Source organism: Lathyrus oleraceus, chromosome 4 (genome assembly GCF_024323335.1).
Source record: "Lathyrus oleraceus cultivar Zhongwan6 chromosome 4, CAAS_Psat_ZW6_1.0, whole genome shotgun sequence".
Lineage (NCBI taxonomy): Eukaryota > Viridiplantae > Streptophyta > Magnoliopsida > Fabales > Fabaceae > Lathyrus > Lathyrus oleraceus.
Window position 1 is genome coordinate 187,605,551 of NC_066582.1, and position 288,358 is coordinate 187,893,908.

General features: G+C 40.1%; 1 protein-coding gene across 1 annotated transcript; it reads left to right on the top strand.

Moving 5' to 3' along the window:
* Window positions 1-87,079: 87,079 nt before the first annotated feature.
* LOC127136616 (uncharacterized) lies at window positions 87,080-89,029 on the top strand. The gene has a single exon (XM_051063154.1). The coding sequence runs from the start codon at window positions 87,080-87,082 to the stop codon at window positions 89,027-89,029; it is 1,950 nt and encodes a 649-aa protein (XP_050919111.1).
* Window positions 89,030-288,358: the final 199,329 nt, after the last annotated feature.

The following is a 288,358-nucleotide window of genomic DNA, read 5'->3' on the forward strand; positions in this document are numbered from 1 at the left end:
TTCTTGGGCCTTCTGTCCTTTTTCAGCTTGGGACAATCATTCTTGTCATGGCTTGGATCATTGCATTCGAAACATATAACTTATTTTCCAGAAGTTTGCTTCTTTTGACCAAATGAAGTTTCGAAGAGACCAACAGTCCTTCTAACTCATTTGAATTTACCTTGAACACTTTTCCTGTGTTTCCAAAGTCAGTTGACTCTTCTTGAGATTAGAGACAGTTCATCATCATCTTCTAAGTCTCTATTTGATTCTTCTGATTCTTCCTCCGCTTGATATGGTCTAGTCTTCTCAGGCTTAGATTTTAAAGCTACAAATTTACCTCTCCTCTAAGGTTCATCTTCTTCTAGCTCAATATCATGACTTCTTAAATAACTAAGAAGTTCTTCAAGAATGATGCTATTAAGATCCTTAGCCAGCTTTAGAGCAGTTACCATAAGTCTCCATTCTTTGGGAAGACTTCTAATAATTTTCTTGACATGATCAGTTGTAGAATACCCTTTGTCCAAACCTTAAGTCCTGCAACAAGCATCTGAAACCTTGAGAACATAGTTTCAACATTTTCATCATGTTCCTTTTTTAAAGCCTCATATTTATGGATTAAGGCCAAGGCCTTTATTTCCTTTACTTTAGCGTTTCCCTCATGAGTCATTCTTAGAGAGTCAAAAATGGATTTGGCAGATTCTCTGTTTGTTATCTTTTCATACTCCATATAAGAGATAACATTGAGCAAAATGGTTCTGGCCTTATGATGATTTTTGAAGTCTTTCTTTTGTATATCATACATAGAACTTCTCGCTAACATATTTCCTTCAGTATTTACTAGTTGAACATAGCCATCAACTACGAGATCCCAGAGATCAACATCGTAACCAAGAAATAAACTTTCTATTCTGTCTTTCCAATTATAAGACCCCAATTTTGACCCTAAGACCCCTCATGCCATCTTATCATATTTCCATTGGCATTGGGATCACATCTTGGTATCCTCCTCACCTATCATTCATTAGGTTTGCATTAGGAGAGATCACCAAGCATATGTGATTGTATCATACTTTATTTTTATTTTTATACTAACCAAAATTCCAAAAATATGTCTAGTATATCTTTATTTCTTTTGTAGATAATATGAATGTCGACCTGTGCCTCATCAAGCTCACAACAAGGGTTTGAGACCCCCAGTGCAATGAATCTAGCAACATATATGGATCCTCATGTTCTCTATTTGTCATTTTGATCAAGAATTCATCAAGAGTTTGAAGCTTATTTTTCAAGCAAGCCCTAATTCATCTAGGTATCTTGTGTGCCTTCCTTAACAAGTTTCTTCAACAGTGTAAGACCCCAATTTTGACCCTAAGATCCCTCATGCTATTTCATCATATGCATCGGCATTGGGATCATACCTTGGCATCCTCCATACCCCTCTTTCATTGGGTTTGTTTTCGGAGAGATCATAAAGCACCATGTGATTGTATCATACTTTTATATTATCATTTCACTAACCAAAATACCAAAAATATGTCTTTGCATTTGCCTAACCCTTTTGCAGGAAGGTCATGATCAACATTGATCCATCAAGTTCATGTCTAGGGTTTAAGACCCTCATGGCTAAGAGCACAACCAAGGATTGATCCACAATGTCTCTAAGCATCATATATGAGTCCCAGTGATCTCTACATTTTATTTTGATCAATATTTCTTCAAGAGTTTGGAGTTGGTTTTCCTTGGAAACCCTAGTTTGTCTGGGTATCTTGAGTAACTTCCACAACAAGCTTCCTCACCAATTAATCAAATTTCTCAAGGGACACTTCAAATTTCATCATCTTATGCATATATGATCTACCATGAGCCTAAAAATTCAATAGAATTGCAAGTTAGCAAGTTGGTTGATGGTGGTTGGCCAATTGAATTCATCTAATCAAAATTGGGTCTCCCTAGACCCTATCTCCTACAATTTTCATCATATAAAAATGATTCCAAGAGAAACATTACTCTAAATGACATTGCAAACAACTTTAATGTTGAGGTCTAGAGCTAATTTTGCTTGGAAAGTCATTTTCTATGTTGAAACATTATAGGTCATTTTGTCTAAACCCTAATTTGAAAGTCAACTTCCCATGGCCATAACTTGCTCAACTTTTATGAGATGAAAGATATCCAAGTTGCAAAATCAAATTAGAGATGACTATATCAACTTTGATGTTTGTAGTGAAAGCTAAATCAACTTTTATGAGCATGTGATATGAGGATACATTATAGGTCATTTTGGACCATTACCATTGAACAAGTGATTTTCCTCAAACTTCAAAAATGCATAACTCTCTCATTCTAAATCTAAATTATGTCAAATTAGTGACCATTTTGAAGGTATCTGAAAGAGCTACAACTTTGATGAAAACACTTTTCTCATTTGGGGCTCACATAAAAAGTTTAGTAAGGTTAAACATTGAAGCATATGACTTGACACTTAGAAAATTTTTCAACTTGTTCAAATTTCCAAATTTCCACCTCAAAATTCACCTTGATGCAAGTCCCAAATGGAAAAGGGTTCAACATAATATTTGTTCCTCCTAATCTAAGCTTTCCAAAGAGTCATATTTCATTCATTTTGGACAAATATTTCTAGGGCTACACATGGTGTTAATAGGCCTACATCATTGGTAAAAATCAAACTTCAAATGACCATTTCACACTGCCTTGCCATTCAAGCTTCATTCCAACTTCAAAACAATTGAATTTGGACTTCAGTGAGTTACTTCATGGGCCTGTACACGCCCATGCAAGCTTGTGCATAACATTGCCAATTTTGGAAAACCCTCACAATCCAAAGGAAAACCTGATAATTTTCATTTGAAAATTGAGTTTGAATCTCACTGTTTGGAGATTCAAAAACTCCAGGATCCAAAGCTTCTTATCATTCCTAATCCACTTCTACAAGTCATTGGAGCAAGATCAAACAAGAATTGAAGCAAGGAAGAGCAAGTTCTGCACAACATTGAAGGTATTTTCCAGAATTTTTCTTCACTGCGATTTTCACTAAATTCTCATAAATTCTCTTGGATCTTTGGTTGTCTAAAGTCCTACCAATGTAGGCAAGAAGATTGAGTTGCTTTGAGGTCAAATTGAAGCAACTCAATTGACATATCTCAAAATTCAACTCCTCATATCTTTCTATATATTTGGAGTTAGTTAAAATTGAGGTTAAATTCGTGCTCCACGCCATTTTTTCTTTCAGATCATGTCCTCCTTTTTCATTTATGTCATGGTAATGATTGGACCAGTCCGGCCAAGGTCGCCTGAGAAGACGACCAGAACTTTTCTCCGGCAATGATATGGTGTAATCCTGAACCATTAATCCAGTTTAAAATATTTTTATGTCACGCGTTGGTTTGAATGACCAGTTGTGTGGAGCGCTGACTACGTTCCATCATGGAACGCGCGTTTGTGGCCACTTGATCTGCCACCTCAATTAATAAGGGAGATCAAGTGGTCCATGATTTTTTGTATTTTTTGATTTTCATTTTATTCCTTTGATTTTCTTTAATTCATATTAATTTTAATATTGATCTAAAAAATATGAGAGTATCACCAAAAAATTTCAAATAAAATCCTCTTTCATACCATTATTCATTTGACAAATCATATTTAATTTAATGCATTATTTTTAGTATTTTAAATTGAATAAATGCAAAATAATTATGTTGAGCCATTTTGATTGATTTGTGTACGTTTGACTTGTGTTGTTGGGCCTTGGTCAAGGTTGATTTGACTCTGCTAGGTAAAGATCATTGGATTTAGGGGATTGAGAAATGTACATTCCATCTCCCAAAATGAATGGATGATCTTAATTTGGTAAAAGTCCTCTCTTGTCCAATTTGAGTTTGATCTATCTCCCCTCCCTCTTAATCTCATTCCCCTTCTTTATGCACTCATGTCATGGTCCTATGATATCTCTACACCCTAAGGCTAGTTGATTGTAAAATCAACATAAGTATGGATGAGATTAGGCCACCACTTTTTGCATATTATTTTTGTGTGTGGTATGTTTCATGAGAATAGTTCATTATACTATGTCTCTAACACGCATTAACACATGATCACTGAAACTTCATCCGATACATCATTGAAGATCCATTTGAGTTCATCTACAACATGATCATTGTGAAGCTGTTATTTTGAACATGTGACTTGTGGCATTGTGGAATGCATCTGCTACATGGGTAAATTTGAAGAAGATCATGTAGTTGTTAAGCTTGGATGTGGCTATCTTTATTTGATGCCTTGCTCTTCAAAGTTTATATTGTGTACATTGTTTGGTGCTTGATTCTAATGTCCAACGGAATATGGGTTTCTATATGACATTCTTGACTATTGGATTGCAACCCATTGGTCAGATCTTTTCAACTCTTAACTATTAAATTTATGCTTAGGATTAGCCTCTCCATCTCCTCCCCATTTCTTTAATTTAAAAATATCTCTCTCCTTTCAAAGACTTCTTTGTTTGTACTTGTTTTCCTAAACTTAGACCATTTTTCAAACTAGAAATTTTGGCCTTATGCCATTGCATTTTCAAACTCATTTTCTTAATTAAACTTATAAATAGACTTAACCATACTTGACTTAAAATATTAAAAAAAAGCCAAAAAGAACTAAATCATTCAAACCACTTTAGGCCTTTGTGCCTTTCAAACTTAAATTTTGTTAAAAGCAAGGCATCCACTTTGAAATTTATACCACGAAGTACGAAGTTTTGATCCCTCATTTTTATGTTGGTACGTAGGCACAAGTCTGAAGGTCTTGTCAAACAGAAAAATATAATTAATGAATTCTTTTCTCATCCCCCCATTCTATTTGTTTGCAAACATCATTTGTACAAAAATACATATGTACACAAAAAGGGCTCCCTAGGAGTACCTAGGACACTTTGGGTGCTAACACCTTCCCTCTGTGTAACCAACCCCCTTACTTGTAATCTCTGGTGTTTTATTAGTTTTGATTTGAAAACTTCTTGTTTTTTTGGGTTTTGTTCATACTTTTCCCTTTTCCCTTGGAAACAATAAAAGCGCGGTGGCGACTATTGTTTATTTGACGTCTAGCTTATCCATAGCTTGATGGTCATGATTTTACCGCTATAGAAATTAAGTGGCGACTCTGATGGGGATATAGTCTCCAGTGGGTTTAGCCTAGTTATGTGTGTGTATATAATTGCATATTTGATGTATGTATATTTGTTTGTATGATATAATCTACTTGTTGTGCTTGGTGATCTTTGAGTGGTGAGATAAGTTCTAACCCGAACTTGAGTGCAATTAAGATAAGAGGATGGTATAGTCATGTTCGAGTTGTGTGGAGTAGTCCTTAACAAGTTGGCTTGAGATCCATCTGCTCAGTGGAGATCCTTTTGGATTTGGAAATGTCACACAACTATTTGTGGTTAGGCATTACTATCTCTAATTTGGGGTCCGAGAAGCTGAGGAGCGTAGATCATTTACCCCTCTTGGCCTATTTAGGACGTAGTGCAGAGACTGTTCAAGTGTAGACTTGATAACAGTTGTTACGCGATACTACACTTAGACGAGTTTCTCATGAGAATATTATGGGTTGATGAATCAGTCATCGTAACCTGTAATATCCGATTGATGGAATTAAGACTCTGGGAACTTTTTAGAACATGATCTACATGTTTTCATTCTTAGTTCACTCCTTTTGGATGGTTCTTACCTAGACTCCATGCTCGTGACTCACAACAAACCCTTGATTCTCGATTGATCCAATCAAGTCTTGTCAATAACAATGGAACTTGGGTGTTGATAAGGTGTAAACCATAATCCACCAAAATGGATGATTGATCTTGACAATGACTTGATTCATCCCTTGACCTTTGTTTGTTTGCCTTGCGTGTGATCCCTTATTTGTGATTGTTGCATTCATGCATTCATGCGCATCGTAACATTCATCACACGAAAATTTCAAGGAACTGAGGTATTATTTGCAAATATTTTTAGACCATGGATTGTGGACGAAGGAACACTAAGAAATACAGTTTCAGATGTCCAGATTTGAAGGAGTTAAGGAAGCTAGCATATTTTGTATTAGATCCCTTGGACTTCAAACAACGTCCTGGGAAGCTTCTATCTATTTTGTCTGCTGATGTGGTTGAAGGACTTTTGAGTGTATTGGTGCAGTTCTATGATCCTCTCTACCGTTGCTTCACTTTTCCTGATTATCAGCTTGTGCCTACGTTGGAGGAGTCTGCCCATCTCTTGGGAATACCCGTTTCTAGCAAGATACCCTTTAGTGGATTGGAAGAGATTCCCATATCTCATCTTATTGCTGAAGCTCTTCACTTGAAGAAGTCTGAGATTGAGGCTCATTGGGTGAAGAAAGGAGGATTTGTTGGGTTGCCATCTGATTTCCTCATCAAGGAAGCTACAACCTTTGCTCAAGCCGGTAGTATGAATGCTTTTGAAGATATCTTTGTATTTCTCATCTATGGATTAGCTTTGTTCCCTAACATTGACGATTTTGTTGATGTTAACGCCATTAGAATCTTCTTGATTGAGAATCCTGTGCCTACTTTATTGGGTGATATGTACTTATCTTTGCATCAAAGGAATTCTAAGGGTGGTGGAACGATTGTCTGTTGCATTCCTCTTCTGTACAAGTGGTTTATTTTGCACTTGCCTCATACACATGCTTTTGTGGAGAACAAAAAATGTCTACGGTGGTCTCAGAGACTTATGTCTCTCACTAATGATGATATAGTTTGGTATGATCCTTCTTTGAGCAGTTTGAAGATTATTGATTGTTGTGGTGAATTTTCTAATATGCCTCTCATTGGTATACGAGGAGGAATTAACTACAACCCTGCTTTGGCTCGTCGTCAACTTGGGTTCCCCTTGAGAGACAAACCTAATAACATGTTGTTAGAAGGTCTTTTCTATCAAGAGGGTAAAGATCCCCAACATTTGAAGAAAAAGATTGTGCATGCTTGGCATAATGTGCCTAGGAAAGGAAGATCCGAGCTTGGTCCGCGCAATTGTGTAGCTTTGGAAGCTTACACTCTTTGGGTGAAGAAAAAAGCTTTGGAGTTGAAGATGCTTTATCCTTGTGAAAGACCTATGTCTATGGTTGTGGCTGAGCCATTAATAATCCCTAACTAGGATTTCGAGGAGTTGGAAGACGCACTCGCCAAAATGAAGCAAGAGAAGGAAATGTGGGAAGAGCGTTTTCGTGCTTTGAGTCAAAAGCTTAAGGAGTTGTAGCTTGAGTCTAAAGACAAAGATGCACTTATTGAGCTACTTGAAGACCGAGTGATAAAAAGACAGAGAGAGCTGGAGGATTCATCTTCTAGCATGCCTCAGCCTTCCGTTGCTTGGAAGAAGATTGTTGATCAGCTTGTCCTCGAGAAGACTCAGATGAAGACTTCTTTTGAGACCGAGATCCGACGCATTCGAAGGAAGTACGCGCCTACAGCCAGACCTTCTGACATTGTTGTTAGTGATCCTTAGGATGACTAGTCTCCTTTTCTATTGTATTTTTCATTTGGTTTCTGAAATGGTACTCAGTGTAATCCTTCCAATTATATAAATAAAAGATATTTTTTATGGTCATATCAAATTGTTGCAATTGTTGTTATATATATATATATATATATTTGCAAATAATATAGTAAGTTCCTTGAAAATAAAAACAATCAAACATTGCATTTCATTCATCATTTGCATAAGCAGGTTCCTCTTTTGCCAGATGTCTCATTGGTGTTTCTTCTGTGCTTCAGCCAAGCTGACTCATCGGTACAATACTCGCGCCAATCACTCCAGAATTATGGAACATCTAGAGCAAGAGAATAGAGATTTGAAAGAGGAGTTTGCCCGCCTGACTGCCATGATGGAGTCAGTTCTAGCCGCACATACCTAGTCTTCTCCAACATCCGCAACTTCTCCTCCTAAGAGGACTGCCCTTTCAGAGGTGGCTACCTCTACTGTTCCCGTAACCGCCGCTCATTTCGCGCCTGCCATGCCTTCCAGATTCCCATGGGGAATGTTGCCGAACTTCGTACCCGAGGGTTTTGCGCCCACGTTTGCTTATATGCCGACATCTAGCCCGGTCATGTCTATGCCACCGCCTGTCGTGCATATCTTACCTCGTGTGGAAGACACCATTTATCATTCCGAGCCATCTGAGGGCCCGGGCGTTTATGAGAAAATGGATGAAATGAAAGATCATTTTCTTGAGCTGCGCAAAGAGTTAAAAAATTTGAGAGGTAAAGATCTATTTGGGGAGAGTGCTGCTGAATTATGTCTGGTGCCGAATGTGAAGATTCTAGTGAAGTTAAAAGTGCCTGACTTTGAAAAATACAAAGGAAACACATGTCCGCTCAGTCATTTAGTGATGTATGCCCGCAAGATGTCTACCCAAATAGACAATGATCAGCTGTTGATCCATTACTTCCAAGACAGTCTGACCGGCGCCGCACTAAGATGGTATATGGGGTTGGATAATGCAAGTATTTGCACTTTCAACAATTTGGGAGAAGCATTTGTAAAGAAGTACAAATACAACGTTGATATGGCTCCCGACCGAGATCAGTTGAGATCACTATCTCAGAAGGACAAGGAAACGTTCAAAGAGTACGCTCAGAGTGTTGGTGTAAGCCCTAGAGGCCAATACTTTTGGTACTTGTATCGAATTATTTATTAATAATAAAAGGAATTTTCTTTATTATGGTTGATTAATAAAGTCTCTAGAATAGATAGTCCGTTTAATGTATTAAGTGTGACTTAATCATGAGAACACATTAAACATAAGGGCACTGTTCTTAAAGTATCCGTAGTCGAGCTTTAATGTGAAGTGGGATAACATTAAAGCATTAAGACTATTATGTTTGTAGACTGATGATCACATCTCATGGATCATGGATAAAGAGTTATCAAGTCTTAAACATAAGTATGAATATTAGGAGTAATATTTATACCGGGTTGACCCGCTATGAGAATACTATATAGAAAGTTATGCAAAGTGTCATAAGTTATTCTCATGGTGATAATAGTGTATACCACTCTTCGACCTGAAACCACTATGGATCCTAGATGTAGAGTCGAGTGCTTTATTGCTGATCCAACATTGTCCGTAACTGGATAACCATAAAGACAGTTGATGGGTACTCCACGAAGCATGCTGAGGGACATGAGTGTCCTAGATGGAATTTGCCAATCCTGCGTAACAGGATAAATGTCTATGGGCCCAATATTGAACTAGACAAGGGTGACACGGTCTATACCTTGTGTTCAATATAGACATAAGGGCAAAGGGGTAATTATACACATAATTATTATCACAGGAGGTTTTGTCAGATCACATGACATTTTCGTGACTTGGGTAGCAGTGATGTGTTGCTAGATACCGCTCACTGTTTATTATGTTAAATGCGTGATTTAATATAATTGCCAATGTTGCGAAAACCTATAGGGTCACACACAAAGGACGGATTGATGAGAAATAGAGTAACTAAGGAACACCGTAAGGTACGGTGCACTTAAGTGGAAACAAAATATGGTAAGGTACTGTTAGTTGTAATTTTAAGTGTCGGGTTTTTGTTATCGTATCCACAGGGATTGTAAGATATCACCGCCGTTCGATGGTTGTATTAATCTTAGCTTAAGTAACACAGGGGGTTTTGGTTTTAATCATGTTATCTTGCATAAAAAGGTAATACAATGCGGTAAAAGTTTGATTTGAATATTTGAGAAATATTGTCAAAGTTAGGGTTCAACAATCGCTTTGCATGTATTTGTTCGGTCAACAATATTATAAACTCCTTTAGATGATAAATTATTTCACAAAGTCCTCCCAATGTGTTTCTCTCGAACACACATTGTGAGTTTTCCCATTTTGATCGATTGTTTATCTCTAACACAACCTATCAAAATGACAACTTTTTGGTTCAACCTTATGGTGAACAAAATCATTCATTCCTATCTCTAGCTAACAAACAAGATTGGATGAAAACCTAGGTTAAGAGTTGGTAAACATCTCTCGATCATAAACCAACACAAAGAGTTTTGAATAAGAACAAAGTTTTCATCATATATTCACCATTAAAGAGTTTACACATGAAGATCCTTACATTTACACACAAAGCTAATGATCATCTACATCTAACCTTGACAAATGGAGGACTTAGCTACTCATTTTCATGGTAGCTTGGTCGGCAAGTTTAGGAAGAAGGTTGATCAACATCCGAGTCGAGTAATCGAGATTGGATGGGAATCCACCTTCTTTTTGTAAAAGATGGTTAAGAGATGAAGAGAAATGAAATTTAGGGCACAAAAGATTCCAAGAACAATGCTGTCAAAATATCTAGAAAAAGTGTAAAAGTATGGAAAACTAGGTCTGGCTTCAAAAAGTGGCACTTGCTACTTATAGAGCTGTACTGGGCTGTCATGCTCGCTAGGCGAGTAGAATGGCTCGCCTAGAAAGGGTCTAATTGAGGCACATGAGGCACCTACGCCCAGAGAAACAGTCTATCTCAGATTGTCATGTTCGCCTAGCGAACAAAACCTGCGCCTAGCGAAGGGCACGCTTCAACCCTCGCTCCAGCGAGGTTGAGAGGTTTGGCTACTGGAATCCTCGCTGGGAACTCGCTAGAGCCTCGCCTAGCGAGTGAGTGCTGGCTGCGCTTTTCACCAAGTCTGGACGCGCTCGCTGCAATGTTCGCTGGAAGCTCACCTAGCGAGTGCTTCGCCACAGAACTCGCCTAGCGAGCAAGCTGATGAATGCTTGTTTTATTTGGTTCCTTTGCCAACTTTCTTGTGTCTTCATTTTCAATTATTTCATGCCTTCTTCCTGCACAATAACACACAAATCAAAGGTACCAAGATCGTTTATCAATGTATTGCATTTCATCTAAAACAAAGGTGGTTTTTGACAATTTAGCAAGGAAATGGAGTGAAAGATGCCCACATATGATAGCTTAAATAAGCACTTTTGGACATCTAACAGGTACCAAATACTTAAGTGATTTTGGCATATTATGAGATATGGGCAAAATACACTTAAGTGGGCTTTTTAGCTTGAAGCCTACACAAGTGGTTCTATAAATAGAACCCCTTGGGTAGAAGCATTGTCACTCCAATCCACTCAGACAGAAATTCAAGTAGAGACTTGGAATTTTGTTTCCCTCTTTCTCTCACTCAAAGCCTTCATTCATAACAGCTAACACTGCGATTGAAGGAATCCGTTCGTGTGGACTGAGTAGAGACGTTGTCATCGTTCAACGTTCGTGATCGCCCCGTGGATCTGTATCAAAGGTTTTGATCATTATCAGAGATCTGCACCAAAGGTTTGAATCGCCACAAGAGGTAACGATTCTATCACTGATCATGCCCATTCATAAGGATCACTAAATGGAGAAAATTTTAAATTCCGCTGCGCCTTGGATGGCAATTCTCCAACACAGAGGTGGAGAGAGCTCACTGCTCAGATCAACCCTCCTTTAGAGGAAAAAGAGATGACCAAGATTTTTCTAAAGACCCTTAGCTCATTTTATTATGAGAGAATGATCGTCAGTGCCCCCAGTGATTTTACCGAAATGGTAAATATGGGAATGAGGTTAGAAGAAGGTGTCCGAGAAGGACGGTTATCTAAGGAGGAAGTAGCATCCAACAAAAGATATGGCAACAGTTTTGGTAGAAAGAAGGATAATGAAACCAACGCAATTTCTAGTGGGAGGCAGAGAAGGCCTCAAATCAGAAGAAGTCAACCACCCCATTAACATCATCATCAAGTATCTTCCATAATTCCTGTATTCTCAACAAGTCAATCAACACCAATTCAACAATAACAACGTCAACAACAACAACCACAGCAACGAACAAACACCTACAACAATAAAAATACCAATAATCATCAACAACAGAATTTTGAGAGGAAAAAGGTCTCTTTCGACCCAATTCCTATGACATATGCAGAGCTTTACCCATCATTGGTTCTCAAGAACCTGCTACAACCAAGAAATCCTCAGCAAATACCTGAACCACTTCCATGGTGGTACAAACCAGACCTCCAATGTGCTTTTCATCAAGGAGCACCCGGACATGACATTGAGAATTGCTATCCACTTAAGTATGAAGTTCAAAGACTAGTAAAAAGTGGAATGGTGTCCTTTGAGGACCGTGCACCCAACTGTAGCGGGGTATTCGTTACCATTAGAGATATTGACTAAATCCAAGGTAAATCATACAATTCGAGTCGCCACCGCACTTCTATTTATCCAAAGGAATGGTTAGAAAGCGAACAAAAACCTAAAAGTTTTATCGAATCAAAAACTAGTAAAAATGTCAGAGATCTGGGTAAGGGGGTTGGTTATGCAATGGGAAGGTATTAGGCATCCAAAGCATCCTAGGTACTCCTAGGGAGCCCTTTTCACATTTGTTGCAAAGGTTGTTGTTTTTTATGAAAAATTTATTTGTGCAAACATGATTGAAGGGATGAGAAAAGCGTGTATGTTTATCTAATGTACTACTTATTAAAAGAAAGGTCAAAAGAAAATGACTCGCACGGATGTCGCATCCACTGCATACATATCTCATATGAATCTGAGAATCAGAGTCTTCGTAGCTCGGCTACCTATGGGTTAAAGAGGAGTGTGCTCGCTAAGACATCGCGTCTTATGCCTACATATCTCATCTGGGATGAAAATCAGAGCAAAACATAGTTCGACCACCTATGGGGTAAGGGTTGTGTTTTGGGATGAACGACGTTACTACGCAATCTACTGGATGCTCGACCTTTGGAGACTTACTCGCCTGTAGTAGAAGGAGATAACGTGTTCTTAGGAGAAGAAAAATCAATGAGTTTGGGGTGTTTAGGGATGCTCATGCAAAAAGGCAGTCCTAGAGTGAAGGAACCGCGCTACCTTAAATGACATGCCACGAGAGGCTATACGAAACCTAAGAAATCGGTAACATGTGGGAAAAGTAAAGGGATCGAGAGATCTACCGTACGGATAAAGATCCGAAGTAACAGCAATTAGATAAATAAGAAACCCAAAGACTCTTCCAAGCTAAACACCATCAAAGAAAGTGAGTCAGTACAGGTAATCGGAATAAACCTCCAGGTGGTATCCCACAAATAAAATGGAACACCAGGCAAGCCATCTCTGCAAGAGTCATATGAGCCCTCACAAAACAAAACTCAACAAACAGGTTAGAGAAACAAGACAGGGTAATCAAGAGTTGCCCCCAAATCAAAATGTAACCACATGAATCATGCCATTAAAATTCACAAAAAGCTCACAAAAAACAACCAAGGGTAGGAGGCCTAAACCTCTTGTCAAACACATGCATCAAAAGGGTATCAAATTTTCACCCATAATACCTCATACATTCAGAGCATTCAAATTAAAAGCATAAAGTAATGGGAATAAGGCAAACCTGACTGGAGAGATCGAATGAAATTGAATTGCTCGGATGGGTTTGCAAAGCAATCCGAGGGTTTATATGAGAGGGAATTGGTTCTTTGCCGATGAGTTCCCTTCAGTCTCTGGAGGTTGCTCTGAACTCTGTTAGCTCTTCTCTCACTATCTTTTTCCCTGCCAGGGTAATAGGAATAACATTCCCTTTTGTTTCACTGAAACTCTGAATTTATAACCTGATTTTTGTTGACCTGTGGGCTCAAATGAGAGAGGCCCAAGTCCAAAAATTTTCTGTTATATTTTATTTATTTACTTATTTTTTTTTCGTTTTTCGTTTTTCGTTTTTCGTTCTTTTTTTTTTAAACACGTGGGCTTCGCCTAGCGAGCATGACATTTCAAGAAATTCCTCTAAGCGTAGGTGATTCTGGTGGCTTTTCTTGGGACTCGCTAGGCGACCCATTCTGCTCGCCTGGCGAGCATGACAGCTCATGAACAAACTTTTGCTCCTTCAAGATTAACGTTTTGACTGACGAATAGACCCCATTTGAATCTGTTGGGAGTATCTCAAGCCATTCCCTTGTGTTGACTGATCATCTAAATAGAACCCACAAAGTGTCTTGGATGATACTCAAGCTTCAAACAAAAGATGTTAGTGACACATTTTTGTGCTTTTGGTTAGTAAACAAAAGTAAGAGAAACAATGATGTATAATTCAAGCATGCTTGGTGATCTCAAACCAATCACAAGGAGTCCCACCCAAAGGCAAAGGGAACCAAGATGCTAAAGATCCTTGAGGCAATGCAAATTCAATGTTATGATGCCATGAGGGATCTTAGGGTCAAAATTGGGGTCTTACAGATGCCCCTATTTAAGGTCATTCTAGCCGGAGAAGTGAAGGTTAAAATCTTCGTCTCGACGGGGTAGAATGGGCTTAAATAATAACAAAGAAACGAATTTTGGTCCCTAAGAGACCTCATGATGCAAATGTAGGTATGAAAAATGGTAGCACTCTGTGGAGATATGTGTCCACAAAAGCAAAGAAATCAGAAGCCACTGATAATCCATATGAGCAATTCACTCCATGGGACCAAGACCCTGGGGACTCTCCTGGGGATAGAAAAGGGATAAAAATGCGCGAGCAGGTCACGACTCAAAGCGTGGGGAACAAAATTCCAAAGGGAAAAGATCCAATGGAAAGACTCGAGCTGACTCGAAGATGCATGTATTGGGGAATATGCCAATACAGCAAAAAACTATCCACAGCGGATACTTCGGATAAAATCTGGATGAAAACAATCCACTAAGGGACTTCGCTGGGGATGTCCATAAGGACACTCCTGGGGAAGCAGCGGGACGAGGTATTACCGGTTACTGGGTAATAAGCTCAAGGAGACATGTGATCTGAACGCCTGGTATGAGGGTGAGAGATACAACATGCTCAGGAAGAGATGAATATCCAAGACCGGCATAAGGGTGAGAGATATCAAAACTTCAAAACGTTTGAGGAAAACCTAAAAGGTATACTTCAACTCAGGGATTCTGACTCCACAGGGGACAAAAGTCATAATAGGGAGCGGAGAGGAAGGAACACCAGGGATACCGGTTACTGGGCATATAATAGGTGACCAACCAAGACGTGAATTAGGGAATATTCCCAAGACACTCATCATCCACAAGAGGGCTAAAAAGCAAACTCGATTACAGGATGGATATTCGACTCCACAAAGGGGATACGAATCTTACTCAACTGGGGAAGAACAAAAGGCTTCAGACTCGAGAGTGCATGCGATATACTATCTATTACCGTCAGAACGTAGATAATATACTCGCATGGACGATTATCCACAACCGGTTACTGGGTTAATAAAGGATAAATCGACCGAAAAGAAAAGGCATCGGGATACCGAAACTAGGTATATAATGATGACCAATTCAGGGGAGGAACAATCGTTACCAACAACAACAAGGTAGACGAGAGATGACCCGCTGGGGATAAATTGCGTAATCAGGGCAATTAACCAAGCAGATGAGGGGATATCATCACCGAATACTGGATGAAGATAACTGTCACCAATTAAAGATGAGCAAAAATAGTTACTCTGCAAAAAGGGAAGAAATAGGGTTTACAACTACCGGTATGAGGATAGAGAAACACAGACTCCGCCGGGGATAATGATTACTAATTATTGAGCAATTATTCATTTACCACGGGGAAACAGGAAAAGAGTCTCAAGAGACCAATCTAGGATCAAACTAGATAGGCACACCAAATCAAGACTTGTCCCGGTGAGGATATACCTCAATGGGGAAAACCATCCCAGCATATGTGTTGGGAGGAACAAAAACAATCAACATCCACGAGGATATAACCCGGTGGGGAATATGGAAGAAAGGATAGACGCTTTTTGCCTATGGAGATGACTCTATATGGAGAGATCAGACACACACGTCTGCTTGGGGAAGTATATCACCAAATAGCAGGAGACAGCAAACAACGATATATGGCAAAGAATGCAACATGAATATCTGAATGTTATAATTATGCATGTATATGCGTGGTTTATGTATGATGTATGCTGACATACAAACATATCTAACACAACCAGGTCCAGGAATCAACCACCCGGTACTACATCTCAAGAGAGAAAGCCAAGTTCACCGGAGAGTATCCAATCTGCTGGGGATCAGAGATACCAGGAAGCAAAGAACTCTGCAGGGGATGAATCATCAATCATTCCTGCTGGGGACGAGAGTTATCACAGACAAGGTCCACCACACCAACAACTCTATAGGGGAATCTATCCGAGGAGATAAAGGATTTATCGGGATCAACCACCAAATGCCGCTCTGCCCAAAGAGATCCAAGCTGATGAGGAAGAAAGATTGCTACTCTGCTGAAGGGAAGAGAGGTGACTCTCAACAAGCAATCCACTTGGTAGGATAAACCACAAGGGGTTCCGGAGGGAGGAGATACAGTCATGCCAGGAATATGGACAAAAATCTTACCCTGTTGGGGATCGTACCACCCTTGGGAGAGCACAGAGGATCTCCTAAGTATCCTTTCGTCATTGTAAATGTTCACTTTGTTTAAGAACAAATTATAAAAAATTTGATCGTTTAAAACAATGATATTTTCTTAATCAAAACATGCAAAACATTTGTTGAATAGAAACAGATAAGAGTGCCAATAATTGGATAAAAGGCTCAAATTTATTTGATAGAATGGTAGTCTGCGAATGGCAAGACTCCATAGATGTTTACAAATTTGAAATTGGTGATATATATTGGAAAAGGGCTACATTGAACATAATGACCATTTCTCCACCAATTCTGAATCCGATGTATTTGAAGCTTTGGCTGATAATGAGCAAGGATCTCTGACGGACGACAGTTGTAGAACAAAGTCTTGTCAGGATGCAGTTACTTGCCAAATCCCTAATTTTTGTCTAGATTGCCCCAGGATGAGGTACTCAACCTAGCGGGATACATATATTCATTTTTCATGTCTCTAACTTTTGCCTGGACCGCCCTTTCGGGTTTTCAATCCACCGAGACGCTCATTTTTGCCTAAGCCTCCCTTTCGGGTTTTCAACTTAGCGAGCTATTCAGTTTTTATTTGTTTTAGGCGAAGTATTTCTTGACTGCATCTAAATTCACAGGACGAGTGAAATCCTCCCCATCCATAGTTGTAAGTATCAAAGCACCGCATGAAAAGGCTCTCTTAACAACATACGGACCCTCATAGTTCGGAGTCCACTTGCCCCTGGAATCGGGCGCGAAAGACAAAACTTTCTTGAGCACAAGGTCACCTTCTCGGAACACACGAGGCTTGACCTTCTTATCAAAAGCTTTCTTCATTCTCTGCTGATATAACTGACCATGGCACATGGCAGTCAATCTCTTTTCTTCTATCAAGTTCAGCTGGTCATAACGACTCTGAACCCATTCAGCATTAGTCAACTTGGCCTCCATCAAGACTCTCATTGATGGGATCTCCACCTCTACTGGGAGTACAACCTCCATGCCATAAACAAGAGAGAAAGGGGTTGCCCCTGTTGAAGTGCGGACAGATGTACGATAGCCATGCAAAGCGAATGGAAACATCTCATGCCAATCTCTGTACGCAACAACCATCTTCTGGATAATTTTCTTAATGTTCTTGTTAGCAGCTTCAACAGCCCCATTCATCTTGGGTCTGTACGGAGAAGAATTATGATGTGCAATCTTGAATTCACTACACAGCTCTTTCATCATCTTGTTATTCAAGTTAGATCCATTATCAATAATGATCTTATCTGGCACACCATATCGGCATATGAGTTGATTCTTGATAAACTTCACGACCACCTGCCTGGTCACATTTGCATACGACGCCGCGTCAACCCACTTGGTGAAGTAATCAATTGCTACGAGAATAAATCTGTGTCCATTGGACGCTTTCGGCTCTATCATACCAATCATGTCAATTCCCCACATGGAGAAAGGCCATGGTGATGAGATCACATTCAAAAGTGTCAGGGGAATATGAATCTTATCAGCATTAATCTGACACTTGTGGCATTTCTTCACAAATTTGCAGCAGTCAGACTCCATTGTCAGCCAATAGTAGCATGCTCTCAACATCTTTCTAGCCATGGTACGTCCATTGGAATGAGTACCAAATGAACCCTCATGGACCTCAGTCATTAACAGGTCTGCTTCGTGTCTATCCACGCATCTGAGCAGAACCATGTCAAAATTTGTCTTATAAAGCACTTCGCCATTGAGGTAGAAACTGCCTGACAATCTCCTCAAAGTCTTCCTATCTTTTACAGATGCCCCAGGCGGGTAAATTTGGCTCTGAAGGAAACACTTGATATCATAATACCACGGCTTATCATCCTTTACTTCTTCTACTGCAAATACATGAGCTGATCTGTCCAAGCATATCACGGTGATATTGGGGACTTCATTCCACAATTTAACCACAATCATTGAAGCAAGCGTAGCAAGAGCATATGCCATCCGATTCTCATCTCGAGAAATATGATGGAAGTCAACCTCAGTAAAGAACGTTGAAATCCTCCTCGCATAATCTCTGTATGGAATGAGGCCAAGCTGATTCGTTTCCCATTCACCCTTAATCTGATTAACAACGAGGGCCGAATCACCATATACGTCAAGATGCTTGATTCTAAGGTCAATGCATTCCTCCAATCCCATAATACAGGCCTCATACTCAGCCATATTATTCGTGCATTTGAAAGTTAGCCTTGCTGTAAAAGGAATATGCGCGCCCTGAGGAGTAATAATCACGGCCCCAATACCATTTCCGTACTGATTTACAGTGCCATCAAACACCATACTCCATCTGGAACCAGGCTCTGGCCCTTCATCAAGTGTGGGTTCATCACAATCTTTCATTTTTAAATACAGAATCTCCTCATCTGGGAAGTCATACTGAACTAATTGATAATCTTCAATAGGCTGATGTGCCAAATGGTCAGCCAAGATACTACCTTTAATAGCCTTCTGAGCTCGATACTCAATATCATACTCAGATAACAACATCTGCCAACGGGAAATTCTACCTGTTAAAGCAGGCTTCTCGAAGATGTACTTGATTGGATCCATTCTGGATATCTACCAAGTCGTATGATTTATCATATACTGGCGTAAGCGCTTAGCAGCCCAAGCCAAAGCATAACATGTCTTTTCAAGCATTGAGTATCGAGACTCACAATCAGTGAACTTCTTACTCAGGTAGTAAATAGCATACTCCTTCTTCCCTGATTCGTCTTGCTGACCAAGGACACAACCCATCGAGTCTTCGAGAACAGTCAGATACATGATCAAAGGTCTTCCCTCTACAGACGGAGACAGAATCGGAGGCTCAGACAGATGTTCTTTAATTTGTCGAAAGCTTTCTGGCAATCCTCGGTCCAATCATGGGACTGATCTTTCCGGAGGAGCTTGAATATAGGTGGACATGTGGCAGTCATGTGGGATATGAATCTGGAGATATAATTCAAGCGGCCAAGAAAACCTCGGACTTGCTTCTCAGTTTTGGGCGCAGGCATCTCTTGTATTGCTTTGACCTTTGTAGGATCAACCTCAATTCCTCTTTCACTAACAATGAAGCCCAATAACTTGCCAGAACGGACTCCAAATGTACACTTGTTGGGATTCAGACGAAGCTTATATTTCCTCAAACGCTGGAAAAGCTTCAACAAATGCTCTACATGTTCAACTTCCGTTCTTGACTTAGCAATCATATCGTCAACATATACCTCAATCTCCTTGTGCATCATATCATGAAACAAGGTGGTCATAGCTCGTTGATACGTGGCTCTGGCGTTCTTCAAAACGAAGGGCATCACTCGATAACAGAATGTTCCCCAAGGTGTGATGAATGTTGTCTTCTCCATATCCTCGGGTGCCATTTTAATCTGATTATATCCGGAAAATCCATCCATAAACGAGAAGACCTTGAACTTAGCTGTATTATCTACCAACATATCAATATGTGGTAGAGGGAAATCATCTTTCGGACCAACTTTATTCAAGTCTCTATAGTCCACACACATCCGGACTTTTCCATCTTTCTTAGGAACGGGCACAATATTGGCCACCCATTGAGGATATGTAGAAGTCACCAGAAACCCCGCATCAATTTGCTTCTGAACTTCCTCTTTGATCTTCACTGCCATATCAAGATGAGTTCTTCTGTACTTCTGCTTCACAGGCACGCACTCAGGTTTTAAAGGTAGGAAATGTTGCACAATATCTGTATTTAGACCGGGCATGTCTTCATATGACCAGGCGAATACGTCAACATATTCTCATAGCAATTCAATCAACCCCTTCTTAACAGATTCTTCCAGAAGTGCCTCAATCTTTACCTCTCGCACACAATCTTCAGACCCCCAAGTTGACTGTTTCCAGATTCTCAAGATGCGGCTGAATAATCTTCTCCTCATGCTCAAGTAGCCGGGTGATCTCATCAGGAATCTCTTCAACATCATCTTCCTCTGCCTCAAATACAGGGAATTCAAAAATTGGGAGATGGTGTTGGGTCATTATGTTCAATGGGTTTAGAAATTAACCTGCATAATGATTTTGGATATGAAAAGCTTTAGAATTCAAACAAGGCAAATCATTATGCATATGAAAAAGATCGATTTTATTCTATTTTTTAGGGTTTTATGTGATCACCAATTTCATGCAAAAGCGAAAAGGGAAAATAAATGGAAAAACAAACATTTAACATGAGTTTATTGAATGAAAATATCATTGTATTTATGCGCCATCAATGTCATCACTCCTCCTTTTGGCATGGGAGAAAGGTTTTCAAGCAAAGTGATTATTACGTTGACTTATGGACAACTGTTGGAATATCCATAGCGATCCAATTGTTGCAGACCCCTCCAGAGATGATGAAATTGCCAGAATCCTTTGTATCTTCTTCTAAAACGACAACAGCCTCCTCATCTAGACCAGTGTGGATGAAACCTCCACTCTTGAATAACCCTTGCTTGTTGAAAGTACCAGAAGAAAAACCTATGCCAGCCCGGGACTCGTTGTCTTCTAACTCAACCATTTTTCCTAAACCAGTGGTTGCACCACGCTCAATGGCCAACTTTGCATCTTTGTAGGAAGCAAATGAAGGAGTTCTCTTCTCAATAGGCTCAGCTATAGATAAAGCTCGGAAAGGAGTTCCAATTTCAACCTCAGCATCTATATAAGAGAAGGAAGACAAGTGGCTAACCAGGAGAGCCCTTTCTCCCCCTACCACCACCAGCTTCTAGTTTTTCACGAATTTCAATTTCTGGTGTAGGGTGGACGTCACGGCGTCTGCCTCGTGAATCCATGGTCTGCCTAAGAGACAACTATACGATGGGTGAATGTCCATAACCTGGAAGGTAATCTGAAAATCACTTGGTCCGATCTTGATTGGGAGATCAACTTCCCCAATCACAGTTTTGCGAGACCCATCGAAAGCCTTCACAACTACTCCACTCTGCCTCATGGGAGGCCCTTGATATGATAGCTTTGAGAGAATGGACTTTGGAAATACGTTCAATGATGACCCAATGTCCACCAGTACATTGGACATGGCGTCGTCTCTATAACCCATAGATATATGTAATGCCAAGTTGTGGTCTCTTCCCTCCTCAGGGAGATCAGAGTCACAAAAACTCAGGTTATTACAAGCAGTAATTTTTGCGACAATGCTATCGAATTGCTCCAAAGTGACATCGTGATCTACATATGCCACATTGTCGCATTACGCGAAAAACCGGTGGGAAAACAAAACAACAGAGCCGCCACCGTGCGTTATTTATCCGAAAAGAGGGAAAGGAAACGCTCGAAGTAAACCTGGAAAAGACATGGTCTCGCGACCAAAGAGAGATGGGATCGGGAGTCGGTTATGCGAAGGGAAGGTATTAGCACCCCTACGCATCCGTCGTACTCGACGGGATCCACGCACAAAAGGAAGGAAAAGGTTGCTAAACACTGCTCACAAACATCACACACTGGCTGAAAGAGACACAGAAAACAAAAGAAACTAACTCGGCAGGATATCGCATCCTGGGCCTACGTAGTCTATCAGGCATAGACATCAGAGTCGATGTAGTTCGGACAGGGGAAAACGTGCTCGCTAGGTTGTCGCATCCTATGCATACGTCTCTTCTCGGACTAAAGAAGAATCAGAGCACTCGTAGCTCGGCTAACGCACACCAAACAAAACCACACAGGAAATCGACTGCCAATCGCTGGACTTATGTCAAACTCCACACCGAAACAGGCAAACCTGGAAACCGAATGCCAATCGCTGGACTTACATCAGACTCCGAACCAAACACACGCACACTGGAAACCAAATGCCAATCGCTGGACTTACATCGGACTCCAAGCACACAACAAGAGGATACGGAATGCCAATCGCTGGGCTTACATCCATCTCCTAACACACACAAAGACAAAATAAAAAGGGCGCCCGGAGAGATCAGCTCATCTCCTGCCTACGTACCTCATCTGGTATGAGGATCAGGGCGACGTAGTTCCCCTACGCAGGGACAAAGGACTAGCCTAACCAGATACAAAGGGAGACACAACTAGGGAGACTACGACTCGAGCCTAGATGTTATCATGCATATCATCCCTAAGTTAAGGTTGCTATCTAACTTGCATGGGAAGCAAGCTATCCTAAACATCACAGGCAAAGCAAAGCAAACAATCACAAATAGCACACACTATATACAAACAAAGTGGGCTCACACAAGGGTTAGGCTGTGAAACACAAGCCATCTGGAATCGGGTGATGTTAGCTCTTAACCCTAACATTGAGAGTTAGGGTGAAGCAGAGGAAATGGGAAGTGAAGATAAGACTTCACAACTCTTATCCCTAGTCTGGGAGAGCTTCAGACAAAGGAATGTGTGGGTTCAGAAAGTGGGAACCCTTCTACACGTATGACTGACTCAACTGAGATCTTGGGTTAATATCCACAATGCATCAACACAAGTTGTGTGAGCAAAGGGATGACTCAACTGAATAACAGGAGATGGATTGCACATCTCTTGTATCTGCCAATTGCCTTATCAAAGGTCTTTTCCTTCTTGGCACAAAGATATACAAACACAAGCATTGCCTCTTAAGGAGGGCTTCAGACAGGTGCCTGACCAAATAACAGGCCAGGTCTTCCAGACTACATGAAGTCAGTGAGTTATACCTCAATTGGTTAAGCAACCAAGCAACAGCAAAAGCAAGTTCAAAAGAACTATAGCAACTAATGTACCTGAAAACAATCTAACTCAGTCAGTACATCTCAAACAGTCAAACAGACAAACTAAAAGTCAACAGTTAACTGTACAAAGTCAAACAGACAACAAGTGCAAGCTATGCATCAAAGCAAAGCACAAGCTCAACTCAAAGGAGCTAATCCACCTACAAAACAACTCAATGTTAATCAACATCAATCAAATAGCAATCCAAATGAGCAAAGGAATCAAACTCCTCAAAGCCATATGCTTCTTGTCCTGAAAACACAACTCAAACATAAGCACTAACCACTAGGACAAGGCCTAGGGTCAAAGAGGGAGAAATAATTCAAAACAGAACATGAAAATTGGCATAAATCAAGTTCAATCAAATGAGAACATCATCCAAGTGGTCTCATGTCCATAACATTCACCAAAATCATTTCATAAGGCAAAGAAGGCAAAGCATGCAATTTGAAAGCTCATAGAAGCAAACAGAGTGAACCAATCCAAACTAACTCAAAAATAATTCAATAAATCCCAAGAAAAATCATGGCTAAACAGCATACATCACATGGTCATCATACCAAAAATCAAGTCATTTGGATAAGTGGAAGCATGTCAAATAAATTCCCTAAGGCAAGGCAAGGCAAAACAAGCTCAAAGGAAGCACAATTTCATACATCAACTTCACACAAGCATAAAACAGAATCCATACATGATAAATGTCTCAAACCAAAGCCATAGCAAACTTCAAAGTGTCTAGAATACATGTGCAAAATTTCAGGTTCATAGGATGCACAACCAGCATTTCACAAAAATTCTACAAAACTTCATGAGCAATCATAACATCCAGAAGTAGCATCATGCAAAACATCATATTAATTGGCATTGAATTGGCATGGCAAATAAAATTAGGAAGTCAAGCAAGCAAAAGGTGTGACACACATTGTGACACCTACCTTAATCACATCATATCTCATCATCCAGACATGCTAAAAATACAAACTCTATACCAAAATGTCCATGAATGTGTCTAGTTTAAGCACACAAAATTTCAAAGTCATTGGATTAAAATCCATCATTTCACAAGCAAAATGGCAAGGCATGTCAAGAAAACACATGTATGAACAATCCCTAAGCAAATATTAAATCCATGCGTGCACAATTTCTGTAAAAATCATAAAAAAAAACTAGATATCATGAGGATCATCATGCAAAAAATCCCAGCTCAATTGGATTAATAATCAAGGAGTTATGAATTTTTGAAATGGAGAAAAAATTAAAAAAATAATGAAGCACATAGCATAAACATGGATGAGATAATGACCAAAAGTGCTAAAGTCTTATTTGAAGGTGCATGCGCCTGGACTCGAACCGAGGGAACATTTGAATTGTGGCGCGTTTCAATGAAACGCCGCATTTCATTAAAGGTGACCTGGCACCGGGAAACGCTTGTGGCCAATGAATCAGCCACGCAGGAGCCAAATGGACCAATACATGGCGGTAAACAGAAAATCACATGCAGAGTACGCTGGACATGGATCAAACGCGTTTCTGGGATCGAAACCCTAAGAAGTTCATCGTGTTCTTCACAGATTTTCCAGATCATGAACAGTTGTTCCAGAAATCAACAATGGATATATCATCACACTTGTCTTAACACGCACATCACTAATCTAAACTCGATTTATCCTAATTCTCACTATCATGTCTGGATCGAGTAAAAGAAAATTCACACATCAATCTTATATTCAACATATCTCACTCAAATCTTGATGAAAATTAATGCCACAAAGCTCAGAATACTCATGGATTCAAGATCTACAACATGCATATCCTAATTGCAAGAATTGTGAGATTCGAAATCTTACCTTCAAGAGATTGCAGAACTGAATTCATGACTTTCAAGCCTTGAGAAGCAAAAACAGATGATCTTCAATGCTAGTATGATGATTTGGATGAATGTTGGATGCTCAGTCTTGCTTGATCTTGCTCAAATCTACTGTTGCCATTGATGATGCTAGCTTCAACAGTTCAAGAATCAGCTCAAAATCCTTGCAATCTTGCTTCAATCCAACTCAGTTATGGTTGAAGATGATGATTCAATCGTGGAAATAGCAAGGTTTGTGAAGAATTTTGATGAATCTTCAAGAAAGAGTTTGAGAGTACAATGAAGAAAAAGTTCAGATCTGGAAATTATGCCAAGTTAATCCAATTTTCTGTTATGATTTGCAATATATATGGTCTGTTAATCATGCTTGCTAATCAAGATTAAGCCATGCCAAAGAGATTAATGAAATGAAGGTGTAATGGCTAATTTGCAAATGCACCTTAATGTGTGATAACCAATGCTACAGTGCATGATTCTGTGCTTAATTCACCTCAAAAATCAATTTGGAGCCAAATGCCAATGTTGGAATGCATGGACAATGCTTATTTTTCAAATTAGACTTTTCCCTCCAAAATTCAAATGAAAATGCCAAAATTTTGTAATGGATATGCATGGTTCATGATGCATGAATTGGATAGCTCATGTTAAAACAAGAACGTTACAAAAAGAACCATCTCATTTGGCCTTGTGGTGTGAAAGTTATCCCCTTTTGAACTTCAAATTATCTTGACAATGATTGATCCATAATTTCTCAACCACACATGGGAAATTCATGTTCTTGGACTTTTTGAAAAGGTGAGAGCAAGATCTTAAACTTTCATGTTGGACAAAATTTCATTTGAATCTTGCTTGGACATGTAATCTTGAGGAGAAAACCTTTCCATTTTTGGCAATTTGAAATTACAAGTCACTTACTATTTTTGGAAACCTTCCATCTGACCTCAAATTCTTCATTGTTGATGTTTGAAATGTCAAATGAGACTTGTACGGACATGAATGAAGCCTCTCTACCCATCTCCCACCTTCAAATCCATGGTTGAATGCACAGTTGACCTTGGTTGACTTTCTAGGGTTTCAGATGAATTTCAGCTTGACTGTTGAGCTTTGATCATCCAATCTTTGACCAAACCACTTCAAAATGACCCCTAGGTCACATGAACTTGATGAACCAATCCTAGGGCTTTGCTTCAATAGGAATTGCACTTGCTTGCTTGCTTAACTGGATCTCCTGACCAGTCTTGACTGATGACTTGCACTTGGGCAATGGACAATGCAATGCTATGCAGTGGACAATGTAATGTTAATGACCTAAACATGAAAATGTATGTACAAAATGGGAGGTGCAAATTTGAGGTGCTACAGCTGCCCCTATTCAATCAACTGGGAACCCGAACGGATGAGAGCAACGACTGTCAGACTTTCAGGGTAAACAGGGATTGAATACCGAAGAACCGTAGAAATTCGCACACTGCAGGGATCCACCAGCGGAAACGTCCACTGGGATCTGATATTTATTACTGAGATTTCTGGTTTTTTCAAAGGTATAACCACATCCAGACATCGAAAGACGATGAATGGGAGAAATCACAACTAGATGCCAACGGACAACTAGGAAAAACTCGAAGTTTATCGAAACCAACGGAGAGGTAACCATCACCAACGGGTGAATGGAAGAGATACAACCATACGTCAGCGGACGTAGTGGGAAAAACTCATCATTTACCAAAACCAACGGAGAGGTAACTCTACTGGGGACGACCAGGAAAAACTCGACGTTTACCAAAACCAACGGAGAGGTGACCAGACATCAACGGATGAATGGGAAGACTCGACCAGACGTCAACGGACGAACGGGAGAAGCTCGACGTTTATCGACACCAACGGAGAAGGAGAAGCTCGACGTTTATCGACACCAACGGAGAAAGGTGACCAAACATCAACGGATGAATGGGAAGACTCGACCAGACGTCAACGGACGAACGGGAGAAGCTCGACGTTTATCGACACCAACGGAGAAGGAGAACACTTCACCAAGGAAGGGATACAACAACCGGAAACCGAATAGGACGTCCACCGACGACTCTACTGGGGATTCTGGCTGGGAATCAACCAGACATTAACGAATGACCGGGGAATAGGATATACAATCAGACGTCAACGGACGAATGAGAAAAACTCAACGTTTATCGAAACCAATGGAGAGGTAACTCTGAGGGGAAGGGTACAACTATACGTCAACAGACGAATAGGAATAACTCAACGTTTATCGACACCAACGGAGAGGTAACTCTTTGGGGAAAAGTGAACACAACCAACCATCAACGGACGATTGGGAAAAACTCATCGTTTATCAAAACCAACAGAGAGGTAACCCTGTGGGGAATCAACAGACATTATCAAATGATCTGTGGGGAATAAGCAACTATGCATCAACGGACGCATAGGAAAAACTCAACGTTTATCGACACCAACGGAGAAGTGACTCTTATTGGGGATAATTCAACTAGATGTTCGCGGACGAATAGAAAAAACTCAACGTTTATCGAAACCAACGGAGAGGTGACCTCTGGGGAGGGTATTACGAACATCGTAAGATGATGTTTACCGACATCAAAAGAGGATTAGACATTAACGAATGACTGGGGGACTCGATGTTTACCGACACCGAAAGATGGTGTGTACCGACACCAAAGAAAGACGACCAGACATTAACGAATGACTAGAAAGGACTCGATGTTTACCGACACCGAAAGATGGTGTTTACCGACACCAAAGAAATAACACACGCGGGTGCTGACATGACACTGACCAGTATCACAGGATGACATCTACATATGTCGAGACAAGGTTAAACACTTGCTGGGGATCTCACTGGGGAGCATCAGACTTTCTTTCCCACACGGGTGAAGAAATAAACCTCTCTGGGGAGTTAACAATCCTGAATGCCGTCAGGAGCAACTGTAGCAAATGTGTTGCACAGATGTATAACAAATAATCCGCCTCTACCGGGGATACGGTCTGATTGGGTTAACACATGAATGCATATGTTTGAATTTTTCTATGGCGTAATGCTCCATATTGAATGGAAATGCTACGCATTTTTGAGGATGCCATGATTACTATATGCCAAATGCAAAATGATGAACTCTGGCTGGGGAGCCAAAATGATCAGATACTCCAACTGCGGGGAGACTCTGCTTAAGGAATACTCTGCGGGGAGAGCCCCGACTTCTCACTCGTGCTAGAGAAAATAATACTGTTGCTGGGGAAAGGATAGACTCCGCTGAGGACATCCTTCATAGGACCCAATCCACTCGGGGACTCCGCTTGGGGAAACAACAATACAACTCGCTGGGGAGAATTGCCAACAAGTAAGATAAACTCTGCTTTGGGAAATAAATGCTACTCCGCTGGGGAATAAACAAGGCGACTGCGCTGAGGAACCATCACTACAACTCCACTGGGGGAACCATAAGGTGACTTCACTGGGGACGACCCAACCAATCCACAAGTAGGATAAACTCGGCTTGGGGATGCAGATACCATTCCGCTACGGAAAACTCATCCAATCCACAGGTAGAATAAATTCCGCTGGAGATAACTTTCTTTGAACCCGCTCCACTCGGGGAACTTGCTGGGGAAAATTATCAACACCAATCTCTGCTCGGAAGATCCGCTAGGGGAAGCAACTCTGTTGGGGATAACACACCAACTCGCTGAGGAGGAACATAACTCTGGTGAGGAAAGTAATATACTAGACCACACTGTAGAAAGACATCCGCAACCCTGCTGGGGATAAGCGCTCACGACCACGCTGGGGATAACAGTACTTCAAACCCGACTGCTGGGGGAATAACACCATTCCAACCGACACCTCCGCTGGGGATACAACATCCTTCCAACTTAGTGGGGACTCAGCTGGGGGAAGCAGGCAAGTAGGCCTGCTGGGAATAGGCAATTCTTAGATCTGCTGGGGATAGAAGGCACTATCCAAAGGCGTCTCTGCAGGGAAGAACAACTCTGAAAGCTCTCATACTTGCCTGGGAAAGATCTGCTGTGGAGTTGTCTGCACAGATGACAACCTGCAAAACAGCACAACAACATGCCCTAGGGGATACATGGACAAGATACGCTCAAGTGTCCTCAACATTCAAAATGATTTTCAAATGTTTTATCTTTCAGCACGTTATTGTTCAACCTTCATGTTTTTATATGCAATGTTTATCAAAAATTCGGACGTTTTTGCAAACAAAACAGTAAAATAAGAACAAGAGAGCTGTTTATCTGAATAACGACTTTTATTGATTGAAAATGTGCCTGAAAACGCGAATACATTAGGAAGAAATTCCTAGAAGGAGGTAATTGCGCACAAAAGGAAAAAATCTATCCTAATGGCAATGTGAACACGGCATCCACTATTTCCCAATTCTGTTATAACTCACAGATCATCAGCTTTCCTCCCAAATTCCTTGCTTTCTGAGAAGAATGACTGGACCGATCACATCTTTCGAGATGGCAGACGACAAAGCGCGATGAAGTACAGATAACTCAGACTGTAGTCTTCGCTTTAATCCCTCTTTTGCCTGGATCGCCCTTTCGGGTTTTCAATCCACCGGGATACCCATTTTTGCCTAAGCCGCCCTTGCGGGTTTTCGACTTACCGGGTGTACAATCTTTTCATTTTTATCCCTAACTTTTGACCGAACCTTTTCCTTTTTTGGTTCGCCGGGGTGCCCTTTTTTGCCTGGACTCTTTTATTCTTTTTGTCCAGCGGGTCAATTTATGCGAAGTATTTTTTGACTACATCTGAGTTGACAGGGGACGGGAAATCTTCACCATCCATAGTTGTAAGCATCAAGGCTCCACCGGAGAAGACCTTCTTTACAACATACGGACCTTCATAATTAGGAGTCCAGTTGCCCCTGTTATCTGTACCGGGAGGAAGGATCCTCTTCAAAACTAGATCACCAGTCTGATAGCTTCGAGGACGCACTTTCTGATCAAAGGCTCGCTTCATCCTTCTCTGATATAACTGCCCATGGCACACAGCTGCAAGCCGTCTCTCTTCGATAAAGCTCAACTCATTAAACCTTGTTCGAATCCACTCGGCTTCGTCCAGCTTGACATCTAACAAAACTCTCAGAGAAGGGATCTCCACTTCAACGGGTAGGACTGCTTCCATACCATACACAAGGGAGTACGGGGTTGCCCCGGTCGACGTACGCACTGAAGTACGGTACCCATGCAAAGCGAAAGGCAGCATCTCATGCCAATCCTTGTACGTTACGACCATCTTCTGCACAATCTTCTTAATATTCTTGTTTGCCGCCTCTACAGCACCATTCATCTTCGGTCTGTAAGGAGAAGAATTGTGATGTTCAATCTTGAAATCTTTACAAAGCTCTTTCATCATCTTGTTATTGAGATTCGAACCATTATCAGTGATGATTCTCTCAGGAACTCCATAACGACAGATGATTTCTTTCTTAATGAACCGGGCAACCACCTGTTTGGTAACATTAGCATAGGAAGTTGCTTCCACCCACTTGGTGAAGTAATCAATCGCAACCAAGATGAAGCGATATCCATTCGAAGCAGTAGGCTCAATCTTCCCAATCATATCAATGCCCCACATGGCGAACGACCAAGGCGAGTTCATGACATTCAGAGGGCTTGGTGGTACATGAACCTTATCAGCATAAATTTGACACTTATGGCACTTCCGAGCGTATTTGAAGCAATCGGATTCCATAGTCATCCAGTAATAACCGGCTCTCAACAATTTCTTCGACATTGCATGACCACCAGCATGGGTACCAAACGAACCTTCATGCACTTCTTGCATCAACATGTCTGCTTCATGTCTATCCACGCATCTGAGCAGAACCATGTCAAAGTTTCTCTTGTACAGTACATCATCCTGATTTAAATAAATGCTTCCAGCTAGCCTTCTCAGGGTTTTCTTGTCATTCTTCGACGCACCTTCAGGATACTCCTGACTCTTGAGGAAGTTCTTGATATCATAGTACCACGACTTTTCATCAATCACAACAGACTCGGCTGCAAACACATACGCAGGCCTCTCGAGTCGATTCACTGCAACATGTGGCACATGATTCCACCAATGAACTTTGATCATAGAGGATAAAGTAGCCAAGGCATCAGCCATCTGATTCTCATCCCGGGGGACATGATACAACTTCACTTTCTTGAAGAACGTCAGTATTCTTCTGGTGTAATCTCTATACGGAATCAAATGCGGCTGGTTGGTATTCCAATCTCCATTGACCTGATTGATCACTAGAGCAGAATCTCCATATATGTCAAGCGTTTTGATCCTCAAATCAATGGCTTCTTCTATCCCCATGATACAAGCCTCATACTCAGCTTCGTTGTTGGTGACATCAAAAGTCAATCTGGCAGAAAAAGGTATATGAGCACCTTTCGGATTGATCAACACCGCACCAACACCGTTACCGTTCACATTCACAGCCCCATCGAACATCAATGTCCACTTGTCATCCGGATCCGGTCCTTCCTCGACAAGAGGCTCTTCACAATCTTTCATCTTAAGATACATGATGTCTTCATCAGGGAATTCAAACATCATCGGCTGATAATCATCAATCGGTTGCTCGGCGAGGTAGTCTGACAGAATACTACCTTTGATGGCCTTCTGCGACGTGTACTGAATATCATATTCTGTTAAAATCATCTGCCAACGGGGAACACGTCCGGTGAGAGCCGGCTTCTCAAAGATGTATTTCACTGGATCCATCTTAGAAATCAACAAGGTAGTATGGTTCAACATATACTGCCTCAGTCGGCGAGCAGCCCAGGCCAAAGGGCAGCAAGTTTTCTCAAGCTGTGAATATTTGATTTCACAGTCGGTAAACTTTTTGCTAAGGTAGTATATGGCATGCTCTTTTCGACCAGACTCGTCATGCTGTCCCAATACACACCCCATTGAGTTCTCAGTCACTGATAGGTACATTATCAGCGGTCTCCCTGGAACTGGCGGTATCAGGATCGGAGGTTTCTGTAAATACTCTTTTATCTTGTCAAAAGCTTTCTGACAGTCATCATTCCACCTGATTGCTTGATTCTTTCTTAGCAATTTAAATATTGGTTCACACGTGGCAGTTAGGTGAGATACAAACCTTGCAATGTAGTTCAATCTCCCTAAAAACCCACGAACCTGCTTTTCAGTTTTCGGTTCAGGCATTTCTCGAATAGCTTTGACTTTTGCTGGATCAACCTCAATCCCTTTCTCACTGACAATGAAGCCCAACAGCTTCCCTGATCTCACACCAAACGTACACTTGTTCGGGTTCAGCCTCAGTTTGAATTTTCTCAACCGGTCAAACAGCTTCTGCAAATTTACCAGGTGCTCCTCTTCTGTCTGCGACTTCGCAATCATGTCATCCACGTACACTTCAATCTCTTTGTGCATCATGTCATGAAAGAGAGTCGTCATAGCCCTCTGATAGGTAGCACCGACATTCTTCAGCCCAAATGGCATCACCTTATAGCAGAACATGCCCCAAGGTGTAATGAATGTCGTCTTTTCCATGTCCTCCGGCGCCATCTTAATCTGATTATAACCAGAGAAACCATCCATGAAAGAGAATACCGAGGATTGAGCCATATTATCAACCAATACATCAATGTGAGGTAATGGGAAATCATCTTTCGGACTCGCTCTATTCAGATCCCGGTAATCGACACACATTCTGACTTTGCCATCCTTCTTCGGCACGGGAACGATGTTGGCCACCCAAGGGGGATAAGTTGTTACTGACAAGAAACCAGCATCGAACTGCTTCTGAACCTCTTCCTTGATTTTAACAGCCATGTCAGGACTCGTTCTCCGAAGCTTCTGCTTGACCGAAGGACAATCTTCTCTGAGAGGTAGTCTATGCACCACAATATCAGTATCCAACCCAGGCATGTCTTGATAAGACCAGGCGAATATCTCCACATACTCTCTCAGCATCTCAATCAACCTGCTCTTGACCTCTGTCTTCAAAGCAGCCCCGATCTTGATATCTCTTCTGGCGTCCTCAGTACCAAGATTCACAATCTCCAACTCCTCCTGATGAGGTTGGATGACCCTTTCCTCTTGCTTCAACAATCTGACCAATTCTTTGGGGAGTTCACAGTCTTCCTCACTCTCCTCTTCAGCTTGGTAGATGGGATTATTGAAATCATACTGAGCCATAACAGAACTGTTCATAGTAGATGCCGTGAGATCACTTCTGCATGTGTAATGCTTTGTTTTAGAAAAAAGAGTTCAATAAAGTCACAAAAACAAAAACATTGCCATTTTTTTTTTGAAAAATGAAAAATGAAAAATAGAAAGACAGGGATCACAAAATTGTTTGCAAAACGTCCTTTATTAATGATAAAATTGTAAAACATGATGTGGCCCTACAATGAACCACTACGCCTTGGGCAGAACGTAGGGTTTTGTGCAGAATCAAAAAAACACAAGAAAATTACTCTGTTTGAAGAGTAACTTGGACCACATCTTCTGCCGTCCAATTGCTGATCACTTCCCCTGGTGCACGCGGGCGAACCCAGTTGTCGAGATCATAATCACTGTTACCATCTTCACTATCTGCTGCAAAGACGTCACCGTGATTCATCAGCCCAACGCTGGTAAAGGTACTCGGACCTGCTTGGACACCCTGCCCCGCTTGCAAAGGTTGATAGCCAATACCAAATTTATCCTCTTTAACAGGCAGATCCACCATCTTGCCCCAGCCTTCAGCTTTGCCAGAGTCAACAACCTCTTTGGCCTGCTTGTACGAAGCAATCGAAGCACCCAACTTCCTCTGATCAGCACCCGCCACCCCCTCGAGAGCGACAGTCTCAAACGCCTGACATAAAGTTTCGTGGATCTCGCCATCCACCTCTACATATTTGAAAGAGGATAGGTGACTCACCAAGATATCTTCTTCACCACACACGGTCACAATCTGACCGTTCCAGACATACTTGAGCTTCTGGTGGAGAGTCGACGAGACTGCCCCTGCTGCATGGATCCACGGACGCCCCAACAAACAACTGTACGCTGGCTGGATGTCCATCACATAGAAGATAATATCGAAGACCTCTGGACCTATCTTCACAGGCAAATTAACTTCACCAAACACAGAACGTTTGGATCCGTCGAATGCGCGAACTATCAGGTCACTCGGAGTAAGCACAACCCCTTCAACAGATATCTTCTTCAGAATTTGCTTGGGCAGCACATTCAGCGACGAGCCGGTGTCTACCAACACATGAGACAATACAGCACCCTTGCACTCCATGGTGATATGCAAGGCCTTATTTTGATTACGTCCCTCAGGCGTTAAGTCTAGGTCTGTGAACCCCAAACCATGCCTGGTGCTCACGTTGACAATCACACCCTCCAGTTGGTTGACGGAAATCTCTTGAGGTACATACGCCATATTCAGCATCTTCAGTAAGGCGTTACGATGTGCCTTAGAGCACAACAGCAAAGAGAGAATTGAAATCTTGGACGGAGTCTGGTTAAGCTGATCTACAATCTTGTAGTCACTTTTCTTGATGATTTTCATAAACTCCTCCACATCTTTTTCAAATGAACCCTCAGGCACCTCCTTCTGAGCAGGTTCTTCGTCAACCACAGTCTGTTTGCCCTTAGCCTTGGCGAGAGCCTCGACATTGTTGTCTCTTAACGGTTGTGGAGCAAACAGACGTCCACTACGAGTAAATCCTCCTGGTCCACCAACGTTGTCCACAACAGGACTCACAACCACAGGAGTTTTGTTAGGCACACTGATAGTCATAGGCGACTGATTGATCGGCCTCGTCTGATTCTCAACCCTTCTGTTATTACGGTAGGCGTCGCCATATCTCCACGGAACAGCCCGACTGTCAACAGCCCTTCTGATCGGAGTGACGATCGTTGTTGGATTACTGGCAATTACTGGTGCAGAAATGGTAACAGGGGTACCACTAGTTGTAGGCGCACTAACCCTCTGATCACGTCTTTCAGACGGTTTGAAAAAGATAGTGACAGTTGACACTGACCCACGATCTCTGACAACCCTACTAAATTGCAGACAACCTTCATCCATCAAACCCTGGATACCGGCCCTTAACTGATCACAGCCATTCTCAGATTCAGCACAACCAACACAACCCTCATCACAGCCCGGGTACACACTCCCACTCAGCAGGCGGCCCTTTACCACTGACAGAGAAGTCTGAACATCATCAACACTAACAACCAAGTCTTCAGCTTTTTCCCCTTAAATGCTATTCACCCGGTGAGCACCATGCGGCGGCATAGGGTTGTTAACAACATTCGGCACAGGAGCGAAATTGATAGTTTTAGCATCAATCAGGTCCTGGACTTTATGATGAAAAGCCCTGCAGTTTTCAATATGGTGTCATGGCGTACCAGAGTGAAAGTCACAACGCACGTTGGCATCATACCCAGGTGGTATTTTTGTCAACGGCGCCATGGTCCTCAATTCCACAAACCCTAATCTGAGCAACTCAGGCAGTAACTCAGCATAGGTCATGGTCAGTGGGTCAAAACGTCTATCAGGCATCCTCTGCCTCGGCTGATACGGACGTTGTTGTTGTTGTTGCTGTGGCGGTTGTTGTTGAACCCTTTGTTGTTGCGGTTGTTGGCGTTGTTGAGGTGCTGGAATTGTGACGGCAGCAACCTGGCGGTATTGATTTCTATTCCCAACTCTTCGGTGTTGCACCGCATTGGTTTCACCCTCTCTCCGACGAGGTGCCCCGGCAAAAGGTTTCTTTGAAGACGAGGACCCCACATCTTGAATCTTACCAGCCTTAATCAAGCTCTCTGTCCTCTCTCCGCAAATGACCACATCCGAAAAACTACCGAATGGGCAACTTCCCATCCGGTCCATAAAAACACCTTGAAGTGTGCCAATAAACATATCTGTTAACTCCCTTTCCAGCATAGGGGGTTGAACTCTAGCAGCCAGCTCACGCCACCTCTGGGCATACTCCTTGAAGCTCTCTCCAGATTTTTGACATAGACTCTGCAGCTGAGTCCGACTCGGCGCCATGTCCATGTTGTGCTTGTATTGCCTCAAGAAGGCTTCACCCAGATCCCTCCAACACCGGATATAATCTCTCTTAAGCTCCATGTACCAATCCAAGGAAGCCCCAGATAGACTATCCTGGAAAAAGTACATCCACATCTTTTCATCATCGGTATAAGCAGAGATCTTCCGATAATAAGCCTGCACATGGGTGCGAGGGTAAGAAGTACTGTTATACTTATCGAAAGAGGGTGCCTTGAATTTGTAAGGGATCCTCAACCCCTCTACCAGCCCCATATTGGTAACATCAAAACCTAGGGAATTCTGACATTCCATGGCTCTAATCTTCTCAGCAAGGGCATCAACCTCCCGATCCCTATCCTCAACTCTTCCAGCAACTTCATCATCTTCACTCAGCAGTGTGAACATGTCCTCTTGTCTATCAACAATCGGAGCAGGATGACGAACGGGAGCTCGGGTAGCTCTGACATTGATAGTCTCTGCAAAAAGAGGCTGTCCATTGATCCTTATACCCCTTAACTCATCCCCCACAACATAGTCATTGGCGGTAGCAGCAGCAATATTCTCGTGAACGGGTGCACCAGCAGGTGAAGCACGGTTGGACGTCTGAATCACAGTCTCTTGTCTCTGAACCAGGGCTCGAAGCTCCTCCTGACCTTGCGCAACCCCTTGCATCATTGTCATAAACTGGGCCATGTTCGCCCTCATCTCAGCCAACTCGGTCTGAACCTGATCCATACTTCTCTGTTGATTGAGTCTGGTTGAATACCGGTGCGGTCTTCGATCAGCTATCCTGCCTGACACAGGAACCAGAGTGAGAAGTCGCGAGCAAGAACACCTGTTATGCAAAATGATATGTGTATGATGTGCGTGATGCGTATGCAGGTTAACTTTTTTCATGCATTATTATACATTTTTCTTCTTTTTTTTTTCGAAAATAAACATGCTATGATGCAAATGATGGAGCCATGACTGGTCAGCTGAGTATCATATGGCACAGGATCAAAGCTTCGGCTTGAACTTGGAACCACAAATTCATCTGAAACCCAAAGTCATCTGAACCCAAGTCAACATCTGAGCAGGTACCCTCAAATTCAGCCCAGGGATCCGAAATAAACGGAACCCTCTGATCAATACCAGGATCAAACCTCCGGCGTCCAGAAATAAAGATCCATAAATCCGACTTAACCATAATCACCATCACAGAATCACTGGCAGAAACCTGTACTTGCAAGAATCAAACCCTCCCCTCAAAGGTGAATTCTAACAAGGTCATCCTAAGGCGGACAATTGTCTCGACAATCGGGCAAAGATACTCAACGGGTTTGCCCTTACGGGTGTGTCGTTGTAGCTCTCTTAAGATCATCTGAACCAAAGATCCGGGAAAGAACGGTCACCGAAGTCAATAGCTCAGATGAGATCACCCAACCTGAGTGGAATAACTCCAAACGGAAGGACTCTCTCAAATGAACCTCGTCCTGCTGTGGTGACACGTCGCAATAACATGCTGATACAGCAAGTGAGGAAACGCGAGACCACGCTAATCCTAGGTGTATACTCGGGCCTGGGTTTTAGCCCCACTCATAACACCCACCCCAAACAGAGGAATAACCTGTACAGGATCAGCACAATGATAGTATGATGCATGCAAACAGATATGCACATATATACAACATAATAATCATAAATGCCATAAATAGAGCAACACAAGCAACCCACCCTATCCTAGAGAGCGCTAGGAGAGACTCGCCTAGGGAAGATGGACCACTGAAGGTCAACTTCTCTTAGTCCCCAGCAGAGTCGCCAGCTGTCGCATTACGCGAAAAACCGGCGGGAAAAAAAACAACAGAGCCGCCACCGTGCGTTATTTATCCCAAAAGAGGGAAAGGAAACGCTCGAAGTAAACCTGGAAAAGACATGGTCTCGTGACCAAAGAGAGATGGGATCGGGAGTCGGTTATGCGAAGGGAAGGTATTAGCACCCCTACGCATCCGTCATACTCGACGGGATCCACGCACAAAAGGAAGGAAAAGGTTGCTAAACACTGCTCACAAACATCACACACTGGCTGAAAGAGACACAGAAAACAAAAGAAACTAACTCGGCAGGATATCGCATCCTGGGCCTATGTAGTCTATCAGGCATAGACATCAGAGTCGACGTAGTTCGGACAGGGGAAAACGTGCTCGCTAGGATGTCGCATCCTATGCATACGTATCTTCTCGGACTAAAGAAGAATCAAAGCACTCGTATCTCGGCTAACGCACACCAAACAAAACCACACAGGAAATCGACTGCCAATCGCTGGACTTATGTCAAACTCCACACCAAAACAGGCAAACCTGGAAACCGAATGCCAATCGCTGGACTTACATCAGATTCCGAACCAAACACACGCACACTGGAAACCAAATGCCAATCGCTGGACTTACATCGGACTCCAAGCACACAATAAGAGGATACGGAATGCCAATCGCTGGGCTTACATCCATCTCCTAACACACACAAAGACAAAACAAAAAGGGTGCCCGGAGAGATCAGCTCATCTCCTGCCTACGTACCTCATCTGGTATGAGGATCAGGGCGACGTAGTTCCCCTATGCAGGGACAAAGGACTAGCCTAACCAGATACAAAGAGAGACACAACCAGGGAGACTACGACTCGAGCCTAGATGTTATCATGCATATCATCCCTAAGTTAAGGTTGCAATCTAACTTGCATGGGAAGCAAGCTATCCTAAACAGCACAGGCAAAGCAAAGCAAACAATCACAAATAGCACACACTATATACAAACAAAGTGGGCTCACACAAGGGTTAGGCTGTGAGACACAAGCCATCTAGAATCGGGTGATGTTAGCTCTTAACCCTAACATTGAGAGTTAGGGTGAAAGAGAGGAAATGGGAAGTGAAGATAAGACTTCACAGCTCTTATCCCTAGTCTGGGAGAGCTTCAGACAAAGGAATGTGTGGGTTCAAAAAGTGGGAACCCTTCTACACGTATGACTGACTCAAGTGAGATCTTGGGTTAATATCCGCAATGCATCAACACAAGTTGTGTGAGCAAAGGGATGACTCAACTGAATAACAGGAGATGGATTGCACATCTCTTGTATCTGCCAATTGCCTTATCAAAGGTCTTTTCCTGCTTGGCACAAAGATAGACAAACACAAGCATTGCCTCTTAAGGAGGGCTTCAGACAAGTGCCTGACCAAATAACAGGCCAGGTCTTCCAGACTACATGAAGTCAGTGAGTTATACCTCAATTGGTTAAGCAACCAAGCAACAGAAAAAGCAAGTTCAAAAGAACTATAGCAACTAATGTACCTGAAAACAATCTAACTCAGTCAGTACATCTCAAACAGTCAAACAGACAAACTAAAAGTCAACAGTTAACTGTAGAAAGTCAAACAGACAACAAGTGCAAGCTATGCATCAAAGCAAAGCACAAGCTCAACTCAAAGGAGCTAATCCACCTACAAAACAACTCAATGTTAATCAACATCAATCAAATAGCAATCCAAATGAGCAAAGGAATCAAACTCCTCAAAGCCATATGCTTCTTGTCCTGAAAACATAACTCAAACATAAGCACTAACCACTAGGACAAGGCCTAGGGTCAAAGAGGGAGAAATAATTCAAAACAGAACATGAAAATTGGCATAAATCAAGTTCAATCAAATGAGAACATCATCCAAGTGGTCTCATGTCCATAACATTCACCAAAATCATTTCATAAGGCAAAGAAGGCAAAGCATGCAATTTGAAAGCTCATAGAAGCAAACAGAATGAACCAATCCAAACTAACTCAAAAATAATTCAATAAATCCCAAGAAAAATCATGGCTAAACAGCATACATCACATGGTCATCATACCAAAAATCAAGTCATTTGGATAAGTGGAAGCATGTCAAATAAATTCCCTAAGGCAAGGCAAGGCAAAACAAGCTCAAAGGAAGCACAATTTCATACATCAACTTCACACAAGCATAAAACAGAATCCATACATGATAAATGTCTCAAACCAAAGCCATAGCAAACTTCAAAGTGTCTATAATACATGTGCAAAATTTCAGGTTCATAGGATGCACAACCAGCATTTCACAAAAATTCTACAAAACTTCATGAGCAATCATAACATCCAGAAGTAGCATCATGCAAAACATCATATTAATTGGCATTGAATTGGCATGGCAAATAAAATCAGGAAGTCAAGCAAGCAAAAGGTGTGACACACATTGTGACACCTACCTTAATCACATCATATCTCATCATCCAGACATGCTAAAAATACAAACTCTATACCAAAATATCCATGAATGTGTCTAGTTTAAGCACACAAAATTTCAAAGTCATTGGATTAAAATCCATCATTTCACAAGCAAAATGGCAAGGCATGTCAAGAAAACACATGTATGAACAATCCCTAAGCAAATATTAAATCCATGCGTGCACAATTTCTGTAAAAATCATCAAAAAAAACTAGACATCATGAGAATCATCATGCAAAAAATCCCAGCTCAATTGGATTAATAATCAAGGAGTTATGAATTTTTGAAATGGAGAAAAAATTAAAAAAACAATGAAGCACATAGCATAAACATGGATGAGATAATGACCAAAAGTGCTAAAGTCTTATTTGAAGGTGCATGCGCCTGGACTCGAACCGAGGGAACATTTGAATTGTGGCGCGTTTCAATGAAACGCCGCGTTTCATTAAAGGTGACCTGGCACCGGGAAACGCTTGTGGCCAATGAATCAGCCACGCAGGAGCCAAATGGACCAATACATGGCGGTAAACAGAAAATCACATGCAGAGTACGCTGGACATGGATCAAACGCGTTTCTGGGATCGAAACCCTAAGAAGTTCATCGTGTTCTTCACAGATTTTCCAGATCATGAACATTTATTCCAGAAATCAACAATGGATATATCATCACACTTGTCTTAACACGCACATCACTAATCTAAACTCGATTTATCCTAATTCTCACTATCATGTCTGGATCGAGTAAAAGAAAATTCACACATCAATCTTATATTCAACATATCTCACTCAAATCTTGATGAAAATTAATGCCACAAAGCTCAGAATACTTATGGATTCAAGATCTACAACATGCATATCCTAATTGCACGAATTGTGAGATTCGAAATCTTACCTTCAAGAGATTGCAGAACTGAATTCATGACTTTCAAGCCTTGAGAAGCAAAAATAGATGATCTTCAATGCTAGTATGATGATTTGGATGAATGTTGGATGCTCAGTCTTGCTTGATCTTGCTCAAATCTACAATTGCCATTGATGATGCTAGCTTCAACAGTTCAAGAATCAGCTCAAAATCCTTGCAATCTTGCTTCAATCCAACTCAGTTATGGTTGAAGATGATGATTCAATCGTGGAAATAGCAAGGTTTGTGAAGAATTTTGATGAATCTTCAAGAAAGAGTTTCAGAGTACAATGAAGAAAAAGTTCAGATCTGGAAATTATGCCAAGTTAATCCAATTTTCTGTTATGATTTGCAATATATATGGTCTGTTAATCATGCTTGCTAATCAAGATTAAGCCATGCCAAAGAGATTAATGAAATGAAGGTGTAATGGCTAATTTGCAAATGCACCTTAATGTGTGATAACCAATGCTACAGTGCATGATTCTGTGCTTAATTCACCTCAAAAATCAATTTGGAGCCAAATGCCAATGTTGGAATGCATGGACAATGCTTATTTTTCAAATTAGACTTTTCCCTCCAAAATTCAAATGAAAATGCCAAAATTTTGTAATGGAGATGCATGGTTCATGATGCATGAATTGGATAGCTCATGTTAAAACAAGAACGTTACAAAAAGAACCATCTCATTTGGCCTTGTGGTGTGAAAGTTATCCCCTTTTGAACTTCAAATTATCTTGACAATGATTGATCCATAATTTCTCAACCACACATGGGAAATTCATGTTCTTGGACTTTTTGAAAAGGTGAGAGCAAGATCTTCAAATTTCATGTTGGACAAAATTTCATTTGAATCTTGCTTGGACATGTAATCTTGAGGAGAAAACCTTTCCATTTTTGGCAATTTGAAATTACAGGTCACTTACTATTTTTGGAAACCTTCCATCTGACCTCAAATTCTTCATTGTTGATGTTTGAAATGTCAAATGAGACTTGTACGGACATGAATGAAGCCTATCTACCCATCTCCCACCTTCAAATCCATGGTTGAATGCACAGTTGACCTTGGTTGACTTTCTAGGGTTTCAGATGAATTTCAGCTTGACTGTTGAGCTTTGATCATCCAATCTTTGACCAAACCACTTCAAAATGACCCCTAGGTCACATGAACTTGATGAACCAATCCTAGGGCTTTGCTTCAATAGGAATTGCACTTGCTTGCTTGCTTAACTGGATCTCCTGACCAGTCTTGACTGATGACTTGCACTTGGGCAATGGACAATGCAATGCTATGCAGTGGACAATGTAATGTTAATAACCTAAACATGAAAATGTATGTACAAAATGGGAGGTGAAAATTTGAGGTGCTACAGCTGCCCCTATTCAATCAACTGGGAACCCGAACGGATGAGAGCAACGACTGTCAGACTTTCAGGGTAAACAGGGATTGAATACCGAAGAACCGTAGAAATTTGCACACTGCAGGGATCCACCAGCGGAAACGTCCACTGGGATCTGATATTTATTACTGAGATTTCTGGTTTTTTCAAAGGTATAACCACATTCAGACATCGAAAGACGATGAATGGGAGAAATCACAACTAGATGCCAACGGACAACTAGGAAAAACTCGACGTTTATCGAAACCAACGGAGAGGTAACCATCACCAACGGGTGAATGGAAGAGATACAACCATACGTCAGCGGACGTAGTGGGAAAAACTCATCATTTACCAAAACCAACGGAGAGGTAACTCTACTGGGGATGACCAGGAAAAACTCGACGTTTACCAAAACCAACGGAGAGGTGACCAGACATCAACGGATGAATGGGAAGACTCGACCAGACGTCAACGGACGAACGGGAGAAGCTCGACGTTTATCGACACCAACGGAGAAGGAGAAGCTCGACGTTTATCGACACCAACGGAGAAAGGTGACCAAACATCAACGGATGAATGGGAAGACTTGACCAGACGTCAACGGACGAACGAGAGAAGCTCGACGTTTATCGACACCAACGGAGAAGGAGAACACTTCACCAAGGAAGGGATATAACAACCGGAAACCGAATAGGACGTCCACCGACGACTCTACTGGGGATTCTGGCTGGGAATCAACCAGACATTAACGAATGACTGGGGAATAGGATATACAATCAGACGTCAACGGACGAATGAGAAAAACTCAATGTTTATCGAAACCAACGGAGAGGTAACTCTGAGGGGAAGAGTACAACTATACGTCAACAGACGAATAGGAAAAACTCAACGTTTATCGACACCAACGGAGAGGTAACTCTTTGGGGAAAAGTGAACACAACCAACCATCAACGGACGATTGGGAAAAACTCATCGTTTATCAAAACCAACGGAGAGGTAACCCTTTGGGGAATCAACAGACATTATCAAATGATCTGTGGGGAATAAGCAACTATGCATCAACGGACGCATAGGAAAAACTCAGCGTTTATCGACACCAACGGAGAAGTGACTCTTATTGGGGATAATTCAACTAGACATTCGCGGACGACTAGAAAAAACTCAACGTTTATCGAAACCAACGGAGAGGTGACCTCTGGGGAGGGTATTACGAACATCGAAAGATGATGTTTACCGACATCAAAAGAGGATCAGACATTAACGAATGACTGGGGGACTCGATGTTTACCGACACCGAAAGATGGTGTGTACCGACACCAAAGAAAGACGACCAGACATTAACGAATGACTAGAAAGGACTCGATGTTTACCGACACCGAAAGATGGTGTTTACTGACACCAAAGAAATAACACACGCGGGTGCTGACATGACACTGACCAGTATCACAGGATGACATCTACATATGTCGAGACAAGGTTAAACACTTGCTGGGGATCTCACTGGGGAGCATCAGACTTTCTTTCCCACACGGGTGAAGAAATAAACCTCTCTGGGGAGTTAACAATCCTGAATGCCGTCAGGAGCAACTGTAGCAAATGTGCTGCACAGATGTTGAACAAATAATCCGCCTCTGCCGGGGATACGGTCTGATTGGGTTAACACATGAATGCATATGTTTGAATTTTTCTATGGCGTAATGCTCCATATTGAATGGAAATGCTACGCATTTTTGAGGATGCCATGATTACTATATGCCAAATGCAAAATGATGAACTCTGGCTGGGGAGCCAAAATGATCAGATACTCCAACTGCGGGGAGACTCTGCTTAAGGAATACTCTGCGGGGAGAGCCCCGACTTCTCACTCGTGCTAGAGAAAATAATACTGTTGCTGGGGAAAGGATAGACTCCGCTGAGGACATCCTTCATAGGACCCAATCCACTCGGGGACTCCGCTTGGGGAAACAACAATACAACTCGCTGGGGAGAATTGCCAACAAGTAAGATAAACTCTGCTTTGGGAAATAAATGCTACTCCGCTGGGGAATAAACAAGGCGACTGCGCTGAGGAACCATCACTACAACTCCACTGGGGGAACCATAAGGTGACTTCACTGGGGACGACCCAACCAATCCACAAGTAGGATAAACTCGGCTTGGGGATGCAGATACCATTCCGCTACGGAAAACTCATCCAATCCACAGGTAGAATAAATTCCGCTGGAGATAACTTTCTTTGAACCCGCTCCACTCGGGGAACTTACTGGGGAAAATTATCAACACCAATCTCTGCTCGGGAGATCCGCTAGGGGAAGCAACTCTGTTGGGGATAACACACCAACTCGCTGAGGAGGAACATAACTCTGGTGAGGAAAGTAATATACCAGACCACACTGTAGAAAGACATCCGCAACCCTGCTAGGGATAAGCGCTCACGACCACGCTGGGGATAACAGTACTTCAAACCCGACTGCTGGGGGAATAACACCATTCCAACCGACACCTCCGCTGGGGATACAACATCCTTCCAACTTAGTGGGGACTCAGTTGGGGGAAGCAGGCAAATAGGCCTGCTGGGAATAGGCAATTCTTAGATCTGCTGGGGATAGAAGGCACTATCCAAAGGCGTCTCTGCAGGGAAGAACAACTCTGAAAGCTCTCATACTTGCCTGGGAAAGATCTGCTATGGAGTTGTCTGCACAGATGACAACCTGCAAAACAGCACAACAACATGCCCCAGGGGATACATGGACAAGATACGCTCAAGTGTCCTCAACATTCAAAATGATTTTCAAATGTTTTATCTTTCAGCACGTTATTGTTCAGCCTTCATGTTTTTATATGCAATGTTTATCAAAAATTCGGACGTTTTTGCAAACAAAACAGTAAAATAAGAACAAGAGAGCTGTTTATCTGAATAACGACTTTTATTGATTGAAAATGTGCCTGACAAGGCGAATACATTAGGAAGAAATTCCTAGAAGGAGGTAATTGCGCACAAAAGGAAAAAATCTATCCTAATGGCAATGTGAACACGGCATCCACTATTTCCCAATTCTGTTATAACTCACAGATCATTAGCTTTCCTCCCAAATTCCTTGCTTTCTGAGAAGAATGACTGGACCGATCACATCTTTCGAGATGGCAGACGACAAAGCGCGATGAAGTACAGATAACTCAGACTATAGTCTTCGCTTTAATCCCTCTTTTGCCTGGATCGCCCTTTCGGGTTTTCAATCCACCGGGATACCCATTTTTGCCTAAGCCGCCCTTGCGGGTTTTCGACTTACCGGGTGTACAATCTTTTCATTTTTATCCCTAACTTTTGACCGAACCTTTTCCTTTTTTGGTTCGCCGGGGTGCCCTTTTTTGCCTGGACTCTTTTATTCTTTTTGTCCAGTGGGTCAATTTATGCGAAGTATTTTTTGACTACATCTGAGTTGACAGGGGACGGGAAATCTTCACCATCCATAGTTGTAAGCATCAAGGCTCCACCGGAGAAGACCTTCTTTACAACATACGGACCTTCATAATTAGGAGTCCACTTGCCCCTGTTATCTGTACCGGGAGGAAGGATCCTCTTCAAAACTAGATCACCAGTCTGATAGCTTCGAGGACGCACTTTCTGATCAAAGGCTCGCTTCATCCTTCTCAGATATTTGGCCATGGCACACAGCTGCAAGCCGTCTCTCTTCGATAAAGCTCAACTCATTAAACCTTGTTCGAATCCACTCGGCTTCGTCCAACTTGACATCTAACAAAACTCTCAGAGAAGGGATCTCCACTTCAACGGGTAGGACTGCTTCCATACCATACACAAGGGAGTACGGGGTTTCCCCGGTCGACGTACGCACTGAAGTACGGTACCCATGCAAAGCGAAAGGCAGCATCTCATGCCAATCCTTGTACGTTACGACCATCTTCTGCACAATCTTCTTAATATTCTTGTTTGCCGCCTCTACAACACCATTCATCTTCGGTCTATAAGGAGAAGAATTGTGATGTTCAATCTTGAAATCTTTACAAAGCTCTTTCATCATCTTGTTATTGAGATTCGAACCATTATCAGTGATGATTCTCTCAGGAACTCCATAACGACAGATGATTTCTTTCTTAATGAACCGGGCAACCACCTGTTTGGTAACATTAGCATAGGAAGTTGCTTCCACCCACTTGGTGAAGTAATCAATCGCAACCAAGATGAAGCGATGTCCATTCGAAGCAGTAGGCTCAATCTTCCCAATCATATCAATGCCCCACATGGCGAACGACCAAGGCGAGTTCATGACATTCAGAGGGCTTGGTGGTACATGAACCTTATCAGCATAAATTTGACACTTATGGCACTTCCGAGCGTATTTGAAGCAATCGGATTCCATAGTCATCCAGTAATAACCGACTCTCAACAATTTCTTCGACATTGCATGACCACCAGCATGGGTACCAAACGAACCTTCATGCACTTCTTGCATCAACATGTCTGCTTCATGTCTATCCACGCATCTGAGCAGAACCATGTCAAAGTTTCTCTTGTACAGTACATCATCCTGATTCAGATAAAAGCTTCCAGCTAGCCTTCTCAGGGTTTTCTTGTCATTCTTCGACGCACCTTCAGGATACTCCTGACTCTTGAGGAAGTTCTTGATATTATAGTACCACGGCTTTTCATCAATCACAACAGACTCGGCTGCAAACACATACGCAGGCCTCTCGAGTCGATTCACTGCAACATGTGGCACATGATTCCACCAATGAACTTTGATCATAGAGGATAAAGTAGCCAAGGCATCAGCCATCTGATTCTCATCCCGGGGGACATGATACAACTTCACTTTCTTGAAGAACGTCAGTATTCTTCTGGTGTAATCTCTATACGGAATCAAATGCGGCTGGTTGGTATTCCAATCTCCATTGACCTGATTGATCACTAGAGCAGAATCTCCATATATGTCAAGCGTTTTGATCCTCAAATCAATGGCTTCTTCTATCCCCATGATACAAGCCTCATACTCAGCTTCGTTGTTGGTGACATCAAAAGTCAATCTGGCAGAAAAAGGTATATGAGCACCTTTCGGATTGATCAACACCGCACCAACACCGTTACCGTTCACATTCACATCCCCATCGAACATCAATGTCCACTTGTCATCCGGATCCGGTCCTTCCTCGACAAGAGGCTCTTCACAATCTTTCATCTTAAGATACATGATGTCTTCATCAGGGAATTCAAACATCATCGGCTGATAATCATCAATCGGTTGCTCGGCGAGGTAGTCTGACAGAATACTACCTTTGATGGCCTTCTGCGACGTGTACTGAATATCATATTCTGTTAAAATCATCTGCCAACGGGGAACACGTCCGGTGAGAGCCGGCTTCTCAAAGATGTATTTCACTGGATCCATCTTAGAAATCAACAAGGTAGTATGGTTCAACATATACTGCCTCAGTCGGCGAGCAGCCCAGGCCAAAGGGCAGCAAGTTTTCTCAAGCTGTGAATATTTGATTTCACAGTCGGTAAACGTTTTGCTAAGGTAGTATATGGCATGCTCTTTTCGACCAGACTCGTCATGCTGTCCCAATACACACCCCATTGAGTTCTCAGTCACTGATAGGTACATTATCAGTGGTCTCCCTGGAACTGGCGGTATCAGGATCGGAGGTTTCTGTAAATACTCTTTTATCTTGTCAAAAGCTTTCTGACAGTCATCATTCCACCTGATTGCTTGATTCTTTCTTAGCAATTTAAATATTGGTTCACACGTGGCAGTTAGGTGAGATACAAACCTTGCAATGTAGTTCAATCTCCCTAAAAACCCACGAACCTGCTTTTCAGTTTTCGGTTCAGGCATTTCTCGAATAGCTTTGACTTTTGCTGGATCAACCTCAATCCCTTTCTCACTGACAATGAAGCCCAACAGCTTCCCTGATCTCACACCAAACGTACACTTGTTCGGGTTCAGCCTCAGTTTGAACTTTCTCAACCGGTCAAACAGCTTCTGCAAATTTACCAGGTGCTCCTCTTCTGTCTGCGACTTCGCAATCATGTCATCCACGTACACTTCAATCTCTTTGTGCATCATGTCATGAAAGAGAGTCGTCATAGCCCTCTAATAGGTAGCACCGACATTCTTCAGCCCAAATGGCATCACCTTATAGCAGAACATGCCCCAAGGTGTAATGAATGTCGTCTTTTCCATGTCCTCCGGCGCCATCTTAATCTGATTATAACCAGAGAAACCATCCATGAAAGAGAATACCGAGGATTGAGCCATATTATCAACCAATACATCAATGTGAGGTAATGGGAAATCATCTTTCGGACTGGCTCTATTCAGATCCCGGTAATCGACACACATTCTGACTTTGCCATCCTTCTTCGGCACGGGAACGGTGTTGGCCACCCAAGGGGGATAAGTTGTTACTGACAAGAAACCAGCATCGAACTGCTTCTGAACCTCTTCCTTGATTTTAACAGCCATGTCAGGACTCGTTCTCCGAAGCTTCTGCTTGACCGAAGGACAATCTTCTCTGAGAGGTAGTCTATGCACCACAATATCGGTATCCAACCCAGGCATGTCTTGATAAGACCAGGCGAATATCTCCACATACTCTCTCAGCATCTCAATCAACCTGCTCTTGACCTCTGTCTTCAAAGCATCCCCGATCTTGATATCTCTTCTGGCGTCCTCAGTACCAAGATTCACAATCTCCAACCCCTCCTGATGAGGTTGGATGACCCTTTCCTCTTGCTTCAACAATCTGACCAATTCTTTGGGGAGTTCACAGTCTTCCTCACTCTCCTCTTCAGCTTGGTAGATGGGATTATTGAAATCATACTGAGCCATAACAGAACTGTTCATAGTAGATGCCGCGAGATCACTTCTGCATGTGTAATGCTTTGTTTTAGAAAAAAGAGTTCAATAAAGTCACAAAAACAAAAACATTGCCATTTTTTTTTTGAAAAATGAAAAATAGAAAGACAGGGATCACAAAATTGTTTGCAAAACGTCCTTTATTAATGATAAAATTGTAAAACATGATGTGGCCCTACAATGAACCACTACGCCTTGGGCAGAACGTAGGGTTTTGTGCAGAATCAAAAAAACACAAGAAAATTACTCTGTTTGAAGAGTAACTTGGACCACATCTTCTGCCGTCCAATTGCTGATCACTTCCCCTGGTGCACGCGGGCGAACCCAGTTGTCGAGATCATAATCACTGTCACCATCTTCACTATCTGCTGCAAAGACGTCACCGTGATTCATCAGCCCAGCGCTGGTAAAGGTACTCGGACCTGCTTGGACACCCTGCCCCGCTTGCAAAGGTTGATAGCCAATACCAAATTTATCCTCTTTAATAGGCAGATCCACCATCTTGCCCCAGCCTTCAGCTTTGCCAGAGTCAACAACCTCTTTGGCCTGCTTGTACGAAGCAATCGAAGCACCCGACTTCCTCTGATCAGCACACGCCACCCCCTCGAGAGCGACGGTCTCAAACGCCTGACATAAAGTTTCGTGGATCTCGCCATCCACCTCTACATATTTGAAAGAGGATAGGTGACTCACCAAGATATCTTCTTCACCACACACGGTCACAATCTGACCGTTCCAGACATACTTGAGCTTCTGGTGGAGAGTCGACGAGACTGCCCCTGCTGCATGGATCCACGGACGCCCCAACAAACAACTGTACGCTGGCTGGATGTCCATCACATAGAAGATAATATCGAAGACCTCTGGACCTATCTTCACAGGCAAAGTAAATTCACCAAACACAGAACGTTTGGATCCGTCGAATGCGCGAACTATCAGGTCACTCGGAGTAAGCACAACCCCTTCAACAGATATCTTCTTCAGAATTTGCTTGGGCAGCACATTCAGCGACGAGCCGGTGTCTACCAACACATGAGACAATACAGCACCCTTGCACTCCATGGTGATATGCAAGGCCTTATTATGATTACGTCCCTCAGGCGTTAAGTCTAGGTCTGTGAACCCCAAACCATGCCTGGTGCTCACGTTGGCAATCACACCCTCCAGTTGGTTGACGGAAATCTCTTGAGGTACATACGCCATATTCAGCATCTTCAGTAAGGCGTTACGATGTGCCTTAGAGCACAACAGCAAAGAGAGAATTGAAATCTTGGACGGAGTCTGGTTAAGCTGATCTACAATCTTGTAGTCACTTTTCTTGATGATTTTCATAAACTCCTCCACATCTTTTTCAAATGAACCCTCAGGCACCTCCTTCTGAGCAGGTTCTTCATCAACCACAGCCTGTTTGCCCTTAGCCTTGGCGAGAACCTCGGCATTGTTGTCTCTTAACGGTTGTGGAGCAAACAGACGTCCACTACGAGTAAATCCTCCTGGTCCACCAACGTTGTCCACAACAGGACTCACAACCACAGGAGTTTTTTTAGGCACACTGATAGTCATAGGCGACTGATTGACCGGCCTCGTCTGATTCTCAGCCCTTCTGTTATTATGGTAGGCGTCGTCATATCTCCACGGAACAGCCCGACTGTCAACAGCCCTTCTGATCGGAGCGACGATCATTGATGGATTACTGGCAGTTACTGGTGCAGAAATGGTAACAGGAATACCACTAGTTGTAGGCGCACTAACCCTCTGATCACGTCTTTCAGACGGTTTGAAAAAGATAGTGACAGTTGACACTGACCCACGATCTCTGACAACCCTACTAAATTGCAGACAACCTTCATCCATCAAACCCTGGATACCGGCCCTTAACTGATCACAGCCATTCTCAGATTCAGCACAACCAACACAACCCTCATCACAGCCCGGGTACACACTCGCACTCAGCAGGCGGCCCTTTACCACTGACAGAGAAGTCTGAACATCATCAACACTAACAACCAAGTCTTCAGCTTTTTCCCCTTAAATGCTATTCACCGGGTGAGCACCATGCGGCGGCATAGGGTTGTTAACAACATTCGGCACAGGAGCGAAATTGATAGTTTTAGCATCAATTAGGTCCTGGACTTTATGATGAAAAGCCCTGCAGTTTTCAATATGGTGTCCTGGCGTACCAGAGTGAAAGTCACAACGCACGTTGGCATCATACCCAGGTGGTATTTTTGTCAACGGTGCCATGGTCCTCAATTCCACAAACCCTAATCTGAGCAACTCAGGCAGTAACTCAGCATAGGTCATGGTCAGTGGGTCAAAACGTCTATCAGGCATCCTCTGCCTCGGCTGATACGGACGTTGTTGTTGTTGTTGTTGCTGTGGCGGTTGTTGTTGAACCCTTTGTTGTTGCGGTTGTTGGCGTTGTTGAGGTGCTGGAATTGTGACGGCAGCAACCTGACGGTATTGATTTCTATTCCCAACTCTTCGGTGTTGCACCGCATTGGTTTCACCCTCTCTCCGACGAGGTGCCCCGGCAAAAGGTTTCTTTGAAGACGAGGACCCCACATCTTGAATCTTACCAGCCTTAATCAAGCTCTCTGTCCTCTCTCCGCAAATGACCACATCCGAAAAACTACCGAATGGGCAACTTCCCATCCGGTCCATAAAAACACCTTGAAGTGTGCCAATAAACATATCTGTTAACTCCCTTTCCAGCATAGGGGGTTGAACTCTAGCAGCCAGCTCACGCCACCTCTGGGCATACTCCTTGAAGCTCTCTCCAGATTTTTGACATAGACTCTGCAGCTGAGTCCGACTCAGCGCCATGTCCATGTTGTGCTTGTATTGCCTCAAGAAGGCTTCACCCAGATCCCTCCAACACCGGATAAAATCTCTCTTAAGCTCCATGTACCAATCCAAGGAAGCCCCAGATAGACTATCCTGGAAAAAGTACATCCACATCTTTTCATCATCGGTATAAGCAGAGATCTTCCGATAATAAGCCTGCACATGGGTGCGAGGGCAAGAAGTACCGTTATACTTATCGAAAGAGGGTGCCTTGAATTTCTAAGGGATCCTCAACCCCTCTACCAGCCCCATATTGGTAACATCAAAACCTAGGGAATTCTGACATTCCATGGCTCTAATCTTCTCAGTAAGGGCATCAACCTCCCGATCCCTATCCTCAACTCTTCCAGCAACTTCATCATCTTCACTCAGCAGTGTGAACATGTCCTCTTGTCTATCAACAATCGGAGCAGGATGACGAACGGGAGCTCGGGTAGCTCTGACATTGACAGTCTCTGCAGCAAGAGGCTGTCCATTGATCCTTATACCCCTTAACTCATCCCCCACAGCATAGTCATTGGTGGTAACAGCAGCAATATTCTCGTGAACGGGTGCACCAGCAGGTGAAGCACGGTTGGACGTCTGAATCACAGTCTCTTGTCTCTGAACCAGGGCTCGAAGCTCCTCCTGACCTTGCGCAACCCCTTGCATCATTGTCATAAACTGGGCCATGTTCGCCCTCATCTCAGCCAACTCGGTCTGAACCTGATCCATACTTCTCTGTTGATTGAGTCTGGTTGAACACCGGTGCGGTCTTCGATCAGCTATCCTGCCCGACACAGGAACCAGAGTGAGAAGTCGCGAGCAAGAACACTTGTTATGCAAAATGATATGTGTATGATGTGCGTGATGCGTATGCAGGTTAACTTTTTTCATGCATTATTATACATTTTTCTTCTTTTTTTTTCCGAAAATAAACATGCTATGATGCAAATGATGGAGCCATGACTGGTCAGCTGAGTATCATATGGCACAGGATCAAAGCTTCGGCTTGAACTTGGAACCACAAATTCATCTGAAACCCAAAGTCATCTGAACCCAAGTCAACATCTGAGCAGGTACCCTCAAATTCAGCCCAGGGATCCGAAATAAACGGAACCCTCTGATCAATACCAGGATCAAACCTCCGGCGTCCAGAAATAAAGATCCATAAATCCGACTTAACCATAATCACCATCACAGAATCACTGGCAGAAACCTGTACTTGCAAGAATACAACCCTCCCCTCACAGGTGAATTCTAACAAGGTCATCCTAAGGCGGACAATGGTCTCGACAATCGGGCAAAGATACTCAACGGGTTTGCCCTTACGGGTGTGCCGTTGTAGCTCTCTTAAGATCATCTGAACCAAAGATCCGAGAAAGAACGGTCACCGAAGTCAATAGCTCATATGAGATCACCTAACCTGAGTGGAATAACTCCAAACGGAAGGACTCTCTCAAATGAACCTCGTCCGCCTGTGGTGACACGTCGCAACAACATGCTGATACAGCAAGTGAGGAAACGCGAGACCACGCTAATCCTAGGTGTATACTCGGGCTTGGGTTTTAGCCCCACTCATAACACCCACCCCAAACAGAGGAACCAACCTGTACATGATCAGCACAATGATAGTATGATGCATGCAAACAGATATGCACATATCTACAACATGATAATCATAAATGCCATAAATAGAGCAACACAAGCAACCTACCCTATCCTAGAGAGCGCTAGGAGAGACTCGCCTAGGGAAGATGGACCAGCAAGAGGTCAACTTCTCTTAGTCTCCAGCAGAGTCGCTAGCTGTCGTATTACGCGAAAAACCGGCGGGAAAACAAAACAATAGAGCCGCCACCGTGCGTTATTTATCCCAAAAGAGGGAAAGGAAATGCTCGAAGTAAACCTGGAAAAGACATGGTTTCGCGACCAAAGAGAGATGGGATCGGGAGTCGGTTATGCGAAGGGAAGGTATTAGCACCCCTACGCATCCGTCGTACTCGACGGGATCCACGCACAAAAGGAAGGAAAAGGTTGCTAAACACTACTCACAAACATCACACACTGGTTGAAAGAGACACAAAAAACAAAAGAAACTAACTCGGCAGGATATCGCATCCTGGGCCTACGTAGTCTATCAGGCATAGACATCAGAGTCGACGTAGTTCGGACAGGGGAAAACGTGCTCGCTAGGATGTCGCATCCTATGCATACGTATCTTCTCGGACTAAAGAAGAATCAGAGCACTCGTAGCTCGGCTAACGCACACCAAACAAAACCACACAGGAAATCGACTGCCAATCGCTGAACTTATGTCAAACTCCACACCAAAACAGGCAAACCTGGAAACCGAATGCCAATCGCTGGACTTACATCAGACTCCGAACCAAACACACGCACACTGGAAACCAAATGCCAATCGCTGGACTTACATCGGACTCCAAGCACACAATAAGAGGATACAGAATGCCAATCGCTGGGCTTACATCCATCTCCTAACACACACAAAGACAAAACAAAAAGGGCGCCCGGAGAGATCAGCTCATCTCCTGCCTACGTACCTCATCTGGTATGAGGATCAGGGCGACGTAGTTCCCCTACGCAGGGACAAAGGACTAGCCTAACCAGATACAAAGGGAGACACAACCAGGGAGACTACGACTCGAGCCTAGATGTTATCATGCATATCATCCCTAAGTTAAGGTTGCTATCTAACTTGCATGGGAAGCAAGCTATCCTAAACAGCACAGGCAAAGCAAAGCAAACAATCACAAATAGCACACACTGTATACAAACAAAGTGGGCTCACACAAGGGTTAGGCTGTGAAACACAAGCCATCTGGAATCGGGTGATGTTAGCTCTTAACCCTAACATTGAGAGTTAGGGTGAAGCAGAGGAAATGGGAAGTGAAGATAAGACTTCACAACTCTTATCCCTAGTCTGGGAGAGCTTCAGACAAAGGAATGTGTGGGTTCAGAAAGTGGGAACCCTTCTACACGTATGACTGACTCAACTGAGATCTTGGGTTAATATCCGCAATGCATCAACACAAGTTGTGTGAGCAAAGTGATGACTCAACTGAATAACAGGAGATGGATTGCACATCTCTTGTATCTGCCAATTGCCTTATCAAAGGTCTTTTCCTGCTTGGCACAAAGATAGACAAACACAAGCATTGCCTCTTAAGGAGGGCTTCAGACAAGTGCCTGACCAAATAACAGGCCAGGTCTTCCAGACTACATGAAGTCAGTGAGTTATACCTCAATTGGTTAAGCAACCAAGCAACAGCAAAAGCAAGTTCAAAAGAACTATAGCAACTAATGTACCTGAAAACAATCTAACTCAGTCAGTACATCTCAAACAGTCAAACAGACAAACTAAAAGTCAACAGTTAACTGTAGAAAGTCAAACAGACAACAAGTGCAAGCTATGCATCAAAGCAAAGCACAAGCTCAACTCAAAGGAGCTAAATCCACCTACAAAACAACTCAATGTTAATCAACATCAATCAAATAGCAATCCAAATGAGCAAAGGAATCAAACTCCTCAAAGCCATATGCTTCTTGTCCTGAAAACACAACTCAAACATAAGCACTAACCACTAGGACAAGACCTAGGGTCAAAGAGGGAGAAATAATTCAAAACAGAACATGAAAATTGGCATAAATCAAGTTCAATCAAATGAGAACATCATCCATGTGGTCTCATGTCCATAACATTCACCAAAATCATTTCATAAGGCAAAGAAGGCAAAGCATGCAATTTGAAAGCTCATAGAAGCAAACAGAATGAACCAATCCAAACTAACTCAAAAATAATTCAATAAATCCCAAGAAAAATCATGGCTAAACAGCATACATCACATGGTCATCATACCAAAAATCAAGTCATTTGGATAAGTGAAAGCATGTCAAATAAATTCCCTAAGGCAAGGCAAGGCAAAACAAGCTCAAAGGAAGCACAATTTCATACATCAACTTCACACAAGCATAAAACAGAATCCATACATGATAAATGTCTCAAACCAAATCCATAGCAAACTTCAAAGTGTCTAGAATACATGTGCAAAATTTCATGTTCATAGGATGCACAACCAGCATTTCACAAATCATCTAAGTTCATGACTCTCAAAAAGTCCAAACATGATCAATCAGCAAAGAAAATCTCAAACAAATTGGAAATGCACTCAAAAATTCTACAAAACTTCATGAGCAATCATAACATCCAGAAGTAGCATCATGCAAAAAATCATATTAATTGGCATTGAATTGGCATGGCAAATAAAATCAGGAAGTCAAGCAAGCAAAAGGTGTGACACACATTGTCACACCTACCTTAATCACATCATATCTCAACATCCAAACATGCTAAAAATACAAACTCTATACCAAAATGTCCATGAATGTGTCTAGTTTAAGCACACAAAATTTCAAAGTCATTGGTTTAAAATCCATCATTTCACAAGCAAAATGGCAAGGCATGTCAAGAAAACACATGTATGAACAATCCCCAAGCAAATATTAAATCCATGCGTGCACAATTTCTGTAAAAATCATCAAAAAAAACTAGAAATCGTGAGGATCATCATGCAAAAAATCCCAGCTCAATTGGATTAATAATCAAGGAGTTATGAATTTTTGAAATGGAAAAAAAATTAAAAAAACAATGAAGCACATAGCATAAACATGGATGAGATAATGAGCAAAAGTGCTAAAGTCTTATTTGAAGGTGCATGCGCCTGGACTCGAACCGAGGGAACATTTGAATTGTGGCGCGTTTCAATGAAACGCCGCGTTTCATTAAAGGTGACCTGGCACCGGGAAACGCTTGTGGCCAATGAATCAGCCACGCAGGAGCCAAATGGACCAATACATGGCGGTAAACAGAAAATCACATGCAGAGTACGCTGGACATGGATCAAACGCGTTTCTGGGATCGAAACCCTAAGAAGTTCATCGTGTTCTTCACAGATTTTCCAGATCATGAACATTTGTTCCAGAAATCAACAATGGATATATCATCACACTCGTCTTAACACGCACATCACTAATCTAAACTCGATTTATCCTAATTCTCATTATCATGTCTGGATCGAGTAAAAGAAAATTCACACATCAATCTTATATTCAACATATCTCACTCAAATCTTGATGAAAATTAATGCCACAAAGCTCAGAATACTCATGGATTCATGATCTACAACATGCATATCCTAATTGCACGAATTGTGAGATTCGAAATCTTACCTTCAAGAGATTGCAGAACTGAATTCGTGACTTTCAAGCCTTGAGAAGCAAAAACAGATGATCTTCAATGCTAGTATGATGATTTGGATGAATGTTGGATGCTCAGTCTTGCTTGATCTTGCTCAAATCTACAATTGCCATTGATGATGCTAGCTTCAACAGTTCAAGAATCAGCTCAAAATCCTTGCAATCTTGCTTCAATCCAACTCAGTTATGGTTGAAGATGATGATTCAATCGTGGAAATAGCAAGGTTTGTGAAGAATTTTGATGAATCTTCAAGAAAGAGTTTGAGAGTACAATGAAGAAAAAGTTCAGATATGGAAATTATGCCAAGTTAATCCAATTTTCTGTTATGATTTGCAATATATATGGTCTGTTAATCATGCTTGCTAATCAAGATTAAGCCATGCCAAAGAGATTAATGAAATGAAGGTGTAATGGCTAATTTGCAAATGCACCTTAATGTGTGATAACCAATGCTACAGTGCACGATTCTGTGCTTAATTCACCTCAAAAATCAATTTGGAGCCAAATGCCAATGTTGGAATGCATGGACAATGCTTATTTTTCAAATTAGACTTTTCTTTCCAAAATTCAAATGGAATTCAAATGAAAATGCCAAAATTTTGTAATGGAGATGCATGGTTCATGATGCATGAATTGGATAGCTCATGTTAAAACAAGAACGTTACAAAAAGAACCATCTCATTTGGCCTTGTGGTGTGAAAGTTATCCCCTTTTGAACTTCAAATTATCTTGACAATGATTGATCCATAATTTCTCAACCACACATGGGAAATTCATGTTCTTGGACTTTTTGAAAAGGTGAGAGCAAGATCTTAAACTTTCATGTTGGAGAAAATTTCATTTGAATCTTGCTTGGACATGTAATCTTGAGGAGAAAACCTTTCCATTTTTGGCAATTTGAAATTACAGGTCACTTACTATTTTTGGAAACCTTCCATCTGACCTCAAATTCTTCATTGTTGATGTTTGAAATGTCAAATGAGACTTGTACGGACATGAATGAAGCCTCTCTACCCATCTCCCACCTTCAAATCCATGGTTGAATGCACAGTTGACCTTGATTGACTTTCTAGGGTTTCAGATGAATTTCAGCTTGACTGTTGAGCTTTGATCATCCAATCTTTGACCAAACCACTTCAAAATGACCCCTAGGTCACATGAACTTGATGAACCAATCCTAGGGCTTTGCTTCAATAGGAATTGCACTTGCTTGCTTGCTTAACTGGATCTCCTGACCAGTCTTGACTGATGACTTGCACTTGGGCAATGGACAATGCAATGCTATGCAGTGGACAATGTAATGTTAATGAACTAAACATGAAAATGTATGTACAAAATGGGAGGTGCAAATTTGAGGTGCTACACACATCCAACACCTTCTGCAGAGCCTCTCGGTGTGGTTCTGAATTTAAGAGTAAGGATATCTCAGATATTTTGGATGGCGTTTGTAGAAGTTGGTCTACAACATTGTACTCGCTCCTTTTGATGAGTCTCAGCATCTCATCACCGTCTTCTTTCACATTGCCACTCGGGCCAACAGAAGTAGGAGTTTTCAGTACGGAGGAGGGCTTAACAGCAAGTGCCAGATTCGGAGAATTCACAGCGTTCCCGATTGGGCGTTCAACAAAATCAGCATTAGTTTGAGGCTTCGGCGGTGCTGAAATACACGGCCACTACGGTTCAAACCGCTAACATCGGCAATATTCACAATAGAAGAAGAGGGCAAGGACACCTCTTTCCCATTCTCTACTGCTACGGCGTTGTAGCGATAGGGAACTGCCTTTTTAGAGGAGTAAGGCACAGGACCAGCAGGCTTAATGATCAGAGCGGGAGAAGCCTTCTGCTTGCTACCATTATACTTGATGATAACAGGCTCGGGTATCCGAAACACTGGGGAGATCACATTGACCTCAGGCTCATTTTCATCAACATTCTTGTTTTGAAGGATCTCAATGACTCCTTCGTCCAGCATTTCCTGAACATCCTTGCGCACTTGGCAACAACCCAATCGGTTAATAGAGCAGACTCAGCATCTATCATGGTCATGCTCATAATGACTGTAATCACCTAGCAAACGATGCATTCCGACCAGAGACTGTCGAATATGACCGACATATTTGACTTTGTATTTGCTAGGGCTACCCTGGACCATGTTGACAGATTTCCCATGTTCGGGCAATGGGTTCTTCTTCACATTAGGGCCTACGTCCTCAAAACATAGAATACCACACCTCACAAGGTCTTGAACCTTGGTCTTCAAAGGGTAACAATTCTCCACGTCGTGGCCGGGAGCACCAGAATGGTAAACACAATGTAACTCAGGCTTATACCACCACTGGGGGTTAGCAGGTATAGCCGGTGGGTCTCTCGGAGTAATCAGCTTCCTTTCTATCAAAGAGGGATATAACTCTGCGTACGTCATAGGAATAGGATCGAAGGTGACCCTCTTCCTCTCATAACTTGTGCTGGTTTGATTACTGTTTCGAGGCTGGTAGGCCTACTGTTGTGGACGGAGCTGTTGTGGCTGATATTGCGGATGTGGTTGCTGATTGTTACTATGTTGCTGATACTGTTGATTGTCTCTAAAGACAGGTGCCATATGAGCTACCTGGTGCTGGTTACTGGCGGGACGCACAGTCTTCCTCCTCACAGAGGGTCTTCTTGGTTTCTCATGGGAGATCACAGCATGTGCCTCTCCATCTTTCTTCTTTGCAAACGCCCCATAACGTTTGGCAGAAGAGCCTTTTTCTCTGGTTAACCGTCCTTCACGGACCCCTTCTTCTAGACGCATCCCCATATTCACCATCTCGGTGAAGTTAGAAGGAGCGCTAGCAATCACCCGCTCATAATAAAAGGAACTTAAAGTCTTTAAAAAGATCTTAGTCATCTCTTTCTCTTCTAGCGGAGGCACGATCTGTGCTGCCACCTCTCGCCATCTCTAGGCGTACTCCTTAAATGTTTCTTTATCCTTCTGGGACATGGCTCTCAATTGATCTCTATCGGGAGCCATATCCACGTTGTACTTGTACTGCTTGACGAAGGCTTCGCCGAGATCATTGAAGGATCAGATGTTCGCGCTGTCTAAACCCATGTACCAACGCAAAGCGGCACCGGACAAACTGTCCTGAAAGTTGTGGACGAGTAATTGGTCATTATCGGTTTGAGTCGACATCTTCCTGGCATACATGACCAGGTGGCTGAGAGGACAAGTATTTCCTTTGTACTTTTCAAAATCAGGGACCTTGAATTTCACAGGGATCTTCACATTTGGAACCAAGCAGAGTTCGGCAGCAGACTTGCCGAAAAGATCCTTCCCTCTGAGAGTTTTCAATTCCTTGCGAAGCTCAAGAAATTGATCGTTCATAACATCCATCTTCTCATAAACATCTGGACCCTTAGACGGCTCAGAATGATAGATGGTGTCGTCTACCCTGGGCAAAGTATGCACGACAGGAGGAGGAACGACAAGGACTGGGCTAGATGCCGGCAGAGAAGCAAAGGTAGGAACAGGACCCTCAGGCATGAAATTGGGAGGCGTCCCCCATGGGAACCCGGTTGGCATGGTTGTTGGAACAAAGTGTGCACTGGATGCGGGCACAGTAGAGGAGACAATCTCGGAGATAACTGTCCTCTGGGGAGGAGTTGAAGGTGTCGGAGAAGACTGGCTCTGGGCAGCCACGAGTGACTCCATTAGGGCAGTCAATCTGGCCACTTCCTCTTTCAGCTCGCGGTTCTCTTGCTCTAAGTGATCCATCAGTCTTGAAATGTTTGCTCTAGTGTAGTACCGGTGAGTCAGCTTGTCTTCAAAATAAATGAAGGACACAGAGTTAGACCACAGGGCAAGGGACCGGAAACAAAACCTGCTTATGCATATGATGCATGCAATGTTTGTGCATATGATTTGTTTTTTATTTCAAAGAAACTTTAGAGTTTTATTTGCAAATTCTGGAAATATTAAGCATTTTATCACATATGGAAATATCTCATCAAATAATATCAGGGAAAAGAATTGCAGCATCGTCAACCATATACAAGAGAAAAGGAAAATAATCGTCTTATGGATCCCTAGAAACAATCATCTAAAGCTTGGGACACAGGAAGATAAGATGCGCGAAGCCTCTTCACCTCCCTCTCGTAGGCTGCCTCCATATCAGCCTTCTCTTTGGCGAGTCGATCATACCTCCTCTTCCAGAACTTAGAAGACTGAGGAAGTAGAGAAGTCCATACATCATCAGGGTCATCAATAACCTGATGCTCAAGAAACTCAATCAACGCATCCTTCTCCTTAATCTGCTGAAGCAACTCTTCACGTTCGCGGATCCAGGCACGTGAACGGTCTTCGTCTCTCAACTCCTCTACTCCTTGATTAGGGAGGGTTGAAGGCCCAGCCATAATCATAGGTGTAGGTCTCGGATACTCGTAAGGCATGAGATACTCAGACGCCCTCTTCCTAACCCAAACAGTGTAAGGCTCCAAAGCGATGCAATTCTTAGGACCCAACTCTTTCCTTCCTTTCCTATGAATCTTGCGCCAAGCGCGGACCATCCTAGCTTTCAAGCCTTGGGGATCTTTACCATCCTGAAAGAATACACCCTCTAACAGAATGTTATTGGGTTTATCCTTTAGGGGGAACCCAAGCTGCTGACATGCCAAAACAGGATTGTAGTTAATCCCACCACATGTACCAAGAAGAGGTACATTGGAGAATTCGCCACAAGAGTCAATAATCCGCACACCATCATACACATGGTTATACCAAGAGATATCATCATTAGTGAGAGACATAAGTCTCGTGGACCACCGTAGACATTCCTTGTTCTCCTTGAAAGCGACCGTCTGAGGTAAGTGAGAAATAAACCACTTATACAACAGAGGTAAACAACACACAATGGCGCCACCACCCTTTGCATTCCTCATATGCAAAGAGAAGTAGGTATCACCCAACAGAGTCGGAACAAGATTAAGAGTAGAGAAAATCCTAATAACATTCACATCCACAAACTTGTCGATGTTGGGGAACAATACCAATCCATAGATGAGAAGTACAAATATGGCTTCAAAGGCATCCTCACTCATGGCCTTCCCATATATAGTAGCTTGAGCAATGAGGAACTCAGAAGGGAGACCTTGAATTCCACATTTGGTAGTTATATGAGCATCAACCAGAGATTCATCTATGTGTAACATGTCTGCTATCTCTTGAGAAGTGGGAACCCTTTCCAAGCCACTGAACGGAAACTGATCCAGAACAGGTATACCCACAAAATAAGCATACTCCTCAAGTGTAGGCAAAAGCTGAAAATCCGGAAACGTGAAGCAACGGTACAAGGGATCATAAAACTACACCAATACACTCACCAATCCTTCATCCACCTAAGTAGTCAGAAGAGGAAGAAGCTTCCCAAAACGAGCCTTGAAACCCAAAGGATCTAATACATAAGATGTCAGATTCCTTAACTCTTTCAAGTCTGGTTGTCTGAAACTGTACTTCTTTGTATTCCTTCTTTGTCTTTCCATGTCTAAAATTTTTGCAAATAGACCTCTTAAGTTTCTTGAAAATTTTCTCATTATTTTGATGATATGAATGCAAATGGGTGCATGAATGCATGAATGCAACAATCACACTCAAGGATCAAGCAAAGCACACCAAACAAAGGTCATGGGATGGATCATGTTATCCTTAATATCAACCATCCATTTTGGTGGATTATGGTTTACACCTTATCAACACCCAAGTTCCATTGATATTAAGGATACCTGAACGGATCAACCATGAATCAAGGGTTTGTTGTAAGTCACGAGCATGGAGTTAGGTTAAGAACCACCCAAAAGGGAGTGTACTAAGGTTTAAACCTGCCAAACATGTTCTACAAGAGGTTCCCATAGTCATCATCCCATCTTTCAGATATTATTGGAGAAACGACTACTCGTATTCCGAAAATATTCTCAAGAGAGACTCTTATGAGTGTAGTATCGTGTAACAATCGTATCAAATCTTACACTTGAACTACTTTTGCACTACATCCTAAAAATAGGCCAAGATGGGCTTGGTAAACTAAGGTCCTTGGCTTCTAAGGTCTATATTGGAAAGAGTAATGTCTAACCACAACTTACTTGTGTGACATTATTGATCCCAACATAACCTCCACCAAGTGAATGGACTTGCAAGTCAACTTGCTAAGGAATAACTCCACACAAGTCAACAAGACTACGCCATTCTCCTATCCTAAGTGCACTCGAGTCCGGGTATAGAACTCATCTCACAAAGATCACCAAGCATACAAGGAATTAATATTCAAACAATTCAATCATTACATACAATACAGTAATCCCAAATTGCACAAAAATATGTCACAAAAAAAAATATACAATACAATACAACAAATATGAAAAGTAGGCAAAACCCACTAGGATTTATCCCCAGCAGAGTCGCCACTTTTCTGTAGCGGGGTATTCGTTACCATTAGAGATATTGACTAAATCCAAGGTAAATCATACAAGTCGAGTCGCCACCGCACTTCTATTTATCCAAAGGAATGGTTAGAAAGCGAACAAAAACCTAAAAGTTTTATCGAATCAAAAACTAGTAAAAATGTCAGAGATCTGGGTAAGGGGGTTGGTTATGCAATGGGAAGGTATTAGGCACCCAAAGCATCCTAGGTACTCCTAGGGAGCCCTTTTCACATTTGTTGCAAAGGTTGTTGTTTTTTTATGAAAAATTTATTAGTGCAAACATGATTGAAGGGATGAGAAAAGCGTGTATGTTTATCTAATGTACTACTTATTAAAAGAAAGGTCAAAAGAAAATGACTCGCACGGATGTCGCATCCACTGCATACGTTTCTCATCTGAATCTAAGAATCAGAGTCTTCGTAGCTCGGCTACCTATGGGTTAAAGAGGAGTGTGCTCGCTAAGACATCGCGTCTTATGCCTACTTATCTCATCTGGGATGAAAATCAGAGCAAAACGTAGTTCGACCACCTATGGGGTAAGGGTTGTGTTTTGGGACGAACGACTTTACTACGCAATCTACCGGACGCTCGACCTTTGGAGACTTACTCGCCTGTAGTAGAAGGAGATAATGTGTTCTTAGGAGAAGAAAAATCAATGAGTTTGGGGTGTTTAGGGATGCTCATGCAAAAAGGCAGTCCTAGATGAAGGAACCGTGCTACCTTAAATGACATGCCACGAGAGGCTATACGAAACGTAAGAAATCGGTAACATGCGGGAAAAGTAAAGGGATCGAGAGATCTACCGTACGGATAAAGATCCGAAGTAACAACAGGTTAGAGAAACAAGATAGGGTAATTAAGAGTTGCCCCCAAATCAAAATGTAACCACATGAATCGTGCTATTAAAATTCACAAAAAGCTCACAAAAAGCAACCAAGGGTAGGAGGCCTAAACCTCTTGTCAAACACATGCATTAAAAGGGTATCAAATTCACCCATAATACCTCATACATTCAGAGCATTCAAATTAAAATCATAAAGTAATGGGAATAAGGAAAACCTGACTGGAGAGGTCGAATAAAATTGAATTGCCCGGTTGGGTTTGCAAAGCAATCTGAGGGTTTATATGAGAGGGAATTGGTTCTTTGCCGTTGAGTTCCCTTCAGTCTCTGGAGGTTGCTCTGAACTCTGTTAACTCTTCTCTCACTATCTTTTTCCCTGCCAAGGTAATAGGAATAGAATTCCCTTTTGTTTCACTGAAACTCTGAATTTATAACCTGATTTTTTTGGACCTGTGGGCTCAAATGAGAGAGGTCCAAGTCCAAAATTTTTCTGTTATATCTTATTTATTTATTTATTTATTTTTTAAACACGTGGGCTTCGCCTAGCGAGCATGACAGTTCAAGAAATTCCTCTGAGCGTAGGTGATTCTGGTGGCTTTTCTTGGGACTCGCAAGGCGACCCATTCTACTCGCCTAGCAAGCATGACAGCTCATGAACAAACTTTTGCTCCTTCAAGATTAACGTTTTGACTGACGAATAGACCCCATTTGAACCTGTTGGAAGTATCTCAAGCCATTCCCTTGTGTTGACTAATAATCTAAATAGAACCCACAAAGTGTCTTAGATGATACTCAAGCTTCAAACAAAAGATGTTAGTGACACATTTTTGTGCTTTTGGTTAGTAAACAAAATTAAGAGAAATAATGATGTATAATTCAAGCATGCTTGGTGATCTCAAACCAATCACAAGAAGTCCCACCCAAAGGCAAAGGGAACCAAGATGCTAAAGATCCTTGAGGCAATGCAAATGCAATGTTATGATGCCATGAGGGATCTTAGGGTCAAAATTGGGGTCTTACACCAACGTAAAACCTAACCCACTGCGCGCTCATGGAAATTCATCTGTCAACATGGTAGATGGCTGCCCTGGGGAGTTCAAAGTGTTTGATGTCCATTTTATTTAAAGGTCCTTGGTGATGATGCATAAGGACATTTGCTTGGTGAGCGATTGTGAGCATGGCCCTGATGGTTGTGTTATCTGCAGTGTTAATTCAAGAGTTTGTGAGATTGTGAAAAGGGATATCCAACTGTTGATGGATGAGGGTATGATTCAGATTGTTCAATCCCGTCACTTAGATGACGATGTGAATGTGATTGTTCTTGTGTTTAAGAATCCAGAGAGAATGGTGATTCAGTATGATAGCCACAACAATAACAGTATCAGCAAAGATCGGTATCACCGTTGGTAATACGGATGGCGGGCCCAGTTCCGTACGCATCCGATAAGTCTGTTCCTTATCAGTATAATGCAACTATGGTGACAGATGGTCAAGAGGTTCCATTACCTACGACCAGTTCTGTCGTAAGCATTGCCGATGTTATCAAGGTGACCCGTAATGGTCGAGTGTTTGGGTTACTGTTCCCAAAAGATGTGGAAGATTCAACAGTCAGTAAGAAGGTGGAAGTATCTGCAGTAGATCCGATTAGTGCTCCAAAGCGTTAGTTTGGTGAATCCAACAATTTGAAGACTAATAATGATGTTGAGGTACTTCGGTTAATAAAGAAAAGTGAGTGTAACATGGTGGAGCAGCTGTTCCAAACCCCCTCAAAGATTTCAGTACTGTCTCTGCTTATGAATTCAGAAGCGCATAGAGAAGCACTGCAAAAAGTTCTCGAGCAAGCGTACATGGAACATGATGTTATGATGGATCAGTTTGATCACATTGTGGCTAACATCACTTCCTGTAATAATCTCAGTTTCTGTGATGAAGAACTCCCTGAGGAGGGTAGGAATCATAATTTGGCTTTGCATATCTCCATGAATTGCAAAGATGACGCCTTGTCCAATGTTCTTGTTGACATCGGATCCTCATTGAATGTGCCACCAAAGTCAACATTAACAAAGTATCATATCATGGAGTGCCTATGAGGTGTAGTGGCGTAATCGTCAAAGCTTTTGACGGTTCACACAAAACAGTGATAGGTGAAGTGAACCTTCCAATATAGATAGGTCCGAGTGACTTCCAAATTACTTTCCAAGTAATGGATATCCACCCGGCCTACAGTTGTCTGTAGGGAAGGCCATGGATCCACGAGGCGGAAGCTATTACCTCCATGTTGCATCAGAAGCTCAAATTTGTCAAGAATAGGAAATTAGTCATTGGTTGCGGGGAGAAGGCGCTGTTGGTTAGCCACCTGTCATCTTTCTCTTATGTTGAAGCTGAGGATGAGGTTGGAACTCCGTCCCAAGCCTTATCTATTACTGTTGAAAAGAGAGTTAGGGCACCTATGTCCTCATTGAAAGATGCAAAGAAGATTGTTGAAGAAGGAAATGTCGACCAGTGGGGGCGAGTGGTAGAGGTCTTCGATAATAGGAATAGAGCCGGTCTGGGTTTTCAGCAAGGGTCGTCAGCTGCTAGATCAGAGGATATGAAACTTAGCTTCCGTAGCGGAGGGTTCATTCATGGCAATGAACAACACTTAGTTGCTATGCTAGAGGATGACGAAGAGAAAGACTACACCAATTTTGTGATGCATGGAAAGGCTTGCAACAGTTGGACTACTGTTGATATTCCTGTTATTATGCATCGATCTAAGTAATTGCTTTTATCTGTTTTTGAAAATCCTTCTCCTATGCCTAAGGGAGAAGTGAACATTGTTGGGCATTTTCAGATTTGATCATTAATAAAATATAATTCTATTCATCCACATCTATGATGTTTTTGTTTTTACTTTTTTCTTTATTCTGAAAATGGTAATCACAAAAAAAACCTAAATAAACTTGTCCATCTACATAATATTTGGTCACCAAATCACTTCTCTAAAATCAAAATATCAAATCATTATGCAGGTTGGTTTCTAACCCCATTGAATATAGTGATCCTTCTTCTTCTCCAAATTTTGAATTCCATGTGTTTGAGGCTAAGGAGGAAAGTGATGAAGAAGTGAGTGATGAATTATCTCATCTTCTTGAGCATGAAAGAAAAGCCATTCAGCCATTCGAAGAGCAGATTGAGCTAGTCAACTTGGGTTCCGAGGATGATGTAAAGGAATTAAAGATTGGGTCGCGACTGTGTCCAGGGGTGAAGAAGGGGTTTATTGATCTTCTTAGAGAATATTCAGATGTGTTTGCTTGGTCCTATCAAGACATGCCTGGTTTGGATTATGATATTGTGGAGCATAGATTGCCGTTGAAGCCATAGTGCCCACCAGTCAAGCAAAAGTTGAGAAGAACGCATCCTGATATGGCAGTGAAGATTAAAGAAGAAGTGCAGAAGCAAATTGATGCCGGTTTCCTTGTGACTGCCGAGTATCCGTAGTGGGTGGCCAATATTATGCTTGTGCCAAAGAAGGATGGAAAAGTTTGTATGTGTGTTGATTATAGAGATTTGAATAAAGCCAGTCCAAAAGATGATTTCCCTCTGCCACACATTAATATGTTTGTAGACAATACAACTAAATTCAAAGTCTTTTCGTTTATGGACGAATTTTACGGATATAATAAGATCAAGATGGCACCCGAAGATATGGAGAAGACCACATTCATCACACCCTGGGGAACATTCTGTTATAGAGTGATGCCTTTCGGTTTGAAGAATGCTGGTGCAACTTACCAGAGAGCAATGACTACTCTTTTTAATGATATGATTCATAAAGAGATTGAAGTCTATGTTGATGACATGAATGCTAAATCAATTGATAAAGAGGAACATGTTGAGCATTTGTTGAATTATTCCAACGTTTGAGGAAGTATAAACTCCGCTTGAATCCCAATAAGTGTACTTTTGGTGTTCGTTCTGGTAAGTTGTTGGACTTCATTGTCAGCGAGAAAGGTATTGAAGTTGATCCTGCCAAGGTCAAAGCAATACAAGAGATGCCGGCGCCCAAAACTGAGAAGCAAGTCAGAGGTTTTCTCGGCCGCTTGAATTATATCTCAAGATTCATTTCACACATGACTGCCACATGTGCGCCTATATTCAAGCTTCTTCGAAAAGATCAGCCTTGTGATTGGACCGAAGATTGCCAGAAAGTGTTTGATAGTATCAAAGAATATTTGCTTGAGCCTCCAACTTTGTCCCCACCTGTTGAAGGAAGACCGTTGATAATGTATTTGACCGTGCTTGAAGAGAGTATTGGTTGTGTTCTTGGTCAGCAAGAAGAGACTGAGAAGAAAGAATTTGCAATTTACTACCTCAGTAAGAAGTTCACCGACTGTGAGACTCGATATTCTATGCTAGAGAAGACTTATTGCGCATTGGCTTGGGCTGCTAAGCGTCTGCGTCAGTACATGTTGAATCATACCACTTGGTTGATATCTAAAATGGATCCAATCAAGTATATATTTGAGAAGCCTGCTTTAACTAGGACGATTGCCCGTTGGTATATGTTGTTATCAGAGTATGATATCGAATACCGATCTTAGAAAGCAATCAAAGGTAGTGTCTTGGATGACCATTTGGCTCACCAACCGATTGAAGATTACCAGTCAGTATAATATAATTTTCCTGATGAAGAGATCTTGTACTTGAAAATGAAAGATTGTGATGAACCATTGCTTGAAGAAGAGCCAGAACCTGGTTCCCGTTGGGGAATGGTGTTTGGTTGAGCTGTCAATCAGTATGGAAATGGTATTGGGGCAGTGATTATTACTCCTCAAGGCACGCATTTTCCATTTACAGCTAGATTGACTTTCAAGTGTACAAATAATACGGCAGAGTATGAAGCTTGCATTATGGGGCTTGAAGAGGCCATTGATCTCAGAATTAAGCATTAAGACATCTTTGAAGATTCAACTTTGGTAGTGAATCAGATCAAAGGTGAATGGAAGACGAATCAACCCGGTTTGATACCATATAGAGATTACGCAAGAAGGATTTCAACTTTCTTTACAAAGGTTAAGTTTCATCATATGCCGTTATGGTGTGCCAGGCAAGATCATTACTGATAATTGATCAAACTTGAATAATAATATGGTGGAAGATCTTTGTAAAGACTTCAAGATTGCACATCATAATTCTTCTCCCTACAGTCCCAAGATGAATGGGGCTGTTGAAGCTGCAAACAAAAACATCAAGAAGATTATTCATAAGATGGTTGTAACATATAAGGATTGGCATGAGATGCTCCCATTTTCTTTGCACGGATATCGTACATTCATCCGCACTTCAACAGGGGCAACCCCTTTCTCACTTGTTTATGGCATGGAAGCAGTACTCCCCGTAGAGGTTGAGATTCCTTCATTGCGTGTGCTCATGGAAGCCAAGTTGACTAAGGATGAATGATGTCAGACCAGGTATGACCAGCTGAATTTGATTGAAGAGAAGAGATTGATTTCCATGTGTCATGGTCAGTTATATCAGTAGAGGATGAGGAAAGGTTTTGATAAGAAGGTCAGGCCTCGTGTATTCAGAGAAGGTGACCTTGTGCTCAAGAAGATTTTATCTTTCAAGCAAGATTCTAGGGGCAAATGGACTCCTAATAGTGAAGGCCCATATGTTGTCAAGAGAGCCTTTTCAGGCGGTGCTTTTATTTTTACAACTATGGACGGTGAAGAGTTCACTCGTCCTGTGAACGCAGATGCGGTCAAGAAATACTTTGCCTAAAAAAAGAAAAGAACAACTCGCTAAGTTGAAAACCCGAAAGGGTGACTTAGGCAAAAATGAGCGTCTCGGTGGATTGAAAACTTGAAAGGGCGATCCAGGCAAAAGTTAGAGACTTAAAACAAATAAATTTATCTCAATAAATTGAGTACCCCACCTTGGGGAAATTTATGCAAAAATTAGGGATTATGGCAAGTAATTGCATCCTGCTAATCTTCATTGTTGAAGAAACTTTTGAGTACAACAGTAGACGATGATTCATCATCCCTAGTAGAGGCCAGAAGGTACAGTGGACATCAAGAGTTGGTAGAAGGATTAGTGATCATTTGTATTCAATATAACCCTTTTCCTTGTAGATTACCATTTTCAACTTTGTAAAAATCTATGGAGTCTTGTCATTTACAGACTATCATTCCATTAAATAAAGTTGAGCTTTTATCCAATTGTTTATATTCTTATTTACTTCAGCCAAATAGATTTAAATCTTATTGTGATCATTTTTGAAATTAAAAATCTTTATAATCAAAATCATTTTTTCTTAAAACAGTTAAAAGCAGTAATTTTAAAATCGATTTCATTTAAAAGAATATCAACAGTGGTTCAAAAGTAGTAAGCCCTAAGAGTGGAGCATTATTGGTTCCCTCCAAGCACTCGGCGCAATTTCTCTTTCATTCCCGACGACATTTTTTTAGCATTCGGCAAGTGTTATCCGCTATTCCCCGAAGGATAGCCAGTGGGGTTGGTTGATTAGTCCCCTGCAGAGTGTTTATTCCTCGGCATAATTAGTATTTATTCCCCATCTGAGAACGGTTTCCTCAACAGTTCGCGTGGTTGCGGTAGAACTTTGGTTTCCTCATCAATCGCCATACGATTCACTCCCAGTCAGAGTTTCCTCCTGGTTTCTGAGAAGCTATTTGTGTTTTATCCTCTACATGGTTGTCCCCCATTTAACATGGTGTTGACCTAAAATTCCCCGCAGAATCGATAATGGTTTTCCTCGGCAAATCTCCTCTTTCCCCAGTTAGGATTGAGCCTTTGGGATGTTGATCTCTCTTTTCTCCAGCAGTTGTCTCCCTATGTTGTGGATTGACCGAGAAATGTACCGATGATTCAAATTTGCGACACCTTTGTATCCTTTGCGATCGTTTTATCTGCATAATCATCACATATACATATACATATACACTCACATATTTGCATCATCATTATTGTTGATTTACTCATGTGATTCTTATTCTCTATTATGGCGGTACTTTATCCCTATACAAAGTTGGTGTCTGTCCTCCCTCCATTATAGAGTGTCGTCCCCTTAAGTAGAAAGACTTTAACCTTTCTCCTTTCCCCACTGAGTTATTTCCTCGTGGATGATTTTTATCTCAGTTCCTCCCTAGTTGGTTATCTGGATGGAACCACTCCCCTTGAGTTATATCCTCATTGGGTTGAGTCTTGGTTGACCTTTTCTTTCTAGATCTTACCTAGATAGATATTTTGGGTCCCCTAAGAGTTTATTACCCAGTAAATGGTAATATTATTCTTGGTTTGCAGTTTGTTACTTCTTGCCCAATACTCGACAAAGGTCCCCCTGTTCTCTCCCCGTGGAGTTCCAAGTGGATTCATTTTTATGTTTCCCCAGGAAGTATATCCTTGATATGTTCATCCTAACCGATGACAGATATTTTCCTCCCCTGATGTGAGTCTATACTTGATATGTTCATCTTAACCGATAACGGATACTCTCATCCTTGGTGTTCTACCCAGTTAAAAGGTAGTTGTAATCCCTATTTTTGTTTCCCAGAGAGTTAATCCTTGATATTTTCATCTTAACCGATGACTGGTTTCCTTCTCTTTGAGATCTTCTTCCCAGTAACCGGTAGTTGTAAATCCTGCTTTTCTCCCCTTTGTAGAGTTTATCCTTGATATGTTCACTTTAACTAGTGACATATATTCTCTCCTTCGGTATTCTATCCAGTAACTGATAGAAGTAATTCCTATTTCTTCCTCGCAGAGTCTATCCTTGATATGTTCATCCTAACTGGTGACGGATTTTCTCTTTGATGGTATTCTATCCAGCACTCGATAGATGTAATTCCTACTTTTTATTCAGTTGGTTTATCCTTGATATGTTCATCTTAACTAATGATAAATATCCTCCTTGACATCCCCAGGTAAGTCTATCCTTGATATGTTCATCTTAACCGATGATGAATTTTCTTTCCTTTGAGTATATCCTTGATATGTTCACTTTAACCAGTGACGGGTATTCTCATTTTTGGTCTTCTGCTCAGTAACTGGTAGTTGTAAATCCTATTTCAGCAGTTTTTCCCCAGCAAGGCCATTCTTACCAAGTAATCGGTAATGAATATTCCCTTTTGGCGATTCGTAGTGAGTCATCCTTGATATGTTCATCCTAACCGATGACGGGTGTCCTCTCTGTCAGATTTTATTATCTCCTTACCCAGTAACAGGTAGTGGATAATGGATTTCTACTCCTCCTGTGTTGAAGATTATTTCTTCCCCAGTTGAGTTGAGTGCGTATTTCCTTAGCGAAATCGCTTTTCCTGCGATGATTCAAGTAAGTCAGTTTTGTCCTGATCTACTCGTCTCCTCTGCAGATGTCTTTGTTTCCCCGGTCGAGTCTTTCTATTTTTTTATGGAATTCCTCTAGTACCCTAGAAATTTTTAATTCGTAGCCTGGCCTACGCATAACACTTGTCATCCCCTAGAGTCTCTGTCTCCCTAGTGAGTTTTCCTTACAAAATGTATTGTTCTCTTGTGGGCATTCGGTCTCTCTGAATTCTTTTCCTTTGTGGCAACATTTCCCTACAGAGAATTCACTTTTTCACTCATATCATATACATCATGAGGTCTCTTAGGGACCAAAATTTGTTTCTATATGTTGTTATTTAAGCCCATTTTACTGAGTTGATATGAAGATTTTAACCTTCACCTCCTCAGTTTTAAGGTCCTTAAATAGGGGCAGCTGTAAGACCCTAATTTTGACCCTAAGATCCCTCATGCAGTTTCATCATATGCACCAGCATTAGGATCATACATTGGCATCCTCCTTACCCCTCTTTCATTGAGTTTGTTTTGTGAGAGATCATAAAGCATCATGTGATTGTATCATACTTGTATCTTATCATTTCCCTAACCAAAATACCAAAAATATGTCTTTGCATTTGCCTAACCCTTTTGCAGGAAGGTCATGATCAACATTGATCCATCAAGTTCATATCTAGGGTTTAAGACCCTCATGGCTAAGAGCACAACTAAGGATTGATTCACAATGTCTCTAAGCATCATATATGAGTCCCAATGATCTCTACATGTTATTTTGATCAAGATTTCTTCAAGAGTTTAGAGTTGGTTTGTCTTGGAAACCCTGGTTTGTCTGGGTATCTTGAGTAACTTCCATAATAAGCTTCCTCCCCAATTGATCAAATTTCTCAAGGGAAACTTCAAATTTCATCATCTAATGCATATATGATATACCATGAGCCTAAAAAGTCAAGATAATTGCAAGTTAGCAAGTTGGTTGATGGTGGTTGGCCAGATGAATTCATCTGATCAACACTGGGTATCCCTAGACCCTATCTCCTACAATTTTCATCATATGAAAATGATTTGAAGAGAAACGTTACTCTAAATGACATTCCAAACAACTTTCATGTTGAGGTCTAGAGCTAATTTTGCTTGGAAAGTCATTTTCTATGTTGAAACATTATATGTCATTTTGTCTAAACCCTAATTTGAAAGTCAACTTCCCAAGGCCATAACTTGCTCAATTTTTATGAGATGAAAGATATCCAAGTTGAAAAATCAAATTCAAGATTACTAATTAAACTTTGATGTTTAGAGTGAAAGCTAAATCAACTTTTATGAGCATGTGATATGAGGATACATTATAGGTCATTTTGGAGCTTTACCATTTTACAAGTGATTTTCCTCAACTTCAAAAATGCATAACTCTCTCATTATAAATCCAAATGATGTCAAACTGGTGACTATTTTTAAGGTTTCTTAAATATATACAACTTTGATGGAGACACTTTTCACATTTGGGTCTCACATAAAATTTTTAGTAAGGTGAAACATTGAAGTATATGACTTGACTCTTAGAAAAAATTTCAACATGTTGAAATTTCCAAACTTCCACCTTGATCTAAGTTCCAAATGGAAAAGTGTTAAACATAAGAGTTGTTCCTATTGATATAAGCTTTCCAAAGAATCCTATTTCATTCATTTTGGACAAATATTTCTAGGGCTGCACATGGTGTTAACAGGCCTGCATCATTGGTAAGAATCAAACTTCAAATGACCATTTCACATTGCCTTGCCATTCAAGCTTCATTCCAACTTCAGAACAATTGCATTTGGACTTTAGTGAGTTGCTTCATGGGCATGTACATGCCCATGCAAGTTTGTGCATAACATTTCCAATTTTGGAAGAAATTTCAAGTGTGCAAATAATACTTCCAATTGTTATAAATAGAGACCCCCTGAGCTCATTTCAAAGGATCCCAGCGCGCCAACTTTGCTCCCTCTCTTCAAACACTCACAATCCAAAGGAAAACCTGATAATTTTCATTTGAAAATTGAGTTTGAATCTCACTGTTTGGAGATTCAGAAACTCCAGGATCCAAAGCTTTTTATCATTCCTAATCCACTTCTGCAAGTCATTGGAGCAAGATCAAACAAGAATTGAAGCAAGGAAGAGCAAGTTCTGCACAACATTGAAGGTATTTTCCAGAATTTTTCTTCTCTTCGATTCTCACTCAATTCTCATCAATTCTCTCGGGCCTTTTGTTGTCTGTAGTCCTACCAATGTAGTCAAGAAGATTGAGTTGCTTTGAGGTCAAATTGAAGCAACTCAGTTGACATACCTCAAAATTCAATTTCTCATATCTTTCTATATATTTGGAGTTAGTTAAAATTGAGGTTAGATACGTGCTCCACGCCATTTTTTCTTTCAGATCATGTTCTCCTTTTTCATTTATGTCATGGTAATGATTAGACCAGTCCGGCCAAGATCGCCTGAGAAGACGACCGGCGCTTTGCTTTGGCAATAATGTGGCGTGGTCCTAGACCATTGATCCAGTTTAAAATGTTTTAATCTCATACGTTGGTTTGAATGACCAGTTGTGTGGCACGCTGACTACGTTCCATCATGGAACACGCGTTTGTGGCCACTTGATCTGCCACCTCAGGTAATGAGGGAGATCAAGTGGTCCACGCTTTTTTTGTATTTTCTGATTTTCATTTTATTCCTTTGATTTTCTTTAATTCATATTAATTTTAATATTGATCCAAAAAATATGAGAGTTTCACCAAAAATTTTCAAATAAAATCCTCTTTCATATTTTGAATTAAAATTATTTTTTGGTTCATTATTAATATTTTTTATGATTTAATTAATTTTGTGAATATTTTTAATTGTTTAAAAATACTTTTAAGTTTCTAAAAATTCTGAAATTTTTTCTCCAAGGTCCTTTGACCTTGTATGACCAATGATAAATCTCATGGCCATTCTTTGGTGTTTTGATGAGGTTTTAGGATTTTGACAAACCATATTTAATTTAATGCATTATTTTTAGTATTTTAAATTGAATAAATGCCAAATAATTATGTTGAGCCATTTTTATTGATTTGTGTAAGTTTGACTTGTGTTGTTGGGCCTTGGTCAAAGTTGATTTGACTTTGCTAGGTTAAGATCATTCGATTTAAGGGATTGATGGAATGTACATTCCATCTCCCAAAATGAATGGATGATCTTAATTTGGTAAAAGTCCTCTCTTGTCCAATTTGAGTTAGATTTATCTCCTCTCCCTATTCATCTCATTTCCCTTCTTTATGCATTCATGTCATGGTCTTATGATATCTCTACATCCTAAGGCTAGTTGATTTCAAAATCAACATAAGTATGGATGAGATTAGGCCATCACTTTTTGCATATTATTTTTGTGTGTGGTATGGTCATGAGCATAGTTCATTATACTATGTCTCTAACATGCATTAACACCAAAATTCTATTGTCCGGCCTCAAATAGTTGTGACTTCTACATAAGTCCAATTATGATTGCTTAACATAGCGCTAAATTTTGACACAAGGAGCATAGCATTCTAGTTAGTGAGATTGTAAGTCTCCCCACTTTCATGGTATTATGTGGAAACTTGGCCCTTTTTCCTTCCTTTGAAAGATATCCTGGCTCAAGGATCTATGCTTGTGATAAGTGGGTTGCGTGTTCACCAAAGAATGACTTAAAAACAAAAGCAAAAGCAAAAGCAACACTAACTTCTAACTCATTAAAAACTAACATTTATTTCAAGTCATTTACTTTAATGCACTTTATTTTTAAGCTCTATTCATTTGTCATTATTCATGCCATTCTAATTGTTTATGTTAATGTCATTTCTACTTTGTCCATTTAGACCATATTTTGTTATATATTTTGCTTGTGTATATTGTATTTATTTGTGTGGTCTTTGACCATTAATGTACATAATAAGAACAAAAACCATAAAAAATATCTTGTATGGATTGTTGGTTTGATATGAGACTTTTGGACTTAGAATTTAGGTAGCACTCCCTATGCAAAGGACTTGGCCAATGCCAACTTTCATGTAACCAAGTGCTTGTAATCTGAAACTTCATCTGATACATCATTGAAGATCCATTTGAGTTCATCTACAACATGATCATTGTGAAGCTATTATTTTGAACCTGTGACTTGTGGCATTATGAAATTCATCTGCTACATGGGCAAATTTGAAGAAGATCATGGAGTTGTTAAGCTTGGATGTGGATATCTTTATTTGATGCCTTGCTCTTCAAAGTTGATATTGTGTACATTGTTTGGTGCTTGATTTTAATGTCCAAGGGAATTTGGGTTTCTATATGACATTCTTGTCTATTGGATTGCAGCCCATTGGTCAGATCTTTTCAACTCTTAACTATTAAATTTATGCTTAGGATTAGCCTCTCCATATCCTCCCCATTTCATTAATTTCAAAATCTCTCCCTCCTTTCGAAAACTTCTTTGTTTGTACCTGTTTTCCTAAACTTGGACCATTTTGCAAACTAGAAACTTTGGCCTTATGCCATTGCATTTTTAAACTCATTTTCTTAGTCAAACTTGTAAATAGACTTAACCATACTTGAACTAAATTTTTTTTAAAAAAAAATCCAAAAAGAACTAACTCATTCAAACCATTTTAGGCCTTTGTGCCTTTCAAACTTAAATTTTGTTAAAAGCAAGGCATCCACTTTGAAATTTATACCACAAACTACGAGGTTTTGATCCCTCATTTTTATATTGGTACGTAGGCACAAGTCCGAAGGTCTTGTCAAACAAAAAATTATAATTAATGAATTCTTTTCTCATTCCCCCATTCTATTTGTTTCCAAACATCATTTGTACAAAAACACATATGCACACAAGAAAGGGCTCCCTAGGAGTACCTAGGACACTTTGGGTGTTAACACCTTCCCTCCGTGTAACCAACCCCCTTACCTGTAATCTCTGGTATTTTATTATTTTTGATTTGAAAACTTCTTATTTTTTGGCTTTTGTTCGTACTTTTCCCTTTTCCCTTGGAAACAATAAAAGCGCGGTGGCGATTCTTGTTTAATTGACGTCTAGCTTATTCATAGCTTGATGGTCATGATTTTACTGCTACAAACAGTTGGTTAAATATATTATGGGATACTCCATTGGACTTCATCTTAATCATATATGATCCTCCATGAGCCCCAACGAGCAAAAGAACTTCAAGTTTGCAAGTTGGTTCAAGGAGGATGACTAGAAAAGTCAACTAGTCAAATCTAGGGTTCCCTGGACCCTATCTCCTACAAAGTTTATCATATGAAAATTATTTCAAAAGAACTGTTACTCTTTATGACATTCCAAACAACTTTCATGTTGGCATCAAGGGCTAATTTTGTTTGGAAAGTCATTTTTTATAGTGAAAGATTATGGGTTATTTTGTCTGTGCCTTAGATAGAAGATCAACTTCCAAGAACCATAATTTGCTCAATGTTTATGATATGAAGATGATACAAGTTTCATGATCAATTCAAGATGTCTTATCCAACTTTTATTCTTTGAGAAATGTCAGATTCCACTTGCAAGGGCATGTGCCACGAGAAAACATTATAGGTCCATTTTGGCCATTATCATTGAAAATACAATTTTCCTCAACTTCTAAAATCTATAACTACCTCATGAAAGATCCAAATGGTATGAAATTATTGTCCAAATGGAAGATAATTAAAATAGCTACAACTTTTTAGAAGGAGCCAAAGTCATTTGAAGCTCATAGCAAAAGTTATTCAAGGTGGAAAAAGGGGTCATTTGACTTTTAACTTAGAAAATTTTCAAGTATGTTTGATTCCTCCAACTTCAACACCAAAATTCTTCATGATACAAGCTTCAAATTGAAAAAGTTCCAACATAGAAGTTGTTCCCCTTCATTCTAGATTTCCAAAGAGTCTAATATCATTACATTTGGATAAATATTGAGGGACTTGCGTATGGTTCCTTTGTTTGGTTTATTTTGGCAACTCTTGCATTTAAATGTTAATTCCTTTGCATACTTCCATGTTATGACTCCAGCTCAATTGCACACGAATTGGAAGTGGATCACATCATTATTTGGGTCTAAATGCATGCCCATGCATAAAAGTTGCTATTTTTGGCCAATTTTTCAAATGGCATGGAAATGAATTCATAAGCCTACAAGTACATGTCCAGTGCCTCAAAATTGGAGGACCATTGCCCAAGCTTTGATCTACAAATCCCCTAACCTCCATTGAAAGAACAAACTTGAAGATTTTATTGAAATCGAGTTTTAGTTCACCTTCTGTTTTTGAGCTAAAACTCCAAGGGTTCACAACCATTTTCATCTTAAACATCTTCTACAAGCAAGAGGAAGCAAGGCTAATTGAATTTTCATCAAGATCTAGCTCAGAATTCATCACCCGAAGGTGAAATTTCTCAAACTTCAAGTCTTCTATTCTCTCTCATTTCTCCATAATTTTGTTGGATTTGTGGTTGGCTAAGGTCCTACCAATGTAGGAAACAAGATTGAGTTTCTTTGAGGTTGAATCGATGCAACTCAGTTTGCATACCTCATTTTTCAATTCCACATATCTTTCTATGTAGTGAGAATTGGAGAAAATGGAGGCCATATTCGAGATCCTGGAATTTTAATTTTCAAAATAGTTTATGGATCATGTATTTTTGTGAACATTTTTGTTGGACCAGTCCGATGAGGGTGACCGGAGAAGATGACCAGAGCTAGGGCTCCGGTGGTGCGTTGGCAGTGTACAAGCCATCTGATCCTTGGTCCACGTTTTAATCTGAGTCATCCAATGCAATTACCACGTGTGCAAGCGCGTTGACTGATGACCATGGTGGTTGATACGCGCTTGGCCAGCAGATCTGTCACCTCAATTAATGAGGGAGATCTAATGACCCTCGTTTTTTTGAATTAACTGATTTTCTGTTTTAATATTTTTATTAGCATTTTCTTATTTAATTCATTATAAATTCAATATTAATCCAAAAAAATGGGACTTTCACAAAATAATTTCAAATAATTTCCTCATCAATTTTCTGAATTAAAATTATTTTTTGGATTGGATTTGATATTTTTAGTGAATTAAATGATTTTTGACTTGTTTTTAATTGACTTTAAATACTTCTAACTTTCAAAAATTCCCGAAAAAATAGTCAAAGGTCCTTTGACCTTGTTTGACTTATGATATTTCCCTTGGCCATTTCTTTGGTGAATTGAAGGGATTTGAGGCTTTTCATATTTTTAAATGCATTTTTATTCAGTTAAAAATTGAAATTAATTTGTTTTATTACATAAAATTATGCTGAGCTATTTGATTGACTTTGTGTTGACTCATCTTCTGTTTGGCCTTGATCTTGATTGAATTAGACTTCAGTTTTATCAAAACCATTGGATTAAGAGGGTTGATGAAGTTTGAACTTCATCCCCCAAAATGAATTGATGGTATTGATCAAATGAAGTTTATCCCTTTATCAATTTTGGATTTCTTTTCACTCCATCTTCTCATCTTCATCTCCTTATTCCCCAATCCTTCATTGACCAATGACTTCTCAAACATTCAAATGCTAGTTGATTCATCAATGACCATATGTCAGATGAATCAACATGAGCCTGATTGAGATAAGTCCATCCCATTTTATTTTGTGTGTGTGGTGTGCTTTAGGAGCTTGGTCATTATACCTTGTCTCTAGCATGCATTAATATCAATATTTTTATTGCCCGACTTCAGATAGTTGTGATTATACATAAGTCCAATTACGATTGCTTAACATAGAACTAAATTTGTCCCAAAGGCATATCATTTTTGTAAGTGAGATTCTAAGTCTCTCATTCCTCATGGTATTGTGTGAAGATTTAACTTTTTTCCATTTGTGAGAGCTAGTGGCATACTTGTTAATTTATCCAAGTTGGAGCCCTTCTCATGGATGATGTCTTGGTTCATATCTTCATGGTTGTGAGTGGATATTTGAGTGTTCTCCGAAGAATGACTTAAAACAATTTTATTGATCCACCAATATCAATGGAACTTGGGTGTTGGTAGGGTGAAAACTCTAATCCACTAAAATGGATTGTTGATCTTGATGATGACTTGATCCATCCATTGACCTTTGTTTGCGTTTTCCTTGTGCGTGATTGTTGCATTCCTGCATACATGCACATCACATCCTTCATCACAAAAAAAAATTCAAGGAACTAAGATCGTATCTGCAAATATTTTCAAACCATGGATTATGGACGAAGGAACACTAAGAAGTATAGTTTAAGATGTCCAAACTTGAAAGAGTTAAGGAAGCTATCCTCATTTGTAGTTGATCCCTTGGATTTCAAGCAACGTCATGGGTAGCTTTTATCTGTATTTTCTGCTGATGTGGTTGAAGGACTCTTGAGTGTCTTGGTGCAGTTTTATGACCCTCTCTCTATCGGTGCTTCGCTTTTCCTGATAATCATCTCATGCCTATGTTAGAAGAGTATGCATATCTCTTGGGTATACCCATATCTAACAAGGTAACTTTCCGTGGATTGGAGTAGATTCCGAGATCTCAAGTCATAACTGAGGCTCTTTATTTGAAAAAATCCGAGATAGATGCTAATATGAGCAAGAAGGGAGGGATCCAAGGTCTTACTTCTGAGTTTTTGATTGGAAGAGATACCACATTTTGTCGCTACCAGGATTTCACGATAATGAAATCGGGATTAAAGAGAATGCCAAAGAGAGGCAAAGTCAGAAGAGTCGCCACCGAATTTTATTTAGTTTACCTCTATCGGAGAAGAGAGGGGAAATAGTCGATAAAACCCTCGGAAAAGAGGCGCGCACGGGAAGCGCTAAAAGAGAATAAGGAATCGGTCTCGCAACCGAGATTTGGGTTCGGAAGTCGGTTACGTAAGGGGAAGGTGTTAGCACCCCTTACGTCCATGGTACTCCATGGGAACCATTTGGATTGTTTTTACATACATGGGATTTATCTATTATTGTTTTATTTTCAAAAGAATGTGTGAAAAGAAGGGGGGTGTTTTTGTTATTATAATGCTCGCCAAGGATTGTGGCCCTTGTGCCTACGTATCACTCATTCGGGGACGAGGAATCAGAGCTCCGTAGTTCGGAGTAGAAAATGTTTGTGTGTTGGTTGATTTTACCTTTGAAAAAAGGGTTTTCGGGATGATGCCCTAAGGCATAAAAAAAAGAGTTTGATGAGTTGTATTATTTTTACCTTGAATAAGGGTTTTATGAAAGAATGTTTATGATTATATTGTACTAAAGTCTATGGGCGGAGGTGATTATTCTAGACAACAAGTCAAGCATCTTGCGTCCAAAATAATCAGAGTAAGGGTAGGAATGCTCCATTCTCACTCATTCTCCACCACTTAAGGCTCGTGGCGCACAATAATAATCGTAATTATTAGGTGTTTTGAATTTGATTATAAAAATGCCACTTGACGTTGAATCAAGGGTTTATTTTATTTTGATTATGAAATTTGGCTTATGCAACATGAATGCGAAGTAACCAACAAGAAATTAAAGAGTCTCATTGTAAGGTAGCCCAAGAGAAAGCCTTTTGTGTGCAAAAGTGACCTAAGATAAACAAAGGATAATGGTCTTATAAACATGTCCCCCTAAGGTGGTGCCATGATGCCATTCTTACAACATGAATGTAAGTTACAAATAAAATCCAACATTTACAAAGTATCACAAAGATAAGGGAAAGACCTCCAAGCAAGGGTCCTAAAATGAAATCCTCTAAGTCCAAGTTGATTAAGAGTGGAATGAATATTTTTGTCTTATTATTTTTATCATGTTTTTGTTGTTTTTAATGTTTGATGATAATAAAATAAATAACAAGTAAATAAACATGCATGATGAATTTGTACAATGATGATGATGATGATGAGTAATTTAATGTAAATTACAAGGTAATGACATAAAAGTAAATTATAAGATAAAGAAACAATATCACAATAATAATGGTTAGTGAATATAAATGATATAAAACAAATATAAGTCAATAATACCAAAATCACAATAACAAAGGTTAATGATAAACAAAATTAATGAAGTTCAATTAGTGGTTAGTAACATGTACAAAAATGAATATTTTTAAGACTATTTTCTTAGGCCAAAAAGACTTAAAATATGACACATTAAGGGATAACTTATCATTGATGCAAAGTATTGAAGATCATTAAAAAATCAACTAACAATAGATTTGTAACAAAGAAAGTTATGCAACCTTAAGTCCATCTATTAATATTTAAAAAAAAAAGTGATTTGTTCTCTTTCTTTTGTTTTTATTTCTCTTTTATTTAACAAGATAATAAGGTAGTAAAAAAATTAACATAATGTAAATGATATAGTTAGATAACAATAAACATAAACATAAAATACATGAAATAAAGTGAACAATAAAATAAATTGCAAAAAAAAGAGTGCAATAATATAAATGTTAGAAGTTAGTAGTTAGTGAACATAAACATAAAGTAAATGAAATAAAATGAACAATAAAATAAATTGCAAAAATAATAAAGTGCAATAATATAAATGTTAGGAGTTAGTAATTAGTAGTTAGTAACAATAAGCAAATGGATTAGCAAGTTAATGTAAAGACATGGTTTCATCTATGCATCAAATGACCCAAATATGGTTAAAATAGAGGCAATCTATCAATGCCTCAAAGTATCATGAATGATCTATTGATCAACCATAGATAGGTTTGAAACATTGAAGATTTAATCAACTCTAAACAACCATGGTCATGATCTAATAGACCTCATCAACCAAACAAATACAATAACAAGTCCATAATAAAAGAAAATGATAACACACACAAAGCAACCACAAAAAGGTGAAAAAAGATAGTAAGAGTAAAAAATCTTTAAAAAAGGTGAGTAAACCAAAGTCAATCATTTTTTGCAAGCTTGAATCTAAACCATCTCAAAAGACCAACCAAGAACAAACAACCATTTTTAATAAAAAAAAAGAAACAAAAAGTTAAAAAGTTTAAGTTAAAATCATTACCCACAAAATGTGAAAAAAGCTAGGTAGAAATGGTGGTGAGCTTGAATGTGAAGCAAGGGGTTTGGGATGAAAATATTTGTGGTGAAAGCTTAGTAAAGGGGTTGGGTTATGAGTGTTAGAGAGTGAGAAATTTTGAGGAAAAAATGTGAAATGGAAAAAAAAGTTGGTGGTGGTGACTTTTGGGAGGGAAAGGTTTTTTTGATTTTGATTTAGGTTTGGAGAAGAGGGGTTGAATGATATTTTTTCAGAATTTTTGGGGGCTAGAAAGCATGAAAAATGAAGGGGAATAGTACATCTATTTATAGGGAAAGCAAGTGAGAAAGTGGGGGGAACCAAATACCCTTTGTGCAAAAAAAAGGCTTATTTTTGGTGTCTGCGCAGGGCAAATCGATTTATCTAGTTGGGTAAATAGATTTCCCTAATTTTTTTATTTATTTTTTAAAAATTTTTTTTTTTAAATTCATGCCTTGAGCCCATGCAATATGTCTTTGGTTATGAAAGTTCAATGAAATTATGATGATGAAATAATGAAAGCATACATGTGTAGTAGGGTCATGGATCAGATGAAAGTTATATCGGAGTAGGGTGAATTTTGGGGTATGACACATTTGCTCAAGTTGGTAGTATGGACGCTTTCGAAGCCATCTCTGTCTTGCTCATATATAGTTTAACATTGTTCCCTAACATTGACAACTTTGTTGATGTTAACGCCATTAGAATCTTCTTGATTGGGAATCCTGTTCCGACTTTGTTGGGCGACACATATTTCTCTTTGAATTTAAGGAATTCTAAGGGTGGTGGAACCATTGTATTCTACATTCCTCTTATATACAAGTTGTTTATTTTGCACTTCCTCAGATAGCTTCCTTCTTGGAGAACAAGCAATGTCTATGGTGGCCCCAGAGACTTATGTCTCTCACTAATGATGATATTACTTGGCATGATTCTGAATTTGATGGCGTGGAGATTATTGACAATAGTCGTGAATTCTCTAATGTAACTCTCATTGGCGGTACACAAGAAGGAATTAACTACAACCCTGCTTTGCCTCGTATTCAGCTTGGGTTCCCCTTGAAGGATAAACCTAATAAAATTCAGTTAGAAGGCCTATTCTATCATGAGGGTAAAGATCCCCAAAATTTGAAGAGTAGGATGGTGCGTGCTTGGCATAATGTTCATAGGAAAGGAAGAGTCGAGCTTGGCCCGTGTAATTGTTTAGCTTTGGAAGCTTACACTAGTTAGGTGAAGAAGAGAGATTTGAAGCTTAAGATGACATATGCCTGCGAGAGACCTATATATATGGTTATGGCTTAGCCATCAATTCTCCCTAACCAAGATGTAGAGGAGTTGGAAGATGCACTTGCCAAGATGAAGCAAGAGAGGGACCTGTAGGAAGTAAAGTTCCATGCTTTACACCGAAAGCAAGTAGAGTTGCAGCTTGAGTTGAAGGACAAAGATGCACTCATTGAGATTCTTGAAGAGTGTGCTGTAAAGAGAGAGAGAGAGAGAGACAGAGAGACAGAGAGAGAGATAGAGAGAGAGAGGGCCAGAGGATTTATTTCCCTCTAATATGCCTCAGCCTTTCGGTGTTTGAAAGGAGATCATCAATCATCTCGTCATCGAGAAAGCTCAGATGAAGACCACTTATGAGTCATAGATTTGATGCATCCGAAGGAAGTACACTCCCTTGGCTAGTTCAACTGATGAAGTTGCTAGGGATCCTTAGGATGATATTTTCCTTCTCTCTTGTATTGGTTTCTAAAATTGTACTCAGTGTAGTCCTTCCAAATCTTATGAATAAAAAGAGATTTTATGGTCAATTCCAAATGTTATTATTGATTATTATTATTGAAATATTTGCAAGTAAGGATTTATATGTTCCTTGAAGTAATAAAAAATAAAATAATTGCATTTCATTCATCATTTGCATAACAGGTTTCTTTCCTTCCAGCCCTTTGGCCAGATGTCTCATTGTTCTTCGTCTTTGTATCATACAATCTAACTCATCATTACAATACTCGAGCTAATCGTTAACGAAAAATGGATCAGATGGAACAAGAGAACTGAGAGCTCAAGGAAGAAGTTGTCAGACTCACCGCTCTGATGGAGTCATTCATTGCTGCTCAAAATTAACCTGCTCCAACTCCTGCAACTCCTCCTCAAAGAACTGTCATTTCTGAGATTGTTTCAATGCCAGTTTCTATTGTTCCTGCCAGCCAGCCTGCACAAGCTACGCCAGCTGGATTCCCGTGGGGAATGCCTCCAAATTTTATGCCTGAAGGTTATGCGCCCACTGTTGCTCCCATGTCGGCATCTCGCCCGGTCATGTCATGATAGAAATGTGATTAGTGAAGTGGGGCATAGGCCAAGGGTGTGTAAAGTTTATACTAGGAAGAAGACAAAAGGAATAAAAGATGATGACGTGGCTGTGAATGCATGAGGAACGCATGAAGTGCATGAGAGTGGCTATATATAGCTATAGCTGGAAGGGAATAATCAGGAAGGAATTCGATTAGAATCTGGTGGGGTCACCTCTTGGTGATTTGGGAGCACTGCGTGCTTGGGAATTGGTAGCTATTACCAGTTTGTTATTTTCCTATTTTTCTATTCCTATCTTCCTGTAATTGTGGATCTCATAACAATACAATTGCAGTTTCATTACTCATATTACACTGTTATATCCATTTTATCACTATTTTGTGCATTTAGACCCATCAATTGGTCCGACCTACCGGGTCAAACTCACACAATGAAGAAGATTGTAGATGCAAAGGAAGCCTAAGATGGGTGACCGAGTTGACGCTTTGGAGACACAGATGGGGAATGTGACAACAACATTGCAAGATCTCGCTCTACAGATGCAACAACATGCTCAGCAAATGCATCAACAAAGCTTGGTTCTAGAAGAATTAAGCAAACAGATAGGAAAAAAAGGAGAGACTCTAGAGGGGGAAGCCTCTGTTGGCTCTACACAGAGTGAATCTCGCCTCACTGGGAAGAAGGTGAAATTTCCTCTATTTGATGGTGATGATCATGTGGCATGGATTACACGGGCCGAAATTTATTTCGATGTTCAGAATACATCGGATGATATGCGTGTGAAGTTGGCTCGCCTGAGCATGGAAGGTTCAACCATTCATTGGTTCAACCTGTTGATGGAGATAGAAGATGAGTTGTCATGGGAGAAGATGAAGCGAGCGTTAATTGCTCGTTATGGAGGACGTCTTCTGGAGAATCCATTCGAGGAGCTTTCAACGTTGAGACAAAAGGGAAGTATGGAGGAATTCGTCGAAGCTTTTGAGCCGTTGTCATCGCAAGTTGGAAGGCTTCCTGAAGAACAATACCTGGGATATTTTATGAGTGGATTGAAACCCCAAATTCGAAGGAGGGTGCATACTCTGAATCCTCGAAATAGGATGGAGATGATGAGGATTACGAATGATGTTGAAGAGGAATTGAAGGAGGAAGACGACGATGGTGAGCGTCGTGATGTGAAAAAAGGGGGGTACGAGCGTGTGGGCCAGAAGGATTGGGCCGGGTTACTAAGGAGTAAAGGTGGGTCTCAACCCAGGGATGCAACTCGTTCGTTTCAGTCGGGTGGGTTAAACCCGAGTCAGAAAACGGGTTCGATTGGATCCAACACAAATTCAACTTCGTATTTGGTTTCCTCAGCTTGCAAAAACGACGGGGGTCCGTGTTCCGACGCGATGGAGAGGTGGAAGGGAATACGAAGTATCCACAATGATGAATTCGAAGAGAGGATAATGAAGGGTCTATGTTTCAAATGTGGGGGAAAATACCACCCTACGTTGCATAAATGTCTAGAACGAGCTCTTAGGGTTCTAATCTTAGGAGAAGGTGAAACCATGACAGAGAAAGGGGAAATTGTGAGTATGGAGGACGTGACGGTGGAAAGTGAAGAAGAAGTGGAGGTGGAATGTAAACTGATGGGGGTATTGGGAAGCATGGGTGAGTCTCATACCATGAAGGTTGAAGGGAAGATACAGAATGTAGATTTATTGGTGTTGATTGATAGTGGTGCGAGCCACAATTTTATTTCTCCCAAAGTGACTACTGCTTTGGGTCTTGTCATCACACCTACAGCAGCTAAGAGTATCAAGCTTAGTGATGGTCATAAGGTGATAACAAATGGAGTGTGTAAAGGGGTCAATATGAAGGTGGGAGGGATTGAAGTGATTGTGGATGCGCTGGTGTTGGAGCTAGGGGGAATGGATATGGTGTTAGGAGTTGCCTGGTTAAGCACTCTTGGGAAGGTGATTATGGATTGGAAGGCAATGACTATGCAATTTTCGTATGAAAATGAGTTGGTGAAATTGCAAGGTCAAGGCAGCAAGGTGGTCAGACAATGTTATCTGAACTCCTATCTTGAGGACACTCATAGTAGAACTGAGCTGGGCTGGTGGTGGGCTCATTTACAGTCAATGGAAGCAACCAAGTCAGTGGTTCCCAAAGGCTTAAATCCAGTACTAGAAGAATTCCAGGAAGTGTTTGGAGACAATATTCATCTACCTCCTGAGAGGAGTCAGGTGCATCAGATTAAGCTTTATCCTGATCATGGTGCCATTAATGTCAGACCCTACAGGTACCCTCATCACCAAAAAGAAGAAATTGAGAAGCAAGTGTCAGAACTGTTGAAAGCTGGAGTCATTCGGCCGAGTATGAGTTCATTTTCAAGTCCTGTGATATTAGTCAATAAGAAAGACAAGAGCTAGAGAATGTGTGTAGACTACAGGGCCCTAAATAAAGCTACAATACCAGATAAGTACCCAATCCCTATAGTTGATGAGTTGTTAGATGAACTATATGGAGCTACTATGTTCTCTAAAATTGATCTAAAATCTGGATATCATCAAATTAGAGTGTATGAGGATGACATCCCTAAAACGGTGTTTAGAACACATAATGGCCATTATGAGTACTTAGTAATGCCCTTTGGATTAATGAATGCCCCAGCTACCTTCCAAGCTACCATGAATGACATTTTTAGGCCATATTTGAGAAAGTTTGTCTTGGTGTTTTTTAATGATATTTTGATTTACAATAGAGATATCAAGGAACACCAAATGCATTTGAAGATGGTTTTGTCTGTTTTAGTTGAGCATTGTTTTGTGGCAAATCAAGCAAAGTGTAGGTTTGGTTGTGCTCAAATTGATTATCTTGGCCATATCATTTCTGGAGAAGGTGTGGCAGTGGACCCTGAGAAGGTGAAGTGTATTCTTGCATGGGCTACACCAAAGAATGTGAAGGGGGTACGTGTTTTTTTGGGACTCACAGGGTATTACAGAAAGTTTATCCAGGATTATGGTAAAATGGCAAAACCTCTCATAATTTGACTAAGAAAGGCAATTTTTCTTGGGGAATAGAAGCTGTCTAGGCTTTTTATGAGATGAAGAGGATCATGACTTCTCCCCCTGTGCTAATTCTTCCAAATTTTGATTTACCTTTTGAAGTTGAGTGTGATGCGGCTGGCAGAGGTATAGGTGTTGTTCTAATGCAGCAGAGGTAACCTATTTCTTTCTTCAGTAAAGCTTTATCTGATGGAAATCTGGCAAAATCTGTCTATGAGAAGGAATTGATGGCCCTTATGCTTTGTATTCAGCACTAGAGACATTATTTATTGGGCAGAGAATTTATTGTGCACACAGATCATAAAAGCTTGAAGCATTTTTTTACAACAGAGAGTTTCATCTCCAGATCAGCGGTGTTGGTTGGCCAAACTGCTAGGCTATCAATTTGAAGTCAAGTACAAGCCTGGCTTAAAGAGTAGAGCTACTGATGCTCTGTCCAGATGTCATGGTGATGTAGAAATGAATTCTATCATTTCTTTTCCCTTGTGGGCTGATAGACAGAAACTTTTGGATGAAATAACTAATGACCCGTACATTCAAAAGTTAATGAAAGAAGTACACGAGTCTCCTGATGTTAGACCTGGATTTCTGGTGAAACAAGGAGTTTTACTTTATCATGGCAGGCTAGTGATTTCCCCCGAATCACCCTCTATTCCTTGGCTATGGGAAGAATTTCATAGTACTCCTGCTGGAGGGAACTCATGTTTTCTAAGAACATACCGAAGACTGGCAGATTCCTTATATTGGGTGGGGATGCAGAGGAGTGTAAGGGATTATGTTAGATCTTGTGATATTTGTCAGAGACAAAAGTATAGTGCTACTACTCCTGGTGGTTTGTTACAGCCTCTACCTATTCCTAATGGGGTGTGGGAGGACTTGTCCTTAGACTTTATCACTGGGTTGTGATAACGCGAAAACACATCAGATAATTGCCTTAATTTACACCCAAATATCACACCATTTCGATTAATATCCCGATTATTGTGCAAGTATTAGTGTTGTTTTTGCAGGTATTTGAATCTCCATGCACTAAAGAGCAAAATAAATAAAAGGAAGAAAAAGAAGAAAAAATAAGTGAAAAAGCACAGAAAAACCAGAAAAATAATTATGCAGATTCTGCTGATGTGACGATCGCCACACATTCATGATGTTTATCACGACCCAGACTGTGACGACCGTCACAGGCCAATGACGAGCGTCACACGGCCACAAACTGCGCTTTGAAGCAGTCAGCAACAGGCACCCAAACATGCCTAAATTTCCTCCAACAAACTTTTCCCACGGATTCCTCTCTCAAGACCAAGTGTTCCTTGATTTTCTCAACTACCAAGACCTAATGGACACTATATAAAGGACTCAATTGGGAAAAATCGAGGACGCCTACTTCTATATTTACGCTATGCAATTTAATTTTCAGCTTTCTAGCATTCAGCATTTTTTCTTTCTTTCCAGCAACCTTGTTTCCGTTGCCTTATTGTATTCGCCATTCTTTTCATAGTTTCCCTTTTCCAGTTAGTTTTCCAGTTAGCCATAGTAGTAGTTTCCTACACTAGGGAAATACTACACTTTATTTAATTTTAAGTAGTAATTTATATTGAAGAAGCAAAGCCTACGACTTGTGGAGGGCTGCTCAAGTCTCCAAGAATCGTTATACTCTGTACTTCGATCTCCAGGTTTTTATTGAATTATTATTATTGCCCATTTATTGTTATAAGCATGTTTGCCGTTGAATTAATCTGTTTATGCCTTGCGTTTGCTTTATTTAATATGTCCGGCTAAACTACCGGTATCGGTATGTAGCAACTTAATTTGATGGGATTTAATAATAACCGGTGCAACCCCTTTTTCTCAAATAACCTTTTAGGCTGAAGTTTTTAATCTAAATTTAATTAACTTTATCACAAAAGCGTGAAAAGCTATTTAACACGATTTTGCCACGAGAGTGGAAAATTAACTAAGGTGAGAACCAACAATCGCGAGAGCGTGAGGCTCGAGCTGGATAGTAAAAATAGGCATTGGGTTTAAAAACAGCGAGAGCACTTTAAAAACAATTAGAACTTATTTATTTTCAAAAAGTAATTTTGACTTCAAATGGGACAGCGAGAGCGTACATTCTGACTTAAAGTTATAGGCTGAATCAACAACCACGAGAGTGTGAGAGAAAGTCTTTTAAATAAACATTTTCTACTGAGAGATATTTGGCATTTAAATTATTCACCGGTGACTTATCGAATCCCTTAATTCCTTCCATTAATTCTTTCTTAAAAACCGAAAATTTCCCTTAGATTTACTTTTTTACCCCCAAACCTCTACTAATCAATTCCCTTAACTAAACATAGTGACGTTAATAGCACTAGTTTGACCATAGGTCCCTGTGGGATCGATATCTTTTAAAACTAAAGCGACTAGACTGTGCACTTGCAGTCAAGTACCCGACTGACTATATATTCTATATAGCCACGACAAGCATCAGGTTGCCTAAGTCTAAAGGTTATGAGGTTGTGTTAGTGGTCGTGGACAGACTATCTAAGTATAGTCATTTTGTTTTACTCAAACATCCATATACTGCTAAGTCAATTGCTGAGCTCTTTGTTAAAGAAGCGGTGAGACTTCATGGAATTCAAAGTTCTATAATCAGTGATAGATATCCTTTATTTGTGAGTCATTTATGGATGGAGTTGTTCAAGTTGTAGGGTACTAAACTGAAAATGAGTTTAGCATATCACCCGAAAACAAATGGTCAAACGGAAGTGGTTGTCAGGTGTCTGGAAAGTTATCTGCGGTGCTTTGCTTCTGATCACCCAAAGACTTGGTCATTATGGGTCCCTTGGGCTGAGTTTTGGTACAACACTACCTTTCATGTGTCTATTGGGAAGACTCCACTAGAGGTGGTATATGGAAGACAACCTCCTGCATTGTTGAGATTTTTGTCTAATGAGACTAAGGTGGCTGCTGTGGCATTGGAGTTGAGTGAAAGAGATGAGGCTTTGAAGCAACTCAAACTTCACTTGCTCAAAGCTCAGGAACAAATGACAAGGTATGCTAACAAGAAGAGGAGGGACTTGTGTTTTGAAGTTGGAGAATGGGTCTTTCTGAAACTTAGACCCCATAGACAACAATCGGTGGTAAAAAGAATTCATCAGAAACTGGCTGCAAGATTCTATGGACCTTTCCAGGTGGCGGAGAAGATTGGTGAAGTAGCTTACAGGTTGAAACTACCATCAACATCTAGAATTCATCCAGTTTTTCATGTGTCACTACTCAAGCAAGTTGTTGGGAACTATCAGGTACAGGGAGAGTTACCTAAAGACTTGGAAGTGACTGAGGAGACTGATGTATATCCAGATAAGGTGTTGGGTTCAAGAGTCATAGTGCAGGGGGGTAATGAGGTTCTGCAGACCTTGATACAATGGAGAAATAAAGCTTTAAAGGATGTGACATGGGAGGATAATGAATTTTTGCGTGGCCAGTTTCCTGAATTTTTCCTTGAGGACAAGGCATTGTCTAAGGAGGTGGGAGTTGATAGAAATGTTATTAGTGAAGTGGGGCCTAGGCCAAGGCTGTGGAAAGTTTATACTAGGAAGAAGACAAAAGGAATGAAAGATGATGATGTGGCTGTGAATGCATGAGGAACGCATGAAGTGCATGAATGTGGCTATATATAGCTATAGCTGGAAGGGAATAATCAGGAAGGAATTCAGTTAGAATCAGGTGGGGTCACCTCTTGGTGATTTGGGAGCACTGCGTGCTTGGGAATCGGTAGCTATTACCAGTTTGTTATTTTCCTATTTTTCTATTCCTATCTTCCTGTAATTGTGGATCTCATAGCAATACAATTGTAGTTTCATTACTCATATTGCACTGTTATATCCATTTTATCACTATTTTGTGCATTTAGACCCATCATGTCAACTCCTCCTCTTGTGGTATATGTTATGCCACGTGTTGATGAAACCATTTATCATTCTCAGCCGTCTATGCGTCTTGATATATATGATAAAATGGATGAGATAAAAGACCAATTTCAAGAGCTAAGAAAAGAATTGGAGACCCTTAGAGGTAAAGATCTGTTTGGAAAAAATGCTGCTGAACTTTGTCTGGCGCTGAACGTGAAAATCCATGTCAAATTCAAGGTCCCGTACTTTGAGAAGTATAAAGGGAATACTTGTCCTTTGAGCCAACTTATGATGTACGCAGGAAAGATGTCTCTTGTTGTACCCTTAAATTTGCCCTCCCATTCTCACCTATGTATCTAATCACTTGATCAAGAGATGACTTGCATACATCCATAACTCATCCACATGCATCATTCCTCATGACTTCAAAAGAAGCTTGGGCCCAGGAAGCTAGGTTTCACACTGGTATCAAGGATCAAAAGGCATGGATTTGGTTACATCATCAACATATCATGTGAAACCCTAATGATGGTGGTGAATGCTTGACTTCAACAAAGTTGTGACTAGACAAACTAGGGCATTCAAAACCCTAATCTCTCAAAGCAGGATATCTTGGAGATTCCCTAGGCCTCATCTTGGCCTCCAAAGCCCTAATCAGGAGATGGTAATCAAAGGAACTTGGTGGTTTGATTGTGCATTCATTGTTAAGTTGCTTGACCTAGCTTGGAGTCTTGGCCTTAGTTCAAAGTCTTTGATGCTATTCATTTGGTTGTGGATATATCTTTGATCCTAGTCATCTGAACAATCAAACCCCTGGGTTTCAAGCCACTTGTTGATCATGCTATTAGTTCATGGATACTATATAAAAACCCTAGTCTTGTGGTCTCATTTCATGGTCTTGGGCATATACATTATCAGTCAAGTTATTTTCCTTGCAAAAGTCAAACATTCAAGCGATTGTGAAACCAATTTCAATCGTTTTTCAAAACCATTCCAATCAATTTCATCCATTTTAAACCATTACATGTGATTCCATACAAGAAAATACAAAAATATCCATGTTTGACCAATTGTTGACTTTGGTCAAAAGTTGACTTTTTGGTCAACTTTGACCAAAGTCAACCCAAAACCCTAATACCCTAAATTCAGCCATAAATATCCATTGAATATACATTTATAAAGAAATTATAAAGAAAACACATCTTGACCGTTTGTTGACTTTTGGTCAACGTTGGCCAAAGTCAACTCAACCTCTTTGCATCCTAAAATCCTAAACCTTAATCCATCACTCTATTGTTCAAGTTTGCTTGCTTCCATCATGAGTGCTTCATTTGCAAGTTATCCTTGGCCCACCATGTTTATGTTCATGCCATGTCTACAAGCGTAGTCAATTTACACAAAAAGAGGAAGTCATAACCACTTCAAACCAACCAAAGTCATGACATCCTTAAGAATTCAAGCAAAGGGAATTTTACATAACTATGGACCATGTGAAGTAATGCTATATGTGAAGGTGAGAAAAACAAGAAAGGGGGGTTTGAATTGTTTTGGAAAATAAGCGCTTTTGCAAAATAAAATCACACAGGATTTTATACTAGTTCGCTTATAACACAAAGCTACTCCAGTCCACCCGGCCAAGGTGATTTCGCCTTCAACAAGGACTTAATCCACTAATCTTGAAAGATTATTACAACCAACGTCTAAGAGAAAGATCTCTTAGTCCTCTCAAGTATACAGACTGCGCAGAGTCACTTGAGGAATTAAAACAATTGAGGTAAAAACAGAATTGTAATCTAGAGTGCTTCTAGTATAAAGCAAGTATTACAACAGTTAGAGCAGATAAGAAGTTTCACGTTATGAGCAAAAGCTCGTGAAAGATTAGAGAGAGATTAGAGTAAACTTGTGCGCTCAGGTGTATCTCTCAATGAGTTTCGCCGTTCTTAATATAGAGGTGAAAAACGACCGTTTGTAGTAATGGCAAATATTTAGTCTTGATGAGAGTTTAATGCCATAACTTCGTTGTTTCTTGCCAGAACAAGTTTGTCTCCCTGAATAACTTCTTTCCAATTATAGTTTGTTTCCATTTGAAGTTGAAGTTGCCGTTACTCTTTCTGGATAAGGAAAAACCATTATCAGAGTTTGCGTTGCTCTATTAGACTGAGATCTTAAGATGTGGCTTCAGAGCTTCTGATAGTCCTCATCTTTTAGATTTCCAGTGTTGTCTTCAGATGATCTTGAGACTTCTGGAATTTCTGATATACCGTTGCTCAGAGTCAAAACTTCTAGAGCGCGCTTCTTCTTCAGATGCTTCTGATATTCTGATATGTTGTTTTGCTCAGAGTCAGAACTTCTAGAGCGCGTTTATACTTCAAATGCTTCTGATCTTCTGATAAACTGTATCTGATTTGATTATGTATCTGATGACGTAATCAGATTCCTTTCTTCTTATTTAGAATCCTGCACACTTAGAAACTTTTCGTTAGAGTGCCATTTTTGGTTTCATCCTTTGTTATCATCAAAATCCAGGAATCTGTTGAAGAACAATTTTTGTTCTTACAATCTCCCCATTTTTGATGATGACAAAACAAACTCAAATGACAGATGAAACATTAAAAAATTTAGAGTTTATCAAATCAGATAGCAGTGAGCTCCCCCTGAGATAGGCTAGGGAGTTCAGAAGTTCTTACCAGAGCTTCCAAGCAATGAAGCTTCTCGATACCTTCTGCAATTCTTAAGTCCAGAGTTAGATGGATTTATTTTATAGACTAGTATGTTTGCAGAGTGCTTAAGGTATTAGACAATTTTTCATCAGAGCTATTTGATTTCTCCCCCTTTTTGTCAGAATCAAAAAGACTTAAACAAAAGAATAAGCAGAAAGAAATAGAAATATATTCAGAGAAACAAAACATCAGAGATAATGACAAGCAGAAACATCAGAGACAAAGACAAGCAAAGCAACAAGCAAAAAGTCCTAAGTGCCTAAGGGTTGGGAGGAGGAGGCATTCTCTGAAGCAGTTGAGTCAGCAGGTTCTGGATGTTGGCGTTGACTGTGTCCTGTTGATCCAATCTGGCTCGGACTTCCTTCTGCTCTTTCTGAAGCTCCTCAAGGGTCTTTAGCACCAGAGGGGCAAAAGTAGAGGACTCCCCCTGAGTCAGAGCAATTTGTTCTTCAGCGGCTTTAGCTTCAGCTTCGGCAGCAGCCTTTGCTTAGGCTTCAGCAGCAACAGCAGCAACATCAGCTAGAGCTTTGGCTTCAGCTTCCCGTACCCTTTGAAGTTCTTCTTGTCTTGCTCTTTCTTCTTCTATCCTTCTGGCTTTTTCTTCAGCTTCTCTGGCCAAGCGCTCCTGTAGTCTTGCTTCAGCGTCTCTGATGAAGTCGTTTCTGACTTGCTCAGAGATGTGCTTCAGTTTAAAGGCCTCAGATGTCATCCAACCAATGACTCTGTTCCAGTGTGTCCTGACAGAGTCAGGATCATCACTGATACCATAGTTGATGGTCAGAGACTTGACCTTATCAACTGATGCTCCTGCAAACAGCAAAATTGCTTCCTCTAGGGTTGGCAGGGAATGTTCTGGTTCAGATGGTTGAGGTGGAGAGTTTGGAGGGCTTAAGTTGAGAGTTGGAGGTTTAGCGGAAGTGTTTGGGGGGTAATGTCAGAGGTATGAAGGTCAGAGGGTTGAACTTCAGATGGAGTGACGGTTGGTTGTTCTGTGGGTGGTGAAGTTACTTCAGGTTCAGGTGGAGGTTGTTGTGGTTGTTGTGAATTACGGTTTAGAGATTGTAGTTAGGCTAGAGTGGAAGAAGCGGGGTCAGAAAGTTCTGTGTCAGAGGAAATGACAAAGTAGGGAGGTGATTTTGGGGCTGAGGATGAGGAAGTGGTTTGATTCATTTCTTCAGCTTCAGATAGAGGTAAGGAGGTATTGGCAAGATTGAATTTAGGTAGTGGTTGAGATGTTCTTGTTGTTGAAGGAGGTGTTTCAGATGTGGTGTAGATGGGTGTTGGTAGAGGAAAAGATGAAGCAAGTTGCTGTATAGAGGGAGCAGGAGAGGTAGACTTACCAGAAGACTCTTGCAGAGGTGCTGGAGATCTTGATTCAGAGGTTTCCCCTAGCTTCGCTTTCTTCGCCTTTGATGTCTTCTCAGATGGACCTCGTTTAAACCTCATGAAGTCTGGAGCTGAATCTGGCAGATCGCTTAATCTGAAGTCTGAGATGTCCACTCCTTCATCCTTCAGACGTTGGAGATAGTGGAGAATTGCCTCTTTGGGTTCATCCCTGTAGAACCTACATATACCATTTGGCATATCCCTCTAATCTTTTAAGGCTTCCCAGGAGGTGTCCAAAGTAGGTTTAACGTGAATCTTCTCCAGAATCCCCATGCTCTTCAGATTCCTGGAGTTCAGAGGTCTTCCAGTTTCTATTGCCAAGTCTTCCATGAGTTTGTGTTTTACCAGATGGTCCACGAGACCATTTTCTATCAGCACATCTGAGAGAAGTCTTCCCAGAGGAATGTAAGTTCTGGGTTTCATGTTGTTCCTGGTTTCTCATTCAGAGTCTCTGAGGTATTTGAAGAGGAGTGCTGGGAGGCAAAGCTTCACACCTTTATGAATACAATACAGAATACATTTCTGATATGTATTGATGTAATCTGATGAGTTTGATGCAGGGCGATGATGAATAGTTCCCAGAATGATTTTGAGCCACACCCGGAGATTCTGATGTAGTTCCTTGTTCTTTGAGGGATTGCCTTCTGTGTTGAGTTTGAAGATTGTGGGGTTGATTTCATGAGCAATGTATTTCGCCCTAGGATTTATTTTCCATGTTCAGGAAGGCAGCGATAGATTTTTCAGTTATCACTATTTTTACACCCAAGACGAAGGAGACGATGAAATGATTGTCAGCATCAGCAAAACTCCAGAATTCCTTAATAAGATTTGGGTAAACTGGACCGTAGAGGCGTTGAAAATAGTTTCCCCAACCTTGTTGATGAAGTTTTTCAGTGAGGTCTACTCCATTTCTCTTCATGTTGTTAAAATCCACCAGGGATTCACACAGCACGTCCAGTTTCTCGAAAGGAGTTGCAAGATTTATATGAGGCTCACGGTCAAGGATGTGAGGCTCCTTGTACACTAGTGTTGCAGTTACGCTTGTAACGGTGGGAGTAGGTTTGCTTGTGCTTTGAGCTGCGTTGCTGGAGTTCATTTGTTGAGAGTAGTTGAACACCGATTGTTGTTGAGAATCCATTGTTGATGAAGAACTTAGATGAAGATGAACAGTTTGTAGAAATGCCTGAGAGAACTGGGTTTGAACGAGTGAGTGAGAGTGAAGTGTGTGCAAAGTGTGAGAGGAGTGTTTAAATACCCAAAAGAAACGCATGCAAAACGACACGCAAATCAGAGTTTAGCACAAAAACCAAGTTAGCACGTTTAGAGGGAGAAATGATTATGGCTCATAAATGAATGTCTAATCCCAACAGTTTGCACACTGCTCGAGGAGATCTCAAGAGTCTGTTCCTTGATTACTGCTAGACAGCTGTCTAGAAGTTCCAAGGTTAGACGCAAGTCACTCCACGTGTTTGCTTTATCTGATCTTCAGGAATACCAACCGAATGGTTCCTGGAGATTTCTAACTCAGATATCTTCTTAACCGGGTAGAAGTATCAGAGTCAGAGGCAGAATCTTATTTGTTTATGTCAGTGTCTTATTTTACAGCTTCAGAGGCACAATTTATTCAGGGCAGTTTTGAATGTTCAGATTTTCTAAGATAAAAAGAAATCTATCTTCAGCTAAAGGCTTAGTAAAGATATTTGCCCATTGATGATCTGTATCAATGAACTTCAATGTTACTATCCCTTTCTGAACATAGTCTCTGATAAAATGATGTTTTATTTCAATGTGCTTGGCTCTGGAGTGTAGAATGGGATTCTTACTTAAACAAATGGCAGCAGTATTATCACAAAAGATAGGAATGTTACTCTCGAAGATTTGCAGATCTTCTAACTGATTCTTCATCCAGAGCATCTGAGTTGTGCACAGTGATGCTGAGATGTATTCAGCTTCTGCTATTGATAGAGCGATAGTTGACTGTCTTTTGCTGGCCCAGGATATCAGATTGTTTCCTAAGAGCTGACAATTTCCAGATGTGCTTTTTCGTTCCAATCTATCTCCTGCGTAATCTGCATCACAGTAACCCGAAAGTCTATACTCTGATGTTTTCTCATACATCAGGCCCAAGTTAGGAGTTCCTTTCAGATATTTGAAAATTCTCTTAACTGCTGTCAAGTGAGTTTCTCTAGGATCTGATTGGAATCTGGCACATAGACAGACACTAAAGAGAATATCAGGTCGAGTAGCAGTCAGATAGAGAAGGGAGCCTATCATACCACGATAGAGCTTCTGACAAACCTTTTTACTTACTTCTTCCTTTTCAAGAATGCATGTTGGATGCATGGGAGTCTTTGCAGAGTTGCATTCAGCCATGTCAACTTTCTTAAGAACATCTTTTATGTATTTGCTTTGATAGACGTATGTGACTTCTGAGGTTTGGTTGATTTGAATTCCCAGAAAGAACTTTAGTTCTTGCATTAAGCTCATTTCAAATTCTACCTGCATTAACTCAGAGAATTCTTGACAAACAGAGGCATTAGCTGAACCAAAGATAATATCATCAACGTATATCTGGCATATCATGAGATCATTGTTAAGGTTCTTACAAAAGAGTGTGGAGTCAACTTTCCCTCTGATAAAGTTGTGTTCCAGAAGAAAGTTACTTAAACGTTCATACCAAGCTCTGGGAGATTGTTTAAGTCCATATAAATATTTTTTAAGTTTAAAAACATGTTTTGGAAAATTTGGATTTTCAAAACCTGGAGGTTGGTTGACATACACTTCTTCTGATATATAACCATCAAGGAATGCGCTCTTGACATCCATTTGATATAATTTAATAGAATGGTTTATAGCGAAAGATACAAGAAGACGAATAGATTCTAACCTTGCGACTAGAGCAAAGGTTTCATTGTAGTCAATACCTTCTTGTTGACTGTAACCTTGAGCTACCAGTCGAGCTTTGTTTCTGACAACTTCTCCTTTCTCGTTCAGTTTGTTTCTGAATACCCATCTGGTTCCGATAACGTGAGTGCTTCTGGGCTTGGGAACAAGATCCCAAACATCATTCTTTTTGAATTGGTCTAATTCTTCTTGCATGGCTAGAACCCAGTCGTTATCTTGAAGTGCTTCATCACAGGACGTAGGCTCGATCAGAGACACTAGTCCCAGAGGAGTCTCTTCAGACGTCCTGTAGGTAGATCTGGTTCTGACAAGTTCGTCCTTGTTGCCCAGAATCAATTCTTCAGATACGTTGAGGAGACTTTTAGCTTTCTTTGGGATTGATGGAGGATTAATTTCCTCAGAATTCTGAGTGGCAGTTGCTTCTGGAGCTTTGTCAGATCCTGCAAGAGTGATTTCTAAATCTGCAAAATTTTCAACTAGCTTTGACTTTTCAGGGTCAAGCTTATCATCAAATCTGACATGAATTGATTCTTCCACAATTTTGGTTTCTGTATTGTATACTCTGTAGCCTTTAGAGTGTTCTGAGTATCCTAACATAATACCTTTCTGTGCTTTGGAATCAAATTTGTTCAGATGTTCTTTAGTGTTTAAAATAAAGCAAGAACATCCAAGTGGATGAAAATATGAAATGTTTGGTTTCCTTCCTTTACACAGTTCATAGGGAGTCTTTTCCAGAATAGGTCTTATGGAGATTCTATTCTGAATGTAACACGCTGTATTTACAGCTTCGGCCCAAAAGTGCTTAGCCACATTAGTTTCGTTGATCATAGTTATGGCCATCTCTTGGAGTGTCCTATTCTTCCTCTCTACAACTCCATTTTGTTGTGGAGTTCTAGGGCAGGAGAAATCATGGGATATTCCATTAGAGTCAAATAATTCCTCAAAGGATTTATTTTCGAATTCCCCACCATGATCACTTCTGACTCTGATAATTTTAGAGTCAAATTCTTTTTGCACTTTGGAGCAGAAACTAGTGAATACAGAGTGAGACTCACTCTTGTGTTTTAGGAATTTCACCCATGTCCAGCGACTGAAATCATCAAAAATGACTAGTCCATACTTCTTTCCATTGACTGATGTTGTTTTCACAGGACCAAATAGATCAATGTGAAGAAGTTCCAGAGGCTTAGAGGTAGTAACAATAGTTTTCTTTTTGAAAGATGTTTTTGAAAATTTTCCTTTCTGACATGCTTCACATAGAGCATCTGAAGAGAAATTCAGTTTAGGTAGGCCCTTGACTAACTCGAGTTTATTTAGCTGAGATAATTTCCTCATGCTAATGTGGCCCAAGCGTCTATGCCATAACCATTTCTCTTCGTGAACAGACATCAGACATTTCACATTTTGTTCTTTTAAATCAGAAAGATTAATTTTATAAATATTGTTTTTCCTCTTGCCTGTGAATAGGACAGAACCATTGTTTTGATTTATGGCTTTACATGTTTTTTGATTAAAGATCACATCATAACCGTTATCACTTAATTGACTTATGGATAACAAATTATGCATTAATCCTTATACGTAAAGGACATCAGATATAGAGGGAAGAGTACCAGTACCAATAGTTCCGGAGCCTCTGATCCTTCCTTTCTGATCTCCTCCGAAGCCTACGAATCCAGCGTCTTTAAGTTCCAGGCTTTGGAACATAGACTTTCTTCCCGTCATGTGTCGCGAGCATCCAGAGTCCAGGTACCATGACTGGTGTTTGAACTTTGCTGCATAAGATATCTGCAACATAAACAATCTTATCTTTTGGTACCCATAGTCTCTTGGGTCCTTTCTGATTAGTTTTCCCAGAGTTTCCTAACACTTTGGGTTTTCTAGCATTTTCAAATTTTTGTTCTTGTGTGTGTGTATAGTGATATGAAAATGGAGATTTAAGTTGGTCACTAGTAGAAGTTTTATCTTCCTTAGGATCATACCTAATTCCTTTTCTATTGTTCTGATTGACTCCATAAATCATGGATGCCATTACACTCCTTCCTATCCCATTTTTCAGAAACTTTTGAAAGGCTTTTTCGTATTTATAAATTATTGTATTTGAAGTTTGTGGTGCTTGAGATAATGCTTCTTCTAGTTTTAAACAATTTTTCTTTGCTGCATCTTTTAGTGATGTTAAATATTTGTTTTCATCTTTTAGTTCTACAATTGTCATCTCAAGTTTGCCACATTCTTCAAATTTTTCTTCAAGACAGCCTTTTATTGCTTTAAATTTTTGTTTTAGTTTCTGATATGAGCTAAGAGTTTCTGACAAGCATGATTCTAGGTCAGATCGAGAGAGTTCAGAAAATACCTCTTCTGATTCAGATTCTTCATCTGAGGTGGTCCTGGATGTGGTAGCCATGAACGCCACTTTTGCCTGTTCATCAGAATCAGATTCTGATGATTCAGATTCGCTATCATCCCAGGTGGCCATTAATCCCTTCTTGGTTCTGAGGGAGTTTTTCTTGAAGCTCTCTTTTCTGGAGCTGTCTTTCTTTAACTTTGGGCATTCGTTCCTGTAGTGACCTATTTCTTTACATTCATAACAAGTAACATCTTTGTTAGTTTTACCTTTAGACGTTGATTTTGATCGATCCCCTCTGGGTCTTGGTCTCCTGAAGTTATTGTTTCTCTTTTTCCAGAGTTGTTTAACTCTTCTGGTTAGGAGGGACAATTCTTCTTCATCATCAGAATCTTCCTGTTCAGAGTCATCAGCATCTTCTGTTTCGGCCTAGAATGCTTTGGTTCTGTCAGATTTGCGTCTTTCAGATCTGGACTTTAATGCTACCGACTTGTTCTTCTTCTAAGGCTCATCTTCCTCTAGTACTATCTCATGGCTTCTGAGGGAACTGACAAGCTCTTCAAGACTGATGTTGTTCAGATCCTTTGACAGCTTCAGAGCAGTGACCATGGGTCTCCACTTCTTTGGAAAGCTTCTGACTATCTTTTTGACGTGGTCTGCAGTTGTGTATCCTTTGTCTAGAACTTTGAGACCTGCAATAAGAGTTTGGAATCTAGAAAACATAACCTCTATGGCTTCGTCATCCTCCATTTTGAAGGCTTCATATTTCTGGATAAGAGCCAGAGCCTTTGTTTCTTTGACCTGAGAGTTTCCTTCATGAGTCATCCTCAGAGAGTCAAGTATGTCTTTGGCTGTTTCCCTGTTGGTGATCTTTTCATACTCGTTGTAAGATATAACATTGAGAAGTATGGTTCTGGCCTTGTGATGATTCTTGAAAACACGCTTCTGATCATCTGACATCTTACTTCTGGGAACTTCAACTCCATCATTTGTTACAGGAGGTTTGTATCCATCTATGACAATGTCCCAGAGATCAGCATCATAGCCTAGAAAGAAACTTTCAATTCTATCTTTCCAGTAATCGAATTTCTCTCCATCAAAGACCGGAGGCTTAGCATTGTAAATGTCTCTTTCATTTGTGTGGGCCATAGTTTTTCTCGTTCTGGATCTCTCTACACGGTTAAGTGTTTGATTGGAAAATCAATAACAGAGCCGAAGCTATGATACCAATTGAAGGTGAGAAAAACAAGAAAGGGGGGTTTGAATTGTTTTGGAAAATAAGCGCTTTTGCAAAATAAAATCACACAGGATTTTATACTGGTTCGCTTATAACACAAAGCTACTCCCGTCCACCCGGCCAAGGTGATTTCGCCTTCAACAAGGACTTAATCCACTAATCTTGAAAGATTATTACAACCAACGTCTAAGAGAAAGATCTCTTAGTCCTCTCAAGTATACAGATTGCGCAGAGTCACTTGAGGAATTAAAACAATTGAGGTAAAAACAGAATTGTAATCTAGAGTGCTTCTAGTATAAAGCAAGTATTACAACAATTAGAGCAAATAAGAAGTTTCACGTTATGAGCAAAAGCTCGTGAAAGATTAGAGAGAGAGTAGAGTAAATTTGTGCGCTCAGGTGTATCTCTCAATGAGTTTCGCCGTTCTTTATATAGAGGTGAAAAACGACCGTTTGTAGTAATGGCAGATATTTAGTCTTGATGAGAGTTTAATGCCATAACTTCGTTGTTTCTTGTCAGAACAAGTTTGTCTCCCTGAATAACTTCTTTCCAATTATAGTTTCTTTCCATTTGAAGTTGAAGTTGTCGTTACTCTTTCTGGATAAGGAAAAACCATTATCAGAGTCTGCGTTGCTCTATTAGACTGAGATCTTGAGATGTGGCTTCAGAGCTTCTGATAGTCCTCATCTTTTAGATTTCCAGTGTTGTCTTCAGATGATCTTGAGACTTCTGGAATTTCTGATATACCGTTGCTCAGAGTCAGAACTTCTAGAGCGCGCTTCTTCTTCAGATGCTTCTGATATTCTGATATGCTGTTTTACTCAGAGTCAGAACTTCTAGAGCGCGTTCATACTTCAGATGCTTCTGATCTTCTGATAAACTGTATCTGATTTGATTCTGTATCTGATGACGTAATCAGATTCCTTTCTTCTTGTTTAGAATCCTGCACACTTAGAAACTTTTCGTTAGAGTGCCATTTTTGGTTTCATCCTTTGTTATCCTCAAAATCCTAGAATCTGTTCAAGAACAAGTTTTGTTCTTACAATATGAACAAAATCCAACAAAGGAAAACTTTGCCACAAACCATTCACTTTGTTTATGAACCATGAGACTTGGCCAGACAACTCAACTTACCAGCTTCAACCATCAGGCTTATGGACCTGTCTGCAAACCTAAAACATGCCAAACCAATAATAGAAGTATACACAGTCGAGTGAGCCTACAACTTTGCAACCCATCCAGACCTGCTACAAAACATAACAACAATGGTCAAGTCCACAAAGTGCCTACTGCTACAAAAGCCATGACAAAACACAAAGTGTTGCTACAACATGAAACCAACTTACCAACTGCAGAACCACATTGATGCAAGCTACTGAATACAAACTCCTGTCATGCAACATATATGACAAATTCATTTATGCATAACATGAAGCAAAACCAAGGTAAGAACAACACAAGGCCAGGATTGAATCTAACAACTCACAAATATCATACATGCTGCAAAAACTAGTACAAAAACATTGGCCAAGTTGGAGCTTTGAGCAGCATACCATTAATTGGTCTACAAATACAACACCACACAACATAAATGACAAATAAAGCATGGTACATCAACTGGCATTCAAAAACTTACCATGGTGTGTACATCCATCTGCTGCAACCTGCACTTTGCAAGGTCTGCTACAACATACTTGCTGCTCACTACCAGGATTCAGCATCACAGGCCAACTGTGCCAAATCAAGACCACATCCTGCTTAAACCAAGCTACTTCATGAAGCAGACCATGCCAGAGATGTAGTGTACTACAAAACCAATAAGACCATTCACTTACTGCAGTCAATTAGAATACTTTGTGGCAAGACAATGTAATGCAAGGTCAGAAAAATGCATATGCTACATAAGACCAAGAAAAAGAGAACCATTCCAAGCTACAACAGAGATATGAACTACAAACCAGTAGGATGAATAACCTAGCATGGCAAGAACTAATGGGGCAATTGGAAGCAGGGTTGTGGCTCAACATAAATAGGCCAACCATTTGTAGTTTACAAGGCCCTGTTATGCTTTGACCATTTGCTACCTGACCTAAATGTTAACAACAATTGACATCACAAGCAAAATACGAAGAGGGAGTTCAATAAATTTTGATTTAGACAGGTTGTATATAAGTTTTCTTGTTACCTTTTTATGATCCAGTTGAACAATAAGCCAATCATCAATCCAAATTGCAATTTCTACAATGAGCATATTAAAAGTACAACCTGTAACATGTTAAACATGTTACCAACCCAATTCCACCTGACTGCATCCACCAAAACCACCTGAGTCTTGCAAGCATCATCCTGCAGCATCCCTGCTCATCATCAAGCCAAGGTATAGCAGCTGTATTGAAGTTCCTGGTGAAAATAGTCAGCTGAAGCAAATTTCCAAACCTCCAAAGCCATCAATTCAGACATGTGCTGCAGCAAAAGAAAACAAGGAAATGAATACAACAATGAGAGTGAGACCTATGGAACATCAACCATAGCCGACATTAACAGGAGCATAAGCATACCAAGTGTGAACATCAAATCAATGCAATGTAACATGGCATGTGTAAGACCCCAATTTTGTCCCTAAGATCCCTCATGGCATCATAACACTTCATTGCATAGCCTCAAGGATCATTGAGTATCTTGGTTCCCTTTGCCTTTGGGTGGGACTCCTTGAGAGTGGTTTGAGATCACCAAGCATGCTTGAATTGTATATCTTTGCTTTTTCCATTTCATTTGTTAACCAAAAGCACAAAAATATGTCACTAACATCTTTTGTTTATAGCTTGAGCAATCACAAAGTCCAAAGCTTCTAGGAAATCATTGGTACAATGACATGGCCAAGAGGAGATGAAAGCAAGCATGGTAATGGTTCCCAAAGCTCTCATCCATCAAATATTCCTCCCTAGCATCTCAATTCATCATTTTGATCAAAACAAGTCAAAGGGTTTGAAGTCTTGTTCTTCAGAGAAACCCTAATCATCTGTGCACCACAATGCCTTGCTCATGAAGCAACCTCAGCCCATGGTCAAATATAATCAAGGGAAGTTCTTTAATTCTTCATTTCATACATATTTGAACTTATTTGAGTGTCCTCAATCATCAATTCATCAAGATATGAGTTGTGGACTTGAAAAGATGATCAGTCAATCCATCTAACTATTTTGAAATACACTGAGACTTAACTTTTTGTGTCTTGGTCAAATGGAGATGTTTCCAAAAGAAACAATGTTCTTAAGGACAATATGAACAACTTTCATGTTCATCAAAATTTTATTTGAAGCTTGGGAAACCATCTTCCATTCCAATACATTACAGGTCATTTTGACTGAAACCCTAATTTTGGGTCAACTTCCCAAGGACATAACTCATTCATTTTTTATGATTTTGATGTGGGATCAAATGCATTGGAAATCTTGAGATGTCTAATTCAAATGTTATGTTGAACACAATTTAAAAATCTCAAAGAAAATACATGCGATAATGCAAGAAATTATAGGTCCTTTTTTACCAAATGCATTAAAAGTCAAAAAAGTCCAACTTCAAGTGCCCATAACTTCTTCACTAAAAATCCAAATGATGCAAAATTTAAGTCCATTTTGATTATCTTGAAAAGATCTACAACTTTTATGTTGGAGGTGTTTTCAATTGAAGTTTGCATCACCAAAACATAAGGGCTTGAAAGTGGGCCAATTTTAGAAACTTTGCATTGACATGTTTTTCACATCACACTTTAAACTCAAATTTCATAAATTTCCACATTCCAAATGGACTTTTGACCAACATAACATTTTTTCCTCATACAAAAACCTTTCCAACCGTTACCCATATGCCTATGCTTAGATTTTCTAAATGGCACTTTCGAAGAGATGATTATTTAGGTACAATTGGAGAATTCACATTGAATCTTGAAATGCAAGCTATTGCAAGGCAAATTACACGTCCAAATCAATTCATGGTGCTATCAGCTTGCAAATCCATCAGCTTTTGGGCCTCACATGCGCTTGTACAGGCCCATGCATGGAGGACCCAAAGCTTCATGCACACGAGTTTCTCCTCATTTTCCAGCTATAAATACATTGCCATGCTCACTCATTTGCCACGCCAATTCAACCTGAAATGCTGCAGAAATATTTCCCTAACCATCACTAGAGAAGCAAGCTCACTTTTCTCATTTTTTTCAGATTTGAAATTCAACTTCATCTGGTTGAATTCTCAGATCTAGTGCTTCTAAACCTTCATCATTTATCCCATAGAACTTCTGTTTTAGCAAGGCAAGCAAGGCATCGTGCTCAAATCACCAGAACTCAAGTTTGCACTCCAACTGGTAACTTCTTCGATTCTCTTCATCCATGGACCTTTTTGCTCGGATCTAATGTTTTCTAAAGTCCTCACTTGAGAGGCAAGCTAGTGGTAGCTTCAATTTTTCTTTTCCTTGATCTGCATTTTTCATACCTGAATCTTCCACCTCAGATTTCTCCATTTATAGAGATCTTGAGTATGATTCAAGGTTACAGGGGTGATGTACATCACCCCAGCTTCATTTTGGTATAAGGATCGTGTATTTTCATGGAGGTTTTAAAAACCTGCAAGTTTGGCCGGAATTTGCAGACTCATCGGAGAAGAAGGTGGCTCCGGTGGCCGCCTCTCTCCAGTTTGAATGCTGACCGTTGGATGTACATCCCACGTTTTATAATTCTAGTTATAAGACTTTAGATGTCACACGGGTTATTATGACATCCAATTCTGCACAGACACGAATTATGCAGAACTTAAAAGTAAGTGCAGTAAATAACACAAGTAATTGTTTACCCAGTTCAGTCCAACATGACCTACATCTGGGGGCTACCAAGCCAGGGAGGAAATCCACTATCAGTAGTATTAATTCAAAGCTAAACTCACCCGTCTACAACTCTTCACTTAATCCCTATCCAATTCAATTTCAATCTCACTCTAAGAATAGAGTTCCTACTCACTCCCCCTAAATCACCTCAGTGATTACTACCTTTAATCAAAATTAAAGACAATTTTGAAGTCACACTTCAAACAACTCTTGATTGTGCTTAACAGCTTTAATCAAGATACACAACACTCACGCTTAAAAGCTTTGAGCGACACAACACTTACAACTCAATGAACACCCTATGCCACAGCTATCATCTACGTGATAATGGCTTGGCTTACAAGATATGTCTAATACAAGACTCACAAAAATACAGCAGTGAAGTATGATGGACACACTAAATCTTCACGCCTCAAAATCCCCAGTTCTGAATGAAGGAACGACTTCCTTTTATATTGCAGTACTTGGGCCTTTGCACTTGTATTATCCTGAATTTAAGGTCACTCGAGTTCCCCTAAATTCCACATCTAGGTTACTAACAAATAGGCTATTTGTTAGGTTCATTAAATGTAGCTTGGTTGTTGATTTCCTGGATTTTCTCTCAGCTGTTGAATCCCTAAAGAATAGCCTGAGAAAAAGCTGAAACAGAAAACTGAACAACCTACAATATAGCATATGCTGTCAGGAATGAATGTCACGACATTCAGCTTGACATCAAGGATCATATGCTAAGTCTGCTTTTCCAGAAAATAGACTGTACAATTTTGCTGACCTGTATACGACCAAAATGACCATACTACAATAACAGCTTACATTAATAAATGTCAAAGTATCCAATTTGACATTTACACATTTGGCCTTAAGTCAGTTCTGTTATCCTCTTGAAGAACAGACTAAGAAACATGCTGAAGTATAGCAAAACACCACTCTGTCTATTGTTCAGTATATGCTGTCAATGATGAATGTCATAACATCCAGTTTGACATTCAGTCAGTAGGACTTATGCCAGGTCTGGTATTTCCTTGACAACCAGACTGGAAATAAATACTAAGTTCTAACAGAACACCAGCTGTTCTATTCCTTAGTATCTGCTGACAGGGGTGAATGTCACAACATCCAGTTTGACATTCAATAAATCCTGTATTAGCTAATCCTGCAGTAGCTACTCAAGTGTGTCATGACATCAGTCAAGACATCAGAGTACAGTTAGATATTCTAACCTACAGTGCAGTCACACATACACACCATGTCATGACATCAGTCAAGACATTAGAATCCAGCTAGTGTTTTACCATATAATGCAGCCAATTAAACACCTACAAACTCCCCCTTTGGCAAATTTTTGGCTAAAACACTTTGATCCCCATAACAGAGTTCATAGCAGCGGAATCACACATTTAGCAGGAAGTAGACCTAGCTAATACACTCAGAGTGGCAGCACACTCACACACATGGAAGTTAAAAAAACTTCACATAACAGCACACATACAGAAGTTAAATAAAAACTTCTAATTGCGGCACACATCCACAGCACACATACAGAGGTACAGAAGTTAAATAAAAACTTCAACACACATCAGCTGCAGGGGAGGGAAACTTCGAATCTGTCATGAAAGTCTGTTGTAACAGACCAATCTGTTGTCTGGGGTATCACCTGTTACTCCCCTTTTTTGTCAAAAATGTTGCCAAAGTCAACAACAAAAATAGAAAAAATGACAGAATTACAGACTTGGTTTTACTTCACAGTTTCAACCAAGTTAGCACCCACTTGATCTTGCTTCATAGCTTTGATCAAGTAATCACCCATTTTTGCTTTACTGTAGGTACAACCATATCAGATGCCATGACTTTGTTTCTGACATCCAGAACCACTCCTGCATGAACAACATCCTTGAATTCCTGCAGGTGCATAGGCCTTCTCACGTTAGGGTGTCTCCTTACCCTCTTGTTGCCACACTTGTTGCAAGTGGCATATCTATGATCTGTTGACCAATCAGAGCATAGTTCCAATTGTTTAATAGGCAGAGATATTAAACAATACATCCCAAACATCAGTGGTTGCTATAAGTTCTCAGAGAGACATATTCCCTGTTTGCCCCTTAAGTTTTCAAACTGAGTAGCATCCAGAGCCTTTGTAAATATGTCAGCCAGTTGAAGTTCAGCGGCTACATGTTTCGAGGTGATCACCTTGTCTTCCACCAGATCTCTGATGAAGTGATGTCTAATGTCAATATGCTTGGTCCTGCTGTGTTGGATGGGATTCTTGGAAATATTGATGGCACTGAGATTATCACAGAACAATGTCATGACATTTTGAGTGACATTGTACTCAGTGAGCATCTGTTTCATCCAAACCAGTTGGGAACAACTGCTTCCAGCAGCTATGTATTCAGCCTCGGCAGTGGACAGAGATACACAATTCTGCTTCTTGCTGAACCAAGATATGAGATTGTCTCCCAAGAAGAAACATCCTCCTGATGTGCTTTTTCTGTCATCAGCACTCCCAGCCCAGTCAGCATCACAGTACCCAGATAGGACAGGCTCAGACCAATGTGAGTACAGCATCCCATAGTCATAAGTCCCATTGATGTACTTGAGAATCCTTTTGACTTGATTCAAGTGACTCACTTTAGGCTCTGCTTGGTATCTAGCACACACTCCAACTGCATAAGAAATGTCAGGTCTACTTGTAGTGAGGTATAGTAGACTGCCTATCATGCTTCTATACAAGCATTGATCAACACTAGGCCCTCCATCATCTTTGGTTAACTTCAGATGAGTAGGAGCAGGAGTCCTCTTGTGCCTAGCATTATCCATACCAAACTTCTTAACTATGTTTTTGGCATACTTGCTTTGGGAGAGAAACATAGAGTCCTCCATTTGGTTGACTTGCATTCCAAGAAAGTAGGTTAGTTCCCCAACCAGACTCATTTCAAACTCAGATTGCATTTGTTGAACAAAATGTGTTACCATTTGTTCTGACATACCACCAAAGACTATATCATCCACATAGATTTGAGCAATCATGATTTTGCCGTCTTCATCCTTCACAAACAAGGTTTTATCTATTCCACCTTTTCTGTATCCATTTGAGGTCAGAAATTCGGTCAACCTTTCATACCATGCTCTAGGTGCTTGCTTCAACCCATACAAGGCTTTCCTCAACTTGTACACATGCTTAGGTTGGTTAGGATCACAGAACCCTTTAGGTTGTTCCACATAGACTTCTTCATTCAAGTAGCCATTCAAGAATGCACTCTTCACATCCATTTGGAACAGTTTAAACTTCAGAATACATGATATACCTAACAGCAATCTGATGGACTCAAGCCTAGCCACAGAAGCAAACGTCTCATCAAAATCAACCCCTTCAACTTGAGTGTATCCTTGAGCTACTAGTCTTGCTTTATTCCTAGTAATTACTCCTTTCTCATCAGACTTGTTTTTGTAGATCCACTTGGTACCAATGATGTTGGTCCCTTCAGGTCTTGGAACTAGCTCCCATACTTCATTCCTTTTGAACTGCTCGAGTTCCTCTTGCATGGCATTGATCCAGTATTCGTCAGTCAGGGCTTCTTTCACATTCTTGGGTTCAACCTTGGAAACAAAACAGGAATTTGAGCTTATTCCCCTTGACCTGGTAGTCACACCACTATTGGGATCCCCTATGATAAGATCCTTAGGGTGGTCTTTCTGAATTCTGATAGATGGCATTTTGGTGGTTGCATCTACTTCACATTCAGGAGGAGGTTCCTGTACTTCATCAGACTTGACTGGAGTGTCTGTTGAACTGTCAGGGAATGTTGCAACATCCTCTATGACATCGATTCCTTCCTTTTTATCATCCACAATGACATTTATGGATTCCATCAGAACATTGGTCCTATAGTTGAACACTCTGTACGCCCTGCTGTTAGTGGAATATCCTAGAAATATACCTTCATCACTTTTGGGATCCAGTTTCCTTCTCTGTTCACGATCTGTGAGAATGTAGCATTTACTTCCAAAGATATGAAAGTACTTCACAGTGGGTTTTCTGCCTTTCCAAATTTCATACAGAGTGGAGGAGGTTCCTTTTCTCAAGGTGACTCTGTTGTGAACATAGCACGCGGTATTCATAGCTTCAGCCCAAAAGTACATAGGGAGCTTCTTTGCATGAATCATAGCTCTGGCAGATTCTTGGATAGTTCTATTTTTCCTTTCAACTATCCCATTCTGCTGGGGAGTTATAGGGGAAGAGAATTCATGACTTATTCCTTCAGACGAGAAAAACTCTTCAAACTTGGAATTCTTGAATTCCGTACCATGATCACTCCTAATTCGGCCAACACAGCTGTCCTTTTCCCTTTGGAGTCTGATGCACAGGTCTTTGAAGACATCCAATGTATCTGACTTCTCTCTGATGAAACTTATCCACGTGTATCTGGAATGGTCATCAACCACCATGTATGCATATCTCTTTCCCCCCAGACTTTCAACCTGCATAGGTCCCATTAATTCCATGTGCAGCAGTTCCAGAACTCTGGAAGTAGTAGGATGTCCCAGCTTCGGATGTGACATCTTGGTTTGCTTGCCCACCTGGCATTCTCCACAGACTCTTCCTTCATCAATAAGCAGCTTTGGAATTCCTCTGACTGCTTCCTTGGATATGATCTTCTTCATTCCCCGTAAGTGGAGATGTCCAAGGCGTCTATGCCACAGTTTCACCTCCTGTTCTTCCTTGACTGAAGAGCATATTGTGGAGAAGTTTGAGACTTTAGGTTCCCACAGATAGCAGTTATCTTTGGACCTAGATCCTCTCATAACTTCCTGATTGTCACCATTCGTCACAATACATAGCTCCTTAGTAAACTGAACATAGAACCCTTGATCACACAGCTGGCTTATGCTGATGAGGTTTGCAGTTAGTCCTCTTACTAACAACACATTATTCAGTTTTGGAACTCCAGAGCAGTCCAGCTTACCCACACCTTTTATTTTTCCTTTAGCACCATCACCAAAGGTCACATAGCTGGTAGTCTGAGGTTGGATATCTGCCAATAGATTTTCCATCCCAGTCATATGTCTTGAACATCCACTGTCAAAGTACCAGTCTTCTTTGGTAGAAGCTCTTAGAGCTGTGTGGGCTAACCTAGCATACCATTGACGCTTCTTGCTGGAGACATGGTGCCTAAATGTCTTATGCTTAGGTTTGACATGAGGGACTTGGTTCGGGTAACCATGAAGCCTGTAGCAGAAGGCTTTTATATGCCCAAGCCTACCACAGTGGTGACATTTCCATTTTTGGAATTTCCTCTTCTGATGATTAGTCATCCTGGTTCCCCGATGTTGAGACATTGGATGCGACTTCCCTTTGGATTTCTGAACTTTAGCCTTTGGGCGTTTGCGTTCAGCTGAGGATCTTTTCCCAAAGCCTAAACCAGATGTGGTTCCAGACTTCTGTCCTACCTTTTGGATCTCTTCCAAGGTGTCAGTTCCTTTATTCATCATTCTGATGGATTTAGTCATCTGAGTCAGCTTGGAGGTCAGCAGGGTTATCTCACCATTTAGATCCTCTATGGCCGTCAGATGCTTCAGTCTCTCTTCTTCCAGCTCCTTGATGATTTTCTTCTGCTTTTCTCCTTGTACACGTACTTCTGCACTGGTGACACACAACTCCAAAAAAGAAGGAAGAGAACGAAAGGAGAAGAGAAGTCCACTTCCGGGACGGAGCTGCCTTCATCTTTGCAGAACTTATTGAAATCACAGAACTCCAACTTGGATGTACTCTGACCAGAAAGAAGACCTCTCTTGCTTGCTCAACATTGTCAGGCCTTTCTCACTCATGTGTCCCAGCCTCATGTGCCATAATATGGTTTCATCTGAATCTTGCAGCAAGTTCATCAAAGGCCAGTTCATCTGCACTTGAGTCATCATCAGTGGCACAAACACTGGTTTGTGCAGTGACGTGTTTAGCAGATTCTCCTTCAGATTCACTTTCAGAATCTCCTTCAGACCATGTGATAGCTAGCCCCTTATTTTGCATTTTGAGGTAAGTAGGGAATTCAGCTTTGACGTGTCCATACCCTTCACAACCATGACACTGGATTCCCTTGTCGTGGTTGAACTTCTCTTCAGAAGTTGATCTTTTCTTAATGTCATACGAGATGTTCTTGACATTAGGTCTACCTCTTTGATCAATCTTCTTCACGAACTTGTTGAACTGTCTCCAAGCATGGCTAAGGCTTCTGATATGCTCTCATCACCTCCGGTGTATCCTGCTTCTGACTCCTCTTCAGCATTAGATACAAAAGCTACACTTTTGTTCTTCTTTTCAGCATTCTCACACAAGCCCATTTCAAAGGTTTGGAGAGAACCAATTAGCTCATCCACCTTCATATTGCAGATGTCCCGCGCCTCCTATATGGTTGTGACCTTCATAACAAATCTCTTAGGCAAGGACCTGAGAATCTTTCTTACAAGTTTCTCTTCAGCCATTTTCTCACCTAGTCCACCAGAGGTGTTTGCAATTTCAAGAATATTCATGTGAAAGTCATGAATAGTCTCATCCTCTTTCATCCTCAGATTTTCAAACTTGGTGGTCAGCATCTGAAGTTTGGACATCTTCACCTTGGAAGTACCTTCATGAGTCACCTTGAGGGTATCCCAAACTTCGTTAGCTAGTTCACAGTGGTGCACCAGCCTGAAGATGTTCTTACTGATTCCATTGAACAATGCATTCAAGGCCTTGGAATTTCCAAGAGCTAATGCCTCTTGCTCCTTGTCCCACTCTTCTTCAGGAATCTGCACACTGACTCTATCTTCACCTGTCTTTGTTGGATGTTCCCATCCTTTGTTGACATCTCTCCAGACTTTGTTATCTAGAGACCTTAAGAAGGCTATCATACGAGGCTTCCAGTCATCATAGTTAGAGCCATACAACATGGGTGGTCTATTTGAGTGTCCTATATCCTTGTCCATGGTACTAGAAAGTAACTTCCCTAGATCTCACCCAGAAATTTACAGGAAGGGTGCCTGCTCTGATGCCAATTGTAATTCTAGTTATCAGACTTTAGATGTCACACGGGTTGTTATGACATCCAATTCTGCACAGACACGAATTATGCAGAACTTAAAAGTAAGTGCAGTAAATAACACAAGTAATTGTTTACCCAGTTCAGTCCAACATGACCTACATCTGGGGGCTACCAAGCCAGGGAGGAAATCCACTATCAGTAGTATTAATTCAAAGCTAAACTCACCCGTTTACAACTCTTCACTTAATCCCTACCCAATGCAATTTCAATCTCACTCTAAGATCAGAGTTCCTACTCACTCCCCCTCAATCACCGCAGTGATTACTACCTTTAATCAATATTAAAGACAATTTTGAAGTCACACTTCAAACAACTCTTGATTGTGCTTAACAGCTTTAATCAAGATACACAGCACTCACGCTTAAAAGCTTTGAGCGACACAACACTTACAACTCAATGAACACCCTATGCCATAGCTATCATCTACGTGATAATGGCTTGGCTTACAAGATATGTCTAATACAAGACTCACAAAAATACAGCAGTGAAGTATGATGGACACACTAAATCTTCACGCCTCAAAATCCCCAGTTCTGAATGAAGGAACGACTTCCTTTTATATTGCAGTACTTGGGCCTTTGCACTTGTATTCTCCTGAATTTAAGGCCACGCGAGTTCCCCTAAATTCCACATCTAGGTTACTAACAAATAGGCTATTTGTTAGGTTCATTAAATGTAGCTTGGTTGTTGATTTCCTGGATTTTCTCTCAGCTGTTGAATCCCTGAAGAATAGCCTGAGAAAAAGCTGAAATAGAAAACTGAACAACCTACAATATAGCATATGCTGTCAGGAATGAATGTCACGACATTCAGCTTGACATCAAGGATCATATGCTAAGTCTGCTTTTCCAGAAAACAGACTGTACAATTTTGCTGACCTGTATACGACCAAAATGACCATACTACAATAACAGCTTACATTAATAAATGTCAAAGTATCCAATTTGACATTTACACATTTGGCCTTAAGTCAGTTCTTTTATCCTCTTGAAGAACAGACTAAGAAACATGCTGAAGTATAGCAGAACACCACTCTGTCTATTGTTCAGTATATGCTGTCAATGATGAATGTCATAACATCCAATTTGACATTCAGTCAGTAGGCCTTATGCCAGGTCTGGTATTTCCTTGATAACCAGACTGGAAATAAATACTAAGTTCTAACAGAACACCAGCTGTTCTATTCCTTAGTATCTGCTGACAGGGGTGAATGTCACAACATCCAGTTTGACATTCAATAAATCCTGTATTAGCTAATCCTGCAGTAGCTACTCAAGTGTGTCATGACATCAGTCAAGACATCAGAGTACAGTTAGATATTCTAACCTATAGTGCAGTCACACATACACACCATGTCATGACATCAGTCAAGACATTAGAATCCAGCTAGTGTTTTACCATATAATGCAGCCAATTAAACACCTACACGTTTTAATCTCAATCGTGCATTGTGTTTACTTTCATTAATTCATCATGTTTCACGTGGACTAAGGCCTACCGTGTGAACGCGCTCCTGGACCATTAGATGTTGCCACGTCAATTAATGTGCTCCATCAGACGCTCCGGATTTTTTTCTAATTTTTATTTTCTGCTTTTATTTTCTTTAATTCCACTTATTTTCAAAAATTAATATCTCTTTCATTTTTTATCCAAAAATTATGGGACCAATTGTATTATTTCCCAAATAAATTCTAGTTTCTATTTCTTATTTTTAATATTTTTTATTTCATCATTTGGTATTTTTTGTGAATTTTCTCTTTTCTGGTTATTTTTAATTCATTTTAAATAGTTTTTGATATTCAAAAAATGCAAAAATATTTTCCTAACCTCTTTGAATGATGATGGATCTATGAAAAATATTCTCATCAATTTTTGAATTGATTTGAGATTTATTTGAGATTTTAGTTCAATTAAGTTATTTTTATTTATTTTTTATTGATTAAAAATAGTTTCTGACTTTTAAAAATGCTGAAATTTTTTGTCAAACATTGTTTGACCTTGTTGAACTTAGGATAAATCACTTGGACCTTTCAAGGTTGATTTGAAGTGATTTTGAAGTTTGACCTGTCCATTTATTTTAATTCAAGTTTATTTTTAATATTAAAAAATGCCAAAAATAGTTTATTCATTTCTTGACCTCCAATCTTCATCTCACTTCTGTTTTTAATAGTTTGACCTTGACTTTCAATGTTATTGGTCAACATATGAGGATTGGTACATGATATTCCATTTAATGCATTTATATTTCTTTTACCATTTTGTCATTTCCATTTCTCCTTCTTCTTCTTCTTCTTTTTCTTTTTTTGATCAATGAGTTGAAGGTTGATAAGTTAGCATTGAATAGAGGGACTTAACCTTCCTTGATTCAAATCTAATTCATCTTGATCAATTGATCAAGTGAATGGATTTGCATTAAGGATAGGTTGTCTTTTAAATCATGCATAAGGCTTAAACCAATACAAGATCAATTTTCTCCTCCTTTTGGCATGGCAAGTTGTTGGGACTTGATTCACTAATCAAGACTCCTAACTTGTGTTTGTTGCCTACATTATTATTGACCGGCCTCAGATAGTTGTGACTTCTACATAAGTCCAATTACGATTGCTTAACATAGCACTAAATTTGCCTTATGGCACCCTAACTACTAACACTAACTATTGACAATTAACATTTACTTTATGCAATTTACTTTAATGCAATTTACTATTCTTGCACATATTATTCATTTACTTTTCTCTTTGCTCACTTGAGCACATGTTTATGTTAATGCCATTTGCCTTTTGCTCACTTGAGCACATAATTGTGTATATACTATTGTGCTTGTGTTTTGTTTTGATTGTTGTGGACCAAATGCAAAGAGATGGACTTAGTTTCTAGGACTTTCCCTATGCAAAGAAATGGAGAATTGGACTTAAATTCTAGGACCCTTCCTTATGCAAAATTGGAGTAAAAGGATCTTAATGGTGAAAATGGATTAGAAGGACCAAATCTCTAAACTCACTCTTGTCCATTCTTGTTTTACTTCATGGAACTTTTGATGTGTGTGCTTTTGTGCTAGGAGTTTCCATTTGAGATTGATTGGAGGACCATTGCCATGTTCATCTAAATGGAAGAAACAAGATGCATTGAGAATCTCTTGTGAGACTTGTTTGATTGCTTATACTTTGTGGTTGCTTATTCCAAAGGATGGGAGCTACTTGGATCATCAATATGATCTCAAGAGAGGAACTCCTAATATGGTTCATTTCTTTCCCTCACCTTTTTACTTTCCTTAGGACTTAACCCTTCTTCTTCTTCTCTCCATTCTAACCCAAGCCAAAACTTTTTGTGAAAACATTTAATTATTATTTTCAAACATTAGAAACCTAAGCCTTAGGCTTTTGATTTTTCAAACTTTCTTTTCATAACACTTATTTTGAATTGAACCTTCTAATCCACTTTGACCATTTTTGTATATACTTCTAATTGGTAAATATAACCCATTCAAATGCCTTTTTGTGGTTCCAATGGCCACCTTCTTAATCAAATTTTCCATAACCTTTAGCTATTAGGTTTGAGTTATCCTTGTGGTAGATGTAATACTCACCTATATCCTTAGTGATGGACAATGAGTCTTCATGCTTATTATAGGGTTAACCCCTCACTAGCATGTTGAAGCTATCCTCACATGGTAGATTTGTGGTTTGGTTGAGTTTTCTCCCTTTGATAACAAAAGACCTTAAGGCTTTTGGACCAATCAATTCACCAACTTGTTGTGAGATTTTTACCCCGAACTATGAGGTTTTGATCCTAATCTTTTTATAAGATGGTACGTAGGCAATGGGTTTATCCATCCAAACACAAAATGTAAATAAACTTGTACATTCTCTTCTCATCTCTTCAATCATGTTTGCACAAACCAATTTTTCACAAAATAACAACCTTTGCAACAAATATGAAAAGGGCTCCCTAGGAGTACCTAGGATGTTTTGGGTGCCTAACACCTTCCCATTGCATAACCAACCCCCTTACCCAGATCTCTGTTTCTTTTACTAGTTTTTGTTAAAACTATTAGGTTTTTGTTCGCTTTCTAACCATTCCTTTGGATAAATAGAAGTGCGGTGCCGACTCGATTTTGTATGATTTACCTTGGATTTAGTAAATATCTCTAATGGTAACGAATACCCCGCTACAACATGGTTTACAAGATGACCTACCAATTCAATATGCACAATTGATAACCATTGAATTTCCCAGCCAAGCACATCACAGGCCCTGAACAATTTGTCCTATGAAGTGGATTCAGTGAACATCAAAGTCTGTAGTGAGAAAGAGAGCACGAGCCATTAGTGGAGCCATGAGAATTGATAAAAAAAAGATTGTACATGTTAAGATTGTAATGTATTGAATTAAAGCATAGGCTAAACACCCCTCAATAACCAGTTCAATAGGTTGCATCTAATTCAATTGGTTTAATCCTAGCTCTAAGGTTACCTGCTACAGCCAAAGAATTATCAACCTTTTGGTTTATCATTTCACTAAACTAACCTAACATGACTCCAACTCATTAATCACCTAAACCTGCTCAGTAGGTCATCATTCATAAACATGTTCAATTCCACTTAAACTAACCTACAATAGCCAGTCTAATTCACTCACTCATTAACCAACCTAAACTAACATGACTAACTGAGTTTCTCATTCACTAACCAACTAAGTCATCAGTTAACTCAGTGAGTCAAATCCAACTAACTCCAAGCCTAAATAACTAACTCCAATCCTAATTCCAATCCAAAAATAATCCCAAACCTAGAATCTATATAAATAGTGGATCATTCTCATTTTGGATCACTTTGAACCCTGCGAATTCTGAGCCATTTCTCTACAATATCTCTCACCCTCACCAAAGCTCTTACTCTCTCTCACAAAAAGCTATTGGAGATTCGTATTGAAGCTTCAAATTTGCTTGAGCTAATCCATATTGTTCTTCATTTCTGTTGTTTTAAGCCAGAGAAAGAACAAGATACGAAGCAAGGAGAAGAAGAAGAAATCGAGACCAGAAAACTCACCGACAAATTTTCCCGATCGTCTTCTCCGATATGTAATTTCAGTTTCAATCGTATTTTCTTGATTTGCGCTCACCAATAGGTAGTGTTTGGAATAAGGAGTGGAATACCCATGGCTGTGAGGTTTGATTTGTAGCATACGCCGTTTAATTTGGATCATAGCCTTTAGGGTTCTTCATTTTAGAGACGCGATTTGACACCGGCGTCGGCCGCCAGTGCGTTGAGCCAAGGAAGAGAGACAGTGAGTGAGAGTTGCGCGCGCTTCCATTTGGTTTGACTCTATTGACTTGTCCAAGTCAATATAGGTATTTTGAGTGGGCTTTACCAGCCAGGCCCATGGAAATCCACCATTTACACACTAGTTCATTAAGTGCATCCCCAGGTTTAGTGAGAAAAATGCTTTGGGCTCAAACAGGTAGGCCCACACCATTTGCTTGCCATACGCCCTTGATTATTGTTACACCCCCCACTGGCTGTTGGAAGAACGAATTGGGCTTAACCAAGCCCATTTCCCTTATTTCTGATTCACCTTATGAACTCAACACGCACCCTATTGGAAATTTTTTAGTTGGTATTGGGCCCAGGCGTGGCCCATGCTTGTTTTTGTTCCACTTACTTCCTGTACCAAAAAAGCTGTTTTGGGCTCATTTTGCAGCCCACTGACAATTATCGTTTACACCCCACTGTTTGTATTTTTTTTATTAATTAGGATGATTTTAGAATAATTAGAAAATTAATTCTTTTAGAATGATTAGGAATTAAATCAAGATTTTAGAATTAATTAGGATTTAATTAGGTTGATTAGGTTGATTTTGATAATTAGGAGATTAAATCTTGATATTTTAGAATATTAGGACAATATGATTTTAACTAGAATTTTAATTAGAAATAGTTGTATTTTTGATTAAATTTAGAATAGGGCAATTTTCAACATTAGAGTAAACCACTCTTGGGTTCTAATTAGGTTTTGATTAGAATTTAATCTTGTTCACATTTGGACCTATTTTGTAAATAACCATTTTGCCTTTAGAGGTAATTGTAGATGTTTTATCCATTTATGCCACGATCCCATTAGGATTAGAATTTATCTTTAGGATTTAATCAACTTTAGGCCATGGTTAGAATTAGACATATTTTAGTAAATGACCATTTTGCCCTTATGGGCATAATTTTGATATTTTTGTGTTGAAATTGCATGTTCCCTTTAGGATTAGGATGCAATCAATTTTAGAACTTAACATAGAATTTTAATCATGATTTTAATCAATATTTTGACATGCTCCCTTAGGATTTCTAATCTAACTTAGAATATTCAATCAACTTCTAATGCATGATCCCTTAGGTTAGTCCTAACAATTACTAACTCCAATTAGATCCAAAATTAGTTCCCCACAAAACTAAATCCAAACCCCTGATTAAATTGATCAAAAGCAATTTTGATTAATTAAATCCTTTGACTTGTATAATCCCACAGTCTAATTGAGTGACCACCTTGGTCACTTAGTAAGACTTTTCTTTCACGCTGTGGAGCTCAAGGCCTCAAGACAAGATCTTCAATCAAGGCATCCTCAATTATATCAAGCAGCGGATTATTCAAGCACATAAAAGGTGTCATCTTCAACACTTGTTAAATCAAAGTTAGAAGAGTGTGACACGAGCCTTAAGCAATAGAGAAGGAGTGGGACTGAAGTATTCCTACCCCCATTCTGAGTATCTTTGGGTATGGGACGTATGACCCAGCGCTCATCGTATTCACCTCTATTAATAGACTTTAGCATAATTCTAATCTTGCAATTGACTAGTCTATCTTCATAAAGCAAAAACAACAAAAGCAAGGACAACTTCGACAACTTATCAATCACGAATCAAGTTGTACGATACGAGCCTTAAGTAATGGAGAAGGAGTGGGACTGGAGTATTCCTACCCCCATTCTGAGTATCTTTGGGTATGGGACGTATGACCCAGCGCTCATCGTATTCACCTCCATTCATAGACTTTAGTGCGATTTGAATCGAAGCATGGATAAAGTCTTCATCTTTCATGCAAGAAACAATTACAAAGATTCTTCTCTCTCTACTTGAAGTTTAAGACGAGAATCACATGCCACGAGCCTTAAGTGGTAAAGAAGGAATGAGACTGGAGCTTTCCTACACCGATTCTGGATATCTTTGGGTGCGAGACGTTTGACTCGTTGCTTATCGTATCCACCTTTACCCATAAACTTTAGTGTAATTCTCATTCAGTAACTATCAAGTCTCTCCATTCCATTCAAATCACTTCAATCTCAATAATTCATTTCCTCTTGCCTCCAATCAATTTCTTTTTAGCCCAGTGGGATGAACTACGAAAGCTCTGATTTCCTCATTATACAATGAGGATACGTAGGCAGGAGAACCTAGTTTCTTCGCGAGCTACCCTATTTATTAATCAATCATTATTCATCCATCAATCAATACCATCTTTTTGAGATCGAATATCACTTTTACTTGGTTTCCATGTTCATCCTTTTAGGACGCTTAATGAACAGTCCATCTTTGTGAACCAAGAGTTGTTCGTACTATGCAGTCGAACGCTTATTTCATTATTTTTTTGGTTATTCCACTACAATGATATGATGCCTTTGGCCCCTCACTTGTAGGTTTACCTTTACTCTTCGGTTTAGAGTTTGTTCCTTCATGGATCCAAGATAATTCTTCTCTTTGATCTCAAATTGTTTGTTCCCCAGCAAGTGATACATTCACCCTTACACCCAACAATACTTTCTTGTGGGTCTCATTCTCATCCTTTTAGGACGCTTAATGAACAATCCGCCTTGTGAACCAAGAGTTTTTCACGCTATGAATTCGAACACTTAATTCATTCTTTTTTCGGTTGTTCCAACATGATGTTGTAAGCCCTCAAGTGTTGGTTCATACCAGTTTTGCTCTTGAGTTTGAAGCCAGTTATCTTCGTGAGCTCCCTCGATACCATTCTGTTGGTGCAATCTTCATCACTGTATATCTCCCTTTCTCTCTTTTCGTAGTGCCAAACTACGATTGCTCTGATTTTCTCATTGTAGAATGAGAATACATAGGCATGAGGATACGAATCCTTAGCGAGCATACTTCTAATTATTTCTCTTTCGCCTTAGGGCATCATCCATATCTTTCACAATCCATTACCTACCTTCGATCATAAATCGTTCACCTAGTGACATATTATTCCTTTGACATCGAAATACACTTTCTTTGGAATTCCATATATACCCTTTTAGGACGCTTAATGAACAATATACTTTGCACCTAGAGTTGTTCGCGCTATGCAGTCGAACACTTAATTCCTTCTTTTTCAGTTAACCATATAGTGATATGATGTGTTAGACCCCTCACTTGCGGTTCATGCCACCTTTCCGTATATGGTAAAAATTCCATTTCTCCTATGGATTCCAAGATACTTTGACTTTTGATTTCAAACTATACTTCTTCAGTCACTTATCACGAGATACTCTATTCTATGACTTCGGTCACTTCATTCCGTTCATCTCCATGATACCTTCATACTACCTTATTTCACTTCATGTGATATACCTATTCTTTGAGCCAAATACACTATACCTTTGTGCTCCATATTGTACCCTTCTTGTGAACCAAGAGTCGTTTTATTTGTCTAGTCAGACCTTGTAGCTTAGACAAACATCTCCTTACTTACTTTGCAGCCGCATTTAGGCAACCCTTTATTTTCGGTTATTCCAATACAATGTTGTAGGCCCTCACGTGTTGGTTCATACCAGTTTTACTCTTGGGTTCACATTTTCACCCCTTGTGGGAGTTTAAATCACATCATTCTTTGGTTCAGACCATACCTCCTATCACACTTCTTTTCATCTCCCACCATTAGTTCTCTGAACTACGGAGCTCTGAATTCCTTATTGCACTATGAGGATACGTAGGCATGAGGGCCCTAATCCTCACCGAGCAATTTATCTATTTCTCTTCCTTCCCTTCATTCTTTTGCGAGTAATCTTTAGCTAACACCTATTCAAGCGAGAACAATCAAAATGGTTCCCATGGAGTACCATGGATGTTTGGGGTGCTAATACCTTCCCTTTGCATAACCGACTTTCTTACCCAGTATATCTATTTTCCCCGGGTTTTATCGATGTTTTCCCTTCCCTTTGGGGATAAATAAAGTTCGATGGCGACTCTGTTGTATGTTCGAGCGTGTGATACGTTCGGGTATATTTCTGCTAGCTTCAACTGGCGACTCTGCTGGGGAGTACTTCGTTACTGGGAGTATTTCCTGGTCGCTAAAAGGAGTCAAGCCTAGTTTAGGTTGTCCTCTCGCTAGTTTAGGTGCTTAACTCATAGTTATACTCGCTTTTATTTACCGCATTCCTTATTCGCTTTATGTTATGGATATATCTGTTACATTGTTGTTGGGTTGGGTTTAGATTACATGAGAGGAAAGCTTTATACCTGAGCTTAGCATACACATAGGTTAGACTCATGGATAGTCGTGTACTTCTGTGTTTCGCACGTTGGGGGTCACGAGAACCACACCCAGACTAGATTCACTTGGAAGTACTTATGTCCTGTGAGTATTCACTACGGAAGGGTATTTTCATTTCGAGTTGATGACTCTGGGAGACTTTCTAGGGACCACCTTAGAGCATAGTCCACACCTGTGATGGGGATATGGGTTTTCATTGTAGGAAACCATAGACTCTACCTATCTTGATACTCATGTATGTCGAACTTTTGAACTTGTAACATGTGGCACTGACAGATCGTCCAGAAGTTGCCTGGGTTCCAACCCTATGTGACTTATTATCATATCATCATTTCATTATCATTCATCATGAATTTTTTTTTCATATGCATGTTTTCCAGGAATCCAAGAATCCAGTCTATCCACCAAGCAATTGAAGTGAAGTATGAATCCCGAGAGGAAGAGCATCCATAATTACAAGTTTGTGGAACCTCCATTGGTTGTAATGAGAGGGCTTAGAGCACGTTTAGACCTGACTCACAAAGACTCCTTCAAGGAAACGTATGGTAACCTGCTGAGTATTCTGAGCACCGAGGTCAACATCATCGCTGTGCACACCTTGGTGTAGTTCTATGATCCACCACTAAGGTGCTTTACTTTCCAAGACTATCAGCTAGCGCCGACACTGGAAGAGTATTCTCATATTTTAGGTATCAGGATAAAGAACCAGGTGCCATACATCCGCACTAAGTAACTTCTTGAATATCGAGAACTTGCTGAAGCTCTGCATATGGGAAAGAAGGAGATAGAATTAAACCTGAAACCAAAAGGTGGAATCCATGGCTTCACCTCTAAGTTTCTCGTAGACAAAGCTATCACTTTCGCTGAAGCTGGAAGCTGGACGACCTTCAACGCCCATCTAGCTTGACTCATCTATGGGATTGTGCTGTTTCCAAATATGGAAGAGTTCGTCGATTTGGTTGCGATTCACATATTCTTGACTCAAAACCCGATTCCCACTCTTCTTGCTGATACTTACTATTCCATTCACGTGAGGACCCAGAAGAAGAAAGGGACTATCGTCTTTTTCACCCCTTTATTGTATAGATGGTTTATTTTGCATCTACCCAGTGAAGGTCCTTTCGTTAAGAACAAAGATAATCTGAAGTGGTTCCAGAGGATCGTGTCCTTAAAAGTCGAAGACGTTCCTTGGTATTCTTGAGTGTACGATGGTGTCAAGCTTATTCTCAATTGTGGGGATTTTCCTAATATGCCTCGTCTTGGTACAAAAGGAGGAATCAACTACAACCCGAGATTAGCATTACGATAACTTGGATATCCTATGGTGGACAAACCTGATCTCGAAAGTGTAGAAGGTTTTGTTTTGTACGAACGAGTCGAAGAACTAGAGTTGATCAAGAAGATTGTCAAGGCTTAGGGGTCGATTTGTCCTCAAGGAAGAGTAGAGATGGGTAAGAAGAATTGTATTGCCAAGGAAGCCTACACCAGTTGGGTCAAGAGAAGAGTCAATGAGGTCTTATTGTCGTTCCCGCCCGAACCATCCATGAACCTCCAATCTTCTGAGCTAGAGAACCAGCCTAATTCTGAGATGGATGAATTAAAGAAGGTTATCAAGACTCTAGAGAAAGAGAATTCCGATCTCAAATCTAAGCTTGCCAAGATTTCATTGGAGAAAGAGACCCTGAAATTCAATCTGAATCAGAAGAGGGACCGAGTTTGTCAAGCTAATGATGAGGTACAGCCCGAGGTTTTCAAAAGACTCAAAGTGGGTGACACCCTCAAAGGGACTTATGCCAGTATGACGACCAAAAAGAAGCAGTTAGCCGAAGCCCAATACCGAGCTGGTAAAGCAGAACTAGAACACATGGAGCAAATGAAGAAACTTCAAAGCCTGCTAGAAGCTTGTAAGAAGGAATTGAAGGATGAAAGAAGCCGCAACAAACAACTAGAAGTCACTCTTCGCCAGAATCAGTATGAGCTGAATCAGAAGCTGGAAGAAATCCAAAATCTCAAGGAGCAATCACATGGGAACCCAAACGACAACAACATACAGTTGAATGAGCGTCCTAAAGACCCCTCCGACCGAGGGAAGACAGTTATGAACAACCCCCCATCTGAAGGAAGTGTGATGTTGGGAAAATGGAGCGCCTGCCTGTCTCCCAAATCACAAGCTTACTATGAGGAGTTGTTGTCTAATTATTTCTAGTCGCTTATATTTCAGTAGATTGAGGTCTGATTGGACTGATGTGATCTTCTTGTAGCCGATGGGTATTTTCTTGATGTATTTGTATTCTGTTTACCGATATGGAATAAAAGGAGTTTCTCGATTGTTGGCTTTATAAACTGTCTCTCTTTTTCGCTTCATAAATGCTTGTGTTAAATAGACTCGCAAATTCCTTGGAATTTTTTTCTTTACAAAAAAAATGATATTAAATGCACACATCAAATCTCTTTGCATGCATACATGCCTCATTTCATATACTTGTCAAAAGTTGTCAGAAAACAAAATGCTTACACCCACCATTTTGCTGCAACAACAACGACGACTCGTCATTCGTACTACACACATTCCAGCAAAGCTAAGACCATGGCCGAATACGAAGCCGACAACGCTGTTGTCCGTGAATCCCTTGCCCAGGTGCAAGGAGAGATGAATGTCTTCAGGGGCAACATGGAGACCGTCCTGGAACTCCTCCAATCTTAGAGGAACCCTGCCTCTACTGCTGCCAACGTCACCCGTGCTGCTGGGGTGACCATTTCTGATACTACTGCTGGCACTACCGTCGATCCTCCGGCGGAAACTGTGGTGCCTAACGCTGGGAACCGCCAGGTGTTCCCCACGGATCCTGCTACGCTTGCTGCTATGTACCCATGGGGAATGCCTCCCCACCTTGCTGCTAGCCTCACCAGTGGGGGAGCTTTCTTCCCTCACTCTGCTCTTACCACTGCTGCTGGAAACTCTGGTTTCCCTTAGGTTCTCCCTGCTCTCCACCCTACCCTGGTCATTGTTGCTATCCCGGAGGATAACCAGGGTTAGGTCCCTGACGACCTCCCTAATGATGATGAGGACTACTGAGGCCCGCGCCTCCACTTCTAACTTCCCAGCTAGACTGCTCAAGTTGCGAGCACCGGCCAGATCCCCGTCCCTTTTGGCTATCCAGGGGTAGGATCTGTGGCCATGATGATGAACCCTGCATCCCAGTATATGCAAGCAGGGGCACCTCAGGCTCCCAATGCTCAACCTGGTGTCGCAACGCGAAAAACAACCGGCGGGAAAAATTACAGAGCCGCCACTGACGCTATTCATCCTCTGACGGAAAGGGAGCGCAGGACTAACCTAAGAAAGGGAAAGGAACGGTCTTACGACCAGAGATTACAAGGTACGGAAGTCGTTTACGCAAGGGGAAGGTATTAACACCCCTCACGTCCGTCGTACTCGACGGGATCCACGCTCAAAAGAATAGGAAAAGGTTGATAATAAACTGCTCAAAAACTGCACAAACTGGAATAATAAAACAGGTGAAAGAAGACGGAGGAAGGGGACTCGACAGGATGTCGCATCCTAGGCCTACGTAGTTTGTCAGAAACAAACATCAGAGTCAACGTAGTTCGGGGAAATGGGGAACATGCTCGCTAGGACATCGCATCCTATGCCTACGTATCTTCTCTATCCAGAGTAAGAATCAGAGCACTCGTAGCTCGGCTAACGCACGCCGAAACAAAACACCGAAGAGAGACGTTGAGACGTCAATACATGGACTTACATCCGACTCCAAACAAATAAACACGAACAAGACGCTGAGACGTCAGAAGAAACAAAAAGGTTGGACAAACACACACTCAAAAAAAGAAAAGGGTGAAAAAGAAAAAGGGTGCCCGGAGAGATCACGCTCGATCTCCTGCCTACGTATCTCATCTGGTATGAGAATCAGGGCGACGTAGTTCCCCTTAACAGGGGTACAACTCTATCCTAACCAAAGACCAGGGATACAACAAACTAATAAAGAGACTAAGACTCGAGCCTAAAAGTTGTCATGCAAACGATCCCTAAGTTGAGGTCTCTAATCAGAACCTAACTCGCAGAGGAAGCAAGTCAATCTAAATAGCAAATAAACATCAACACGACTGAACAAGCATCACACTCTATATACAAACAAGAGGCTCAGACAAATGGTTGGGCTTTAGTCAAGAGGGGTCATATCAACCTCGACAAACAAGCCAAAACTGTAGGGGTATGCTGAAGCTCTTAACCACTAACATTGAGAGTTAGGGTGAAGCTGATCAAAGATGATAATGAGGATGAGACCTCATGCTCTTAACCCTGGCCTGGGTGAGCTCAAATCAAAGAAAGCGTGGGGATCCAGAAAGAGGGACCATATTCCACTTGACTGACTCTATACAAAGATCTTGGGTACTTGTTCAAGATCATCAGCACGTAGTGCGAGCATAATGAACGACTCACTGAATAATAGGGGATTGATTTCTAATCCCTTCTATCTGTCAATTGCCTCATTTGGAGGACTTATCAAGTAGCACATGCCTCATTTAGAGGTCTTTGGCACAAATGTAAACAACCACAATCAGAGCCTCTTAAGGAGGACTTCAGCCAAATGTCTGCCAAAAAGGTGACAGGACTTCCAGACTACATGGAGGAAGAGAGGTAACTACCTAAGTGGTGTATAAACCACAATGCAAAGCTCAAGAAAGAGCTAAAAGCAAGAAACTAATGTACCTGTACAAAAGCTAAACAGTTAATATTGTATTCAGAAAACCAACAGACAACCACAGTGGAACTTTCCGATATCTACACAATGCAAGTCATTAGTGCAAGCACTCAAGTGAGTTCATCACATCAATGGACCTACAACGCAACCAGAGTTAGTAATCAAAGCAACTTGCATCTCAAATAATGAGACCAAACCAACCATTAGTGCCAAATGCTCAAACTTGAAACACAAAGCTCAATTAGTATGTGTGCAAACCACTAGTTCAAAGACTAGGTTCTAAAGCAAGTCAAATGACCAAAACAGAAGTTAATATTTCACATGAAGCACATTTAAACAAACAAGAAGGTTTCCTCAAAAGAATCAAGACCAACTCATAAGGCAAAGGCATCAAATGATCAACATAAAACAAAGACCAACAAATAAGCACAAAATGGACAATCAAATTAGAAAATCCAAATCAAAACAGAAAAGCATCCAATGGCTATGAAATTTTTTATACAAGCTTATCATGTTATGAACAAACATCATGCAAAAAATTAAATCCAGAAGGGCTCAAATGATAGATGAATGAAAATGCACAAATGCAAGGTCAAGAATGTGAAACAAATTGTCACACTACATTTTCATGTGTCCAAAACAGTGATAGCATATGATAAAAATCTCAAACAAAAGCTTAAAAATCATATCACATGTAAGGATCAAGCATACCAAATTTCAGATCAATTGGATTAACAATGAGCATTTCACAAAGCATTTATCATGGCATATCAATTTGGCATATGGTTCAAACAAAAATTACAAATTAAAAATCCAGCAATCCACAAATCATGAAATAAATCCTGTAAAAAAGTAGAGATCAAAACAAGAATGTGAAAAAAAATTGGAATCAAATTGGATTAATCTACTATTTTTTATGATTTTTTTGAAATTGCATGAATAAAATGAAATAATATGAAAATAATATGAAAAACAAAGTTTGAATGTAATTCAGAATATGCACAGGCAAGTATCGAACCCACGCACGCCAGGATAATGTGAATATCAAAAATTAATTCAGGAAATGCAACAGCGAGGAATCGAACTCATGCAAGACCAGGTAAGTGAGAAATCAAACTGGAATTTAAAAACTGCATGGCGAAGGAATCGAACTCGTGCGCGGACGGTCCAGAAGCGCTCAAGTCAAAACCCTAGGGACTGAACCAGACGGCCGGAACAGTGTTTCCGGTCGTCTTCTCTGGTGGACACGCATCAAAAAATTTCCAGAAACTCATAAAATGCACATCAATAGAAAGGTCTTTCAACCAGGAACTCGAATATCACAATCATTTAATCCAAAACCTCATGAATTAAACGGATCGAAGGAAAACATTTTGGATCTCAAAACTTGAATTCAACATATCAGGCTCATTACTTAACCAAATCAAAATCTAATTATATCAGCATCATCAGTGAAGCAAGATCTACATGTTTATGGTAAGAAAATGGCAAAACGAGAGGTTCGAATTTCACCTTACTTGAGATGGCAGTGACTTTACACGCGTGATCAAGTGTCCACAAGCTCCAGATCTTCTTCCTCAACTTGGATTAGAAGCTTTGTACAAGAAAGGATGGTCGAAAGCACTCAAATCCAGCTCAATTTTCAAATTCCATCTTCATGTTCATGCTTATGAATCTGCTCGAATCTTGCTCAATTCCAACAAATAATGGTTGATCCTTGCTCAGAATTCCATGAGGATGAAGAATCTACAAAAATCATGAAGAGTTGTGTGAAGAAAAATGAAATTTGAAAGGAGAGAAAAATTGGAGGGAAATGAAAATTTGAGATCTGAAATTTGTTGTTCCCCCCTTGCAAAACAGTTAGGTTTTGGTATTTATATGGTGTGGTAATCATGCTCCTAATCACAATTAGGCTTGGTTAATTGAGATTAAGGAAATAAGGTGAATTGCAAAATTGCAAGTGTGCTTAGCATGGCCTTCCCACACGTGAATAGTGCCCATGCAAGGTTCAATTCCACTTAAAATCATTCAATAAACATCATGGAATGGTTAAATGGCTTGTATAATCCACCAAATTTGAATTATCAATTTTCCCTCCAAAATGCACATGTATGGACAAGTGATCATATGAGCTTCTTTCATGTAAGGCAATGGTTGATTTAGAATCTCTTGGTCATGACAAGCATTTTGCAAAAAGAGTGGACCAATTTGGAGTTTTGAATCAAAAGTTAGGCCATGTTGAACTTCCATGTACACTTTGTGATCAAATGACCACAACTTCTCAACCATCCATCAGATGATCATGATCTTGGCCTTTTTGAAAATTGGAGAGAAAGATCTTCAACTTTCACGTTCACCAAAAATCCATTTGAAGCTTCTTTGATATTGGAAAATCAAGTTGAATGTGAACCAACAACTTGCCATTTTGGGAAACTTGAAATTACAGGTCACTTTCCATTTTTGGAAACTTTTGCAATGACTTCAAAATCTTCAAGATAGATGTTTGAAATGATGAATAGGCCTTGTTTGAACATGAATGAAGTGTCTCAACTCATTTCCTCAACTCATAGCCCTCAATTGACTGCACAGTTGACTTTTATGGTCCTCAAATGACCTGGAAATGTACTGATGAATTTGGGCCTCTATCACTTGGTAAAATTGCTTCAAAATGAAACCTTAGATCATATAATCTTTTTAGAATAATCATGTGGTCTTCATCTCAAGGAAAGACTTCCTCTTTTGCACAAAGAATTCTCTTGATGCTAATTCTGATTACCATGATGGAATGGCTAATATGGAATGTTAAATGACCTAAAAAAATGAATGAATGCATGAATGAGGAGGGCAAATTTGAGGTGTTACACCTGGGATGCAGTACTTTCAACCTCCCACTACTGCTCAGACTATGCCACAGGCTTCTCTTACCCGCCAATGTGGTTCAACCCGAGCATGCCAGTGCCAATCGCTCCTGAAGCCTCTCGACTGGCCAGTCAGGTCGCTCCTCCCGTTGTTGATCCGGCCAAACCGGCAGATTGCCAACTCCTGGACGACAGAATAAGGGTCATTGAGGGCTTCTCTTCTTTTGGAATAGACGCTCGAGACCTCTGCTTGGTCCCAAACGTGGTCTGGCCTCAGAAGTTCTGTAAGACCCTAATTTTGACCTTAAGATCCCTCATGGCATCATAACATTGCATTTGCAAAGCCTTAAGGATCATAAGCATCTTGGTTCCTTTTACCTTTAGATGGGACTTCTTGTGAGTGGTTTGAGATCACTAAGCATACTTGAATTGTATATCATTGCTTTTCTCATTTTTCATTTTCCAACCAAAATCACAAAAATATGTCACTAACATCTTTTGTTTGTAGCTTGAGCAATTACAAGGTCCAAAGCTTCTAGGAGATCATGGGTGCAAAGATATGGCCAAGATAAGATGAAGGCAAGCATGGAAATGGTTCCCAAAGTTCTCATCCATCAAATATGCCTCCCTAGCATCTCAATTCATCATTTTGATCAAAGCAAGTCAAAGGGTTTGAGGTTTGTTCCTCAAGGAAACCCTAATTCATCTGATCACCCACAATGCCTTGCTAATGAAGCAACCTCAGCCCATGGTCAAATAAATTCAAGGGAAGTTCTATAATTCATCATTTCCTATATATTTGGTCTTATTTGAGTGTCCTCAATCATCAATTCATCAAGATATGAGTTGTGGACTTGAGAAGTTGATCAGTCAATTCATCTGACTATTTTGAAATGCACTGAGACCTAACGTTTTATGTGTTGGTCAAATGGAGATGATCCTAAAATCAAAAATGTTCTTAAGGAAAATATGAACAACTTTCATGTTCATCAAAAATTGATTTGAAGCTTGGAAGGTCATCTCCCATTCCAAGACATTATAGGTCATTTTGACTGAAACCCTAATTTTGGGTCAACTTCCCAAGAACATAACTCATTCATTTTTTATGATTTTGAGGTGGGATCAAATGTATTGGAAATAATATTGTGTCTAATTCAAATGTTAGGTTGAACAAAATTTCAAAATCTCAAAATAAATACATGTGATAATGCAAAACATTATAGGTCACTTTGGACCAAATGCATTGAAAGGCAAAAAAGTCCAACTTCAAGTGCCCATAACTTCTTCATAAAAAATCCAAATGATGCAAAATTTAAGTCCATCTTGATTTTCTTGAAAAGATATACAACTTTTATGTTGGAGGTTTTTCAATTTGAGGCTTGCATCATCAAAACATAAGGGCTTGAACATTGGCCAAATTTGGAAACTTCACTTTTGCATGTTTTGCACCTTACACCTTAAACTCAAAATTCACTAATTTCTAAGGCCCAATTGAAGTTCTGATCAACATATCATTTGTTCCTTATGTAATAAGCTTTCTAACCATTACTAATGAGGTGGCATTTGGAGTTTGGAAGCACCATTTTCAAAGGCATGAAGGTTTAGTGCATTTTGTGAAATTCAATTCCAATTGCCATGCATGAGCTGTTTACACTTCTTGTACACGTCCATTTGCAATCTGCATGAGTTCAGCAAGTTATTCCAAGCTTCATTGGGCCTTCCACATGATCATACAAGCCCATGCAAGGAAAATCCATTTGCCATGCACACGAGTAAAATCACTTGTTCAGCCAATTCCAGCTATAAATACATGTGCTATGCTTCATTATGAACTAACCTAAAGGCGCCTGAAATGCTGCAAGAGTGAACTCCCAACCATACCAAAGGAACTAAGTTCATATTTCTTCAAAATTTCAGATCTGAAATTCAATTGAATTTGGTTGAATCTTCAGATCTAAAGTTCCTAAACCTTCATCATCTGATACATTGAGGTTTTGTTTTGCAAAAGGAGCTAAGGAAAGGGACTCAAAGCTTCACAATTCAAAGGTGTGCATCAACTGGTTTTTTCTTCGAAACTCCTTATTCTTTGATCTGTTGGCCGTGATATTGTGTTGTCTGAAGTCCTCTCTATAGAGGCATCATTACTATATGCTCAATTTTTGAAATCCATGAAGTTCAGCATGAACACCATATTTTTCACCTTCTGATTTCTCTTACTATGGGGATCTAGAAGAGAAACTAATGGTACAGGGGTGATGTACATCACCCTAGCTTTAATTTGGTATATGGATCGTGAGTTTTGGTTAACTTTTGCAAACCTGCAACTCTGGTCGGAGCTGGTGTGCTCGCAGGAGAAGACGGTGGTGTACACCACCGTCCACCATGCCAGATTGAATCTGGACCATTGGATGCGTTTCCCACGATCTAATCCTGGCCCTTGTTATGTTTGACTCAATTTAATGCATGGTACCACGCGCTTGACTCATGTACATGGTAAGCGCGCACTTGAGAGCCTTCTGATCAGCCACGTCAATTAATGAGGCTTGATCAGACGCTCGTGGTTTTTCCTGATTTTTATAATGTCCATTTATTTCTTTTATTTCATTTAACTTCAAAAATTTATAACTCTCTCATTTTTAATCCAAAAAATATGGGACCAATTGCATTATTTCTCTTATTAATTCTAGTTTCTAAAAATGAGTTTTAATATTTTTTATTTCATCATTTGATATTTTTTGTGAATTTTCTCTTTTCGGGTCATTTTTAATTCATTTTAAATAGTTTTTGATATTCAAAAAATACAAAAATATTTTCTCAACCTATTTGAATGATGATGGATCTATGAAAAATATTCTCATCAATTTATTAATTGATTTGAGATTTATTTGAGATTTTAGTTCAATTAGGTTATTTTTATTCATTTTTAATTGATAAAAAATAGTTTCTGGCTTTTAAAAATGCTGAAATTTTTTGTCAAACTTTGTTTGACCTTGCTGGACTTGGGATAAATCACTTGGACTTTTAAAAGTTGATTTTAAGTGATTATGAAGTTTGACCCTTCTTATATATTTTAATTCAAGTTTATTTTGAATATTAAAAATGCCTAAAAATATTTTGTTCATGTCTTGACTTCCAATCTTCATCTCACTTCTGTTTTTGTTTGTTTGACCATGATCCTCAATGTTATTGGGCAACACTTGTTGATTGGTACATTCCATTTCATTTAATGCACTTTATTCTTTCCATTTTCATTATCCATTATTCATCTCCTTCTTCTTCTTCTTTCTTTTTGATCAATGAGTTAAAGGTTGATAAGTTAGCATTGATTAGGGAGGCTTAATCTTCCTTGATTCAAATCTAATTCATCTTGATCAATTGATCAAATGAATGGCTTTGCATTAAGGATAGGTTGCTTCCTAAATCATGCAAAGGACTTAAACCAATACAAGATCAATTTTCTTCTTCTTTTTGGCATGGCAAGTTGTTGGAACTTGGTTCACTAATCAAGACTTCTAACTTGTGTTGTTGCCTACATTATTATTGACCGGCCTCAGATAGTTGTGACTTCTACATAAGTCCAATTACGATTGCTTAACATAGCGCTAAATTTGCCTTATGTCACACTAACTACTAACACTAATCATTAACCATTAACATTTACTTTTTGCACTTTACATTTATGCAATTTACTATTCTTGTACATATTATTCATTTGCTTTTCCCTTTGCTCATTGGAGCACATGTTTATGTTAATACAATTTGCCTTTTACTCACTTGAGCACATATTTGTGTACATATTATTGTGTTTGTGTTTTGTTTTGTTTATTGTGGACCAAATGCAAAGAAATGGGCAAATGGACTTAGACTTTAGGACTTTCCCTATGCAAATTTGTAGTCAAAGAGCAACTTGGCATTGGGCCTTTAGAATGCTTAATATTGAAGATAACCTTGAAAGGACCAACTTCTAAACTCTTCTTGCCCATTCCTTGTTTGTTTGCTAGAACCTTTTAATGTGTGTGTTCTTGTGATAGGGATTCCAACTTGATCCAAATTGAGGAACCCTTACCATGAGCTTCTAAGAGAGAGGGACCCAAGATACATTGAGGAGCTTTCCAAGAGTTCATTTGATTGTTGATTGCTTGAGTTTATGCTTATGTGATTGCTTATTCCAAAGGATGGGAGCTACTTGGATCATCAATATGATCTCAAGAGAGGAACTCCATTTGTGGTTTTACTTCTTATTCCTTACCTCTTGTATGTTTAGGACTTTAGCCATTCTTCTTCTTCTCTCCACTCTAACCCAAGCCAAAACCTTTGTGCAAACATTTAAAACTTGTTTTCAACATTAGAAACCTACGCCTTATGCTTTTGATTTTCAAACTTTTCTTTTCATAACACTTATTTTGAATTGAACTTCTAAGTCAACTTTGACCAGTTTGTACATACTTTTCATTGGTAAATATAACCCATTCAAATGTCCTTTTTGTGGTTTCAATGGCCACTTTCTTAATCAAATTTTTTCACAACCTTTAGCTATTAGGTTTGAGTTATCCTTGAGGTAGATGTAATGCTCACCTATATCCTTAGTGATGGACAATGGGTCTTCCATGCTTATTATAGGGTTAACCCCTCACTAGCATGTTGAAGTTATCCTCACATGGTGGATTTGTGGTTTTAGGTTGAGTTTTCTCCCTTGGATAACAAAAGACCTTAGGGCTTTTGGACCAATCAATTCACCAACTCGTTTTGAGATTTTTTCCCCGAACTACGAGGTTTTGATCCTAATCTTTCTAAAGATGGTACGTAGGCAATGGGTTTATCCATCCAAACACAAAAATGTAAATAAACTTGTATATTCTCTTCTCATCTCTTCAATCATGTTTTCACAAACAATTTTTTTCACAAAAATACCAACCTTACAACAAATGTGAAAAGGGCTCCCTAGGAGTACCTAGGATGTTTTGGGTGCTTAACACCTTCCCATTGCATAACCAACCCCCTTACCCAGATCTCTAACATTTTTACTAGTTTTTGATTCGATAAAACTTTTAGGTTTTTGTTCGTTTTCTAACCATTCCTTTGGATAAATAGAAGTGCGGCGGCGACTCGAATTGTATGATTTACCTTAGATTTAGTTAATATATCTAATGGTAACGAATACCCCGCTACAGAAAAGTGGCGACTCTGCTGGGGAGAAGTTTGCCTAGTGGGTTTTGCCTACTTTTCATATTGTGTTGTATTGTATTGTATATTGTTTTGTGACATATTTTTGTGCAATTTGGGATTACTGCATTGTATGTAATGATTGAATTGCTTGAATATTAACTATTTGTATGCTTGGTGATCTTTGTGAGATGAGTTCTATACCCGAACTCGAGTGCACTTAGGATAGGAGAATGGCATAGTCTTGTTGACTTGTATGGAGTTATTCCTTAGCAAGTTGACTTTCAAGTCCATTCACTTGGTGGAGGTCATGTTGGGATCAATAATGTCACACAAGTAGTTGTGGGTAGACATTACTCTTTCCAATATAGACCTTAGAAGCCAAGGACCTTAGTTTACCAAGCCTATCTTAGCCTATTCTTAGGATGTAGTGCGAAAGTCGTTCAAGTGCAAGATTTGATACGATTGTTACGCGATACTACACTCATAAGAGTCTCTCTTGAGAATATTTTTGGAATACGAGTAGTCGTTTCTCCGATAATATCCGAAAGATGGGATTATGACTATGGGAACCTCTTGTAGAACATGTTTGGCAGGTTAAACCCTAATACACTCCCTTTGGGTGGTTCTTAACCGAGACTCCATGCTCGCGACTTGCAACAAACCCTTGATTCATGGTTGATCCGTTCATGTATTCTTAATATCAATGGAACTTGGGTGTTGATAAGGTGTAAACCATAATCCACCAAAATGGATGATTGATATTAAAGATACCATGATCCATCCCATGACCTTTGTTTGGTGTGCTTTGCTTGACCCTTGAGTGTGATTGTTGCATTCATGCATTCATGCACCCATTTGCATTCATATTATCAATAATGAAGAAAATTTTCAAGGAACTTAAGAAGTCTATTTGCAAATTTTCAGACATGGAAAGACAAAGAAGGAATACAAAGAAGTACAACTTCAGACAACCAGATTTGAAAGAGCTAAGGAACTTGACATCTTATGTATCAGATCCTTTAGGTTTCAAGACTCGTTTTGGGAAGCTTCTTCTTCTTTTGACTACTCAAGTGGATGAAGGATTGATGAGCGTATTGGTGCAGTTTTATGATCCCTTGTACCGTTGCTTCACTTTTCCGGATTTTCAGCTTTTGCCCACGCTTGAGGAGTATGCCTACCTTGTGGGTATACCTATTCTAGACTAGTTGTCGTTTAGTGGCTTAGAGAGTATTCCTACTTCTTGAGAGATAGCTGACATGTTGCATATAGATAAATCTCTGGTTGGTGCTCATATGACTACCAAAGGTGGAATTCAAGGTCTCCCTTCTGAGTTCCTCATTACTCAAGCTACTATGTATGGGAAGGCCAAGAGTGAGGATGCCTTTGAGGCCATATTTGTACTTCTCATCTATGGGTTAGTATTGTTCCCCAACATCGACAAGTTTGTGGATGTGAACGCTATTAGGATTTTCTCTACTCTTAATCCCGTTCCAACTCTGTTGGGTGACACTTATTTTTCTTTGCATATGAGGAATGCAAAGGGTGGTGGTGCCATTGTGTGTTGTTTGCCTCTATTGTTTAAGTGGTTTATTTCTCACTTACCGCAGATGGTCGCCTTCAAGGAGAACAAAGGATGTCTACAGTGGTCCACGAGACTTATGTCTCTCACTAATGATGATATTTCTTGGTATAACCGTGTGTATGATGGCGTGCAGATTATCGACTCTTGTGGTGAATTCTCCAATGTACCTCTTCTTGGTACATGTGGTGGGATTAACTACAACCCTATTTTGGCACGTCGTCAGATTGGGTTCCCCCTAAAGGATAAACCTAATAACATTCTGTTAGAGGGTGTGTTCTTTCAGGAGGGTAAAGATCCCCAAGGCTTGAAGGGCAGGATGGTCCGCGCTTGGCGCAAGATTCATAGGAAAGGAAGGAAGGAGTTGGGTCCTAAGAATTGTGACGCTTTGGAGCCTTACACTGCTTGGGTTAGGAAGAGAGCTTTGAGTATCTCATGTCGTACGAGTATCTGAGACCTACACCTTTGGTTGAGGATGGACCGTCAACCCTCTCTGACCAATGTAACACCCCAAAATTTGCCCTCCTCATTCATGCATTCATTTAGCATTTCATATTGTATTTCATCATGTCAATCAGAATTAGATCCAAGAAACTTTAAAAAAAAAATATAAAAAAAAAAATAAAACGAAAAATAAAACGAAAAAAAAAATAATAATAATTTTTTACAAAAAATAAAATAAAATAAAAATAATAATAAAAAATAAATAAAAAATAATAGAAAAACTTGGACTTGGACCTCTCTCATTTGAGCCCACAAAGCCATGAAAATCAGGTTATAAAAGAGGGAGATCAGACAGAAAAAGAAAGAGAAGCAAAATACTCTGAGGTTTCCTTGGAACAAAACCCTTGACAAAACCTGGAGAGAAACCTGACAGAGAACTCAGAGCAACCCCCAGGCAGCTCTGAAAAATTCAATCTGACTCACACACTTTCATCTCACGCAAACCCTAACATTGCCTTGCAAACCCAGTCGTGCCATTTGATTTCAACCGGTCTCTCCCATCAGGTTTGCCTCTATCCCATAATTTTATGCTCTTAATTTGGATCATCTGAACGTATGAGGTATGATGGATGAATTTCATTATGTTTTTGCCCACGGGTTTAATTATGCATGAATGGGTGAAACCTATGCCTTGAATGTTTAATCACATGATTTCTGAAATGTATGCCACAGGGTTTGAGGTTTCTGAAACCATACTGTTATCCATGAAAAAAATGCTTATCGTGTTTCACTAACCCTTTTGTTGAGTTTTTGTGAGGGCTCACAGACTCTTGCAGAGATGGTTTGCGTGGTTTTCCCACTTTATTTGTGGGATACCCCCTGGAGTTTCATTCCGATTACCTGTACTGACTCACCTTTCTTTGATGGCATTAGCTTGGGAGATCCCTGGGTTTCTTACTCCTTTAATTGCTGTTACTTCGGATCTTTATCCGTGTGGTACTTTTACCTCTTTTCCGCATTTTATCGCTTTCTTAGCTGGAAGACCTCGATAGGAGGCATTTGTTTTCTTTTGTTTATTTACTTCTGAGCTCCTTGTTGGCACATTTACTTTATACATGTTTGTTTTGTATGTGTTCGTACCCCTGCAGGTAGCGCGGTTCCTTCGTCAAGGACTGCCTTTTTGCCCTTGAGCATCCCAAACCCTAAAACCCAAAGCAACACGTTAACTCCTTCTACTACAGGCGAGTAAGTCTCCAAAGGTTGAGCATCCGGTAGATTGCGTAGTGACGTTGTTCGTCCAAAACCCAATCCATAACCCCATAGTTAGCCGAACTACGTTTTTCTCTAATTCTCAGGCCAGATGAGATACGTAGGCATAAGACGCGATGTCTTAGCGAGCACACATCCCCCTAACCCCTAGGTCAGCTGAGCTACGAAGACTCTGATTCTTATATTTAGATGAGATACGTATGCAGTGGATGCGACATCCGCGCGAGTCATTTTCATTTAACCTTTTTTTTTTCTATTTTTGGTAAACAGCACAAGATAAACTCACACCCTTTAGACAAGAACTACAAAAGTGGATCCCGTAGAGTACTACGGATGCGTAGGGGTGTTAATACCTTCCCTTCGCATAACCGACTCCCGAACCCAAGATTTGGTTGCGAGACCCCGTCTTGTCCTTTCCTTTTTCAGGTTTACTTCGAGCGTTTCCTTTCCCTCCTTTGGGATGAATAACGCACGGTGGCGACTCTTCTGTCATTTTCTTTCGCCGGTTGTTTTTTCGCGCATTGTATTTTTCAGGTTGCGACAACTGGTGACTCTGCTGGGGACCCGGTTTCCCTAAGCGAGTCCCTCCTAGCTTGTGTGATTTCTTGTTTATTGGATGTTCATGCTTTTGTACATTTATTTGCTTACCTGCTTGCATGCATCTGTTGTATCTATTGGATCTGTTTGTTTGTTTGTTGGGATAGGGTGTTTTATGAGAGATAAGCCCATTACCCAGGCTTGAATGTACACACAGGTTTTAGAGTGGATAATCATGAGGCTTGCGTGGCGTGTTGCTACGTTAAGTCGTTCGTGAAGAACCACACCCAGACGAGGTTTCTTTTGGATATATTATGTCTTACGGGTGTTCCGTAACGGCAGGATGTTCCTCTAGAAATTGTCGACTCTGGTGACCATTTCCCGAGAACTCAGTCGAGGCCTCTCCTCCGAGACGTGATTATGTTAGCTCTGGTGGGCGCATTCTCGCTGCTCAATCCGAGGATCCCGAGACTGGGAACTTGCTATTAGGATGTCCTGTTTAGGGGAGTCAATGGAGGTCTTTTGTCCCGTAATAATACCAAACCTTCAGTGGTAAACGTATTATTCGCGACTGAAGGGCTGAAGCTGAAGAACTTCTGTTCTTAGAACCTACCAGTGAGGGGCGGGCTAAATTCAGGAAACCTTAACCTCCAACCAACCCGGTTTTCTGGAGCAGAGTTTTGGTCTTGTATTATATTCCTCAGTGAATTTCTCTCCAAGCAGTGCAACCTGACAGATGTTCAAGCGAATCCATCAATTCTGATTGACATGCCTTTGCATTGCATAACATCATCTGCATATTTGCATCCAACATCTCATGCTTATTCATTTGCAGGGTATTCCCTTTCAAAACGGGGGTGCCTTAAAACTGAACAAGCAGTGCATCGCATACCATGCATATTAACCCTTGTCTGTTTTGCAGGTGTCACCGCAGTGTCTAATGTTTGTTCCCTGTATCAGGCAGTTATTGGTCCCAAGCGAGTCCACGGGTACCCGACAAAGGAAAATCGTCCACAACTAGCGATGGACCAAGTACAGAAAGAGCTGGCTGATATGCGTGAAAGGATGGATCAGTTCATGACATTGATGACTGGTATGGCAGAAGACCAGGAAAAGCTGAGGGAATTGGTTGAGCAACCGAGACCCGATCCGGAGGTGGAGATACCAAATGCTGAGGGAAACCCTGGGAACGCTGATAACCCTGTGAACTTACTGGTAACGCGGGTAATGCAAATGCTGATGGAAACCCGGGTAATGTTGGCAACACAGGGAATGTTGGAAATGGTATTGGCGGAAGGTACAATGTGAATCAAGGAATTCGGATTAACGGGCGCCCCGTTACTGAAGATTATCAGTATGATCAATTTTCTTTGCACGACGAGGCCCTCGAGACCACTCGCCGTACGGATGAGCTTGCTGAGAAGCTCAAATCTTTGGAGTCTCAAAATTCCTTAGGCTTTGATGTCACAAATCTTGGTCTGGTTCAGGGAGTAAGGATTCCTCACAAGTTCAAACCCCCTACTTTTGAGAAATACAACGGGGCTTCTTGCCCACGCACTCATCTCCAATCTTATCTGGGAAGGTTGGGAGCTCACACGGAAGATGAAAAGCTGTGGATGTACTATTTTGAAGACAGCCTAACTGGAGCTTCTCGTGAATGGTATTCTCATTTGTCTCGTACTACCATCAAGAGCTGGAAAGACTTGGCAGAGGCTTTTGTCAAGCAATACCAATACAACTTGGACATGGCTCCAAATCGGACCTTGTTGCAAGGTATGTCTCAGACTGCCAAGGAAACCTTTAGAGAGTATGCTCAGCGTTGGAGACAGATTGCTGCGTCCGTCCAACCCCCTATGTCTGAAAGGGAGATGGCGGACATGTTCATGAACACTCTTCAAGGCAATTATATTGAGAGATTGGCTGCTTGCCCGTCAATCAGCTTTGCAGAGATAGTAATTGCTGGAGAAAGAATCGAGAGTCTGTTGAAGATGGGCCGAATTCAAAACTATAGTGCTTCTAACTCATCAGGTCCCAAGAGACCGTTTGCTGGTAACGGTCAGCGAAGAAAAGAAGGCGAGGCAAGCGTTGTGTATGCCGGCAGAGGCAGGGGTAGAGGACGCCCTAATTATTATCAAGATCAAGTGGCTGCAGTCACTATTCCAACACCTGTTCATCAACTGCAATATCATCCGCAACAACAACCCAGGTACAACAATCAACAACGAGGAGGTAATCCGGGTCAGCAGAGACACTATCAACAACGTCCAAGGCAGACGGACCGGGTCATCGAGCCAATCCCAATGCCTTATTCAGTATTACTTCCCAAGCTTATTGACATGAATCTGGTTACGTTGAGAACTCTGGCCCCACCAATCGATCCCAATAATTTTCCTAGAGGTTATGATGTCAACGCCAGATGTGCTTTTCACTCCAACGCACCTGGCCATACTACAGATAATTGCAAGGCTCTCCAGTTAAAGGTACAGGATTTGAGAGATGCCCAGGCTATCAATTTTGCTCCGGTGCCTAATGTTATCTAGAACCCGATGCCGGCTCACGGCGGGCAGAGGATTAATGCTGTTGATAGTGGGGAAACTTTGAATTTGGTTTCTGATGTGACTAAGGTGAAGACTTCGCTATCGGTGGTTAAAGACCGACTTCTGAAAGGACAGATTTTCCCGGGCTGTGGGGAAGAATGCAGAAATTGTCAAGCTGCCGAAAACGGATGTGACAGTTTGAGAAGGGGTATTCAGCAACTGAAAGATGAAGGTTGTCTTCAGTTCGATCAGGCCCGTCCAGTGAAGAATGATGTATCGACGGTGACGTTTTATTTCACTCCTGAAGAAATATATGTTCCCGAGAGACTCGCTCCGACAACAATATATTTCCCAGAAAGTACAGAACCAGCAGCGGTGAACATCGAAAGTTCAACACCAGTTGCAATTTACTCTGACAACCCTCAACCGACTTTAGTTGGTCTGATCACCATCACAATACCAGGACCCGTTCCGTATGAGAAAGACAGTGCTATCCCGTGGCACTATGGGGCTGATATCTACTGCCAGGGGCAGAAAGTTAACGAAGAAGACATTGACATTGGTAGCTCCGCTGTAGACAATGTTGGAGGAATTGGTGGCTTCACTCGTAGTGGACGCCTATTTGCACCATCAACATTACGCGCGAATACTGAAGCCGAGGCAGCTGCCAAGGCTAAAGGGAAACAAATGGTCGCCGAAGAGGTTACTACTGAGGAAGATCCTCCTAAGACCGCATTCGAGAAGGAAGTGGATGAGTTTATGAGGATTATCAAGAAAAGTGACTACAAGGTAGTCGACCAGCTAAATCAGACACCCTCAAAGATCTCCATTTTCTCACTATTGCTGTGCTCTGAGGCGTACAGAGCAGCCTTGTTGAAAGTACTGAATATGGCCTATGTTCCACCGGAGATAACTGTTAACCAGCTGGAGTCGGTAGTTTCCAATGTAAACGCTAGCCGAGGGCTAGGTTTCACCGATAATGACCTGACATCTGAGGTCAGGAATCACAACAAAGCCTTGCATATCACAATGGAGTGCAAAGGGGTGATGCTTTCCCATGTTTTGGTTGATACTGGCTCTTCTCTGAATGTTCTTCCAAAGAAAGCCTTAACGAAGTTGGATTGCGATGACACCATCCTGAGGCCAAGTAACTTAGTTGTGAGGGCTTTTGATGGCTCTAAGAGAGCTGTCTTTGGCGAAGTTGAGTTGCCAGTTAAGATTGGACCGCAGGTATTCAAGAGTACCTTTTATGTGATGGATATCCAGCCTGCCTATAGTTGTCTGCTAGGTCGGCCTTGGATTCATGTTGCCGGTGCTGTTACTTCTACCCTCCACCAGAAGCTCAAATATGAACTAGAAGGTCAGGTCGTCACTGTCTGTGGTGAAGAGGATATTTTTGTTAGCCACCTGTCTACATTTAAGTATGTAGAGATGGACGGCAAGATGCACGAGATGCTGTGTCAGGGCTTCGAAGCCATAAACATCAATGAGGTCGCGCCCGAAGTTGTCTTTTCACCTGAGTTTGAGAAGGTCGGGACTTCTATCTCTTCATACAAGCAAGCTGTCGAAGTGGTTAAAGCCGGTAATGCCCAAGGCTGGGGCAAATTTGTGGAGCCAGTCATCAAAGAAGTCAAGTTTGGATTGGGGTATGCTCCGGGATCTCAGAAGAATGAAACTGGTACTCTCTCCAGCGGGGGTTTGGTTTCTCCCCACATCGTCAATGCTGCAGATGAAGACAAGGCTGACAACGACTGTGACTTAAATAGCTGGATTCGCCCGTGTGTCCCAGGAGAAAAGCTCGACAATTGGTCGTCCGAAAAAGTCGTCCGGTTTACTCTACTGAAGGAGTAATTTTTATTGTTTTCCTTTTATCACATGCATAATAAAGTCTTACACTTTGCCCAAGGTGTAACGGCTCATTTGTAGGGCCATCCATTTAGTTACATTTCGCAATTATTTTTATCATCAATAAAGGACGGCTTTTGCAAATAATTTTGTGTTCTCTTTCTTTCAGTTTTTTTTTACAAAAAAAAAATGGCAATGTTTCTTTTTTCGTTTTTCTTTCTTTCCAAAAAAAAAATCTCTCATTCTAAGGTAAAGCATGATCCTCCATCATGCAAAGCGGACCACCCGGATCTCACTACTAACGACACTGCTATGGCCAAGTATGACTTCGACAATCCTATCTATTAAGCCGAAGAAGGGGTTGAGGAAGATTGTGAATTTCCTGAAGGGTTAGCCAGATTGTTGAAACAGGAGGACCGAGCTATTACACCTTATCAGGAGGTGATTGAGACCGTCAACATCGGTACCGCAGATGACAAGAAAGAGATCAAGATCGGGGCAAGTCTACAGGCCGAGAGGAAAGACCGTTGATCATGTACTTGACTGTGTTAGAAAGGTCAATGGGTTGTGTGCTCGGTCAGCATGACGAGTCAGGTCGAAAAGAGCATGCAATATACTACCTTAGCAAAAGTTTACCGACTGTAAACAAAGATACTCATTGCTCGAGAAAACTTGCCGCGCTTTGGCATGGGCTGCTCGCCGACTAAGACAGTATATGTTGACTCACACGACTCTATTGATATCAAAAAGGGATCCAGTCAAGTATATTTTTGAAAAGCCATCACTTACCGGAAAGGTTACTAGGTGACAAATGATACTGACAGAGTATGACATCCAATACACTTCACAAAAAGCCATCAAGGGAAGTGTCTTGTCAGACTATCTTGCAGAGCAACCGATTGATAATTATCAACCTATGAGGTTTGACTTTCCTGATGAGGACATCATGTTTCTCAAATCGAAAGATTGAGAGGAACCACTCCCGGAGGAGGGGCCTGACCCTGAATCCAAATGGGTTATGATGTTTGATGGGGCGGTCCACGTTAATGGTCGTGGAGTTGGTGTAGTGTTGATCACACCGGAAGGGGGTTCATATGCCATTTGGTGCCAGAATAACTTTTCCCTGCACCAACAATGAAGCCGAATATGAAGCTTGTATCCTAAGACTTGAGGAAGCCGTCAATATACAGATTAAAACCCTGAATGTATACGGGGATTCAGCTTTGGTCATCAATCAAACCAACGTGAAATGGTATACACCTCAGCCTCATCTGGCTCCTTACAGAGACTACACGAGAAGATTGTTGACTTTCTTTTGAAGAAAACCAATTTGCTGATGCTTTGTTTACCTTGTCTTCGATGATTAAGGTGCTATGCTGGAACTACGTACCCAGAATTGACATATCTCGGTCAGAGACGAATGAAGAAAGCATTTGGTCAGAAAGTGCGCCCTCGGGGGTATCAAGTCGATGAATTGGTACTCAAAAGATTTCTTCCTCCCAACACAGATCACAGGGGCAAATGGACACCGAACTATGAGGGTCCGTACGTGGTTAAAAGGATTTTCTATGGCGGAGCTTTGATGCTAACAACCATGGATGGCGAAGGATTCCCGTCCCCTGTCAACTCAGACGCAGTTAAAAAATATATTCGCATAAAATAGACCCGCTGGACGATAAAAAGAATAGTCCAGGCAAAAAAAGGGCATCCCGACGAACCAAAAAAAAAAGAATAAAGAGGTTCAGGAAAAAATGGGTATCCCGGTGGATTGAAAACCCGAAAAGGGGGCGATCCAGGCAAAAGTTAGGGAATAAGCGAATGACTGTGATCTGAGTTCATCAGTGTTATATCACCGTTTCATTCAATCCGGCAATCTTCGAAGGTTAAAGATTGACTAATCATCCACTTCAGAAAGCAAGGTGAGCAGAGCGTCTTGAGGACATACGAGCCATAGCAGAGTCGAAACTCGGTGGGACCCCGTATCCCCATTGCCATTAGGATAGTTCTCTTTTTGTAGCGATCACCTCTTTTCAGGGATCAGCTTCCTGATACCCTCGCCTATTCCTGGCACAAATTTTCTCCCCAGTAAGAGTCGAATAATTTAGTTAAAGAGCCTCTTTATTTTTCATTTATCAGTTTGTTTGCAAAAATGTCCGAATTTTTGATAAAACATATTGCATATGAACATAATGGTGGCTTTTGCAGATGATTTGCACAGGAAAACATTTAAAATTGCTTTGAATGTGCTTAATCCCGGACGGTGAATTCAAACCGAGTAATTCCCCCGAGGCATACGTGTATTTTTGGTTGCAGGTCACAGGAACCGGATGCCAAGTCATGAATCCTCATCCCCAAGCGGTTGACAAAGTCTCTCCTCAGCAGAGCATGTTCCCTAGCAGAGTTGACAGTATCCAGACTATATATCCCCAGCGGAGTTGACAGTGTCAGACTGTATCTTCCTAGCAACAACGGAGTGGTTGCATAACCAACAGATGAGAGGGTGGTGTTCCAAGTGTTCATCTCATTCCCCAGCAGATTATTTTTAACAGATTTGTGAATCCCCAGCTTGAGGGCGATTAGCAAGTTCATATCCCCAGCAAAGGTCGTTTCCTACGACATTTCCCCAGGAGGTGTTTTCCCCACAGACTCTCCTCACAGAACCTCGCCGAACAAAGTTTCCATAGTTGATACTCCCCCCGCAAGGTCAACTTTTCAAGCAGCCAATTTATTTTTGGTGGCTCATTGGTCCCGGCAGACGGATCATTCCCCACAGAGCATTCAAGGATTGATACAACAATCTGTTCCCTACCGGTGTTTGCTTCCCCCAAGCAGATTTCTTTTTACACCATGCATAACATTTGCATTTGCATGCATATCATATCAAGCATACACATAAGCTGATAAACAGGTTCTTCCAAGCAGACTGAAGAATTACTTTACAACCAAGGTCATGAGATCCAGCCAGAGGATCAAGCGTGAGTGATCCAACCTGAGGGTCGTTTTGAAGATTCAGCCTGAGAATCGTTTTCCAGTGATCCAGCCTGAGGGTCATTTTGAAGATTCAGCTTGAGAATCGTTTTCCAGTGATCCAGCCTGAGGGTCATTTCGAAGATTCAGCCTGAGAATCGTGTTCCAGTGATCCAGCCTGAGGGTCATTTCGAAGATTCAGCCTGAGAATCGTGTTCCAGTGATCCAGCCTGAGGGTCATTTCGAAGATTCAGCCTGAGAATCGTGTTCCAGTAAGCCAGCCTAAGGCTCAATTTGAAGATTCCCCAGTGAAGTCGCCTACAAGCTTTATTTCCCCAGCAAGCCCAAGTCTAATTGAGGAGTCGTTACAAGATGTTCTAGCCCGAAGAATATGTACGAAGCCCAAAAGTGGAATATTCTCGAAGCTGCATATCTAATATGAAGGTTGGGTGTAGATTTCAAAAGAGGGTCAACCAGCGCATGCCTCAGATGCGGGATCCTAATGATGGGAATTTATCATCAAAACAATCCAGATCTAGCCAGAAAATCGAAGTAGCCAGAGAATCGAAACAAAGAAGATCTAGCCAGAAGATCGAAAATCGCAACAAGTCAGGTCTAGCCCGAAGACCGGAAATAGATTCAGCCAGAGAATCGAAACAATTCAGATCTAGCCAGAAGATCGAAGTAGATTCAGCCAGAGAATCAAAGGAAATAGATTCAGCCAGAGAATCGAAACGAAGGAGATCTAGCCAGAAGATCGAAGGAGATCTAGCCAGAAGATCAAAATCGTATCCAGCCCGAGGATCAAAATTAATATCCAACTAGAGGACTAAATTGAGTATAGGTTCGGCCAGAGGATCGACACTCTAGATTAAGCCAGAAGACTGATTCAGCAGAGGATCGGAAGAAAAATAAACAGCGCGGTGTATTTCCGCATTTTTGTGGTGTTCTTGAAGCGCAAATTTTCGGTCTGTCCTTGGTATTCAATCACAGCTCACCCCGTTTGTTTGATAAGCTGTTCGCTTTCATCCTACTCGGGTTAGCTGATGATTGAACAGGGGCAGCTGTAACACCCCAAAATTTGCCCTCCTCATTCATGCATTCATTTAGCATTTCATATTGCATTTCATCATGTCAATCAGAATTAGATCCAAGAAACTTTAAAAAAAAAAAAAAAAAAACGAAAAAAAAAAATAATAATAATTTTTTACAAAAAATAAATAAAATAAAAATAATAATTAAAAATAAATAAAATATAATAGAAAAACTTGGACTTGGGCCTCTCTCATTTGAGCCCACAAAGCCATGAAAATCAGGTTATAAAAGAGGGAGATTAGACAGAAAAAGAAAGAGAAGCAAAATACTCTGAGGTTTCCTTGGAACAAAACCCTTGACAAAACCTGGAGAGAAACCTGACAGAGAACTCAAAGCAACCCCCAGGCAGCTCTGAAAAATTCAATCTGACTCACACACTTTCATCTCACGCAAACCCTAACATTGCCTTGCAAACTCAGTCGTGCCATTTGATTTCAACCGGTCTCTCCCATCAGGTTTGCCTCATTCCCATAATTTTATGCTCTTAATTTGGATCATCTGAACGTATGAGGTATGATGGATGAATTTCATTATGTTTTTGCCCACGGGTTTAATTATGCATGAATGGGTGAAACCTATGCCTTGAATGTTTAATCACATGATTTCTAAAATGTATGCCACAGGGTTTGAGGTTTATGAAACCATACTGTTATCCATGAAAAAAATGCTTATCGTGTTTCACTAACCCTTTTGTTGAGTTTTTGTGAGGGCTCACAGACTCTTGCAGAGATGGTTTGCGTGGTTTTTCCACTTTATTTGTGGGATACCCCCTGGAGTTTCATTCCGATTACCTGTACTGACTCACCTTTCTTTGATGGCATTAGCTTGGGAGATCCCTGGGTTTCTTACTCCTTTAATTGCTGTTACTTCGGATCTTTATCCGTGTGGTACTTTTACCTCTTTTCCGCATTTTATCGCTTTCTTAGCTGGAAGACCTCGATAGGAGGCATTTGTTTTCTTTTGTTTATTTACTTTTGAGCCCTTTGTTGGCACATTTACTTTATACATGGTTGTTTTGTATGTGTTCGTACCCCTGCAGGTAGCGCGATTCCTTCGTCAAGGACTGCCTTTTTGCCCCTGAGCATCCCAAACCCTAAAACCCAAAGCAACACGTTAACTCCTTCTACTACAGGCGAGTAAGTCACCAAAGTTCGAGCATCCGGTAGATTGCGTAGTGACGTTGTTCGTCCAAAACCCAATCCATAACCCCATAGTTAGCCGAACTACGTTTTGCTCTGATTCTCAGGCCAGATGAGATACGTAGGCATAAGACGCGATGTCTTAGCGAGCACACATCCCCCTAACCCCTAGGTCAGCCGAGCTACGAAGACTCTGATTCTCATATTCAAATGAGATACGTATGCAGTGGATGCGACATCCGCGCGAGTCATTTTCATTTAACCCTTTTTTTTATTTTTTTGGTAGACAACACAAGATAAACTCATACCCTTTAGACAAGAACTACAAAAGTGGATCCCGTAGAGTACTACGGATGCGTAGGGGTGCTAATACCTTCCCTTCGCAAAACCGACTCCCGAACCCAAGATTTGGTTGCGAGACCCCGTCTTGTCCTTTCCTTTTTCAGGTTTACTTCGAGCGTTTCCTTTCCCTCCTTTGGGATGAATAACGCACGGTGGCGACTCTTCTGTCATTTTCTTTCGCCGGTTGTTTTTTCACGCACTGTATTTTTCAGGTTGCGACAACCAAGGAGTAGAGGAGTTGAGAGACGAAGACCGTTCACGTGCCTGGATCCGTGAACGAGAAAAGTTGCTTCAGCAGATCAAGGAAAAGGATGCGTTGATTGAGTTTCTTGAGCATCAGGTCATTGATGATCCTAATGATGCATGGACTTCTCTACTTCCTCAGGCTTCCAGGTTTTGGAAGAGGAAGTACGATCGACTCGCCAAGGAGAAGGCAGATATGGAGGCAGCCTATGAGGAGGAGGTGAAGAGGCTTCGTGCATCTTATCTTCCTGTGTCCCGAGCTTTAGATGATTGTTTTTAAGGATCCATAGGATGATCATTTTCCTTTTCCCTTGTATTTGGTTACCAATGTTGTACTTCTTTGGTGTAAAATATATTCCAGATATTATTGATGAGATGTTTCCACAAAAGAATGTAATATTTCCCAAATTTTCAAATAGAACTCTAAAGTTCCTCTGAAATAAAAAACAAATCATATGCACAAGCATTGCATGCATCATGTGCATAAGCAGGTTTTGCTCCAGGCTTCTTGTCCTATCGTCTAACTTTGTGTTCTTCATTTATTTTGAAGACAAGCTGACTCACCGGTACTACCCGAGAGCCAATTCTTCGAGACTGATGGATCATTTGGAACAAGAGAACCGCGAGCTGAAGGAGGAAGTAGCCAGATTGACTGCCCTAATGGAGTCATTCTTAGCCGCTCAGAGCTAGTCTTCTCTAACACCCTCAACTCCTCCCCAGAGGACGGTCATTTCTGAGGTCGTAACTTCTATTGTGCCTGCTGCAACAGCTCACTTTGCGCCATCTATGCCAGTCGGGTTCCCTTGGGGAATGCCCGCCAACTTTGTACCAAAGGGTTTTGCTCCTACTTTTGCTTCTTTGTCGGCATCTAGCCCGGTCCTTTCAGTGCCACCTCCTGTCGTGCAAACTTTACCAAGGGTTGAAGATACCATCTATCATTCTGAGCCATCTGAAGGCCCAGACATTTATGAGAAGATGGATGGCATGAAAGACCAATTCCTTGAGCTTCGCAAGGAACTGAAGACTTTGAGGGGGAAAGACCTTTTTGGTAAGAGTGCTGCTGAGTTGTGCCTTGTGCCCAACGTGAAAATCCCTATTAAATTCAAAGTGCTTGACTTTGAGAAGTATAAGGGAAACACATGCCCTCTTAGTCATCTTGTGATGTATGCTCGCAAGATGTCGACACAAACTGATAATGATCAACTGCTCATCCACTATTTCCAGGACAGTCTGTCCGGTGCCGCTCTCCGGTAGTACATGGGTCTGGAAAGTTCGAACATCTGCTCTTTCAATGATCTTGACGAGGCCTTTGTCAAGCAATATAAATATAATATGGATATGGCTCCTGATAGGGACCAGCTGAGGGTGATGTCCTAAAAAGAGAAAGAGACCTTCAAAGAATACGCCTAGAGGTGGCGCGAATTGGCAGCTCAGATAATGCCACCCCTAGAGGAGAAAGAGATGACCAAGATCTTCTTGAAGACCCTGAGCTCGTTCTATTACGAGAGAATGATAGCCAGTTCTCCCTCAGATTTCACCGAGATGGTGAATATGGGGATGAGATTGGAAGAGGGGGTCCGTGAAGGACGCTTAACTCGAGATGAAGGCTCTTCGGCAAAGAGATATGGAAACTTTGCGAAGAAGAAGGAGGGAGAGGCACATGTTGTGTCTTCCCATTACAAGAGAAGACCCTCTGTAAAGAAGAAGATTGCTCGCCCAGTCAATAATCAGCATCAGGTGGCTCATATAACACCTGTTTTCAGGGAAGCTCAACATTACCAACAACCACAAACTCAGCAATATCAGCAACAACAACAGCGTCTGCAACAGCAAGCCTACCATCCTCGAAATAACAACAACAATACCAGCACCAGCTATGAGAGGAAGAGGGTCACCTTCGATCTAATTCCGATGACTTATGCTGAACTCTATCCATCTTTGATCGATAGAAAGTTAATCACTTCACAAGACCCTCCCGCTGTACCTGCTAACCCCTAGTGGTGGTACAAGCCTGAGCTTCATTGTGTATATCATTCCGGCACTCCCAGACATGATGTAGAGAATTGTTATCCCCTGAAGACCAAGGTGCAAGACCTTGTGAGAAGCGGGATTTTGTTTTTCGAGGACGTAGGTCCGAATGTGAAGAAGAACCCACTGCCCGAGCATGGGAAGTCTGTTAATATGGTCCAGGGTTGTCCTGGCAAGTACAAAGTTAAGTATGTCAGCCATATCCGACAATCGCTGGTTGAGATGCATCGCTTGCTGTGTGATTATAGCCATTATAAGAACGACCACGATAGATGTCGAGTATGCTCTATTAATCAGAGAGGATGTCGCCAGGTGCGCAAAGATGTTCAAGAGATGTTGGACGAAGGAGTCATTGAGATCCTTCAAAACAGAAATGTTGACGAAGATGCTCTCGAAGTCAACGTAATTTCTCCAGTATTCCGGATACCTGAGCCTGTTGTCATCAAGTATGATGGTAGCAAGCAGAAGGTTTCTCCAGCTCTGACTATTAAGCCAGCCGGACCTGTACCGTACTCCTCCGAGAAGGCGGTTCCTTATCACTACAATATTGTAGTAGTGGAGAATGGGAAAGAGGTGTCCCTACCCTCTTCATTTGTCGTTAACATTGCTGACGTTAGTGGCTTGACCCGCAGCGGTCGTGTTTTTTCGGCCCCGTTGAAGCCTCAAGCTGATGCTCGAGGAATTGTTGATGCTGATTTTGTTGAACGCCCGATGGGGAATGCTGTGAGCACTCCGAATCCGGCACTTGTTGCTAAGCCCTCCTCTACATTGAAAACTCCCGCTTCTGCTGGCCCGAGTGGCAATACGAAAGAAGATTGTGATGGGATGCTGAGGCTCATCAAGAGAAGCGAGTACAACGTTGTAGACCAGCTTCTACAAACGCCATCCAAAATATCTGTGTTATCACTACTATTGAATTCAGAACCACACCGAGAGGCTCTGTAAAAGGTGTTGGATGTGGCGTACGTAGATCACGATGTCACGCTAGAAGAATTTGATAGCATTGTTACAAACATCACTGCTTGTAACAACCTGAGTTTTTGTGACGCTGATCTCCCCGAGGAGGGAAGAGACCATAACTTGGCATTACATATATCTATGAGCTGCAAAGATGACACCATGTCCAATCTGTTGGTGGACACTGGGTCATCGTTGCATGTATTGCCGAAGACCACTCTCGCGAAGTTGTCATATCAGGGGCCTCCCATGAGGTAGAGTGGGGTAGTTGTGAAGGCTTTCGATGGGTCTCGCAAAACTGTGATTGGTGAGATTGATCTCCCAGTCAAAATCGGACCAAGTGATTTCCAGATTGCCTTCCAGGTTATGGACATTCACCCATCGTATAGCTGTCTCTTAGGTAGACCATGGATTCACGAGGTTGGCGCCGTGACATCCACCCTACACCAGAAATTGAAATTTGTAAAGAATAAGAAGCTGGTGGTGGTAGGAGGAGAAAAGGCTCTCCTTGTTAGCCATTTGTCTTCCTTCTCATATATAGATGTTGAGGATGAAGTTGGAACTCTGTTCCAAGCTTTATCTATTGCTAAACCTGTTGAGAAGAGAGCTCCCTCATTTGCTTCCTATCAAGATGCGAAGTTTGCCATTGAGCATGGTGCAACTGCTGGATTGGGGCAAATGATCAAGTTAGAAGACAAAAAGTCTCGGTCTGGCATAGGCTTTTCTTCTGGGGTCTTCAACAAACAAGGTTTGTTCAAGAGTGGAGGATTCATCCACAACAGTCAAGACAAAGAGGCTGCTGCCATTTTGGAAGAGGACGAAGAGGATTCTGGCAATTTCATTATCCCTGGAGGGATCTGCAATAATTGGGTCGCTATGGATATTCCAACAGTTATCCATAAGTCAAAGTAATGTCCATTGTGTTTAAAAACCCTTCTCCCATGCCAAAAGGAGAAGTGATGACATTGTTGGCGCATAAATACAATGATACTTTCATTCAATAAATTCATGTTAAATGTTTGTTTTTCCAATTATTTTCCCTTTTCGCTTTTAGGATGAAATTGGTGATCAAATAAAACCCTAAAAAGATAAAATAAAATCAATCTTTTCATCTGCATAATGATTTACCTTGCTTGAATTCTAAAAGCTCTTTATATCCAAAATCATTATGCAAGTTGATCAAACCCATTGAACATAATAATCCAACACCATCTCCCAACTTTGAATTCCCTGTATTTGAGGCGGAAGAAGATGATGTTGAAGAGATTCCTGACGAGATTACCCGTCTACTTGAGCATGAAGAGAAGATCATTCAGCCGCATCTTGAGAATCTGGAAACAGTCAATTTGGGGTTTGAAGATTGTGTGCGAGAAGTGAAGATTAGGGCACTCCTGGAATAATCTGTTAAGAAGGGGTTGATTGAGTTGCTACGAGAATATGTTGACGTCTTTGCCTGGTCATATGAAGACATGCCTGGTCTAGATACTGATATCGTGCAACATTTCCTACCTTTGAAGCCTGAGTGTGTGCCTGTGAAGCAAAAGCTCAGAAGAACTCATCCCGATATGGCCGTAAAGATCAAAGAAGAAGTTCAGAAGCAAATTGATGCGGGGTTTCTGGTGACTTCTACATATCCTCAATGGGTGGCCGATATTGTGCCCATGCCTAAGAAAGATGGAAAAGTCCGGATGTGTGTGGACTATAGAGACTTGAATAAAGCTAGTCCGAAAGATGATTTTCCACTACCACATATTGATATGTTGGTAGATAATACAACTAAATTCAAGGTCTTCTCATTTATGGACGGATTTTCCGAATATAATCAGATTAAAATGGCACCCGAGGATATGGAGAAGACAACATTCATCACACCTTGGGGAACATTTTGTTATCGAGTGATGCCCTTCGGTTTGAAGAACGCCGGAGCCACGTATCAACGAGCTATGACTACCTTGTTTCATGATATGACGCATAAGGAGATCGTGGTATATGTTGATGATATGATTGCTAAGTCGAGAACGGAAGTTGAACATGTAGAACACCTGTTGAAACTTTTTCAGCGTTTGAGGAAGTACAAGCTTCGTCTGAATCCCAACAAGTGTACATTTGGAGTCCGTTCCGGCAAGCTATAAGGCTTTATCGTTAGTGAAATAGGTATTGAGGTTGGTCCTTCAAAGGTCAAAGCGATACAAGAGATGCCTGCGCCCAAAACCGAGAAGCAAGTTCGAGGTTTTCTTGGCCGTTTGAATTACATTTCCAGATTCATATCCCACATGACTGCCACATGTGCGCCGATATTCAAGCTCCTCTAGAAAGATTAGTCCCATGATTGGACCGAGGATTGCCAGAAAGCTTTTGACAGTATTAAAGAGTATTTGTCTGAGCCTTCGATCCTGTCTCCGCCTGTGGAAGGAAGACCATTTATTATGTATCTGACAGTTCTTGAAGACTCAATGGGTTGTGTCCTTGGTCAGCAGGACGAATCAGGAAAGAAAGAGCATGCCATCTACTATTTGAGTAAGAAGTTTACTTATTGTGAGTCTCGATACTCAATGCTTGAGAAAACATGATGTGCTTTGGCTTGGGCTGCTAAGCGCTTACGCCAGTATATGTTGAATCATACGACTTGGTTGATATCCAAAATGGATCCAATCAAGTATATCTTCGAAAAGCCTGCTTTAACAGGGAGGATTGCCCGTTGGCAGATGTTGTTATCTGAGTATGATATTGAGTATCGAGCTTAGAAGGCTATTAAAGGTGGTATCTTGGCTGACCACTTGGCACATCGACCGATTGAGGAGTATCAGTCAGTTCAGTATGACTTCCCAGATAAGGAGATTCTGTATTTGAAAATGAAAGATTGTGATGAGCCTACGCTCGATGAAGGGCCAGAGCCTGGTTCCAGATGGAGTATGGTATTTGATGGCGCTGTAAATCAATATGGAAATGGTATTGGGGCAGTGATTATTACTCCTCAGGGCACACATTTTCCTTTTACAGCAGGGCTAACTTTCAAATGCACGAATAATATGGCTGAGTATGAAGCTTGTATTATGGGATTGGAGGAGTGCATTGATCTTAGGATCAAACATCTCGATGTTTATGGTGATTCGGACCTCGTTGTTAATCAGATTAAGGGTGAATGGGAAACGAATCAGCCTGGCCTCATTCCATATAGGGATTATGCGAGGAGGATTTCAACATTCTTTACCGAGGTTGACTTCCATCATATTCCTCGAGATGAGAATCGGATGGCAGATGCTCTTGCTACACTTGCTTCAATGATTGTGGTAAGACTTTGGAATGAAGTTCCCAATATCACTGTGATGCGCTTGGATAGACCAGCTCACGTATTTGCAATAGAGGAAGGGGAAGATGATAAGCCATGGTATTATGATATTAAGTGTTTTCTTCAGAACCAAATTTACCCGCCTGGGGCATCTGTGAAAGATAGGAAGACTCTGAGGAGATTATCAGACAGTTTCTACCTCAATGGTGATGTGCTTTATAAGAGAAATTTTGACATGATGCTGCTCAGATGCGTGGATAGACACCAAGCAGACCTGTTGATGACTGAGGTCCATGAGGGTTCATTTAGTACACATTCCAATGGACATGCCATGGCTAGAAAGATGTTGAGAGCAGGCTACTATTGGCTGACAATGGAGTCTGACTGCTGCAAATATGTGAAGAAATGCCATAAGTGTCAAATTTATGCGGATAAGATTCATATTCCTCTGACACTTCTGAATGTGATTTCGTCACCCTAGCCTTTCTCTATGTGGGGAATCGACATGATTGGCATGATAGAGCCAAAAGCGTCCAATGGATACAAATTTATTCTCGTAGCAATTGATTACTTCACTAAGTGGGTTGAAGCGACATCATATGCAAATGTGACCAGGCAGGTGGTTGTGAAGTTTATCAAGAATCAACTCATATGCCGATATGGTGTGCCAGATAAGATCATTACTGATAATGGATCTAACTTGAACAACAAGATGATGAAAGAGCTGTGTAGTGAGTTCAAGATTGCACATCATAATTCTTCTCCTTACAGACCCAAGATGAATGAGGCTGTTGAAGCTGCTAATAAGAATATCAAGAAAATTATATAGAAGATGGTTGTCACATATAAAGATTGGCATGAGATGCTGCCATTTGCTTTACATGGATATCGTACATTTGTCCGCACTTCAACAGGGGCAACCCCTTTCTCTCTCATTTATGGCATGGAGGTTGTGCTCCTAGTAGAGGTGGAGATCCCATTGATGAGAGTCTTGATGGAAGCCAAGTTGACTGATGCTGAATGGGTTCAGAGTCATTATGACCAGTTGAATTTGATAGAAGAAAAGAGATTGACTACCATATGCCATGGTCAGTTATATCAGCAAAGGATGAAGAAAGCCTTTGATAAGAAGGTCAAGCCTCATGTGTTCCGAGAAGGTGATCTTGTGCTCCAGAAAGTTTTGTCTTTCGCGCCCGATTCCAGGGGCAAGTGGACTCCAAACTATGAAGGTCCATATGTTGTTAAGAGAGCCTTTTTAGGCGGTGCATTGATACTTACAACTATGGATGGGGAGGATTTCACTCGTCCTGTGAATTCAGATGCAATCAAGAAATACTTCGCCTAAATGAATAAAAACAGAATAGCTCGCTAAGTTGAAAACCCGAAAGGGCGACTTAGGCAAAAATGAGCGTCTCGGTGGATTGAAAACCCGAAAGGGTGATCCAGGCAAAAGTTAGAGACATGAAAAAATGAATATATGTATCCCGCTAGATTGAGTACCTCACTCTGGGGCAATCTAGGCAAAAAAAAATAGGGATTTGGCAAGTAACTGCATCCTGACAAGACTTTGTTCTACAACTGTCATCCGTCAGAGATTCTCGCTCATTCATCATCAACCAAAGCTTCAAATACATCGGATTCAGAATTGGTGGAGAAATGATCATTATGTTCAATGTAGCCCTTTTCCAATATATATCACCAATTTCAAATTTGTAAAGAACTATGGAGTCTTGCCATTTGCAGACTACCATTCCATCAAATAAATTTGAGCCTTTATCCAATTATTTGCACTCTTATTTGTTTCTATTCAACAAATGTTTTGCATGTTTTAATTGAAAAAATATCATTGTTTTAAATAATCAAATTTTTCATAATTTGTTTTTAAACAAAGTGAACATTCACAATGACATAGGGATACTGGGAATGCCTGCAGTGCTCTCCTAAGGATGGTAAGATTCTCGACAGGGTAAGGCGTTTGTTCATATTCCTGGCATGCTCATGTCCTCTTCCTCCGGAGCCTCTTGTGGTTCTTTCTCTCAAGCAGAGTGTTGGGTAAGATTATTCATCTCTCCCTCCTCATCAGATATGATCTCATTGGTAGGACAGTATCTGGTGATCTTTGGAAGTTTCTGGTTTTTGGTTGTTCCCCCCAGAGATCCATCCTCCTTTTTGATAACTTTCCCGGTAGAGTTGCTTCTACATCGGAGTTCATCTATGCAACGACTTTGCCCTAGTTGGTATGACGGATGCTCATTCCCCCGCAGAAATCTTTGCTTCCTGGTATCTCTTCCCCTCATCAGATTGGATATCTTTCCACTGGGCCTGGCTTTCTCTCTTGAGATGTAGTACCAGATGTTTGTGTACTTATTCTTTGGACCTGTTTGTGTTAGACATGTCTGTTTGTCAGCATTCATCATACATAAACCACGCATGTGTGCATATAATTCTAAAACATTCAGATATTCATGTTGCATTCTTTGCCATATACCTTTGATTGATATCCCTTGCTAGTTGGTAATACATTTCCCCAAGCAGATGTTTGTGTCTGATCCCTCCATTAAGAGTCAGCCCCTTAAGTAGAAAGTGTTTATCCTTCCTTCCATATTCCCCACCGAGTTATATCCTCGTGGATAATGGTTGTTTCTGCTTCCTCCCAACACATATATTGGGATGGAGTTCCCCATTGAGCTATATACTCATAGGGACAAGCCTTGTTTCATAGTGCCTATCTAGTTTAATCCTAGACTGGCCTCTTATGACTGTTTTCTGCACTCCCCTGTGGTATAGATGAATAGTTGCTCAGTAACCAGTAATTATCCATCTTTGCCCCGGCGGAGTCTGTGGTTTTCTACCTTTATACCGATAGTTGTAAATCCTATTTCATCCCCTTGCAGAGTTAACCTTTTGTTCATCCTAATCGATGACGGTTACTTTTCCGTGGTTTTCTACCCAGTATCCAGTAGATATAATCCCCTCCTTGGCGGTTATCTTTATCCAATATTCGGTATTGATATTCCTTCATCCCTTTCTTTTGAGCATATCTCCCAGTAACTGGTGATATGTATCCTGGATCGTTGCCTTTGTCAATGTATTCCTAGTGAGTTATCTCTCGTTTACCCTTTTGTTGGTAATGATTGTTTCTTCCCCCTGGATTGGTCATCACTGTATACCTAGTATTCAGTATCTCGACGTCCTCTCTCTTCGGTCGATTTATCCTTTATTAACCCAGTAACCGGTTGTGGATAATCTTCCATGCGAGTATATTATCTACGTTCTGACGGTAATAGATAATATATCTCATGCACTCTCTGGTCGAAGTCCTTTGCTCTTCCCCAGTCGAGTAAGATTCATATACCTTTTTATTGGAATCGAATGTCCATCCTATAATCGAGTTTTGCTTTTAGCCCTCTTTTGGATGATGAGTGTTTTGGGAATATTCCCCAATTCACGCTTTGGTTGGTCACCTATTATATGCCCAGTAACCGGTATCCCTGGTGTTCCCTCCTCCCTGCTCCCTATTATGACTTTTTGTCCCCTTGCGGAGTCAGATTCTCCTGAGCTGAAGTTTACCTTTTTAGGTCTTCCTCAGATGATTTTCGGATGTTTGATGTCTCTCACCTTTATACCGGTCTTAGATATTCATTCTCCCAGAGCATGTTGTTCTCTCACCCTTATACCGGTGTTCGGATCACATGTCTCTTTGAGCTTATTACCCAATAACCGGTAATACCTCATCTCGTTGCTTCCCTAGAGGAATTTTGTTTGGGTGTTTCCCCAGCGAGGTCCCTTAGTGGATTCTCTCAGCCTGAGACCGGATTTTTATCCGAAGTATCTGTTATAGATAAGTTTTTGCTGTGTTGGCATATTCCCCAGCACATGCATCTTTGAGTCAGCTCGAGTCTTTCCATGGATTTATTTCATGGATTCCCTTCGTGTCTCTCAACAAGTTTCAAGTTGTGACCTGCTCACGCATTTTTATCCCTTTGCTCCCCAGTAACGTCCCTAGAGTCTCTGTCCCATTTATGAATGTGTTACTCTAGTGGATTTTCAGTTGTTCCTGTTCCTTTTCTTTCTTTGTGGACACATATCCACAAAGTGTTACCATTTGCATACATACATCTGCATCATGAGGTCTCTTAGGGACCAAAATTCGTCTCTTTGTTATTATTTAAGCCCATTCTACCTCGTTGAGACGAAGATTTTAACCTTCACTTCTCCGGCTAGAATGACCTTAACTAGGGGCATCTGTAAGACCCCAATTTTGACCCTAAGATCCCTCATGGCATCATAACATTGCATTTGCAAAGCCTCAAGGATCATAAGCATCTTTGTTCCTTTTACCTTTAGATGGGACTTCTTGTGAGTGGTTTGAGATCACTAAGCATACTTGAATTGTATATCATTGCTTTTCTCATTTTTCATTTGCCAACCAAAAGCACAAAAATATGTCACTAACATCTTTTGTTTGTAGCTTGAGCAATCACAAGGTCCAAAGCTTCTAGGAGATCATGGGTGCAAAGATATGGCCAAGAGAAGATGAAGGCAAGCATGGCGATGGTTCCCAAAGCTCTCATACATCAAATATGCCTCCCTAGCATCTCAATTCATCATTTTTATCAAATAAAGTCAAAGGGTTTGAGGTTTGTTCCTCAAGGAAACCCTAATTCATCAGATCACCCACAATGCCTTGCTAATGAAGCAACCTCGGCCCATGGTCAAATAAAATCAAGGGAAGTTCTGTAATTCATCATTTCATGCATATTTGGTCTTATTTGAGTGTCCTCAATCATCAATTCATCAAGATATGAGTTGTGGACTTGAGAAGTTGATAAGTCAATTCATCTGACTATTTTGAAATGCACTGAGACCTAACTTTTTACGTGTTGGTGAAATGGAGATGATCCCAAAAGAAAAAATGTTCTTAAGGACAATATGAACAATGTTCATCAAAAATTTATTTGAAGCTTGGAAGGTCATCTCCCATTCCAAGACATTATAGGTCATTTTGACTGAAACCCTAATTTTGGGTCAACTTCCCAAGAACATAACTCATTCATTTTTTATGATTTTGAGGTGGGATCAAATTCATTGGAAAGCTTATTGTGTCTACTTCAAATGTTATGTTGAACAAAATTTCAAAATCTCAAAAGAAATACATGTGATAATGCAAAACATTATAGGTCACTTTGGACCAAATGCATTGAAAGGTAAAAAAAGTCCAACTTCAAGTGCCCATAACTTCTTCATCAAAAATCCAAATGATGCAAAATTTAAGTCCATCTTGATTGTCTTGAAAATATATACAACTTTTATGTTGGAGGTTTTTCCATTTGCGGCTTGCATCAACAAAACAGAAGGGCTTGAACATTGGCCAAATTTGGAAACTTCACTTTTGCATGTTTTGCACCTAACACTTTAAACTCAAAATTCACTAATTTCCAAGGCCCAATTGAAGTTCTGATCAACATATCATTTGTTCCTTATGCAATAAGCTTTCTAACCATTACTCATGAGGTGGCATTTGAAGTTTGGAAGCACCATTTTCGAAGGCATGAAGGTTTAGTGCATTTTGTGAAATTCAATTCCAATTGCCATGCATGAGCTGTTTACACTTCTTGTACACGTCCATTTGCAATCTGCATGAGTTCAGCAAGTTATTCCAAGCTTCATTGGGCCTTCCACATGATCATACAAGCCCATGCAAGGAAAATCCATTTGCCATGCACACGAGCAAAATCACTTGTTCAGCCAATTCCAGCTATAAATACATGTGCTATGCTTCATTATGAACTAACCTAAAGGCGCCTGAAATGCTGCAAGAGTGAATTCCCAACCATACCAAAGGAACTAAGTTCCTATTTCTTCGAAATTTCAGATCTAAAATTCAATTGAATTTGGTTGAATCTTCATATCTAAAGTTCCTAAACCTTCATCATCTAATACATTGAGGTTCTGTTTTGCAAGAGGAGCTAAGGAAAGGGACTCAAAGCTTCACAATTCAAAGGTGTGCATCAATTGGTTTTTTCTTCGAAACTCCTTATTCTTTGATCTGTTGTCCGTGATATTGTGTTGTCTGAAGTCCTCTCTATAGAGGCATCATTGCTATATGCTCAATTTTTGAAATCCATGAAGTTCAGCATGAACACCATATTTTTCTCCTTCTGATTTCTCTTACTATAGGGATCTAGAAGAGAAACAAATGGTACAGGGGTGATGTACATCACCCCTGCTTTAATTTGGTATATGGATCGTGAGTTTTGGTTAACTTTTGCAAACCTGCAACTCTGGCTGGAGCTGGTGTGCTCGCCGGAGAAGACGGTGGTGTACACCACCGTCCACCATGCCAGATTGAATCTGGACCATTGGATGCGTTTCCCACGATCTAATCCTGGCCCTTGTTATGCTTGACTCCATTTAATGCATGGTACCACGTGCTTGACTCATGTACATGGTAAGCGCGTACTTGAGAGCCTTCTGATCAGCCACGTCAATTAATGAGGCTTGATCAGACACTCGTGGATTTTCCTGATTTTTATAATTTCCATTTTATTTCTTTTATTTCATTTAACTTCAAAAATTCATAACTCTCTCATTTTTAATCCAAAAAATATGGGACCAATTGCATTATTTTTCTTTTTAATTCTAGTTTCTAAAAATGATTTTTAATATTTTTTATTTCATCATTTGATATTTTTTGTGAATTTTCTCTTTTCTGGTCATTTTTAATTAATTTTAAATAGTTTTTGATGTTCAAAAAATACAAAAATATTTTCTCAACCTATTTGAATGATGATGGATCTATGAAAAATATTCTCATCAGTTTATTAATTGATTTGAGATTTATTTGAGATTTTAGTTCAATTAGGTTATTTTTATTCATTTTTAATTGATAAAAAATAGTTTCTGACTTTTAAAAATGCTGAAATATTTTGTCAAACTTTGTTTGACCTTGTTGGACTTGGGATAAATCACTTGGACTTTTAAAAGTTGATTTGAAGTGATTTTGAAGTTTGACCCTTCTTATATATTTTAATTCAAGTTTATTTTGAATATTAAAAATGCCTAAAAATATTTTGTTCATGTCTTGACTTTCAATCTTCATCCCACTTCTGTTTTTGTTTGTTTGACCATGATCCTCAATGTCATTGGCCAACACTTGTTGATTGGCACATTCCATTTCATTTAATGCACTTTATTCTTTCCATTTTCATTATCCATTATTCATCTCCTTCTTCTTCTTCTTCCTTTTTTATCAATGGGTTAAAGGATGATAAGTTAGCATTGATTAGGGAGGCTTAATCTTCCTTGATTCAAATCTAATTCATCTTGATCAATTGATCAAATGAATGGCTTTGCGTTAAGGATAGGTTGCTTCCTAAATCATGCAAAGGACTTAAACCAATATAAGATCAATTCTCTTCTTCTTTTTGGCATGGCAAGTTGTTGGAACTTGGTTCACTAATCAAGACTTTTAACTTGTGTTGTTGCCTACATTATTATTGACCGACCTCAGATAGTTGTGACTTCTACATAAGTCCAATTACGATTGCTTAACATAGCGCTAAATTTGACTTATGGCACACTAACTACTAACACTAATCATTAACCATTAACATTTACTTTTTGCACTTTACGTTTATGCAATTTACTATTCTTGTACATATTATTCATTTGCTTTTCCCTTTGCTCATTGGAGCACATGTTTATGTTAATGCAATTTGTCTTTTGCTCACTTGAGCACATATTTGTGTACATATTATTGTGTTTGTGTTTTGTTTTGTTTATTGTGGACCAAATGCAAAGAAATGGGCAAATGAACTTAGACTTTAGGACTTTCCCTATGCAAATTTGGAGTCAAAGAGCAACTAGACATTGGGCCTTTAGAATGCTTAATGTTGAAGATAACCTTGAAAGGACCGACTTCTAAACTCTTCTTGCCCATGTGACGGTGTATTCGTCGCTATATGATCTATCGATTAAATCATAAGCTATGAGATACATTGAAATTTTCGAGTCGCCACCGCACTTTTATTTATCCAAAGGACTGGCTAAAAAGCGAACAAAAGCCTAAGAAGTTTTACACATAGAAAACTAATAAAAAGATCAGAGATTCTGGGTAAGGGGTAAATTACGCAATGGGAAGGTGTTAGGCACCCACTACGTCCTAGGTACTCCTAGGGAGCCCTTTTCACACTTGTTGTAAAATATTGTTATTTGTTATGACATAAAGATTGTGCAAACATGATTGAGATGATGAGAAAAGAATATACATTTTTATTGGGTTATTGGGTTATTGGGTTCGAACGGATGAACCCGTTGCCTACGTACCTTCCATCAAAGGTAAGGATCAGAACGCCGTAGTTCGGCTAAAAGATTTCCAAAAGTTGGTGGATTCAGTTTTAAACACAAGCACTGAGGCTTTTCATTATCAATGGGAGAACACTCGACCAAAAACAACATCCACCACGCGAGGATAGCTTCGACGTACTAGAGGGGTTAGCCCTGTTTGAAGTACGGAAGTCTTACTGTCGACTCACTAAGGATAGGCAAGATTTACATCAACCACAAAGATAATTGAAGCCTATGGCTAATGCAAAAAGATTAATGGACAAAGCCAAAACAAGTGAATGTGTGAAGTTAATTGATTGTGATTATGAAAAGATAGTCAAAGTATGATTAAGATTGATTCAGAAGAAGTGTTATGAAATGAGTTTGAAAAAGAGTCAAGGACTTGAGTCCAGGTTTTTAGTTAGAAAAACATGAAGAAGTTTGCACAACACTTATGTCAAGTTTAAAAGATATAGTGTGAAAAGGTTTAGGACATAATGAATGATGAATGGATGAATATGGAAAGTAAAACTTCTTAGAAGGTTCACTTCTTGAGATCATATAGCAGATGATTCAAGTGTGTCCTTTGGAATGGCAATTAATAATAACAGACAAGCAAAGCAAGCAAAAGCGGATATCGGATGCCAATCAATGGTCTTAAACCAATCTCCTAAAACAAAACGGGATATCAGATGCCACTCTATGGACTTACACTAATCTCCACAGGCAAAGAAATAAAAAGCGGATACCGGATACCAATAGATGGGTTTACACCAGTCTCCTAAAACAAAACAGGATATCAGATGCCACTCAATGGTCTTACACTAATCTCCTCAGAAGGAAACAAAGATGAAATGTGGAAGTCAACTGCCAATCTATCTGGACTTAGGTTATCTCCACAGTATGGTCCTAGGAAATCCAATGCCACATCACTGGGACTTACAATGGATCCTCACATACAAGAAACAAAAGCAACAATATGATCACAGGAATGCAAATGCCAACTTACAGGGACTTATAATTGCAACCTCTCACACAAACAGATAAACAACTATGATCACAGGAAAGCAGATGCCAACTTACAGGGACTTATAACTGCAACCTCACATACAAATCAAACAGATCAAATTATGATCACAGGAAAGCAGATGCCAACTTACAGGGACTTATAACTGCAACCTCACATACAAATCAAACAGATCAAATTATGATCACAGGATAACAGACGCCAACTTACAGGGACTTATAACTGTATCCTCACATACAACATCAAACAGAAGATATGAGTGACCAATGAGGTCTTACACTCTATCTTTCCATATCACAGGAGCAAATGCCAAAAGCAATGGACTTACAATTGTCCTCAATGGGCAAACAACAATGATAGCATCACAAAACAGATGAAATGCTCATGCATTAATGGCAATTGATGATGATGATAAATGCATAACATATAGGCAAACAAGTGCACATGAAGCAATCAATCAATCAATGAATATCAAACAGCACACTCTATAGCCAAACAATGGAGGCTCACACAAGAGGGTTTGACTTTAAAAGTCCACTGTAATGGGTGAAGGTCGCTCTTAACCTTGCCATTGAGAGGCTAAGGTGAAGCAGATGAAAAGGAGATGAGGGGTGTGCCTCATTGCTTCTATCTCAAATCAGAGAGAGCATCAAATAGAAAGTGTGGGAGTTCAGAAAGTAGGAACTCTCTCCACATTATTGACTCGATTAGATCTTGGGTATTTATCTCAATGCTTCAACCAGGTACTGGGAGCAAAGAGAGGACACACTGAATAGTGGGGGATAGATTGCTTATCCCTACCTTCCACCAATTGCCTTACTTGAAGGACTTTTCCTGCTTAGGACAAATATAAACAAACACAGGCATTGCCTCTTAAGGAGGACTTCAGACAGTTTGCCCGGTCAAATAACAGACCGGGTCTCCAGACTACATGAAGAAGAAAGGTTTATACCTCAAAGCAAATGCTAAAAAGCAAAGCAAGCAAGTTCAAAGAACTTAGGCAACTAAAGTACCTGAAAAAGTCAAACTCATTAGTAAACAAGTCAACAGTCAAAATCAAAAGATAATGAACCAATAGTCAACCACAGAGGGACCAATTGTGCAAGGCACAAAGACTCAAGTATGTGAGTCACACCTACAAAACAAAGGTTAGCACAACATATAATTCAACTCAAACAAATTTGAATGGTCTTTGAGGCATTGGTGCTTAACCTGAAACAAACAGCTCAATTGTAAGCTTACAAGACCACTAGGACTAGCCTAGGGTCAAAGGTGAAAGAAAAAAGTCAAACAGCAATGAAAAGTCAACCCAAACCAAGTTTAAACATTCAAGAAGCATTCTCAATTGGATTCATAATTATATCATGCATCATGGTCATTTCATGTGCAAAAGGATGCAAAGCATGGCAAGAGAAGCATACAAAAGTCAACAGCAAAGACTTCATTCAAAAGTCAACTCAAACAATCTCAAAAATCATGAAATAAATCACACTCAATCCTAACATCTAACATGGTATACATGTAAAATTTCATGGCATTTGGATGAGAGGAAGGCAGTCAAATAAAATCATGAAGTCAAACCAAGTTCAAGTAAGCATGGTGAAAGTCAACAAGCATGGGTCAACTTCAAAAAATCATATCAATTTGAAAACAGAAGAGAAATGAATGAGATTAACACCATTGCAAAGCTTGAGATGTCTAGTTATCACATATGAAATTTCAAGGTCATACAATAAGATTTGAGAATTTCACAAAAGATTTGGCAATGTATAGCACAAAAAGTCAACAAATGACCAAGTATGGAAGAAAAATCTCAATCAAATGGAAAACAGCATGATTAATTCCAAGAAAATTCATACACAAACTAGACATATGAGAGATCATTCATGCAAAATTTGGAGTCAATTGGATAAGAGGAAGCATGTGAACAAAAATAGGGAAAATGCATAATCATGGTATAGCACCAAATGTAACACATAACTTCAGAAAATCATAACTCTCAATCCACAAATGATAAATGCACAAACTTTAAATGGAAATGAAGGTCAATGTGTCTAGTTTTACCACAAAAAATTTCAAAGGCAATGGATGCAACATGACAATTTCACAATTGAAATGGTAAGAGATATCATTTTGGCATACATGTCAAGAAAATAATTACCATAAAAAATCCAGCCAATGGAAAAATCATTAAAAATCACAATTAAATGAAGGACACATTCATGATCATGAGGAAAAAATTTCAAGATTTTTGGATGAAATGTGAATGAGAAATTAATTTGTGAAGTTGGGTGAAACAATTGGATGAATATGCACAAGATAGCATGGTAATTGGTCAAATAAAGTCAACAGGATGGCAAACTTGTAATTTCTGCCAACTTAAATGAAACGACACAGTATAAGGCAAAGGTGATGAAATGTTTTGATTGGCTCTCAGCCAATCAAACAGTAACCAACCACACAATTCAAATTTCTGGTTTTTTCACACAAACCCTTGGGATTTCTAGCATACATGGCATTGCAACAACAGCAACAACAAAATTCGACCAACAACAAAATCAAGCAGACAGCATATGCATCAAGTCCAACATGTATCATTAACCAACAACAACCAAACATGACAAGCATAATTCAATGGATTTTTTTGGGCATGCTCATGGAGTTTACACACAACAGCAGGACATGTGCAGCATGTCTCATGGTGTCATCAAGCAGGTATCAATCAACATTAAACAAACATGTTTCGACCAAACATACAACAGCATGAGCATAATGATGGACAAAATAGTTGGTTTAGACAACAGCAGCATGGCTAACATGTATCCATCACTAATCACCATTCAACTAGCAACCAAACAACAGCATTCAGCAATGTTTCACATAGATTTTCTAGGCATGGTCAGGTTTGAACAGCAGAGCATTTGGCAAGGTTCTCACAGCAAACAGTCCACAACATACAGCATAGCAGTACAAGTGATCATGCCAATACCAATACAGCAGCAGAGCATGTGCAACAAGGTAATCAACAAGCAATTGACAGCAACATCCATCATTATCATGTGCTCATCATGTTTTAAAAAACATCAAACTAAAATCCAACCAAACAAAAACACAACAGCAGGGCATAGCATTATGTAACATTGAACAACCACCACCAAACATGACAAACACAATGCCATGGATTTCTGAGCATGTTTATGGAATTTCAAACAGCAACATGGTTTTAGCAGCATTGTTAACATCATGTCATCATCATTATAACACAAAACATGAACAACAGCATACAACAGCACATAACATATTTCACATTGGATTTTCTGGACATGATGTTTGGTTCAATACAACAGTGCACTCATCATCAAGCAGTTACAATAAAATCCAACAATAGCACATGGACAACATGTTATAGCAAGCAGGGTTCAACAACATCATCACATAAAATTTGGGCAAGCAATCACAACAGCAAGGTTTAACTAGCATGGTTCATCATGTAATCAACATTGAGGTCATCAACATCATCATCCATTGAGATTCCAACAAATAAACAACAAACAACAGCATAAAGCATTCATCATTCAATGTTATCATCATGTAATTATCATCATCAAGCCAACAGCAGGAAAATCTCAATGTGCTTCATGTCATAAACATCGAAACAAAACAAGCAGGAACATTCCTAGGCAAAGCTCTCTAAGCTGCAGCAAGCAGTCATCATCATGTCTCATCATCAAATAAAATTCAACAGCCACATGGAAACCACAAATGTAACACAACCATGATGATCATATAACAAACAGCAGTCAACATACATGAGCCATTTTTTTTGAAAAACAACAGGATGTTTGGTTTAAATAGCAGCACACAGGTATTCATTTTCAAACAGCAGCAAAGGTATTCATCATCCAATGTCCATCACCAAATCAAGCAAAACAAACAACAGCACATGAACCAAGGTGGATTTCTGGACATGACAAGGGATTAAAACAGCAGCATACCATCATCCTCATTCAAACAGCAAGTAAGCAACAGCATTCAATATATTTCAAATCTGCAGCAGGGTTTATGCAGCCATGACATTCAGTATTTTCAACATCAACACAACATTCAACCAGCATATAAGCCACATGGTATTGGTACAGGCAGCATCATCCAGCAACAAACAAACATGAGCATGAAATTCTGGACAGGATGGTTTGAACAACAGCATAAATTCATCACCAGTTTACAGCATGGACAATCAGCATAGCAGCAAGTACAAACAACAATATTCAACACAAATCATATGTTTTCATGGCAATGGTCAGGTTTGAACAGCAGGGCAATGGAAATCAATCATAATCAATTGAAATTCAGCATAGCAGCAAAGTATTCATGTGTTCATCAAACATCCCAACAAAACAAACAAAAGCACACAACAGCATGGATATTATGAGCAAGTTTGAAGTTGTCCATCAGCAGGGCATATGCAGCAATGGTATTGAAAATATTTCAAGCAGCATGAGCAACAACAATAGACAATCTTCATAAAACACGATTTTTGGAAAAAACCAAGGTTTCAACAACAGCCGCACTCATGTTCATCCAACATTAAGCAATCAACATTCGAATTGAATCAAACACACGGCATGGCAATGATCACATAGCAAGCAGTCAAAAGCATTAACAATTAATCATGGCAAGGAAGTACTGTCATCATGCAGTAACATCAATCAACAGCAAAACAAAACACAATCATAGGAAACTCTGGGCATGGTAGGTTTCACACAGCAGCAATATCATCTTCATGTTCATCATTAGCATCAAACAGGTTTTGAGCAAAATCACTCAATGGCAAGGCATATGAACATCAAGCAAACATTAACCAATCAACCAAACAAACATAAATCATGGAAATCCTGGACAGGGTAAGTTCAAGACATCAAGGCAATGGTTTCATCATCATTATGTACTCATCATAACAAACAGCATGGTGCAGTAACAGTATGTTCATGCAATACCCAAAACAGCCAATAAACCAAACACAACAAGCACAATTCAATGTGGATTTTTAGGACAAATGCTCAAGGAGGCTTCAAAAATGCAGCATGGTTCAGCAATAGCAGCATGTGTTCATTAGCATCATATCAAACAAAACAACAGCACACGACCAAACCACACAAACAACATTCAAACATGATTCACATGGATTTTCTGGTTATGATGTTTGGTTCAAATAACAGCAGCAACAACAGCATCCACATGCATAAATCCTGGGTTCACGTGCAGTTTAAGGTTTGGCCAACAATGTAACATCAACCATCATCATGTAAGTATTATAAACAAACATTAAGCAACAGCATGGTATGGGTGAGGTTTATACAGTAAGCAGGTTGACAGCATGGCAAGGACATGACAATGATCATGCAATAACTGACAGACAAACAATCCTAAACACAAATCAATGAAAATTTCTGGAAACTTGTCTCGAGTTCACAACAGCGGCAATGTTTAGCAGCATCAGGTGTTCATCAACATCCAAACAAATTTAAACAATAAACACACAGCTGCATACAACATGTTTCACACGGATTCCAAGCCAATGCTCGTGGGATTTCAAAAATGCAGCATGGTTAAGCATGGCATCATGTATTCATCACTAATCATCATTCAAACACCAATCAAACAATCAGCATACAACATATTCATGAGATTTCCTGGCAGGGTTTAGGGTTAGAACAGCAGCATGCTTCATCAATAATATGCAGGTCGAAATTTCAAAATGCCCTAAATCCAAAATCTAGTATACCAACAGCATCATCAAGCAATAGGCAACAAGGATATAACATCAAAACTCATCAAACTAATGCAAGCAGAACAAATCGAACGAGAAATGCATCTTGACATAAAAAAGAAATTCATATTTCTCCCTCATGAGGGCATCATTTCAAACAAGACAAAGCATTCTAAAATCAGCATCCGAGGATCTTCACAAACATAGTATGGCATGGCAAAAAGGGAAGATAAATTACTTACTTGTTTTGGAAGAAAATGTTGAAACAGTGATCCTTTTGATGATAGGGGTGCAAACAGGTGATGCTTATGCTTGGTAATGAAAGGTGATGAAGCTTGCTCAGCTCAAACTTGCTTGGACCTCCTCAAATCTCAAGTTGCCATTGGAGATGCTTTGAAGATGCAGAGCTTGAAAGAGGGTTACAGTTGAGAAATGATGTGCAAAAACAATCCCAAATGATGTTTAGATGATTAATGAGCAAAGGCTTGCTTGAGTGTTTGGAGGATTTGGCCAGAAAATTCAATCGAGCAAAAAAATGCAGATGAGAGAATAATGTTTTTCTGTTATGGCTGCTGCAATCTAGGGTTACCAAATGGGCAGAAAATGACTTATATATCACCTGTTTAGAATTGGATTAGGGAGTGCTAACTTGGTTTAGCTTAATGAGAACCATTTGCATTTTGCTAATCATGTGTACAAGTGAAGTGGAGGTGTGATAGCTGGCTGAGTTTGGGCTGGGCACAGGCTGCAAATGACCAAACAAAATGCTGTTTGTGGTCTGCTTGTGTAAGATTGTACTTTGCTTTGTTCAAAATGAGGTAATTGCATTTTGCTAGTTTTCACATAAATGGAATGGAGGGTGTATACTTGTGGTCGAATGGGCCTGCAATCAGGCTGCTAGCAGACCAAATCCCTGCTGTTTGTTGTTTGCTGCAGCATGCTGTACTGGTTTTACTCTTTTGTACTTCTATTTGCAACATTGCCAAATTTGCATTTTAATTCAAAATGATGGGAAAATGGTGGTATGATGATGGTTTAAGGCTTGAGACAAGTCACAAATGTGATATGAAACACTTCCCAAATGACCAAATCAAGAAAAAGTCAAAAACTCAAAAAGTCAAAGTTTGGTCAAACTTTGAATTTAAATGAAAAAGGTCCAAAAATGCCATTTTGAATGGTAAGGTTTTAGGTCATGAAATTTATATTTTTGGAAAGAGGATGAAAAATGTGGTTTGTAGGAAAAAACCCCACCAAATTTGGCCTTATGGTTTGGGAGATATGGCTTGTTGAAGTTCAAAAATTGGTGAAAATGATTTGATCATATCTTGACAACCACACATGGGATTTTGATGTTCTTGGACTTTTTGAAAATGGGAAGACAAGATCTTCAACTTTCATGTTGGGCAAAAATTCATTTGAAGCTTGTATCATGATGTAAGTTTAAGATCAAGAAGTTTCCATTTTTGGCAGTTGAAATTACAGGTCCACTTGCTATTTCTGGAAAATTTCTGATTCACTTGATTTTCTTCCATGATGAGGTTGAACATGATACATGAGGCTTATACAAGCATGAATGAACTCCTTCAGATCAATTCTATCCATCAAATCACTGATTAAATCAACAGTTGACCAAGTTTGACTTTTCTAGGGTTTTGGATGACTGGACCACTTCTGATGAATTCCAAACCCTGATTCCTTGAGAACTTGTTTTCAAATGATGTCCCAAGACATATGAACTTTTGATTAATGATCATGATGCCCAAATTCTGCAAGAATGGCCATCATCCATTGCTTTGACTGACTGTTGACCATCTTTGACCTAATTTCTGATGGTTGCTTCAACTGCAAGCAACAAGGTTAGACTGACAATATTTTTGTACTTTTTGAATGATAAACATATGAAAGCAAAGATATACAAATGCAAAGTATGTTTGGTGATCAAGAAACAAACCCACAAGGCAAACTATCCACTAGAAGGGGAAAGCAAAGGCATGCAATGATCCTTGAGGTTATGATATGATATGATATGGGCCATAAGGGATCTTAGGGCCCAAAATTGGGGTCTTACAGATGCCCCTATTTAAGGTCATTCTAGCCGGAGAAGTGAAGTTTAGAAATCTTCATCTCGACGCGGTAGAATGGACTTAAATAACAGTAATGAGACAAATTTTGGCCCCTAAGAGACCTCATGATGCAGATGTATGCGTGCAAAAGACACAAATTCTGTGAGGAATACGATTCACATAGAAGAAAAGACGAGCCATCGGAGTAGTACACTCACCAGGAACAGAGACTCTAACAAAACTCTATGGGGATAATAAAAGAAAAAGAAATGCGTGAACAATACACGACTCCAAACTGGGGAAAGACAAAACTGACATAACGTGAACAAGACACGACTCTGATTTAAGGAAAACAGAAAAACAGACTGGAGAACTCACTGGGGAGTGAAGGACTCACACTGGGAAGAGAATTCCAAATGGAAAATAAATCCATTGGAGAGACACAAGCTGACTCCTGAGGAGAAACAACAGAAAACTTCACTGGGGAAGTAACAAGCAAAATGAGACGTCACCGAGCATACGGGTAACGAACTCAGGAAAATCTGACTCCACAGGGGGACCGAAGTCATAATAGGGAGCAGAAAGGAGGGAACACCAAGGATACCGGTTACTGGGTATATAATAGGTGACCGACCAAAGCGTGAATTGGATTTCACTTCCAAAACACTCATCATCCTGAAGAGAGCGAAAAGCAAACTTGTTTATAGGATGGGCATTCAATTCCACAAGGAAAATGAATCTTACTCTGAGGGGAAAACAATCGAAAGATCGACTCAAGAGCGAACGAGATATAATATCCATTACCGTCAGAACGTGGATAAAATACTCAGATGAGACATATTATTCATTACCGGCAGACCGTGAATAATATACTCGAAAGGAAAATTATCCTGAACCGGTTACTGGGTTGTTTATAGGATAAAAATCCGAAGACGTGAATTGGTTTTCACTTCCAAAACACTCATCATCCGAAAGGAGGGCTTGAAAAAGCAAATCGACTTACAGGATGGGCATTCGAATCCACAACGGGAAAACGAATCTTACTCAACTGGGAACACAAACCCAAAGAGTGCATGAGATACAATATCCATTACCGGCAGACCGTGGATAAGATACTCGCATGAGATATATTATCTATTACCGTCAGAACGTAGATAATACACTCGCATGGTAAGAAACACCAGAGATACCGGTTACTGGGTATATAATAGGTGATTTACCGAAAACGTGAATTGGTTTTCACTGCCAAAACACTCATCATCCAAAACACAAACTGGTTAAAGGATGGATATTCGATTCTACAAAGAATACGAATCTTGCTCAGTTGGGGAAAATCAACAAAGGATTCCAACTAAAGAGCGCATGAGATATATTATTCATTACCGGCAGACCGTGAATAATACACTCGAAAGGAAAAGACACCAGAGATACCGGTTACTGGGTATATAATAGGTGACTAACCACAACAGAGAGACAATCGATACCAAGCATCCGGGTAAACGAAAGACAACTCAAAGGATAAATTGCAAGCATCCGGCAATTATCCGACAACAAAGAAATATTCGATTCCACAAAGGGAAATAACGAATCTTACTCGACTGGGGAAACACAAAAGGCTTCGACTGAAGAGTGCATGAGATATATTATTCATTACCGGCAGACCGTGAATAATATACTCGCATGGAAGATTATCCACAACCGGTTACTGGGTTAACAAAGGATAAATCAACCGAACAGAAAGGCATCGGGATACCAAATTAGGTATATAATGATAACCAATCAAAAGGAGCAACAGACATTACCGACAAAAGGGTAAATGAAAGGCGAACTGCTGAGGATAAATTGCAAGCATCCGGCAATTATCCAAAGAAGACTAGCTGGGGATGCACTGGTAAACAACCAATGATCCAGGGAACAAATCACTAGCATACGGTGAAAAGACCCACTAGGGATAAAATTGCTAGCATACGGCAATTATCCACAAAAGACTTGCTGAGTATATAAGTGCTAATCTGAGCAAATTACACAAGCAAAAGAAAATCATCATCAAATATTGAATGAAGATAACCACAAAATTAGGGTTTACATCTACCGAATACGGGGTAGAAGACCAACAACTCCGCGTGGGGATAGAACAAATCACAAATCCGCACGGGGAACCAAAATAGGGTTTATAACAAACCACAAACTGCCGGAAAAGCAGGAAAATAGGATTACAACTACCGGTTATGAGGTAGAAAACCAAAAAACTCTGGCTGGAGAATAAAGGGTGTATAGCCACAAATTCTGTCAAGAAAGCCAGGAAAGATAGGACTTACAACTGCTGGTTTGTAGGCAGAGGCCCAAAAACATTCCGCTGGGGAACAACCCACAGGGAAGAACAAAATATTTGACAAATAGCCAATTCGGGAATAATCCGAAAAGACAGACTGAATAAAGACACGTCCTAATGAGGATGTAACTCAAATAGGAAAATCCATCCCAATATATGTGTTGGGAGGAAACGGAAGAAACCGTCATCCACGAGGGTATATCTCAGTGGGGAATTGCAGAAGGAAAGACAAACTTTTTCTGCTTATGGGGTTGACTCTATATGGAGAGATTTATAAACACCCGACATCTGCTTGGGGAGATCTGTAAAGAGATCTATATCACCATAGCAGGAGACACGACAAACAAAAGATATATGGCAAGAAATGCATCATGAATATCTGAATGTTTTATGAATATGCATGAATATGCGTGATTTATGTTTGATGAATGCTGACAAAACAGACAATTCTAACACAACAGGTTCAGGAACACAAACGTCCGGTATTATACTTCCAGGGGAACAACCAGCTGGAGAGCCAATCTGCGGAGATCTATATGCTGTAAAGCAAAAATCTGCAAGTACTGCTGAAGAAGCAGAGGAATAGAGATATCAGGAGACGACCCAATCAGGGTACAGAAAGTCACAACGGGCATAACAGCCACCAAGACAAATCTGTAGGGGAACAAGAGAAATCCCAAAGTATATCTGCAGGGGATCCCAGTGTTAACTGAGAAATAAAAGTGCATAAGCACGAACTGCTGTAGAAGCAAATCCACACAACTCCACTAGGGAACAACCCACTGAGGGAGAATGATATCATCCAGGTATAATCTAACTGCATAAGCAACTCTACTGGGGAAAACTGTCGGCTACTCTCTTGGGCACAAACCACTGAGGGAGGACAGATCAAACAAATATATTCTGCAACGGACCACTCCACTTGGGGAGAATACACAGCAAACTGATCACAACAAGTAGATTCTGCAATACAAGCCACTCTACTGGGGATCACAAACAGTCAGGGAATCAAATCCGTTCACTGGAGGCTAGAGCCATCATCCGACCATACTGGGGATTGAAAGAGTATTCAACAGGCGAAACTGCCACAACAAACATTCCGCAGACTAAGCTGAGGAAAAGATGATTGCAAAACTGGGATGTCAACCCAAATCAAAACTGCTCAGGAAAATAAATCCTGCTCTGCTGAAGAGAAATAAGCACTCTGATGGAGAGATAGCAACAATTCCACAGACGACTTTGCCGGGGAAAGGGTAAAGTACCGGGTATCAAACCACTGACTTACCGAGTCTTCAAAAAGAAAGCGATCATGCTGAGGAAACAGACAGTTCCGCCGGCAACACTGCATGGGGAAAAGAGGTAACAACTCCACTTGCAACTCTGGTGGGGATGTTAATAACAGCTCTACTCACGACTCCGAGGGGAGTATCAATCAATCAGTTATACTCATGACTGTGCTGAGGAGACAAATAAAGTCTGGGGCATACGACTCACTAGAGAAAGTGACGGGGTACCAAGATGACAAACCATCAACCGCCGAAACTTCTCAAGAAAACACCCATGCTAGGGGAAAACTGCTGCTGGAGAGAACGAAGTCTTCAACAACACGTCACTTGCGACTGTACTGGGGAACAACCCCAACAACAACTCTGCTTGAGGAATAAACCCCAACAAAGATCTGAAGAAATAAGATACCACCAAACCAGGAATATGAACCAATGTCTTTCCTGTTGGGAATCATGCCACCCTCGGGAGAGCACTGAGATATTCTTGAGTATCCTTTCAATCTTGTGAATGTTCACTTTGTTTAAAACAAAAATTTTGAAAGATTTGATTTTAAAACAATGACATTTTATCAATTTAAAACATGCAAAACATTTGTTTGAATTGAAACAAATAAGAATGCAAATAATTGGATAAAAAGCTCAAATTGATTTGATGGAATGGTAGCCTGCAAATGGCAAGACTCCATAGATCTGTACAAATTTGAAATCAGTGATATATATTGGAAGAGGGCTACATTGAACATAATGATCCTTTCTCTACCAATTTGAATCTCGATGTATCCGAAGCTTCGGTTGACGACGAATCGAGAATCTTCTGACGAAATGACGACTGATGAACAGAAAGTCTTGTCAGGATGCAGTTACTTGCCAAATCCCTAATTTTTGCCTAGATTGCCCCAGAGTGAGGTACTCAATCTAGCGGGATGCAAATATCTCTTTTTTTTTTTTTCAAGTCTCTAATTTTTGCCTGGATTACCCTTGCGGGTTCTCCACCGAGACGCTCATTTTTGCCTAAGCCGCCCTTTCGGGTTTTCAACTTAGCGAGCTATTCTGTTTTTTTTCATTTTTTTTTCATTCGCATATACTTTTTTCTTTTTCTAGGCAAAGTATCTCTTAACTGCATCTGAATTCACAGGACGAGTGAAATCCTCCCCATCCATTGTTGTAAGCATCAAAGCTCCGCCTGAAAAGGCTCTCTTAACAACATATGGACCCTCGTAGTTTGGAGTCCACTTGCCCCTGGAATCGGGCGCGAAAGACAAAACTTTCTTGAGCACAAGGTCACCTTCTCGGAACACACGAGGCTTGACCTTCTTATCGAATGCTTTCTTCATTCTTTGCTGATATAACTGACCATGACACATGGCAGTTAATCGCTTCTCTTCAATTAAATTCAATTGGTCGTAACGACTCTGAATCCATTCAGCATCAGTCAACTTGGCTTCCATCAAGACTCGCATTGATGGGATCTCCACCTCTACTGGGAGAACGGCTTCCATGCCATAAACAAGAGAGAAAGGGGTTGCCCCTGTTGAAGTGCGTACAGACGTACGGTATCCATGCAAAGCAAATGGCAGCATCTCATGCCAATCTTTGTAAGTGACAGTCATCTTCTGGATAATTTTCTTGATATTCTTGTTAGCAGCTTCAACAGCCCCATTCATCTTAGGTCTGTAAGGAGAGGAATTATGGTGTGCAATCTTGAACTCAGCGCACAACTCATCCATCATCTTGTTATTCAGATTGGATCCATTATCAGTAATGATCCTCTCTGGCACACCATAACGGCAAATCAACTAGTTCTTGATAAACTTCACAACCACCTGTCTGGTTACATTCGCGTATGACGCGGCTTCAACCCATTTGGTGAAGTAATCAATTGCTACGAGAATAAAACGATGTCCGTTGGACGCTTTCGGCTCAATCATGCCGATCATGTCGATTCCCCACATAGAGAAAGGCCATGGTGATGAAATCACATTCAGGAGTGTCGGAGGAATATGAATCTTATCCGCATAAATTTGACACTTGTGACATTTCTTCACATACTTGCAACAGTCAGACTCCATTGTCAGCCAATAGTAGCCTGCTCTCAACATCTTCTTAGCCATGGCATGTCCATTGGAATGAGTACCAAATGAACCCTCATGGACCTCAGTCATCAATAGGTTTGCTTCGTGTCTATCCACGCATCTGAGCAAAACCATATCAAAATTTCTCTTGTACAGCACTTCACCACTGAGGTAGAAACTGCCTGACAACCTTCTCAAAGTTTTCCTATCTTTCACAGATGCCCCAGGCGGGTAGACCTGGTTCTGGAGGAAATTCTTGATATCAAAATACCAAGGCTTGTCATCTTTCACTTCTTCAATTGCAAATATGTGAGCGGGTCTGTCCAAGCGCATCACAGTAATATTGGGAACATCATTCCACCATCTGACAACAATCATGGAAGCAAGTGTAGCAAGGGCATCTGCCATCCGATTATCCTCTCGAGGAATATGATAAAATTCAACTTCTGTGAAGAAAGTTGAAATTCTCCTTGCATAATCTCTGTATGGGATGAGACCTGGTTGATTCGTCTCCCATTCACCTTTGATCTGATTGACAACCAAAGCTGAATCACCATAGACATCAAGATACTTGATTCTTAAGTCAATGCATTCTTCAAGTCCCATAATACAGGCTTCATACTCCGCCATGTTATTCGTGCATTTGAAGGTTAGCCTTGCTGTAAACGGAATGTGCGATCCCTGGGGATTAACAATTACTGCCCCAATTCCATTTCCATATTGATTAACAGCGCCATCAAACACCATCGTCCATCTGGAACCAGGTTCTGGACCTTCATCAAGTGTAGGCTCATCGCAATCTTTCATCTTCAAATACAGAATTTCCTCGTCAGGGAAGTCATACTGAACAGACTGATGATCTTCAATCGGCTGGTGCGCTAAGTGGTCAGCCAAGATACTACCTTTGATAGCTTTCTGAGCTCGATACTCAATATCATACTCAGACAACAGCATCTGCCAACGGGCAATCCTCCCAGTTAAAGCAGGCTTCTCGAAGATATACTTAATTGGATCCATTCTGGATATCAACCAAGTTGTATGATTAATCATGTACTGGCGCAAACGCTTAGCTGCCCAAGCTAAAGCACAGCACGTCTTCTCAAGCATAGAGTACCGAGACTCACAATCAGTAAACTTCTTACTGAGGTAGTATATAGCAAACTCCTTCTTCCCTGATTCATCTTGTTGACCGAGTACACAACCCATCGAGTCTTCAAGAACTGTCAAGTACATAATCAGAGGTCTTCCTTCCACAGGCGGAGACAAAATCGGAGGTTCAGACAGATAATCTTTGATACTGTCGAAAGCTTTCTGGCAATCCTCGGTCCAATCATGAGACTGATCTTTCCGAGGAGCTTGAATATCGGCGCACATGTGGCAGTCATGTGGGATATAAATCTGGAAATGTAGTTCAAGCGGCCAAGAAAACCTCGGACTTGCTTCTCAGTTTTGGGTGCGGGCATCTCTTGTATTGCTTTGACCTTGGCAGGATCAACCTCAATACCTCTTTCACTTACCACAAAACCCAACAACTTGCCGGAACGGACTCCAAAAGTACATTTGTTCGGATTCAGACGAAGCTGGAACTTCCTCAAACGCTGAAAAAGCTTCAACAAATGCTCAATATGCTCAACTTCCGTTCGGGACTTAGCAATCATATCATCAACATAGACTTCTATCTCCTTGTGCATCATATCATGAAACAAGGTAGTCATAGCTCGTTGATACGTGGCTCCGGCGTTCTTCAAACCGAAGGGCATCACTCGATAACAGAATGTTCCCCAAGGTGTGATGAATGTTGTCTTCTCCATATCCTCTGGTGCCATCTTGATTTGATTATATCCGGAAAATCCGTCCATAAAGGAAAAGACTTTGAATTTAGCTGTATTGTCTACCAACATGTCAATGTGTGGTAGAGGAAAATCATCTTTTGGGCTAGCTTTATTCAAATCTCTGTAATCAACGCACATACGGACTTTTCCGTCCTTCTTAGGAACAGGCACAATATTGGCCACCCATAGAGGATATGTCGAAGTCACCAGAAACCCCGCATCAATTTGCTTCTGAACTTCCTCTTTGATCTTCACTGCCATATCTGGATGAGTTCTTCTGAGCTTCTGCTTCACAGGCACGCACTCAGGCTTCAAAGGCAGGAAATGTTGCACAATATCTGTATCTAAACCCGGCATGTCTTCATAGGACCAAGCAAAGATATCTGAATATTCTCGTAGCAAGCTGATCAAATCTTTCTTAACAGACTCTTCAAGAAGTGCCCCAATCTTCACCAGGCGCTCACAATCTTCAGACCCCAAGTTGACTGTTTCCAAGTCTTCGAGATGCGGCTGAATGATCTTCTCTTCGTGCTCAAGGAGACGGGTGATCTCATCAGGAATCTCTTCAACGTCATCTTCCTCTGCCTCAAATACAGGGAATTCAAAGTTGGGAGATGGCGTTGGATCATTATGTTCAATGGGTTTTAGGATCAACCTGCATAATGATTTTGGTTAAGAAAAACTTCACAATTTTAAACAAGCAAATCACTATGCAGATGAGAAAAAATGTTGCTTTTACAGCTTTTATTTTGTTTTTATGGTTTTTTGTGATCACTGATTTCATAAAGAAAAGCAAAAAGTGAAAACAAAGGAAAAAACAAATGTTTTGACAATGCAAAAATTGAATGAAAACATCATTGTATATATGCTTTGCCAACAATGTCATCACTTCTCCTTTTGGCATGGGAGAAGGGTTTTAAACAAAATGAACAATTACTCTGATCTATGGATAACTGTAGGAACATCCACAGCGACCCAATTGTGGCAGACACCACCAGGAATAACAAAATTGTTCAAATCTTCTGCATCTTCTTCTTCAATGATAGCAGCAGCTTCCTCTTCTGCAGGTTGATCAGCATGGATGAATCCTCCACTTGTGAACAGACCTTGCTCGTTGCATGCCCCAGAACCATAGCCAATGCCAGCCCGGGATCGGTTATCTTCAAGTTCAAGCACTTTCCCTAATCCAGCAACTGCACCACATTCTATGGCCAGCTTCGCATCACGGTAGGAAGTGAATGAAGGAGACTTCTTCTCGATTGGTTTATCAATAGATAAAGCTTGGAACTGAGTTCCAACTTCATCCTCTGCATCAATGTACGAGAAGGAAGACAGATTACTGACCAGGAGAGCCTTTTCTCCCCCTACTACAACCAATTTCTTGTTTTTCACAAACTTCAGCTTTTGGTGTAGGGTGGATGTCACGGCGCCAGCCTCGTGAATCCATGGTCTGCCCAAGAGACAGCTGTATGATGGGTGGATATCCATTACTTGAAAAGTGATCTGGAAATCACTTGGTCCAATCTTGATTGGGAGATCCACTTCCCCAATCACGGTCTTACGCGACCCATCAAAAGCTTTTACAACAACCCCACTCTGCCTCATAGGAGGACCTTGATATGACAATCTGGAGAGTGTGGATTTTGGCAATACATTAAGGGACGATCCAGTGTCCACCAACACATTGGACATTGCATCGGATTTGCAATTCATGGATATGTGTAAAGCCATGTTGTGGTCTCTTCCCTCCTCAGGGAGATCAGCGTCACAAAAGCTCAAAGTGTTGCAAGCAGTAATGTTTGCAACAATGCTATCAAATTGTTCCAGGGTGACGTCGTGATCGACATATGCCAGGTCCAAGACTTTCTGCAGAGACTCCCTATGAGGCTCTGAATTCAGCAATAGAGAAAGAATGGAAATCTTGGAGGGCGTATGTAGAAGCTGGTCTACAATATTGTACTCACTCTTTCTGATGAGCCTCAGCATCTCATCAGATTCTTCATCAACAATGCCACTTGGGCCAACGACTGAAGAAATGGGAGTCTTTGGTACAGAGGAGGAAGGCTGGGCGACAGCAAGTGCCGGATTCTGAACATTCACAGCATTCCCTACAGGGCGCTCAACAGATTCAGAAGAAACAGCAGGAGCTTTGGCAGGTGCGGAAAACACACGACCACTCCGGGTCAATCCACTAACATCAGCAATAGTGGTCACAGAAGTAGACGGCAAAGGAACCTCGACCCCATCCTGGACAGCAACAGGATTGTACCGGAATGGTACAGCTCGGTCAGATGAATACGGCACAGGGCCAGCTGGTTTAATAACCAAAGAAGGTGATGCCTTAGGCTTGTTGCTATTATAACGAATAACAACGGGCTCAGGCAATTTGAACACCGGGGAGATAACACTCACTTCGGGCTCAACTACATCCACATTGCGATTCTGGAGAACCTCAATGGTACCTTCATTCAACATCATCTGCAGTTCTCGGCGAACCTGATCACAACCCAAGCGGTTAATAGAACAGACGCGACACTGGTCATGGTTATGCCTCAAATGACTGTGCTGACACAGCATTTTATGTAAATCAACCAACGATTGCCGGACATGGCTGACATATTTCACTTTGTACTTCCCAAGGTCTTCCTGGATCATATTCACGGATTTCCCATGCGAAGGCAATGGGTTCCTGGTGACATTCGGGTTTGAGTCTTCAAAACTCAGAATTCCGCTTCTCATAAGGTCTTGAACCTTATTCTTCAGCGGGAAACAGTTTTCAACGTTGTGGCCCGGAGCACCGGAATGGTAGACACAATGCTGGTCTGGTTTGTACCACCATTGCGGGTTTGCAGGAATAGCAGGAGGATCCCTGGGAGAAACCAACTTCCTCTCCAACAAGGAGGGATAGAGCTCTGTATATGTCATCGGAATAGGGTCGAAGCTGACCTTCTTCCTATCATAGTTCACATTTGCTTGGTTGGTTGTACTTCCACGAGGCTGGTAAGCCTGTTGCTGTGGACGCTGCTGTTGATGGTATTGCGGTTGTGGATATTGCTGCTGATGCTGATACTGCTGAGCATTATCCTTGAATACAGGTGCCACACTAGCCACCTGATGCTGATGTCCGGAATGTCGTGCAGGCTTCCTCTGAACAGAGGGTCTTCGATGTTTTGGCTGAGACTGCACAGCATGGGCTTCTCCTTCTTTCCTCTTAAACGCTCCATATCGTTTAGAGGAAGAACCATCATCTTTCGCCAATCGTCCTTCACGGACACCTTCTTCAAGACGCATCCCCATGTTCACCATCTCGGTGAAATCAGAGGGAGCGCTTGCCACCATTCTCTCATAGTAAAATGACCCAAGAGTCTTCAGAAAGATCTTGGTCATCTCCTTCTCTTCTAATGGTGGAGTGATTTGAGCTGCCAGCTCACGCCATCTCTGGGCGTACTCCTTGAACGTCTCTTTGTCCTTTTGTGACATAGACTTGAGTTGATCTCTGTCAGGCGCCATGTCAACGTTGTATTTATATTGCTTGACGAAAGCTTCGCCAAGGTCATTGAAAGAGCGGATGTTGACGCTGTCCAGGCTCATGTACCAACGGAGAGCAGCACCAGACAAACTGTCTTGAAAGTAGTGGATCAAGAGTTGATCGTTGTCGGTTTGCGTGGACATCTTTCTGGCATACATGACTAAATGTGCCAAAGGACAAGTGTTCCCTTTATACTTTTCAAAGTCTGGGACCTTGAATTTAACTGGTATTTTAACACCGGGAACTAGACAAAGTTCGGCTGCTGACTTGCCGAAGAGATCTTTGCCTCTGAGAGTTCTCAATTCCTTTCTCAGCTCGAGGAATTGGTCGTTCATAGCATCCATTTTCTCGTGAACATCTGAGCCCTCAGACACTTCAGAGTGATAAATGGTGTCGTCTACCCTCGGCATGGTATGCACGACAGGAGGTACAGGTATAGGGACCGGGCTAGATGCCGGCATTTGAGCAAACGTAGGAGCTGGCAGATCGGGCATAAAGCCAGGAGGCATCCCCCAAGGAAAACCGGGAGGCATGGCATTTGGCTGCTGGGCACTAACAGGCACCGACGAAGTAGCTATCTCAGAAATAACAGTCCGCTGAACCGGAGTTGCTGGCTGAGGAGCAGGCTGATTCTGGGCAGCAAGGAGTTGCTCCATCAATGCGCCAAGTCTGGCGACTTCATCCCTCAGAGTCTGGTTCTCTTGTTCCAATTGCTCCATAATCCTTGCAGAGTTGACCCTCGTATAATACCGGTGAGTCAGCTTGTCTTCAAAATAAATGAAGAGCAGATGTTAGAACCGGAAGACCAGAAAAATGGGTACCTGTTTATGCAAGAATGATGCATGAAATGCTTTGTGCAAATGCTTTATTTTCAAGGAACCCTCAGGGTGTTATTTGCAATATTTTGTATATCAAACATTTTTATTGCTCATGGAAAATATTTCATTCAAAATATTAGGACAAAGAGGTACAACATTCTTTTAAATATTACAAAGAGAAAAGGTAAATAACATCCTATGGATCCCTATTAGCTCGGGATGGTGGAAGACGAGAAGTGTACAACTTCTTGATCTCTCTCTCATAGGCAGCCTCCATATCAGCTTTCTCCTTTGCAAGTTGATCATACTTCCTTTTCCAAAATTTGGAAGACTGAGGAAGCAGAGAAGTCCAAGTGTCGTTCGGATCGTCGATCACTCGGTGCTCGAGAAATTCAATCATATCATCCTTCTCCTTGAGCTGCTGCAGCAATTCCTCTCTTTCGCGGATCCAGGCACGCGAAAGGTCTTCTTCTCTCAACTCCTCTACACGTTGGGTAGGGAGGGTTGAAGGCCCAGCCACATCCAACAGTGTAGGTCTTGGATGGTCATACGGCATCAGGTAGGTGGCAGCCCTCTGTCTGACCCAAGAGGTGTATGGCTCCAAAGCAATGCAGTTCTTTGGACCCAATTCATTCCTACTCTTTATGCGAATATTGCGCCAAGCGCGGACAAATCTGGCTTTCAGGCCTTGGGGATCTTTACCCTCCTGAAAGAATACACCTTCTAACAGAATGTTATGGGGTTTATCCTTTAGGGGGAACCCAAGCTGACGACGTGCAAGCGTAGGATTGTAGGTAATCCCACCACATGTACCAAGAAGAGGCACATTAGGGAATTCCCCACAAGAATTAATGATCTGAACGGTATCGTACACGCGATCATACCAGGTGATATCATCATTGGTGAGAGACATGAGTCTCTGAGACCACCGTAGACATCCCTTGTTCTCCTTGAAAGCAACTGTCTGCGGCAAGTGCGAAATAAACCACTTGTACAGCAGGGGTAAACAGCAGACAATGACTCCTCCATTCTTCATATTCCTCAGATGCAAGGAGACATACGCATCACCCAACAAGGTCGGAACTGGATTAAGGACTGAAAAAATCCTAATAGCGTTCATGTCGACGAACTTGTCAAAGTTGGGAAACAGCACCAATCCATAGATAAGCAATACGAATAGAGCCTCAAAGGCATCCTCACTCATGGCCTTCCCATAAAAGGTAGCTTGGGCAATGAGGAACTCGGAAGGAAAACCCTGAATTCCGCCTTTGGTAGTCAGATTAGCTCTAATCAGGTCTTCATCTATGTGCAACAAGCTGGAAATCTCTCGAGCAGATGGAATACTCTCTAAGCCACTGAACGGCACTTGATCCAGAATCGGAATCCCAATAAGGTGAGAGTATTCTTCCAAAGTCGGCAATAACTGGAAGTCGGGAAATAAGAAGCAATGATAGAGCGGATCATAGAACTGAGCAAGAGTGCTCATCAATCCCTCATCCACTTGAGTAGTCAACAGCGGCAGAAGCTTCCCATATCGAGCTTTGAAACCCAAGGGATCTAATACATATGATGTCAGATTCCTTAACTCTTTTACATCAGGCTGCTTAAAGCTGTACTTCTTTGTATGCCTTTTCGGTCGTTCCATGTCTGAAAATTTTGCAAATAACCCTTTAAGTTCCTTGAAAATTTTTCTTTTTTGATGACATGAATGCGGATGAATGCGTGAATGCATGAATGCAACAAACACACTCAAGGATCAAGCAAAGCACACCAAACAAAGGTCGTGGGAAAGCTCTATGTATCCCTAATATCAATCATCCATTTTGGTGGATTTAGGTTTTCACCTTATCGACACCCAAGTTCCATTGATATTAACGGTACATGAACCGGTTCAAACATTCCTAATATCAACCAGCCGCTTTGATGGATTTTAGGTTTTACACCTGATCCGGGATCCATTGATATTAACAATGTTTGAACGACTCAACCACGAATCATGGGTTTGTTGAGAGTCACGAGCATGGAGTCTCGGTTAAGAACCACCCAAAGGGAGTGTACTAGGGTTTAAACCTGCCAGACATGTTCTACCAGAGGTTCCCATAATCATCGTTCCATCTTTCGAATATTTTCGGAGGAACGAATACTCGTATTCCAAGAATATTCTCAAGAGAAACTCTTATGAGTGTAGTATCGCGTAACAATCGTATCAGAACTGACATCTGAACGACCTCCGCACTACGGTCCTAAAAATAGGCCAAGATGGGTTTGGTAAACTAAGGTCCTTGGCTTCTGCGGAACATGATTGAAAGAATAATGCCTAACCACAAATAACTTGTGTGACATTATTAATTCAACATGACCTCCACCAAGTGAATGGACTCGCAAGTCAACTGGCTAAGGACTACTCCACACCAGTCAACAAGACTATGCCATTCTCCTATCCTAGAGAGCACTCGAGTTCGGGTATAGAACTCATCTCACAGATCACCAAAGCAAACAGCAAATGTATATCAAGCAATTCACACATTACAATCAATACAGTCATCCCAAATTGTACAAAAATATGTCAAGTGAACAATAATAATATAGCACACCAAGGGTGAAAAGTAGGCAATACCACCAGGGATTCTGGTGAGATATCCCCAGCAGAGTCGCCACTTTCCTGTGACGGTGTATTCGTCGCTATATGATCTATCGATTAAATCATAAGCTATGAGATACATTGAAATTTTCGAGTCGCCACCGCACTTTTATTTATCCAAAGGACTGGCTAAAAAGCGAACAAAAGCCTAAGAAGTTTTACACGTAGAAAACTAATAAAAAGATCAGAGATTCTGGGTAAGGGGTAAATTACGCAATGGGAAGGTGTTAGGCACCCACTACGTCCTAGGTACTCCTAGGGAGCCCTTTTCACACTTGTTGTAAAATATTGTTATTTGTTATGACATAAAGATTGTGCAAACATGATTGAGATGATGAGAAAAGAATATACATTTTTATTGGGTTATTGGGTTATTGGGTTCGAACGGATGAACCCGTTGCCTACGTACCTTCCATCAAAGGTAAGGATCAGAACGCCGTAGTTCGGCTAAAAGATTTCCAAAAGTTGGTGGATTCAGTTTTAAACACAAGCACTGAGGCTTTTCATTATCAATGGGAGAACACTCGACCAAAAACAACATCCACCACGCGAGGATAGCTTCGACGTACTAGAGGGGTTAGCCCTGTTTGAAGTACGGAAGTCTTACTGTCGACTCACTAAGGATAGGCAAGATTTACATCAACCACAAAGATAATTGAAGCCTATGGCTAATGCAAAAAGATTAATGGACAAAGCCAAAACAAGTGAATGTGTGAAGTTAATTGATTGTGATTATGAAAAGATAGTCAAAGTATGATTAAGATTGATTCAGAAGAAGTGTTATGAAATGAGTTTGAAAAAGAGTCAAGGACTTGAGTCCAGGTTTTTAGTTAGAAAAACATGAAGAAGTTTGCACAACACTTATGTCAAGTTTAAAAGATATAGTGTGAAAAGGTTTAGGACATAATGAATGATGAATTGATGAATATGGAAAGTAAAACTTCTTAGAAGGTTCACTTCTTGAGATCATATAGCAGATGATTCAAGTGTGTCCTTTGGAATGGCAATTAATAATAACAGACAAGCAAAGCAAGCAAAAGCGGATATCGGATGCCAATCAATGGTCTTAAACCAATCTCCTAAAACAAAACGGGATATCAGATGCCACTCTATGGACTTACACTAATCTCCACAGGCAAAGAAATAAAAAGCGGATACCGGATACCAATAGATGGGTTTACACCAGTCTCCTAAAACAAAACAGGATATCAGATGCCACTCAATGGTCTTACACTAATCTCCTCAGAAGGAAACAAAGATGAAATGTGGAAGTCAACTGCCAATCTATCTGGACTTAGGTTATCTCCATAGTATGGTCCTAGGAAATCCAATGCCACATCACTGGGACTTACAATGGATCCTCACATACAAGAAACAAAAGCAACAATATGATCACAGGAATGCAAATGCCAACTTACAGGGACTTATAATTGCAACCTCTCACACAAACAGATAAACAACTATGATCACAGGAAAGCAGATGCCAACTTACAGGGACTTATAACTGCAACCTCACATACAAATCAAACAGATCAAATTATGATCACAGGAAAGCAGATGCCAACTTACAGGGACTTATAACTGCAACCTCACATACAAATCAAACAGATCAAATTATGATCACAGGATAACAGACGCCAACTTACAGGGACTTATAACTGTATCCTCACATACAACATCAAACAGAAGATATGAGTGACCAATGAGGTCTTACACTCTATCTTTCCATATCACAGGAGCAAATGCCAAAAGCAATGGACTTACAATTGTCCTCAATGGGCAAACAACAATGATAGCATCACAAAACAGATGAAATGCTCATGCATTAATGGCAATTGATGATGATGATAAATGCATAACATATAGGCAAACAAGTGCACATGAAGCAATCAATCAATCAATGAATATCAAACAGCACACTCTATAGCCAAACAATGGGGGCTCACACAAGAGGGTTTGACTTTAAAAGTCCACTGTAATGGGTGAAGGTCGCTCTTAACCTTGCCATTGAGAGGCTAAGGTGAAGCAGATGAAAAGGAGATGAGGGGTGTGCCTCATTGCTTCTATCTCAAATCAGAGAGAGCATCAAATAGAAAGTGTGGGAGTTCAGAAAGTAGGAACTCTCTCCACATTATTGACTCGATTAGATCTTGGGTATTTATCTCAATGCTTCAACCAGGTACTGGGAGCAAAGAGAGGACACACTGAATAGTGGGGGATAGATTGCTTATCCCTACCTTCCACCAATTGCCTTACTTGAAGGACTTTTCCTGCTTAGGACAAATATAAACAAACACAGGCATTGCCTCTTAAGGAGGACTTCAGACAGTTTGCCCGGTCAAATAACAGACCGGGTCTCCAGACTACATGAAGAAGAAAGGTTTATACCTCAAAGCAAATGCTAAAAAGCAAAGCAAGCAAGTTCAAAGAACTTAGGCAACTAAAGTACCTGAAAAAGTCAAACTCATTAGTAAACAAGTCAACAGTCAAAATCAAAAGATAATGAACCAATAGTCAACCACAGAGGGACCAATTGTGCAAGGCACAAAGACTCAAGTATGTGAGTCACACCTACAAAACAAAGGTTAGCACAACATATAATTCAACTCAAACAAATTTGAATGGTCTTTGAGGCATTGGTGCTTAACCTGAAACAAACAGCTCAATTGTAAGCTTACAAGACCACTAGGACTAGCCTAGGGTCAAAGGTGAAAGAAAAAAGTCAAACAGCAATGAAAAGTCAACCCAAACCAAGTTTAAACATTCAAGAAGCATTCTTAATTGGATTCATAATTATATCATGCATCATGGTCATTTCATGTGCAAAAGGATGCAAAGCATGGCAAGAGAAGCATACAAAAGTCAACAGCAAAGACTTCATTCAAAAGTCAACTCAAACAATCTCAAAAATCATGAAATAAATCACACTCAATCCTAACATCTAACATGGTATACATGTAAAATTTCATGGCATTTGGATGAGAGGAAGGCAGTCAAATAAAATCATGAAGTCAAACCAAGTTCAAGTAAGCATGGTGAAAGTCAACAAGCATGGGTCAACTTCAAAAAATCATATCAATTTGAAAACAGAAGAGAAATGAATGAGATTAACACCATTGCAAAGCTTGAGATGTCTAGTTATCACATATGAAATTTCAAGGTCATACAATAAGATTTGAGAATTTCACAAAAGATTTGGCAATGTATAGCACAAAAAGTCAACAAATGACCAAGTATGGAAGAAAAATCTCAATCAAATGGAAAACAGCATGATTAATTCCAAGAAAATTCATACACAAACTAGACATATGAGAGATCATTCATGCAAAATTTGGAGTCAATTGGATAAGAGGAAGCATGTGAACAAAAATAGGGAAAATGCATAATCATGGTATAGCACCAAATGTAACACATAACTTCAGAAAATCATAACTCTCAATCCACAAATGATAAATGCACAAACTTTAAATGGAAATGAAGGTCAATGTGTCTAGTTTTACCACAAAAAATTTCAAAGGCAATGGATGCAACATGACAATTTCACAATTGAAATGGTAAGAGATATCATTTTGGCATACATGTCAAGAAAATAATTACCATAAAAAATCCAGCCAATGGAAAAATCATTAAAAATCACAATTAAATGAAGGACACATTCATGATCATGAGGAAAAAATTTCAAGATTTTTGGATGAAATGTGAATGAGAAATTAATTTGTGAAGTTGGGTGAAACAATTGGATGAATATGCACAAGATAGCATGGTAATTGGTCAAATAAAGTCAACAGGATGGCAAACTTGTAATTTCTGCCAACTTAAATGAAACGACACAGTATAAGGCAAAGGTGATGAAATGTTTTGATTGGCTCTCAGCCAATCAAACAGTAACCAACCACACAATTCAAATTTCTGGTTTTTTCACACAAACCCTTGGGATTTCTAGCATACATGGCATTGCAACAACAGCAACAACAAAATTCGACCAACAACAAAATCAAGCAGACAGCATATGCATCAAGTCCAACATGTATCATTAACCAACAACAACCAAACATGACAAGCATAATTCAATGGATTTTTTTGGGCATGCTCATGGAGTTTACACACAACAGCAGGACATGTGCAGCATGTCTCATGGTGTCATCAAGCAGGTATCAATCAACATTAAACAAACATGTTTCGACCAAACATACAACAGCATGAGCATAATGATGGACAAAATAGTTGGTTTAGACAACAGCAGCATGGCTAACATGTATCCATCACTAATCACCATTCAACTAGCAACCAAACAACAGCATTCAGCAATGTTTCACATTGATTTTCTAGGCATGGTCAGGTTTGAACAGCAGAGCATTTGGCAAGGTTCTCACAGCAAACAGTCCACAACATACAGCATAGCAGTACAAGTGATCATGCCAATACCAATACAGCAGCAGAGCATGTGCAACAAGGTAATCAACAAGCAATTGACAGCAACATCCATCATTATCATGTGCTCATCATGTTTTAAAAAACATCAAACTAAAATCCAACCAAACAAAAACACAACAGCAGGGCATAGCATTATGTAACATTGAACAACCACCACCAAACATGACAAACACAATGCCATGGATTTCTGAGCATGTTTATGGAATTTCAAACAGCAACATGGTTTTAGCAGCATTGTTAACATCATGTCATCATCATTATAACACAAAACATGAACAACAGCATACAACAGCACATAACATATTTCACATTGGATTTTCTGGACATGATGTTTGGTTCAATACAACAGTGCACTCATCATCAAGCAGTTACAATAAAATCCAACAATAGCACATGGACAACATGTTATAGCAAGCAGGGTTCAACAACATCATCACATAAAATTTGGGCAAGCAATCACAACAGCAAGGTTTAACTAGCATGGTTCATCATGTAATCAACATTGAGGTCATCAACATCATCATCCATTGAGATTCCAACAAATAAACAACAAACAACAGCATAAAGCATTCATCATTCAATGTTATCATCATGTAATTATCATCATCAAGCCAACAGCAGGAAAATCTCAATGTGCTTCATGTCATAAACATCGAAACAAAACAAGCAGGAACATTCCTAGGCAAAGCTCTCTAAGCTGCAGCAAGCAGTCATCATCATGTCTCATCATCAAATAAAATTCAACAGCCACATGGAAACCACAAATGTAACACAACCATGATGATCATATAACAAACAGCAGTCAACATACATGAGCCATTTTTTTTGAAAAACAACAGGATGTTTGGTTTAAATAGCAGCACACAGGTATTCATTTTCAAACAGCAGCAAAGGTATTCATCATCCAATGTCCATCACCAAATCAAGCAAAACAAACAACAGCACATGAACCAAGGTGGATTTCTGGACATGACAAGGGATTAAAACAGCAGCATACCATCATCCTCATTCAAACAGCAAGTAAGCAACAGCATTCAATATATTTCAAATCTGCAGCAGGGTTTATGTAGCCATGACATTCAGTATTTTCAACATCAACACAACATTCAACCAGCATATAAGCCACATGGTATTGGTACAGGCAGCATCATCCAGCAACAAACAAACATGAGCATGAAATTCTGGACAGGATGGTTTGAACAACAGCATAAATTCATCACCAGTTTACAGCATGGACAATCAGCATAGCAGCAAGTACAAACAACAATATTCAACACAAATCATATGTTTTCATGGCAATGGTCAGGTTTGAACAGCAGGGCAATGGAAATCAATCATAATCAATTGAAATTCAGCATAGCAGCAAAGTATTCATGTGTTCATCAAACATCCCAACAAAACAAACAAAAGCACACAACAGCATGGATATTATGAGCAAGTTTGAAGTTGTCCATCAGCAGGGCATATGCAGCAATGGTATTGAAAATATTTCAAGCAGCATGAGCAACAACAATAGACAATCTTCATAAAACACGATTTTTGGAAAAAACCAAGGTTTCAACAACAGCCGCACTCATGTTCATCCAACATTAAGCAATCAACATTCGAATTGAATCAAACACACGGCATGGCAATGATCACATAGCAAGCAGTCAAAAGCATTAACAATTAATCATGGCAAGGAAGTACTGTCATCATGCAGTAACATCAATCAACAGCAAAACAAAACACAATCATAGGAAACTCTGGGCATGGTAGGTTTCACACAGCAGCAATATCATCTTCATGTTCATCATTAGCATCAAACAGGTTTTGAGCAAAATCACTCAATGGCAAGGCATATGAACATCAAGCAAACATTAACCAATCAACCAAACAAACATAAATCATGGAAATCCTGGACAGGGTAAGTTCAAGACATCAAGGCAATGGTTTCATCATCATTATGTACTCATCATAACAAACCGCATGGTGCAGTAACAGTATGTTCATGCAATACCCAAAACAGCCAATAAACCAAACACAACAAGCACAATTCAATGTGGATTTTTAGGACAAATGCTCAAGGAGGCTTCAAAAATGCAGCATGGTTCAGCAATAGCAGCATGTGTTCATTAGCATCATATCAAACAAAACAACAGCACACGACCAAACCACACAAACAACATTCAAACATGATTCACATGGATTTTCTGGTTATGATGTTTGGTTCAAATAACAGCAGCAACAACAGCATCCACATGCATAAATCCTGGGTTCACGTGCAGTTTAAGGTTTGGCCAACAATGTAACATCAACCATCATCATGTAAGTATTATAAACAAACATTAAGCAACAGCATGGTATGGGTGAGGTTTATACAGTAAGCAGGTTGACAGCATGGCAAGGACATGACAATGATCATGCAATAACTGACAGACAAACAATCCTAAACACAAATCAATGAAAATTTCTGGAAACTTGTCTCGAGTTCACAACAGCGGCAATGTTTAGCAGCATCAGGTGTTCATCAACATCCAAACAAATTTAAACAATAAACACACAGCTGCATACAACATGTTTCACACGGATTCCAAGCCAATGCTCGTGGGATTTCAAAAATGCAGCATGGTTAAGCATGGCATCATGTATTCATCACTAATCATCATTCAAACACCAATCAAACAATCAGCATACAACATATTCATGAGATTTCCTGGCAGGGTTTAGGGTTAGAACAGCAGCATGCTTCATCAATAATATGCAGGTCGAAATTTCAAAATGCCCTAAATCCAAAATCTAGTATACCAACAGCATCATCAAGCAATAGGCAACAAGGATATAACATCAAAACTCATCAAACTAATGCAAGCAGAACAAATCGAACGAGAAATGCATCTTGACATAAAAAAGAAATTCATATTTCTCCCTCATGAGGGCATCATTTCAAACAAGACAAAGCATTCTAAAATCAGCATCCGAGGATCTTCACAAACATAGTATGGCATGGCAAAAAGGGAAGATAAATTACTTACTTGTTTTGGAAGAAAATGTTGAAACAGTGATCCTTTTGATGATAGGGGTGCAAACAGGTGATGCTTATGCTTGGTAATGAAAGGTGATGAAGCTTGCTCAGCTCAAACTTGCTTGGACCTCCTCAAATCTCAAGTTGCCATTGGAGATGCTTTGAAGATGCAGAGCTTGAAAGAGGGTTACAGTTGAGAAATGATGTGCAAAAACAATCCCAAATGATGTTTAGATGATTAATGAGCAAAGGCTTGCTTGAGTGTTTGGAGGATTTGGCCAGAAAATTCAATCGAGCAAAAAAATGCAGATGAGAGAATAATGTTTTTCTGTTATGGCTGCTGCAATCTAGGGTTACCAAATGGGCAGAAAATGACTTATATATCACCTGTTTAGAATTGGATTAGGGAGTGCTAACTTGGTTTAGCTTAATGAGAACCATTTGCATTTTGCTAATCATGTGTACAAGTGAAGTGGAGGTGTGATAGCTGGCTGAGTTTGGGCTGGGCACAGGCTGCAAATGACCAAACAAAATGCTGTTTGTGGTCTGCTTGTGTAAGATTGTACTTTGCTTTGTTCAAAATGAGGTAATTGCATTTTGCTAGTTTTCACATAAATGGAATGGAGGGTGTATACTTGTGGTCGAATGGGCCTGCAATCAGGCTGCTAGCAGACCAAATCCCTGCTGTTTGTTGTTTGCTGCAGCATGCTGTACTGGTTTTACTCTTTTGTACTTCTATTTGCAACATTGCCAAATTTGCATTTTAATTCAAAATGATGGGAAAATGGTGGTATGATGATGGTTTAAGGCTTGAGACAAGTCACAAATGTGATATGAAACACTTCCCAAATGACCAAATCAAGAAAAAGTCAAAAACTCAAAAAGTCAAAGTTTGGTCAAACTTTGAATTTAAATGAAAAAGGTCCAAAAATGCCATTTTGAATGGTAAGGTTTTAGGTCATGAAATTTATATTTTTGGAAAGAGGATGAAAAATGTGGTTTGTAGGAAAAAACCCCACCAAATTTGGCCTTATGGTTTGGGAGATATGGCTTGTTGAAGTTCAAAAATTGGTGAAAATGATTTGATCATATCTTGACAACCACACATGGGATTTTGATGTTCTTGGACTTTTTGAAAATGGGAAGACAAGATCTTCAACTTTCATGTTGGGCAAAAATTCATTTGAAGCTTGTATCATGATGTAAGTTTAAGATCAAGAAGTTTCCATTTTTGGCAGTTGAAATTACAGGTCCACTTGCTATTTCTGGAAAATTTCTGATTCACTTGATTTTCTTCCATGATGAGGTTGAACATGATACATGAGGCTTATACAAGCATGAATGAACTCCTTCAGATCAATTCTATCCATCAAATCACTGATTAAATCAACAGTTGACCAAGTTTGACTTTTCTAGGGTTTTGGATGACTGGACCACTTCTGATGAATTCCAAACCCTGATTCCTTGAGAACTTGTTTTCAAATGATGTCCCAAGACATATGAACTTTTGATTAATGATCATGATGCCCAAATTCTGCAAGAATGGCCATCATCCATTGCTTTGACTGACTGTTGACCATCTTTGACCTAATTTCTGATGGTTGCTTCAACTGCAAGCAACAAGGTTAGACTGACAATATTTTTGTACTTTTTGAATGATAAACATATGAAAGCAAAGATATACAAATGCAAAGTATGCTTGGTGATCAAGAAACAAACCCACAAGGCAAACTATCCACTAGAAGGGGAAAGCAAAGGCATGCAATGATCCTTGAGGTTATGATATGATATGATATGGGCCATAAGGGATCTTAGGGCCCAAAATTGGGGTCTTACAGCCCATTCCTTGTTTGTTTGCTAGAACCTTTTAATGTGTGTGTTCTTGTGCTAGGGATTCCAACTTGATCCAAATTGAGGAACCCTTACCATGAGCTTCTAAGAGAGAGGGACCCAAGATACATTGAGGAGCTTTCCAAGAGTTCATTTGATTGTTGATTGCTTGAGTTTATGCTTATGTGATTGCTTATTCCAAAGGATGGGAGCTACTTGGATCATCAATATGATCTCAAGAGAGGAACTCCATTTGTGGTTTTACTTCTTATTCCTTACCTCTTGTATGTTTAGGACTTTAGCCATTCTTCTTCTTCTCTCCACTCTAACCCAAGCCAAAACCTTTGTGCAAACATTTAACACTTGTTTTCAACATTAGAAACCTAAGCCTTATGATTTTGATTTTCAAACTTTTCTTTTCATAACACTTATTTTGAATTGACTTTCTAAGTCAACCTTGACCATTTTGTACATACTTTTCATTTGTAAATATAACCCATTCAAATGTCCTTTTTGTGGTTTCAATGGCCACTTTCTTAATCAAATTTTTTCACAACCTTTAGCTATTAGGTTTGAGTTATCCTTGAGGTAGATGTAATGCTCACCTATATCCTTAGTGATGGACAATGGGTCTTCCATGCTTATTATAAGGTTAACCCCTCACTAGCATGTTGAAGCTATCCTCACATGGTGGATTTGTGGTTTTAGGTTGAGTTTTCTCCCTTGGATAACAAAAGACCTTAGGGCTTTTGGACCAATCAATTCACCAACTCGTTTTGAGATTTTTTCCCCGAACTACGAGGTTTTGATCCTAATATTTCTAAAGATGGTACGTATGCAATGGGTTTATCCATCCAAACACAAAAATGTAAATAAACTTGAATATTCTCTTCTCATCTCTTCAATCATGTTTGCACAAACAATTTTTTTCACAAAAATACCAACCTTACAACAAATGTGAAAAGGGCTCCCTAGGAGTACCTAGGATGTTTTGGGCGCTTAACACCTTCCCATTCCATAACCAACCCCCTTACCCAGATCTCTAACATTTTTTCTAGTTTTTGATTCGATAAAACTTTTAGGTTTTTGTTCGCTTTCTAACCATTCCTTTGGATAAATAGAAGTGCGGTGGCGACTCGAATTGTACGATTTACCTTAGATTTAGTTAATATATCTAATGGTAACGAATACCCCGCTACAAGTTCAAAGTGCCCGATCTCCCCAAATACAAAGGCCTTAGTTGTCCCTGTAGTCATCTCACTATGTACTGCAGGAAGATGGCCTCGCATATTGATAACGATAATCTCCTGATTCATTGCTTCCAAGACAGCCTGACTGGGGCTTCCTTGGATTGGTATATGAGTTTGGATCGCTCAAAGATCCGATCATGGAGTGACCTCTCCGAGGCATTTTTGAAACAATACAAATACAACCTTGACATGGCTCCGACAAGGCTTCAACTACAGAACCAGTCACAAAGGTCTAATGAAACCTTCAAAGAGTATGCTCAATGGTGGCGCGAAATGGCGTCTAGGGTTCGACCAACACTAACTGATAATGAGTTGGTTGACATCTTCATGGGTACGCTGCATGGGTTGTATTTTGAGAAAATGGTTGGCAGTTCATCAACAAACTTCGCCGATATGGTCACAATTGGGGAACGCGTTGAGAGTGGGCTGAAGTCAGGGAAAATAATAGACACGACCGCGTCTCAGTCAGTCAACAAGAGACCGCATGGGGGCTTCGCGAAGAAGAAGGAGGGGGAAGCAAACGCTGTGATAGCGAAGGCTCGCCCCCGATATCGAGTTCCGATGACCCCTATGCTGTACTATCCTTATCCGTATGTCGTTGTAGCTCAATACTAACAACCGCCTTTCCAGTATCAACCATAAAGAAGCAATCAACAATCAGCTCCTGCTCAGAAAGATCAGAATCGAGAATACAACCGTGATAATAGAGGGTAAAATCAGAGGTAGAATAACAGAGGAAACTATGGCAAGCGCACTCAATATGAACAGATCCTAGTACCTTATACAGACTTGGTACCATATTTGATCCATGTGGGGGCTATTGTGCCAAAAGAAATCCCCCGGGCTGTGCCGCCTTACCATTATAAACATAACCCCAACGCCTCATGCGCCTACCACACCGGTCACGTGGGACATTCCACCGAAGATTGCTGGTCATTGAAAAATAAAATACAAGACTTGATTGATAGGAAAATCTTGACCTTCTCGGAGGAAAAGTCAAACGTTAAGACAAATCCCCTACCTAATCATGATGGTCCTTCAGTCAGTGTCGTCATTGAGGAAGAACCCGCAGAACCTGTGAAGTGGGTCGATGAGGTGAAAACTCTGTTCTATGTTGTGTTGAGAAAACTTGAAGAATTTGGGTTTTTGGAAGGAGTACATAGTGATTGCTCAGTATCTGAGTCTGATCCAGATGGTTGTGAATAATTGAGAGAGTGTGTGCAAGAACTGATGAATCAAGGGTTAGTATAGTTCATTAAGTCTAAAGCAGCAGAAGAGGTAGCAGAAATTGAACCGATAACTATTGTATACAGGAAGAAGAAGGTTGAAGCTCCTCCCAAGAGGATTCAGCCGATCCATTTCCGAGTTCCAACTCCGTTTCCATATCAGAATACCAAGGCAGTGCCTTGGAATTATGAGACCACAGCGTATTTGGGAGGGAAAGAAATCTGAATTCCTGATACAGAGATCGTCAACATCGCTGGAGCGGGAGCATGACTCGAAGTGGCAGTGTATTCGCTCCTAAATACACTCCTAGGGTGTCTCCAGCACCCATAGTTGTCTCACCTAAAGAGAAGGAAATCCCTACGCCGACTCTGCAGGCAAAGACAACTGTACTCGTCACTCCGACCGTGACGATTGCTCCGGTAGTGACGAGAGTTATTGAAAATGACAAAGCTGCAGAGGCCGATGTCTCCAAAGGGAAAGAGCCGATGGTTGAAAAATAACAGTCTGATGATCACAATAAAAGTATCACCTTTGAGGAAAGTCAGGAATTCCTCAAACTGATGTGAAAGAGTGACTTCAAGATTGTGCAACAGTTGAATCAGACGCCTTCCAAAATACATGAGGCTCATCGCAAAGCATTGTTGGAAGTTCTAAATGTCGCTCACGTGATGCAAGATATCACGGTCGATCAATTTGACAACGTGGTTGCCAACATCACCGCCAGTAGGTATCTGGAATTTAATGAAGCAGAGTTACCTCCTGAGGGAAAGGCCCACAACAAAGCACTACATATTTTGGTCATATGTACTGACTCTCTCTTATCCTGAGTCCTTGTTGATACTGGATCCTTGCATAATGTATTGCCAAAATCTACATTAAGTCAGTTACAGTTTAAGGGGCCCGAGATTAGAACCGGCGCATTGATTGTTATAGATTTCAATGGTTCCCGAAGACAGGTAATTGGGGAGGTCGATTTGCTGATTTGTGTTGGACCACACCCGTTCGATATCACTTTTCAAGTCATGGACATCAACCCAGACTACAGTTGTTTGTTGGGCTGACCATGGATTCCTGCCGCTGGGGCAGTCACTTCTACTTTGCATCAGAAGTTGAAGTACTTGATAGATGAAAAGCTGGTAATTGTGTGTGGGGAAGAGGATTTCTTGGTCAATGAACTTTCATCCTTCAGATATGTTGAAACAGATGAGGGGATCGTCGAGGTTCCGCTCCACTGCTTAGAGTTTGAAGATGTCAATTCTGCATCCGCTAACAACAATCAATCATCCGCTACCATCCTATCCTTAGAAAAGAATGCCAAGCAGACATTGGAGAAAGGCCCGCTTCCCGGTTGGGGTAAGGTCGTCAATATGGCAGAAAAGCGCGACAGGTTCGGTATCGGTTATCACCCAGCAACACGCAAAGTGAGTCCAAAGAAAAAGCAATTCAACCCGGTCAAGTTCAGCAGCGCCGACTATCAAAATGAGCATACCGTAGCAGTCATCGGAGAGTCCAGTGGTAGCAAGCCAGGGGCACCCAGCCTTGTTCGCATATGTCCTCCAGGATTCAAGCTTCCCAATTGGACAGCCACCGTGATACCTATGGTGTACTCGGAAAAAACATAATGCATTTTGTTTTCCCCGTCCCTCGTCCCTTCCCGAGACGAAAGGATAGCTTGTAAGGGCCCCCATGTTTAAAAGTATTATGTGAATAAATAAAAGTACTTTTTTGCATGCAAAACTCGTGTTCCTTTTCTTTCAGTTATTTTTCGTTTTCACTAAAAACAACGAAATGGCAAAAGACTTCTTTTTTCTTTTTCCACTTTTTCTCAAAAAAAAGCATACTAAAATAAGCTCATCATATGCAGAGCAAACAAAATCACTGATTACAACATGGCTAAAATCAAATATGAATCTGGACTTCTAATTAATCAAGCTGAAGATGACAGTGAGGAAGATTGTGAATTACCAGTTGAACTAGTACGACTCCTTGAGCACGAAGAGAAAGAGATTCAGCCATACAAAGAACCAGTGGATGTCATTAATTTGGGTTCTGAAACTGACAAGAAAGAGGTGAAAGTTGGGGCATCTCTCGCCAAGCATGTACACTCCGAGTTGGTAGATTTGTTGCGTGAATATGTGGATGTCTTTGCTTGGTCGTATCAAGATATGCCAGGGTTAGACACCAGTATTATTGAACATCATCTACCGCTCAAGCCCGAATGTCCTCAAGTCAAGAAAAAACTCAGAAGGACCAGACCCGATATGGCACTCAAGATCAAGGAAGAGGTTAAAAAGCAGCTAGATACTGGCTTCTTAGCCATTTGTGAGTATCCGCAGTGGGTTGCTAATATCGTTCTAGTTCCTAAGAAAGATGGTAAACTCAGAATGTGTGTAGACTATCGAGACCTTAATAGAGCTAGTCCAAAGGATGACTTCCCTTTGCCTCGTATTGATGTTTTGGTCGACAACACAGCTCAATTCTCCGTCTTTTCTTTCATGTGTGGGTTCTCCGGGTACAATCAGATAAAGATGTCACCAAATGATATGGAGAAGACAACCTTTATCACACCTTCGAGGACTTACTGCTACAAAGTCATGCCATTCGGCTTGAAGAATGCAGGGGCAACATATCAACACGCCATGGTAACACTCTTTCACGACATGATTCATGAAGAGATCTAGGTTTATGTGGATGACATGATTGCCAAATCCATAACTGAAGAAGATCACTTAGTTAATCTGAGAAAATTGTTTGTCAGACTCCGAAAGTTTAAACTGCGTCTGAATCCAGCCAAATGTACTTTTGGAGTCCGATCAGGTAAACTCCTGGGTTTCATATTCAGTTAGAAGGGTATTGAGGTTGATCCCGAAAAAGTTCGAGCCATCCAAGATATGCCAGCTCCCCGAACAGAAAAAGAAGTCTGAGGCTTCCTTGGGCGACTTAATTACATCTCCAGATTCACATCTCACCTGACAACTACTTGGGAACCGATTTTCAAGTTGTTGAGAAAGAATCAATCGATTGTATGGAATGACGATTGCCAAGGGGCATTCGATAAAATAAAAAAGTACTTGCAAGAACCACCAATCCTGGTACCACCAGTTCCGGGTAGACCACTCATTATGTATCTTACAGTGTTGGATGAATCTATGGGTTGTGTTTTGGGTCAACGTGATGACACAGGCAAGAAAGAACATGCTATCTACTATCTCAACAAGAAATTCACTGAATGTGAGACCCGATACTCACTTTTGGAGAAGACTTGTTGTGCCTAGACTTGGGTTGCTCGACGCTTGAGACAATACATTTTTTGCCACACTACTTTATCGATATCCAAGATAGATCCAATAAAGTACATATTTAAAAAGCCTGTTGTTACTGGTAGAATTGCCTAGTGGCAAATGCTGCTCACCGAGTATGATATACAGTATGTGACCTAGAAAGCAATTAAAGGGAGTATTCTGTCTGACTATCTAGCTCACCTGCCTGTCGAAGGTTACCAATTATTAAAGTTTGACTTTCCAGATGAAGACATCATGTTTATTAGAGATTTTACTATGCCAGGCTTCGAGGTAAGCCCTGAGGAAGGCCCCGAACCAGGATCGCGATGGACGCTCGTGTTCGACGGTGCTTCCAATGCCCGAGGTCATGGCATAGGTGTTGTTATCACTTCTCTAACTTGTTTCCACATCCCCTTCACCGCTAGATTATGTTTTGACTGCACCAACAATATGGCAGAATACGAAGCATGTATCTATGGTTTAGAGGCGGCAATCGACTTGAGAATCAAAATCCTCGAGGTATTCGGTGATTCAGCTCTGGTAATCAGTCAAGTGAAAGGCGACTGGGAGACTCGAGATAGCAAGTGGATACCCTACAAAGAGCATATCAGAAAACTGATCCCTTACTTTGATGGGATCTCCTTTCATCATATTTCTAGGGAAGAAAATCAGTTAGCAGACGCTCTAGCTACGCTGGCATCTATGTTCAAAGTAAAATGGAAGAATGAAGCACCATCCATCCAGATTGACCACTTAGATGAACTAGCACATTGTCTAGCAATTGAGGCCGATCCTGACGATAAGCGTTGGTTCTATGACATAAAGACATTTATGGAGAAACGACAGTATCCTGAGGGTATATCCATTACCGATAGGAAGGCTCTAAGAAGACTCTCCTCTAAGTTCTTCCTAAACGGTGATGTGTTGTATAAAAGGAACTATGATTCTGTACTGCTCAGATGCGTGGATAGACACGAAGCTAGTACAATCATAAGGTCCATACACGAAGGCTACGAGGGTGTACAGGCAAAAGGTCCTGCTATGGCTAAGAAGATTCTCCGGGCTGGTTATTATTGGACGACAATGGAGGTTGACTGCTACAACTTTGTGAAAAGATGCCGTAAGTGCCAGATATATGGTGATAAGATCTTTGTACCACCAACTGCGTTGAATGTTCTAACTTCTCCATGGCCCTTTTCTATGTGGGGCATTGATATGAATGGGATGATCGAACCCAAGGCTTCCAATGGACATCGGTTCATCCTAGTCGCTATTGATTACTTCACGAAATGGGTTGAGGCTGCTTCATATGCTAATGTCACTCGACAAGTGGTTACCCGGTTTATCAAGAAAGAGATAATTTGTCGCTATGGGGTACCTAGCAAGATCATCACGTATAACGTCAGTAATCTCAACAACACTATGATGAGGGAGTTGTGCGAAGAATTTAAGATCGAGCACCGCAACTCTTCACCATATCGGCCCAAGATGAATGGCGCCGTAGAAGCAGCTAACAAGAATATCAAGAGAATCGTCAAGAAGATGGTCAAGACATACAAGGACTGGCACGAGATGTTACCTTTCGCTTTGCACGGTTACAGAACCTCAGTCCGCACATCCACCAGGGCAACTTCGTACTCTCTGATTTAAGGGATGGAGGATGTCCTGCCAATCGAAGTTGAGATTCCTTCACTCAGGGTCATCATGGAAGCAGATCTTGATGAAGCTGAATGGGTTCAATCTCGGTATGACCAACTGAATCTAATTGAAGAGAAGCGTTTGATGGCCGTCTGTCATGGTCAGTTATACCAAATACGTCTGTTAGGGACCAATTAGTACTACTTTTTATACCATTTTATTGGTCCCTTTTACCAAGTTTTGATGTAATTACACACTTTTATCTTCACTAATTTGTATAAATGCAATTAGGTTTAATTTATTTTGTTTTGAATAGTTATTTCACATTTTTTGTTAGTTGTGTAGAATTTTGGATAAGCAAGACCTTGGTTTCAACATGGCATTTTGGAGGAAGCTTGCCAAACAAGGAAGCTGGGGAAGCAACAGTTCGCGCCGCGAACTTCCTTCGCGCCGCGAAGGCTGCGAATCCAGCAAGCTGACCAAGGGTCAACTTTTCTGTTGTGCAGAAAAAGTAATTGCCATTTTGATGTCTGCCTGGGAAGTGCTTTTCTGCTGCAGAGGACAATGTCCAAATTAGGGAAATGTCAACCTCTTTGGTAGAGACAAAATAGTTTAACCTAGGTATTGAAACATTATTCCATTCATTCACACATTGTGCTGTAGAGCTTTTGGAATAGAGAAAAACAGAGTTGTTCTTCAAAAACCTTCTGCTTTGTAACAATGGTGATGAGGAGCTAAACTCCCTTTTGTCAAGATTGGAGGTAGTAGCTATTCTCATCTGTCTATGTATTCATTTTGATTTATATATGAGATAGAGATTGTTGATGTATTGATTACTGTTTTTGCTTTAAGTTGAAAACCAGATTTGAGTAGTTGTCGAGAGAGATTACTCGAGTTTAGACATAAAACAGATTTTCAAGTAGTGAATAAGTTGTAGAGATAGATTTATTCATTACTATTCTTTGATATTGAACATTAAAGGTTGCTATATTGATAGTTAGGTGGAGAGATCGTCTAAGGATCAATATAGTAACAATCACGATATCATTTAGACATAAATGACTTTGAGAGGATATTTGAACATCATCAATAATCTTGAATCTAATTATTTATCATAGGGAATCATAGATATTTGAAATAGTGAACTCCAATCTTGCCAAGCTTTTATATTTGACTAAACCACTTTATAGTTTTTGTTAACTTTCACTTACAAAATAGTTTTCCAAACAAAACAACCCTGTTACTTTCTAAACTTATAACATTTGAATTATAGAACGGCGGTAATATTACCCAATCTCTGTGGATACGATACAAAAATATTTGCCAAAGATATACTCTTTCAACAAATTGGCGCCGTTGCCGGGGATTGGTGTCGATATTACAAGCATTGCAATAATTCATTGTTTTAAGTTTTGTTACATTTATTACTATCCCTCTTTAGTTTCACTTGGGTTGTTAGTTTTGTAGATTCTAGTGCATGCGAGGAAAAGCAACCGAGGAGCAACTTCAATTCGATCCTGAAATTGAAAGAACACTTCGGAAGCTCAATAGCAAAACACGAAGAAGAAGGAAACTAGCCGAAGAGAGGAACCGGAGAGAAGAAGCATCTACTTCCGCACTTGTTCCAATCGAAGAAGTGGTTGTAGAGGCTTGTGAAGGAAACATGGCGGAGGATAATCGTACCGAAATGTCCGCTAATAGTCCAAGAAGGAATGCTCAATTTGCCCGTGGAGGAAGAAATACGGAGATGAAGACCGGAATCCTCCAACTTCTCTATGCAACTCCATTCACCGGAATGGATCACGAAGATCCGTATACCCATCTCATCAAATTCTATGAGATTGCGGGTTCTACGGGAATAGACGAAGCGGGTGAAGAAACGTTATTCAAGAGGATGTTCCCACACTCCTTAGTGGGAAAGGCAAAGGAGTGGTACCTTGATCAAGAATCAAGAGTGATGACGGATTGGAATTTGTTAGAAGAAAAGTTCTTAGAAAGATACTTCCCTCAATCCCGATTCATGGAAGCCAAAACGGCTATAGCGGTATTCACTCAAGGAGGCAACGAATCTCTAAATGAAGCTTGGGAGAGATTCAAATCAATGTTGAGGAAGTGTAAGGGACATGGTTTTGATGAGCTTACTCAAATCCATATTTTTTTGAATGGTCTCCAATCAACTCATAAGACACTTCTGGACGCCACCGCGGGTGGATCGCTTATATCAAAAACTGCGGAGGAAGCTAAAGTCATTATTGAACGGATGGCCCGTAATGATCATCAAGGTCAACATGATCGTAGCCCTTCACAACGTAAGCCTGGAGTTCTAGAGTTGAATACAAATGATGCCATCCTTGCTCAAAACAAGCTACTCTCTCAACAAGTGGAGCTTCTTACTCAACAAATGGCCAAGCTTCCACAGCAAATAAAAGAGATTCAAGGGTTTCAAGTTCAGCATCAAGTAGCATGTTGCGAGTTGTGTCAAGGGGATCATCCTACTGGTTTTTGTCCTCCACCCCAAGAAGAAGTGAGTTATGTGAACAACCAAAATCAGGGATATCAAAGACAACAGCCTAACAATCAAGGCTATCAACCCAGAAACAATCAAGGCTACCAACCGTCAAGGTTCAACAATCAGAATTATCAACAGCAAAGCCCTTACCAACAACCAAACTCTCAAGGTCAGCAGTCGCAAGGAGGAAATTCCAAGCTAGAAGACACTCTTCAACAATTCATGCAAGCTTCCATGGCAATTCAGAAGAGTAACGAGGCGGCAATTAAAAATCTGGAAAATCAAGTAGGCCAACTCGCGAAGCAACTGTCGGAACAAAACGCAGGGCCTTCTTTCTCTGCTAACACTCAACCAAATCCAAAGGAGCATTGCAAAGCAGTCGTCACAAGGAGCGGTAAAGCGTTGGTAAGTGAAAAAGGTGAAGAAATTGTAGAAGAGAACACCACTGATGGGATGCTAGAAGAAACAGATATAGTTGGTGAAGGGGAAAATGCTTCTGGAAATGCTCAGTTCGCGCCGCGAAAAGAGCAGGTTTTGCCCACTGCTGTGCAGACTGATTTAGAAGGGAAAAAAGATGCTGAATCAAAGAAAAAGAAGAAATCTGAGAAGGGAGTGAATGTCATTCCAACTCAACATCTACCCTACCCACATGCTCCATCAAGGAAAGACAATGCTAGGCACTATGCACGGTTCATGGACATCTTCAAGCAACTTCAAATCAACATTCCATTTGCTGATGCATTAGAACAAATGCCACGGTACGCTAAATTTATGAAGGACATTCTTACCAAGAAAAGGCGACACGTGGAAGATGAGACCATAATTCTTGATGCACGGTGTAGCGCAATCATCCAGAAGACTTTACCTAGGAAGGAGTCCGACCCGGGCCGGGTTGTTCTACCGGTAACCATTGGAAGCACATACGTTGGGAATGGTTTGATAGATTTGGGCTCTAGTATAAATTTAATTCCCCTTTCTATTGCCAAACGATTGGGAAATGTGGAGATTAAATCAACAAGAATGACCTTACAACTAGCAGACAAGTCTACAACCTCACCATACGGAATTGCCCAAGACATGCTCGTAAAAGTGGACAAATTTTTGTTTCCGGTGGATTTTGTAATAGTAGAGATGGATGAGGACCGCGATGTACCCCTAATCCTTGGAAGACCTTTTATGAAGACCGCTCGGATGATGATCGACATAGATGATGGGCTAATGAAGGTTAGAGTGCAAGATGAAGAGGTGACTTTTAACCTTTTCGAAGCAATGAAACATCCAACTGACAAGCACGATTCTTTTCGAATTGATGCAAGTGAAGAGGAAGTAGTGGAGGTCGTGAATCAAATCCATATTTCTAATCCTTTGGAAAGATCCCTTATCGGAGCATACAATGTGTTAACCGACAATGAGGAACGAGAGATCGAAGCGATGTTGCACGAGCTAGAATCTTGTGGTGAGCTGGCCTATCAAGAAGAATTAGTGGAAGATTTGGATGCAAAGAAGGAAACTGAAGAGCAAAAGTTAGAATTGAAGATGCTTCCGTCACATTTGAAGTATGTGTTTCTTGGAGATGAGTGTACCAAACCAGTGATTATAAGCAACACATTGTCCACGCAAGAGGAAGATAAGTTGATTCAAGTATTGAAAAAGAACCAAGGTGCGATAGGGTGGGTTTTATCCGATTTGAAGGGTACTAGTCCAGCATATTGCATGCACAAGATAATGATGGAGGAAAATTTCAAACCGGTTGCGCAACCTCAGAGGCGTTTGAATCCATCAATGAAAGAGGTGGTTCGGAAAGAAGTTGTCAAACTTTTAGAAGCCGGAATGATTTATCCCATATCTGATAGTGCATGGGTGAGTCCGGTACAAGTGGTCCCCAAGAAAGGCGGAATGACGGTGATCAAAAACGATAAAAATGAGTTGATTCCGACGAGAACAGTGACAGGGTGGAGGATGTGCATCGACTATCGAAGGTTGAACCAAGCCACAAGGAAAGATCATTTCCCACTACCTTTCATGGACCAAATGTTGGAGCGGCTCGCCGGCAAAAATTTCTACTGTTTCTTGGACGGATATTCGGGGTATAATCAAATTTCAGTAAATCCGGCAGACCATGAGAAAACAGCTTTTACATGTCCTTTTGGCATCTTTGCTTACCGAAGAATGCCTTTTGGATTATGTAACGCACCGACCACATTTCAACGGTGTATGCAAGCGATCTTTTCAGACTTGATAGAAGAATGCATTGAGGTGTTCATGGACGATTTTTCTGTTTATGGATCATCTTTTGAACTATGCTTAAAGCACCTTGATGTAGTTCTGGAGAGATGCGTGGAGACCAACCTAGTGCTCAACTGGGAAAAATGCAATTTTATGGTCACTGAGGGTATAGTACTTGGTCACAAGATTTCTTCTGAAGGGCTAGAGGTGGACAAGGCCAAGGTGGAGGTTATTGAAAAACTGCCACCTCCAACTAATATTAAAGGAATAAGAAGCTTTCTAGGACATGCCGGGTTCTACCGGAGATTCATACAAGACTTCTCAAAGATCGCAAAGCCATTGAGTAATTTGCTCAACAAAGGTACGCCTTTTCTTTTTGATGAGTCATGTCTTAAAGCTTTCTTAGATTTGAAAGAAAAGTTGATCACCGCACCAATAATCGTAGCACCAAACTGGAACCTTGATTTTGAACTCATGTGTGATGCTAGCGATTATGCAGTGGGTGCGGTGTTAGGACAAAGAAGCGATAAAGTTTTCCATGCCATACACTATGCTAGTAAGGTGTTGAATGACGCGCAAGTTAATTACGCAACAACTGAAAAAGAATTGCTAGCCATAGTGTATGCACTGGAAAAATTTAGAGCTTATTTGATTGGTTCAAGAGTTGTAATCTACACTGACCACTCTGCAATAAAATATCTGCTTACCAAGCCGGATTCAAAACAAAGGCTTATTCGTTGGATCCTTTTACTACAAGAGTTTGATCTAGAGATTCGGGATAAAAAAGGTTCCGAGAACTTGGTAGCAGATCATTTGTCTCGATTGGTCAATGTAGAAATTACAAACAAGGAAGAAGAGGTGAGAGAAGAATTTCCAGATGAAAAACTCTATGCGATTCAGGTGAGGCCTTGGTTTGCTGATTTTGCTAACTACAAAGCAACTGGTTTAACACCGGAAGATCTCACTTGCAATCAAAGAAGGAAATTCTTAGCTGATGCAAAATATTATGTCTGGGATGACCCTTACCTTTTTAAAGTAGGGGCAGACAATATTTTGAGAAGGTGTGTAACAATGGAGGAATCAAGAGACATTCTTTGGCACTGTCACAACTCTCCGTATGGAGGTCACTATAGTGGTTTGAGAACAGCCACTAAAGTACTCCAATCGGGTTTTTATTGGCCATCTTTATTCAAAGATGCGCACGAACATGCGAAGAGTTGTGATGCATGCCAACGGAGTGGTGGAATAGGAAAACGAGATGAAATGCCTCTAACCAACATGCTAGAAGTAGAAGTTTTTGATTGTTGGGGTATTGATTTCGTTGGCCCATTCCCCTCTTCTTTCTCTAATGAGTACATCTTAGTAGCTGTCGATTATGTTTCGAAGTGGGTGGAAGCAATTGCCTCACCCAAGGCCGATGCCAAAACTGTGATCAAATTTTTAAAGAAGAACATATTCTCACGTTTTGGTGTGCCTCGAGTGTTGGTGAGTGATGGAGGCTCACACTTCTGCAATACACCCTTAGAAAAAGTTCTGCAACATTATGGTGTAAAGCATAAAGTGACCACTCCCTACCACCCACAAGCGAACGGTCAAACTGAGGTTTCAAACCGGGAAATTAAACGGATCCTTGAGAAAACAGTTTCGAACTCAAGAAAGGACTGGTCCTTAAAACTTGATGAGGCTTTGTGGGCGTATCGCACTGCTTACAAAGCACCTATTGGGCTGACCCCGTTTCAACTGGTGTATGGGAAGACTTGTCATCTTCCAGTTGAAATGGAGCATAGAGCATTATGGGCTCTTAAGTTCTTGAACTTCGACTCCACTCTAGCTGGAGAGAGAAGGAAAGGTCAACTCCATGAGTTAGAGGAACTAAGGAACGATGCATACCATTCTAATAAGCTGTACAAGGAGAAGACAAAAGCATACCATGATGGGAAGGTCCGCCATAAAGAGTTTCATGTTGGACAAATGGTATTGCTTTTTAACTCAAGGTTGAAGTTGTTTCCGGGTAAATTGAAGTCTAAATGGTCAGGACCATTTGTTGTCAAAGAAGTACGGAATTATGGAGTCGTTGTGATAGAGGACCCAAAGTCGCAAGAAAGCTGGACTGTCAATGGTCAAAGACTGAAAGTCTATCATAGCGGAGACATAAATCGTGATGTGTGTGTCCTTTCCTTATCTGGATCAAGCTAATTGAGGTACCGTCGAGCTCTTAACGACGTTAAACAAAGCGCTGGTTGGGAGGCAACCCAACGTTGCTAGTGTGCATTTTTAAATTTCTCTATTTTGTTATTTTTAGCTCTGTTAAAGTTTTAAAAAAATTTGAAGTTCTGTTTTTGGCAGTTCGCGCCGCGACCTCCTGTTCGCGCCGCGAACTGAATGAATAAATTTGAGTGGGTTCTGTTTTTTGCAGTTCGCGCCGCGACCGCCTGTTCGTGCCGCGAACTGAGTGAAATTTTTTTTAATTGGTTCTGTTTTCTGCTGTTCGCGCCGCGACCCCCTGTTCGCGCCGCGAACTTTGCGTGACAGAACTCATTTAAATACTGTTTAGGTCAATTCTGTTTCATTTCAAACCTTCCTCATTTCAAATCTTTTTGCCGCGCTCTCGCCCCAATCTCAAAACCCCACCAAATCTTAAAATCCTTCATTATCTCTTGTTCAAATCTTCTTCTTTAGCAAGTTCTAGCAATTCAAAAGGTATGTATGTTTGAAATTCTCTTTTCCAATCCCTTTTTGGGGTTTTTCAATTAGGGTTGGTTAGAAATCTATTTTCTCTGTCGAATGCTGTTTGAAATCACTTTGCATGCCTGAATTAGAATAGGATTAGTGTAGGGTTGAACATTTTGGCTGGTTGGGAGTAGTTTTATCCCTCATTGGTGGAACCCTAGGAAGTTTGGGGATTTCCTGAATTCGCAGAGTTCGCGCCGCGAACCACCCTTCGCGCCGCGAACTGTGAATTCCAGAGCCATTTTCTTTTTGTTAATTGCTGGCTAATGCTGTTCATATCTGTTCTGTGGTTGTTCTGGTGTTGATTGCAGATGTCTAAGAGAACTAAGACCATGGCACCTCCTCAGGCCCGTGCTATCCGAAGGTTCATCAGTGAGGAACACGAAGCCCGATTTGAAAGCCTTGTCAAGAGAACCATTCTACCTGAAAGGTTTATTCGCCTGGCTCCAACTGGGGTGTATCACAGAGTGGTTGAGGCTTTTGAGCAAAGAAAATGGATGAAGTTATGCGAGCCGGAAGCCGCAATCAACTACGACCTTGTCCGAGAATTCTATGCGAATGCGATGCATCGCGAGGAGGGTACGACCTTCATTTACCGGTCCAGGGTAAGGGGAAAGATTGTGTCATTTGGAAGGGATGACATTAATTCTTATCTAGGTCATCCCTTAACTCTTGGAGAGGATGAGAGTTGTGAGTACAGTGTCATGGAGGTAGCCAACAGGTGGAATCTGGAAGCGGTCAATGCTACCCTTTGTCTCAGTGGAAAATCTTATGAAGTGAATGACCAAGGGCATCCAAAATTGTGGAAGAGGGAAAATTTCAATTTGGAAGCTAGGGCTTTTTTGGTGCTACTGCTAACCAATATCAGACCAAGAAGCCACACCACCACAATTCCTATGGATGTCGGGTGTCTTTTGTACTGCATCATGATCGGGAAGACAGTGGATGTTGCAGCCCTCATTGCAGGAGAATTGAGGAAGATAGTGTTAAGCGGAACCAATTTCGGGGGCAAAGCTGGTGTGCTAGCCTATCCAGGACTCATCATGGGACTGTGCCGTAGGGCCAATGTTCCCATCCCTGAGGAAGTACACTTCTCGATCACCAGTGTGATCAGTGACGCTTATTTGAACAGGTTTCTGCAAAACCCGAATGAAAAGACTGATGCATCTGGTACTTCTTCCTCTCGAGCCCGATCCAGATCCCGATCTCAACCTCAACCTCAAAGTACCCCAGGTTTTGATCAGATGGCTTTTGCCAGCTACTGCTGTGAGAACTTTGAGGCCTCCAGGAGGTCTCAATCATTTCTTTTTGATGCCATGCAGCAGCAGTTCCAGAACACGTTTCTGGCACCAGAGGCCCGAACTTTTCCATCGCAAGCTGATTATGCAGCTTATGCTAATTGGCCTGTGGGCAGGCCAAATTTTATGGGGGGTGCAGGAGGTAGTGCTGACCCAAATGAGGAGATGGAAGATGTTCTCGGAAGTGTAGGTGGTGATGAAGAGGAGGAGGATTGAATTTGTGGAGTTTTGAGAGTAATGTTTGTTTGAGTTTCTTTTTGCTAATTCTGTTTTTATTTTTGGGAATTTTGTAATGTACTTTTTGGTGGCTCTAGTTCACCATGACTTTATCTTAGCACTTTAATTTTTCTTTAGTATTTTTTTTTTAATTGCATGAGTACTTTTTGAAATTTAAGTGTGTTTTTAATCAAATTGGTTTACCAACAGTTCTATTTAATCGTTCTTACGCTTAAGTCAAGCCTAAAGCAACCAAGAATTATTCGTAAAGAAAGAAGCATAGGATACTTCGAGTGGTGATGATAAGAATTAGTGTCGGCATTTCAAGGTACACTTTATCGCTTTCTAGACTTAACATGAGTAGTTTAATGGTTGTGCAAATTTCAGTTCATAATTTCATTGAAGTATATGTCAGTGTGAATCAAAATAGGACTTAACCATTTGTGAGGAAGCTTTCCATTGTGCACTATAAAAGCGGGAAACCGAGCATTATTTTGACTCATTCTTATCATGCTAAATCATGCATCAATCTAATGTTGTGTGAAGTTTTTGAAAATGATAGAGGCATTGTTTGTGAGAAAAACCACTTGACCAAAAAGCTTAAATCAACTAACCTTGTGAGGAGTAATCCTTAGTTAAACCCTTTGAGCTTATTTTAGGATTCATTTGATTGATCATTGTAAAATCAATTGAAAATTGTGGAATAAATGAATCCTAAATTCTTTCGTATCAGTTGAAACCTCAAACCGAGTTGTTGCAAAAATTTTGCCTTTTGCTTATGTTTAAGTAGGGAGCATTATTGAATAAATTTGGTTTTGGAATCTAAAGTTGGGGAGAGTAAAGTGAAAAGTTGATTAGAAACTTGGAAAAGTGAGTTTCTATGAAAGGGTAAGAATATGAAAAGAAACAAGAAAAAGAAATCACCCTTGAAACCATAGAGCATTAAAAAAAAAAAAAAAAAAAAAAAAAAGTAAATGCTCATGGTTGTGTGGATTTGAAAAGAAAAAGAAAAAGAAAAAGATAGGGACCAAGGAAAAGGAAATTGTTAGAGTGAATCTTTGGGAATGCTCCCTTAGGATAGACAATTTGGTTGAGTTCCTTTAATCTTATCCTTTCTTGTAACCTAAGCCACATTACAACCCTTGAAAGACCTCTTGATTCTCATTTTTCACATAACTTGGTAGTTGTTGTGATAACCGCATGATTTGAGTTGTTGTTGATTTAACTTCTTGGATTAGTGAAAGTAACCCTTCATGTTATTCATCAATATTGATGTGTGTGTAAGTTTGATTCAATTTTGACATGTATGACTTTGAAATTCTTGGAATGATTTTTGCGCTTTACCATTTCCCTTATTTATGTTTTGTCTAGAGTTGAGATAAGTGAATTGAGAAAACGCCAAACACTTTTGAACCAGTTGAATGTCCTTGATGAATTCTTGTTTAAATCTTTTATGTCATGACTTTGGTTGTAAGGGTGGAAACTTTTGTTTAGGGACAAACAAAATGCTAAGTTGGGGAGAGTTGTTAGGGACCAATTAGTACTACTTTTTATACCATTTTATTGGTCCCTTTTACCAAGTTTTGATGTAATTACACACTTTTATCTTCACTAATTTGTATAAATGCAATTAGGTTTAATTTATTTTGTTTTGAATAGTTATTTCACATTTTTTGTTAGTTGTGTAGAATTTTGGATAAGCAAGACCTTGGTTTCAACATGGCATTTTGGAGGAAGCTTGCCAAACAAGGAAGCTGGGGAAGCAACAGTTCGCGCCGCGAACTTCCTTCGCGCCGCGAAGGCTGCGAATCCAGCAAGCTGACCAAGGGTCAACTTTGCTGTTGTGCAGAAAAAGTAATTGCCATTTTGATGACTGCCTGGGAAGTGCTTTTCTGCTGCAGAGGACAATGTCCAAATTAGGGAAATGTCAACCTCTTTGGTAGAGACAAAATAGTTTAACCTAGGTATTGAAACATTATTCCATTCATTCACACATTGTGCTGTAGAGCTTTTGGAATAGAGAAAAACAGAGTTGTTCTTCAAAAACCTTCTGCTTTGTAACAATGGTGATGAGGAGCTAAACTCCCTTTTGTCAAGATTGGAGGTAGTAGCTATTCTCATCTGTCTATGTATTCATTTTGATTTATATATGAGATAGAGATTGTTGATGTATTGATTACTATTTTTGCTTTAAGTTGAAAACCAGATTTGAGTAGTTGTCGAGAGAGATTACTCGAGTTTAGACATAAAACAGATTTTCAAGTAGTGAATAAGTTGTAGAGATAGATTTATTCATTACTATTCTTTGATATTGAACATTAAAGGTTGCTATATTGATAGTTAGGTGGAGAGATCGTCTAAGGATCAATATAGTAACAATCACGATATCATTTAGACATAAATGACTTTGAGAGGATATTTGAACATCATCAATAATCTTGAATCTAATTATTTATCATAGGGAATCATAGATATTTGAAATAGTGAACTCCAATCTTGCCAAGCTTTTATATTTGACTAAACCACTTTATAGTTTTTGTTAACTTTCACTTACAAAATAGTTTTCCAAACAAAACAACCCTGTTACTTTCTAAACTTATAACATTTGAATTATAGAACGGCGGTAATATTACCCAATCTCTGTGGATACGATACAAAAATATTTGCCAAAGATATACTCTTTCAACAAATTGGCGCCGTTGCCGGGGATTGGTGTCGATATTACAAGCATTGCAATAATTCATTGTTTTAAGTTTTGTTACATTTATTACTATCCCTCTTTTGTTTCACTTGGGTTGTTAGTTTTGTAGATTCTAGTGCATGCGAGGAAAAGCAACCGAGGAGCAACTTCAATTCGATCCTGAAATTGAAAGAACACTTCGGAAGCTCAATAGCAAAACACGAAGAAGAAGGAAACTAGCCGAAGAGAGGAACCGGAGAGAAGAAGCATCTACTTCCGCACTTGTTCCAATCGAAGAAGTGGTTGTAGAGGCTTGTGAAGGAAACATGGCGGAGGATAATCGTACCGAAATGTCCGCTAATAGTCCAAGAAGGAATGCTCAATTTGCCCGTGGAGGAAGAAATACGGAGATGAAGACCGGAATCCTCCAACTTCTCTATGCAACTCCATTCACCGGAATGGATCACGAAGATCCGTATACCCATCTCATCAAATTCTATGAGATTGCGGGTTCTACGGGAATAGACGAAGCGGGTGAAGAAACGTTATTCAAGAGGATGTTCCCACACTCCTTAGTGGGAAAGGCAAAGGAGTGGTACCTTGATCAAGAATCAAGAGTGATGACGGATTGGAATTTGTTAGAAGAAAAGTTCTTAGAAAGATACTTCCCTCAATCCCGATTCATGGAAGCCAAAACGGCTATAGCGGTATTCACTCAAGGAGGCAACGAATCTCTAAATGAAGCTTGGGAGAGATTCAAATCAATGTTGAGGAAGTGTAAGGGACATGGTTTTGATGAGCTTACTCAAATCCATATTTTTTTGAATGGTCTCCAATCAACTCATAAGACACTTCTGGACGCCACCGCGGGTGGATCGCTTATATCAAAAACTGCGGAGGAAGCTAAAGTCATTATTGAACGGATGGCCCGTAATGATCATCAAGGTCAACATGATCGTAGCCCTTCACAACGTAAGCCTGGAGTTCTAGAGTTGAATACAAATGATGCCATCCTTGCTCAAAACAAGCTACTCTCTCAACAAGTGGAGCTTCTTACTCAACAAATGGCCAAGCTTCCACAGCAAATAAAAGAGATTCAAGGGTTTCAAGTTCAGCATCAAGTAGCATGTTGCAAGTTGTGTCAAGGGGATCATCCTACTGGTTTTTGTCCTCCACCCCAAGAAGAAGTGAGTTATGTGAACAACCAAAATCAGGGATATCAAAGACAACAGCCTAACAATCAAGGCTATCAACCCATAAATAATCAAGGCTACCAACCGTCAAGGTTCAACAATCAGAATTATCAACAGCAAAGCCCTTACCAACAACCAAACTCTCAAGGTCAGCAGTCGCAAGGAGGAAATTCCAAGCTAGAAGACACTCTTCAACAATTCATGCAAGCTTCCATGGCAAATCAGAAGAGTAACGAGGCGGCAATTAAAAATCTGGAAAATCAAGTAGGCCAACTCGCGAAGCAACTGTCGGAACAAAACGCAGGGCCATCTTTCTCTGCTAACACTCAACCAAATCCAAAGGAGCATTGCAAAGCAGTCGTCACAAGGAGCGGTAAAGCGTTGGTAAGTGAAAAAGGTGAAGAAATTGTAGAAGAGAACACCACTGATGGGATGCTGGAAGAAACAGATATAGTTGGTGAAGGGGAAAATGCTTCTGGAAATGCTCAGTTCGCGCCGCGAACCACCTTCGCGCCGCGAAAAGAGCAGGTTTTGCCCACTGCTGTGCAGACTGATTTAGAAGGGAAAAAAGATGCTGAATCAAAGAAAAAGAAGAAATCTGAGAAGGGAGTGAATGTCATTCCAACTCAACATCTACCCTACCCACATGCTCCATCAAGGAAAGACAATGCTAGGCACTATGCACGGTTCATGGACATCTTCAAGCAACTCCAAATCAACATTCCATTTGCTGATGCATTAGAACAAATGCCACGGTACGCTAAATTTATGAAGGACATTCTTACCAAGAAAATGCGACACGTGGAAGATGAGACCATAATTCTTGATGCACGGTGTAGCGCAATCATCCAGAAGACTTTACCTAGGAAGGAGTCCGACCCGGGCCGGGTTGTTCTACCGGTAACCATTGGAAGCACATACGTTGGGAATGGTTTGATAGATTTGGGCTCTAGTATAAATTTAATTCCCCTTTCTATTGTCAAACGATTGGGAAATGTGGAGATTAAATCAACAAGAATGACCTTACAACTAGCAGACAAGTCTACAACCTCACCATACGGAATTGCCCAAGACATGCTCGTAAAAGTGGACAAATTTTTGTTTCCGGTGGATTTTGTAATAGTAGAGATGGATGAGGACCGCGATGTACCCCTAATCCTTGGAAGACCTTTTACGAAGACCGCTCGGATGATGATCGACATAGATGATGGGCTAATGAAGGTTAGAGTGCAAGATGAAGAGGTGACTTTTAACCTTTTCGAAGCAATGAAACATCCAACTGACAAGCACGATTCTTTTCGAATTGATGCAAGTGAAGAGGAAGTAGTGGAGGTCGTGAATCAAATCCATATTTCTAATCCTTTGGAAAGATCCCTTATCGGAGCATACAATGTGTTAACCGACAATGAGGAACGAGAGATCGAAGCGATGTTGCACGAGCTAGAATCTTGTGGTGAGCTGGCCTATCAAGAAGAATTAGTGGAAGATTTGGATGCAAAGAAGGAAACTGAAGAGCAAAAGTTAGAATTGAAGATGCTTCCGTCACATTTGAAGTATGTGTTTCTTGGAGATGAGTGTACCAAACCAGTGATTATAAGCAACACATTGTCCACGCAAGAGGAAGATAAGTTGATTCAAGTATTGAAAAAGAACCAAGGTGCGATAGGGTGGGTTTTATCCGATTTGAAGGGTATTAGTCCAGCATATTGCATGCACAAGATAATGATGGAGGAAAATTTCAAACCGGTTGCGCAACCTCAGAGGCGTTTGAATCCATCAATGAAAGAGGTGGTTCGGAAAGAAGTTGTCAAACTTTTAGAAGCCGGAATGATTTATCCCATATCTGATAGTGCATGGGTGAGTCCGGTACAAGTGGTCCCCAAGAAAGGCGGAATGACGGTGATCAAAAACGATAAAAATGAGTTGATTCCGACGAGAACAGTGACAGGGTGGAGGATGTGCATCGACTATAGAAGGTTGAACCAAGCCACAAGGAAAGATCATTTCCCACTACCTTTCATGGACCAAATGTTGGAGCGGCTCGCCGGCAAAAATTTCTACTGTTTCTTGGACGGATATTCGGGGTATAATCAAATTTCAGTAAATCCGGCAGACCATGAGAAAACAGCTTTTACATGTCCTTTTGGCATCTTTGCTTACCGAAGAATGCCTTTTGGATTATGTAACGCACCGGCCACATTTCAACGGTGTATGCAAGCGATCTTTTCAGACTTGATAGAAGAATGCATTGAGGTGTTCATGGACGATTTTTCTGTTTATGGATCATCTTTTGAACTGTGCTTAAAGCACCTTGATGTAGTTCTGGAGAGATGCGTGGAGACCAACCTAGTGCTCAACTGGGAATCTAGGCAAAAAGAAATGATGAAAAGTCCGCTAGATTGATCTCCGCAAGGTGAATCTAGGCAAAAAATGGCTATCCCGGTGGACCAAAAAATGATTTGCCCATGCAAAAGTTAGGGAATATATTCAAAGCTCGCTAAGTCGAAAACCTGAAAGGGCGACTTAGGCAAAAAGGGGCATCCCGGTGGACAAAAAGAATTGAAAGATCCAGGAAAAAGTTAGGGATAAAGGCATTGACTATGATCCTTGAGGCTGCACGCAACAAGCTAGAGATCAGGGAGTCAAAGACCGATCCAATCACCGTCAGCCGAAGCAAGGCCTTGGGGTTCAAATTATATGGTTGATTAAGGCCAATGTTGTAATCAATGGAGAAAATCATACAAAATATTTCCCATTGCCATTTCAATTATTTTTTCAATTTTACAACGTCCTCATTAAGGGCGTTTGCATCCTTTATACCTAACATATGTATAGATTCCATACCAATAAAATTCAGTTATTCCATCCAATGTGTTGTTCTATGTTTTGTATGCAAATAACTGACTTGTCTTAATCACATAATGCCTTAAAATTATGGGGAATTATAAAAGGCTACATTAAAGAGAAATAATTTGCATTACCTTTGAAATCCGATAAACCTGATAGGTGATGGGTGACTCAACAATAGTGTTGCTTGGATGCCTGTTACATCCAATTGACTGGGGCACCCTAGGGACTCCAGCCTTTCAGTGTTCCTTAATAGGCGGGTGGTTCCGTGATGGCAGCGTTGGCACCAATTGAAACTTCTCAACTATCATGTTCTAATTCTTGATGACGAGTCGAAACCCCGACCACGATAAAGACTCACCCCTAAAAACGCGTGCATCATAAAAAATAAGCATACCGCATGCATAGCATGACACATATCCTCCACACTGGTAATAAAACCAATCATTTGGTCCGGAAAATTTCGGGCACATAAGTATTTAATCCTCCTTTACCTTGAAGACCCGAAAAGCTTCTGCAATTCTTGTATTCAGGTCCAAGAAGATTAAATAGGGGCAATTGTTGTACCCTTAAATTTTCCCTCCCATTCTCACCTAATGACTTCAAAAGAAGCTTGCGCCCAGGAAGCCAGGTTTCACACTGGTATCAAGGATCCAGAGGCATGGATTTGGTCACATCATTAGCACAGCGTGTGAAACCCTAATGATGGTGGTGAATGCTTGACTTCAACAAAGTTGGGACTAGACAAACTGGGGCATTCAAAACCCTGATATCTCAAAGCAGGATATCTTGGAGATTCCCTATGCCTCATCTTGGCCTTTAAAGCCCTAATCAGGAGATGGTAATCAAGGGAACTTGGTGGTTTGATTGTGTATTCATTGTTAAGTTGCTTGACCTAGCTTGGAGTCTTGGCCTTAGTTCAAAGTCTTTGATGCTATTCATTTGGTTGTGGATATATCTTTGATCATAGGCATCTGAACAATCAAACCCCTGAGTTTCAAGCCACTTGTTGGTCATGTTATTGGTTCATGGATACTATATCAAAACCCTAGTCTTGTGGTCTCATTTCATGGTCTTGAACATCTACATTATCAGTCAAGTTATTTTCCTTGCAAAAGTCAAACATTCAAGCGATTGTGAAACCAATTTCAATCGTTTTTCAAAACCATTCCAATCCATTTCATCCTTTTTAAACCATTACATGTGATTCCATACAAGAAAATACAAAAATTGCAATTTTTGACCAATGGTTGACTTTGGTCAACAGTTGACTTTTTGGTCAACTTTGACCAAAGTCAACCCAAAATCCTAATACCCTAAATTCAGCCATAAATATCCATTGAATATCCATTTACAAAGAAATCATAAAGAAAACACATTTTGACCATTTGTTGTCTTTGGTCAACAGTTGACTTTTGGTCAACTTTGACCAAAGTCAACTCAACCTCTTTGCATCCTAAAATCCTAAGTCTTCCATCCTAAACCTTAATCCATCACTCCATTGTCCATGTTTGCTTGCTTCCATCATGAGTGCTTCATTTGCAAGTTATCCTTGGCCCACCATGTTTATGTTCATGCCATGCCTACAAGAGCAGTCAATTTACACAAAAAGAGCAAGTCATAACCACTTCAAACCAACCAAAGTCATGACAACCTCAAGAATTCAAGCAAAGGGAATTTTACCTAACTATGGACCATGTGAAGTAATGCTATATGAACAAAAGCCAATAAAGGAAAACCTTGCCACAAACCATCCACTTTGTTTATGAACCATGAGACTTGGCCAGACAACTCAACATACCAGCTTCAACCATCAGGCTTATGGACCTGTCTGCAAACCTAAAACATGCCAAACCAATAACAGAAGTATACACAGTCGAGTGAGCCTACAACTTTGCAACCCATCCAGACCTGCTACAAAACATAACAACAATGGTCAAGTCCACAAAGTGCCTACTGCTACAAAAGCCATGACAAAACACAAAGTGTTGCTACAACATGAAACCAACTTACCAACTGCAGAACCACATTGATGCAAGCTACTGAATACAAACTCCTGTCATGCAACATATATGACAAATTCAGTTATGCATAACATGAAGCAAAACCAAGGTAAGAACAACACTAGGCCAGGATTGAATCTAACAACTCACAAATATCATACATGCTGCAGAAACTAGTACAGAAACATTGGCCAAGTTGGAGCTTTGAGCAGCATTCCATTAATTGGTCTATAAATCCAACACCACACAACATAAATGACAAACAAAGCATGGTACATCAACTGGAATTCAAAAACTTACCATGGTGTGTACATCCATCTGCTACAACATACTTGCTGCTCACTACTAGGATTCAGCATCACAGGCCAACTGTGCCAAATCAAGACCACATCCTGCTTAAACCAAGCTACTTCATGAAGCAGACCATGCCAGAGATATAGTGTACTGCAGAACCAATAAGACCATTCACTTACTGCAGTCAATTAGAATACTTTGTGAACCTCGCAAGACAATGTAATGCAAGGTCAGAAAAATGCATATGCTACATAAGACCAAGAAAAAGAGAACCATTCTAAGCTGCAACAGAGATATGAACTACAAACCAGTAGGATGAATAACCTAGCATGGCAAGAACCAATGGGGCAATTGGAAGCAGGGTTGTGGCTCAACATAAATAGGCCAACCATTTGTAGTTTACAAGGCCCTGTTATGCTTTGACCATTTGCTACCTGACCTAAATGTTAACAGCAATTGACATCACAAGCAAAATACGAAGAGGGAGTTCAATAAATTTTGATTTAGACAGGTTGTATATAAGTTTTCTTGTTACCTTTCTATGATCCAGTTGAACAACAAGCCAATCATCAATCCAAATTGCAATTGCTACAATGAGCATATTAAAAGTACAACCTACAATATGTTAAACATGTTACCAACCCAATTCCACCTGAATGCATCCACCAAAACCACCTGAGTCTTGCAAGCATCATCCTACAGCATTCCTGCTCATCATCAAGCCAAGGTATAACAGCTGCATTGAAGTTCTTGGTGAAAACAGTCAGCTGGAGCAAATTTCCAAACCTCCAAAGCCATCAATTCAGACATGTGCTGCATCAAAAGAAAACAAGGAAATGAATACAACAATGAGAGTGAGACCTATGGAACATCAACCATAACCTGCATTAACAGGAGCATAAGCATACCAAGTGTGAACATCAAATCAATGCAATGTAACAGGACATGGTTTACAAGATGACCTACCAACTCAATATGCACAAGTGATAGCCATTGAATTTCCCAACCAAGCACATCACAGGCCCTGAACAATTTGTCCCATGAAGTGGATTCAGTGAACATTAAAGTCTGCAGTGAGAAAGAGAGCACGAGCCATTAATGGAGCCATGAGAATTGATCAAAAAAAATATTGTACATGTTAAGCTTGCAATGTATTGAATTAAAGCATAGGATAAACATCCCTCAATAACCAGTTCAATAGGTTGCATCTAATTCAATTGGTTTAGTCCTAGCTCTAAGGTTACCTGCTACAACCAAAGAACCATAAACCTTTTGCTTCATCATTTCACTAAACTAACCTAACATGACTCCAACTCATTAATCACCAAAACCTGCTCAGTAGGTCATCATTCATAAACATGTTCAATTCCTCTTAAACTAACCTACAATAGCCAGTCTAATTCACTCACTCATTAACCAACCTAAACTAACATCACTAACTGAGTTTCTCATTCACTAACCATTTGAGTCATCTGTTAACTCAGTGAGTCAAATCCAACTAACTCCAAGCCTAAATAACTAACTCTAATCCTTAATCCAATCCAAAAATAATCCCAAACCTAGAATCTATATAAACAGTGGATCATTCTCATTTTGGATCACTTTGAACCCTGCGAATTCTGAGTCATTTCTCTGCAATCTCTCTCACCCTCACCAAAGCTCTTACTCTCTCACACAAAAAGCTATTGAAGCTTCGCATTGAAGCTTCAAATTTTCTTGAGCTAAGCCACACTGTTCTTCATTTCTGTTTTTCTAAGCCAGAGAAAGAAAAAGAGACGAAGCAAGGAGAAGAAGGAGAAATCGAGACCAGAGAACTCACCGGTAAATTTTCCCGATCGTCTTCTCCGGTATGTAATTTCAGCTTCAATCGTATTTTCTTGATTTGCGCTCACCAATAGGTAGTGTTTGGAATAAGGAGTGGAATCCCCATGGCTGTGAGGTTTGATTTGTAGCATACGCCGTTTAATTTGGATCATAACTTTTAGGGTTCTTCACTTTAGAGGCACGATTTGGCCAGTGCAGAGAGTGTCGCTTTGATTCACATCCATTTATGTGTTCAGCTTGACTAGGAGATTAGAATGAGGTAGGAATTAGTGCTTTACATTGACACCGGCGCCGGTGATGGCCGCCGGTGCGTTAAGCCAAGGAAGAGAGACGGTGAGTGAGAGTTGCGCGCGCTCCCATTTGGTTTGATCTGTTGACTTCTCCAAGTCAACAGAGGTATTTTGAGTGGGCTTTACCATCCAGGCCCATGGAAATCCACTATTTACACACTAGTTCGTTAAGTGCATCCCTAGATTTAGTGAGAAATGTGCTTTGGGCTCAAACAGGTAGGCCCACACCATTTGCTTGCCATACACCCTTGATTATTGTTACACCCCCCACTGGTTGTTGGAAGAACGAATTGGGCTTAACCAAGCCCATTTTCTTATTTTTGATTCACCTTATGAACTCAACACGCACCCCATTGGAAATGTTTGAGTTGGTATTGGGCCCAGGCGTGGCCCATGCTTGTTTTTGTTCCACTTACTTCCTGTACCAAAAAGTTGTTTTGGGCTCATTTTGCAGCCCACTGACAATTATCGTTTACACCCCACTGTTTTTACTTTTTTGATTAATTAGGATGATTTTAGAATAATTAGAAAATTAATTCTTTTAGAATGATTAGGAATTAAATCAAGATTTTAGAATTAATTAGGATTTAATTAGGTTGATTAGGTTGATTTTGATAATTAGGAGATTAAATCTTGATTTTTTAGAATGTTAGGACAATATGATTTTAACTAGAATTTTAATTAGAAATAGTTGTATTTTTTATTAAATTTAGAATAGGGCAATTTTCAACATTAGAGTAAACCACTCTTGGGTTCTAATTAGGTTTTGATTAGAATTTAATCTTGTTCACATTTGGACCTATTTTGTAAATGACCATTTTGCCTTTAGAGGTAATTGTAGATCTTTTATCCATTTATGCCATGATCCCATTAGGATTAGAATTTATCTTTAGGATTTAATCAACTTTAGGCCATGGTTAGAATTAGACATATTTTAGTAAATGACCATTTTGCCCTTATGGGCCTAATTTTGATATTTTTGTGTTGAAATTGCATGTTCCCTTTAGGATTAGAATGCAATCAATTTTAGGACTTAACATAGAATTTTAATCATGATTTTAATCAATATTTTGACATGCTCCCTTAGGATTTCTAATCTAACTTAGAATATTCAATCAACTTCTAATGTATGATCCCTTAGGTTAGTCCTAACAATTACTAACTCCAATTAGATCCAAAATTAGTTCCCCACAAAACTAAATCCAAACCTCCGATTAAATTGATCAAAATAAATTTTGATTAATTAAATCCTTTGAACTTGTATAATCCCACAGTCTAATTGATGACCACCTTCGTCACTTAGTAAGACTTTTCTTTCACGCTGTGGAGCTCAAGGCCTCAAGACAAGATCTTCAATCAAGGCATCCTCAGTTATATCAAGCAGCGGATTATTCAAGCACATCAAAGGTGGCGTCTTCAACACTTGTTATATCAAAGTTAGAAGAGTGTGACACGAGCCTTAAGCAATAGAGAAGGAGTGAGACTGGACTATTCCTACCCCCATTCTGAGTATCTTTGGGTATGGGACGTATGACCCGGCGCTCATCGTATTCACCTCTATTCATAGACTTTAGCACAATTCTAATCTTGCAATTGACAAGTCTATCTTCATAAAGCAAAAACAACAAAAGCAAGGACAACTATGGATCCTAGATGTAGAGTCGAGTGCTTTGTTGCTAATCTAACGTTGTCCGTAACTGGATAACCATAAAGACAGTTGATGGGTACTCCACAAAGCATGTTGAGGGACATGAGTGTCCTAGATGGAATTTGCCAATCCTGCGTAACAGGATAAATGTCTATGGGCCCAATATTGAACTGGACAAGGGTGACACGGTCTATACCTTGTGTTCAATATAGACATAAGGGCAAAGGGGTAATTATACACATAATTATTGTCACAGGAGGTTTTGTCAGATCACATGACATTTTCGTGACTTGGGTAGCAGTGATGTGTTGCTAGATACCGCTCACTGTTTATTATGTTAAATGCGTGATTCAATATAATTGCCAACGCCGCGAAAACCTATAGGGTCACACACAAAGGACGGATTGATGAGAGATATAATAATTAAGGAACATCGTAAGGTACGGTGTACTTAAGCAGAATACGAAATATGGTAAGGTACCAAATACTTAAGTGATTTTGGCATATTATGAGATATAGGCCAAAATGCACTTAAGTGGGCTTTTTGGCTTGAAGCCCACACAAGTGGTTCTATAAATAGAGCTCTTGTGCAGAAGCTTTGTATGGGAATACAACACAATTGAAGAGTTGGAATTTCGTATCTCTCTCTCACTCAAAGCCTTCATTCATAACAGCTAGCACTGTGATTGAAGGAATCCGTTCGTGTGGAATGAGTAGAGACGTTGTCATCGTTCAACGTTCGTGATCGCCCCGTGGATTTGTATCCAAGGTTTTGGTCGTTTCAAGAGATCTGCACCAAAGTTTTGAATCGCCACAAGAGGTAACGATTCTATCACTGATCATGCCCATTCGTAAGGATCACTAAATGGAGAAATTTTTAAATTCCGCTGCGCCTTGGATGGCTTTTCTCCTACAGTGGTATCAGAGCCTGGTTACGAAACCATGAATCTGATATCTGTTTTTGTTATGTAATAACATGATTAAAACATAATGAATCAAAGGTTAAATTGAGATCGATCAAGTTACATATATGTGATATATGTGATCCTAATGCAAAATACATTATATATGATATAGTGTTCTCGTTTCGTTCATTCAAACCCTCGATGATTGTTTTCCTTTGAGCGATCAATGGTCATTTGCTTCTTGATCCTACATTAGTATGGTGAAGCAATGACATGTTGATTAATCATACTGAATTAACAATCGAGACGTGTTTGATGGTCTGAAATTGGTGCATCAGGGTTAGTGACGGCACAAGGGTTGTGTTGTCAGAGAGTTATGCGATTGGGGTTTGAACGCACAAGAGTTATGCTTCCTAAACACTTTTTGGAACAGTGTTAACCGGTTAACGCGTATGGTTAACCGGTTAACGGAATGCGAAATAAATTTTTTGAGATTTTTAACAGTGTTAACCGGTTAACGCATATGGTTAACCGGTTAACGCAAGGCGGAAAACAGTTTTCCAAGACATTTTCAAACAGTGTTAACCGGTTAACGCATTTGGTTAACCGGTTAACCCAAGGCAGAAAACTTTTTTTTTTTTTAGATTTCAAACAGTGTTAACCGGTTAACGCATATGGTTAACCGGTTAACGCAAGAAAATTTTCACCCATTCGGCTAACTCAGTGCTTTAAAAGTGTCAAGTGTTGATACGAAAAGCGACATCGATTTTAAATGAATTGTTCATTAAAATGTGATGATCGGTCGTCGAAATTTAATTTGATTTTAATTAATTAAAGGAATTAATTATAATAATAATAAAGTGTTTATTATTGTCTTGTGGTGATCGGTTATGGCCTTAGTTTTCCTTTGTTTTGTTTTTTTTTTTTTTAAATACGACCTGCGTGTCGTGCCTCTCTCTTAATGTAACTTCTTTTCTCATCTCACTCCCTCGTATGTAAAACGAGTTTCTTTCATGTAATGTAATGATATGAAGAAAGCAAAGAAGTCAGTGCCAAATGAGGACAACCTTGAAGATCTTGCTTGGAGAAGCTTAGATCGTTGTAGGTTAGCTTAGGTTCTATCATTGGCTTGGGAGAACAATTGCGCTAGGGGCCATAACTGTTTCATTATGTATGTATGTATGTTGATGCATGTGAATGTATGTTGATGCATGTGAGAGACGATTTATATGATAAACAAGCCGGTGAGATCAGAAAAATTGCAATTCCCTCAAAACTAAATATTAAGTTTTAAGCTTTCCAAGTTTTAACACTCATCAAGACTAGTATCGAATAATGTAGGTTTCGCCTACGCGAGGTGCATGTTCTATATTAGTAAGGTGCGATGGGATAATTGTAATATCCAACTGTTAAAACAATGGGTCAAACTTAACTAAACAAATCATAATAAGATTATATATGTTTAGAAGCAAGAGTTGGGAATGATCCATATGATGGATTGGAATAAGGAGTTATTCACCCAACTGAAATTTTCGAGAGTTGTATGATATACAATTGGAAGGAGTTCCTACCTAAATAACCTAGTTTTGTGTAATCCGCCTACGCGGACTTAGAAAGAAGTGAAATATGGATCTCGACCCACTAGAAAATCTTCCAACGGGATTTTCCGAATCAAATGATGAGGGTCATTTGTTTTGAGTAAAATAGTGGGAGCATATTTAATTAAAGGCCTAATTGAATATGTCAATGATACTTATATTTTCATTAATCCTTATGTAGATTACCATGACAACAAACACCTCTAACAACATCCTGCGATCAATCCTTGATAAGGAAAAATTGTCTGGGACAAATTTTCTGGATTGACACCGAAACCTGAGGATTGTCCTCAAACATGATAAAAAGCTGTATGTCTTGGAGACACCTGTTCCTGAAGAGGAACCTCCTAGTTCTGCACCTAAGGCAGAAAGAGATGCTTATAAGAAGCATGTCGATGATGCCAATGAAACTGCTTGTCTCATGCTAGCTACCATGAACTCAGAATTGCAAAAGCAACATGAGAACATGTCAGCATTCGCTATGATCGAACACCTGAAGTTGCTCTATCAAGAGCAAGCAAGGCATGAGAGGTTTGAAGTTTCAAAAGCCCTTTTTCAAAGCAAGTTAGTAGAGGGAGCCCCTGTAGGTCCCCATGTACTCAAGATGATTGGGTATGTGGAAAACCTTGAGAGATTGGGTTTTCCCTTCGAAAAGGAACTTGCAACTGATTTGATCTTGCAATCGTTGCCAGATAGTTTCAGTCAATTTGTCCTAAATTTCAATATGATTGATATGGACAAATCTCTTCCTGAACTGCTCGCCATGTTAAGAACTGCCGAGCAGAATCTGAAGTCAAAAGGGAAGTCCATTCTGATGATCGGAAATGGAAAGAGACAGAACAAAAGGCCCACTAAGCAGAGTGATAAGGGGAAGGGCAAGGAAGTTGCCAATCCCAGACCCACTGTTGTTTTGAAGCCTAGTGGAGGCATAGCAAAAGAAGGCACCTGCTTCCATTGCGGTAAGACCAGACACTGGAAGAGGAACTGCCCAAAGTACCTGGAAGATAAGAAGAATGAAGTAGAGACTTCAACTTCAGGTATTTTTGTTATTAATTTATCTACTTTTACATCATGGGTATTAGATACTGAATGCAGTTCTCACATTTGTACAAATGTGCAGGAACTAAAAAGGAGTAGAGATTTGGCAAAAGGTGAAGTCGACCTACGAGTAGGCTATGGAGCAAAGGTTGCTGCTTTAGCCGTAGGAACTTTTGTATTGACTTTACCTAGTGGTTTAATAATTCAGTTAGAGAACTGTTATTATGTACCTGCAATTAGCAGGAATATTATTTCCATTTCTTGTTTGGACAAGTTTGGTTTTTCATTCATAATAAAGAACAATTGTTGCTCAATTTATTTGAATGATATATTCTATGCTACTGCACAAATGAACAATGGACTATATGTCCTTGATCTTGAAATGCCTATTAATAACATTAATACAAAAGGGTGAAACCTAACGAGTTAAAACCAACTAGGTAAGAATATTAAAACTCTTCGATCAGATCGAAGTGATGAGTATTTAATCCTAGAGTTTGATGACCATCTGAAAGAGTGTGGGATCCTATCCCAACTTACTCCTCCTGGAACATCCCAATGGAAGGGTGTATCTGAGAGAAGAAATCGAACCCTGTTGGACATGATCCGATTCATGATGAGTCACACCAATCTTCCAAACTCCTTTTGAGGACATACACCATTGACATCAGCTTACACACTTAACCGTGTTCCATCCAAAAGGTTGAAAAGACACCATATGAGATATGGAGTGGTAAGAGACCACATATGTCTTACATGAAAATTTGGGGTTGCGAAGTTTATGTGAAACGACAAATTTCAACTAAGCTTGAGCCCAAATCTGACAAATGCTTATTTGTGGGGTATCCTAAAGAAACAAGAGTATATTATTTCTACAATCCTTCTGAGGGCAAAGTGTTTATCGCTCGAACTTGAGTTTTCCTAGAAAGGGATTTTATTTCCAAAGGAATAAGTGGGAGGAAAGTAGAACTTGATGAAATTCAAGAATCACAAAGCATCGATACACCTATGGAGGAATTAGAGCAGGAAACATAAGTAGTTGTGTAAGAGCAACCTACTCAAGTAGAACAAGACCAACGAAGGTCAGGAAGGATACGTCACCTACCTGAGATATATGGATATCTGATCAAGGTGATGTATTACTCATGGATCAAGATGAGCCTGTGACCTACTCATGGAATCTTCGCCTTGATGAAATAGTAAAACTGTATGGATTCATCAAGAACGAAGATGAGCCTTGTGTCTACAAGAAGGTTAGTGGGAGAGCATGATCGAATTCCTGGTATTATATGTAGATGACATATTTCTCATTGGAATCGATATCCCTACCCTGCAACAAGTAAAGTCTTGGTTGGGGAAATGCTTTTCTATGAAGGACCTGGGTGAAGCAGCCTATCAGAATCTATAGAGATAGATCATGAAATGCTTGGCCTAAGTCAGAGTACATAGACAAAGTGCTGAGACGCTTTAATATGAATGATTCCAATCTGGTTATGTGTTTTGCTAAAATGGTGGCACTGTGAGCTTGAAAAGTTCAACGCAGGATGCAGTTGCTGATTCTAAAACTGAGGCCGAGTATATTGCTTCCTTAAGTGCAGCAAAGGAAGCTGTTTGGATCAATAAACTTGGCATAGTCCCTAGCATTGTGGATCCCATTGGTCTCTATTATGATAACAATGGTGTTATCGCACAAGCTAATGAGCCTAGACCTCACCAACGATCCAAACACATACTTAGGCGTTGTGCGAAAATATGTAAAGTACCTACACTTGACAATGTCGCTGACCCACTGACAAAGCCTCTTGCGCAGCAGAAGTATGATGGCCATACTAGATCAATGGGCATACGGGGTATGCCTGATTGGCTCTAGTGCTAGTGGGAGATTGTTGGTGTAAGCCCTAGAGGCTAATACTTTTGGTACTTGTATCGAATTATTTAAAGGCATTTTCTTTATTATGGTTGATTAATAAAGTCCCTGGAATAGATAGTCTGTTTAATGTATTAAGTGTGACTTAATCATGAGAACACCTTAAACATAAGGACATTATTCTTAAAGTATCCGTAGTCGAGCTTTAATGTGAAGTGGGATAACATTAAAGCATTAAGACTATTATGTTTGTAGACTGATGATCACATCTCATGGATCATGGATAAAGAGTTATCAAGTCTTAAACATAGGTATGAATATTAGGAGTAATATTTATACCGGATTGACCCGCTATGAGAATACTATATAGAAAGTTATTCAAAAGTGTCATAAGTTATTCTCATGGTGATAATAGTGTATACCACTCTTCGACCTGAAACCACTATGGATCCTAGATGTAGAGTCGAGTGCTTTGTTGCTGATCTAACGTTGTCCGTAACTGGATAACCATAAAGACAGTTGATGGGTACTCCACAAAGCATGCTGAGGGACATGAGTGTCCTAGATGGAATTTGCCAATCCTGCGTAACAGGATAAATGTCTATGGGCCCAATATTGAACTGGACAAGGGTGACACGGTCTATACCTTGTGTTCAATATAGACATAAGGGCAAAGGGGTAATTATACACATAATTATTATCACAGGAGGTTTTGTCAGATCACATGACATTTTCGTGACTTGGGTAGCAGTGATGTGTTGCTAGATACCGCTCACGTTTATTATGTTAAATGCGTGATTCAATATAATTGCCAACGCCGCGAAAACCTATAGGGTCACACACAAAGGACGGATTGATGAGAGATAGAATAATTAAGGAACATCGTAAGGTACGGTGTACTTAAGCAGAATACGAAATATGGTAAGGTACCAAATACTTAAGTGATTTTGGCATATTATGAGATATAGGCCAAAATGCACTTAAGTGGGCTTTTTGGCTTGAAGCCCACACAAGTGGTTCTATAAATAGAGCTCTTGTGCAGAAGCTTTGTATGGGAATACAACACAACTGAAGAGTTGGAATTTCGTATCTCTCTCTCACTCAAAGCCTTCATTCATAACAGCTAGCACTGCGATTGAAGGAATTCGTTCGTGTGGACTGAGTAGAGACGTTGTCATTGTTCAACGTTCGTGATCGCCCCGTGGATTTGTATCCAAGGTTTTGGTCGTTTCAAGAGATCTGCACCAATGTTTTGAATCGCCACAAGAGGTAACGATTCTATCACTGATCATGCCCATTCGTTAGGATCACTAAATGGAGAAATTTTTAAATTCCGCTGCGCCTTGGATGTCTTTTCTCCTACAAACCAAGAGTTGTTCGCACTGTGCAATCCAACGCTTATTTCATTCTTTTTTTGGTTATTCCACTACAGTGATATGATGCCTTGGGCCCCTCACTTGTAGGTTTACCTTTACTCTTCGGTTCAGAGTTTATTCCTTCATGGATCCAAGATAATTCTTCTCTTTGATCTCAAATTGTTTGTTCCCCAACAAGTGATAGATTCTCCCTTGCACCCAACAATACTTTCTTGTGGGTCTTATTCTCATCCTTTTAGGACGCTTAATGAACAGTCCTCCTTGTGAACCAAGAGTTGTTCGTGCTATGCAGTCGAACACTTAATTCATTCTTTTTTTGGTTGTTCCAACATGATGTTGTAAGCCCTCACGTGTTGGTTCATACCAATTTTTCTCTTGAGTTCGAAGCCAGTTATCTTCGTGAGCTCCCTTGATACCATTCTGTTGGTGCAATCTTCATCACTGTATATCTCCCTTTCTCTCTTTTCGTAGTGCCGAACTACGATTACTCTGATTTTCTCATTGCAGAATGAGAATATGTAGGCACGGGGATGCGAATCCTTGGCGAGCATACTTCTAATTATTTCTCTTTCGCCTTAGGGCATCATCCATATCTTTCACAATCCATTACCTACCTTCGATCATAAATCGTTCACCTAGTGACATATTATTCCTTTGACATCGAAGTACACTTTCTTATGAATTCCATATATACCCTATTAGGACGCTTAATGAACAATCCTCTTTGCACCTAGAGTTGTTCACGCTATGCAGTTGAACACTTAATACCTTCTTTTTTTGGCCAACTATATAGTGATATGATGTCTTAGACCCCTCACTTACGGTTCATGCCACCTTTCCCTATATGGTCAAAATTCCATTTCTCCTATGGATTCCAAGATACTTCGAATTTCGATTTCAAACTATACTTCTTCAGTCACTTATCACCAGATACTCTATTCTGTGACTTCGGTCACTTCATTCCGTTCATCTCCATGATACCTTCATACTACCTTCTTTCACTTCATGTGATATACCTATTCTTTGAGCCAAATACATTATACCTTTGTGCTCCATCTTGTACCCTTCTTGTGAACCAAGAGTCGTTTTGTTTGTCTTGTCAGACCTTGTAGCTTAGACAAATATCTCCTTACTTACTTTGCAGCCGCATTTAGGCAACCCTTTCTTTTCGGTTATTCCAATACGATGTTGTAGGCCCTCACGTGTTGGTTCATACCAGTTTTACTCTTGGGTTCACATTTTCACCCCTTGTTGGAGTTCAAATCACATTATTCTTTGGTTCAGACCATACCTCCTATCACACTTCTTTTTATCTCCCACCATTAGTTCTTTGAACTACGGAGCTCTGAATTCCTTATTGCACTATGAGGATACGTAGGCATGAGGGCCCTAATCCTCACCGAGCACTTTATCTATTTCTATTCCTTCCCTTCATTCTTTTGCGAGTAATCTTTAGCTAACACCTATTCAAGCGAGAACAATCAAAACGGTTCCCATGGAATACCATGGATGTTTGGGGTGCTAATACCTTCCCCTTGCATAACCGACTTCCTTACCCAGTATATCTCTTTTCCTTGGGTTTCATCGATGTTTTCCCTTCCTTTTGGGGATAAATAAAGTTTGATGGCGACTCTGTTGTATGTTCGAGCACGCGATACGTTCGGGTATATTTCTGCTAGCTTCATCTACCCAAACAGATAATGATCCGTTGCTTATCCACTACTTTCAAGACAGTCTGACCGGTGTAGCACTTCAGTGGTATATGGGTTTAGACAATGCTAGTGTCCGTTCTTTCAACGACTTGGGTGAGGCCTTTTTCAAGTAGTACAAGTACAATGTAGATATGGCTCCAGATCGTGATCAATTGAGGTTCATGTCTCAGAAGGATAAGGAGACGTTTAAGGAGTATGCCCAGAGGTGGAGAGAGATTACTACTCAAATTAGTCCCCCTTTAGAAGAGAAGGAGATGATAAAGATCTTCTTGAAGACTCTGAGTTCATTCTATCACGAACGCATGATTACCAGTGCTCCCAACGACTTCACTAAAATGGTGAACATGGGGATGCATTTAGAAGAAGGTGTCTGAGAGGGCCGTTTGTCTAAAGATGAAACATCTACGAGCAAGAAGTATGGAGGCAGTTTCTCTAAGAAGAAGGAAGGGGAAACCAATTCAATATCTGTAGGGAGGCAAAAGAGGCCTCATGTGAGGAAAAATTCCAGATCCCAACAGCATCATCATCAAGTATCCTTATTTATTTCGGTATTTTCCAATAATTTAACTATTCAATCAATACCAAGTCAGCAACAACAACATCAATAACAACATCAACGTACCCACAACAATCACAACAACTGCAACAATCAGCATAATAATTTTGAAAGGAAGAAGGTCACTTTGGATCCCATTCCAATAATGTATTCCGAAATGAATCTGCCTCTCGTTGTCAAGAATTCGATTCAGCAGAGGAATCCTCCACATACACCTAAGCCTCTGCCATGGTGGTACAAGCCCGATTTGCATTGCGCTTTTCATCAGGGGGCAATTGTCCATGACATAGAAAATTTCTATCTAATGAAGTATGAGGTCCAAAAGATGATCAAGAGTGGAATGGTGTCCTTCGAAGACCGTGCACCTAATGTCAAAGCTAATCCTTTGCTCGTTCATGGCAATGCTTCTGTGAATATGGTACATGGTTGTCCTAATAATTTCAGGGCTTTTGATGTCTTTCGTATTCAAAGGTCTTTGGTAGGAAGGCATAAATCACAACTTATCCCTCCTTATCTCAATGAATTATAAAGAAGATGATTTATCCAATGATCTGCTAGATACTACTTCGTTATTGAATGTTTTACCCAAATCTACTTTGGCAAGGTTGTCTTATCAGGGAACACCAATAAGGTAAAACGGTGTGGTTGTAAAAGCGTTCGATGGTTCTTGCAAAACTGTCATTGGGGAGGTGGACCTTCTAGTAAAGATTGGTCCGAGTGACTTCCATATTACTTTTCAAGTAATGGACATTCACCCGGCCTACAGTTTTTTACTAGGAAGGCCATGGATTCACAAGGCTGGTGTTGTAACGTCTACTCTACATCAGAAACTCAAGTTCGTTAAAAATGGCAAGAATGTTGTTGTGGGAGGAGAGAAAGTGCTTTTGGTAAGCCATTTGTCATCCTTTACATATGTTGAAGCTGGAGAAGAGATTAGAACTCCGTTCCAAGCTTTGTCAATACCTAGTGAAGTTCATAAGACTAGGGCATCCATGTCTTCTCTAAAGGATGCACAAGAAGTGGTTTAGGTTGGAGGCACAGACAAATGGGGTCGTGTTGTAGAGATCATCAAAAACAAGAACATAGTTGGTTTGGGATTTCAGCAAGGGCCGTTCCAAGGAGATGTCAAAGTTATGCAATCAATCTTTCACAGTGGAGGGTTCATTCACAAAGATGAACAACACTCAGCTGCCATCATCCATGAAGATAAAGGCGAAGATGAAGAAGCTTGTACCAACTTTGTGACATGCGAACAAACTTGAAACAATTGGGTTGCTGTAGACGTTCCTGTCATTGTGCACCATTCAAAGTAATTTGTCTTATTATTAATAGAAAAATCCTTCTCCTATGCCTAAGGGTGAAGTGAAACATTGTTGGGCATTTTTGAATTTATCATCAATAAAATACAATTTTATTCATCCATGTTTTATGTTGTTTTATTTTTTACTTTTTCTGAAAATGGTAATCACAAAAAAAAAACATAAATAAACAATAAATTTTCCCATGCCTGCATAATATTTTTTTGCACTTCATATTTCTAAAATCAAAATATCAAATCATTATGCAGGTTGCTTCTCAAACCAATTGAATATAATGATCCTACTCTCTCTCTCCCCAAACTTTGATTTCCTTGTGTTTGAAGCTGAGGAAGAGAATGATGATGAAGACGTCTCTGTTGAGTTTTCCCGTTTGCTTGAGCACGAGGAAAGAACCATTCAGCTGTTTGAAGAACAGATTGAGTTTGTCAACTTGGGTTCCGAAGATGATGTCAAGGAAGTCAACATTGGGTCACATCTTCGTCCAGATGTTAAGAAGGGGTTGGTTGAGCTTCTTCAAGAATATTCTGATGTATTTTCTTGGTCTTATAAAGATATGCTAGGTCTTGATACTAATATTATGGAGCATAAATTGCCTCTGAAGCTAGAATGCCCGACAATTAAATAGAAATTGAGAAGACCTCATCCCGATATGACAATAAAGATCAAGGAGGAAGTGGAAAAGCATATTAATGTTGATTTCCTTGTTACCCCCGTGTATCTGCAAGTTGTATATATTGTTTGTGTGATACTCTGTCTGTTGTGCTTGGTGATCTTTGTGTGGTGAGATAAGTTCTAACCCGAACTTGAGTGTAATTTAAGATGGTAGGATGGTATAGTCATGTTGGATTTGAAGGACTAGTTCTGAAAGAGTTTACATGAGATCCCCAGCTCAGTGGATACCTCATTGGAGTTATTGATGTCACACGAGTAAGTCGTGGATAAGCATTACTTTCTCTAATTTGGGGGTCCGAGAAGCCGAGGACCGTAGAACATTTAACCTAACTTGGCCTATTTAGGATGTAGTGCGGACACTATTCAAGTGTAGACTTGATAATTGTTGTTACACGATTCTACACTCAGACGAGTTTCTCTTGAGAATACTATGGGTTGATAAGTCAGTCATCCTAACCTATAGTATCTGATAGATGAGATCACGACTCTGGGAAATTTTTAGAACACGATCTACAAGTTTTTATCCTTAGTACACTCCTTTTGGGATGGTTTATAACCCGACTCCATGCTCATGACTCATAACAAAACCTTTGATTCTCGGTTGATCTGATCGGTCTCATCAATATCAATGGAACTTGGGTGTTGATAAGGTGAAGAACCTAAATCAACCAAAATGGATGATTGATCTTGATGACGACTTAATTCATCCCTTGACCTTTATTTGTGTTTGCCTTGTGTGTGATTGTTGCATTCATGCATACATGCGTATCATAACATTCATCACGACAATAAAATTTCAAGGAACTAAGGTCGTATTTGAAAATATTTTCAGACCATGGATTATGGACGAAGGAATACTAAGAAGTACAGTTTCAGAAACGATACTCAAGAAACGTCATCCTTTGTATTAGATCCCTTGGATTTCAAGAAACGTCATGGGAAGCTTTTATCCGTATTCTCTACTGATGTGGTTGAAGGACTTTTTAGTGTCTTGGTGCAGTTTTATGATCCTCTCTATCGGTGCTTCACTTTTCCTGATTATCAGCTTGTGCCCATATTAGAGGAGTTTTCCCATCTCTTGGGTAAGCCCATGTTTTACAAGGCATCTTTCAGTGGATTGGAGGAGAGTCGGAGATCTCAAGTCATAGCCGAAGCTCTTCATCTGAAGAAATATGAGATTGATGCCAACATAGTGAAGAAAGGAGGGATTATAGGGTTGACTTATGAGTTTCTCATTGGTAGAGCTACTGCTTTTGCTCAAGCCAGTAGCATGGACGCTTTTGAAGCCATATTTGTATTACTCATCTATGGTCTAGCTTTGTTCCCTAACATTGACAATTTCATTGATGTTAATGCCATTAGAATATTCTTATTTTGGGAGTCATGTTCCGGCTTTATTGAGTGACATGTATCTCTCTTTGCATTTGAGGAATTCTAAGGGTTGTGTAACCGTTGTGTGTTGTGTCCCTCTTCTGTACAAGTGGTTTATTTTGCACTTGCCTCAGACGTCTGCTTTCTTGGAGAACCGACAATGTCTACGGTGGTCCCAGAGACTTATGTCTCCCACTAATGATGATATTGTTTGGTATGATTCTACTTTGGATAGCTTGGATATTATTGACAATTGTGGTGAGTTCTCTAATGTGCCTCTCATTGGTACACAAGAAGGAATAAACTACAACCCTGCTTCATATAATGTGCATAGGAAAGGAAGATCCGAGCTTGGTCCGTGCAACTGTGTAGCTTTGGAAGCTTACACTGTTTGGGTGAAGAAGAGAGATTTGGAGCTCAAGATGTTGTACGCTTGCGAGAGACCTATGTATGTGGTTATGGTTGAGACATCAAATCTCCCTAACCAAGATGTAAATGAGTTGGAAGACACACTTGCCAAGATGAAGCAAGACAGAGACTTGTGGGAAGAGCGATTCCATACTTTGAACCAAAAGCATGTAGAATTGCAGCTTGAGTCGAAGGACAAGGATGGACTTATTGAGGTTCTGGAAGCGCATGAAGTGAAGAGGCAGAGAGAGATAGAGGATTAACTTTCCTCTAGTATGCCTCAGCCTTTCGGTGCTTGGAAGAAGATTTTTTATCGGCTCATCCTTGAGAAGGCTCAGATGCAGGCAACTTTTGAGTCGGAAATTCGACGCATCCGAAGGAAGTACACTCCCTTGGCCAGTTCATCTGATGCAGTTGCCAGGGATCCTTAGGTTGATACTTTCCTTTTCTCTTGTATTTTTATTTTGGTTTTTGAAAATATACTCAGTGTAATCCTTCCAAATTTTATGAATAAAAAGAGATTTTATGGTCAATTAATTGAAAAATAATTGTAAATGAGACTCCATATGTTCCTTGAAATAAAAAACATTGCATTTCATGAATCATTTGTATAATAGGTTTCTTCAGCCATATGTCTTATGGTTCTTTTTATGTGTATCAGACAAGCTGACTCACCACTATAACACTCGAGCTAATCACTAGAGAAGAATGAAGCATCTTGAACAAGAGAACAAAGAGCTTAAGGATGAGATTGTCTGACTCACTGCTTTGATGGAGTCTATGATTGTTGTTCAGAATAAACCATATCTGCCTCCTGCAACTCCTCCTACTCAAAGGACTGTGATTTCTGAGATTGTTTCAACGTATGTGCTAGTTGTTGCTACTAGCCAGTATGTGCCTACCATGCTTGCTGGATTCCCGTGGGGAATGCCACCAAACTTTGTGCTTGAAGGGTATGCTCCAACGTTTGCTTCTATGTCAACATTTAGCCTGGTCGTGTCTATTCCTCCTCCAATTGTGCATACTTTGCCATGTGTTGAGGAAACTATCTATCACTCCGAGCCGTCTGAAGGCCCCAATGTTTATGAGAAGATGGATGAGATGAAAGACCAATTCCTTGAGTTGAGAAAGGAATTGAAGACCTTAAGGGGGAAAGATCTGTTTGGTAAAAGTGTTGCTGAGTTGTGTGTGGTGCCCAACATCATGATCCCAGTCAAGTTCAAGGTCCCAGACTTTGAAAAATATAAGGGAAATACATGTCCTCTGAGTCATCTTGTCATGTATGCTCGCAAGATGTCTACTCAGAAAGACAACAATCAACTACTCATCCATTACTTCCAAGACAACTTAACTGGTGCTGCACTTCAGTGGTATATGGAATTGAACAATGCTAGTGTTCATACTTTTAATAACTTGGGCGAGGCTTTCATCAAGAAATATAAATATAATGTTTATATGGCTCCCGATCGGGATCAATTGCAGTCGATGTCCCAGAAAGATAAAGAGACATTCAAGGAGTACGCCCAAAGATGGAAAGAGTTTGCTGCTCAAATTAGCCCACCCTTGGAGGAGAAGGAAATGACCAAGATCTTTTTAAAGACCCTGAGTTCATTTTATTATGAATGCATGATTGCTAGTGCTCCTAATGATTTCACCAAAATGGTGAACATGGGGACGCGACTGAAAGAAGGTGTTATAGAAGGTCGGTTGTCCAAAGATGAAGCATCTTCAAGCAAGAAATATGGTGGTAGTTTCTCCCAAAAGAAGGAAGGAGAAACCAATGTAGTGTCTGTGGGGAGGTAGATGAGGCCTTATGTGAAGAATAATGTTAGACCCCGCTAGTAACATCATCAGGTATCGTCAGTAATTCCGATATTCACTAATAATTCAACAAATCAATCAGTTCCCATTCAGCAAGAACATCAACAACATCCACAACATTGTACCAATTAAAACAACAACAACAATCATCATCCGAATTTTGAGAGGAAGAAGGTCTCTTTTGACCCTATTCCAGTGACTTATGAAGAATTATATCCTTCTTTGGTTGTCAAGAATCTGATTCAAGCATGAACTCCTCCATATACTCCTGAATCGTTGCCATGGTGGTTCAAACCTCACTTGCACTATGCTTTTCATTAGGGAGCTCCCGACCATGACTTTGAAAACTGCTATCCTTTGAAGTATGAGGTTCAAAAGATGATTAAAGCGGTATGGTGTCCTTTGAGGACCGAGCACCTAATGTTAAAGCCAATTTGTTGCCTGCTCATGGCAATGCTTCTATGAACATGGTAGATGGGTGTCCTAGGAATTTCAGGGTTTTTAATGTCCATCGTATCCAAAGATCATTGGTGGAGATTCATAGGGATCTTGTTTGGTTAGTGATTGTGAGCATGACCATGATGGTTGTGTTATATGCAGCATCAACCCTCGAGGATGTGTAATTGTCAAAAGGGATATTCAGAAACTAATGGATGAAGGTGTTATTCAAATTCAACAATCCAGGTATATGGGGAATGATGTAAATGTTAATGTACCAATGTTCAAGACCCCTGAGCGGGTAGTCATTCAGTTTGACCGCAACAAGATTGTTAATAGATCGGTATCATCGTTGGTTATACAGTTGGCGGGCCCTGTCCCCTATTCATCCGATAAATTTTTGCCTTATAAGTACAATGCCACCATGATTGAGAATGGCAAGAGGTTCCTCTTCCCGCTGCAAATTCAGTGGTAAGCGTTGCAGATATTGTTAAGGTGACCCGTAGTGGTCGTGTGTTTGGCCCTGTATCTCCTAAAGTTGTGGAAGTTGTGGATGATGAGGTTCTGCGATTAATTAAGAGGAGTGAGTTCAACATTATTGAGCAGTTGCTCCAGATGCCATCAAAGAGTTTTGTGTTGTCTTTATTGATGAACTCCGAAGCACTTAGAGAGGCTTTGCAGAAAGTGCTGGAACAAGCCTATATAGAGCACAATGTTACCGTGGATCAGTTTGACCATATTGTTGCCAACATTACTTCATGTAATAATCTGAGCTTTTGTGATGAAGAACTTACTGAGGAAAGTAGAAATCACAACTTGGCACTCCATATTTCAATGAATTGCAAAGAGGACGCTTTATCCAATGTGTTGGTTGATACTTGTTCATCATTGAATGTGTTTCCCAAGTCAAAGTTGGCAAGATTGTCTTATCAAGGCGCCCCTATGAGGTACAATGGCGTTGTGGTTAAAGCATTTGACAGTTCCCGAAAAACTGTCATTAGAGAGGTGGACCTTCTAGTTAAGATAGGTCCGAGTGACATTCAAATTACTTTTCAAGTAATGGACATTCACCCGACCTCTAATTGTTTGTTGGGAAGGCCATGGATCCATGAAGCTGGTGCTGTGACGTCTACTCTACATCAAAAACTGAAATTTGTTAAGAACGACAAGCTCGTCGTTGTTGGTGGGGAGAAAGCGCTTTTGGTAACCCTTATATAATCCTTCACCTATGTGGAAGCTGAATAAGAAGTTGGGACACCATTCCAAGCTTTGACTAATACTGATGAATTGAAGAAGAATGGGGCATCCATGTCTTCTCTGAAAGATGCCAAAGAGGTTATTCAGGCTGTTGGCACCGACAAGTGGGTCGTGTTGTAGAGATTATTGAGAATAAGAATAGAGCTGGTCTGGGATTTTAACAAGGATTGTCCAATGGAAATGTCAAGGCTATGCAAGAAGTTTTCCACAATGGAAGGTTCATTCATAAGGATGATCAACACTCAGCTGCAGTTATTGAAGATGATGATAAAGACGAAGCTTGTGCCAAATTTGTGACACGCGGACAGACTTACAACAATTGGGTTATTGTAGACGTTCTTGTTATTATGCATAATTCAAAGTAATTTGTTTATTATTAAAAGAAAAATCTTTCTCTTATGCCTAAGGGAGAAGTGACACACTGTTAGGAATTTTCAATATTATTGATCTGCTGTCGTGCACGGGTAAAAACGAGTAATTAGAAAATTGTAGTTTAGCGAAAACGATAACTCGAGTATCGTATCGCAAGGATTCTTGTATTATTGTTAACCTAATGAAATCGATTAGGTAGGGTTTATGTTTTAGGGATCGATTTAGAAAACAATCTAAATAAGTGATTAAAATAAGAGATTATAAAATAAGTCAATCTACTGTTTTTGGTTTCTGGCTAATCGCTGGTTTTTACCTACCAATTCCCTAAGTGGCTTCGATCTCTATTCAATTCAATTTCGATTGACAAACACAATAGATATATGACAGATTGATATTCCTATATTCCGAATTAAACAAATGGATTAGTACAATCATGAATTAAGCAAACACGATTTACAAATGCGATTTAACGACAAAGCGACGAAAAGGACGATTAACAGTTAGGAATGCAATCATACAAATTTAATCAAAACCATTCCATAAAATACAGATTAAGAAAATGAATTTTCATAGAATAGAATTGAAAGAGAAATAAATTAAATTGATAGGATAAAAACCTCAGAGCCTTGGAAATCCGGCTATAACAGATTGACTCTAGAAGATTAGTTCCTCTTCATAATCGCACAAAGCAAAAAGTTATCGTGAATAAGGTTTAATCTGCTAAAGTACATCGAAACTAGGTTAGAAAACCTTAATCCACCCCAAAAAAAAGGATTGCACTTATAATTCAAACTAGGTTAGAAAACCTTAATCCACCCCAAAAAATGGCCCAAAAGAAATTATTTCCTAAACTACGAAACTTTAACGAATCATGTGTGACTCATGCATTCCGAATCAGATATTGGCTTCAACACAAAAGTTGTATCTCTTTCTCTTATCTTTCCAATGCATGTCAGAACATGCAAAATTATATCTCGTAGCTCACATTATGATCCGAACAGTGAACAGTTATCAAATAACCGCTAAAACTGAAAATAGCAAACAAAAATAGATTAATGGCAAACATGAAATTAAATCTAAAAATATAATAAAATATTAAAATAAGAAAAATAAACTAGACAAATGCCTAAGTACAATTATTGAAGAATGTGCATCAGAATGCATTAATCAAATTCCCCCATACTTGAACTTTTGCACTCCGAGCAAAATTACAATTTCAAACCAAAAGGAAAGAAAACAGAGCATGTACTTCCAAATGTTTTCAAGATACAAGGTACACATACAATTCTAAGTCTAAGCTTCAAGAATATTGTGTTAGTAAGCAACTTTTTGTGACATTCAAAGCAGATAGGAAAACAGATTACCAAAGAGTGCATCAACTGCAGTAAGATCCCTTCGGGATAAAATTCACTCAACTCTCAAGTGTTTAGATTAACTATTTACACTCAAAGCACAACATGAAACTTAGTACCACCATAAGCTTGAAAAAACTCTAATATCCATAATTGAAATACATGCACACAAAGATGAAAAAGACTTTTATTTGGTTGTAACTTGGCCAAGGTAAGGGTGAGATAAACCCTAAGGGGATACTAGGCTAAAATTCAAAGAGACAAAAGAGACTTGAAAGAAACCGCGGGAGTTGAATTTACAAAATATTCCATTCACTTCAATAACTGTATAGTAATTGTTTTCTTTCATATTTTTCTTCTCCTTTCTCTTTTTATTTATTTTCTTTTTCTTTTCATAAGGAGTATGTATTGACATATATAAATCCTTTTATTTTTTTTCATTCATTTTTTTTCTTTTCTATTTTCTTTTTCTACCAACTTCTAAAATATTACAAACATAATTATTCAATCCCAAACAACTCCAAACAAGACTCTTTCAACCCTTTGAAAAGGGCGATAGCATTGTTTTTCACTTCTCATTTTGTAATGAATTTTAAACAAAAAAAGGAAAATAGGCTCAAGGGGGTTTCAAACAAGGGATGATATTATTTCAGAGTTAACTTTTTGGCTAAATGGCTAAAAAAACTGCCTTTATCATATCAGTGTGCACAAGTAAACAACAATATCAACAAGAGTCAATTCAAGTTCTAGAGACTAACAAACATGAGTGAATCATACAATAAAGAAAGAGATGGATTTTTGTATGTTATCCATATAAGGCTCAAAACTCACAAGGGTTAATGTTCTACTGCTAAAGATATACAATTTAGAGTTTAGTCATACCTATCGTACCAAAATGCACAACATGCTTTTCCACATTATACCACAAGACTTTAGTCAAGAGAACTAAGAAAAATACTCTTAATTATAACTCAAAAACCAAAGGAAAAAGCATGAATTTTTTATTTAGCAACTAAAAATCAAAAATAGAGAAAAACTTAAAACAAAACAAATAAATGGCTCCCGCCCCCACACTTAAAGCATGCATTGTCCTCAATAAAAGGACACAACTACTAAATAATATTGAGAGAAAAGGAAAAAGGTGCTCCCTGGTCAAGTTGAAGAGTAGGTGGTCTTTTCCAAGGAAATCTCTTCTAAGGGTGCATCTTCAGGCACCGAACTTTCATGGAATATCTTCAGGCGCAGTCCATTAACCTTAAAGGTTTTGTTAGTACCTGCACTTTTTATTTCTACTGTACCATGAGGGAAAACATTAGTAACAACAAAAGAGCCAATCCACTTGTATCTAAGTTTCTCATCCATAAGCTTAAGGCGAGAGTTAAATAGTAAAACCTATTGGCCCGTAGAGAATTCCTTCGTAGAAATCATGTTATCATGGAAGTTCTTAGTTTTCTCTTTATAAATCTTAGAGTTCTCATAATCCTCTAGCCTAAGTTTTTCAAGTTGTTATAATTGGAGTTTTCTTTCAATACCTGCTTGTTGCATCTCCAAATTACCACTTTTTACCGCATAATAAGCACAATGTTCTATATCTACAGGAAGGTGCCATGCCTTACCAAAAACAAGTCGATAGGGAGACATCCCTATTGGTGTCTTAAAATCTATTTTTTGAGCCCAAAGTGCGTCTTCTAGACGGCGGCTCTAGTCCTTCCTGTTTGGTTGCACCATTTTCTCTAAAACCTACTTGATCTCCCTGTTTGAGAGCTCAGCTTGCCCATTAGTTTGTGGGTGATATGCGATAGAGACTCTAAGCACAACTCCATACTTCTGGAGAAAAGTTTCCATGTGCGGTTACAAAAATGAGTGCCTTGGTCACTTATGATAGTTCGGGGAATTCCAAACTTGCAAAAAATATTGGACCTGACAAAATATGCAACAACTCTAGAATCATTAGTCCTAGTGGGGATAGCTTCCACCCACTATGAAACATAATCAAAAACATGCAAAATATAGAGAAAACCAAATGATATAGGAAAGGGACCCATGAAGTCGATTCCCCATACATTAAATACCTCATAGAAAAGCATAGGTTGTTAAGGCACTTCACTCTTATGAGTGATGGTTGTACCTTATAATTGGCACTCTTTACAAGTTCGATAGGTCTCATAGGCATCTTTAAAAATAATGGGCCAATAGAAACTTGAGTCTAAGACTTTTCTTGTAGTCCTATGAGGACCAAAGTGCCCCCTACTTGAGAAGCATGATAAATTTGCAAAATAGATTCAATTTCATAGTCTGGGACACATCTCTTAATCACCTGATCACTACCAAACTTCCAAAGATATGGATCATCCCAAAAATAATAAATGGAATCATCCTTGAGTTTGTGAATTAGTATCCTAGATGCACCTGTAGGAAAAACTCCAGCAACAAGATAATTAACAATATCAGCAAACCAAGGAGTAACCCCATGCAAAAGTAAAAGTTGCTCATCAGGAAAGTCATCTCGAATGGGAAAAGGATCTTCATCCCTCTCTATCCTTCTCAAATGATCAGCCACCAAGTTCTCAGCTCCACTTTTATCTTTCATCTCCATATTAAACTCTTGGAGCAACAACATCCATCAAATCAATCTTGGTTTTGCTTCTGGCTTCTTCAACAAGTATTTTAAGGTTGCATGGTCCGTAAAAACAACAACCCTGGAACCTAGCAAATATGATCTGAATTTATCAAGCGCAAAAACAATAGCTAGAAGTTTCTTTTCAATGGTGGTGTAATTAGACTATGCAAAATCTAAAGTCCTAGAAGCATAATATATAACATGGGCAGCCTTGCCAACTCTTTGTGCAAGGACCGCCCCAACAGTGAAGTTAGAAACATCACACATAATCTCGAAATGGAGGGTCCAGTCAGGGGGTTGGATGATGGGAGCGGAGGTCAATGCTCTCTTCAAGAATTCAAATTCTTTTTTCCAATTGTCATCGAAGTTGAAAGTGACGTCATTCTTCAATAAGTTTGACATCAGAAGAGCTATCTTGCTGAAATCCTTTATGAAGCGCCTGTAAAAACCTGCATGACCAAGAAAAGAACGAATCTCGCAAATAATAGATGGGTAAGAAAGTGTAGAAATAACATCAACCTTAGCAGGGTCTAATGAAATTCCTTTTTCTGAAATTATGTGACCCAAGATAATTCCATATTCGACCATAAAATGACATTTTTCATAATTTAAAACAAGGTCAATATCGATGAATCTCTCTAAAACTAAATTTAAACTGTTCAAACATGCATTAAATGAAGAACCATAAACAGTGAAATCATCCATAAACACTTCCATGCAATTTTCAATAAAATCAGCAAAAATACTAATCATGCATCTCTAAAATGTGCCAGGAGCATTGCAAAGACCAAAAGGCATCCTCCTGTAAGCAAATGTACCGAACGAGCACGTAAAAGTGGTATTTTCTTGATCTTTTGGTGCAATATGAATCTAAAAGTAACTTGAAAAACCATCAAGAAAACAATAGTGTGATTTACTAGCTAGTCGTTCAAGCATTTGGTCAATGAACGACAAGGGGAAGTGATCCTTTCTAGTAGCCTGATTCAATCTCCTGCAATCAATAAAAACTGTCCACCTATTTTGAACTATAGTGGGAACAAGTTAATTTTTTTCATTTTTGACCATTGTGAGTCCAGATTTCTTAGGTACAACCTGGACTGGGCTTGCACATTTACTGTCAAAGATAGGATAAATGATACCTACTTGCAAGAGTTAGGTTACCTCTTTCTTCATAACAACTAGAATCAAAGGATTAAGCCTCCTTTGGGGCTGCCTCACTGTTTGACAATCATCCTCAAGTAAAATCCTATGCATACACATTGAAGGACTAATGCCTGGGATGTCAGCCAATATCCATCCAATCGCCTTTTTATGCTTCCTCAAAACCTACAAAAGCTTATTTTCTTGATCGAAATCAAGGTTAGAATAAATTATAACCGGCATTTTTTCATTACTCTCTAAATAAGAATATTTTGGATTTTCAAGGAGTTATTTCAGCTCTATGGAAGGTGGTTTCTCAATGGATGGGGTATTTGGGGAAGCTAGGATGTCGAGACCTTCAACTGTATAAACATCTTCATCGACAACTACACCTGTAGGAAAAATGTTACCCTGCAAGGCAACATCAGTCTTAGCACATACAACATAAAGGTTAGTGTCAATACAATCATTAGATGAATAAACATCATCAAAACCAAATAGAGATGGGAAATCAAGTGAAAACAATTCAGAAAAAGTGTCATCAACCAACTCAGAGATCAATTCAATTTGAAAAATGGAATGCACCTCCAAGGGATGTTTCATGGCATCGAAAATGTTAAATTTCACGGCAATGTCACCAAATTCCATGGACATGGTTCCATCGTCAACATCAATTTTTGTTTTTTATGTTTTCATGAACGATCTGCCTAAAATGATGAGCGATCTGCTTGAATTTGTTTCTCCATACGTGTCCAGAATGTAAAAATCTACAGGAAAGATCAAGTCATTAACTTGAACAAGCACATCTTCCAATACTCCAATAGGGCGAGCATTGCTTATGTTCTCTAATTGAATGATTAAACATGTACGCTGCAAAGGACCAAGATCAAGGTTATTATAAACCTAAGTAGGCATAACATTAATACCCGCTCCCAAATCATGCATGCAACTTTCGAATTTACTATCCCCAATGGTACAGGGGATAGCAAAAGTTCTTGGATCCTTGCACTTTTGAGGTATGGCCATATTCAAGGATGAAATAGTATCTTTTTCAGGTGAATGTTTAGACTGGATAAGGGTTGAAATGTTTCGTCCCAAATTTACTCTCCCATTGCCCTTCAACCACCTCTTACTTGTGCACAAGTCTTTCAGAAATTTTACATACTTTGAAACCTACTTAATCACATCAACAAGCGGAATGTTTGAAGGTAGAGAAAAACAAGAAAGGGGGTTTGAATTGTTTTCATAGGTAATAAAAACTTTTACAAACAAAACACACACAAAAGATAAAGCAATCAACATATAAGTTTATTCTAGTTCGCTTGAAATTCAAAGCTACTCCCGTCCACCCGACCAAGGTGATTTTACCTTCAACAAGGACTTAATCCAATAATCTAGAAAGATTACAACAAAAGCATCTAAGAGAATGAAGATCTTTTAGTCCTCTCAAGTCTACAGACTTCACAAGTCACTTGAGGAAATATTCAACAACTATTTGAGAATTACAAGGAAGTGTTTAGTGCTTCTAGATAAGTAATTTTAACACAATAAGAGCAATAAGAATTCACTCTAAGAGCAACAACTCATGTGAACAGATTGGAACAAGAGTTAAAGATATAGAATGAGTTTTTAGTATTCTTGTATGATTGCTACATTCTTGGTATGATGATGATCCTGTCTTTATATAGTGTTTTGGATATGAGATCGTTGGTTGAGGCATTGATGTAGTATCTTGATAATGATGGAACTTAATTGATATTAAGTTCGTTGTCCTTTCCATAGCAATTTTGGAGAGTGTTTATTCTTTTCCAAAAAAATATTCATACCAAATATGGAATACTTCATTACTAAGTCTTGTGGTTGATCTGCTTGACTTGAATCTGAGTGCGCGGAATCCATATCTTCTTGTTCAACATGTATTCCTCACATAGTTGCTTAGAATTGATTTTCTTCAGAAGTTTTTGATATGTCTTCTTTAGAACCTTCTTCAGATGTATGAAAAATCAGACTAACTATGTGGAATCCTTCAAATTCAGAGTATCTGAGTTTTCAATGTTTAGGCGTTGTGAGCAATATTGTCTTCAGAGTCAGAGCGACTGCTTTATTTGACTCTAAGTCATCTATTTTGGACTTTCGTGATGTCAAATGTTGTCTATCAGATCCATTTTCTGTTAGAGTTCTGCACAATTAGTTAAATTCGTTAGGGTACCAATTTTTTTCATCCTTTGTTATCATCAAAACTTTAGAGATGAATTGTAGACCAAAAATCTTGTTCTAACAATCTTCCCCTTTTTGATGATGACAAAAACTTCAGACTGATGATGAAATAATGATACTTCATAAAAATTTAAAGGAGTTATCTCAGAGTCAGATGTATGATGACTCCCCCTGAGATAAGTAATCTCCCCCTAAATCTGATGTTTATGAAAGTTTAGAAGTTCTTACCAATTTTCCTTAAGTTGTGTAGCTTGTTTATCAAATGTTTTACTCAGATACTTCCTGTAGAACTTTAGACTTCATAATAATATTTATTAAATGTGCGTAATGGATTATGAGGTTTAGATATTATTTCATCAGAGGCTGTTTAGTTAATTCTCCCCCTTTTTTGTCAAACTCAAAAAGACATAGCAAGGAAACTAAGGAAAGACATATTTCAATGATGAGAGAAAAATACAGATAAGAGAAAGCTGAAAAACTTAGTGTAAGACCCCAATTTTGACCCTAAGATCCCTCATGACATCATAACATTGCATTTGCATTGCCTCAAGGATCTTTAGCATCTTGGTTTCCTTTGCCTTTGGGTGGGACTCCTTGTGATTGGTTTGAGATCACCAAGCATGCTTGAATTATATATCATTGTTTCTCTTACTTTTGTTTACTAACCAAAAGCACAAAAATGTGTCACTAACATCTTTTGTTTGAAGCTTGAGTATCATCCAAGACACTTTGTGGGTTCCATTTACATGATCAGTCAACACAAGGGAATGGCTTGAGATACTTCCAACAGGTTCAAATGGGGTCTATTCGTCAGTCAAAACGTTAATCTTGAAGGAGCAAAAGTTTGTTCATGAGCTGTCATGCTCGCTAGGCGAGCAGAATGGGTCGCCTAGCGAGTCCCAAGAAAAGCCACCAGAATCACCTACGCTCAGAGGAATTTCTTGAACTGTCATGCTCACTAGGCGAAGCCCACGTGTTTAAAAAAAAAGAACGAAATAAATAAATAAATAAATAAATAAATAAATAAATAAATAAATAAACAAATAAATAAATAAATAAATAAATAAAATATAACAGAAAAATTTTGGACTTGGGCCTCTCTCATTTGAGCCCACAGGTCCACAAAAATCAGGTTATAAATTCAGAGTTTCAGTGAAACAAAAGGAATTCTATTCCTATTACCCTGGCAGGGAAAAAGATAGTGAGAGAAGAGCTAACAGAGTTTAGAGCAACCTCCAGAGACTGAAGGGAACTCATCGGCAAAGAACCAATTCCCTCTCATATAAACCCTCAGATTGCTTTGCAAACCCATCCGGGCAATTCAATTTCATTCGATCTCTCCAGTCAGGTTTGCCTTATTCCCATTACTTTATGCTTTTAATTTGAATGCTCTGAATGTATGAGGTATTATGGGTGAATTTGATACCCTTTTGATGCATGTGTTTTACAAGAGGTTTAGGCCTCCTACCCTTGGTTGCTTTTTGTGAGATTTTTATGAATTTTAATGGCATGATTCATGTGGTTACATTTTGATTTGGGGACAACTCTTGATTACCCTATCCTGTTTGCTCTAACCTGTTTTATGGCATTGTCTTCTCCTGATTTCATCCTTTTACTCTAACCTGTTTGTTGATTTTTTGTGAGGGCTCGCATACTCTTGCAGGGATAGCTTGCTTGGTGTTCCACTTTATATGTGGGGTACCACCTGGAGGTTTCTTCCGATTACCTGTACTGACTCGCTTTCTTTGATGGTTTTAGCTTGGAAGAGTCTTTGGGTTTCTTATTTATCTAATTGTTGTTACTTCGGATCTTTATCCGTACGCTAGATCTCTCGATCCCTTTACTTTTCCCCCATGTTACCGATTTCTTAGGAAGAGTCGAACTACGTTTTGCTCTGATTTTCATCCCAGATGAGATACGTAGGCATAAGACGCGATGTCTTAGCGATCACACTCCTCTTTAACCCATAGGTAGCCGAGCTACGAAGACTCTGATTCTCAGATTCAGATGAGATACGTATGCAGTGGATGCGACGTCCGTGCGAGTCATTTTCTTTTGACCCCTCTTTTAGTAAGTAGTACATTAGATAAACATACACGCTTTTCTCAACCCTTCAATCATGTTTGCACAAATAAATTTTCACAAAAAACAACAACCTTTGCAACAAATGTGAAAAGGGCTCCCTAGGAGTACCTAGGATGCTTTGGGTGCCTAATACCTTCCCATTGCATAACCAACCCCCTTACCCAGATCTCTGACATTTTTACTAGTTTTTGATTCGATAAAAATTTTAGGTTTTTGTTCGCTTTCTAACCATTCCTTTGGATAAATAGAAGTGCGGTGGCGACTCGACTTGTATGATTTACCTTGGATTTAGTCAATATCTCTAATGGTAACGAATACCCCGCTACACTTAGAAGAAAAACATATAAGTTAAGCACTTAGAGAAAATAGAAAATAATCCTAGGTGTGCCTCAGGGTTCGGAGGAGGCGGCATTGTCTACAGTAACTGAGTCAGAAGATTCTAAAAGTTGGAGTTTACAAAATCCTGTTGATCCAGTCTTGCTCTCACGGTCTGTTGCTCTTTCTGTAGTTCTTCTAGAGTCTTCAACACAAGTGGAGAAAAATCAGAGTGAGATGACTCCCCCTGAGTCAGAGCATAATCCTTAGCCTTGGCAGCTTCTTCCGCAGCAATGTGTGCTACTTCTTCAGTGTCATCCTTGGCTTTGGCTTCAGCTTCAGCAGCAGCAGCCTCATCGGTGGCCTTTTCTGCAGCTTCTCTTGCTTTCTATTTGTCTTCTAAGCGAGCCTTTTCCTCAGCTTCTCTGCAAGCTCTCTCTTCTTTCTCTCTGGCCAGAAGGGCCTGCAACCTCTCTCCAACTTCTCTGATAAAGTCGTTTCTGACTTGTTCAAAGAGGCCTTTCAGCTTGAAAGCCTCAGATGTCATCCATCTAATTAATCTATTCTAGTGAATCGTCACAGCAGAGGGATCATCAATGATTTTAGAGTTTTCAGACAGTGATCTGAGCTTTTCCACTGAAGACTCAACAAATAAGGTAACTGCTTCTTCTAGAGTGGGAAAGGTGGGTTCATGTTCAGAGGTAGGTTCGGGTTCTGGTGGTGTCGTGATGGTTTCAATGGGAGAGTAATATATTTGGGTAACAGGGTTTTCAAAGGGAGTTTCAGTGTGAAGTTCAGATGTGGTGTTGTTGGGTGTTCAGATCGAGAAGGAATGGAGGTTTCTGGCTCAGATGGGTTTTGAGTGGAGAGGGCATGAGCTTGGAGTTACGTAAGAGTTGGGGATTGAGGGTCAGATGGTGCAGGCTGGTCAGAGTCAAATGAGATGATATAGTAAGGTGGAGATGAGGGAGTGGAGGAGCATGGTGATATGGGTTCATTCAATATTTGGGCCTCAGATATTGGTAGTGTGTGGCAGTTAGATTGAATTTTTGAAGGGTATGTGAGGTGGGTTATAGGTATGAGTTTCAGAAGAATTTATGGTGGAGTTTGTGGGTTCAAATTGTGTGTAGATTCGAGATGGTTGAGGTAAGGAAGAAGATAGTACTTAAATGTAAAGTAGGAGAGTCAGATGGTTGATACTTACTTGGATAGGAGAAGGAGACCAACGACGAGAGTGGTCTGGATACAGAAGGTACCCCCAGCTTATGAGATTTCTTCTTTGACTTTCTTTCAGATAGCTCTTGCATCTTCTTCATGAAATTGGGTGGATGTTCAGGTAGCCAATCCACCGAGAAGTCAAAGATGTCTACCCCTTGATTTGTCAGGTCCTGTAGATAGTGGGAGATAACCTCTGGGGGTCTTTCTTAGAGAACAGATAGAGACCATTGGGTATCTTCCTCTGATCCTTCAAAGCTCCCCAGGAGGTGTCAAGAGATGGCTTGACTAGAACTCTCTCAATGATGCCCATGCTCTTCAGATTCCTTGAGTTTAGAGGCTTGCTAGTGTCTACCATCACATATTCCATCAGATTATGAGATATCAGATGATCCACCAATCCGCTTTCTATCAGAATGTCAAAGTTTAGCCTTCCCATTGGAATGTAGTTTATGGGCTTCACGTGGTTTCTGGTGTCCCTGATGGAGTCCCTCTAATACTTGAATAAAAGGGCTGGAAGATTCAGCTTGAGTCCTTTGTGGAGGCAGTAGAGGACGCATTTCTGGTCAGTGTTGATGTAATCTGAAAAAGTTGATGCTGGGCGATGATGGATAGTACCTAGAATGATCTTCAGCCAGACCCTCAAATTCCAGTGAAGTAACTTGTTCTTGGAGGATTTTCCTTCTGCGCTTTGCTTGAAAATTTTGGGAATAATCTCCTGGGACATATATTTTGCCATATGGTTGATGTTATAGATTTTTCTTCCTCATGTCTTCTCCATATTCAAAAGTTTTGTGATGGATTTCTCAGTGATAATCATCTTCACCCCCAAGACGTGTGAGACGATGCAATGGTCATCGCTATTTGCAAATCTCCAGAACTCCGTGACTAAAAATGTGTAGATTAGACCATAGAGCCTCTGAAAGTAGTTTTCCCAACCTTGTTTTCTTAATTCTTCTGTGAGATTAATGCTATTCCATGTCATGTTTTCAAAGTCTACTAGAGATTCCCAGAGAGCTTCCAGTTTGTTGAAAGGAGTTGCAAGATGAATGTGGGGTGGACGATCTAAAATATATGGTTCCTTGTAGATTGGAGTTGATATTGCAGCAATTACAATGGTAGTTTGCTAGGAAGCAGTGGAATGTTGTTCCGTTGATTCCATTTATTGAGAGAAATTGTACACTTATTGTTATTATGAATCCATGAAGAAGATGAAGAACAAGTGAAGAACACTGAGGAACTGAGAGAGAGGGTTGATAATAAGGGTTTGCGTTGGATGTGAGTGAAAAGTGTGAAGGTGGGAGTTGTGGCATGTATATATACACAATGTTAGCATGCAAAACGACATCATTTAATGGGAATAGAAAACATCAAACAATTAAGAGCATAAAATTTAAGTTGACACACGGGGGAAAATTAATTACAACTTATGATGGATGTCTAATCCCAAAAATCTGCACACTGCTCGAGGAGATCTCAATACTCTGGCTCTTAAGTTCTATGCTAGACAGTTGTCTAGAAGACCCAAGGTCATACGCAAGAGAGGCCACGTGTTGATATATTTGACTTCAGGAATACCAAGAGATTGGGTCTTGAGGATTTCTGATTCAGATTACACTCAAAGTACAACATGAAAGTTAGTACTACCATAAGCTTGAAAAAACTCTAACATCTACAATTGATATACATGCACACAAAGATCAAAATGACTTTTATTTGGTTGTAACATGGCCAAGGTAAGAGTGAGATAAACCCTAAGGGGGTACTAGGCTAAAATTCAAAGAGACAAAAGAGACTTGAAAGAAACTGCGGGAGTTAAATTTAGAAAATATTCCATTCACTTCAACAACTTTATAGAATTAGTTTCATTCATATTTTTCTTCTCATTTTTCTATTTTTTTCTTTTTTTTATTCATTTTCATAAGGAGTATGTATTGACATGTATAAATCCTTCTATTTTTTTTTCATTCATTTTTTTTTTCTTTTCTATTTTATTTTTCTATTTTTCTTTTCTTTTTCTACCAACTTCTAAAATATTACAAATATAAATATTCAACCCCACACAACTCTAAACAAGACTCTTTCAACCCTTTAAATGGGGTGATAACATTGTTTTTCATTTCTCGGTTTATAATTAATTTTAAATAAAAAAAGGATAATAGGCTCAAGGGGGTTTCAAACAAGGGATTATACTATTTCAGGGTTGGCTTTTTAGGTAATTGGCTAAAAAAACAAAAAAACAAAACTGCCTTTATCATATCAGTATGCACAAGTAAACAACAGTATCAACAAGAGTCAATTTAAGTTCTAGAGACTAACAGACAAGAGTGAATCACACAAGAAAGAAAGAGATGGATTTTTGTATGTTATCCATATAAGGCTCAAAGCTCACAATGGTTAATGATCTACTGCTAAAGATATACAATTTAGAGTTTAGTCCTAGATACCATACTAAAAATGCACAACAAGTTTTTCACATCACACCACAAGACTTTAGTCAAGAGAACTAAGAAAAATACTCATAATTGTAACTGAAAAACCAAAAGAAAAAGCATGAATTTTTATTTATTTAGCAACTAAAAACCAAAAACAAAGAAAAATTGAAAACAAAATAAAGAAAACAAAACAAATAAATGGTCCCCTCCCCCACACTTAAAACATGCCCTGTCCTTAATGAAAGGACACAACTATTAAATAAGAGTGAGAGGAAAGGAAAAGGTGTTCCTTGGTCAAGTTGTAGAGTAGGTGGAATTTTCCAAGGAAAGCTCTTCTAAGGTTCCATCTTCAGGCACCGAACTTTCATGGAATATCTTCAGGTGCTACCCATTGACCTTAAAGCTTTTGTCAGTACCTGCACTTTTTATTTCTACTGCACCATGAGGGAAAACATTAGTAAAAATAAAAGGGTTAATCCACTTGGATCGAAGTTTCCCAGCGATAAGCTTAAGGCTGGAGTTAAACAGTAAAACATGTTGGCCCACAGAGAATTCCTTCCTAGAAATCATCTTATCATGGAAGTGCTTAGTTTTCTCTTTATAAATCAAACAACTCTCATAAGTCTCTAGACTAAGTTCTTAAGTCTCTGCACACTTAGATAAATATGTTAGGGTACCAATTTTTTTCATCCTTTGTTATCATCAAAACTTTAGAGATGAATTGTAGACCCAAAATCTTGTTCTAACAATCTTCCCCTTTCTGATGATGACAAAAGCTTCAGACTGATGATGAAATAATGATACTTCATAAAAATTTAAAGGAGTTATCTCAGAGTCAGATGTATGATGACTCCCCCTGAGATAAGTAATCTCCCCCTAAATTTGATGTTTATGAAAGTTTAGAAGTTCTTACCAATTTTCCTTAAGTTGTGTAGCTTGTTTTCAAATGTTTTACTCAGATACTTCCTGTAGTACTTTAGACTTCATAATAATATTTATTAAATATGCGTAGTGGATTATGAGGTTTAGATATTATTTCATCAGAGGCTGTTTAGTTAATTCTCCCCCTTTTTTGTCAAACTCAAAAAGACATAGCAAGGAAACTAAGGCAAGATATATTTCATTGATGAGAGAAAAGTACAGATAAGAGAAAGCTGAAAAACTTAGTGTCAGACCCCAATTTTGACCCTAAGATCCCTCATGGCATCATAACATTGCATTTGCATTGCCTCAAGGATCTTTAGCATCTTGGTTCCCTTTGCCATTGGGTGGGACTCCTTGTGATTGGTTTGAGATCACCAAGCATGCTTGAATTATACATCATTGTTTCTCTTACTTTTGTTTACTAACCAAAAGCACAAAAATGTGTCACTAACATCTTTTGTTTGAAGCTTGAGTATCATCCAAGACACTTTGTGAGTTCTATTTAGATGATCAGTCAACACAAGGGAATGGCTTGAGATACTTCCAACAGGTTCAAATGGGGTCTATTCGTCAGTCAAAACGTTAATCTTGAAGGAGCAAAAGTTTGTTCATGAGCTGTCATGCTCGCTAGGCGAGCAGAATGGGTCGCCTAGCGAGGCCCAAGAAAAGCCACCAGAATCACCTATGCTCAGAGGAATTTATTGAACTGTCATGCTCGCTAGGCGAAGCCCACATGTTTAAAAAAAAAGAAAAAAAAAGAAAAAAAAGAAAAAACGAAAAAAAGAACGAAAATAAATAAATAAATAAATAAATAAATAAATAAATAAATAAAATATAACAGAAAAATTTTGGACTTGGGCCTCTCTCATTTGAGCCCACAGGTCCACAAAAATCAGGTTATAAATTCAGAGTTTCAGTGAAACAAAAGGGAATTCTATTCCTATTACCCTGGCAGGGAAAAAGATAGTGAGAGAAGAGCTAACAGAGTTCAGAGCAACCTCCAGAGACTGAAGGGAACTCATCGGCAAAGAACCAATTCCCTCTCATACAAACCTTCAGATTGCTTTGCAAACCCATCCGGAGAATTCAATTTCATTCGATCTCTCCAGTCAGGTTTGCCTTATTCCCATTACTTTATGCTTTTAATTTGAATGCTCTGAATGTATGAGGTATTATGGGTGAACTTGATACCCTTTTGATGCATGTGTTTTACAAGAGGTTTAGGCCTCCTACCCTTGGTTGCTTTTTGTGAGCTTTTTGTGAATTTTAATGGCATGATTCACGTGGTTACATTTTGATTTGGGGGAAACTCTTGATTACCCTATCCTGTTTGCTCTAACCTGTTTTATGGCATTGTCTTCTCCTGATTTCATCCTTTTACTCTAACCTGTTTGTTGAGTTTTTGTGAGGGCTCACATACTCTTGCAGGGATAGCTTGCTTGGTGTTCCACTTTATTTGTGGGGTACCACCTAGAGGTTTATTCCGATTACCTGTTCTGACTCGCTTTCTTTGATGGTTTTAGCTTGGAAGAGTCTTTGGGTTTCTTATTTATCTAATTGCTGTTACTTCGGATCTTTATCCGTACGGTAGATTTCTCGATCCCTTTAGTTTTCCCCCATGTTACCGATTTCTTAGGTTTCGTATAGCCTCTCGTGCCATGTCATTTAAGGTAGCGCGGTTCCTTCATCTAGGACTGCCTTTTTGCATGAGCATCCCTAAACACCACAAACTCATTGATTTTTCTTCTCCTAAGAACATGTTATCTCCTTCTACTACAGGCGAGTAAGTCTCCAAAGGTCAAGCATCCGGTATATTGCGTAGTAACGTCGTTCAACCCTAACCCCGTAGTTAGTCGAACTACGTTTTGCTCTGATTTTCATCCCAGATGAGACACGTAGGCATAAGACGGGATATCTTAGCGAGCACACTCCTCTTTAACCCATAGGTAGCCGAGCTACGAAGACTCTGATTCTCAGATTCAGATGAGATACGTATGCAGTGGATGCGACGTCCGTTCGAGTCATTTTCTTTTGACCCTTCTTTTAGTAAGTAGTACATTAGATAAACATACACGCTTTTCTCAACCCTTCAATCATGTTTGCACAAATAAATTTTCACAAAAAACAACAACCTTTGTAACAAATGTGAAAAGGGCTCCCTAGGAGTACCTAGGATGCTTTGGGTGCCTAGTACCTTCCCATTGCATAACCAACCCCCTTACCCAGATCTCTGACATTTTTACTAGTTTTTCATTCGATAAAACTTTTAGGTTTTTGTTCGCTTTCTAACCATTCCTTTGGATAAATAGAAGTGCGGTGGCGACTCGACTTGTATGATTTACCTTGGATTTAGTCAATATCTCTAATGGTAACGAATACCCCGCTACAGAAAAGTGACGACTCTGCTGGGGAAGTAATAATCCTAGTGGGTTTTGCCTACTTTTCATATTTGTTGTATTGTGTTGTATATTTTTTGTGTGTGACATATTTTTGTGCAATTTGGGATTATTGTATTGTATGTAATGATTGAATTGCTTGATATTAATTCCTTGTGTGCTTGGTGATATTTGTGAGATGAGTTTTATACCCGGACTCGAGTGCACTTAGGATAGGAGAATGGCATTGTCTTGTTTACTTGTGTGGAGTTATTCCTTAGAAATTTGACTTGCAAGTCCATTCACTTGGTGGAGGTTATGTTGGGATCAATAATGTCACACAAGTAAGTTGTGGTTAGACATTACTTTTTCCAATATAGACCTTAGAAGCCAAGGACCTTAGTTTACCAAACCCTTCTTGGCCTAATCGTAAGATGTAGTGCGGAAGTCGTTCAAGTGTAAGACTTGATATGATTGTTACGCGATACTACACTCATAAGAGTCTCTCTTGAGAATATTTTTGGAATACGAGTAGTCGTTTCTCCGATAATATCCAAAAGATGGGATGATGACTATGGGAACCTTTGGTAGAACATGTTTGGCAGGTTAAACCTTAGTACACTCCCTTTGGGTGGTTCTTAACCTAAACTCCATGCTCGTGACTTGCAACAAACCCTTGATTCATGGTTGATCCGTTCAGATATCCTTAATATCAATGGAACTTGGGTGTTGATAAGGTGTAAACCATAATCCACCAAAATGGATGGTTGATATTAAGGATAACATGATCCATCCCATGACCTTTGTTTGGTGTGCTTTGCTTGATCCTTGAGTGTGATTGTTTGTTGCATTCATGCATTCATGCACCCATTTGGATTCATATCATCAAAATAATAAGAAAATTTTCAAGGAACTTGAGAGGTCTATTTGCAAAATTTTCAGACATGGAAAGACAAAGAAGGAATACAGAGAAGTACAGTTTCAGACCACCAGACTTGAAAGAGTTAAGGAAGGCCATGAGTGAGGACGCCTTTGAGGCCATATTTTTACTTCTCATCTATGAGCTAGTATTATTCCCCAACATCGACAAGTTTGTGGATGTGAACGCTATTAGGATTTTCTCTACTCTTAATCCCGTTCCGACTCTGTTGGGCGATACCTACTTCTCTTTGCATATGAGGAATGCAAAGGGTGGTGGCGCCATTGTATGTTGTTTGCCTCTGTTGTATAAGTGGTTTATTTCTCACTTACCTCAGACGGTCGTTTTCAAGGAGAACAAAGGATGTCTACGGTGGTCCACGAGACTTATGTCTCTCACTAATGATGATATCTCTTGGTATAACCGTGTGTATGATGGTGTGCAGATTATTGACTCTTGTGGTGAATTCTCCAATGTACCTCTTCTTGGTACATGTGGTGGGATTAACTACAATCCTGTTTTGGTACGTCGGCAGCTTGGGTTCCCCTTAAAGGATAAACCCAATAACATTCTGTTAGAGGGTGTATTCTTTCAGGATGGTAAAGATCCCCAAGGCTTGAAAGCTAGGATGGTCCGCGCTTGGCGCAAGATTCATAGGAAAGGAAGGAAAGAGTTGGGTCCTAAGAATTGCATCGCTTTGGAGCCTTACATTGTTTGGGTTAGGAAGAGGGCGTCTGAGTATCTCATGCCTTACGAGTATCCGAGACCTACACCTATGATTATGGCTGGGCCTTCAACCCTCCCTAATCAAGGAGTAGAGGAGTTGAGAGACGAAGACCGTTCACGTGCCTGGATCCGTGAACGTGAAGAGTTGCTTCAGCGGATTAAGGAGAAGGATGCATTGATTGAGTTTCTTGAGCATCAGGTTATTGATGACCCTGATGATGTATGGACTTCTCTAGTTCCTCAGTCTTCTAAGTTCTGGAAGAGGAGGTATGATCGACTCGCCAAAGAGAAGGCCAATATGGAGGCAGTCTACGAGAGGGAGGTGAAGAGGCTTCGCGCATCTTATCTTCCTGTGTCCCGAGCTTTAGATGATTGTTTCTAGGGATCCATAAGACGATTATTTTCCTTTTCTCTTGTATATGATTGACGATGCTGCACTTCTTTTCCCTGATATTATTTGATGAGATATTTCCATATGTGATAAAATGCTTAATATTTCCAGAATTTGCAAATAAAACTCTAAAGTTCATTTGAAATGAAAAAAACAAAGCATATGCACAAGCATTGCATGCATCATATGCATAAGCAGGTTTTGTTTCCGGTCCCTTGCCCTGGGGTCTAACTCTGTGTCCTTCATTTATTTTGAAGACAAGCTGACTCACCGGTACTACACTAGAGCCAACATTTCAAGACTGATGGATCACTTAGAGCAAGAGAACCGCGAGCTGAAAGAGGATGCAGAGGATTCTGGCAATTTCATTATCCCTGGAGGGGTCTGCAACAATTGGGTCGCTGTGGATATTCCAACAGTTGTCCATAAGTCAACATAATAATCACTTTGTTTGAAAACCCTTCTCCCATGCCAAAAGGAGGAGTGATTACATTGTTGGCGCATAAATACAATGATATTTTCATTCAATAAATTCATGTTAAATGTTTGTTTTTCCAATTATTTTCCCTTTTTGCTTTTTGCATGAAATTGGTGATCACATAAAACCTTAAAAATAAGAATAAAATCAATCTTCTCATCTGCATAATGTTTGCCTTGTTTGAATTCTAAAGTTTTTCATATTCAAAATCATTATGCAGGTTGATTCCTAGACCCATTGAACATAATGACCCAACACAATCTCCCAATTTTGAATTCCCTATATTTGAGGCAGAGGAAGATGATGTTGAAGAGATTCCTGATGAGATTACCCGGCTACTTGAGCATGAAGAGAAGATCATTCAGCCGCATCTTGAGAATCTGGAAACAGTCAACTTGGGGTCTGAAGATTGTGTGCGAGAGGTAAAGATTGGGGCACTTCTGGAAGAATCTGTTAAGAAGGGGTTGATTAAGTTGCTACGAGAATATGTTGACGTCTTTGCCTGGTCATATGAAGACATGCCTGGTCTAGATACTGATATTGTGCAACATTTCCTACCTCTAAAGCCTGAGTGCATGCCTGTAAAGCAGAAGCTCAGAAGAACTTATCCTGATATGGCAGTGAAGATCAAAGAGGAAGTTCAGAAGCAAATTGATGCGGGGTTTCTAATGACTTCTACATATCCTCAATGGGTGGCCAATATTGTGCCCGTGCCTAAGAAAGATGGAAAAGTCCGGATGTGTGTGGACTATAGAGACTTGAATAAAGCTAGTCCGAAAGATGATTTTCCTCTACCACACATTGATATGTTGGTAGATAATACAGCTAAATTCAATGTCTTCTCGTTTATGGATGGATTTTCCGGATATAATCAGATTAAAATGGCACCCGAGGATATGGAGAAGACAACATTCATCACACCTTGGGGAACATTCTGTTATCGAGTGATGCCCTTCGGTTTGAAGAACGTCGGAGCCACTTATCGACGAGCTATGACTACCTTGTTCCATGACATGATGCACAAGGAGATTGAGGTGGACGTTAACGATATGATCGCTAAGTCAAGATCGGAGGCTGTACTCCCAGTAGAGGTGGAGATCCCATCAATGAGAGTCTTGATGGAGGCCAAGTTGACCGATGTTGAATGGGTTCAGAGTCGTTATGACCAGCTAAACTTGATTGAAGAGAAGAGATTGACTGCCATGTGCCATGGTCAGTTATATCAGCAGAGAATGAAGAAAGCTTTTGATAAGAAGGTCAAGCCTCGTGTGTTCCGAGAAGGTGACCTTGTGCTCAAGAAAGTTTTGTCTTTCGCGCCCGATTCCCGGGGTAAGTGGACTCCGAACTATGAGGGTCCGTATGTTGTTAAGAGAGCCTTTTCAGGCGGTGCTTTGATACTTACAACTATGGATGGGGAGGATTTCACTCGTCCTGTGAATTCAGATGCAGTCAAGAAATACTTCGCCTAAAAAAATAAAAACTGAATAGCTCGCTAAGTTGAAAACCCGAAAGGGCGGCTTAGGCAAAAATGAGTGTCTCGGTGGATTGAAAACCCGAAAGGGCGGTCCAGGCAAAAGTTAGAAACATGAAAAATGAATATAGGTATCCTGCTAGATTGAGTACCTCATCTTGGGGCAATCTAGGCAAAAATTAGGGATTTGGCAAGTAACTGCATCCTGACAAGACTTTGTTCTACAACTGTCGTCCGTCAGAGATCTTTGCTCATTATCAGCCAAAGCTTCAAATACATCGGATTCAGAATTGGTGGAGAAATGGTCATTATGTTCAATGTAGCCCTTTTCCAATATATATCACCAATTTCAAATTTGTAAAGATCTACGGAGTCTTGCCATTCGCAAACTACCATCCTATCAAATAAATTTTAGCCTTTTATCCAATTATTGGCACTCTTATCTGTTTCTATTCAACAAATGTTTTGCATGTTTTGATTAAGAAAATATCATTATTTTAAACGATCAAATTTTTTATAATTTGTTTTTAAACAAAGTGAACATTCACAATGACGAAAGGATACTTAGGAGATCCTCAGTGCTCTCCCAAGGGTGGTACGATCCCCAACAGGGTAAGATTTTTGTCCATATTCCTGGCATGACTGTATCTCCTCCCTCCGGAACCCCTTGTGGTTTATCCTGCCAAGTGGATTGCTTGTTGAGAGTCACCTCTCTTCCCTTCAGCAGAGTAGCAATCTTTCTTCCTCAGCAGCTTGGATCTCTTTGGGCCGGAGCGGTATTTGGTGGTTGATCCCGATAAATCCTTTATCTCCTCGGATAAATTCCCCAGTAGAGTTGTTGGTGTGGTGGACCTTGTCTGTGATAACTCTCGTCCCCAGCTGGAACGATTGATGATTCATCCCTTGCAGAGTTCTTTGCTTCCTGGTATCTCTGATCCTCAGCAGATTGGATACTCCCCGGTGAACTTGGCTTTCTCTCTTGAGATGTAGTACCGGGTGGTTGATTCCTGGACCTGGTTGTGTTAGATATGTCTGTCTGTCAGCATACATCATACATAAACCACGCATATTCATGCATAATTATAACATTCAGATATTCATGTTGCATTCTTTGCCATATATCGTTGTTTGCTGTCTCCTGCTATTTGGTGATATACTTCCCCGAGCAGATGTGTGTGTCTGATCTCTCCATATAGAGTCAGCTCCATAAGCAGAAAGCGTCTATCCTTTCTTCCATATTCCCCACCGGGTTATATCCTCGTGGATGTTGATTGTTTTTGTTCCTTCCCAACACATATACTGGGATGGTTTTCCCCATTGAGTTATATCCTCACCGGGACAAGTCTTGATTTGGTATGCCTATCTAGTTTGATCCTAGATCAGTCTCTTGAGACTCTTGTTCTGTTTCCCCGTGGTAAATGAATAATTGCTCAATAATTAGTAATTATTATCCCCGGCAGAGTCTGTGTTTCTCTACCCTCATACCGGTAGTCGTAAACCCTATTTCTTCTCTTTTTGCAGAGTAACTATTTTTGCTCATCTTTAATTGGTGACAGTTATCTTCATCCAATATTCGGTGATGATATCCCCTCATCTGCTTGGATAATTGCCCTAATTACGCAATTTATCCCCATCGGGTCATCTCTCGTCTACCTTGTTGTTGTTGGTAACGATTGTTTCTCCCCTGAATTGGTCATCATTATATACCTAGTTTCGGTATCCCGATGCCTTTTCTTTTCGGTCGATTTATCCTTTATTAACCCAGTAACCGGTTGTGGATAATCGTCCATGCGAGTATATTATCTACGTTCTGACGGTAATAAATAGTATATCTGATGCACTCTCGGGTCTGAAGCCTTTTGTTCTTCCCCAGTTGAGTAAGATTCGTATCCCCTTTGTGGAGTCGAATATCCATCCTGTAATCGAGTTTGCTTTTAGCCCTCTTTTGGATGATGAGTGTTTTGGGAATATTCCCCAATTCACGCCTTGGTTGGTCACCTATTATATGCCCAGTAACCGGTATCCATGGTGTTCCTTCCTCTCTGCTCCCTATTATGACTTTTTGTCCCCTATGGAGTCAGAATCCCTGAGTTGAAGTATAACTTTTAGGTTTTCCTCAGACGTTTTGAAGTTTTGATATCTCTCACCCTTATACCGGTCTTGGATATTCATCTCTGAGCATGTTGTATCTCTCACCCTCATACCTGGCGTTCAAATCACATGTCTCCTTGAGCTTATTACCCAATAACCGGTAATACCTCGTCCCGCTGCTTCCCCAGGAGTGTCCTTGTGGACATCCCCAACGAAGTCCTTTAGTGGATTGTTTTCATCCGGATTTTATCTGAAGTATCCGCTGTGGATAGTTTTTTGCTGTATTGGCATATTCCCCAATACATGCATCTTCGAGTCAGCTCGAGTCTTTCCATTGGATCTTTTTCCTTTGGAATTCTGTTCCCCACGCTTTGAGTCGTAACCTGCTCGCACATTTTTATCCCTTTTCTATCCCCAAGAGAGTCCCTAGGGTCTTGGTCCCATGGAGTGAATTGCTCATATGGATTATTAGTGGCTTCTGATTTCTTTGCTTTTATGGACACATATCTCCACAGAGTGCTACCATTTGTCATACCTACATTTGCATCATGAGATCTCTTAGGGACCAAAATTCATCTCTTTGTTATTATTTAAGCCCATTCTACACCGTCGAGACGAAGATTTTAACCTTCACTTCTCCAGCTAGAATGACCTTAAATAGGGGCATTTGTAAGACCCCAATTTTGACCCTAAGATCCCTCATGGCATCATAACATTGCATTTGCATTGCCTCAAGGATCTTTAGCATCTTTGTTCCCTTTGCCTTTGGGTGGGACTCCTTGTTATTGGTTTGAGATCACCAAGCATGCTTGAATTATACATCATTGTTTCTCTTACTTTTGTTTACTAACCAAAAGCACAAAAATGTGTCACTAACATATTTTGTTTGAAGCTTTAGTATCATCCAAGACACTTTGTAGGTTCTATTTAGATGATCAGTCAACACAAGGGAATGACTTGAGATACTTCCAACAGGTTCAAATAGGGTCTATTCGTCAGTCAAAACGTTAATCTTGAAGGAGCAAAAGTTTGTTCATGAGCTGTCATGCTCGCTAGGCGAGCAGAATGGGTCGCCTAGCGAGTCCCAAGAAAAGCTACCAGAATCACCTACGCTCAGAGGAATTTTTTGAACTGTCATGCTCACTAGACGAAGCCCACGTTTTTTTAAAAAAAAAAAATAAACAAAAAAACGAACGAAATAAATAAATAAATAAATAAATAAATAAATAAAATATAACAGAAAAAATTTGGACTTGGGCCTCTCTCATTTGAGCCTACAGGTCCACAAAACTCAGGTTATAAATTCAGAGTTTCAGTGAAACAAAAGGGAATTCTATTCCTATTACCCTGGCAGGGAAATAGATAGTGAGAGAAGAGCTAATAGAGTTCAGAACAACCTCCAGAGACTGAAGGGAACTCATCGGCAAAGAACCAATTCCCTCTCATATAAACCATCAGATTGCTTTGCAAACCCAACCGGGCAATTCAATTTCATTCGATCTCTCCAGTCAGGTTTGCCTTATTCCCATTACTTTATGCTTTTAATTTGAATGCTCTGAATGTATGAGGTATTATGGGTGAATTTGATACCCTTTTGATGCATGTGTTTTACAAGAGGTTTAGGCCTCCTACCCTTGGTTGCTTTTTGTGAATTTTAATGGCATGATTCACGTGGTTACATTTTGATTTGGGGACAACTCTTGATTACCCTATCCTGTTTGCTCTAACCTGTTTTATGGCATTGTCTTCTCCTGATTTCATCCTTTTACTCTAACCTGTTTGTTGAGTTTTTGTGAGGGCTGACATACTCTTGCAAGGATAGCTTGCTTGGTGTTTCACTTTATTTGTGGGGTACCACCTGGAGGTTTATTCCGATTACCTGTACTGACTCGCTTTCTTTGATGGTTTTAGCTTGGAAGAGTCTTTGGGTTTCTTATTTATCTAATTGCTGTTACTTCGGATCTTAATCGGTACGGTAGCGCGGTTCCTTCATCTATGACTGCCTTTCCCGCATGTTACCGATTTCTTAGGTTTCGTATAGCCTCTCGTGGCATGTCATTTAAGGTAGCGCGGTTCCTTCATCTATGACTGCCTTTTTGCATGATCATCCATAAACACCCCAAACTCATTGATTTTTCTTCTCCTAAGAACACATTATCTCCTTCTACTACAGGCGAGTAAGTCTCTAAAGGTCGAGCATCCGGTAGATTGCGTAGTAACGTCGTTCAACCCTAACCCCGTAGTTAGTCGAACTACGTTTTGCTCTGATTTTCATCCCAGATGAGATACGTAGGTATAAGACGCGATGTCTTAGCGAGCACACTCCTCTTTAACCCATAGGTAGCCGAGCTACGAAGACTCTGATTCTCAGATTCAGATGAGATACGTATGCAGTGGATGCGACGTCCGTGCGAGTCATTTTCTTTTGACCCTTCTTTTAGTAAGTAATACATTAGATAAACGTACACGCTTTTCTCATCCCTTCAATCATGTTTGCACAAATAAATTTTCACAAAAAATAACAACCTTTGCAACAAATGTTAAAAGGGCTCCCTAGGAGTACCTAGGATGCTTTGGGTGCCTAATACCTTCCCATTGCATAACCAACCCCCTTACCCAGATCTCTGACATTTTTACTAGTTTTCGATTCGATAAAACTTTTAGGTTTTTGTTCGCTTTCTAACCATTCCTTTGGATAAATAGAAGTGCGGTGGCGACTCGACTTGTATAATTTACCTTGGATTTAGTCAATATCTCTAATGGTAACGAATACCCCGCTACACTTAGAAGAAAAGCATATAAGTTAAGCACTTAGAGAAAATAGAAAATAATCCTAGGTGTGCCTAAGGGTTCGGAGGAGGCGGCATTGTCTACAATAACTGAGTCAGAAGATTCTAAATGTTGGAGTTTACAGAGTCCTGTTGATCCAGTCTTGCTCTCACGGTCTGTTGCTCTTTCTGTAGTTCTTCTAGAGTCTTCAACACAAGTGGAGAAAAATCAGAGTGAGATGACTCCCCCTGAGTCAGAGCATAATCCTTAGCCTTGGCAGCTTCTTCCGCAGCAATGTGTGCTACTTCTTCAGTGTCATCCTTGGCTTTGGCTTCAGCTTCAGCAGCAGCAGCCTCATCGGTGGCCTTTTCTGCAGCTTCTCTTGCTTTCTATTTGTCTTCTAAGCGAGCCTTTTCCTCAGCTTCTCTGCAAGCTCTCTCTTCTTCCTCTCTGGCCAGAAGGGCCTGCAACCTCTCTCCAACTTCTCTGATAAAGTCGTTTCTGACTTGTTCAAAGAGGCCTTTCAGCTTGAAAGCCTCAGATGTCATCCATCTGATTAATCTATTCTATTGAATCTTCACAGCAGAGGGATCATCAATGATTTTAGAGTTTTCAGACAGTAATCTGAGCTTTTCCACTGAAGACTCAACAAATAAGGTAACTGCTTCTTCTAGAGTGGGAAAGGTGGGTTCATGTTCAGAGGTAGGTTCGGGTTCTGGTGGTGTCGTGATGGTTTCAATGAGAGAGTAAGATGTTTGGGTAACAGGGTTTTCAAAGGGAGTTTCAGTGTGAAGTTCAGAGGTGGTGTTGTTGGGTGTTCAGATGGAGAAGGGATGGAGGTTTCTGGCTCAGATGGGTTTTGAGTGGAGAGGGCATGAGCTTGGAGTTGCGTAAGAGTTGGGGATTGAGGGTCAGATGGTGCAGGCTGGTCAGAGTCAAATGAGATGTTATAGTAAGGTGGAGATGAGGGAGTGGAAGAGCGTGGTGATATGGGTTCATTCAATATTTGGGCCTTAGATATTGGTACTGTGTGGCAGTTAGATTGAATTTTTGAAGGGTATGTGAGGTGGGTTATAGGTATGAGTTTCAGAAGGATTTATGGTGGAGTTTGTGGGTTCAAATTGTGTGTAGATTCGAGATGGTTGAGGTAAGGAAGAAGATAGTCCTTAAATGTAAAGTAGGAGAGTTAGAGGGTTGAGACTTACTTGGATAGGAGAAGGAAACCAACGACACAAGTGGTCTGGATACAGAAGGTACCCCTAGCTTATGAGATTTCTTCTTTGACTTTCTTTCAGATAGCTCTTGCATCTTCTTCATGAAATTGGGTAGATGCTCAGGTAGCCAATCCACCGAGAAGTCAAAGATGTCTACCCCTTGATTTGTCAGGTCTTGTAGATAGTGGGAGATAACCTCTGAGGGTCTGTCTTAGAGAATAGATAGAGACCATTGGGTATCTTCCTCTGATCCTTCAAAGCTTCCCAGGAGGTGTCAAGAGATGGCTTGACCAGAACTCTCTCAATGATGCCCATGCTCTTCAGATTCCTTGAGTTTAGAGGCTTTCTAGTGTCTACCATCACATATTCCATCAGATTATGAGATATCAGATGATCCACCAATCCGCTTTCTATCAGAATGTCAAAGATTAGCCTTCCCATAGGAATATAGTTTATGGGCTTCATGTGGTTTCTGGTGTCCCTGATGGAGTCCCTCTAATACTTGAATAGAGGACGCATTTCTGGTCAGTGTTGATGTAATCTGAAAAAGATGATGCTGGGCGGTGATGGATAGTACCCAAAATGATCTTCAGCCAGACCCTTAAATTCTAGTGAAGTAACTTGTTCTTGGAGGATTTTCCTTCTGCGCTTTGCTTGAAAATTTTGGAAATAATCTCCTGGGACATATATTTTTCCATATGGTTGATGTTATAGATTTTTCTTCCTCATGTCTTCTCCATATTCAAAAGTTTTGTGATGGATTTCTCAGTGATAATCATCTTCACCCCCAAGACGTGTGAGACGATGCAATGGTCATCGCTATCTGCAAATATCCAGAACTCCTTGACCAAAAATGTGTAGATTGGACCATAGAGCCTCTAAAAGTAGTTTTCCCAACCTTGTTTTCTTAATTCTTCTGTGAGATTAATGCTATTCCACGTCATGTTTTCAAAGTCTACTAGAGATTCACAGAGAACTTCCAGATTGTTGAAAGGAGTTGCAAGATGAATGTGGGGTGGACGATCTAAAATATATGGTTCCTTGTAGATTGGAGTTGATATTGCAGCAGTTACAATGGTAGTTTGCTAGGAGGCAGTGGAATATTGTTCCGTTGATTCCATTTGTTGAGAGAAATTGTACACTTATTGTTATTGTGAATCCATGAAGAAGATGAAGAACAAGTGAAGAACACTGAGGAACTGAGAGAGAGGGTTGATAATAAGGGTTTGCGTTGGATGTGAGTGAAAAGTGTGAAGGTGGGAGTTGTGGCATGTATATATACACAATGTTAGCATGCAAAACAACATCATTTAATGGGAATAGAAAACATCAAACAATTAAGAGCACAAAATTTAAGTTGACACACAAGGGAAAATTAATTACAACTTATGATGGATGTCTAATCCCAAAAATCTGCACACTGCTCGAGGAGATCTCAATACTCTGGCTCTTAAGTTCTGTGCTAGAAAACTGTCTAGAAGACCCAAGGTCATACGCAAGAGATGCCACGTGTTGATATATCTGACTTCAGGAATACCAAGAGATTGGGTCTTGAGGATTTCTGATTCAGATTACACTCAAAGCACAACATGAAAGTTAGTACTACCATAAGCTTGAAAAAACTCTAACATCCACAATTGAAATACATGCACACAAAGATCAAAATGACTTTTATTTGGTTGTAACATGGCCAAGGTGTAGCACCTCAAATTTGCACCTCCTATTTGTATATACATTTCATTTTTAGGTCAATAACCATTGCATTAGCATTCCATAGTCCATTACATTGCATCAGTCAGACTAGTTAGAAGATTCAATTGTGCAAGGCAACAAGAGCATTGTCCATGAGATCAAAGCCCTAGGGTGATTCCCATGAGTTCACATGATTCAAGGATCATTTTGAAGTGATTTGGCCAAGTTTTGAAGGCTCAGAACTCATCAGTCCATGTGCAAATCATCTGAGGCCCACAAAAGTCAACAGAAGTCAACTGCATAGTCAACTGTGAATTTGGAGGTGGGAAGTGGTTAGAGATGATTCATTCATGTGCAAACAAGTCTCATTTGACATTACAAACATCAACATTGAATAATTTGAAGTCAGATCAAGACTTTCCAAAAATAGCAGGTGACTTGTAATTTGAACTTTCCAAAAATGGAAAGGTTTTAGACCAACTTCAACTCAAGTTTAAATCATCAAGAAAGCTTCAAATGAAATTTTGTCCAACATGAAAGTTGAAGATCTTTCTCTCCCATTTCCAAAAAGTCCAAGATCATGGATTTCTCATGTGTGGTTGAGGAGATATGGTCCAATCATGGAAAAGTGTGGTTTAAACTTCAAATGAGCATAACTTTCAAACCAAAACTCCAATTTGGGTGGTTCTTTTTGCACTTTGATCCTTGTAACATGTATTTTCCAAGCATACCATCACTTGACATGAATTTCATTTGCATTGGCATTGGTGCATTCATGAAATTTTTGGAAGAAAGTTGCATAACTTCATGTTGCATGATCATGAGCATACCAAATCAATTTTAAACCTTGCATGGGATGTTTTTAAGTGGGTTTTGGGCCAGAACATGCACTGTTGACGTGCATGAGGGTGCATGGAGTGAAACTTCATTTTTTGCACTTACACTTCAAAGTGATTAACCTCATTTGCATTTTGCCTAAACATTTCCTAAACATGGTTAGCATGGAGTATAAAGGCTTAAACCCTAACTGTTTTCACATAAACACATTTCAGATCTAGAATCACCAAATTTCTCAAAATTTTCCTCTCAAATTTTTTTCAAAATTCTTCAAACCTAAGCATTTTCTATTGATCAGTTCATCATTCTGAAGTGTTGCTGAGTAGATTTGTATGTGAATTCAAGGCAAATCGTGGCATTCTTGTTCATGTTCATAGCTTGAAGGTTCCATGGCAGTTGAAGTTTGAACTGAATTCGTGTGCATAGGAGCTTCTAATTCATCACTAATCACATCCACAAGCATATTGGAGAAGGATTGAAGCATTGCCAGGCCTTGAAGCAAGCTGGATCAACTTCTGTTCTTCAACAGGTCAGAATTCGAACTCCTTATTTTTGCAAATCCTTGTGATATTCATGTAGAGCATGGTTTAGTGATGATGCTGATATAAGATTCGATTGAATTGGTGCTGTTTTGAGTTAGATATGGTCGATTGAAGTTTTGGTGTCAAATCTTTTTCTCTTCGATCCGTGCTTATGTCGTTGTTTTTGCTTGAATGCTTGCTTGATCTTTGATGTACATAGCATGACGAGTTGATTGGTGTAGAAATTAGGGGATTCTAGACATATTTTGGTTTTCTGGAAATTTCCAGATGAAGATCTTCATGATCTTCATGGTGTTCATCATTTCCAGAACTGGCTAGGGTTTCGCTTCCAAATAGCTACGAATTTGCATGCGTAATCTTGATTTGCTACGAAATGTACAACGCGCGTCTGTTTAGGGTTCAATATCCAAAACGCCACCGTTTTGGCTTTGGTGCGCTTGGCAATTTCAAATTGCCCCTCGGTTCGAATCCGAGCGAAGCTTATTTCCAATTGCCTTGCCTTTTTCTCTATTTCCATCATTATTTCATGCTTGCTTCACATTTCCATTTCAAATTTCTATAAACTTCAAAAATTCACCATAATTTGAAAATTAATCCAAACGACCTCCAATTTTTTACATTGTATTCCTCACGTTGTCTAGTTTTTTATGAGTATAAATTGGAAAGTTGTGCCTGGCCTGAAAAATATTTTGTCCTAGGGTGATTGCACATGTATACCTATTTGACCTTGCGTTGGTTATCATGTTGTGAAATGCTTGTCTTTGATCCAATGCTTCTGAAATTTTGCATGTTAAAACTAGACCCATTGCTTGATATTTTGGTGTTGATTTGGTATTTTTATCAATTGTCAATTCTGTTTTATGAATGTGCTAAGTTGGTGTGACAACTTGTGTCACACCTTGTGATGTTCAAATTGAATGATGTGTTTGCCATGCCAAATGATCTCTAATTGCCCTGATTTTTTGTGTGATGCATGTTATGAATGTTGAGATTGATCATGAATTTTGTTGGAATTATTTGAATCATTTCTGATTTAATTGAGATTTTTCATTCTGGTTGATCACATTTGAGCTTTGAAATTGCCTTGAACTTCAATTGATCATGAAATGCTTCTGGTTAATGATTTTGATATGGGACCTTTTGAGGTTTGTTCTTGATTGAATGAAGATGATTCATGTTAAATTTCATGTTCTGTTTTAAATGTTTGACCCTCTTTTGACCCTAGGCTTTGACCTAGTGGTTTGGACTCACTGTTTGGATTGTGAATTTCAGGTTCAAAGGCACATTGCCATGAATGGAGTGGCTCATTCATTTGAGTTTGACTAATTGGTTGATGATTGGCTAACCTTGTGTTGTTTTGTAGGTTGATGCTAACTCATTTGAGTTTGCCTTGTGGCTTGCACATTGTGAACATTGTCTGTCTGCTTGTTATTGCTTGTTGATTGTTTGTCTGTACAGTTGAACTGATTGGTTTAGATTTTTCACAGGTACCTAAGTTGCTTTGAGTTCTTTTGAACTTGCTTTTGCTTTGCTTGGTTGCTTAACCACTGAGGTATAATTTCTCTGACTTCATGTAGTCTGGAAGACCTGTCCTGTTATGTGGGCAGGCACCTGTCTGAAGCCCTCCTTAAGAGGCAATGCTTGTGAATGTTTACTTTTGTGCCAAGCAGGTGAAGACCTCTCTAGAGGCAATTGGCAGATAAAAGGGATGTGCAATCCATCCCCTGCTATTCAGTTGTGTCAGTCACTTTGCTCACACCATTGTGTTGATGCATTGTGGACAATAACCCAAGATTATGTTGTGTCAGTCATATGCGGAGAAGAGTTCCTACATTCTGAACTCCCACACTTTCATTTGTTTGAAGCTCTCCCAGACCAGGGTGTAAGACCCAAATTTTGTCCCTAAGATCCCTCATGGCATCATATCATATCATCACATTGCCTCAAGGATCATTGTGCACCTTGCTTCCTTCCCTGTGGGTGGGTTATCTTGTTGAGAGTGATTCTTGATCACCAAGCTTGTTTTGCATTTGTATATCATTGCTTTTCTTTTTATCACTAACCAAAAGTACAAAAATATGTCATCTAACCTTGGTCTTGCAGATGAAGCAATCACAGGTCAAGGCAGTCAAAGCAGTCAAAGGCAGTCATTGAACAATAAATGGTGGCCATTCTTGAGAATTTGGACCCCATAATCATTCACAAGAGTTCACATGAACCATGATGTTATTTTGAAGCAAAATCCCAAGTGGTAGAGGCTTGAATTTCATCAGAACATTGCCAGGTCAACTGAAGGCCTAGAAAGTCAACTACCAAGTCAATTGTGGATTTGGAGGTGGGAAGTGATTAGAAATACTTCATTCATGTTCAAACAAGTCTCATTTGACATTTCAAACATCAACATTGAAGAATTTAAAGTCAGGTCAAAACTTTCCAAAAATAGAAAGTGACCTATAATTCAAATTTGCCAAAAATGGAAAGGTTTTAACCTAACTTCAACTTCAAATTACATCATCAAGAAAGCTTCAAATGAAATTTTGTTGAACATGAAAGTTGTAGATATTTCTCTCCCATTTCCAAAAAGTCCAAGATCATCAATTTCTCATGTGTGGTTAAGGAGATATGATCAAAACATGGCAAAGTGTACTTGAAGATTCAAATGGGCATAACTTCTCAACCAAAACTCCAAATTGGATGGCTCTTTTTGCATTGTTCTTCTTTTGACCTCTAAATTCCAAAACATGCATTGCATTGCACAAATTATATTCACATAAGCATTTGGTAATTCACTTGATTTTTGGAGGGAAAATATGAAATTTAAAATTGGTGCACCATTCAAACATTCTACCATTACCATTGGCTCCAAAATGATTTTTTAAGTGGAAATGAGCAATTTTCGTGCACTGCTCACATGCATATCATGCATAAGGGTGAAAAAAGCAAATTTTCACTTACACTCCAAAATGATTAATCCACTTAACATTTGGCTTAAACATGGTTAAAGGGTGATTAGCATGACCTATATAAACTAAACCCCTAACTGTTTTTCAGATGAACACTCATAATTTCAGATCTAGATCTAAAAACTCTCAAATTTTCTCTCAAAAATTTCTTGCGATTTCTTCACATTCAATCCATTTCCATTGCTTGATCCTTGTTTCTGAAGTGTTCTTGAGTAACTTTGCACGTGGAAGCAAGAGGATTGGTGCAGTATTGAAGCATTCTTGAAGCTTGAAGCAACAATGGTGAATCAAGATTTTGGTGAAATCGTGCATAATTGAGCTCCATTTTCTTCTCCAATCACTCATACAAGCATTATAGAAGAACTGTAAAGCATCACAAAGCCTTAAACCACACGAATTCCATTTCTGCTCTTCAAGAGGTCATGAAACGAATCTCCTAATTTTGAAATCTATTATGCTATTGTTGTTGATCTTTTTATGCTGAGTATTCTGAGCTTTGAACCATGAGATTTCGTGCAAAATTGAATGAGATATGACTAATTGAAGTTATGATGATGCTTTTTGTTTGCTTCGATCCATGCATGTCTTGTTGTTTCTTGTTGAAATGTTTATGGATTCTTGTTATATAATGAAAGACCTACACAATGATGTGTTCAATTGTGATTTCTGGGAGTTTTGTTCTTGCTGCATCTTACTGTTCATGCATTCGCGATGAAGATGATGTTGTTCATGTTTTGGCAACGCTTTTGATCTTTCTGAAACGATAATCCGTGGCTGTAGGTGTTAGTTTAGGGCTGTTTCCTGATTGGTGCATGCATATTGCCATGCTAGCCTCTGATTGGGCCAGTTTGTTTGACCAAGCTTTGACCGTGCCAAGTAGGATTAATGAAACACTGAGTTTCATTCTGGCGCGCTAGCATTTTGAATTCACTCCGAGTTCGAATCCTGGTTGTGCAACTTTTTCAAATGTCATTTTATTTTCCATTTCCCTCCTTTGCCATGTGCATGCTTCACATATATTTTTTTAATTTTTCATCATCTTACAAAAATCATATCTAATTGAAAATTAATCCAAATTCATCCCAATTTTTTGCATTATGATCCTGATTCTCTCTAGTTTTTTATCATCATATTTTCACAAGTTGTGCTTGGCTGGATAATGTTTGGTGCTAGGATGTTTGAACATGTATCCATTTTGTACCTTGCCTTGCTTATTCATTTGTGAAATGCTGGTCTTTAATCCAATGATTCTGAAAATTTACATGATGAAACTAGACTCATTGCTTGACATTTTGGTGTTGATTTGGTATTTTTACCATTTGTCATTTCTGTTTTATGATCATGCTAAGTTGGTGTGACAATTTGAGTCACACCTTTGCTTGTTCAACTTATGTGATGTGTTTGACATGCCAAATGATCTCCAATTGTCCTGATTTTTTTGTGTGATGCATATTATGGATGTTGTGAATGAGTATGAATTAACTTGGAATTGTTTGGATTATTTCTGATTTAATTGAGATTTTTTCATTCTGGTTGGTCACATTTGAGCTTTAAAATTGCCTTGAACTTCAATTGATCATAAAATGCTTTTGGTATATGATATTGATGTGAGACCTTTTGGAATGTTTCAAGATGTGTTTGAAGTTGATTCATGTTAATTTTCAGCTTCTGTTTTGAATTTTTTCTCCATCTTTGACCCTAGGCTTTGACCTAGTGGTTTGCCTCTCATGTTTGAGCTTTGATTTCAGGTTGAACATCCAAGTTACATGGTTAATGATGCTTCATCACTTGAGCATTGATGTTTGCCTTTGATTACAAATATTTGTGTGTTTTGTAGGTTGATGTTGACTCATTTGAGTTTGACCTTTGGCTTACACATTTTATACATTGGGATTGTTTGTTGCTTATTGACTGTTGTTTGATTGTCTGAGCTTTGTACTGATTTGTTTGATGTTTCAACAGGTACATAAGTTGCTTTAAGTTCATTTTGAACTTTGCTTTGCTTGGTTGCTTAACCACTTAGGTATAACCTTTCTTCTTCATGTAGTCTGGAAGACCTACTGTTATTGGTAGGCACCTGTTTGAAGTCCTCCTTAAGAGGCAATGCTTGTGATTGTTTAATTTTTGTGCCAAGCAGGAAAAGTCCTCTTATGAGGCAATTGGCAGATAAAAGAGATGTGTAATCCATCTCCTGCTATTCAGTGTGTCATCAACTTTGCTCACACAATGTGTTGATGCATTGTGGATAATAACCCAAGATCTTATAGAGTCAAATCATTTGTGGAGAAGAGTTCCAACTTTCTGAACTCCCACACCTTCCATTGTTTAAAGCTCTCCCTGACAAGGGATAAGAGCTATGAGGCACACCCCTCATCTCCATTTCATCTGCTTCACCCTAACTCTCAATGTAAGGGTTAAGAGCTCATATTACCCCATTCCAGTTGGCTGTAGAGCCTAACCTTGATTGAGCCTAATTGCTTGTGTATAGTGTGTGCTAATTGGCTGGTTTGTCTGATTGCTTGGTTCATCTGTGCATAATTTCTTATGTGTGCCTCTGTGCATTTATCATCATTAATTGTACATCATTGCATGATCATTGTTCATATCTTTGTGAAATCTTTGTTTGTCCATTGAGGAATCAATTGTAAGTCCATTTATTGGCCATTGTTTCCTATGATTTGGAAGGAGTTGGGACTAAGACCATTTATTGGCATCCACTTTCCTTGGAGTCGAGTGTAAGACCATTTATTGGCAACTTGTTTCCTTTTGCTTATTGCATTTGTTACTTGTTGTATGTGAGGAGTCAATTGTAAGTCCATTTATTGGTAGTTGTTTCCTATGATCATTCATGTGAGACTAGTATAAGTCCATTGATTGGCATCTGGTATCATTGCTTCTTTTTGTTTTAGGAGATTGGTGTAAGTCCATATATTGGCATCTGATATCCATGTTTTGTTTTGTTTTAGGAGATTGGTATAAGTCCATATATTGGCATCTGGTATCCATGTTTTGTTTTGTTTTAGGAGATTGGTGTAAGTCCATTGATTGGCATATGGTATCCATGTTTTGTTTTAGGAGATTGGTGTAAATCCATTGATTGGTATCCGGTATCCATTTTGTTTTGTGAGATTGGTGTAAGTCCATTGATTGGCATCCGGTATCCCTTTGCTTTGTTTATTTGCTTATTGCTCATTGCCTATTCCAAAGGAATCACTTGGATCATCTACATATGATCTCAAGAGGTGAAAACCTAAGAAGTTTTGCATCCCTTAACCTTCATCCTTTTGTTCTAAACCTTCATGTGCATGCTAGCCCAAACTTGAAAACTATTGTGCAAACATTTTCATCTCTTTTCAAATTAGAAACCTAGGCTTTAAGCCTTTGACTTTTTCAAACTTCATTTTCATAATACTTCTTTGAATTGAATTCTAATCATACTTTGACCCTTTTTTGTGAATAATTCTAATTGGTTAATTTCACTCATTCAATTGTTTTGTGGCTTTGCCCATTCTTGATAAGTTTTCATACATTAGCCATAGATCTCAATTATCTTAGTGGTTGATGTTAATCTCACATTTTGTCCTTAGTGATTGAATTATAAGACTTCCTTGCTTATTATAGGGTTAACCCCTCACTAGCAAGTTGAAGCTTTTCTCACATGGTGGACTTGTTGTTTGTATAAGGTTGAGTTTTCTCCCGTGGATAAGGAAAGACCTTAGGGCTTTTGTTTAAAATGAACCCACTCATATTTTGGAAATCTTTTAGCCGAACTACGAGGTTTTGATCCTGTAAAGGTACGTAGGCAATGGTTATCCATCCAAACGCAAAAATAATAAATTGTATATTCTTTTCTCATCTCTTCAATCCATGTTTGCACAATAAATATTTCATAAACAAATAACATTTCATACAACAAGTTGTGAAAAGGGCTCCCTCGGAGTACCTAGGACGTTTTGGGTGCCTAACACCTTCCAATTGCGTAATTAACCCCTTACCCAGTTTTCTGATCTTTTCATTAGTTTTCTATGTGTAAAACTTCTTAGGATTTTGTTCGCTTTTAAGCCATTCCTTTGGATAAATAAAAGTGCGGTGGGGACTCGATTCTTTGTATACTTTGCTTTTGATTTAGTCAATAAATCATAAAGTGACGAATACACCGCTACAGAAAAGTGGCGACTCTGCTGGGGATGGATAAATCCTTGGTGGTTTTGCCTACTTTTCACCCTTGTTGTGTGATATTGTTTATTTGTTATTTGACATATTTTTGTACAATTTGGGATAACTGTATTGATTGTAATGTTTGAATTGCTTGATATACAATTGCTGTTTGCTTGGTGATCTCTGTGAGATGAGTTCTATACCCGAACTCGAGTGCACCTTAGGATAGGAGAATGGCATAGTCTTGTCCACTTGTGTGGAGTATTCCTTAACAAGTTGACTTGCGAGCCCATTCACTTGGTGGAGGTCATGTTGGATTAATAATGTCACACAAGTTATTTGTGGTTAGGCATTATTATTTCAATCATGTGCCTTAGAAGCCAAGGACCTTAGTTTACCAAGCCCATCTTGGCCTATTTTAGGACGTAGTGCGGAGGTCGTTCAGATGTAAGATCTGATGCGATTGTTACGCGATACTACACTCATAAGAGTCTCTCTTGAGAATATTTTTGGAATACGAGTATTCGTTCCTCCGATAATATTCGAAAGATAGGATGATGACTATGGGAACCTCTGGTAGAACATGTTCGGCAGGTTTAAGCCCTAGTACACTCCCTCTGGGTGGTTTTTAACCGAGGCTCCATGCTCGTGACTCTCAGCAAACCCGTGATTCATGGTTGAGTCGTTCAGATATCCTTAATATCAATGGAACTTGGGTGTTGATAAGGTGTAAACTATAATCCACCAAAATGGATGGTTGATATTAAGGATGATTGAGCCGGTTCATGTACCGTTAATATCAATGGAACTTGGGTGTTGATAAGGTGAAAACCATAGTCCACCAAAATGGATGATTGATGTTAAGGATACTATGAGCTTTCCCATGACCTTTGTCTGGTGTGCTTTGCTTGATCCTTGAGTGTGATTGTTGCATTCATGCATTCATGTCATCAGAAAAATCAGAAAATTTTCAAGGAACTTAAAGGCTTTATTTGCAAAATTTTCAGATATGGAAAGACCAAAAAGGCATACAAAGAAGTACAACTTTAGACATCCCGATGTGAAAGAGTTAAGGAATCTGACATCCTATGTATTAGATCCCTTGGGTTTCAAAGCTCGTTATGGGAAGCTTCTTCCTCTGTTGACTACTCAGGTTGACGAAGGGTTGATGAGTACTCTGGCGCAGTTCTATGATCCTCTGTATCACTGCTTCTCTTTTCCGGACTTTCAGCTGTTGCCTACGCTCGAGGAGTATGCTCATCTTGTGGGTATTCCTATTCTGGATCAGGTGCCGTTCAGTGGCTTAGAGAGTATTCCGACTTCTCGAGAGATCGCAGACTTGTTGCACATAGATGAATCCCTTATTGAGGCGCATATGACTACCAAAGGTGGAATTCAGGGTCTTCCTTCTGATTTCCTCATTGCTCAAGCTACCGTTTATGGGAAGGCCAGGAGTGAGGATGCCTTTGAGGCCATATTCGTGCTGCTCATCTATGGATTGGTATTATTCCCCAACATCGACAAATTTGTGGATGTGAACGCCATTAGGATCTTTTCTGTTCTTAATCCCGTTCCGACTCTGTTGGGTGATGCCTATTTCTCTTTGCATCTGAGGAATGCAAAGGGTGGAGGAGTTATTGTGTGCTGTTTGCCTCTGTTGCATAAGTGGTTTATTTCTCACTTACCGTAGACGGTTGCTTTCAAGGAGAACAAGGGATGTCTACGGTGGTCTACGAGACTTATGTCTCTCACAAATGATGATATCTCTTGGTCTGATCGCGTGTATGATACAATTCAGATCATTGATTATTGTGGTGAATTCCCTAATGTGCCTCTTCTTGGTACATGTGGTGGGATCAGCTACAATCCTATCTTAGCACGTCGTCAGCTTGGGTTCCCCCTAAAGGATAAACCCCATAACATTCTGTTAGAAGGTGTGTTCTTTCAGGAGGGTAAAGATCCCCAAGGCCTGAAAGCCAGGATGGTCCGCGCTTTGCGCAAGATTCACAAGAAGGGTAGAAATGAGTTGGGTCCGAAGAACTGCATTGCTTTGGAGCCATATACTTCTTGGGTCAGACAGAGAGCTTCTGAGTATCTTATGCCATATGATTATCCGAGACCTACACCGTTGGATGTGGCTGGGCCTTCAACCCTCCCTAACCAAGGCGTAGAGGAGTTGAGAGAAGAAGACCTTTCACGTGTCTGGATCCGTGAAAGAGAAGAGTTGCTTCAACAGCTCAAAGAGAAGGATGCTCTGATCGAATTCCTCGAGCATCAGGTGATAGATGATCCGAATGATACTTGGACTTCTCTGCTTCCTCAGTCTTCCAAGTTCTGGAAGAGGAAGTATGATCGCTCTGATGGAGGTTGCTAGACTGAGCGCTCTGATGGAGCAATTCTTGGCTGCCCAGAATCAACCATCTCCACCTCCTGCAACTCCTCCCCAGAGGACTGTTATATCAGAAGTGGTGTCTTTGATTGTGCCAGCTGCCAGTGCCCACTTTGTGCCACATGCCATACCAGCCGGGTTTCCGTGGGATATGCCTCCAGGTTTCATGCCTGATATTCCAGCTCCTACCTTTGCTTCCATGCCGGCATCTAGCCCGGTCCTTGCAATGCTTACTCCTATCGTGCATACCATTCCCAGGGTAGACGACACCATCTATCATTCTGAGCCGTCTGAGGGCCCAGATGTTAATGAAAAGATGGATGCTATGAACGACCAATTTCTTGAGCTCCGCAAGGAATTGAAGACCCTCCGAGGGAAAGATCTGTTCGGCAAGTCTGCTGCCGAGTTATGCCTGGTTCCCGGTGTGAAGATTCCGGTCAAGTTCAAAGTCCCTGACTTTGAGAAATATAAAGGGAATACCTGCCCTCTCGCTCACCTGGTTATGTACGCCAGGAAAATGTCTACTCAGACCGATAATGATCAACTGCTGATTCATTACTTTCAGGATAGTTTGTCTGGTGCAACTCTTCGTTGGTATATGAGCCTTGATAGCGCAAACATCCAATCCTTCAACGATCTTGGCGAAGCCTTTGTCAAGCAGTACAAATATAATGTTGATATGGCGCCTGACCGTGATCAACTCAGGGCCATGTCTCAGAAGGATAAAGAGACATTTAAGGAGTACGCCCAGAGGTGGCGAGAGTTAGCAGCTCAGATTACTCCTCCGCTGGAAGAGAAGGAGATGACTAAGATCTTTTTGAAGTCTCTTAGTTCGTTTTACTATGAGCGGATGGTTGCGAGTGCTCCCTCTGATTTCACCGAGATGGTGAACATGGGGATGCGTTTGGAGGAAGGTGTCCGTGAAGGACGGTTGACTAAGGATGAAGGCTCTTCTAAACGATATGGGGCGTTTAAGAAGAAAGATAGGGAGGCACATGTTGTGCAATCCCATGTGAAACCTACAAGAACCTCTGCTAAGAGGAAGCCTGTGCGTCTTGCCAGCAGCCAGCACCAGGTGGCTCATATAGCACCTGTTTTCAGAGATAATTCTCAGCAATATCAGCAGCCCAATCACCAGCATCAGCAACAACCTCAGTATCAGCAGCAACATCGTCCACAGCAACAGGCTTACCAGCCTCGTGGCAGCACCAGTAATTAGGCTAATTTGAATTATGATAGGAAGAAGATCAGTTTCGATCCCATTCCTATGTCATATGCTGAGTTATATCCCTCTTTGATAGAGCGGAAACTGGTTACTCCCAGAGAGCCTCCGGCTGTGCCTGCTAACCCGCAGTGGTGGTACAAGCCAGATCAACATTGTGTTTATCATTCCGGTGCTCCGGGTCACAATATTGAGAATTGCTATCCATTGAAGACTAAGGTTCAAGACCTTATATGATGCGGCATCCTGAGCTTTGAGGACTCAGGCCCGAATGTTACGAAGAACCCATTGCCCGAGCATGGGAAGTCGGTTAACATGGTCCAGGGTTGCCCTGGCAAATATAAAGTCAAATATGTAAGCCATATTCGTCAGTCATTGGTCGAGTTGCATCGTCTGCTGTGTCAGTACAGTCATATGGAGCATGACCATGACAGATGCCGTATCTGTTCTGTCAATAGATTGGGTTGCCGTCAAGTGCGCAGAGAGCTTCAAGAGCTGTTGGATGAGGGTACCATTGAGATTCTTCAGAACAGAAATGTTGATGAAGACGAACCAGAGGTGAATGTGATTTCTCCTGTGTTCAAGCTTCCTGAGCCTATTGTCATCCGTTACGATGGTAGCAAGCCGAAGGTCTCTCCGTCTTTGGTAATCAAGCCTGCAGGCCCTGTGCCTTATTCTTCGGATAAAGCTATTCCTTTCCGATATAATCCCGTTGCTGTAGAAGATGGGAGAGAAGTGTCATTGCCTTCGACTTCCGTTGTTAATATTGCTGATGTAAGTGGATTGACCCGTAGCGGTCGTGTGTTTTCTGCGCCTAAGCCTCAGGCTAGGGCTGTTAGGTCTGATTTTGCTGAGCGTCCGGTTGGGACTGCGATGAATGTTCCGAACCCGACACTTGCTGTTGATAAACCCTCCTCTGTACAAAAGACTCCTACTTCTTCTGTTGGCCCGAGTGGCACTGTGAATGAAGAGTGTGATGAGATGCTGAAGCTCATCAAGAAGAGTGAGTACAACGTTGTAGACCAGCTTCTACAAACGCCGTCCAAGATCTCCGTGCTATCTTTACTTCTGAATTCAGAACCCCATAGGGAGGCTCTGCAGAAAGTATTGGATCTGGCTTATGTCGATCATGACGTCACTATTGAACAGTTTGATAGTATAGTTGCAAACATTACTGCTTGCAACACTTCGAGTTTCTGTGACGCTGATCTCCCTGAGGAGGGAAGAGACCACAACATGGCTTTACATATTTCTATGAACTGCAAGACCGACGCCATGTCCAACGTGCTGGTGGACACTGGGTCATCTCTAAATGTATTGCCGAAGACCACTCTTTCGAGATTGTCATATCAAGGGCCTCCCATGAGGCAGAGTGGTGTTGTTGTGAAAGCTTTTGATGGGTCGCGTAAGACTGTGGTTGGGGAAGTTGATCTCCCAATCAAGATTGGACCAAGTGATTTCCAAGTTACCTTCCAGGTTATGGATATCCACCCATCTTATAGCTGTCTCCTTGGTAGACCATGGATTCACGAGGCTGGCACCGTGACATCCACCCTACACCAGAAGCTGAAATTTATTAAGAATAAGAAATTGGTCGTGGTAGGGGGAGAAAAGGCTCTCCTGGTTAGCCACTTGTCTTTTTTCTCATATATTGATGCTGAGGATAAAGTTGGAACGCCTTTCTAAGCTTTGTCTATTTCTGAGCCAATTGAGAAGAAGTCTCCTTCATTTGCTTCCTACCGAGATGCGAAACTGGCCATTGAATGTGGTGCCGTTGCTGGGTTGGGGAAGATGATTGAGCTTGAAGACAACAAGTCCCGGGCTGGCATTGGCTATTCTTCTGGGGCATTCAATGAGCAAGGGTTGTTCAAGAGTGGAGGTTTCATCCATGCTGATCAGGCTGAGGAAGCTGCTGCTATTCTGGAAGAGGATGCAAAGGATCTGAGCAACTTTGTCATCCCTGGTGGTGTCTGCCATAATTGGGTCGCTGTGGATGTTCCTACGGTCATTCATAAGTCAGCGTAATTTGTTCACTTTGTTCAAAACCCTTCTCCCATGTCAAAAGGAGAAGTGATGACATTGTTGGCAGCATTTATACAATGATATTTCATTCAATTAATGCATTGTTAAACATTTGTTTTTCCATTTGTTTTCACTTTTTGCTTTTGCATGAAATCAGTGATCACAAAAAACCCTAAAAACAAGAATAAAAGCAATTTTTTGATCTGCATAATGATTTGTTTGTTTAAATTCTGAAGTTTTTATTATCCAAAATCATTATGCAGGTTGATTCTAAAACCCATTGAACATAATGATCCAACGCCATCT

Excerpts from the sequence above, each read along its gene's own strand:
- LOC127136616 (XM_051063154.1), top strand. The coding sequence starts at position 87,080 with ATGGGTGACCGAGTTGACGCTTTGGAGACACAGATGGGGAATGTGACA.